General features: G+C 54.4%; 6 protein-coding genes across 7 annotated transcripts; 4 read left to right on the forward strand and 2 right to left on the reverse strand.

The window, feature by feature from the left end:
* Nucleotides 1–11702: 11702 nt before the first annotated feature.
* Nucleotides 11703–51008, reverse strand: TBC1D22B (TBC1 domain family member 22B). The gene is made up of 13 exons (XM_054025808.1): nucleotides 50777–51008; nucleotides 44854–44910; nucleotides 43464–43768; nucleotides 40667–40846; nucleotides 40216–40286; nucleotides 38195–38323; nucleotides 37555–37620; nucleotides 35357–35471; nucleotides 18422–18528; nucleotides 16863–16938; nucleotides 14214–14341; nucleotides 13824–13919; nucleotides 11703–12727 (listed from the first exon to the last, which is right to left on the reverse strand). The coding sequence occupies exons 1-13, from the start codon at nucleotides 50830–50832 to the stop codon at nucleotides 12599–12601; spliced, it is 1515 nt and encodes a 504-aa protein (XP_053881783.1). The 5' UTR covers nucleotides 50833–51008; the 3' UTR covers nucleotides 11703–12598.
* A 19298-nt stretch (nucleotides 51009–70306) lies between these two features.
* Nucleotides 70307–71696, forward strand: LOC128835344 (transmembrane protein 217-like). Of its 2 annotated transcripts, none has more exons than XM_054024749.1 (2): nucleotides 70307–70365; nucleotides 70988–71696. In XM_054024749.1, the coding sequence occupies exon 2, from the start codon at nucleotides 71112–71114 to the stop codon at nucleotides 71661–71663; it is 552 nt and encodes a 183-aa protein (XP_053880724.1). In that variant the 5' UTR covers nucleotides 70307–70365; nucleotides 70988–71111; the 3' UTR covers nucleotides 71664–71696. The 2 variants fall into 2 exon arrangements, with proteins under 2 accessions (XP_053880724.1, XP_053880725.1); XM_054024750.1 differs by having other exon boundaries at nucleotides 70326–70365; nucleotides 70983–71696.
* Nucleotides 71697–78070: 6374 nt separating this feature from the next.
* LOC128835711 (kinesin-like protein KIF21B) lies at nucleotides 78071–135760 on the forward strand. Its single transcript, XM_054025299.1, has 37 exons — nucleotides 78071–78096; nucleotides 90340–90562; nucleotides 90925–91107; nucleotides 95242–95320; nucleotides 96129–96283; nucleotides 96705–96821; nucleotides 97337–97416; nucleotides 97564–97759; nucleotides 99370–99559; nucleotides 99724–99787; nucleotides 100996–101211; nucleotides 101674–101749; nucleotides 106325–106424; nucleotides 106898–107095; nucleotides 108431–108630; nucleotides 108773–108880; nucleotides 110179–110247; nucleotides 110927–111189; nucleotides 111474–111621; nucleotides 111752–111852; nucleotides 112780–112789; nucleotides 114284–114385; nucleotides 114490–114544; nucleotides 116053–116208; nucleotides 116503–116644; nucleotides 116879–116953; nucleotides 117718–117831; nucleotides 119672–119702; nucleotides 121729–121864; nucleotides 122362–122542; nucleotides 123806–123970; nucleotides 125603–125720; nucleotides 126786–126956; nucleotides 128481–128680; nucleotides 129355–129364; nucleotides 130045–130128; nucleotides 135701–135760. The coding sequence occupies exons 1-37, from the start codon at nucleotides 78071–78073 to the stop codon at nucleotides 135758–135760; spliced, it is 4602 nt and encodes a 1533-aa protein (XP_053881274.1).
* A 48337-nt stretch (nucleotides 135761–184097) lies between these two features.
* LOC128835712 (voltage-dependent L-type calcium channel subunit alpha-1D-like) lies at nucleotides 184098–201003 on the forward strand. Its single transcript, XM_054025301.1, has 6 exons — nucleotides 184098–184142; nucleotides 191317–191376; nucleotides 197152–197258; nucleotides 199442–199529; nucleotides 199975–200082; nucleotides 200947–201003. Exons 3-6 carry the CDS (start codon nucleotides 197152–197154, stop codon nucleotides 201001–201003), a joined length of 360 nt encoding a protein of 119 aa, XP_053881276.1. The 5' UTR covers nucleotides 184098–184142; nucleotides 191317–191376.
* A 2266-nt stretch (nucleotides 201004–203269) lies between these two features.
* Nucleotides 203270–243514, forward strand: LOC128837121 (kinesin-like protein KIF21B). Its single transcript, XM_054028011.1, is given in 33 exon segments — nucleotides 203270–203397; nucleotides 203400–203451; nucleotides 203758–203959; nucleotides 212320–212470; nucleotides 212473–212508; nucleotides 212673–212736; nucleotides 213926–214147; nucleotides 214616–214691; nucleotides 215396–215495; nucleotides 215969–216160; nucleotides 218367–218566; nucleotides 218709–218816; nucleotides 220119–220187; nucleotides 220883–221112; nucleotides 221397–221544; nucleotides 221675–221783; nucleotides 221786–221868; nucleotides 224221–224322; nucleotides 225767–225932; nucleotides 226394–226454; nucleotides 226947–227004; nucleotides 227702–227907; nucleotides 228456–228530; nucleotides 229286–229399; nucleotides 231244–231282; nucleotide 231727; nucleotides 234120–234255; nucleotides 234753–234933; nucleotides 236391–236555; nucleotides 238202–238319; nucleotides 239385–239555; nucleotides 241071–241270; nucleotides 242652–243514. Coding segments are annotated over 33 exon segments (4002 nt in total). The 5' UTR covers nucleotides 203270–203285; the 3' UTR covers nucleotides 242707–243514.
* A 9965-nt stretch (nucleotides 243515–253479) lies between these two features.
* LOC128835713 (maestro heat-like repeat-containing protein family member 7) lies at nucleotides 253480–268748 on the reverse strand. Its single transcript, XM_054025302.1, has 9 exons — nucleotides 268717–268748; nucleotides 267184–267298; nucleotides 265072–265212; nucleotides 262687–262863; nucleotides 256813–256968; nucleotides 255830–255931; nucleotides 255459–255561; nucleotides 254954–255013; nucleotides 253480–253949 (listed from the first exon to the last, which is right to left on the reverse strand). Exons 1-9 carry the CDS (start codon nucleotides 268746–268748, stop codon nucleotides 253765–253767), a joined length of 1071 nt encoding a protein of 356 aa, XP_053881277.1. The 3' UTR covers nucleotides 253480–253764.
* Between the last annotated feature and the right edge of the window lie 12488 nt (nucleotides 268749–281236).

The raw sequence follows: 281236 nt of genomic DNA on the forward strand, positions 1-281236 counted from the left end.
AAATGGAGGGTGTCTGCTTCCAGCTATGAACTCTCCCTGCCCTCCTCAAAACTTTTATATGCTGGAGGACACTCCAAACTGATCTTTTTTGGGTCACATTTTCCAGATAGGCGTCACCTAGGACATGGAACCTGAGGATTTACCATGGATCAATGCTCTTTTGCCCGGTCAGATCATCCCTGAAGTTTCCTAAAGCCTCGTGGGATAATTTACTTGGAGACAGGGACAGCAGCTTTCATTGCCACTGAACTTGGCCAAATGAGGCATCTCAAGCAGCAGAGGGTGCTGCTAATGAGAATGCCATCAGCTGATTTATCCCTTTTACTAGAGGAACTTCTATGACCCTGTCGCATGAGTCCACAGAGCAGCTGTCAGTGCCCCTGGACCTGTTCTCCAAGAGGAAATGTTTATGCACTACATTAATTTTTCAGGCTCGCCTGAGGAGTCAGTTGGCCTTTCGCTCCCTTGCGCATTATTCAAACCACAATCAGCCCTATGACGGAGTGACAGCACCTCTCTGTCTCTGTTTAACAGAAACTCCACATCAAAGGGTGTCCATCCAAGCCAAGGGAGGCCTGTGTATATATTTGAAAACACAATAGTGTAAGAATTACGAAACAAACAAGGCTTCAAAGCAGCAACAGCTCTTCTCCTTCCTACAAAACATCATGTGATCAATACAGCTTAACCTCCCCACCAACAGACTCGAGTGAATTTGATGTTGATGAAATGTGGTGGATTGACAGCCCTGGGCTAGATCTGCACTAGAGATCTGAGCCATTGGTAATCTGACTGGTGCCATTGCATTTAGAGTAAATTGGCTGAAATTGGGAACAAGAGGCCAGTCGCTGTGGTGGGTGCGGCTGGTAAAGGTGCATTGCAAAGTCTCATTACAATTGAGAATGATTATGGTAAACTTCAGAGGATGCACACAGCCACCTCTGATTTAAGACCTTTTTCAATTGTACATTAATAATAAGTCTCCCTTAACTCGTGTGTTCAGTTTCTGTTACTTGAAAATGTGGTGTTAAAGTATAAATATTATAGCCAGTTACTTCATTCTATCATTCATTTATTGTGTGTTGTGTGATGTTATGATTAACTGACATACCGTGTAATATATAATCATTGTATGTTGAATAGACTGAAGTAGTAGGATTATATAAGTATAAGATTGATCAGTAATTAGAAGGACTAAGTGTGTATTAGGTATCTAAGTAAATAGTGCTGAAACACAAGGCCTACAGGCTGAGGCCTGTAAGATTTTAGCTTAGCCATACTAGGCCTTACAATTAAGAAATGCTTGACATAAGTAAGTGACCAAAGAATAACCCAATGCCATAAGATTACAGGAAAAAATGTACCAATGGGTGATACTGCGAAAAATTAGCCGTAAGTTTCATTTTAGATCACAACGTGCCCGAGAGGCACATTTTTTCTAACACATGCTTGCGGTGAGCAGGATACAGGTTGTACGTCAGTGCTAACGAGAATAAAAGGAACTATACACAACCTATGAAAAATGCGGTACCCCAGTATTCTTGGGAGACACAATACAAATGAGGAAAAAGAGGGTTGACACTTTCACACACAGGCGTAGTGAGAATCACATTAAAAAAGAAGGTGCCCAGATTGGGAAAATTGAGTTCCCTGCGGGAAAATTCGAGCAGGAACCATCCCTATACTGATGATCAATTAATGAGCGATCCATCAGACTGTAAGACTATCTAGGAGGATTTGAGTATGACTGTAGCTATAAATTGTGCATGGATATATGTAGGATTTATCTATGCTTGGATAGTCATAACTTTGCTGGTAACGTTAATAAAAATTGACAAAGGATATTGGACATTGTTCTTGTGACTGTCTGTGTTGCTTTCCATGTTCCTAGAGGCTCTAGATCTGAAACAAGTGGCAGAGGTAATTTTCACTCTGTTAAAATTGAAACCGTAGCCAGTGGTGTAAAACGACATTATTAAATCCACTTTAACTAAATAAAAGGCTACCATATCCGTGCATTCTGGACTTAAAAGATGGGAATCAGGCAGCATGGATATAATGCCTCAGAAGAGAAGAAAGCATGCCCTATAGAGGTGTGAACAGAGCACTTCTGGATCTTGCATCTACAGAATGCAGGAAGGAAGGACTCTTGGTCGCTTGACCTCTTCAGTATTTATGTTCTTCAAAACAAGCACAAGTTGTTACCACGTAGAGTTTACTAAGGGCCACATTCTTAGCTGATATAAACTGCCATAGCTTCATTCTTCACCTCAATCGAGCGACACCATTTTACACCAACTAAGGATCTGGCCCTAGACACATACATTGTCCTGATTCTCCACCCAGGCTGTTCAATGTTAGGACTGGAAGAAAGAAGAAATAAACTGTCCATGCTCATTCATTTCTAGGAACATTTTAGTCTAGTCGATGAAACACCAGACACCCTTGTTGTGCTAACTATTATGGCTTTTCATGATTAAAATTATCCCTCCTTCCTGCTAGATACTGAAAGCATAAATTTGTTTCACTTGTGCCTCTGCGAAGATTTAGAACATTGCTCTGCTGTGTCTGCGGGATAATTATTATGATTAAAACACATAGATAGCACTGTAAATAGCTAGCATCAAGTAGGTGCCTCTCCAGTCTTCAGCGTTCTGATGTTGAACTGATTATCCTTTAAATTACATGTGGTATGTAACCGAATTCTGTATCCACTCCCAGAGCTTGATCGTGTCAATATTCCTGTCTAGATTTCCTTGCGGTTCTTTAGGTCTGTGCTTTGGAGAATAAGACTGTAGCACTGTGCATTACTAGCTGAGGGAGAGTACAGCACCTCTATTAAGGCCTTGTCCACAATGGTGGTTTATCCCAATTTCAGCTACATTTTTTGCTGCACAAGTGCAAACCCTTAGCGTAGACGGGGTAAATTGCTATAAATCACTATTTCCATCCATGCATCTAATCCTGGTTTCAAGCAGAGGTAAATTGCACCAGTGCAAAATGCAGTTTATAGCCTGTTTACACTAGGAGTTTGCACCAGTGCAGCTATACTGGGGGCTGGCTAGCAGTGGCTTAAACCTCCCATGTAGACACGGTCTTTGATTCAGTTAGAAGCCTGGCACATAAATTGCCATATGCTGTTGAGACTGGAGAGGAACTAAGCATTTCATGTAGCAGCTTGATTGTGGACCCGTTCATTTAGGCTAACGCTAAACTACGTGCTCTTCCTTCTGTTGAACTAGCTGGATTATTTACATGCAGGATGTTCTGAAGGTGCAGTAATTTGAGAGACACATAGTCTAGATTATTGTTCTTTTTATTCAAGGTTTGCCAAGTAGATACTGGCCAATTTCTCTGCCAAGACAAGTATTAGGGAAGTAAATCATCACCCACTGGCTTCAAACAAGCCCTTTATCACAGTGGTTTTCAACCTGTGGTCCACAGACCTCTGGGGGTCTGCAGACTATGTCTAAGATTTCCAAAGGGGTCTGCACCCCCATTAAATTTTTTTTAGGGGTCTGCAAATGAAAAAAAGGTTGAAAACCACTGCTCTACCACTTCCTTCACAGTGGTAACCACTTCAGAGCAGACCCGTTGGAACACTTTGTGTCTCAGCCTAACGACTCTGCTTTCGGACATAAAAAACAGAGCTCCTACTCCAGCTTGCTTCTCATCATCCATCTACGATGGACAAGAACAGCAGAATAAAGAAACCGTGGACAACCACCCTGGCATGTTCAGAACATAGACTGCAACACCCACCATGCTGCGTGGGACTGGTCACCCCACAGCTGACGTCCGTAGGATGGATTTTGCTCACAACACGTATCAAGGCTCTAAGTATAATCATGGGATGGGCCCAGACCAGGGCTCCATTTTCTGTGTAAAATCTGGTCTGCCTCTACCCAGCACGCTGGAGGCAGGTCAGGACTAGGAGCATGGACCAGGCTCTGCCCCCTGCACCTCACCTTCCCCTCTGGGATCGCGCTCCTCCCAGCCACAGGGGGATCTCAGTGTCAGGCTCTAGCCCCTTCGGCGCATGCGTATCCGCCTCCTGCTGCCCCAGCTCCAGCCCGAAGCACACGGCTTCGCTGCACTATGCTGCGCATGCGCCACCTGATCCTCTGCCGAGAGCCGAACGGGCGCTCTGGTTGCGCACGCGCCCTCCGCCCTCGGCGATTGTCCCACTCTCGGGCTCCGTAGTTTTGAATTATTAGCGAGTTTATTGGCATACTCCGAGTCACGTGACCTGTTAATCGTCTCTGGGAGGGTGAGGGTTGCCTGACCCCCAGTCCCAAGATGGCGGCCAGCTGCTGCCGGCGGTTTCTGAAGCTCTGCGAGGAGTGGCCGGCGGAGGAGACCAAGCGGGGCCGGGACCTGGGCGCCTTCCTGCGGCAGCGGGTGGCCCAGGCCTTCCGGGGCGGGGACAGCACTCAGGTGAGCGCCGCGGGGCGGGAGCGGCCACGCCCCCAGCTGGGCCGAGGGGGCGGGGGGACTGCTCCGCAGCCCTCGGGTGGGCGGGGCTTGGGCTCTGGGGAGGGAGACAGCCACGTCCCGCGCCTCACAGCCCCCCCTCCCCCAGCTACTCCCTGACACGTGCACACCCCCTGCAGCCCCACAGCCACCCCCGCCTTATCCCCCCTCCCATCTCCGCTCACACCCACTGCCTCGCAACTCCCCCGCCCCCCCCGCCCCTCACAGCCCCCCGATCCTCCCCGTCACCCCCTTACACCTGTACCCCATACACACCCCTCACACAGCCCCCTCTTCTCTTACATCTCTACCTGCAGTCACTGCCCCCCCGACCCTCACAGCCCCCCGTCACCCCCTTACACCTGTACCCCATACACACCCCTCACACAGCCCCCTCTTCTCTGACATCTCTACCTGCAGTCACTGCCCCCCCGACCCTCACAGCCCCCCGTCACCCCATTACACCTGTACCCCATACACACCCCTCACACAGCCCCCTCTTCTCTTACATCTCTACCTGCAGTCACTGCCCCCCCCGACCCTCACAGCCCCCGATCCCCCCGTCACCCCCTTACACCTGTACCCCATACACACCCCTCACACAGCCCCCTCTTCTCTGACATCTCTACCTGCAGTCACTGCCCCCCCGCCCCTCACAGCCCCCCCGTCACCCCCTTACACCTGTACCCCATACACACCCCTCACACAGCCCCCTCTTCTCTGACATCTCTACCTGCAGTCACTGCCCCCCCGACCCTCACAGCCCCCGATCCCCCCGTCACCCCCTTACACCTGTACCCCATACACACCCCTCACACAGCCCCCTCTTCTCTGACATCTCTACCTGCAGTCACTGCCCCCCCGCCCCTCACAGCCCCCCCGTCACCCCCTTACACCTGTACCCCATACACACCCCTCACACAGCCCCCTCTTCTCTGACATCTCTACCTGCAGTCACTGCCCCCCCCGCCCCCCGATCCCCCCGTCACCCCATTACACCTGTACCCCATACACACCCCTTCAACCACCTCTTCTCTGACATCTCTACCTGCAGTCACTGCCCCCCCACCCCTCACAGCCCCCCGTCACCCCCTTACACCTGTACCCCATACACACCCCTTCAACCACCTCTTCTCTGACATCTCTACCTGCAGTCACTGCCCCCCCGCCCTTCACAGCCCCCCGTCACCCCCTTACACCTGTACCCCATACACACCCCTCACACAGCCCCCTCTTCTCTTACATCTCTACCTGCAGTCACTGCCCCCCCCGCCCCTCACAGCCCCCGATCCCCCCGTCACCTCCTTACACCTGTACCCCGTACACACCCCTTCAGCCCCCTCACAGCCCCCCCGTCATCCCCTTACACCTGTACCCCACACACCCCTTCAGCCACCTCTTCTCTTACATCTCTACCTGCAGTCACTGCCCCCCCGCCCCTCACAGCCCCCCCGTCACCCCCTTACACCTATACCCCATACACACCCCTTCAGCCACCTCTTCTCTTACATCTCTACCTGCAGTCACTGCCCCCCCGACCCTCACAGCCCCCCGTCACCCCCTTACACCTGTACCCCATACACACCCCTTCAGCCACCTCTTCTCTTACATCTCTACCTGCAGTCACTGCCCCCCCGCCCTTCACAGCCCCCCGATCCCCCAGTCACCCCCTTACACCTGTACCCCATACACACCCCTCACACAGCCCCCTCTTCTCTTACATCTCTACCTGCAGTCACTGCCCCCCCGACCCTCACAGCCCCCCCGTCATCCCCTTACACCTGTACCCCATACACACCTTCAGCCACCTCTTCTCTTACATCTCTACCTGCAGTCACTGCCCCCCCGACCCTCACAGCCCCCCCGTCACCCCCTTACACCTGTACCCCATACACACCCCTCACACAGCCCCCTCTTCTCTTACATCTCTACCTGCAGTCACTGCCCCGACCCTCACAGCCCCCCCGTCACCCCTACACCTGTACCCCATACACACCCCTTCAGCCACCTCTTCTCTTACATCTCTACCTGCAGTCACTGCCCCCCGACCCTCACAGCCCCCCGATCCTCCAGTCACCCCCTTACACCTGTACCCCATACACACCCTTTCAGCCACTTCTTCTCTTACATCTCCCCCCCCACACCATGTTGTCTACTACCCCTTTAATAGCTACATGTGTGGGTTGCTCTTTGTCACAACATTTCCACTTTAATAATTAATTGGGCCAAAGCCAGAGGTAGCTCTGAGGCGATTTCCTTAGTTCAGTGGTTATGGTAGTGAGCAGTGGTGGTGGTGGGGGAGGCCCAGGTTCAATACCCACCTCTTCTTGCCATGAAAGGATTTGCTACCTAGGTGGTTTTGTTTTTTAATTAAGTGGGCGCAGGAGGAAAAAAATAAAAATGAATCACTCTTGTCCCAGACTGTGGGAGATCCCGTCTCCCCTCTGCCAGGGGACTTGAAGCTGGATCTCCCACATCCCAAGGACTGCCCCACCACTGCCCGCCCCGTGGGTGGTTCTTAGTTCAAGCCCCCTTCCTTTCTCAGGAAGACAATGGCTCCTGTGAATGAGAGGGGATTTAAACAAGGACCCCCCCACATCAGTCACCTGGGAGAGAGAAGAACCCTCTTCAAACCCCGTCTCAGGGGTAGAGGGAGGACTCAAACTGGGATTGCCTGCATTCTGGGTGAGAGTCTTAACTATAGGACTAGAGAGTGATTCTAGCTTTTTAGCTGGCCCAATGAGTAGTTAATTAAAGTGGAACAGCCTTAATAGGCAAGATTGAGGAAGCTCCCTGTTCAGATCCCATCTGGCAGATGGGGGAACTGAACTAGAGTTGCTAGCCCCCCAGTAGCAGACCCTAACCACCATGCTAGACAGGGCTGCTTATGTTTGAACCCAATAAATAGTGAATTAAAGTGAAACAACTTCAATAGGAAAGACTGAGGAAGCTCCTTGTTCAGATCCCATCTCCTCAACAGCCAGAGGGTAGATTTGAACTAGGGTTACTAACCTCCTAGTAGTAGATGCTAACCACTATGCTAGAGTGGGCTGCTCATATTTAAGTCTTGTGTGAGCCCAGTTAATAGTGAACTAATGTGGAACAGCTTCAAGAGGAAAGACTGAGGGAACTCTCTGGTATGATCCCTTCTCATCACATAGAAAGGGAAATCAAACCAAGATTTCCTATGGTACAAGCTGAGTATGCCTGTAATCCCCCTGATTTGTGTGGTGTGGGGTTGTAGCAGGTACTGAGCACACTCATTCTCAGTTTACTCCCTGGCTCAGTGTTGTTTGTACCTCCAACTAAAACTCTGCTGGAGTTCTCTGGGTCAGAGGAAAAGGGGAGATTCTAGTCACCAACTGACCCCAACACTGTACTAGATCTCTATCTGGCATACCAGTTCTCAAGCCAAGCTGGTGCTGCATTTGCATTTTAGAGCATTTTAAAATTAAGCACAAGTCCTTTGCCAGGAGGAGAGGGGAGCTGTATCTCAAGAATTCCTTGACTATGATCACAAATTTGCACCAAAGCCTTCTACTAGCATAGTTTAACTTTTAAACAGAAATGCTACTGCAGCCTTTGTACGTCTCTTGCACTGGCTGGCATTCCCTGTCTTGCTCACAGCAGCTCCACTTTGTAGAACCAAAGTGAAAGTCTACTAATGCTGGGCTTATTGGCTTTTGGAGCTGTTGGTCGGCTGAGGGGAAGGCTAGTGAGGCTTGTTCTACGTGAACCCTGCTCATTTTTGCCCCTAGTATTGTGCAAAAAAAGAGTGATTTTGTCCCATCCCAAGAACAAGCATGAAATAGCAGCTGGGGGGGTGTCAGTAACCTAACTGCATGCTGTCATTTATAAGCCTGCTCCCATTACCTACTGAGTGAGCAGTTTTGAGGGCAAAGAGGCAAAAGCGCTCGGCCCTGGTCATCTATCAAAGATGATCCAACAGTCTTGGGAGGTAGCTACGTCTCTGCCTGTTGATGGCTTTCTAAATTAGGACCATTACTTTGAATTCCGGACATGGACAGACCTGAGCTAACCAGAGAGTGAAAGAACCAAGCAGTGGCTGACAAGTAGTCCTTGCTCAGTTTCACTAGCAAGATTTGAAGGTAGGTCCCTGCAAGTCTAGCCAGCTGCAGCTTTTTCAGAGTCAGCAGCCTATGGCTCACTGGTATCTTTATTGTACTGGGGGGAGAAGCAAGCATCTCTGGATAACATGCAGTAAAACGGGAACAATGGCCTCCTTCGGGTAGCACCTGAAAGGTGCAAATTATCAGTCATACATATGCAATCATGCAACAGTTCAATATCTTCACGTGTCCCCTGTCAACAAGGGATGGGCAATAGATAGCATGGGATAGCTGGCTCCTACAATGATGGTGCCGCCAACCTGCTCCAGCAGCCATCCTCCCCTTTCTGCAGTATAGCTGTGTGAGCAGCTGTGCAACAAGGAGATATAAATGCTGCAGGGAAGATTTGGGGGGCTTTGAGGCATGCAGTTGTGACAGTGCCGAGTGTAGCAAGTGTGTATTGAGCACATCAGAGACAGATTCTGAGGGGTGTGTTAGAAACATTTCAACTATGCAAATTACTTTAACTTTTTCTGAGTGAATATAGCTCAAAGGAGAGTTGCATTAGACATGCAGTAGCTCCTAGTTCTATGTAGGGCTACATAAGAGTATGTGGTTATATTTTGTTAGTCACACAAGACATTCTATAGCCCTTCTACTACGAGTCGTTACTGTTATATAAGTAGTTTACATGTAATGTTCTTGTATTCAGTGATAGTAAGATAATGACAATTGTATTATGTGGGTTTTAGACTTTTCTCCAGCTGAGCACATAACATCAAAACTTAGAGGTCTTAGTTGCATAATGTCATAAAAATAGTAGAGAGATAAAACTTTTCTCAAACCAGTCCATTCTATAAATGACAAGATGTCGTGTGACTACACACTTTAGCTTTAACTGCAGGCCAAAAAGTATAGGAAGATGCATAAAATATATCAGCTGGGGCTAAACAGTTTCCAGATGTTCCAAAGCAGTACTGTTTTGAGGACATAGTTGCATTATCAATTGTATTTAGAAGCTTTCTGCCAATTTTGATAAAAATTAAACAATGCTTTTACAAGTTATGGCCCTTTTTGTGTGTTTTTATGATTTTTTTTCAGGCAGGCATAGGAAGACGATTGCATGCTCCTTGACAAGTCAGCAGGCTGGATGGCTCAGGGGAACGGGTGAGAAGATGGAATTTTTGCTCTTTAAGGTCCTGCTTTAAGCCCAACTCAGGTCAGTATTGGCCAAAAATTGTCACCATCTGAGGCGGCAGCATGGTCTAGTAGACAGGGCCCTGGCCAGGGAGTTGAGACCTGGGGCAGTCACTCCCCACTCTGCCTGTCTTGTCTATTTAGATGGTGAGTTCTTCTTGTACTATGTGCACGTACAGCGTCTAGCACAATGGAGCCTTTAGGGGCCACAGTAATAGCCACTTAATGGCCTAATGAATTGGTCCAGGTGCCAGTGGGTATATGTCCCCCAGACCATTTCCCACGCTGTACCTGTCTCAGCACTGGGAACTTTAGCTTCCATGGTGTTTACCGCAGCACGTTTCCCCAGCAGTAAGATTCATATGGAATCTTTAATTTAGAAGAGACGCAGGTTTTATGGAGTCTAGATTCACAGATGTAAGGCTAGAAGGGACCATTATGATCATGTAGCCTGACTTCCTGCATAACACAGGCCAGAGAACCTCAACTACAGCAATGCCTGCATCGAGCCCAATCATTTGTCACTGAACTATAGCCTATCTTTTAGAAAGACCTGGAGTTTTTAAAATCAAGACTGGAAGCACTAGAGGCTGGAGGTTAATTCAGAGAAGAGAGGAAGCAATAGTCCATCTATTTGAAGACCTTTAGTAAATAACAATCTCTAGTCCTTATATATAGCATGTCGTCCAAAGACCTCAAAGCTCTTTACAATGGAGGTCAGTATCATTATCCCCTTTTGACAGATGAGGCACAGGGAGGTGAAGTGACTTGCCCAAGGTCACCCAATAGTCCAGTGGCAGAGTTTCACTTACACCCCTCCACTCCCCCACCAACAAATAAAATAGCTTCTGGCACACGATTTAGTTGGGTTTTTGTTTTTTAATTAGTCATGTTAAACTAATGACCATCGGGTCGCTCTCTCAGAGAAAACAACAAAAGGCACACACAAAAAAAGTAAAGTCAGAATGCCTGAGACGACAACTCCAGATTAGGAAAGCAACTCTTGAGACACTGGTTGGAGTTTTATTGGCAACACAGCTCTCACTTTTACGTTCTCACATCCTCCAGCCTCTCCAGCAATTGTTATTTGACTAACGCCACTGGGACTCTCTTTCCAATAAGAACAACAACTCCAATAATAACCAGTGCGCTCTGGTCCCCAGGGGACATGCCGAGATCACCCCTTGGAGTGGGGGGGGGGGGTTAGGGGGGTGGGGGGGGGGGAAGAAGGATCTCCCCCTGTGAAGAAATTGGCCCCAAAAGATCAACATTTGGCACTGAGATGGCGCCTTCCGGCAGGAATAAAATGTTACATTAAAACATTCAAATTTGGGTTTTTAAAAGCACATTGAGGCAAGGTCTGTGTGTGGAGGGTAGAGAGGGAGGAGTCATGTGGGCATAAGCCATCTCCTCTGTTCTCTCTGCTCCCCAGGAGCGCAGACAGACACACAAGAGAGCCCAGGCCTTTCTCTTCATGGCCCTGAAGAGCCAATGGGACAATCCGATAGGGAGGCAGGAGAAAAGAAGCAGATTGATGCTCATTCCCCTTTAACAAGGATACTGCAGTGATGTACAGTAATGGCCCAAGCCGCCACAGCAGACGACAGCCACACTACTGTGCTTGGGGAGATTACTGGAGTACTCTTCACAAGGGCACGGCCAAGTGTGGAGAAGATTAGCCAACACCCCACAGTTCACATCCTGGCTCTTCTAGGGGCTACTCCTCCCCCATCTCCTCAAAATACCCAGCCCCTCTTGCACTGGAGGCCACTTGAAAACGATTTGTAAGTTTCTAGTCGAGTTTTCCTAATAGAAATTCAACACTCGTCTCTCAACGTGCTAGTGCAGGAATGCCTACAGCTCGGCAACCCCGAACGCCAGAGGAGACCGGAGCCCTACCGTACTTGAACCTAGGCAGCCTTTGCACGCATGAGACGCATATTATAAATATAAAATCATATCTGCTACAAACAGAAGACGTATATTGTACATCTCTTACCCATATACACAAGACCACAATATACACATATGCCTTGGAGGAAGAGGAGTGTCGTCATGGAAAGAGGATTTCAAGAGGCACGGCTCCCCCCGTGCCAGCCCTGCTGGGGGGTGGGGTGGGGGGCTGTGCGCACAGCAGGTCAGATCAGTCACAGGAGGAGTCTTGTCCAGTGGACATGTGTCACTCAGGACAGTGCATGGATGGGCCAGCCTCCCTCACACACGTGCACCCCCCACAACATGTGTGCACCCATGTGCTGCATGAGAGGAAGAGAGAGAGGGCGCGAGCATATCTCCTGTTACCTTTGAAGTGCTGCGTTTCTTCAGACACTTGGAGTGAAGCTAGGCCCTGAGAGCTTTTTGCATCCTACAGCACTGCCGCCCTCAGAAAGGGTTCCACCCGGGCAGGTCTCTGGTAAGGCATTTTCGTCTGGGAGTTGGATCAAACTGTGTCTGAAGGGAAAATGGACCCAGCTGGGAGTGTGTGCGCGCGTCTGTGCCTGGATGGGTTAACAAGAGGCAGCAAGGCTAAGATGGCTGGTGACAGCCAGGCCAGGCCTGCGGGGACATCCAGAGGCTCAATCCTTGGCTCAGTTTATACTTAAAGCCACAGAAGCTGCCACTCTCTGCCTCCTTTCCCCCCAGACTCGGGCCACCAGAACGGCATGGAATACTGATGGTCGTTTGAGTGGCACATCCACACATGGAGTGGCAGGCAGGCACACATAAGAGTTAAGACAAAAGTCGATGTGAGCTTTGTACAGCTAGGAGTGGCTCCTGGCCAGCGTGTCCGAGGACTTCGAGGATGAAATGCCACAGTGATTAGATCAGGCCGGGGTGGGGAGACCGAGTCCTGGCACCTATCGGCGATAGTGATTGGGGGCATCTGCAAACATGTACTTGAGTCTGTAGGCTTCAGCAAGGAGGAGTCCAATCTCTTCGTTGCCCCAGTGTATTGTGGGTAGGTTTTGTAACAACATTAGAAGACCCTGAAACAAGGAAAAAGGGCTTCTTATTTTGGGAGGCAGTGGAGCAGGAATTCCAGCTGTAGGGCAAATTTAGATCTCATATGAGCAGACACAGCAGCACTGAATAATGCTGTGTTCTAGCTTTAGTATACAGAGCACTTTCCATCCATCAATATCAAAGTGCTTTACAAAGGTGGTCCGAGGGGGAAACTGAGGCCCAGAGAGGGGATGTGACCTGCCCAAGGTCACTCAGCAGGCCAGCAGCAGAGCTGGGAATAGGACCCAGGTCTCCTGAGCCCCAGTCCAGTGCCCTGTTCATGCCTACCATGCTGCCTCCATGATGTCAATGGAGTTGCACCTGTTTACACTAGATCTGAACAGTCTTGAAGGCAGAGATAGACATAGCTTCATCAGCATTGCACAGACACACACACATCCCTCCTGCATGCTGGCGGCCACCTGAAGGTGGACAGCGGACCCTTCATTAACCATCCTCACTTATCCATGGAAAATGGGGTCACATCCCCCAGCCCTTTTCCTGATGCACTGAAGCCTTCATACCTCAAGTCTGCAGCACACAAGTGTTTATAGCGAACAAGCCTGATATCAGCACACATGAACTGCTCCCTCTTTATCCAAATAGATTTCACATTCCCTGGTCAGTTGAAACGATTGCAGTGCTCACACCCTGGCAGCAGCAATAACTGCATACCCATCTCTGTGTGAGAGTTGGATACATACCCTGGTATGCCCCTCTTCAGCTTCCAGAGGATCTCAAAGCACTTGTCAGAGGTGCACTAACGGATCCTCACAACCCCACTGTGAAATACAGTATTAACACTCCAGCTTTACAGATGAGAACCACAGCACAAAGAGACACACGGTCAAACAGTGAGTCTGTGGTAGAGGATCCCAGAGCACCTGGCTCTGCCCTATGCTCAGTGTAACCAACCATGTGTCCTCTGTTACGTGGTTATGGGGTGGAACCTGGGTGTAGATTTTATGATCTGATAGATCACTGTTTGATGTTTAACCACCTACACATAAACCACCCAACGGGGGCAATTATGTCGCCTGCCCTCCTCCCCACCAGCGGAGCTGCTCCCCAGGGATTCACCTGGAAGTCCTCCTCATCCAAGATCTCTTTCCGCCACTTGATCAGGAAGGCGGCACAGACGTACAGGTGGAAATGGGAGAATCCTTCCGGCTCCGACTGGAAAGGACACAAAACTCTGGGTCAATCCTTGCAGCAGAGTCAGCGCGAGGACAGCACTGGCAGGCCCAGCTTAGCCTGCCTTTGCTCCAAGCTCTCCCCACATCAGGCCTGTGGCAGGCACAACGAGGCAGACAAGAGGAGGGAGCAGCTCACTTTGCTGCTGCTCGTCTCTATGAGCGCAAGAGCCTTCCTAGCACTGCAGCTGCCCCACACCCACCACTGGTGAGGCTGAGCTGGGGGCCTGCCCTAGGGCAAAAAACAGGGAGGCTGGGAAGTTTTAGTCCTACGTACCTGGTAGGTGTCCCACAGGCGGATGGTGCAGCGCAGGGGGAGCTCCCTCATCAGCAGATTGTTCATCCAGCGAAAGGCAAACTGCAGGTATTCGACCTCATACTTCCTAAAGTGATTGTGTACCTGCTCTGAAACAGCACATTCCATTACACATCTGGATCCCCATGGGGCCCAAGGCTCTGCGTGCTAATGTCCTGTCCCTCAAAGCACCCTCAGGACCAATCCCCTCCCCTGTCCAAGTGCATCTCCCCATTAAACCAAGCCTCCTCCTACCATGTGTATTAAAGTCCTGTTCTGTTAAATGATGCCCCCTCCCACATGCATTTCAACCAAGTCCCTCCTACCATGTGCTCTCTGGCCAAATGAGTCTGACTCGTGCCAAACCGTGCCCTCGCCCACATGCCTTCCAGCCGAGCCCTCTCCCCTGCCAAGCCATGACCCCAGCTGTGTGCCTTCTGCCACCTAATCCACCCCACCAAAACCATGTCACCTCCCGCATGCCTTCCAGCCAACCCAGCCCCCTTCCTCATCAAGCCACACCGGTCCCAACTAACTCCACCGCACTTCCCCTCTCCAAACCAAGCCCCACTTCCAACCCCTTCCCATGGTTTGTAGCCTCTGTTCTGATCCAGATACCATCTGGCACAACCACTGGTCTATGGGAACCTCATGGGGGAATGGGAGAGGAATCGCAAGCCTGCTCTCTGCCTCAGGGTGTATACTAGAATTCCAGAGGGAAATCATGTCCATCAACAACTTCCACCCTGTTGAATTCTCCAAAAAAGACCCATCATATAACTGCAATCAGTGATTACTAAACAGTAATAAGTCACCAGGACCAGATGCTATTCACCCAAGACTTCTGAAGGAACTTAAATGTGAAATTGCAGAACTACTAACTGGTATGTATCATATCATTTAAATCAGCTACTGTACCAGATGACTGTGGGATAGCTAATGTGACACCAATTTTTAAAAAAGGCTCCAGTGGTGATCCCAGCAATTACAGGCCGGTAAGCCTAACTTCAGTACCAGGAAAACTGGTTGAAACTATAGTTAAGAACAGAATTATCAGACACATAGATGAACACTATTTGCTGGGGAAGAGACAACATGGCTTTTGTAAAGGGAAATCATGCCTCACCAATCTACTAGAATTCATTGAGGGGGTCAACAAGAATGTGGAGAAGAGTGATCCAGTGGATATAGTTTACTTAGATTTTCAGAAAGCCTTTGACAAGGTCCCTCACCAAAGGCTCTTAAGCAAAGTAAGGAGTCATGGGATAAGAGGGAAGGTCCTCTCATGGATCAGTAACAGGTTAAAAGATAGGAAACAAAGGGTAGGAATACATGGTCAATTTTCAGAATGGAGAGAGGTAAATAGTGTGTCCCCAAGGGGTCTGTACTGGGCCCAGTCTTATTCACCATATTCCTAAGCGATCTGGAAAAATGGGTAACCAGTGAGGTGGAAAAATTTGCAGATGATACAAAACTACTCAAGCTAGTTAAGTCCAAAGCCGACTGTGAAGAGTTACAAAGGGATCCCACAAAACTGGGTGGCTGGACAACAAAATGGCAGATGAAATTCAATGCACATTGGAAAACATAATCCCAACTATACTTATAAAATGATGGGGTGTAAATTAGCTGTTACCAGTCAAGAAAGAGATCTTGGAGTCATTGTGGGTAGTTCTCTGAAAACATCCACTCAATGTGCAGCGGCAGTCAAAAAAGCGAACAGAATGTTGGGAATCATTAGGAAAGGGATAGATAATAAGACAGAAAATATCATATTGCCTCTATATAAATCCACGGTACGCCCACATCTTGAATACTGTAAAAAGCAACAGAGGGTCCCGTGGCACCTTTAAGACTAACAGAAGTACTGGGAGCATAAACTTTCGTGGGTAAGAACCTCACTTCTTCTTGAATACTGTGTGCAGATGTGGTCGCCCCATCTCAAAAAAGACATATTGGAATTGGAAAAGGTTCAGAAAAGGGCAATAAAATGATTAGGGGTATGGAACAGCTTCCATATGAGAAGAGATTAGTAAAACTGGGACTTTCAGCTTGGAAAAGAGATGACTAACGGGGGATATGATAGAGGGCTATAAAATCGTGACTGGTGTGGAGAAAGTAAATAAGGAAGTGTTATTTACTCCTTCTCATAACACAAGAACTAGGGGTCACCAAATTAAAGTAATAGGCAGCAGGTTTAAAACAAATAAAAGGAAGTATTTCTTCACACAGTGCAGAGTCAACCTATGGAACTCTGTCAGAGGATGTTGTCAAGGTCAAGACTATAACAGGGTTCAAAAAAGAACTAGATACATTCATGGAGGATAGGTCCATCAATGGCTATTAGCCAGGATGGGCAGGAATGGTGTCCCTAGCCTCTGTTTGCCAGAAGTTGGGAATGGGTGACGGGGTGGATCACTTGATGATTCCCTGTTCTGTTCATTCCCTCTAGGGCACCTGGCATTGGCCACTGTTGGAAGATAGGACACTGGGCTAGATGGACCTTTGGTCTGACCCAGTCTGGCCACTCATGTTCTTATCATCAAACTGCAGGGGGTGAGAAACAAGAGGTGCGTACAGCATGACCTCCCACTACTGCCTTGCTCCCATTCGGATCTCCTCACCACCTACCATCGATCCGGCTGACTAGCTCCTCCAGTGCTTTGACCTTCTTCTGGATCCCTGGCTGTGCAAAGGTGTAGTTATCCTGCAGGAAGACAGTGAGAGTCAAAGGCAGCAGCTACTGTAGTGAAAGCATCCTGGGGCTTGGAACCCAGCTAAGAGACCTGCTCTCCTTCTGCCTACTCTTGGGATCGCTAAGATCAGCTGTCACACTTTTGCTAAGAGTCCCTGGATGTGAATTGTCCAGGAGACAGTGAGTTTGGGGTGGTGGGATCCTCTGCTCTTGAAATCACTTCCCTGCTGCTCTTCCAGGCCCAGTGTAAGCCAGAATCCCTGGAAAACATGAGCATTAGAGTTTTGCTTAGTGAGCAGGGCGGTCTAGTAGTTAGATATACAGACTGAGAATCAGGAGACCTGAGATGAAATCCTGACCCTACTGGGCTTTGTGCTGTAGACTTCCATAGGACCAGGCTTTCCCTCCTGGATTCTATTCCCAACTCACGCTGTGACTTTAGGTGAGTCCCTCAACCCCTCCGTGCCTCAGTTTCCCCATCTGTAAAGCAGGGGCAATTTTGTAAGGTGCTTTGAGATCCCCCAATTGATGCTAAGTGGTAATTACTCTATTTTAAGTGGAAGGTGTTCGACTTCGATGTGTCTTGTGTGTTTTGTTGCTACGTACAGGGGGCTCAGATCACAAGAGAGCACGCTTGAGAAATCTCGAAATAAGTGAATTTGTGTCAGGCCGCAAGGAAAGCAATCTTGAGCGTACAGAGCAAAATTCCTTTTTAATGGGGACATAAATAGGCACAGAAAGAGAGAGTACTTAATTCTCACTTTGTTAGGAAGGTTGATCCTGATAAAAGAGGGGAGTGTTTTTAATAACATAGGACATCTGTTTCTGCACTTGTAAGTCCATGTGTCTTTCTGCGACCCTGATCAAGGAGGTCCGTAGGCCTCTGTGGGACCACAAGCCAAGGAGGGAGGGGTAGAAGTCTGCAGCTCTATGGGGCAATGAGAGGCAGAGACGTGAGGAGCTGCACGTGTCTGGGGAACAAGATGCAGTATGTTTACTGGGGGACAAGAGGCATGAGAGATCAGAGAGCATACGCATGGGGACAGTTCTCATCAGAGAAGAGGGGTGTTGGATGTGTGAGTCTGTGTGCGGGGAAGTAGGTTAGCAGCCAACCGTTGAACAAGCCGTTTCAGAAGCCAGGCTAGAAGTGGGTCAAGAATAAACTCAGCACAACAGCCCTGTGAGGAACGAGAGGGGACTAGACACAGATAAGTGACTTGGACAAGGCTACTGAGTAATCAGTAGCTGAGCCAGGATTAGAACTTGGAAGTTCCTGGCTTTGAGTCCCCAGCCTCTAAAACTAGACAGGAGTCAGCCTGTAACCAGAGGGGTTAGGTACAGGGAGATCACTAGGAATGTCACTCAAGTTGGGGGTGCGGCCTGAGGGTGGAACAGATGGCTACCCAAAAACAGAGGGTGGACACTGGGACTGCTATCTAAGAGAGAGAGGGGAGCAGAGAGAAATCTGCTCAGGCCCATTTCCAGGTGCACTTACCTGTATGCCATCCAGTAGTTTGCTCATACACCAGAAGCTGTCGGCTTCGATGCTCCGCAACACATCCTGAGACAGGGTCGTCACGTCAAAGTTCTCCACATCCTCTTCTGTAAAACAAAAGGGGGAGAGAATCCAGAGGACGTGTCTCCCAGGGTGTGGGGAGAGGAGGAGAAAGGCCACGTGAGCCCCTAGTATCTTAATCAGGATCCTTTAATTGGAGGGATGCTGGGCTGAGTTCCCCATAGTGCCACCATCCTTGCTGCAAACACATTTCTGTGTCCCTGGTGCAACCTACCCTTGGCTTTGAGTCACTCTTCTGCAGCTGGGATCAAGGGGGAAAGGGGTGGGTAGAACTGGTTCATGGCAGCTCTGGCTTCTAGAACAAGATCTGTAACAAAGCTGTGCAGCACAGCGAAAAATCAGCCTGGGAAATCTGGAAAGCCCAGTCCCCCAGTACACGGAACACCACACTGCCTTGGGATCACCTGTAACACAATTATTCTTTGTAGGGCGGTAGTGCCTATAAGCCCCAAGCACAGATCAAGACCCCATTGTGCCAAGCGCTGCACAAACAGAGAACAAACAGCGCTTACAATTTAACAGTGCCCCTTACCGTGACAGGGGAGCTGAGTCCAGAGCTACAGTCCTATTCTGTAGATAAGCCAGTACAGACGCTCCAATGGCTATGGGCTTCCTTACCAGCTCTGGTCCTACTGGCTAGAACTGTGTATCCAATCATCTAGCAGGCTGCTAGGTGGGTACAAGAGGCCTACAATGCACAACATACCATCCCCAGGCACCACATCAAGGTCACCACAAGCAATGAGTCACTTCCTTGCTTACAACTAGGCTTGGCAGAATTCAATTTTTATTTTTGAGAATATTGAGGTTTATTTGTAAGCATTTTCATCAGTTTAAACTGTCACCGTTGTGGGAAACAAGAGGTGGTGGTGCCAAATAATAATTAATGACAATAGGCATTGAGATTCCAAAACTGAAAGCTTTATAACCATTAAAACCTAAACTATCAGCATCACATGTCAGAATATACAAAATAAAATATCCTTAAATCAACAAATAACACGTGTTTTGACTTCTCATTTGCTAGCCCATTTGGAACAAGCCTAATTCCCTGGATTTTTGACTCTAAGTTCTCAAGCACCTTGCCTAGCTGTACATATTGATTATTATTAATGGAAATATTTTGTGTGGGTTTGTGTGCACTGAAATTGATGTTTCTCGATATTTACCAATAAAAACCTGATCCATCCAAGCTTACTTACGGCTTCCTTTGAGAGTGCTGGTGGTGTATTAAAGCAAAGTCCCTAAAGTCAGGCCCGCAGGTTCAAGAGGACCAGCCATCTCCCTGGAACAATGAAACAGTCTATCTGGAAGCTAGGTGGGGAAGATCAAGGAGACCAGGCTGGGAGGAAAAGCCTGTCCCATGGGGTATTTTGTGGGGTGGGGGAGTTGGCCCCATTTATAGTCCTAATCCATCCCTGGTGGCCGTGGGGATGGCAAGATGGTCACACAGCGACTCCCTCTGTGAAGACAGGGGGCTTATGTCCTAATCCAAGATGAGAGAGATGCCCAAAGAGAAGCACACAGCATAGATCTAAAGCCTGGGATTCAGATAGGGATGAGGAAAATGCCACCAGCCACTCAAAGCCTTGCGTTTCTTTGCAAAGGCAGAGAAGGGGCTCCCTTGATTGCATATTTGGTTGGTTCCTGCTTGCAGCAGTTTCTCCTTGGGCTCCTTTCTACTACACTGATTGCCAAACCAGAAACCCCAGAACTTTAAAGGCAGCAGAGAAATTACCAGCATGCCAGCTCTCTGCGTTCAGTGGCGATTGCCCTGCTAATAGATCTGACAGCTAGTGGAGAAAGTGCTCCTGATAAGGGCTGGTTTTGCTGTTAGAACAGAGCGGGAGGCTAAATGTTGCCCACCACATGCAGCCACCAGAAAGATAAGGACAGGCCACTCGAGCCTCGCGCAGAGTTAACAGCTACTGAGCAACTGACCTAGTTCTCTGAAGGCTGGTTAAAGGGGTGGAGAGCTCGAGCCTACAGGAAAGTCAGCAGCCCTGGGATGCAGAACAGACAGCAAGCCCTATGACGGGAATTCAGGAAGGGAGGGACCCAATGACACTGCTGCTTAAAGTCAGAGTGTCTTTCATACCAAACAGCTTCACACCCCAAATCAATTCACACCCCAATGACATGCACCCCCCCCTCTGAGATGGAGGGTAGCAGCTGTTTAACAGGAAGCAGCACCACAGGGCAGAAAGGAGAGAAGACTGCTGTCATGGCAGGGGAAATTTCAGGTACATGGAATTTAATTGCCTGAACTGGAATTTGGCTGAGACACCAGGGTCTTTAATGATGCAAAGCAATCAGGGCCTTGATTGTATCTGGAAGAGGGTAACTAATGCCATAAAGGGAACAGCGCCATCTATTGGGTCACCAGCCACCACATGTGGCAGAACATGGGTTTGCCTGGGAGGGCTGCCGTTCCAGCACTAGTCAAGCCTGATGCTGCTTCGATTGTCTGAGGAGATCACAACCCAAGTTATCCTGTCTCCGCAGGGGAAACCTGCTGTTTGGCTGAAATTTCATAGATTCCAGGGCCGAAGGAATCATTGTGATCTAGTTGGACCTCCTGTGTAACACAGGCCAGAGAACTGCCCTGAAATAATTGTTTGAATTAAAGCAGATGTGTTTAAAAAAAATATTTAGTCTTGAGTTAAAAATCGTCAGTGCTGGAGAATCCACCACGACCCTTGGTACGCTATTCCCCTGGTTAATTACTCTCACTGTTAAAAATGTACCCCTGATTTCCAGTTGGCACAGAACACCATGTGACCCCAGTCTTCTGCCGAGGCCTGACAAGCAACACCCTACTGCTCACCCGCAGAAAGGGTGTGTTGGATTATGGAGGATTCATTCGGGCAGCAGGCACAATCTTGTTCCTACTGGAGGGGCAATGTGGGAGATACCCGGCTCTCACAGTCTACTTCCTGTAGGGCTGACTTCTACTCAGTTTAGTTCTGTGTCTGCCCAGCTGTCGTTCATGGTTTTATGGAGGAAAAGGCCCACCGAGATGTGCCATGCTTGGCTACAGAGCCAGCCTGCCACTGGCCTCAAATGTCATATGTGCAGAAACCACTTGAGACCTGAATGCTGCCAAGGTACCTCCTCTGGTGACCCTGTCCCTTTTAGCACCTCCCCTCATCAGTATCCCAAAATGCCCTGCAGGGTGGGATGGGCTCTTACTCCAGGTAGCAGCCTGGTCATTCTGTCCAATGCCCTCCCCTCAGATCACTCCCTTGCCCTGCTTCTAGGCAGATGGGGAGTGGGGATGGTCAATGACACCTGAGTAGTCTAGTCTCCCCACCCGCAGTGCCTAAAGCCAGTTGCTCCTTCAGTCCATGCAAGTACTGCTGACGACAATGGTGTGCTGTGCCCTCTATAGCTCCTTTAATCTGAACAGCTCCAAGTGGCTTTTCCCACAAGTCACCCTGCGCCCCTAGGAAACAGGGAAGCCTCATGACGCCTCCGGCTACTAATGGGCAAACGGAGGCAGGGAGAAGTTAAGCGACTTGGCCACAGTTACCCAGCGTGTTGCAAACAGCATTAGAATCCGTGATTTGGGACTCCCAGTTCCATCCCCCACTCCCTTGCTGGGAAGCGGAGACCCAGGCTGCAATTCACAAGTCTCTCCAGAGCACAGCCCAGAGGTTGGAGAGGCCAGTATAAAAGGCTACTGGATAAAAAAAAAAAATCAATATTGGCCTTGGAACTAACACGAGCGTATCCAACGCCAGCTCGTTCTGAACCGAGCCGCTCTGCTGAGATGAGAAGCCCAGCTCCCAGCAGGAGAGGCAGCTGATCAAGCTGCTCCGGCACCAGCTGCATCATAAATACAGATCTCGTTTGGGCCTTGGGTGGGAGCAGCACATCCCGCTGACATCTATACTCTGCACAAGCCTCTTTTCTCTCTGCATTTCTAGCCTTAGACATGGCCATTCTCAGGGTGGAAATGTGGTTTGATTCTGCTTCAAAGTAAAACGGAGGCCCAGTGAGAATGGGAGGGCTGAGTAATCGGAATGCTACGAATCACTGGTATTGCTCCCCTCACCCCTTGATGGGCAAGTGATGTTTATTCATGAGTCTAAGAGCAGAACCACTGATCTAGGCTACGAACGTAGATCCTGAACTTGGAACTCAGCAGGACTATGTCATTTTCCTTGCCCAAAATCATGGGAGCTAGACATGCAGATTTCATGAACCTCATGCTCAGGGCATAAGCCAATTCCTAGTTACTAGGAGGAAACCTAAGATTATCCCACAGCTGCCTAAGTGAGGTTTCTTGAACCTTCCTCTAAAGCAGGGGTAGGCAACCGGTGGCACGCGAGCTGATATTCAGTGGCACTCACACTACCCGGGTCCTGGCCATCGGTCTGGGGGGCTCTGCATTTTAATTTAATTTTAAATGAAGCTTCTTAAATATTTTAAAAACCTTATTTACTTTACATACAACAATAGTTTAGTTATATATTATAGACATATAGAAAGAGACCTTCTAAAAACGTTAAAATGTATTACTGGCACACGAAACCTTAAATGAGGGTGAATAAATGAAGACTCGGCACAGCACTTCTGAAAGGTTGCCGACCCCTGCTCTAAAGCATGTGTCAGAGAATCCTGATCCAGATGGCGCAATAGATAGGCCATCACTAGGGATGTTTAAACGCCCATCTGAAAAGCTGCCTCATCAGCTCCACACCCACTGCAATTCCACCCTTTAAAGCAGGATCTCACGACCACGGTTTATCCCGGCAACTGTAGGCAACATTTCTCCTCTCCCCACCACTGCTATTGGCTGCTTCTCTCCACCCGAGACAGTTGCAGTTTAGTGGTGTTTGGAATAAACGGCGTGGCAGGAAGCAAGGTCTAGTGGTTAAAGCCAGAGAGAGCTGGCTTCTATTTCTGGGGCTGCCACAGACTATGCATGGGACTGAGCACATCATCACACCCTTCTCTGCCTCAGTGTCCCTGTCTGTAAAACAGGGCTCATACCTCCCCACCTCGCAGGGCTCCATTTCCAGAGATGCAGAAGCCCTTGTATCTCCCCTCGATCTCCACTGGAGCTGCAGGTGCTGAGCACTTTTGAAAATCAGGCCCCAATGAAAATAAGGGATGAGGCTTGTCAGCTCTTTGGGGCAGGGCCAGCTTTTTGTTCTGGATTCGTACAGCGCCTAGTGCAAAGGGGTCCTGCGCATCACTACAACAGACACAATGAATGGTAGGTGCCCAACTCCCCTTGAAACTGAAAGGACACCACATTCTCTTAGCCTGTGCCCACCTGTCCTAACAGGCTCCTCAGAGGGAAAGTCCTAGAGATGTGCAGTGAATTGGGTCCTGGCTGAGAGCTTAAATCACTGGTGCTTGTTTCCAGTTAGTGGAGTAACCGGATTCACCTTGCCCCTTAGCATCCCCCCCCCCTTCCAGTCACATGTGACAGCCCATCACCGCAGGAGGGCAGATTGCACGGCCCCACAGGGAAGGCAGCCCACTGGCCTCCCAGCAGCAAGGGACTGGAGATAGTAGCGGGCACTAAGCATTCCAAAAACAGCTGACGGAATGGCAGCGAGGCAGAGGCCACTGCTGGAGTCTCTTACACACGCTCAGTCAGCAGCGATGGGGGATTTTTTGGGAGGCGCGTGACCAGGCCTGCAGGCATGACAGCTCTTAAACATCTTCTGAGCCAGCAAAGGTCTGAAAGTTAAATCTGGCTCGGAGCAATTAGCTGTGATGAACTGACAGCGGCGCCTCTGCTGTGCAGCTTCAAAAGGACCCCTTCCCTCTCCCCGTGCAAAACGTGAAAGGAGAGCGCCAGTCACTGCAACCAGCCTGGTGCATTAGAGGGGCGGCATGAAAGATTCTCTTCTGGGCATGTGGTGGTGGTGGGGACTCAAGATTTCCACAGACTCGTTTTTTGAATCCAGCTAATTAGGATCACAGCAGGCACACACTGCTGTGGTTTCAGTCCCTGAAGGGCATGCAGAGCGCGAAAGGCAGCTCTTCCCTTTTAACAGAGCGGGAGGAGAGCTTCAAACGTGGATCAGTGTGTGACAAGAAGTCATGAGCAGCACAGCGAGACGACACTGCCTTACACAGAAGGCAGTGCCACTCCAGGGAGTCCAGAGATTGCCTTGCTCAAGGCAAGAGCACAGCTGGACTCGCACGCAGCACCTGGTGCTTGAAGTCAGGACATTGGGAGAAGGCAGTGTGACCTAGTGGATAGGGCACCAGATAGAGTCAGGCGACCTGAGTCCCATTGCTGGGTCTAGGCAAGTCGCTGCACCTCTCTGTGCCTCAGTTTCTCCATTCACCCTGTCTTATCTAGTTAGACTGTAAGCTCTTTAGGGCAGAGGCTATCTGCATCTGTCCAGTATCTAGCACAATGGGGCCACTAGAGGCTAGTGTAATGCTAATTAATAACAAGATGAGCAAATTCATTTGACTGAATCCCAAACCCACCCTGGCCCTGAAATTCTTGATTTGCTGCTGCTTAGGGATCAATGGAAGAGGAAGGGAAATGCGAATTCGAATGAAAGAACGGCCTGTGCCCCACTTAGGCCAGCCCAGCTTCGGGAAGGGGCGTTGTTCTGTCCCCTTCCTGGGCACTTCGCTTGTGCTAGAAAAGCGAGATGTGACTCACCCTAGGGGGATCCTGACCCCTAACTAGTTTAAGAAGTTAGTTTCAGGTTCACTCAGCAGCCACCATGGCTCATGTTTCTACCTGGGGATGTCTGGCCCGGAACCCCCAAAGCTGAGGTTTATAATTAACAGACTCTTATTTAAGCCTTTGCTAATTTCTGCTCATCATCTATCAACAGGAGTAGTAGGAAGTAGGTTCTCTGGCTCTGTGTAGTTTTCATAAGCACTGGATTGTTTTTCTGTGTCTTCCCCTGTGGTTCAGAGCCACAAAGGATTGTGTTAGTATTTTAAAACTTAGCATCTTTCCTCCATGACTCCCCCACATAGGTCCAGAGCAGATTCATAGAGTCAAGGACTGGAAGGGACCTCGAGAGGTCATCAAGTCCAGTCCCCTGCCCGCATGGCAGGACCAAATACTGTCTAGACCATCCCTGATAGACATTTATCTAACCTACTCTTAAATATCTCCAGAGACGGAGATTCCACAACCTCCCTAGGCAATTTATTCCAGTGATTAACCACCCTAACAGTTAGGAACTTTTTCCTAATGTCCAACCTAGACCTCCCCTGCTGCAGTTTAAACCCATTGCTTCTGGTTCTATCCTTAGAGGCTAAGGTGAACAAGTTTTCTCCCTCCTCCTTATGACACCCTTTTAAATACCTGAAAACTGCTATCATGTCCCCTCTCAGTCTTCTCTTTTCCAAACTAAACAAACCCAATTCTTTCAGCCTTCCTTCATAGGTCATGTTCTCAAGACCTTTAATCATTCTTGTTGCTCTTCTCTGGACCCGCTCCAATTTCTCCACATCTTTTTTAAAATGCAGTGCCCAGAACTGGACACAATACTCCAGCTGAGGCCTAACCAGAGCAGAGTAGAGCGGAAGAATGACTTCTCATGTCTTGCTCACAACACACCTGTTAATACATCCCAGAATCATGTTTGCTTTTTTTGCAACAGCATCACACTGTTGACTCATATTTAGCTTGTGGTCCACTATAACCCCTAGATCCCTTTCTGCCATACTCCTTCCTAAAGAGTCTCTTCCCATTCTGTATGCGTGAAACTGATTTTTCCTTCCTAGGTGGAGCACTTTGCATTTGTCTTTGTTAAACTTGATCCTGTTTACCTCAGCCCATTTCTCCAATTTGTCCAGATCATTTTGAATTATGACCCTGTCCTCCAAAGCAGTTGTAATCCCTCCCAGTTTGGTATCATCCGCAAACTTAATAAGCATACTTTCTATGCCAATATCTAAGTCGTTGATGAAGATATTGAACAGCGCCGGTCCCAAAACAGACCCCTGCGGTACCCCACTCGTTATGCCTTTCCAGCAGGATTGGGAACCATTAATAACAACTCTCTGAGTACGGTTATCCAGCCAGTTATGCACCCACCTTATAGTAGCCCCATCTAAATTGTATTTGCCTAGTTTATCGATAAGAATATCATGCGAGACTGTATCAAATGCCTTACTAAAGTCTAGGTATACCACATCCACAGCTTCACCCTTATCCACAAGGCTCGTTATCCTATCAAAGAAAGCTATCAGATTGGTTTCACATGATTTGTTCTTCACAAATCCATGCTGGCTGTTCCCTATCACCTTACCACCTTCCAAGTGTTTGCAGATGATTTCCTTAATTACTTGCTCCATTATCTTCCCTGGCACAGAAGTTAAACTAACTGGTCTGTAGTTTCCTGGGTTGTTTTTATTTCCCTTTTTATAGATGGGCACTATATTTGCCCTTTTCCAGTCTTCTGGAATCTCTCCCGTCTCCCATGGTTTTCCAAAGGTAATAGCTAGAGGCTCAGATACCTCCTCTATTAGCTCCTTGAGTATTCTAGGATGCATTTCATCAGGCCCTGGTGACTTGATGACGACACATCCACTGGGAGACCTCCACCACACATCTACGTGCTGTGGAAGCGATGCTCCTAATTCAGTGGGGAGCATGCTGGCAGCAGGGTCACCCTGAAACTTGGGGAGGGAACATGAGGGCTGAAAGACATCATCTTTCAGATGCCAGGTCCCAACCCAGTTCTGACCAGCAATGGCCATGGAAGATCTCATGACACTGCCCACAGTTGGAGAGCCCAGCTGGATTCTGCCACTTTCAATTTCAGTTGGATACAGCATTCTTTGCTACTTGTCCCAAGCTAGACTCGGCAGTGTCGCTGTGCGCCAACACCTGCTCCTTCCCACCTCAGAGTTGGCTGCAGCTCACGGATTCAGAAGTGAGCCCGCTGTACGCTTGTATTTTTATTTCTATAGTACCCTGGGAGCAGCTGATGCTTTGCAGACCAAAAAAAAGGACAACAAGTCTCTGCCCTGGGCTGCTTACAGTTCAGCTCAGAGCGAGGAAGGCACTAGAGCCGCTTGAAAGTTAGCATATAAAGGACAAAAGGGGAGAAGTGGTGGATCAGAGATCAGAACAGGAGGGACAAATTAAGGAGCAAGACTGAGGGCGCAGTTCACATATCAGTTTAGTCTTACAGGGAGGTGGTATCTCTCTACAGGAACTCAGTATTATTCAATAGACTTCCCCCTGCAGGACAAGAAACCTCCAAGGCCAGGAGCCCTGGAAAGCCAGGACAGTAAATGCAAGTGGGCAGGGGAAGCTTGCAGCGTGCCTGGCTGTGCCGTACCAAGCTTGGGGCAATGCTGGTAGAGGAAGAGAGCCTGCGGCACATGTCCAGTTCCCTCCTTCAGTACTGCCACTCAACAGCACAGATCCCTGCCCCCTTCCACCACTGACTCATTTAGAGGCAAGTGGCACAATCAGGAGGGAGGCATGAGCCAACTATCCTGACAAACAGAAGCTTTGATAAACCATCTCCCCGGAGCACATCGCTCAGCACAAACAGCTGTTCCACAGCATCATTAAAAAGGCCCCACATAAAGAACCTGGCTAGTCAACATATGGCTCTGACCGAAACTGAAAGGGAGCCAGCAGCTGAGCGGCTGCCAGTCGGCTCTGGGATGCAGGAGGCTCTAGCGTGGCTGTGGCCGTCACTGCAGCACTGGGCGCCTAGGGTAGCCTTGTGAGCGAATGAGCATGCTCATCTCCCTGCTGTGCCAGGTTCCCATTGGGGAAAATAACATTCCTGGCATTGGAATCTCACTGCCCCCTTCTCCCCCCCCTCAGGGACTGCAGCAGGGGATCAGGTTGGGGAGCTGATGAAAGTGACTAACCCTAGAATTCCAGACCACCTAACAGTGGGGCAGGAGCACCAGCACCTTCCTGTGAACTTTGACCCCTTTCCCCTCTCCGTTCCCATTAAGGGATGGATCATTCCAATTCTAATCAGCGCCTCAGCTGCAGGATAGGTTGCTGTCTCCGTATTATGGGCTGGGGGGAGCTGCTTGCTGGATACTTACACCTGTTCCTCAGTGCACAGCTCTGCTAGGGATTGAACATGTGTACACTGTACATTGATGGTAGAATTATTATACTAATGGCTTGGGCAAAGGCAGACTGTAGGATAAAAGGGCCCAGCCTGAAACATGCACACTGCTATGTCGAGCATTTGGCTAGTTGAGTCTAATGCCAACACTGACAGCCAGGTCCAGGGGCCAGTCAGTACTCTGCCAAGCACCACTCACAATAGCTGGATAGTTCTCTATTAGTTGCTATGAAATACGTACTGTCTTAACTCTGAAGCCTACTGATGGTGATTAACATTAACTGGGACGTACAGGGACAGTTCAGAGGGATTGTTCTTATTTGCAGACTTGGTAAAGAAACAGAAGAAAGCACAGAACTGATAGGTTCCTTTAGCAACTGCCAGGGACTAGAAACTTACTGTTATTAAATAGAAACGTAGCCGTTACAACAGAAACTAGTGGGAGCATTAAGCAGTGCTGGTACAGTGCCCTGGCCAGTACCGGCTCCAGCCAACAAGGAGGTTGTAAAGGTGACTCTCTCCTTCTGATTTAAAGGAGCAGTATGGATCCCTAGTCCCATTGCTGTCATTACCCTACCCTTCTGCTTCTTCGAAAGAAAGGCAACGCTGGCGGCTGTAGAGATCATTTCTCTGGAGGGAAGGATGATGTGGTTGTGGGGTGCTTGGGTTGTTAAGCAGCCCATGATGTTCTCTGGAAGCGCAGGAACATTCAGCCCCAATGCCCCCAACCTCCTGTACTCTTCCCCTACCCACCCTAACTCAGGTCAGTTTGCTATGGGCTGGTAAACTGAGGCTGGGTGCAGGGAGGCCAGGGCATAGTGTAAAGTGCTCACAGAGGAGCTCAACGAGCACAAGATAAGCAGCAGTGATTCTTGGGAATGACATGGACCTATCCTTGTCTTCTTCCTCGGCCATTTGCAGCCATCTGCGCATGTTACTCGAAGGCCAGCTTGCATCTCCCGATTGATCGCTCAGCCGCCCACGCCTGCCCCACCTGTAGGATGCAAAACAGCAGGCGCAGCTGCTGCTGCAGCCTTGATGCCTCCCACAAGCTCTTCTATCTGAAGGCACCAGCTGAAACAAGCAGCGCTCAGCACTCTTCAGCTGGAGCCATTGATCAGATGGGAGCAGCAGTCGCTCCACAGATAGATCTGTTGCTGGCAGAGGCCCAAGGCATTCGCGGGCTCTGCCAGCTCGCTGAGGCAGCTGCGTTTGGTGCAGCAGCCTGACACAGAACATCTCGGGAACATACAAACCGACTCACCGCTGTGGAGGCAAGGATGGGACCAAGGGACTCAGCTGCAACCCACCTGCTAAAGATCTCAAAGCTGTGAGCATGGGGGGGAGGGGAAGACAAGAGGACCATCAGCGAAAAGCAAATGCAGAGACAGGGCTGTTCTCCATCCCACCACCACCTCACTGGGAAAGAAACAGGCAGCAGGAAATGACGTCGTGGAACTGACCCCAAGAAGCTCCCCAGGCAGGAAGTAAAAGACTTATCCTGCACTAGACTGACCTGAGAGGCCATCGCCCAGGACAGGTGCATGTGGCCAGAGCCCTGCAGCCAAATATACAGCTCAGCAGATAGTGCGTCAAGTGACTACACCATGAGAACACCCCCACCTGCTTCTATTTCCTTTAAGCACTGATGAAGGGGACCAGAGCCACAGCCCAAGGAGACCCAAGTCCTGTACCATATAGGCAGCACTAGCTTCCGCCAAAGCACTGTGTCAGCACATATCAGCCTGGAGAAGGCTTGACGGCTGCTAGAAAGTAGCGGAGTTCAATCTCCGGCCAATCCAAGCGTTAGGCTCCCTACTGCTGGAAGAGCCCGTGGGAGGGAGGTTCTAACAGTCCCTGTTGGCTGGGAAATGGACTGAGACCCAGCAGCTCAGGTCACTAAGGTCACAGCCAGAAGAGAGCAGTAACTGAAGTCATTCCCAGCCTGGCCTGGAGGAGAACCAGTCATCTAGAGGGGCCAGGCTCCAGATTCCACTACTAGTCATGACAGCTTCGCACCCAGACTCTCCCACGCTCAGCAGCTGCTCATTTCCCAGGCAGCGCCGGGTGTTACAGACCCGGGACCCCCAATCAGGACATGGCATTTCTAGCTTTTGAAACAACCCCAGGCTAAGGAGGCCCGAGCCCATAGTGGAGGGGTTTCTTTTGATCACATGTAAAAGCCTTTGAGGGTAGCTATTGGCTAGTGCCTTGTCAAACCAGCACCTTCTTACTCCCTGATCTGTTCATTTCACTGCTGGACAAGTGTCAAGCCTGGCAGCAGACCCCCACTGCGCACTGACCGAGCCTTTTGCCCAAGGAGTGTTCCCGCAGAAGGTCCCTATTTCAGAGATGGGAGGAAAACCCTGCAGCGAGTGACCAGCGAAGGTCACACAGGAATCGTGTCTCCTGACTCCCCGTTCTAACCACTAGACCACCCTGTCTCCCAGAGCAAGGTGAATTAGGCCCCGCCTCACCCGTGGCCAACGAAGTGAGCCAAGTTATGGCTGCAGAGCGTTTACTGCTAGTGACAGCCTCAGAGGGCGGAAGCTGCTGGCTTTGAGCTTGTGAACTGAGCACGTTTGATACTGAAGCCATTGGGGGAGTAGACAGTGCCCTCTGTCTCTTTTATGAGGTCACGTAACCAAAACCTCCATGCATGGCTTCTCCCAGAGCCCACCCCCTCCAGTTGGTCTGAGCCCAGACAAGTCCCTTGGAGAGATGGTTCTGGCTGCTGCTTGTTTTAACTCTTGGCCTGGCCCTTTTATCGATTGCAACAGAGAAGCCGATCAGCCAGAGACAGGTATTGACCAGCTGATCAGTTAAGGGGAGAGGTTGTAATTGACCTGTATGAAAGCTGCTGCTGCTGCATTGGCTTGGAATACAATACCTGCCGAGGCACGAGGAAGGTTAACGAGTCCCAGTGACCTTCCAAGCTGGGTTAATCTATCATTGGCGGGGGATGCTAAAGGAGAAACTAGTAAGTCTAACAGTAAAAGGCTCTGTTGTCAGCTTGGACTTGTGCTGAACAGTTAACTCCCACCTCCAGCATAGCAATTATTTCCCTACACCACCCCTGAGAACTGCTTTGGTCCTGCTGACTCAGTTGGCTGCAGGCTCTGCCGTCAGACGAGGGAGACATTTGGAAAGTGCTCAAGTCAGAGATCTAGAGAGGATGGTGGGCAGCCAACTAGATGAACTTGCAGTGGAGTATGATGCGGGGAGGAAAAAAAAAGATTCTTTTAGGCTGCACATACTGAGTGACTTCTAAGAGCCAACCACACACAGGGACTGTGGTGGGGAAGACAGTTGTCTGAGTAGGAGAAGGAGCTGAACGGGGGGAACAATGGTTTCAGATGGTCCACGGTAGGTAGGAATAATGGGATGAAGTGAAAGAGGAAGTTCTTCGCAAGGAGATCTGTTATGCTGAGGTACAAGCCCCAGGGTAAGGGAGGGGAGCACCATAACGGAACAGGAACTTGGACCAATAGGTTTGGAAGATAAGCTTTTTAACCAGGAAATAATCAGTGTCAATTTCATTGTACATGCCTAAACCGATGAAAAATTTTTTCCCATCGATAATCGAAGTTTACAGATGGGAAAATGCTGCAGAGAATTTAGCAGAGTTTGATTTAAGCTGATTTCCTTTGTATATTTTGACCCGTGATGTTGACATTTGTGTTTAAATGGTTATAAAGCGTTAACGGTTTGGATCTCAGCATCTACCGTCATTGCATTATTGTCTAATTCCCCCTCCACTGCTGGATCTCCCCACCTCAAAGTTTCCGACGACTGTGAACATTGGAAAAAAAAAAAATGCTTAAAAATGAATATTGATTTTATCCACTGAACTTAATTGAATTCTGCCAAGCTTAATTATAAAGAGACAATCTTGCGCTGGCTGGGGACTGACAAAGGACTAGATAAGCTAATTGCCTCCTTCCCATTGCTATATCCTCAGAAGTTACCAAATCGCATTCCTTACAACAGGGCTCTGGGGACCTGTTGGGATGACTCTTTGGGTCCCATTTACTCCATCAAAATAAACACAACAGACTCTACCTCAATCCTTTTCCTTTAAAACCACCTGCCAGATCCACCACTAGAGGAGACTGTCCATTGCTGGCTCATCCACTTGCCAAGACCACCCCCCCTCCCCTCCCCAAGATGTCTGCAGAAGTGGTGGGTCCGAGAGGTTACTGTTCTGATGGTCGAGTGCCACCCTCCAGTAACTACCCCAGTCAGGTCTCCTCTGCTACCACTATGATTCATCTGCTATCCACAGGCATGCTAGACGCTCTGGCCTGGCAAGCCAGCAAAGGGTATGGCCAGTCCGCCATATGTCCTTTTCACAGATGGACCTAATGGGCATAAAGTCTACAAATGGCTGAAAGACTATTGGCTGGAATTAGTCTCCGCCCTCCCTCCCCTGCAATGGCAGCTTCTGGGTAACCACACTGAACCAGCTTTGGCCCCGGAACACACTCCCTGAAGTGGGGCTGATACAATGCTGTGGGTATATGCCAATATATGTCAGAGGGTGTAGGACCGCAGGAGGGCCCCCCGACGTGGGTGGCTCTTTGGGGCTGTGCTGCACCTACCCTGGAGAGTGAAGGCACGTACTTCCTGGGGACGAAACCTGACGAGCCGAGCCTTTAAAGAGCATAAGCCACAGGACACAAGGAAGCGTTGCCCCTGGAGGGGTACGTCTCCTTACAATGAAAATCCACCCCAGGGGACCTCCGTATAACAGGCATGAGTCTCTCCATGTTATATCCTATGCAAAGCTGAATGATCAAAGTGGAGCCTCTTCATGCACTCCTGTTGCAAAAGCCCAGGTACTACCTCAGCCCTTCCTGATCCTCCGGATCACAGGGAGGAATGACTGACAGAGCAAGAGAGCCTCCAGAACAGACATTTCCAGGAGTCACCTGCTCTGGTACCTGCCAGCAAGGGCTGCTGCCCTAGGGAACAGCCCCAGCTCCACACCACCAAGTGAGCAGTAAGGAGGTGAACTTGGGGCTAAATACACTGCTGCACAATGCTATCCAGACACCGTGCAGGGTTCTCCCACCTCTCTGGACCGTCAATCTCTGGAGACATGCAGCACAAGCCGCTCATCCTGCCCCAGGCCTTTGTTGAGCAAAAGCTTGCCACCGAGTCAGAGCACTGGACAGCTATCCCCATAGGAGACTAAAGCTCATTTCACTTGTGATCCAAACTGGATTTGAACCCAGGTCTCCAGAGATGAAAGACTGAAGCGTTAAGCTGCTGTGCCCCGGGAACCAACTCAGTGAAAGGGCTAATCTCGCACAAGCCAAAGATTTTGATCTTTCCCATGTTTCAGGAGCAGCTTCTAGCAGGAGGGAGCTGTTCAGTGAGAAGGCTTTGATCTTAGGGGCTAACAGGAGTGAAACCCAATCAGGGCCTGTCACCGTGTGAAACAGACAGACATTCAGACTAGCATGTCTGTTACAGCAGACTCCATACTGTGTGGGCGTATGTAGACACACAGCATGAGGCCCTATGGCATTTTCAACCATAAGAGACCAGCCCCATTACCCACCGGCGATGGACACAGTGTACCAGAAGTTTCAGACTAGTCCTGCACTCAGCTAGGTAATTCACTTGGCCTGCACAGCTCTGCCTCTAACCCAGCCGCTCAGATACAGCGGGGGCTTGGGGCCGTCATGCACCACAATGTCACTATTATAGCACCTATAGAGCACGAAGGTACAGACTAGCCAGGGGCCTGCTCTCAGTCGCTTCCAGGACACAAGTTTGTTCCTTTTGTGGAAAAGGAAGTTCACTAGGGCAAAAAACAGCAAGCCCTTTTAGGCTTCGTGCCATTGCTTCCCCAGGCCCTTACGCAGAGCACAATCCTGAGAGATGCTGAGCACTCTCAGATCCCACTGAATGCAAGTGGAAAGGACTTAGCCCCTCACAGGATCAGGCCCTTGGAATCAGACACTGTCATCGCAGGGACTGATCCAAAGCCCAGTGAAGTCAGAGGGAGTCTTTCCATTGACTTCAGGGAAGTTTGAAGATACGTTTAACCTCATGACAGACTAGCCATCCTGTTCCTAATAAAGGTTTTCTAAACCCCTATGTTTAAAAAGCAGCAATGAAAGCTTTTGTGGGGCAAGGGGCAGTTTGACTTTAAACATTCTCCTGCGATGCAGTGAACCCAAACAAGACAGCAGAGACCAGAGAACTGACACTTCAAGTGCAGATCAGACAGTAGTGAAACTGACCAGCTAATAAGGTGAAAACTTCAACGGGGCAGACCAGCAGAAGTGGGAGAAGTCAATTCATGTTTTAAAAGCTCTCCGGTTGAATCAGCTGTGGATGCATTAGTAACAGAGCAGCAATCTTATTTTAATTTTAATTTTTTAATTTAAACAGGGTCCCTTTATAGCTCACGTGTTCGGGCACTGAGTGAGTGCCAGCTCGGAATTCCAGCCAGAAGAGCAAGAAAAATTCAGTTATGGGTTTAAGCAAAGCCTCAAAACCAATAAAAGGCTCCACTATGTGGAAAAAGACAGCCGGATTAAGCGCATTCAAATGTAAATACACCCTTGGCACTTTTGCCTCTGCTGAGCCCTGTACGTTAGGAGACTAAAGCCAATCCAAAAGGAGGAGAGAAGTGGCAGGAAGGGTAAGGTGCAGCTCTAGCTTTGTGCAGCAGTTGAATAGCAAAGAGATCCTCTCCAGCAAGATTAGCTTGTCTCATCCTAACAATTCAGAACCACTGCAGCACCACTCAAGAGGCAATTGCATGTTCTGAGCGTCAGATGTCACTTACCAACATGTTCGGAGAGGAACACGACAAAGAATGGAGTGACCAGGTCATTAATCCCCTGGACGTAGCCACTGGCTGGGTGTCGGATGGCCCAGATAAACAGGATTCTTTCAAAGATCTATGAAAAGCAAGGAGGAAAGCCAGACACCTGTGTTAGCCAGGCCCAGAGGAGAGGCAGAGAAGCATGCATGATAGGCAGATGGGGCGTGGCAGGGGGGAGCTATCATGGTTTGGCAGAGCCATTCCTAGCAGCAACACTGATAGGATAAAAAGTAAGCAAGCTAAAGAACCAGGACTCCCTTGGGTGTATATGAAGCACAGATTCCCCCTCTCAGCCCAGCCCATACCTCCTGAAACGTTAGCCTTAGTTTCCTTGGTGAGTGAACATGGAGCCTGAGTTTCTAAGATCCAGATGCAGCCCTGGATGTGGTGTCAGCCCCTTCCAAAGGCCAAGTCGAGTTTTTACTGTATTACCAGAGCTGTCTGACTGTGCTGAAAATTGCCAGAGTGGGTCACCCAAGACGTTCGTCCGCGCACAAGCCGGAGCCCTTTAACTCGCAGCACTGTTAGACAGCTTCCGACTAAGCCAGTTTCCAGCTGTGGAACATCCAAGTTAGACACCAGGCTGCTGTGTCTCTTTGCTGCAGTAGCACATCCTTGTTATGGATCCCAAAATAGTTCTACGAGTAGGGCACCCCAGGGCTTTTCTGATTTCCCAGTGGGTTACAGAGCATGCTGGGATTGACTGCATATAGGCTTCTTCTGAAGTATCCCTGTGCCTAGGCTCCAGAATCCCATGCCCTCTTCTGGCATGTCAATAGCCTGTGATCTGAGAGACTCTAGTGGGAAGAGAGATGTCAGGTTCCTGGTGCCCTGGCAGAGTTCTGCCTATGTGAAAGTCCTTGAGTTCCTCCTACAACATACTCTAGTGGGTCCTCTCAGAAAACTGGCGGACCAAGAACTCTGCCCGAAGTGCAGATCAGTTTAGTTCCATCTTATCAAGCTGCTTGTACACCCTAGCAACCCCGCTAAACCTTCTGGGCCTCATACAACAGAGGCTGGGATCCTCATGCCAGCTCCCACAGGGAAAAGCCTTGCACATCCAACTTTGATGACCAGGCTTTAATGCAGCCTACTCTGGCATGATGGCCTTGGGCTGGTTTCAAATAGAACTTCAGATTTTTGACCAACTCTGAGTTACCTTTGGCCAACTATATTTGTGCCCTTCATAATTGGAGCTCCTGGCCAGAGTCCCTAGAGCAGATCTCTAGCCTTTAAAAGAGAGCTCCAAAAGGTTTAAATGAACTTTGCTGATAAGTTGCAGGGCACAATAGGACTGGTCTACGCAGAGACATTAACCCACAGAACTGTACCAATACAGTATTACTGCTATAACCCTCCACCTGCACACACTTATTCTGGAATCACAGGGGCTTGGCCCAGGTTAGCCTATGATTCTTTCAAAGCACGACACAGTCCAATTGTGGTTTTGTTCCTTCGAAAGAAGAGCCCAAACCAACCACACGGCAAAAGGGACTGGATGTGTCATCCAACAGCCAGAACACCGAACTGAAGGTACGATGAACATGTTTGTGGTCACATGGATAGAGCACTGGATTGGGACACAAGAGACTGGGGTTCTAATCCCAGCTCTGCCAATAATCTGCTGTGACCTTGGGCAAGTTACTTCCCTACTCTGTGCCTCAGTTTCCCCCTTTGTCTGGTCTATTTTCATGGTAGGCTCTTGGGGGCAGGCACTGTCATTTACAGCACTCAGCACAAAGGGGCCCCGGTTGGGGCGCCAACGGGTTCTCCTCCCCCCGCCCATTCTACTCAGAGGAAACACTCATCCTTGTGCAAGATCCCCTTCCCATGGGGTGCTGGTGTCTGAATGGTGGGGTGGCTACATTAACATCCTACATCCTCCTCCAAACAGATGTAGGTGAGGCTGATCCTAAAGCGCGTGTTAGAAAGGAGGGAGGCCGGCCCTGGGTGGAGGCAAATCCCCAAATCCAGATGACTAGATTAACTCCACTGGGCCCTCACAGCGCAGAATAGGTGCCCCTAGGAGCACACACCAAAGCCAGATGGGCCTGATGCCCTGGGTGGAACGGAAGAGTCTCCCGCTAGAAGCCCTTGGTCACCAGCAGGACTTGGCCTGCCCCACTGCGGGGAAGCTAGAGAGACTCGTCCCGCCTCACCTCCTGGACTAGCGGCTGCTGGAAGAGCGGGATGAGAGGGTTTGTCCTGGGAATGTCGATGTGGATCTGAAAAGGAGAGAGGCAGAGCGGGTTAGACTCACTGACCTCGATGGTCAGGCCGGGGGAGGAGAGGGAGCTGCGATTCGCATGTATAAATCAGCGCAACTCTTCTGTCGAGGCGCTGATGGAGAGAAGAGGCCGAATCCCTCAGCCACCCCCAGGGACAGAGACCTTGCTGAGAGGCAGAGGGAAGTGTCTAAACTCCAGCCCCCACCGCTCAATTCTGGGGAAGGAGGGGGAGCAGCTAGAAGGCTGGCACCTTAAAGCTAGCGATTGGGTGGCAAATCCAGCCGGTGAGAATCACTGACACATCTGATACAGCCAGTAACGAGGTAGGATGGGGGCACTACACCATGCCCTCACTGGGGGAGATGGACTCCACCTTGTATGGCTTTCCCCAACTTTAGCTGCTGTGATCCTATGCGGGCCAGAGAGCAGCGGCAAGCGCAAGAGGCAGAATGGGGAAGAAGGGAAGTGTTGTATGGGGGGAAGGGGACGGAGAGCGGGAGAGGAGGCCGGGTGGCAGGAGGGCCTTACCCTTGAGTGCAGGGACCAAAAGGAGGAGGAGCAAGGCCCGTACCTGCCGGTAGGTGTCCTGATGATGCTCTTCATTCCTGGAATCGTAATACTGCTCGATGAAGCCAAAATATTCCTCCCGCTTGCGCTGTAAGGTCAGCTTCCTCCGCTCCTTGTTCGCAGGGAGATAGCCCTGCAGCAGAAGGCAGCCTGTTACAGTAGGTCCCCTTCCCCTCTCCCTCCTGCCCTAGCCACCGTCAGTTCCCTGCAATCCTGCCAAGCAGCAGTTTGTCCAGGAAGCGCTTCCAGCCTGCATGCAAAGGTTGGAGGAGGGGAGATCTCTAGGGCTTCAAAGCTCCCAGCACATGATGTCGGATATCCTTCCTGCCTGACCCCAGGGCAACCTGCCAACACCCAGCTGCATGAGATCTGATTGCTTGTTTCTACATGAATAGCTGAAGACAGCGCTGGGTCTGACTATTTGTCAACTGCTCTTTAAAGCTACAGGAAGATACTGACGGGTATGTGAAGCAGCAGGTAGGGCTCCACTCCAAGCAGGAGGCGAGACTACATTGAGATGGGCGTTCAGATCAGATCACGTGGTACATGAAGGCGCTGGATAGCACCAGTTTGTTAGCTAGAGCCTGCGAGATCTTGTGAGAAAAGGGGCGGATGCGAAGAAAATGAACATGTAGCATACGCAAGATGAGCGCGCCGCTGAGGGAGAACTCGTTGGCTTTAACACAGAGGCCAAACAAGCAAAGGGGGTAGGAGTCTTCATTGTATTTTAACATGGCTTTTGCTAATGACTGCGCTGTTCCCCGCTGCCTGGGCGTGCCCATTTCAGGGTGTCCATCAGCAACCTCAGAAAGTGTGGGGTTTGAAGGTTAGGAGTATCAGGTCTCCCCAGGTTCGCTGCAGGACTCCTCAGTGGATTGGAGAACTGGCAGCATTGAGACATCCCACCCGACTCCGAAACCTGTGCGACTGCAGGGAGGGATTTTTAAGCATGACAGATGTTAGCCATGCTGCTTAAGGCACTGCTGGAAGGTGATCATGTACTGTGGTGCTGAGTGTGAGAAACAACCATTCTGTGCTATAGTGTCATTAAAAAAGGGAAGAAGCTGAGCAGGGAGGCTCTCTCTGCTGAAAAATTAGGCCATTTTAGATCACAAAGGAGCAGCGAATGAGACAGGCAAAAAAATAAAAATCTTTGCAGATTCCCCTTACGGGCTTGTCCCAAGGCCATTCGATATAGTTGGTGGGGTCACCGCTCTGCGCACCGTCTGCATTCACATGCACCAGTGTACACCTCAATGGCATGCTAGTGACGCTCTCAGACCCTCAGATCCAGTTTCTATGGCTGGAGCTAAGTACGACCACGTCACCTCGCTGAGGTCCCTGCCATCCACCCATCTGGGAGTTCAGGCCCCTTTGTCATCTGACCCTAGGCCCCTCGCTCCTTAGGTGCCTCTGTCTCCTCCTCACGTTCTTGTGCTTTCTCCTCCCAACAGTCAGGGCAGCTTCCAAGTGACTCCCCCCCTAAAGCCCATTTATTCCATTGAGTCTCCTGCACTGAGGAGCTCTGCACCTGGAATCCTATTTGCCCAGGCAAGACCACAAGCTCCTCAGGGCACGGCTCTCCATTCCATTCTGCCATGCAGCTTTAAGATGTCCTGCAAAGAAGAGTTTGGATTCTTTGCTGGGTAGCCTATAATGTGTCCTGCACAGGAAAGGGCAATTTATACATAAGGAACGGCTCCATATTCAAGGTCATGTCCCACCATGGAACTGGGCAGTCCCGTGTCTAGATGGTCACACATGGATCTGCCCCTGGGGCCAGGCACTGAGAGCCGATTGGACCTAGTTCAACGCACACAGGAGCATTCACATTTAGCAAGCCCAAGGCACGTTCATTTTCACATCCCTGCGTGGACCTCTGGGCTGTGTTCACCCTCGGGCTCCCGCCGATTGCGGCGCCGGGGCGGATTTGACCGCGTCGTGCTGGGTGTTGCTGCACCTAGCTCCGCGCAAGGCTGCTCAGCCTTTCCCCAGGAACCCCGGGCCGCAGTGGTCGGCACTCACCGACAGGAGTCGCCACGTCACGGGCCGGACCTCTCTGGGCACGCCAGGCCAGCTGCATTTCCTCAGCTCATCTGCAAACGGACAGTGGTGTCAATGGATTAGATCCTAGGCGCGTCCCGAGTGAGGTCCCCGGCTAGGTAGAACTACACCTAAAAGGAGAGGAAACCCCAGTCTGCTCCTGCAGGCTCCGGATACTCCGAGCCCCAAGGAAGGCTCTATGTCTCTGATGCCTGGGACTCAAGTGCAGAACAAGTGGAGACCTGATCATACTCGCTGATAACATCAACAGGAGACTGCTGCTGCTAAGAGTATAGAGCCCAACCCAGCAGAACCAGCCTCCAGCAGAGCCCAGCGCCCCTTAGCAATCCCATCCATCAGCCCAGTGGCACTGTTCCACATCTGACTGGCATAGAAGTGCCCTCATGACCCATCCAACTAGTCCCGCACTCACCCAGGTCTGTGTTGTGACTGGAAAGGAGCTGCCGGAACTTCTCCAGGCGCGTTTTCTCCCGCACGGTCATTGGGGGAGCCCCCGATGCGTTCTGGTCGGAGATGCGGGCGACGAGTGGAATGATGGGTCTGAGTGGGAGGGACTGCTGTTTGTGCAGGGCGTTCCGCACGCAGGCATCCTCTGGAAGAGGGTTCAGAGAGTTCGGACATGCTGTGAGCGGGGTGTGTGGTGGTGTGGCAGTGTGCAGTAGCAGTTAAAGCACAGGAGTGGGGCTAGGAGATCTAGGTTCTACTCCTCATTCTTCTACTGATCTGTGCCTCAGTTTCCCCACCTGCATAATGGGGATAAATCCCTCCCTCAGAATTCATTCCCTCACATTTGTACAAGTGCTTTGGGATCCTCACATGGAACGGAAACCTCTCAGGAGCCCCCAAACAAAGGAGAGTCCCCCCAGGGTCAAGCTGCTCTCTAGTCACTGGAAAATGCTTGGAAAAGTTTATTGGTCGAGAAAAGAGACCAGATCACATTCTGAGTGCTCCCAGCCACCTGCCGAGATCCCCACCCTTAGAATCGGAGAGTTTTAGGCCAGAAGGGCCCACCAGATCACCCAGTCTGACCTCCTGTATGGGACACGCCACCCCTCCGCCCTCAGCTCCCACACACTAAACCCCACTACTGAAACTAGACCAAAGGGGCGCAGCCCACAGGAGACTGGACTGTTCTATTCCACAGGCAGAGAATAGGAGGGATGGAGGTGCACAGTGCCCGAAGCCCCCGCAATGGCAGGGAATTGAATACGTGAGAGATACCCAGATAATACTGGCAAGTGACCCGCCCTTACATGCCACAGAGAAAGGTGAACCTCCTCCCCCCAGTCACTACCGATCTGACCTGCTAGAAAATTCCTTCTCACCCCCCATATGGTGATCAGTTAGACCCTGAGCATGTGAGTAAGAACCAGCCAGCCAAATACTTAAGAGAATGCTTGGTGCCACCCCAGAGTCCTGGCCCTCCCCATTCGGTGTCCCATCTTCAGCCCTGGCCAAATCTGATATTTCACAGGAAGGAGACAAAAAAAAACAAAACAAAAACCAGAATACGTTGGGGGGAAACTTCCCTTCCTGACCCTTGCAGGTGACGGACGCCCTGAAGCATGAGATTTTTGGGAACATAAGACAAACCAAAAGGAGACCCCAGGGCTGCCAAGCCCTGCATTCTGCCATCACGAGCAACCCAGCCCTACAATCCCACTCACACATTTGTCCAGCTCTCTCTTTAAACTAATTACATTGTTTGCCCCCCCCCACACACACACAGTCTCCCATCATGCTAAGTCTCCCATCATGCCAATGACCACCTCACTGGCTTTCCCCCATCCTGTACCACATCCACACTCCCACTGTTGGGGAGCCAGGCATCCCCGCTTTGCAGTAGCGGCTCTCACACTTTCATACCATGAACCACTGATCCAGCCTGAGGAAGTCACAGCGCAGGGATGGGATGCCAGGAGGGCCTGGCTGCAAACCCAGCAGCCAGGATGGAACAAGGCCAGCTCCCTGCAGCTGTTCTTCCATCACTTCCTCCTGATCGACCCTTTCCTCTCACTCCCAATGTTCGTCCTTGCCTTCCTTCCTCCCTTTCGCATTCAGCATGCCTGCTCGCTGCTCAACCCGCACTCCACCACACCTCAGAGAGTGAGGGGGCTTGGGAGTCCCAGGGAAGCTGACCTTGAAGGTTACCCCACCTTGCCTCCTTTAGCCTACTTCAGCCAGAGCTTGAACAGAAATGGAGACATTACGTGGCCTCTGATGCCACCTGGTGGCTGGACTCATCTGCCGGCTCCTTTTCACATGGTGAGTATTTAGTTGGGCGTTTCTAGGTCCACTGGCAGCATGGAAGGACACATTTACATGACCTCATAGACTTTAAGGCCAGAAGGGACCATCATGATCATCTAGTCTGACCTCCCACAAATCACAGGCCACAGCCACTCCTGGAAATGATCCCTAACCTCTGGCTGAGTTACAGAAGTCCTCAAATTATGGTTTAAAGACTTCAAGTTACAGAGAATCCATCATTTACACTAGTTTAAACCTGCAAGAGACCCATGCCCCACATTGCAGAGGAAGGCAAAACCCCCACAAGGTTTCTGCCAATCTGACCTGGGGGGAAATTCCTTCCTGACCCCAAATCTGGCGATCAGTTAGACCCTGAGCATGTGGGCAAGACCCACCAGGCAGACACCTGGGAAAGAATTCTCTGTAATAACTCAGAGCCCTCCCCATCTAGTGTCCCATCACCCTGCTGCCTCTGATGATAAAGCAATCACACGCCTGGGATCAGACCAGGATGCAGCACTGACCTAGCAAGACACCTAATCCAGAGGAGTTAATCTAGCACACCAGGTAGAGCGCTCTGGCTGGGCACTAAGGCCAGGATCAAGGCAAAGCATCCCATCAGATTCAAAGGATCACATTCCGACCTGTTCCCCAAGTGGGCGCAGCTCCACCAGAGCTCTATTCGCTTAGGAAAGGTCTGAATTTGGCCCAGAGAGTCCAAGAGCAGCACGTGGGGTCCCAAAGAGCCATAGGCAGAGCATCTCGGACACAGCTGAATCAGATGGCCTGGATTTGAGGCACTGGAATAGAATGGAGGATCACCTGGGCAAACCAAGGCTTTGAAATTAGTAGCCGGGGGCTGAATTCCACAGTCAACCAATACAGTACGTGGGTACCAGCTTCAAAGCCAGAAAGCTAGGATAGCATATGAGCAACAGATTGGTCACTGCCTCTCTTACCAGGTGATCTGGACAGCTGGGCCTCGCTGCTGGACTTGATGACCTTGCAGTTGGTTGGCGTCTCACTGAGAGCAGACTGGGCCCGCTCAGGTTTCACGCGCAGCTTGCTGTGGTTCTCCAGCACCTGGGCTGCTGTGGCCTTGGCCACTTTAGAGTTCAGGGTTTGGAAAGAGGAGGAGAAGTCTTCGTCTTCATCATCGCCGATGTCCCAGGCATCACTGGTGTTGCGTGCAAACTCGTGAAAGCTAGAGGCCTTCTTATTCTTCAGGGGCAGCGTATTGCCCTTGGAACGTTCCTTAATGAAGCTGGGAGCCAGGGAAAGAGGGTAAGTGCCACAGAAAGAGCCAACCCCAAGCTCCTTACTTCTCACACAAGACCATTCCCCGTACCCTCTTCTCTTCCTCCCATGGTACAATCCCTTCCCCTTCCAAATACTTCCTTCCCTTTGCCCTCTGGTATACCCCCCAATGCCTCTTCATCCCATGGTACAATCTCCTTCCTAGGCATGAGCTAAGGAACGCAAGAAATCCCTCCACGTAACCCCCATGGCAAGTAAAACGCCGGAAGGCAGAACAGAGCTGGTACAGTCTCAACACAGGGAAGGCCAATGCTCCAGCTAACCGTTCCTATCAGGAAGGTGCTCAAGTCTATCTACTCTGCCCAGCAGGGCAAAGGAGAGGAACTGATTCAGCTCCAGGCTGCATGAGGCCGCTCCTAGGTTTGCAACTGCCCCAGCTACATACAAAGAACAGGAAAAATAATGGATACTTTCAACCCAGGGAGAGGTACAGGAGCAGCTCTGTGCTCACATGCTGGCCAGACTGGCCTGATGATGATTTCAGACACAGGGAGAGCGCTCCCACTACCTTCAAGCTCCAAGAGTCGAAGTCCACCGTGATAAGGAGCCAGAGCCAGGAGATAAAGTCTCCCTTTCAGTGCTGGGGAAATGTGCTGACTCGACAGTCCCAGGGGCTGAAGTGCTGCTCATTCACAGGGCAGAGACTTCAGGGGAAGCAGCAGAGATGTGGTTCCCACACACAAGCTGCCAGGTCTTCCCCACTGCCCAGGAGGGATCCCCTCTAAGAGCAAAGGGAGAGGTCAGTCACCATCGCCCAAGAAATCCTTGGTCTCTCTGCTAGGCAGTGGCTATGACAGTAGTTCTATGATGCGGACTCCTTGCTACTAAGGTGAGGCCATGGGCTCGTTTCACACAAGCCATCAACTGGGAACGTGGGCTGGAGTCAAACAGATGCCCTACAGGTGCAAGGCTTCAAGGGAGTACGGGAAGTCTGGAGAGCCCCTGCCCAAGAAGGGACAGAGAACATCCCAGCAAAGCAAGTCCTCCAATGGAAACAGAGCCAGAGGGGGGCCAGGGACATGCGGCACTTACGTTTTGGTGAGCCGGGGATCCAGAGGAGGATGCTGGGCTCCGTAGACAGGTTGAATACTGCAGGGGAAACAAAAGCCACAGAAGATTTGCGAATAATTGCCTGAGCCTCGGACAGGGTCACATTCCTCAGCTGTTCTTGGGAGCCGCAAGCAACTTCAATAGGGTTCAGAGTTCAAAGCCTTTGATCAAAGAGCCACGGTCAGCTGAAGGTTTATTCTTTCTGAGAGCAGAAAAGACACTGTAAACGATCAGACGCCCTCTGGCTCAGCTGGGCAGGAGGGAGCGGGGTACTGGGCCTCTGGGTTCTATGCCTGGCCGTGACACTGATTCATTGCGCGAGTATGAGCCCCAGTTTCCCTCACCTGTAAATTCAGGCCAACAGTCACCTACATCAATGGGGCATCAGAGGCATAGTTCGTTATGCCTTGAAATCCTTGGATGAAAGTGCGTAGCAAAGGGCAAAGTATTACTGCCAGTAGCATGCTCGTGTCTTGGAGAGAAAGATGTGGGTTTGAGCTCCCCACCAGGTGCTGGGCTCACAGTCACTGCTGAGCAGTGCAGAAAGTTACAAGGAAAACACTGCACCGAGATGCGTGATTGGAGCTCAAATCCCAGCTTGGTGAAGGACACTTGGGCAAGTAACTTTACCATCGTGCCTTGGGCTCTCTACCTGTGGATCAGACTAACACTCCCCTCATTCAAAGGCAGCAAGGATGCTATGAAGCTCTGAACCGCTAGGCAATGAGGCCTAGCCTTCACAGATGTTAAAATGAGGATATCGCTAGTTTCACAGGCAATTTAAAGATCCCCAAGGCAATTTACACAGAGCAGTAGGGGATTCCGTCCAAGATTCAGGCTAGTTATACATGCCCCCAAACCCACTCTCCTTCCAACATCCAGGCCTATTGCTCTGTCTGCCTCCACCCCAATGCTCTGAGAAGCACAAGCATTCCTGGAGGATGGTTCTCTATAGAACCAAACCCCATCCCTCTGCACATATGTCACGTATCTTATTTAACAGCAGGGCCCATTCTCAACTGATGTAAGCAGACCGAGCTCCACCTGAGTCAATGGAACTGCAATCGCTTTCACCAGCTCTGGATGGAGCCAATGACTCCAGGTAGAGCCAGTGACACAGAGAGCTGGGCCCTGCGGTACAGGAGGGAGAATGCAGTCTGGCTGCAGCTGGAGAATGCGCTGAGTGCTGGGAACTATCTGGCTAAGACGGCAGCACAGGTACAACGTGGCAGGAGGGAGAAACAGAAGAGTGAACAGAAGAGCCGCAGTACAGGCACAGGGCGACAATGGGCCCTAAACCCAGGAAAAGCAATGGGTGACGAAACCTAGCATGGGCTTTCCTTGCTGCATCAGCAACTCCCATCTTTCAGCCGGACGCTCGAAAAAGACTAGCTGTATTTCCCCAATAGTGATTAGGCTGGGAAGGAGTTTGCTGGCTAATTAAGATCTAGCTGTCAGGACAGCCATTAAACAGAGGTGGCTATGTTGATGGGCATAACGAGCAGATTAACCAGGGCAAAATGAGTCATTTGCCAGCAACATTGATCTCATGTCAGCTTCTTTCTGAGGCCAGGAGAAGCCAAATAAATTGTTTTAAAGCTTAATGTGAGTTTTACAAAGCTCACCAAGCCGCCCCTCTGTACACTGATCAGTGTCATGTGTGACCCCAAGAATCCACATGTTCCTTCTGGGAGAGGGTCCTCATTTACACACAGGAAGGGCATTGGGAAAAGACTGACACAGGAATACTGGAGTCCCCTTTGGGAACACACCACTGGTCCCTCAAATCTAGAATCCCGCCTCAGGCTGGCTGAGGTTGCAAGCAGCTAATGCTCAGAAGTACAGATCTAAACTTTTGAGTGCACGCACCCAATGGGAGATATCTTAAGGGGGCAGGGGTGTCTGATTTTCTAAGCAGGTCCCTTTAAGCTCTCTTGAGGCAGACACCCAAAACCAGAGAGAACCCAGATCACTAGTCACTTCTGAAAACATAGCCCACAAGCCTGGGTTATTTTCATATGAACAGCTAAAAATGTCATTGGTCAAGTATTTCCCAGTCCCCTTTGGGACGCTAGCTACAGTATCTGACGTTGGTTTCCTGCAGCAGCGAGTTCCACAGGATGACACAAAAGCAGCATTTCCTTTGGTTTGTTCTGCTGTTCGTTTCACTGGCTGAACCTTTTGTCCCTGTAGTATAGGATGAGGTAAACCAGCAGAGTGAGGAAGAAACACAAACACTCCCAAGGAGAAAGCTACAATGGGATTTCTAGGGTATGTTGGCGATTTCATGAGCTTCCACTTTAAAAAACAAACAAAACAAAAAACAAAAAAAACCTTGTTTCCTTAGATGGCCATCCCCAGCCAATAAACCAGGCCATAACACCGATAAGGACCAGCTGAGGACACTGCGGACTTCCCCTAACTGGGCTACTTATAGAACTGGTGAAAATGACTACAGTTAGCTCTAACTTTATAGTGGTTGGAGTTTTTGTAGAGGTGGATAGGGGAAAAAAAAATCTATGTAAAAATCAGCCTCAAGAACCATTCACATCAATAATCTGCCTGAGCCAACCAGAGATATAAAAATATCCAGAACAAGACTCGGAACAGCCTAGCAACCAACATGGGACTACTGAAAAGTAATACTACGCAGTCCTTAGTGTCTGATCCTGTTCCCATTGGCTTCAAAAGGGAGGAGGATTTGGCCATTATGAAGTCCCCTTCATTGGAGGATCTCAAATGTTTTCATGGAATGTTCAGATTTAATTTCCTTTTGATGCCATTTACTTTTTCAATGCAACAGTTTTGCTAGTGAAACTAGTGTAATCAATTTCACTTTTTGTATCTAGTTAGTTCCACTTCCTTGTTCTCTGCTCCACTAATGAAAGGCTCTGAGTCAACAGAGAGGTGCAATGAATAGGGCACTGGGTCAGGAGACCTATGCTTTGTTCCCATCTCTGCCACCATCCAAGGTTACAAAGCAGCTCAGGTCACTTCATCTCTCTGTGCCTCTTTTCCCTCTCCCACCTTTGTCTATTTAAGTTGAAAGCTACTTGGGGTGGAGCCTCTCTCACCACATTCATGTACAGTGCCTAACACAATGGGGACCCGACCTCAGCAGGTCTCCAGGGTCTACTGTCTATAAATAGAGAATAAGGTTGTTTGGGTTGCCACTGCCACAGCAGAAAGTAAAAACCAAGAAGCCTGTCAGTGACACTCAAAATATTTAAGATTTTTATTCTCATTAGGCTTCACAGCACACTTTATTATTTAAACCCTAAGCACGGGGCCCAAACTTCCCAGGGCCCTAGACAACCTCTCTCTGTAGCACAGGAAACCTGAACACCAAGCCTTGTGCAGGAGAACAAGTGAAACTGACCAATCTTGTTTCACTGAACAAAATCCAAGAAATCAACTAGGTTCATTATTCCCATTGTAATCATTTATGGTTATTAGCAAGAAAAAAAACCCATACATTTTCTTCACATCTGTTTTTGATTTTTAGTTATCTTGATAGCTGTGACCTTTTAATACTGACATGCCGTTGAACCAGCCTGTCTAATCTGAGAGGCCATGTGGCTTGGTAGACTCAGTCTGGGATGTTGCCAGCTGGGTGACGATGGGCAAGTCACTTCATCTTTCTTATGCCTCAACCCTCCTCCCCCCCCCCACACCCCAATTTCTAAAACGGGAATGATACCACTCACAAAGCGCTTTAAGATCTACAGATGAAAAGCACATTTGAGAGATTTGATGGATGAAGAAAGCACGAGTGCTTATCCAAACCATCTCCAGTCCCTTCCAGGGTGATCGGCATAAAGGGAAGGAGCCAGCAAACACACAGGAAAAGACCACAGAAGGTTTGGTTAAGCAACTCTTAAATAACCTTAATCTCCTGAGGCCTTAAGCCTAGCATCTCCTGCTTCCCTCCTCTACTATCCACTGACCTGCCAAGAGTGACAGCGTCAAAATGCGGGTGATTCAGAGCAAGGATTTAAGAAAAGAGAAATTCCCAGGTTACACTGATGGATTTGACAGAATATTAGCAAGCTGGTCTGTTGGGAGAGAGGAATAGTTTATCCAATGCCCTATGAAGTTTGAGTTTCTTGTCTGGGCTGGTTGGCTGTAGTTCTTTCCCCAAACCGGTTTGCCTGGTTAAGCTCTCAAAAGTTGAGCTCAAAGCAGTTAGAGATGGAAGAGACTTGTTATCTTAGAGACCACCCCTCTACACAGGCAGGATGTGGATTCCTGATAAAGAATGTACCAGATAGTAAGATTACACTTAAAGACACGTGCTTACACATTGTGGAATTTATTTTCCAGAAGAAAAGGAAGAATTGTGGGTTATGTCTGCAGCTTCACGCGCCCCCCCCGCCCCCGATTTGAATTGTCCCAACAACCTGAGTTTGAGCAGGGACAGCGAGTGAAAGTGAGAGCGCATTAGAAAGAAAGAGAATTAACTGGCCAAGCAAGATTTAAAGCCAGCTAAGCATTTCAAAGGCTGTGCATTTGCACACCAGGAGGGGATTGCAGGGTCAAGATGAGATTAATGGGGGTGTGGAAACCGTGAAGCCCATATGAACTACTCAGACTTTAACCTAACCTTGTAATACTCCTCACAGGGAGGTGGGTGAAACTCCCCAACCTTTTCCCTTTCTCCTGGGGATTTACTTTGTTTTTCTATGGGAACCTTCCTCTCAAAACCACATGGGAGGAGCCACTCTCCATGGCAGGTTTCCTGCCCCCAGCTCTCATAAATCTATTTTAATGCAGGGGTTTGTGCATTTCTCCCTCCAAGTAAGCATCCCTTGCTCTAAAGGAAGCAGCACCTTGCTGCTCCCCAGCCAGAGGAAATGAGGTGGAGAAAGTGCCCCCACAGATTGTTATTGACACTTCCTGAGGACGAACCCTCAATGGAAGCAGAGTTTAAGGGGAGTGCAATGATACAGTCTCATGTGGTATGCAAGGACACCCATTCTGCTGTTTGCTTGGGGGGCGAGGGGAGATCTTGCTGTTCAAGGAGAAGCCTCCAGGGCAGTGTATGACCTTGGGGGGATGAAGGGCTTCTGCTTCAATATTTGCAAGGGGGCACCGTATGTCCCCCAGCTCTGAAGTTGCCCTTTGGATGCCCAGCAAGCCCCTCTCCACGTTGCCTCCTACCTGTCCCACTCCCGGATGCGGCGTGAAGGAGAAAGGACTCGCTGATTCCTCACCCTGCAATATCCAGCCCAAATTGTTCCTCCTCATGCTTGGCTTCCCCCACTGAATGGAGACTTAGTGGGAGGGAAAGCAGGTGGACAGGAGTTTAGTTAACCGGCTCCTACACTCCCCCTTCTGTCACTGGCTCCCATTCCCTTGGGGGAGTTGCACGGAGGCAGAGATACAGATTACAGGTACCCACAAATCGATGTGGGAAGTGAATCCCATTCCCAGGCAGATCCTCTCCTCTTAGGCCCAGGCTGGAGATGAACATCAGTTAATCAATTAGTCAGGATCAAGCAGAAGAAATATAAGAGAGGTCATCTTCCTTCTCCCTCCCTGGGCAAATTGCCCAACTCCACACATGTATGAGCTGGGGGAGGGAAGGGTTGGCACCCACAAAGCACTAATAACCAGCCTGCCCCCCCTCTCCCAAGGAATGGATGGAAAAGGAGAGTGCCCCCTGCCCGGGCTGGGAGGTTATCACTTAGTCGGTATCAATAATCGATCAAAGGACAGGGGGAAGGAATGTGTGTAGCCCACTCCTCTGAGGGTGTCACCGATTAACTAATGCTGGGACCGAGCCCGGGGGTGTCACCGATTAGCCGGGACCGAGCCCGGGGGGGGGGGGGTGTCACCGAGCCCGGGGGTGTCACCGATTAGCCGGGACCGAGCCCGGGGTCCAGGTGCCCCCAGCCGCACTCACCTCCCCGGCAGCTTAGCGCTCCGCTTCCAGAACTGCTTGCTGCTCTCAGCGGCCATGGCTGAGGCTGGGGCCGGGCCCCGGCCGGCTCCGGGGGGACGAGCAGGGGCGGCAGGTCCCGGAGCCGCGGGCCGAGGCCGCTTCACCTCCTCCCTCCGGAGGCCCCGCGGCCAGGCTCCGGCGCCGCCATTTTGGATCCGGGAGGGTAAATCCCGGCCATTGGCTTCCTGGCTCCACGGCCTCCGGCTCGGCCAATCCTGAGCCGGGATCCTACCGCGTCATGAAGCGAGGGAGTCCGGGGCCTGGCAGAGGGGCGGGGCCACGAGAGGCGGGAGAGACCATCTGCGTGCAGGGAGGAATAAACCATTTCCACTGGAGGGATGGAGTGGAGTGAACCATCTCCACTGACGAGGGGGGAGGGTTAGGTTAAATCATCTCCACTGGTTGGGAAAACGGAGAAAGCACTCTGCTTGCGAGAGGAGTGGGAGAATAGGGTAAATCTTCTGTCTTGGGCAGGAGGGGTAGAGTGGGTTAAACTATGTGCGCTTGGAGGGAGTTACACCATCTGCACTGGGCAGGAGAAGGTTAAACCATGGTCACCAGGGAGGCAGCGTGAAGTAGGATTAAACTAAAGAGTGGGTTAAACCATCTTCACTGGGGGAGGACAGATGGAGAGGGTTAAGCCATCTGCACTGGGAAGGAGGGGGTGATGTAGGATTAAAGTATTTGCACTGGGAGGGAGTGGGTGACAAAGCTGGGGGGCACCTGCTGCCTGGCCCCTTATAATTCAAGTCCAACCAGTGTTTCCATATCACTTTTCAGTTGCTTGTAATTTTGCATTGGGGAGACCTGAAACTTCCCACCTCTGGTCTCAGCCCAATGACAGAGTTTGTTTTTATTTATTTTAAGTTAAATTGGACAGGAAAGATTTCTGATACTTTCAACGGGGAGGGGGGAGGGGGAGGAGGAGCACTTTCTCTATTAGCATAAAAAAGTCTTAGATTTTTCAAACAGTTCTAGTACCTGAGTGGTTTGGGGCCAAATCCTGGATTGCACCAAAAACACAACTCCCAGGTTGAACATGTGCCTCTTGGAATCATGGTGGAAATCCACCTTGATTTGCCCAACTTTAAAAAAAATAAAATCTTATTTTACTCATGCAAATGGGATTACACAAGGAAAATGGTAATACAAATTTTAAAACTTGTAAGGCACTCAGTTATCCCAGTGATGAGCACAGTACATAGATAGGCAAATCAAAAAATAGGTCCAATAGATGGGTAGGCGTGGTAATTAGATAAACAGACATTTCTCTCTCCTTGCGAAAATGTTATAGAATGTAATAGAAATTGGTAACTTTTCCATTGTGTTTTTGAACCATCCTATCAAATACAATAAATAATTATAACCCTGCTATAGAATTCTATAGGATGGTAAAAAAGCAACTCACAGAAAGCAGCGATGCCCTTTCAGATTGCAATGGGGAGGGGCAGGAGTCCAGCAGGACTCTCAGCTGGAGTCCAGAGGCTGTTTAGGTCCCTGGAAGCTCTTGGATTATTTGAAGAATAAAAGTGTAAAAATGAGTCTATTTCAAGAGCATTTGTTGTGATTATTTCCTATACATTTAATAACAATTCATGAAGGTTTACTACAACAAAATGACCAACACAGGACAAACAGGAAACTAAGCAAGCTAAGCCATCGGCACCTGTGGCACGTAGATCCAGCATCAAATAAAACCTAATTTCAATTTTAGAAAACAACAAGCGTCGGAGCACACAGAATTTCTTCCATAGGAATGACACTCAAAGCAGACATCCCAAACCAATAACAAACAAACAATGTCAACTAATAAAATCTAAAAGAAAACCCTCCAAAAACAACCACTCTCCCCCAAGCAGAGTTTTGATGCTGAAAAGGGTGAAGTGCCAGATTGTCCATATAATTCACTAGGGACTGCGCTAACGCTCTTAATTTTATGTGGAAGGCGCTCAGATTTTACGGTGAAGGGCGGCAGTATAAAACAGATACGTAGGAACACAGACAGGTGTTACCAGTAGTCATACTGAACAGAAAACTGTGTTTAGTCCAAAATGCTTTTGTGCATAATGAGCAGAGAATTCTGAATCATTGCTTGTTTGGGAAGTCCCTAACGTTCATTCGTGGGCTGGCCCTTGTCAAACATATTCAGCTTTCACCCCATCTTTTTCACTTGTAGTACAGCAATTGCTCACCATGACACCACTTTGGGAATCCCCCCAGTTTACCTAATGCCATCCATTGTCGCTTGTGCTATTTTAGGGGGGAAAGTTCCACAGATTCTCTTTAAGTAGAAACCTGCTCCAGGCAGCATATTTATTCCCAACTCAATTGCATGTTCCTTCTCTTATACTGGTTTCACATCAATGCAATTGCTTTGCCATCAATGGAATTGCATCCTGATTTACACAGGAGCACGTGAGAAGAGAACCAGTGCAAAGAAGCCTCTTTTCCTTCAGGCTGGTGTTCGCTAGAAAATAAGAATATGCTGGAGCATGTTAACTAAAATGATCTTAAATGCAACTTTGCAGGCAGTCAGATGGGCCTGAGCTTAAACCCCAGATCTGAAGACACCCTCCATACTCCTAACATACCTAAAGTGACCATAAGCATGTCTACTCTGCAATGTCAACCCAGGTTTTGAACTCAGGCTCAAGCCTAACCCCCCTTTCATCTACACAGAAATCGCACAGACCCAGGGCTCAAACCCAGGGTCCCAGGGCCCTCCAGATGTGCAGGGTCTGAGCTGCGTCAAGTCAGAACACAGGGGTTCAAGCCCTATTGCTTTTCAGTGTGGATACAGTCCCACTGGACTGTGAGTCCACCAAAAATATCCCACAATCCCAGGGGATTACTTTCTGTATCCTCTGAACAGTCAAGTTTGGTGAATAGTCAAATTTTCCCACAATGTATCATGAACAAAGGGCTAGAGTGGCCCAGCGCCGTATTATTGCCTACGCCAACAAGGCCTAGGCCTAGGGCGGCAAATTTGCAGGGGCGGAAGCTCCCTTCCGCGCCCCGCCCCCCTGCTCCAGCCCACCTCCGCCTCCTCTGCAAGCGCGCTGCCGCATCCTGTTTCTCTCCCCTTCCACCGCTTGCACCGCGAAACAGCTGTTTTGCGGGGCAGGGAGGGAGGGGGGAGGAGGGGGAACGCTGCGTGCTGGGGGAAGAGGTGGGGCCGGGGATTTGAGGAAAGGATCCAATAGGGGAAGGGAGGGGGCAGAGTTGGGGCGGGGACTTTGGGGAGGGGGTTGGAATGGGGGCGGGGAAAGGGCGGAGTCGGGGCAGGGCCAGGGCGGCAATTATTTCCCGGCCTAGAGGCGGCAAAATTATTAATCTGACACTGGAGTGGCCACATTTTGGGATGGCACTAGGAAGTCTGGGATATGGGTGGTTGGAGTCAGGCCCGCATAATGCAGTATAGATGCTGGAGCCCCAGGTTGGGACCTAGAGTTCAACACTTCCTAAACTGGGATTAGCAATGAATGTAGATGCTCCAGCCCTAGGTTAACAAACCCAGCATCTGCTAACTCAAGTTCTACTAACCCTGGGTTTATATTACAGTGTAGACATAGATCATATGTCCTGGTTTTTCATCTGAGTCCCTGGAACACCTGGGATGGATGTGTCTGTGTCTCAGTGAAGGTTTTCCCCCTACTTGTTTTTGTTTTACATTAGATATTCAGGGTTTTTTTAAACCCAGAAACTCTCTTGGAGATTGGAGGGCTGTTGGCCTTGTAGAATCTATGGAACTCAAATGTGGGAGAAACACTTGGGACATCTTTGTTAAAGATCCCACACCTTTCCAAGACACTTCACATTACACAGTTGAAATCTACGAAGAGTTATCCACCAAAAGCAGGAAGGAACTTTCCATTGCTGCTATTGCCAAGGTTAAAAAACAAGCAGAGCCAAACCTCCCCCAACACCCCATGCTCCATGCACTCCCCCCCCCTTTTTTTTCCCAAAGGGGGAAAAATGTTCTGAATGTGAATGTGTGATATAAGTGACATGTTGATCTCTCCTCCCCTGTCCTGCAGAGCGGGGGTGCGAGTACCGACGATAGAGCTGCGGGGGTTTAGTTTTTAGGTGGGTTTGGGCTTTATGGCTGCTTCTCCAAGGAGCGGATCAGCCAGGAGGTTTACTCCACTTGTGCTGAATCTGCTGTTGAGGGAAGGGAAGAAGGCTTTCTGCTCTACGGGAGGGGTGAAGTTAGAGGCTGTGCATGGGACCCTGCAGCAAAAGTTTGCCAGCCCCAGGGAACTTGCTGGGGTGCTGACTTTAGCCTGGCAGTTCCTACGTGGCTCTGGCTGCCTCCAGCGCGGATGCAACAATTGCCAGCCATGCCAGCTAACAGGTACTTGAGCAGAGAGGCCAGTTCCTAGACTGGACCATCTTTCTTCTCTGATGACTTTGGATCAGGACCTTTGTCCAGGACACTACACTTTACCATTGTCCAGCAAGTAGTTCCACATTATGGAATTTCTCTTCTGTATCAATTTTCTTTTCCTCTCTCTCTCAGAATAACAACAACAAAACCCAACACCGTAAACATTGCATTACAATCTCTGTGTTCACGAAGAGAACACAAATGCTGCAAAGCCAGGAACCCAACGCCGGGGCATGCCAAAGTGAACGTTTCCTAGGCACCCTTAACGCTGTCCCTGGCCTGGCTGCATTATTTGCCAGCTTTTCAAGCCCCCAGCGCTCACAATTGGTGCCAAAGTTTCCTGAGAGCTCAGCTCCCCTGTAGACATCTAAGGAGGGGGCCAGGTTTGCAGACATGCTCAGTGCCTGGCAGCTCCCATTGAGAACCATGGCCTCTGCTTTTGGGTGTCTAAATGGAAGCTGAGCTCCTTTGAAAATGGACCCTGTTATACGATGTTTAATTACATGATCCCCTTGTGGGAGCTCAGAGCCGCTGAAAATCGGGTCCTAAGTCTCCCAAGGTGGCCACTTTTGAAAATTTGGACCCAGGTTTATTTCTCCTACCTCGTTTTGTAAGTAAATGAGAAGGGGTGGTTTGGCTACTAAAGCAAAGAGCTGGCTGCTGGGCCTCCGGGGCTCTCTGTCATAACCTTCATCTGTGCACTGGCCTCGAGTTTGTTCCTTTGAGTCAATCAAGGCAGCTAAGACCTTTGCGAAGGCCAGTCTGGACCCTCCCTAAACCAGTGAGACTCAGACTAAGGCTTGCAAGCCGCAGGTGATTCTTTAATGGGTCTCCCGCGGCTCTTTGCAGCACATGATGTTAAAACACTGTGTGATTGAATTATTAGTCAATCTAAGTTATTAACGAGTCAGGATGCTTTTACTATGTTATTAACCTATTGAGTTATTGACATGCACTAAGTTATTAGCTGTGAGAATAATATATATATTTCCGCATCATTCACACAACTGTGGCTCTTTTGGGTAATGTTGATTGCTAATTTGGCTCCTGAACTACTGAGGTCTGAGTATCACTGCCCTAAACTTTTGTTACAGGCTGATAACAAACTCTGCAGTAAACAAATATTTGCAATTCTGCAACATGTATTTGAGGAGCATTCAAACTAGCCTGTGCAGACATATATTAATTACTGTGAGATAATTAGCAATCAATTTATTCAAGGTTAAAACTCAAGTGTCAACTTGTCCGTCTGACTGTGGGCAAGTCACTTCCCCGCCTTGTGCCTCAGTTTCCCCATCTGTAAAGTGGGGATAATAGTGCAGACCTGTGCCCAGAGGAGTCGAGAAGATTCCTTCAATACTCTCAAAAGTGCTGTGAGGACCTGAGAAGGAAGGTGTTCTAGGTGGGCAAAATACTAATATTTGTGTAAAAATTCAAGAAGAGAATGGGTCTGATTCTCCATTTCCCTGCACCATGCGTGGTCACTTACACCAGGGCTAAGTGAGCAGAAAGTCAGTGTAAACTGCTGGCAGGCTGCTTTGCTTGCATCGTTTGCCCACTGTGCGTGAGTCTGAATGATTTACACAAGGTGTAAGGTGAAGGAGAACGGCCCCCAGTCTTTCTCGTTAACATTCAAGTGAGGCCAGGAAGTGTCTTTTTTAAAGTTAGACAGAGATTCCTAGGACCAGATTTTCTAGGGCTCAGCAGACACGACTGGGGTCAGATTTTCAGAAGAGCCAAGCACTGAGCACATGAAAATCTGGCTCTTAGTTTCGGTGCCTAAACGGGACATGCTAACACCAGAGGGCAGTACAATTCTACAGCTGATAAGAAGCCAGGCCACCTACACCACCCTGCGTTATACACCTTACAGAGCTTCTCTTTTCTCCTGAACCAGCCACCCCCTAGGTGCCAGCAGGAGCCTCCCAGCTGGAAGTGGGCCAAAGACAAAGGCCAACTTTCGATTCTGAACAAGACTGAAAGTGAAGGGACAAGAATCAGTTCTCCCTCCTGTGCCCAGCCAAGCAGGGGAAGGAACTTAAAGCCAAGTGAAAGTTGAAAGTTAATTTTGTAGCTCCCAGCTGCAGCGAGATCAGCCCCACCAAGGCAGGGGCAAAGTGCGGGGCACGGGTGCTGTCTCTTGAGTCCTATTAAAACAGAAAGGTTCAGAGTTTCATACTTCCATAGCCTTTAAAGTCAGAGGGGACCATTAGATTACCCAGTCCAGTGGTTCTCAAACTTTTGTACCGGTGACCCCTTTCAGATAGCAAGTCTCTGAGTGTGACCCCCCTTATAAATTAAAAACACTTTTTATATATATTTAACACCATTCTAAATGCTGGAGGCGAAGCAGGGTTTGGGATGGAGGCTGACAGCTCGCGACCCTCCATGTAATAACCTCGCGATCTCCTGAGGGGTCCCGACCCCCAGTTTGAGAATCTCTGACCTAGTTTGACCTCCTCTATATCATGAGTTCACAACTTTTTTCTTTCTGAGGCCCCCACAACATGCTATAAAAACTCCTCGGCCCACCTGTGCCACAGAGGTACAAAAATAAAAAAACAGAATATTATTTTTGTTTACTTATTTGGTGTGAAACGCGTTGCTGGTACTGACCCACAGGCTGGGTGGCCCGCTGAGGTGAGTAAAAGGGCGGAGGTAGCGCTCCCTCCCCCGAGTCCCGCCGCCTGGGGCAGATCCCCTTGAAACCTGCTCACGGCTACCCAGGGAGCTGCAGATCCCTAGTTGGGAATCACTGCCCAGAGAATTGCAGTTACTCTTGTACGGAGTCCATTAACTTGTGTTTGGCTAAAGCATGTCTTCCAGAAGGCACCCAGGCCTGATTGGACAACATCAAGAGATGGAAAACCCACCCCGTCCCTTGGCCGTTTGTACCAATGATTAATCACCCGCATTGTAACAAATGCTTGCCTTAATTCTAACGTGCCTCGTTCCTAATGGGACAGGTCCTGATTCGTGATGGGGCTCACAGGCACTAGCAGCAATCATCATCGTGATGTCTTACATAGAGGTCAGCCTGAGTCACTGCCCCCCGCCTCCAAAACCCCAACATCTGGCAGTCGGCATCTCACTTTCATAAATGGCCCCTCTCTTTATAATGGGCTGGAAAGGACTTAAGATCAAAACGCATCCCCCCCTCCAAAGATTAGGTTGATCAAAATCTGCAACCAGCTTTTGCAGCTGGAGCTCAGCTTTCTCTTCCATCTGGTTAGCAAACTCCCAATGCACCGTAACACAAATCATGTCACCGAGAGACAACACAGCTTTGCTCGGGTAGCAGAGGCGCTCATAGCCCTTTGCAAACCATGAATGCACTAAACCTCACAACTTCACAATCAGCAGGAGGTCAGATCAATATCACTAGTCCTGGTTTGCAGAGGGGGAAACTCTGGCACAGCGAGTCCAAAGGTCAATGTTTTCTAAAGCGGCGAACGATTTGGGGCACCTCCAGTTATGGGACACCTTGGTGCCTGATTTTCAGAAGCATGAAGCGCCTATAAGTGCAGCAGAAGCCAGTGGGGGCTGTGAATGCTCAGCATCTCTGCAAATCAGGCCTACTTACTGTGGCCCGGGGAACTGAGCCACCCTGAATCTGTGGACATGCTTGAAAATCTGGTCTAAGTGCTCAGGGTCTGCCCCAACTCCCACTGAAGTCTGTGGAAAGATTCCTTTCCATGTCAGCGGTCACTGGATTGGGTCCTTCGCAATCCATCCGTTCCATCCAGGCCTCAGGATAAGGAGATAGAGAAAATTCCCTCTCCCTGGGAATTTTACCTCTGGCTTCTTCACAGATTGGCCCCACAGGTTTTGTTCCTTGGGGAAATTGTTTGGGAATGACTCAGATGAAATCAGCCCTAGTTACAAGACACTCCCCTCCTCCCTGATGGGCTAAGCCAGCATCCCAATTACTGCTCCCCAAAGGAAGGTGGTGCCCAGGTTTTAACCCCTTACTTGCCATCTCGCAGTGGGGCGGGAGAGGAAAAGTTTGACTTCAAGGTTTTATTCTGCCCAAATCCTGGTTTTCCCATGAAAGGTGAAATGCACCCCAGGGCAGAGGGCCCACATAGGGCTAGATCGGCAAATGAACGCAGAGACAGATAGTCAAGGACTCAGCACCTGCAACTGGGACATGGTTTTCCAATAAGCTCATTCAGGCACCCAAGTAAGGGTCAGATTTCAGCAGTGCCCAGTCCCCAGTGTGCAAACGTGTCGGAAAGTCCTACCCTTAAGGCCTATTTTGAGGACTTAAGTAGTGCCAAGGCCTCGGGCGAATGGCACTCTAAAATGATAGCTATGGAGTCCCGCTAGCATGTGCCAATGACGCACATAGAGGAAGGCATGAGCCAAGCAGGATAAATATAGGGCCATACACAGACTGAGGGAGGGGATGAAATGCCACCTGCTGCCTGAGGGGAATGAGTATTCACTCAATAAATAGTCAGCAAGCTCAGGAAAGGCACCAATCAGCAAAGGGAGCCAGGATCCAGCTGCCTGAGGCCAGCTCCCCATTCCTGTGTGACATGAGTTTGGCGGGACTCAGCCCAACTCCCAGCAGCCAGGTATTCACCTCACACAAGCATCACAACCAGCAGCGACTCAGGCCGCATGGTCAGCCGCCTCAGCGGAGAAGGCAAGGCCCTATTGAGACTAAATCCCCCATCAGGCCCTCCACAGCTGAGTCTCATTGACAGAGTAGGATGGGAGGAAGCTGGCCACGGGCCGAAGCAGAGCAAGAGGGACGGGAGGAAGCCCCTGTTGCCTGACCCAGAACTGGGCCCCGAGATGGCAAACAGGGGGATTGTCGCCCGGTGTGCTTGGCACCAATAAAGACACTGAGGGGAGAAAGCAAGCCAAGTTTATTTCAGAGCTCTGAAATGGCACTAGGAGACCAGCATGTCTCAAATCCAGTGCAAAAAATACAAACAACTTTTACCTTTTTTACTTCAAACTGTTTGCATACATCTCTTTGTCTGGCTGTTCCCCCTTACCCCTCCCTTCCAGACAACTGTTACAATAAGCTCTACATAAGCTTGTGAGAAAACTTTCCCAGTCTTTGCGACCTTGAGTTAGACGCCTGCAAACTAACTACCCCGCTTCTTATCTCTATTATTTCTGCTAGTGTGAGTGAAACTGCAGCCATCTGCTAAAAAGCTGACATTACATTTCTGCTTCAACCTACTTCAGAGCATGTAAGCAGTTAGCATAGAAGTAGGTGAGAGTTCCCAAGATGGAGTCACTGTGGTTCATAGACCCAGAGCAAAAGAGCTTCATCGGCACTTTTGGCCTTTCACTCTCCTGAGTTACCTGGTAGCTATGCCTAGTGGACCCCAACAATCCCTCCTTTGAGAACACTCAACAAACCTTTGTCAGAGTTTTCTCATACTCTAAAGACAGAATGCGATTAAGCTCCATGCAATCAGGATTATCAATGAGAGGGTATAAGGGAACTTCTGGGGTATGGGAGGTACAAATCTTACGTATGAGCACTTTACAGCAAATGAGCAAAACAACAAGAACAAAACATATCACAACACCTGTGAGCAAGATGCGAACAATGCTTCCCCCTATATCCCCTAGTTCTCCTAAACCAGGTATCCAACCCCAAAGGGAATCCAAAATAGTGGGTTCTCTTTCCTGGGCCTTCCACTGGTTAAAGGCCCGTTCAGCTGACAAGATGTGCTTGTTAATGTCCTGTGAAAACTCTGGGACATAGGTACAACACTCTTCTCCAATAAGGGCACAGACAATTACAACAACCCAAATGCCCAGAAGATAAGAAGAATTGTTGACACTAAACAAGTCAAAAAATAACAAGACCAAAAACTAAAAGGACCAGGACCATAGGTGAGGTCGGCCTACTGTGAGAAAATAAAACCAATGCTCAGGGTTCTCGCGCGGAGTATGCTGTGACTGTTCAGAAAGATCACAACGCATTCCCAGTGACCCTTACTGTCTTTTGAATAACAGCTTAAGTCCCAAATCGTTGTTAGCAGTCTTCTCCGTAGGGTGGACAGTCCACTGTTTAGGAGTGGGTACTGCTTTCAGTCGAGAGTGATGAATCCAGTTCTTGTGTCCTTCGACCTTTGCCGCTGTATGGGTGATAAGCAGGACGGTGTGGGGTCCCTTCCCACTTCTCTTGGAGAGGCTCGTCCTTCCAGGTCCGCACGAGAACGGAGTCACCAGGCTGCAGGGAGTGGACCGGAGTATCCAGCAGAAGAGGCTGTGAATCTTTGGTGTACCTGTGAAGAGAAGAAAGAACAGCAGACAGAGAGCACATGTACTGAGACAAGAAACCACACTCCACTTCCCATTCCCCTGCCAGAACTGGGGTACAATTCATAGGCCATGCTCTTCCAAACATAATCTCGAAGGGACTAAGCCCTATCCTACCCTTAGGGAGAGCACGAATGCGAAGTAACACAAGGGGCAAGGCAACAGGCCACTTAAGAGAGGCCTCCTGACAGACCTTTGAGAGGTGTCGCTTGAGTGTCTGATTTGTACGTTCCACTACTCCACTGGCTTGTGGTCGCCAGGGTGTGTGGAGCTTCCAGGGGATTTGCAGAGCACTTGATATCTTTTGAACCACTTGAGATGTGAAGTGTGTTCCATTATCAGATTCCATCCACTGAGGAAGGCCGAAGCGAGGAATGATTTCCTTGACAAACTTAAGAGCCACTGTCTTGGCAGTGTTGTTGCGACATGGGAAGGCTTCAGGCCATCCGCTGAATCGATCCACTAAGACGAGAAGGTACCTGTACCCTTGGGTCCTGGGAAACTCAGTAAAGTGTATTTGCCACACTAATCCTGGGCCTAGGGTAGGTTCCAGGGTGGCTGGTGGCACTGCTACTCCTAGTCGAGGGTTATTCTTTTGGCAGATTAAACATTCAGCTTGTACCTGTGATGCTAGGGGTTTAAGTCCAGAGGTTAGAAAATATTTATTCATAAGCTGGGTAAGAGCCTCTCTGCCTGCGTGTGTGGTTTGATGCAGTTTCTGCAACACTGGTCGAAGCAAGCCCTTGGGCAGGAGGATTTTTCCCTCTGTGGAATAAAGCCATCCCTCCTTTTCCTGGAGACCGAGACTGTCAGCCAGGTTTCTGTCCTCTTGGGAGTACTGAGGGGCTGCAAGCTCACCCACTGATGGGATGAGGGCATGCATTTGGGCATTCTCTTCAGTTGCTGATTTCAGGGTAGCAGCTCGCTTAGCTTCCCTGTCTGCTCTGGCATTACCCTTGGTTACATCTTGATCTTCCCTTTGATGGGCTTTGCAATGCACCACTGCTACTGCTGAGGGGAGTTGTACCTAGGGTGACCAGATGTCCCGATTTTAGAGGGACAATCCTGATTTTGGGGTCTTTCTCTTATATAGGCGTCTATTACCCCCCACCCTTGTCCTGATTTTTCACACTTGCTGTCTGGTCACCCTAGTTGTACCGCTTCTAACAGCCAGAGAATTTGAGACCCATGCTTGACCGGAGAACCTTGGGCTGTTAGCATTCCCCTTTGCTTTCACAAACCAGCGTGAGCATGCAATACCCCAAAAGCATACTTTGAGTCAGTAAAGATATTAACCCGTTTGTCTTTTGCCAGCTCGAATGCACGAGTCACGGCCACTAGTTCAGCAAGCTGGGCAGATGTTCCTGCCGGTAAACTCTCAGCTTCCACGGTATCATGAAGAGACACAATAGCATAACCAGCCCGCCTATGCCCATCCATAACAGTACTACTTCCATCTGTATACCGTTCCAAGTCAGCATTTGGGAGTGGCTGATCTTTTAGATCTGGGCAGCTAGAGTACTGAACATCTATGATTTCTAAACAGTCATGTTCCTGCTTTTCTGTCTCTGGTAGCAGGGTAGCTGGATTAAGGGAGGGACAGATCTGCAGGGTGACTTCAGGATTCTCTAACAGCTTCGCCTGGTACCAAGCAACCCGAGCCTGTGTGAGCCAAAGACCACCCTTAGTGTCCAGCAAGGCTCGGACCATATGGGGAACATACACTTGCACAGTTCCTCCCAGTGTCAGCTTTTCAGCTTCCCCAAGCACTAGAGCAGTAGCTGCGACCGCCCTCAAACAGGCTGGCCATCCCTTTGAAACTTGATCCAGTTGTTTAGAAAAGTATGCCACGGGATGTTTCCAGGCACCTAATAGCTGGGTAAGCATTCCCAAAGCTACCCCTTTTCGTTCATGCACATACAGTTGGAACGGCTTAGATATATCGGGCAAACCCAGGGCTGGAGCTTCCATTAGCTTCCTTTTCAAGATTTTAAATGCCCTGTCCGCTTCTGGGGACCAGTGAAAGGGGTCATGTTCCACTCCCTTAACACATTCATACAGAGGTTTAGCCCACAGTCCAAACTCTGGAATCCATATTCTGCAAAAACCTGCCATGCCCAGGAATACCCTAAGCCGTTTATGGTTGCTGGGGATGGGAACTTGGCAGATAGCCTCCTTCCTTTCGTTTGAGAGCTGTCTCTCTCCCTGCCTGATGTGAAATCCCAGATATTGAACCTCTGAAAGAGCAAATTGGGCTTTGCTTTGAGATACCCTGTATCCTCGCAGTCCAATAAAGTTTAGGAGACTCACAGTAGCTCTGAGACAAGGGATTAGACCCACAGCAGCAATTAACAAGTCGTCTACATATTGCAGCAGGAGGGCTCTGTCTGAATTATCCCACTCCTCCAAGTCTCTGGCCAAAGCCTGTCCGAACAGAGTGGGGGAATTTTTAAATCCCTGGGCCAATACTGTCCAACAAAGCTGCTTCTTAACTCTTCTGTTGTCCTCATTATGCCTTGCAGTATTTTGCAGATCTCACAGTTGCTTGGGCACATTCAGGCCCCCCTTTCTCTTGATTGTCAGCAAAGTCTTAGCTGCGTACAATGTCCTTGTATTAAACCTGCTAGCTGTATTTTCCTCTCAGTTAACTCTTTCTGTGCTTTTCCTTCTCCCTTTCTCGGCTTCTTCTAACTTCCAAAGGAACCTTCCACTCTTCACTCATATACCTTTTCTCCAACCATTAACACATACTCATTGCCATCATACACCTTTCCAGTAGCATAACTTCTGTACAGAGCTTTGAAGCAACAAACCAGGACGAGCACACTCACTTCTGAGGATTCCACTCTGTACAACCTCTGGTGTCCAATAGCTTTCCCTTTTAAACCTTAAATGCCTTCCCAGTCTTCATCCCTAGCCTTAGCTATAACCTGATTCCGCTCCACTTCAGACAGCAAAGTTCTCATAAGTATATTGCAATTAGGGTGACCAGATGGGATGAAGAAAATATCGGGACACATGAGGGGGGGTCCCCCGCCAGCAGAGCAAAGGAAAAAAAAAGCGGAGTCCCGCTGGCAGAGCAAAACAAAACAAAACAAACAAACAAAACACAGGAGTGTGAAATATCGGGACACGGGACAAATGCCTAAAAATCAGGACAGTCCCGATTTTATCGGGACGTCTGGTCACCCTAATTGCAATCATCCCAGTCAGGCTTATGGCTAGCTAGACATCCTTCAAAGATAGAAATGAACTTGCTTGGATTCGTTGAGAATTCTCCTGCCTCTGCCTTAAAAGCAGCCAGATGTACAGGGTTAAAAGCAACATGCGAATATACAGACACTATCTGAACTGGCCGTTCCTGAGTTCCTGGACAGGCTACCACACTCTCCGTAATCAACGGATACAATTCCACGGGGGGGGGGGGGGGGGTTCTCTCTGGAGCCTGTGGGGGTGGAGGAGCCGAAGGGGACACCGATTCTGGCATTACAACAGTGGGAGTGGTTCTGGGGTTTAGCAGCCGTTACTATCGAGCCTGTCGGAGTCAAATGGCATTTGAGCAAAATATCAGTCCTATTTCTTAACACCATGAACGTATAGGCATAGAGATGTTCATTCCATTTACCTGTTCTCTGACAGAACAAAAGCAATTGAAGGATCGTGTTGTAATTAAGTGATCCTTCCGGTGGCCACCTTTCTTGGCACTCTAGCTGGTACTGAGGCCAATCAACTGTACAGAAGCTTTTCAATTTACTTTTAATCAACTGATCAGATCCAAACACTTTCCAGTTCACCAGAATGCATTCTAAAGGTGTACACTGTACCCTGCCAGCTGTACTCTGTCCCTGCCCCATACCAAGGGAGACTCTGGGCGTCCCCAGGTCACAACAGGCAGACTCTGGGCGTCTCCAGGTCACAACAGATAAGTCCCCACTGGACTGTTCCTACCTTATCCAAGGGTCCGGTTCTGCACCGTCCCCGTCGCCCTATCAACGGGACCGGTTCCCCACCATCGCCCGCAGCTGCTTCTCCACTGTCTGTGTGTGTTGCACCGTTGTGCCCTCCGGGGTCGAGCAAACCACGTCTCTGCCGAGGCCCCCGATGAAGTCACCGGTGAGCGCTCTGGGCATCGGTCGTCGTCGTAATCCGTCGGCCACCAGGAGGGATCCGGACAAGGCTAAATTTCAGCCTCGAGCCCCACATTCGGCGCCAAAACTGTTGCCTGACCCAGAACTGGGCCCCGAGATGGCAAACAGGGGGTTCGTCGCCCGGTGTGCTTGGCACCAATAAAGACACTGAGGGGAGAAAGCAAGCCAAGTTTATTTCAGAGCTCTGAAATGGCACTAGGAGACCAGCATGTCTCAAATCCAGTGCAACAAATACAAACAACTTTTACCTTTTATACTTCAAACTGTTTGCATACATCTCTTTGTCTGGCTGTTCCCCCTTACCCCTCCCTTCCAGACAACTGTTACAATAAGCTCTACATAAGCTTGTGAGAAAACTTTCCCAGTCTTTGCGACCTTGAGTTAGACGCCTGCAAACTAACTACCCCGCTTCTTATCTCTATTATTTCTGCTAGTGTGAGTGAAACTGCAGCCATCTGCTAAAAAGCTGACATTACATTTCTGCTTTAGCCTACTTCAGAGCATGTAAGCAGTTAGCATAGAAGTAGGTGAGAGTTCCCAAGATGGAGTCACTGTGGTTCACAGACCCAGAGCAAAAGAGCTTCATCGGCACTTTTGGCCTTTCACTCTCCCGAGTTACCTGGTAGCTATGCCTAGTGGACACCAACACCCCCATTAAAAGAACCAGAAGTCCTAGAGATGACTCCAGCCCTCAGCTCGAAAGCCTCACGGAACCCTGAGGGCGTTCGTCTCCACAGCCCAGGTCTGTCACTAGTAAGCACAGAGCAGGGAGGGAATAATACAAAGTTTATGGTAATACTGGTTCTGGGGGTAACCATGGTAGGGAGTGATGGGATGGAATAAAAAGCGTGCGAGCGGTTAGGGAGCTCCCACTGGGGTCAGGTATTTACGGCTGGGGGTGGGGTTTGTAAGGGCCAACGGAGCAGTATTTAGGGGAACTGGTGCTGTTCACCCAGTGTGGCACGGACAGGTATGCTAGGCCCGATTGTGCTTTCAGTGCCACCGGTATTAACCTCCAAGTGAAGAGGAGCTCTGGCCTACATACTATGTAAGGAGAGAAGGCTCCGGCACAGCGCGATGCCAGCGAAGTGAAGAGTTACTCCGGGTTCACGCTGGCCCAGGGTTTGCATTGAGAAGGATTCTGAGACGAAGCTGACGAGACATGGTCCGGGAGCTAAAGGAGCGCAGGTGCGAGTGAGCGCACGTCCGCTCATGATTATTAGTTATTATTGGTACTGTGGGCGGGGGCGCACCCAGGGAGCAGGGCCCCCCTGTGCTAGGCGCTGTACAAACACAGTTCCAAAGACTGTTTACTGCTGAGGGCTCCAGCATAAAACGAGAGAGAGCCAAGACCGTGTAACACTGAGGCTTTATTCACCCCTCTACCCCGACATGTACTGGCCTCTCTCATCAAGCACTTCCTGCCAGTAGAGTTCCCAGATATGAACCTCTCCACACTGTCATGCTCTGATGCCTCCTACTGGGAAGCTGTCTAGCGCAACACTCTCAGATGCACTGGTACTTATGTGCCCATGAACGCCTCAGGAAGCCGTTGACTGGGCTGGAACAAAGCGTTATGAGGCCGTCTTATGTTGGATCAGTGCCGGAGTGGTGTGGGTGCTTCAAGGAGCTCATCTCTCCTGTGATAGTAGGGTTACCACCCGCCCGGGTTTCCCCGGACATGTCCGTCTTTCTTAGCTTTACATGGCCGTCCGGGGGGATTTCTAATAAGGTAGAAATGTCCGGAATTTCCCCCTTCCCCTCATGCAGAGTGCGGCGCGGCTGATTGGACGGCTGTGCCTGATTGAAAGCCGCTCGCAGCCACTGGGGCCTCTAGCAGCCAGAGTCCCTCCCTCTCCCCCGCTCCCTCCCCCCCGCACAGCAGCGCCTTATCTGTTTGTCTGCACATGGAGCCCGCGGCTCCCCCTCGGCCTGGTGCGGGGGCAGGCAGGGGACAGGGAACGGGGGGGTTAGATCGGTCGGGGGTTCTGGGGGGGCTGTCAGGAGAAGGGGGTGTAGAGAGCGGTTGGGGCAGGCAGGGGACAGGGAACGGGGGGGTTAGATCGGTCGGGGGTTCTGGGGGGCTGTCAGGAGAAGGGGGTGTAGAGAGCGGTTGGGGCAGGCAGGGGACAGGGAACGGGGGGGGGTTAGATTGGTCGGGGGTTCTGGGGGGGCTGTCAGGAGAAGGGGTGTAGAGAGCGGTTGGGGCAGGCAGGGGACAGGGAACGGGGGGAGTTAGATCGGTCGGGGGTTCTGGGGGGGCTGTCAGGAGAAGGGGGTGTAGAGAGCGGTTGGGGCAGGCAAGGGACAGGGAACAGGGGGGTTAGATTGGTCGGAGGTTCTGGGGGGGCTGTCAGGAGAAGGGGGTGTAGAGAGCGGTTGGGGCAGGCAGGGGACAGGGAACGGGGGGGTTAGATCGGTCGGGGGTTCTGGGGGGGCAGGCAGGAGAAGGGGTGTAGAGAGCGGTTGGGGCAGGCAAGGAACAGGGAACAGGGGGGTTAGATCGGTCGGGGGTTCTGGGGGGGCTGTCAGGAGAAGGGGGTGTAGAGAGCGGTTGGGGCAGGCAGGGGACAGGGAACGGGGGGGTTAGATCGGTCGGGGGTTCTGGGGGGGCTGTCAGGAGAAGGGGTGTAGAGAGCGGTTGGGGCAGGCAGGGGACAGGGAACGGGGGGGTTAGATCGGTCGGGGGTTCTGGGGGGGCTGTCAGGACAAGGGGGTGTAGAGAGCGGTTGGGGCAGGCAGGGGACAGGGAACGGGGGGGTAGATCGGTCGGAGGTTCTGGGGGGCTGTCAGGAGAAGGGGGTGTAGAGAGCGGTTGGGGCAGGCAGGGGACAGGGAACGGGGGGGGGTTAGATCGGTCGGGGGTTCTGGGGGGGCTGTCAGGAGAAGGGGTGTAGAGAGCGGTTGGGGCAGGCAGGGGACAGGGAACGGGGGGGTTAGATCGGTCGGGGGTTCTGGGGGGGCTGTCAGGACAAGGGGGTGTAGAGAGCGGTTGGGGCAGGCAGGGGACAGGGAACGGGGGGGTTATATTGGTCGGGGGTTCTGGGGGGGGCTGTCAGGACAAGGGGGTGTAGAGAGCGGTTGGGGCAGGCAAGGGACAGGGAACGGGGGGGTTTAGATTGGTCGGGGGTTCTGGGGGGTGCATAACTTGAGCAGGTGCATAACTTTTGGATTCTTTTAAGGGAGGAAGCCAAACAGAGTCACGCCCCATCCTAAAGTGTAGGATCTAGGGCTGGCAGTAATGCGTCCCTGCCCGATGTGGGGTCGGAAATCTCTTTATTCCCCGAACAGGCCAAGGAAGCACTACTGATTTCTTGGCCATGGAGACAAGTCCTCTCCCAGGCCCTTGTCCTAGGTGCTGGTCTCCAGCAGGGGGAAGGTTTCAGAGTAGCAGCCGTGTTAGTCTGTATCCGCAAAAAGAAGAACAGGAGTACTTGTGGCACCTTAGAGACTAACAAATTTATTAGAGCATAAGCTTTCGTAAGTGGGCTGTAGTCCACAAAAGCTTATGCTCTAATAAATTTGTTAGTCTCTAAGGTGCCACAAGTACTCCTGTTCTTCTTTTAGCAGGGGGAAGCAGTCACCTTTTGCTGGCTCTAGGCAGGTGGATAGTTTGGTTTCTGTCAATATCTGGGCTAGGTGCCTTCTGTTTGGCCATAGTTTCTAACTGTTAGATTAGCCCACTGCTACCTTCTGGTTTTTGTTTGTTTGTTTGCATCTTCCTTTGAAGCATCTGGCACTGACCACTGTTGGAGAAAGGCTCCTGGACTAGATGGAGCTTGGTTTTGATTCCATCTGGCAATTCCTATGTTCCCTTTGTTTTATAGGTTCCTGGTGAGCTGAGGAGTTATTCCTTTAGCAAAGCAGGGTCCCAAGGGGAAGAGCACATGGTCTCTGAGCCATTCGGTCAGTGGCATTGTAGCTAGGCATTACTTCCAGACGGTGCAAAGATATCGCAGCCGATCCATCCACCAGGTCTCCTCCCTTTTCTCTCTCGGAAGGAGGTAAGTTAGCCCTGACCTGCTCACTGAGTCTAACCTTTGAGAGGCTGGAAATGCCTCCTGTTGGTGGACATGAAAGATGGAGATGAAATATAAAGGGCTACTTCCAGATGTCCCCATTCAAACAAACTTCTCTTGACACTGATGGGAGTTTGCTTGATTAAAGCTCCAGGCTTTGGCCCTTTGAGTTCAGAGGAATTGCTGGCATTCATAGCCTAGAAATCTGGCCAGAGCACCACAATGGGAGCTGCTGAGCACTAAACTAACTTGGTCAACCTGGTCCAGATTGCAGGCCCTGTTGGGCTCCTGTGAAGCTGGCCCTAAGCTCTTTGGAAAACATGGTCTGTGGATTTCCAGGAGAGCTGTGGGCACTCAGCCCCCCTGAGGAGTCAGCCTGCAGGCTTGGCATTGCACCTTTTCTTCTCATTTATTTTATTTTGCAATGGTTTTTTTAAAAACAAAGTTCTGTGTCAGTACAGAGCTGGCTCAAGGGGCCTGCAATCTAGAGCTGAGTGGTTACATTGCAGCAAATAATTGATTCAACATATATTTGGTGATTTTAATGAAATAATAATAATAAAGACCTCACTCTAATCTAGCACTTTTCATCTGTAGTTCTCCAAGTGCTTGACAAAGCACAGTATCATTATCCCCATTTTACAGGTGGGGAAACTGAGGCACGGAGAGGGACGACGTAACTTGCCCAAGATCACCCAGCAGGTCAGTGCTAGAGGTGGGAATAGAACCCAGATCTCCTAAGTGCTCTATCCACCAGGTCGCACTGAGGACGCCAACAGCTGTGAGACTGCTAGACTCTGTGTTATTGAGATTAAAATAATAAGGAGGCTGATCCAAGGGTTCAGGCACCCTAATGTCATTAATTATTCGGTAAACACAATTAAATTTAATCTCTCCACCATTAAAATCAGTTCCACGGGAACTCGAGCAATCAACCACCTGTCCCCTTCACTGTTTCTAAAAGGGGACTAGGGTGGCCCTCCCTTTAAAGCTGGCAGGTCTCTCAATTCAGGAGCTCTGGAGCATGGCCTGTCATTGATTAAGGGGGCTGGGAGCCCTTCTCTGCACTCGAGTGTTGGGGGAGGTGGACCGTGGTGAAGAGCACAAAGGATCATGGGGGACAGAACCAAGTTTTGGTTTAGCAGGAATCTTGGTGAGATAGGGTTACAGAGTGTGTGTGTGTGTGAGAGAGAAAGCGATGGGGTTACAGAGTGTGTGTGTGCACACTGATCAACTCTCCTCCTTAGGCGTTCCACATGATGACCCTCCCCTCCCACCCCCACCCTACGATGTTTTAACCTGATCCTTTTCTTTTCCAGCACAGGCTTGAGTTCACTGCACTTAATCCCTAACACAAGCCCCGCCAACGTCTCTCCTAGCTTGCCTTTCTACTCTGCGACGCTCCTTCAGTTTCCTTGGCCAGCAACGTTGCCTGTGGAGAAAACACGATGACCATCTTGCGCCCGGTGGGGTTCTGTGGCATGACCCCCAAGGCCGGGGCCACTGTAGCTGCTGTCTACATGATCCTAGTGACCAACATCTACCTGATCTTTGAGGTTGGCCACTTGGAACGAGCAATGACTGACATGGCACAAATCAAGCCCTTCAACTTAACTGAAGTGGGGAAGATGCTACCGTATTGCTACTATACAGCCATCACGCTGGCTGTCATGACCTACCTGGTGTGTGTCTTCCTCATCTACTCAGTCCAGAAGTGGCTCTACATGGGCATGTTCGCCTATGTTGCATGGATCATCTTCTATGACCTGGCTAACAGCCTCATCGTGGCCCTGGCTTACCAGGTCTCCAAAGAAGCCTGGTTTTCCCTCAGCCCCCTGGAGTGGTTTGGGCTGGCCATCAGGATCCCCATGGATTGTTTCTGGCTCTTCTTCATTGTCAAATATGCCCTGATCATTATTGAAAGCAAAGGGCAAGAAGGGCTGAACGTGTCAGAACTGCCCAGGTTTAGGTTGGGCTCCACTGCTAGGAAAGGCGTGTGAGGGGAGGTATTGGAGCAGTACGTTTGGCCCCATTTTCACGTGTTTCCTACTGATGGAGATGAGAGACCATTACCTGTGTAATCTCCTTCCTCTGTTGTGTAATTCAGTGTTTCTCTTGCTGTTGCTGCATTTCCCAGGCTCTGAGTTCAAGTCCTGAATAAATACCCCAAAAGCCCATGAGTTATATTTGTGTTTTAGGTTTTTCCCCTGGCTTTTATTTTGCATCAGGAAGCCACAGGGCATGGGAGTCAGCAGAACTGGGTCTATCCAGAGTTCTGCTACCGAGTCACCAAATGACCTTGAGCGAGTCATGTCATCTCCCCCTACCTCAGTTTTCTCATCCGTAAAATGGAGAGAAAGATCTTGTTGTATAGTATATATGTAAGGCACTGGAAGCTCGAGGGATGAAAAGCCTGACATAAGGCCAGATTTTGAAAGATATTTAGGCATTGCGGTGCTCAGTGTTGAAACACCTAACTGATTTAGGAGCCTAGCACTCATTTTTAAAAGGGATTTAGGTGCTTGGGACAGCTGTAAGTTATGATCAGGGTATCGTAAGAACTGTGTAGCAGATGCTGCTGAGAGGATGCATTCAAGTAGACCATGCCGCATATCTTTGGCATCCAGCCTAATTAAATCATTGCATGGTTGCCATGTAAGAGTAAACAAATACCTGCCCTAGACACTTACCAGCTCTCCCCAGTCGGAAATCCAGTCGGGACCCGAGCAGCGCCGCGGGGGCCGCGCCGGGGGTGGGGGGGGGTCCCAGCCGCGCCGCAGAAGCCGCGCCAGGGGTGGGGTGGGGGTCCCAGCCGCGCTGCAGAAGCCGCGCCGGGGGTGGGGGTGGGGGGCCCGAGCCGCGCTGCGCCGCCGGGGGGCCGGGGGGACCCGAGCCGCGCCGTGCCGCCGGGGGGCCGGGGACGGGGGGACCCGAGCCGCGCCGCAGGAGCCGCGCCGGGGGGAATCCCAGCCGCGCCGCGGAAGCCGCGCCGGGGGTGGAGGGGATCCCAGCTGCGCCGCGGAAGCCGCGCTGGGGGGGGGGACCCGAGCTGAGCCGCGGGGGGGACGGGAGGCCCCGAGCCGCGCCACCGGGGGGCCGGGGCCGGGGGGACCCGAGCCGCGCCGCGGGAGCCGCGCCGGGGGGAATCCCAGCTGCGCCGCGGAAGCTGCGCCGGGGGTGGGTGGGGATCCCAGCCGCGCCGCGGAAGCCGCGCGGGGGGGGGAGACCCGGGCCGCGCCGCGGGGACGACGGGGGGCCCCGAGCCGCGGGGACTGGGCCGGGCTGGAGCCAAGCCGGGCCAGAGCCGCTGGGGCCTGCGGGATGGGCGCGCCTCCCCGGAGCCCTTCTCCCGCCCCCACCCCAGCTTACCTCGTGCTGCTGGCCCGCCCCTGCTTCGTCTCAGACTTCCCGCGAATCTCTGATTCGCGGGAAGCAGGGGAGGGGGTGGGGCGTTCAGGGGAGGGGAGGAGGGGCCGGGGAAGTGAGCTGGGGGCGGGGCGGGGTTGATAGCTGCAGCGCGGGGCCCTCTTGGCGCGGGGCCCAATTCAGCCGAATCGGCTGAATCGGCCTAAAGCCGGCCCTGGGGGTGGGGGTCGCTGTCCAGGCTCTACTCACTGGGGCGCCGTCCAACAGGCGGGTGCCCGAGTAGACACAACCAAAGCCACCACTGCCCAGCAGTGGGCCCACCTGGTACAGCTTCTCCAGGGGCTCCTTATCCTTCCCTGCAGGCAGAGAGGCACAGACACCATGATCAGAACGAGCTGTGTCCTCAAAAGACCCGGCCAACCCTCCAAACCACAGCAACCCCACATCCCTTCTCAGAACGACCTCCCTCCCCGAACTGAACCAGCCTCACATCCCTCCCCAGACCAAACTGGATCAGACCCCCCAGCCCTCCTCAGACCGAACCCCCCAAACCGGACCAGACCCACATCCCTCCCCCGAACCGAACCAGACTCCTCTCTGAACCTACCCCTCTCGAACCGAACCTCCCTAATGCCCAGCAGGACGGGGCTCCTCCCGAACTGAACCCGGACCACTCCGGGGCACCCCACTCCAGAGCCACCCCCTGCTGTCGATCCGAACCGAACCGGGCCTCACCTGGCTGTAGCTTGGCCGGGTGCAGCTCCCCGCCGGACCCAGAGCACAGGTGGGCCAGCGAGTTGATCTTGGAGAGCAGCATCCCTGCCCCGTCCCCTTGCTCCAGGGCCGGGACCGGGACCAGAACCGGAACCGGCACAGCCCGAACCGAACCGGGCGCCAGTGGCTCGGCTCGCAGCCCCGCCGGGTCGGAACCAACGGGGTGGGGTCCGGGCTAGTGCGGGAGGGGCGGAGGCCGGGGGGAAGGGAGGGGACGCGAATGGGAGCAAGAGGGGGGAGGAGTCGGGGGAAGGGGAGAATATGGCGCGGGGGGGGGATGGGGCAGAGACTGAGGGGGATGAAAGGGGGGGGAAGAGGGAGTCGAGAGGATTCCTTCAATACTCTCAAAAGTGCTGTGAGGACCTGAGAAAGAAGGTGTTCTAGGTGGGCAAAATACTAATATTTGTGTAAAAATTCAAGAAGAGAATGGGTCTGATTCTCCATTTCCCTGCACCATGCGTGGTCACTTACACCAGGGCTAAGTGAGCAGAAAGTCAGTATAAACTGCTGGCAGGCTGCTTTGCTTGCATCGTTTGCCCACTGTGCGTGAGTCTGAATGATTTACACAAGGTGTAAGGTGAAGGAGAACGGCCCCCAGTCTTTCTCGTTAACATTCAAGTGAGGCCAGGAAGTGTCTTTTTTAAAGTTAGACAGAGATTCCTAGGACCAGATTTTCTAGGGCTCAGCAGACACGACTGGGGTCAGATTTTCAGAAGAGCCAAGCACTGAGCACATGAAAATCTGGCGCTTACTTTCGGTGCCTAAACGGGACATGCTAACACCAGAGGGCAGTACAATTCTACAGCTGATAAGAAGCCAGGCCACCTACACCACCCTGCGTTATACACCTTACAGAGCTTCTCTTTTCTCCTGAACCAGCCACCCCCTAGGTGCCAGCAGGAGCCTCCCAGCTGGAAGTGGGCCAAAGACAAAGGCCAACTTTCGATTCTGAACAAGACTGAAAGTGAAGGGACAAGAATCAGTTCTCCCTCCTGTGCCCAGCCAAGCAGGGGAAGGAATTTAAAGCCAAGTGAAAGTTGAAAGTTAATTTTGAGGCTCCCAGCTGCAGCGAGATCAGCCCCTCCAAGGCAGGGGCAAAGTGGGGGGCACTCGTGCTGTCTCTTGAGTCCTATTAGAACAGAAAGGTTCAGAGTTTCATACTTCCATAGCCTTTAAAGTCAGAGGGGACCATTAGATTACCCAGTCCAGTGGTTCTCAAACTTTTGTACCGGTGACCCCTTTCAGATAGCAAGTCTCTGAGTGTGACCCCCCTTATAAATTAAAAACACTTTTTATATATATTTAACACCATTCTAAATGCTGGAGGCGAAGCAGGGTTTGGGATGGAGGCTGACAGCTCGCGACCCTCCATGTAATAACCTCGCGACCTCCTGAGGGGTCCCGACCCCCAGTTTGAGAACCCCTGACCTAGTCTGACCTCCTCTATATCATGAGTTCACAACTTTTTTCTTTCTGAGGCCCCCACAACATGCTATAAAAACTCCTCGGCCCACCTGTGCCACAGAGGTACAAAAATAAAAAAAGGGAATATTATTTTTGTTTTACTTACTTGGTGTGAAACGCGTTGCTGGTGCTGACCCACAGGCTGGGTGGCCCGCTGAGGTGAGTAAAAGGGCGGAGGTAGCGCTCCCTTCCCCGCGTCCCGCCGCCTGGGGCAGATCCCCTTGAAACCTGCTCACGGCTACCCAGGGGGCTGCAGATCCCTAGTTGGGAATCACTGCCCAGAGAATTGCAGTTACTCTTGTACTGAGTCCATTAAATTGTGTTTGGCTAAAGCATGTCTTCCAGAAGGCACCCAGGCCTGATTGGACAACATCAAGAGATGGAAAACCCATCCCGTCCCTTGGCCGTTTGTACCAATGATTAATCACCCGCATTGTAACAAATGCTTGCCTTAATTCTAACGTGCCTCGTTCCTAATGGGACAGGTCCTGATTCGTGATGGGGCTCACAGGCACTAGCAGCAATCATCATCGTGATGTCTTACATAGAGGTCAGCCTGAGTCACTGCCCCCCGCCTCCAAAACCCCAACATCTGGCAGTCGGCATCTCACTTTCATAAATGGCCCCTCTCTTTATAATGGGCTGGAAAGGACTTAAGATCAAAACGCATCCCCCCCTCCAAAGATTAGGTTGATCAAAATCTGCAACCAGCTTTTGCAGCTGGAGCTCAGCTTTCTCTTCCATCTGGTTAGCAAACTCCCAATGCACCGTAACACAAATCATGTCACCGAGAGACAACACAGCTTTGCTCCGGTAGCAAAGGCGCTCATAGCCCTTGGCAAACCACGAATGCACTAAAACCTCACAACTTCACAATCAGCAGGAGGTCAGATCAATATCACTAGTCCTGGTTTGCAGAGGGGGAAACTCTGGCACAGTGAGTCCAAAGGTCAATGTTTTCTAAAGCGGCGAACGATTTGGGGCACCTCCAGTAATGGGACACCTTGGTGCCTGATTTTCAGAAGCATGAAGTGCCTATAAGTGCAGCAGAAGCCAATGGGGGCTGTGAATGCTCAGCATCTCTGCAAATCAGGCCTACTTACTGTGGCCCGGGGAACTGAGCCACCCTGAATCTGTGGACACGCTTGAAAATCTGGTCTAAGTGCTCAGGGTCTGCCCCAACTCCCACTGAAGTCTGTGGAAAGATTCCTTTCCATGTCAGCGGTCACTGGATTGGGTCCTTCGCAATCCATCTGTTCCATCCAGGCCTCAGGATAAGGAGATAGAGAAAATTCCCTCTCCCTGGGAATTTTACCTCTGGCTTCTTCACAGATTGGCCCCACGGGCTTTGTTCCTTGGGGAAATTGTTTGGGAATGACTCAGATGAAATCAGCCCTAGTTACAAGACATTCCTCTCCTCCCTGATGGGCTAAGCCAGCATCCCAATTACTGCCCCCCAAAGGAAGGTGGTGCCCAGGTTTTAACCCCTTACTTGCCATCTCGCAGTGGGGTGAGAGAGGAAAAGTTTGACTTTAAGGTTTTATTCTGCCCAAATCCTGGTTTTCCCATGAAAGGTGAAAGGCACCCCAGGGCAGAGGGCCCACATAGGGCTAGACGGGCAAATGAACGCAGAGACAGATAGTCAAGGACTCAGCACCTGCAACTGGGACATGGTTTTCCAATAACCTCATTCAGGCACCTAAGTAAGGGTCAGATTTCAGCAGTGCCCAGTCCCCAGTGTGCAAACGTGTCGGAAAGTCCTGCCCTTAAGGCCTATTTTGAGGACTTAAGTAGTGCCAAGGCCTCGGACGAATGTCACTCTAAAATGATAGCTATGGAGTCCCGCTAGCATGTGCCAATGATGCACATAGAGGAAGGCATGAGCCAAGCAGGACAAATATAGAGCAATACACAGACTGAGGGAGGGGATGAAATGCCACCTGCTGCCTGAGGGGACTGGCTATTCACTCAATAAATAGTCAGCAAGCTGAGGAAAGGCACCAATCAGCAAAGGGAGCCAGGCCCCAGATGTCTGAGGCCAGCTCCCCATTCCTGTGTGACATGAGTTTGGTGGGACTCAGCCCAACTCCCAGCAGCCAGGTATTCACCTCACACAAGCATCACAACCAGCAGCGACTCAGGCCGCATGGTCAGCCGCCTCAGCGGAGAAGGCAAGGCCCTATTGGGACTAAATCCCCCCATCAGGCCCTCCACAGCTGAGTCTCATTGACAGAGTAGGATGGGAGGAAGCTGGCTACAGGCCGAAGCAGAGCAAGAGGGACAGGAGGAAGCCCCCATTAAAAGAACCAGAAGTCCTAGAAATGACTCCAGCCCTCAGCTCGAAAGCCTCACAGAACCCTGAGGGCGTTCGTCTCCAGCCCAGGTCTGTCACTAGTAAGCACAGAGCAGGGAGGGAATACTACAAAGTTTATGGTAATACTGGTTCTGGGGGTAACCATGGTAGGGAGTGATGGGACGGAATAAAAAGCGTGCGAGCGGTTAGGGAGCTCCCACTGGGGTCAGGTATTTACGGCTGGGGGTGGGGTTTGTAAGGGCCAACGGAGCAGTATTTAGGGGAACTGGTGCTGCTCACCCAGTGTGGCACGGACGGGTATGCTAGGCCCGATTGTGCTTTCAGTGCCGCCGGTATAAACCTACAGGTGAAGAGGGGCTCTGGCCTACATGCTATGTAAGGCGAGAAGGCTCCGGCACAGTGCGACGCCAGCGAAGTCAAGAGTTACTCCAGGCTGTCGCTGGTCCAGGGTTTGCATTGAGAAGGATTCTGAGACGAAGCTGATGAGACATGGTCCGGGAGCTAAGGGAGCGCAGGTGCGAGTGAGCGCACGTCCGCTCATGATTATTAGTTATTATTGGTACTGTGGGCGGGGGCGCACCCAGGGAGCAGGGCCCCCCTGTGCTAGGCGCTGTACTAGGGTTACCATCCGTCTGGGTTTCCCCCGAAATGTCTGGCTTTTTCAGTGTTAAATGGCCGTCCGGGGGAGATTTCTAATCAAGAAGATTAGGATTTCCCCCTTCCCCTCCTGCAGAGTGCGGCGCAGCTGATTGGATGCCTGGCCTGATTGAAAGCTGCTCGCAGCCACTAGGGCCTCTAGCAGCCAGAGTCCCTCCCCCTCCCCCTCCGAGCAGCGCGGCTGTGTTTGATTCCACGTGGAGCCTGCATTTCTCCCTCTGCCGGGTGAGCGGGGGGAGCAGGGCAGGCGGCGGATGTGTGTAGAGGCTGCAGGGGCAGGGCAGGCAGGGGGCACAGAGGCTGCAGGGCGAGTGGGGAGCAGGGGGCACAGAGGCTGCAGGGGTGCAGAGGCTGCAGGGCAAGTGGGGAGCAGGGGGTACAGAGGCTGCAGGAGCGGGGGGGGGTGCAGAGGCTGCAGGGGCAGGGCAGGCAGGGGGTGCAGAGGCTGCAGGGTGAGTGGGAAGCAGGGGGCACAGAGTCTGCAGGGGCGGGGGGTGCAGAGGCTGCAGGGGCAGGGGGCGCAGAGGCTGCAGGGCGAGTGAGGAGCATGGGGCACAGAGGCTGCAGGGGCGGGGGGTGCAGAGGCTAAAGGGGCAGGGCAGGCAGGGGGTGCAGAGGCTGCAGGGTGAGTGGGGAGCAGGGGGCACAGAGTCTGCAGGGGCGGGGGGGCGCAGAGGCTGCAGGGGCGAGTGGGGAGCAGGGTGCGCAGAGGCTGCAGGGGCAGGGCAGGGCGCAGAGGCTGCAGGGCGAGTGGGGAGCAGGGGGCACAGAGTCTGCAGGGGTGGGGGGCGCAGAGGCTGCAGGGGCAGGGCAGGCAGGGGGTGCAGAGGCTGCAGGGTGAGTGGGGAGTAGGGGGCACAGAGGCTGCAGGGGCAGGGGGCTCAGAGGCTGCAGGGGCAGGGCAGGCAGGGGGTGCAGAGGCTGCAGGGTGAGTGGGGAGCAGGGGGCACAGAGGCTGCAGGGGCAGGGGGCTCAGAGGCTGCAGGGGCAGGGCAGGCAGGGGGCGCAGAGGCTGCAGGGTGAGTGGGGAGCAGGGGGCACAGAGGCTGCAAGGGTGGGGGGACACAGAGGCTGCAGGGTGAGGAGGAGCAGGGCAGGCAAGAGCATAGAGGCTGCAGGGGCTGTGGGGCGAGTGGGGAGCAGGGAAGCACTTAGCAATCCCCAACCAAGATCAGAGCGGGAGGGAGGAGGGGGAATGTGGGGTGCTCAGAGCAGGGGGCAGATTTGGGGCAGGGACTTTGAGGAAGGGGTTGGAATGGCGGTGGAGAAGGGGTGGGGTTGGGGCGGGGAAGGGGCGGAGTTGGGGCAGGGCCGGGGGCGGGACCAGGGCCCGTGGAGTGTCCTCTTTTTTTAAATGTTTGAATATGGTAACCCTATTTTATTTAATGATTCTGTCACTCTGCCTGCCCTGCTGTCCAGTGCAGGATGACCCTTGGACCTCTACAGCCACATCCATACAGCAGCTGCTCTGGGCAACTGTGCAAACAGCATTAGCAGGCCCTAGCTTGAGCTACAGGTTACCAAGCCCCCGTGTGGATGTGTGACCAGACAGCATAGCAAACTCTAATGCTACTAGTGGGCACAGCTCAGTGGGTGTCTCGGAGGGTTTTGGGGTGAGATCTTAAAAACTGTCTGCTTTGCGTGGGTGATAAATAATTCTTCCCCCTGTGATAAATGGGGGGGTAGCTCCCTTTTATGAACACCCAGCCACTTAGTTATAAAATCCCTCATAGTAGTAGTTCTCTACTTGCTTTACCTGTAAAGGGTGAAAAAGTCTCCCTGCATAGGTAAAAGGAAGGGAGTGGGCACCTGACCAAAAGAGCCAATGGGAGGGCTAGAACTTTTTAAAATTGGGGAAAACTTTCCCTTTGTCTGTCTGTTCTCCAGAGAGAGAGGACAGAGGAGAGACAGGGCTGGAGCTATGCTGTAAAAAGCTGTGGGCCAGGTATGGAAATCACCAGATCATACCTAGAAACTTACTTATTTGAAACCCCAGATATGTAAGTGGATCAGGAAATGTCTAGGAAGATGCAATCAGGTTTATCACTTTTTATTTCTTTATGGCTTGTGGACAGCTCTGTGCTAACTCCAGGTGCTTTTGTTTTGCTTGTAACCTTTAATCTGGACCTCAGGAGAGCTATCTTGATGCTTAATCCTTGTAATAGGCTTTTTGCTAGATTAAACAACAAAGTTCCAAATGTATTTTCTTTCTTGTTTGTTTTTAATAAAATTTACCTTTTTTAAGAATAGAATTGGATTATTGTGTCCTAAGAGGTTTGTGCACATGTTGTTTAATTAGCTGGTGGAAACAGCTGATTTCCTTTGTTTTCTTTCTCAGCTCTTTCCTGAAGGGGGGTGACAGGGCTTGAGGGTACCCCACAGGAAGGAATTTCCAAGTGCGCCTGCCTGGGTTCCAAAATTGGGGGGAGGGGGGGTTGCACTTGGGTGGTGGCAGCATCTACCCATCCAAGGTCAGAGAGAAGCTGTAACCTTGGGAGTTTAATACAAGCCTGGAGTGGCCAGTATTCCTTTTTAGAATCCTTGCAGGCCCCGACCTTCTGCACTTGACATGCCAGAGTGGGGAAACAGCCTTGACACCCCCCATGTCACCTGCCTGGTGGGACACTTCTCATAAGAGCAGAGGGTTTGCCCAAGTGTCCAAGGTTGTGTTTTTTCTCTTCCCCCATTCATGCTGCATGCAGTCTAATGGTGCCTCTGCCCCAGAAGTGGCTGCATTTCCATGTTGCTGTACACTTACCATGCTGAGGGTGGGGGAGAGGGAGGAGGAGGAGGCAGTGGAGATTTAATTTAGTGCCAGATTTTCAAAACTGCTCAGCTCCCAGTGGGTGGTGGGGACTGTTGGGAACTGAGATCTCTTGAAAGCCTAGGCCAGGTCTGTGCTGGGCTGTTCAAGTGTTAATTGGCAAAGTGCTGTGGGCAGAACGGAGTCTGATAGATGTGAAATATTCCCATAGAGAGAATTTAGCAATGGAAGGGGAAAGGTGACTGGAGAGGTGACTGGACAGCACCCTTTCTAGAACTTCGGCAGATCATCTGGATTTGTGCCCTGAGCTTCAGGGGACCCAAGTCCTAGGGTCTGAGTTGCACAGACTTCATCTGCAATGATGCTGTGCGCGAACACGGCTTCAAAAGACTCGTATCAAATCAAACGCTTCTTAGTGGCTGCTGATCAGCTGTGTACGGCGGGAAAAGGGGACATACCCTTTTTAAAATGCTGGTTTCCTTCCCTGTCTGGTCCATGGTGCGGTTGGGTTATTGATTGACACCTGGAGTGCTAGGTGCCATACAGAACATTTGGGGAATGAACCCCTGATCTTCCAGACTATCCCATGGAGCCTGGGACCCGTCTGACGCGGTTCTGCGGAATCATAGTATCTTTCTGGACTAGCTATTTCTCTGCAGTGGGTCGCTGAGTCCTCTTACTAGGAGGAAGAGAGGTGGGGGAAGGCTCCCTGAATCGCTCGCTGATGGCGTGGGGACTGCGCACTCGCTCTTAGGCCAGTGCCCATTTAAGACTTTGGACGCCAACCCAATTGGTTCCCCCTCTGTAAATGTTGGCTTATGGTGACGGAACTGAACAAGCCGGCCATTGTGCGTCTCCGGGCCACTGAAGAAATTGACCGGAGATTTTTATAAGTGTGTGTGCGTCAGTGTCAGTCAAAGCTTTTCACCCTTTCGGGTTCAGTGTCCCGCTCCCTCCTCCTCTCCCAGCAGATGCTTGGTTGCCATGACAATCTTGCCATGGTGACAGCTGCTTTCACATCCTGCCAGCAAAGAAAGAAAAGGCAGAGGCTCCCAGTCGGGGAGCCCCCTGTGCCGCCTCTCTTGCTTTATAAACTGCTCTGTCTCTCTCTTTCCTTGTCTAGTCTGGCTCCGGCGCAGCCCGGATGCAGGATAGGGGCTCCCTGGCACACAGTGCCACTTTGCGAGGCAGCAGCCTCCTGGCTCTGGGGGCTGTCTGTCAGTCATTGGCCCAGCGAGAGCTCCCAGTTGGAAAGGGCACGATCTCTCGCCCTGCCCGTGTCTCTGTCTCTACCAGTGTGTCTGTCAGCCTGCAGTTCTCTGCCTTGTGTGTTCCTGGCTCTCTCAGCTGGCCCAAGCCTAGGTTTGCAAATAGACCAGCCCTGCAGGAAGGATCTGCAGCTCCGTCCGGCCATGTCAGTCAGCCCTGGTGCTCCAGTGATCCTTGCTTGGACCAGATCTATTTGCTGCCTTCCCATCACCCACGCCTCCAAACACTTCAGCCAACTGGATGTGCCTTAGTGGGGCGGGGGACTCTTGTCCTCTCCTCTTCCCCCAACCCCTCTTGCACCCCGCTGTGGCATCCGTCACACCCCCACCTCTTCCCTCCGGAGGGTCAGGAAGGCTCCAGCTGGAGTCTCGTGCAGGGCTGTTTGCTAACAGTGAATGCTGTGTGGTCCTTTGTGTCCATCTTCTTTCCCTCTCCCCCTCCCTGAACCCCTGACACCGGTGATTCCACAGTGAACAGGTCTGTCTATGGGCTTGTTGGCCAGTTTGACTGCACCCAGCCCCAAGAGTTGCTGTACTCCCAGAATGCATTGCCAGTGCCTCCTGGATGCTGTTGGTGTCATGTCTCCTGTGGGGCCATCAGCAGGAGGGAGCAGGTGTGAGCCAGGGCTGGTCTCACACCCCACTCCTAATAGGGCTCTAGGATCTTTCAAGCCCCTTCTACCCTAGAAAAGTGGCTGACAGCTGTTGTGCCCCTGAAATAGAGACTGGAAGTGGCTCGTGTGGCCAGAACAAGCCCTGTCCTGTGTTCCGGTGTAGAAGGTGCAACTGGCAGTAAAACCATTCTCAGCACCAGTGCAGATGGGACTCGGGTCCGATCCTTTCTGGGCAGTGCCTGCAGGAGGCTGCCTCCCCTCTGGCCCAATGGATGATTTCCCTGCCTGTGAAGCCCTGGTCTGTTTTAGGTGCCACTTTGTGACCACTGGGTAACTCCCTAACTGCCAAAGGGGCTTAGGCATCTGGGCGGACAAGTGTGATGCTTGATGCATTTTGGAGCAGCCCCTGCAGTTACTGGAAGTCTTGGCTCTGACTCCTGTGGGGTTGGGAGCGAAGTCCCTGCCCCGCTTTGCTGTTTGGGCTGCATGGATTCTGACGGGACCTCTCCAACGTCCGTAGCATCCCGCCACTCCTCAGCACAGCTTTAATAACCAAGAGGGAGCCGCATGGAGGCCTCACACCACTCTGACCTCAATGGGCCAAATTCACCTCTGGTGCAACTTCGCTGCTTTCATTACGAACACTTTCCTGGCCTGGGGTCTCAGTGTGCTTTGCAAACACTGCTGGATCCAATTTCCTGGCTCTGTGTGAGGCTGGTCAGTGTGATTAGCCCCATTGAGCGGGTGGGGAAACTGAGGCATAGCGAGGTTGAGGCAAGGTCACATGATGGGTCAGTGGGATTACAACCCTGAGTGTTGATTTGTAAGGGTCTAGTCTTGTCCCTGGCTTTATTTTAATCTTCTGTGAACATAGATCTGCCGGGCCTTATCCTACCCACCTGAGGCATGACAGTAACTGACTAGAATGGCACCATCTGTCTGGCCTCATTAGTGCTGTAATACTGTAACCGTTAGACACATGATCAGGCAAGTTCGTTAGTTATACAGGGTAATCGTGTGGCTATTTCCGTCTCTAATTTGTTATTGGGAGCTCTCAAGAATGCAGCTGAGACAAGGCATGAAGCGAGCATTACAGGGGCTGTGCAAGGTGGACAAATCTGTGCTCTGCTAATCCTATTGGAGGTTTCTTCCATCTCTAATGTCAGTAGGTCTGGTCCCATCCATCTGCCTGCTTTCCGGCCAGCACAGGTTTAGGAACTGGCATAGTCCAGTTTCCCATTTCCAATAGGGGGCAGCTCCAGCTGCTTCAGAGGAAGGTAGAAGTTGGAAATTAAGGAATAACCTGCCCACAGAAAGTTTCTTCCTGACCATCATCGCTTAGAAGTTGGCTCATGCCCTGAAGCATGAGGATTTATAATTTTTTTTTTAAAGAACCTTCTCAAATTATCACTATCTTTGTAAATATCCAGCCCTCTTTTGGGTCCAACTAAACTCTTGGCATCTGGGCTATGTGGTAGCCTGTGGAACTCATTGCTAACTCTGTGCTGGGTAATAAAGGATTATTCTTATATTCTTCATGACTTTTGTTCTGCATTTCCTGATGTTCGGTCTCGATTTTCTTTGCTCAGTTTTATCCCAGTGCTCCTAGCTCTCATGCCTTTGCCCCATCCTTCCCTGTCACACTGAACACATCCCCTGCTTCTTCATTTTACACCACCTTTCAGGTCCCCTTGGTTTAAAAGATCTCTGGTATGGGGTGCTGTGCTAAGTGCATTTGCCTGGTGAAGTTGTACAGCACCTGCCACTGTAAGGTTGTCACCCGTCCGGTTTTTGGCTTCTGTGTCTGGGTGCCATTTGACAAGCCCTGGTGGTTTTTTAATCTGGGGAAGAGGCGGAGCAGGGGGCGGGGCCTCAGGGGTCCGGTTACCAGCCATTAGAAAGGTGGCAACTCTGCAGTCACTATAGGGCCTCTATCCTGACTTGTACCTCTAGGCACTCCCAGAACTTCAGTGTTAGCTGACACCAGGCATTGGCCTGAGGCAGGATTCTGAGTAGTTGGGTATCTAGGGTGACCAGATGTCCCGATTTTATAGGGACAGTCCTGATTTTTGGGTCTTTTTCTTATATAGGCTCCTATTACACCTCCCCCCCCCCACCGTCCCGATTTTTCACATTTGCTGTCTGGTCACCCTACGAGTATGTGGTGGGATCAGGTCTGAGGACTCAGCCAGGAATACCTTGCCTAGCTCAGACCCTCTGGCTCTGCTTATTGGTTTAAGCTTGAGCCCTGCAACACTGTGGGTCCTGTCTGCCTCCCTTAGCACAGAAGCAGAGCAGCGAACAGCAGGCATGGTGCCAGCTGTACGGGGTGGCATAGGGAAGCAGGGCAGGGGAGGGGAAGAGCAGGGTGCTACTGGGCATTAGGGTGAAAGCCAAAGCATTTAACAGTAGCTTCTTGTGACTCGGGAGAGATCTCAGGGGGGTGCAGCTGTCCATGCGAAGTTGCTGTCGGCCAGAACATTCAGAAGAGCTCGGCAGCCACAGCTGGGGCTAGCTATTCCTGCTGCTCCCACTGTGACACTTACAACCAGGCTTTCACGCAAGTTGTGCATGTTGGGTGCTGGTTGAAAGCTGCCCATTCTTTTTGCAAGAAATATTTGAAAACATTTTACTACTCTCCCCCCCATCACCCCCCAAGAAACAATGAAAATGTTGACCAAAAATGTTTCTCTCTCTCTCTCTCTCTCACACACACACACACACACACACACACACACACACACACACACACACACACACACACACACAGAGCGCCCCTCCACCCAGGGAAGGAAACGTCTTTGGGGAGAAGGAACCCGAGCGGCCCCAGTGCTGAGCCCTTCTGAAAATCTGAACCTTGCTGTGGTCACTGAGCTCTGTCTGGAAATTCTGGCCCAAAGGGCCCAGTTGAGCCTTCTGCTGTTTGTAGGCTTTAAACAAAGTGCCAGCCTGGGAACCCTGGAGAAAAGCCCCCACTTAGTGAGACTCTTGTGCTGGCATAATCTGATACCCTTTCCCATCCTTCAGTGATACACAAACTATCCACAGAGGATTCTTTCCCAGGTGTCTGGCTCGTGGGTCTTGCCCACATGCTCAGGGTCTACCTGCTCACCAGATTTGGGTCTAGAGGGAATTTTCCCCGGGTCAGATTGGCAGAGACCCTGGGAGGTTTTTGCCTTCCTCTGGAGCCTGGGGCACTTGCAGGTTTAAACTAGTGTAAATAGTGGATTCTCTGACCTGAAGTCTTTAAACCGTGATTTGAGGACTTCAGTAACTCAGCCAGTGGTTAGGGTCTATTACAGGAGTGGGTGGGGTTTTGCGGCCTGTGATGTGCGGGAGGCCAGGTGAGATGATCAAGATGGCCCCTTCTGGCCTTAAAGTCTGAGGCTACATCTTCACTCCGGGGGTGGGGGGTCGATTTAAGATATGCAAATTCAGCTACGCAAATAGTGTAGCTGAATTCGACGTATCGCAGCCGACTTACCCCGCTGTAAGGACGGCGGCAAAATCGACCTCTGCGGCTTCCCGTCGACGGCGCTTACTCCCACCTCCGCTGGTGGAGTAAGAGTGTCGATTCGGGGATCGATTGTCGCGTCCCAACGGGACGCGATAAATCGATCCCCAAGAGGTCGATTTCTACCCGCCGATTCAGGCGGGTAGTGTAGACCCAGCCTGAGTCTATAACACCTAGCGTTTACACAGTGTCTTTCATCCAGAGATTTCAAAGAGCTTTACAAAGGTATTTGATATCATTATCCCTGCTTTACAGATGGGGAAACTGAGGCACAGAGTGGCCATGCAGGATTTGCTTCACCTATGGCTAAAGTACATTAAACAGTAGCTGAGGATAATATCGGACACTATTTGATAAGCCCCACTTAGTGAGAGGGTGGTGGTATTAATCATGTGGTCCATTCTATTGGCTTCCATGGCTTTAAAGGAATTAATATAAGTATTTTATAAATACTAAATATAAATATTTATATATTATAATATAAGTATTTTATAAATATAAAGCCAATGAGGGAAGTTTTGTTAACAAGTCTTCAAAAAGAGTTTTTATCAGGGTATTTGGTGTCATGTTTTTTCTCCTTGATTCTTCCCAGGCAAGCCCGCTTCAGAGCTGCCAGGCCGATCCCCTGAAAATAGGAGACTTTAAAATCTCAGCAAAAGCAGCTGTTTTGCCAAGCAAAGCTGCAGGTCATTTTGTTAGCAGTACATTTCTCTTTGTTGATTCCCGTGTAACAGCAGAATTTTAGGTGTGTGTGTGAAATTACAACTAATTGATCTGATTTGGGTTGTGCGGATGCTAGGGTGGCGCTGATGGCCTGTGAGCTACAGAGGTCAGACTGGCTCATGGTCTCTTCTGGCCTTCAGCGCTGTGATTTAGAAGGTAATCAAGAACTTGAGAGTGAGTACTGAAAAGACCCTTAGCAGAGCTCTTCCCTTCCTGGCTCAGATTGGGTTGATTTTCATCTCTGGCTTCCCCGGTCTCGCTCGTGTGGGGTTTGTATTGTCTCTTTCCCTTGTCTGTTTTGATTAGCAATATTCGGATTACCCCGGGGTTTATTTTTAATGACTCTTTTTGGGCAAAAATGTTTAAGCCTCGAATTTGTACGATGGGAAACTGCGTCAAGGGAGCTTTTAATGATGCGGATTGAACATGTGCACTGCAGTAGTCTATCTGACAAAGGAACAATGAGTTATTCAGGCTGGGAGCTGACATCAGATGAATTCAGGCTGGACATAAAGCACAGGTTTGTGTTTTATTTGAACAGTGAGGGTAAGTAGACACCAGAACCACTTACCCAGGGCTGTGGTGAATACTCCATCCCTTGAAACTTTGAAATCAAGAATGTGCATCTCCAATACATCTGCTTTAGCTCACCTACATGTCATGGGATTGATTCCGAAGTTACTGGGGAAAGCCTGTGTTATGCCGGAGATGAAACTGTCTGATCAGAATGGTCCCTCTAGGAATTTATAAGGAACATTTTAAATGAGTGAGCATGCATTCTTCTAGATCCCTGAATTGGGTGTGCAGTCTGGGGCTGTGCGCAGATGTGGGGGCTACGTACCTATGCCTTGCAGATTGAGGAGCTGCATGTCTAAACCAGGTGTCACCTGTCCTAGTAGTTTGTACGTGCCCAGGTCATCCAAACCCGCATTCCAGTTAGGACTCTCGGATGCACCCACTGCCATAAATTAGCAGCTGGAACCCCTACGTCTCTAATGGGGTGAGGGGTTGCAAGCAGTAAAAGAGTGGGAGAGAGCTCTGGAAGGAGAAATAATCCACCCGAGGGCCCAAGTTGCCCTGGGAACAGTCTTTAGGGAGCATCCAGCATCTTCTGAGCTGACCCACTTATTGTGCAAATGAAAATGGGAGCTGGTCAACACAAACTTGCAATAGCAGCCACGGATTTGGGGTGCCTCTGCTTCTGGGGTCCCAGCCTGAGACACAGTGGGCCTTGATTATTTTTTTTTCCAGAAGGTTTGAGCACAAGGAAATCCAGCTGACGTCAGTGGGAGCTGAGGGACAGTCAGTACCTCTGGGAATTGGGCCCCAATTGTCTCAAAATGGGCTCCCCAGAAAGAGAAGCCTCCAGAATCAGAGGCCAGTGCTGAAAACATGGGTCTTGCTCTTTCTAGCAGAATGTGAGGAGGAGGAGGGAGAAAGGCATCTGACTAGGCCAGGGAGCCATTAATAAATAGGAAAGGTGCTTCTAAGACTTCTGTTAGCCTTGGGCAGGGCGTCTGTTTCCTTGTGCTCGTCATCTGTCAGCAGCCGCCTGTGGTCTCTTGTCTCACAATTGATCATCAGCTCTTTGGGGCAGGGACCCTCTTCTTGTTCTGTGTTTGTACAGCGCCTGGTCCCAGGGGGTCATGATCCATAACTTGGGCTCCTATGCTAGGGTTACCATACGTCCCCTTTTTCCCGGACATGTCCGGCTTTTCGGCACTCAAACCCCCGTCCGGGGGGAATTGCCAAAAAGCGGAACATGTCCGGGAAAATGGCGGCTCTGTTTAAGAGCCGGGCTGCCTGAACGCTCCCGGCTTCGGGCAGCCCCGTGCCTGGAGACCCTGCGCCGCTGGAGCCCGGGAGGGGAAGTGCCCGGCTGGGGGCGCAGGGTCTGGAGGCACGGGGGCTGCCCGAAGCCGGTAGCGCTTGGGCAGCCCGGCTCTTAAACAGAGCAGGGGCGGCTGAAGCCTCCAGTCCCCGGGGCTGTGTGTAACTGACACAGTGTCAGTTACACAGAGCCCCAGCCGCTGGAGGCTCTGTTTAAGAACCGGGCTGCCCGAGAGCTACCGGCTTCGGGCAGCCCCCTTGCCTCTGGACCCTGCGCCCCCAGCCCGGCACTTCCCCTCCCGGGCTCCGGCGGCGCAGGGTCCGGAGGCACGGGGGCTGCCCAAAGCCGGTAGCGCTGGGGCAGCCCGGCTCTTAAACAGAGCCTAAGAGGAGCAAAGCCTCCAGCTGCGGGGGCTCTGCTCCTCTTCGGCTCTGTGTAACTTATACAGTGTAAGTTACGCAGAGCCGCCGGAGCCCCGGAGGGGAAGTGCCCGGCTGGGGGCGCAGGGTCCGGAGGCATGGGGGCTGCCCAAAGCCCGAGCGCTACCGGCTTCACGGTTTGCTGGGCAGCCTCCAGACCCTGCGCCCCCGGCTGGGCGCTTCCCCTCCCGGGCACCAGCTGTGCTGGGGAAGCGCCGGCTGGGGGCGCAGGGTCTGGGGGCTGCCCGGGAAACCGTGATGCTGGTAGCATTGGGGCAGCCCTTTCCCCCTGGCTGGGAGTGGAAGGGAGGAGGGGGCGGAGTTAGGGTGGGGGAAGGGGCGGAGTTGGGGCGGAGCTAGGGGTGGGGAAATGGGCGGGGCCATGGCCCGTGGAGGGTCCTCTTTTTTTATTTATGAGATATGGTAACCCTATCCTATGAGCTACTGCAAGACCAATAATCATAAGGAACTATTTTTGTAATAGCAGAAGGATATTTTCCATAAACCTTCCCCCACAATTTACTGTCCCTCATATACCGGTGTGTGTACATTGGGGCCCACCAATATCACTTGCTACGGGCCAAGCAACCATCACATGAGAATTGCTGTCAGTAGCTACTGACTGGGGGGATTTGAACCAGCAACATTGAGGTGACAGTAACACCTCGGTCCCTACCCTTTGTGTGGTCTCTAAATATCTCACTGCATTAGTCTCAAGAGTTGGGGGGCCACCCTGACCAAATTCCAGCTGCCTTTCTAAAGCCTGCATCCCGCAGGTTCACCTGGGTGTGGTATTCCTGTTCCAGACTGTTACTTTGTGTGGTTAAGCAGCTGCTGCCAGGTTGCAGCCCAGAGGTGGCTGCATTTCACTGGTGGGCAAGGTGGTCCCCCTTGCTGCAGGGATGCAGGGTGCTCTGGGAGAAGTAAGATTGTTGTGTCCTCAGTTGTCTGTCTTCTCCCGCTGGCAGGATCCGTCCCCAGCTGTTAAAGGAGAAGATTGAGGGATGCCACATCTGCACTTCAGTGATGCCTGGGGAGCCCCAGGTGCTGCTGGGAAAGGACAAGGCGTTCACCTATGACTTTGTGTTCGACCTGGACACGTGGCAGGAGCGGATCTACACCACCTGCGTCAGCAAACTCATCGAGGGCTGCTTTGAAGGCTACAATGCCACTGTGCTGGCGTATGGCCAGGTACCGGCTGTCCCCATCCTGTGTCTCGGCGGTAAACCTGGGCTGTTGCACTGAAGCCAGGCTCGGCTGTTAGTAGTTGTGGGCTATCTGGCTGCACCAGCAAAGCCATGCGGGAAGGTGCTTGGCTGGGCCTGCAGGTCGGAGTTGAGGCTCGTTGGTGGGGTGCAGGGGCAGAGGCCCAGGGCTGGAATATAGGGGGGGCTGTGGGTTGGGATTTTGGGGCATCAACAGAGCTGTTGGGGAATAGTCAGGGAGGGGTGGGGGCAGGTTGGGTTTGGCAGCCCAGGGCTGGAGCTGCAGGGGGCTGCTCTTAGGCTGATGCGCCCTGGGGCTGTCTAAGTGCCCGTCCTGTGCCCTTTCAGACCGGCGCTGGGAAGACGTACACCATGGGCACTGGCTTTGACACAAACATCTCGGAGGAGGAGCACGGGATCATCCCGCGGGCCATCTCCCACCTCTTCAGCGGCATCGAGCAGCGCAAGCGGGCAGCGCAGGAGCGTGGCACAGCCGTGCCAGAGTTTAAAGTCAGCGCCCAGTTCCTGGAGGTGGGTGTGAGCGAGGGGGGAGCAAGCTAGGGCCCCGGAACACGAGGAGCTGCCATTCCCGCACCCTGGAACAGGGTATGGGTGGGGGTGTCTGTCCCAGCGACCGCAAGCCACAGCTACTCATGCACTGCTTCAGGGGGGCACGTGCTGTGGGCCCTACATAAAATGGTGCTGACTGTTTATGTTCTGGCTTCTCTGGGAGGCAGTGGTGCTGGTTATCTATGCCCCCTCTGTGTCTGGGAGCTGGAGGGCTGGCTCCACTGCAGTCCGTGTACTCTGCATTCACTTGTCTGCATCCAGATTTGGGCCAAAGTCCAGTTGCTGTACAAAGGATGTAGGTTTTCCCAGCCTTCCCCAGCTGAGCAGGAATTCTCAAGCGCCTTCCACCCCATCTATTGCTTCAGGCTTTCTCATCACCTTGAAAGTAACGTACTGGCCCTTCCCACCTCTTTGCCCTGTTTCTCAGTCTCCAGTAGGGTGACCAGATAGCAGGTGTGAAAAATCGGGACAGAGGGTGGGGGGTAATAGGCACCTATGTAAGAAAAAGCCCCAAATATCTAGACTCCAGAGCCTGCTTTTAGCATGTTCCTATCATTACCCAAACCTTTCTTATTGCACCTTTCATCTAGAACGATCCCATCATGCCTTGCAGACTGTGTACTTTGTGATTGCTTCAGCTCTTACCCACATGCAGCTAGTTCTGGGTGGAATGTGAAAAAACCAAATGCAGCTTCCATCAGCAGTTCAGGACAGGAATGGGTTTAGAATGACTTATCCGGGCGAATGCAGGAAGGCTGTATATAGCTAGCCCCACTGTTCTGACAAAGTTTCTATTTTGGTAATGCCCCAAACACATGTGGAAAAGCCAGGAGCTTTTCAAAGGGTTGGCTTTGCATTTTACTTTCAGATCATGTTGATAGAGAAACGTGTGCTGTGGTATAATCGATCCAGACTATGCCATCCTTGTGTTTAGTGACTAGAGCTGGGTGAGAGGGATTTTTGTGAAATCACGGAAAACCACCGTGACACTATTTTGCCAAATCACTTTTGCGTAATTTCATGGAATCCTGAAACTTGAGCTTTTTTTTAGAATATATTCCACTCGATATGCATCTGAAGAAGTGGGCTGTAGCCCACGAAAGCTTATGCTCTAATAAATTTGTTGTCTCTAAAGTGCCACAAGTACTCCTGTTCTTTTTTTAGAATGTGTAAAATCTCAAGTGATCTGAAAACTAGTCCCACTTCAACATAGAAATGCCTCCCCTGTTGGAAAAGTGTAGAGGACAAAGCATCTGCTGTAAGGCTATATAGCCTAGAAAGGACTGAAAGACTGGGAGCAGGGAGGTCCTGAGTCTAATCCCACTGCTGACACAGTGCCCTCAATGATCCTTGTATATCTATCCCTTCAGAGCAGTATTTTCTTGGGCTTCACAACACCTTGATGAATTAGATAAACACCAATGGTCCATTTTACAATGGAGGTACAGATAGTGACTGGCCAAAGATCAGGCAAGCCTAGGTCCGAACCAGAAGTGGATTGCACATCTCCAGATGATCAGGCCCAAACCACTAGAGCACAGAGTTCCCCCTGGAAAGTCTCTGAGCTCCATTTTCTCCATCTGGGCAAAGAGTTGAGACCCGTATGACTTCAGACCCCTATACCTGGCTGGGTAAGTTACCCCAATAGGAAACCTTCCCGGCTTCCATGACGCCCTCCTCATCTCTTCTGCCCCAGATCTGAAGCAGCCGGAAGCGTGACCATGTTCCCAAGGATCTCTAGCCTTGGCAGGGCTTTGGCTCTTTCCTGAGTGCCTGTGAGCTGGCATGGAAGCAGGACACGGGAGGACTTCCTGCTCATTGGCACCTCCTTTGAAATCCCTTTGTCGGGGCAAGGCTATTCTGAGTGGTGGTTAACCCTGCTTCTCGTTCAGTACGGCGGGGAGTGCCCCTCCGTCAGCAGCATTGTGTGACTGCCCAGCCCCGGGCATGAGCTATAGGATCAGACACAAGTGCTGCAGTGAACCCTGTGAGATCCCGTCTCCCCCTCCTATAACATCTTCCCCAGAGCCAGCCAGTCCTGCTTGTGAATGCCACAGGGTGCCGGGACTCCCACCGTGTAAGTCGCCAAAGGAGATCTTGCTGTTGTCGAAATCTCCTGCTATTCAGCCTACGTTTCCCTTTGCTCGATCCCTTTCCTCCCCGCGACACCCACTTTGGGAACGCCCTGTTAGAATTTATGGGCTTGGGTAACTCCAGTGACTTCAATGAAGCTATGTCTGAGGATCTGGCCCCACTGCACTGGCATGTGGAGAGTTTGTGCAAACTTGGCCATCGCGGTGGCTGCCCCGGGGTGCCTGGTGGACCCTTTACGTGGACTGAACCATCCCACCTAGGCTAAGAGGAGCTACATCTGAAAACCCTTCTCCTTGGCCTTGCTGCAGCTCTGTAGGTTCAGCACCAGAAGCCGTCCAGTCTGAAGGCCGGGCTGGCAGATGCTAGCTTCTCGGCTATTGAGAAGCTTTGACAAAGCCCAGAGGCTGCTGGGGTGACAGCAGAGACTCCAGCACTGAAGGGTTAATGACACTGGCAGTGCTGGAGCTGGGGGCTGCCTGCTGAGTTTATTGTGTCCTGTCTGTTTTCCGGTCAGGATATTTTTGCCTGTTAAATAGTTTCAGAAACTTAGATGTGTGGGCTTCTGGAGTCTCCAGTCCCAGCATGAGGCAGGAGTTTCCTCCAGACAAACCCCTCTGGTCTATTTCAGAGTCGCCCGTTGGTATTCCCCCGGCAGGCTGTGCCCAGCCTTGCTCGCTCCAGGCGATCCGCAGAATTACAGTGACCGCGAAAGCCCTAGTGTAAGCAGAGCTCAGGGTTTACTGTCGCATCATCGAGACCCAGCTGGTATCTAGCACTTTGCCTCAGGAGAGCTCAAGGTGCTTTACAAAAGAAGATCAGTATCATGATCCCATTTTACAGATGGGCAAACTGAGGCACTGAGAGGGGGAGTCACTCACCCAGCAGGCCAGTGGCAGAGCTGGGAACAGACCAGAACCCAGGTCTCTGGAGTCCTAGGCCCGTGCTCTAGCCACTAGGCCACACTGCCGGCTCCTGTGCAGCTGCAGCCAGCCAGTCAGCAGGAGATGGCCAGGGTAGATAAGGCCTTCTTTAGCTGCCTGCTTGGCTGTTTTGCCAGAACATCACTACGCATGCAGGGACTGGCTCAGCTGGCCTATAGCGCCTGTCGTCTCCACGCTGAACACCCATGCTGCCTGCAAACCCAGCAGGGCAGCACAATCCTGTGGGAACTGGTTTGCCCCAATGTCTCCTCTCCCCCAGTGGGGTGTGCTGATAGCTGCCCTCCACCCCAGAGGTGGCTGCATCTCGGCGCCGTGGTATGCACAGCTGGAATAAAAGGTGCTCTCGTTGGGGGGTGATAGCGGGGATCCGTTAAAGCTCCCGAGGCTGCCAGCATGCAAGGTAATTACCTGGGCTGCTGTTACTGCTGTGCTCTTCCCCGTGCCCTGGGACCTCTCCGGGCAGGTTCATTAGAGGGGAGGCTTTACTGCTCTGGAGCTAACTTCCAGGGACAGTGGAACGGATTAGCCTTATCTTCAGAGCTGCTCTGCAGTGCTTTCCCGCTAGCCCCTGAGCTGGGATCCTTGCAATGAACTGCGTACGGGCCTAATGCCAGCCAGGTGCCAGGACTCCTGGCTTCTACCCCTGGTTCTGCCCCTGACTTGGCATGTGGCCTTGGTGAACTCACTGCTCCACTCTGTGTCCTGGGCCAGGGCCCAGACCCTGTGATCGGAACATGGCCTCACAGCACCTCTGGCGAAGGCCGGGTGGGCGAGAGGCCCAGGTTGAGATCTGCAGCCTGTCTAGCACCACAAGCAGTGAGGCCCCAGCCCAGCTTCCTTCTGGGACTTCAGCGCACCACCCACCCTGTTAATGATTCGCTGGATTCTCGTCACTTATGCAAATGAGCAGGTCCCAGCCTGTGCCACCCATAGAACTGTCAGCCAGCCAGGCGAAGGAATGGGAGCCCAGGCACGCCCACCACCCCAGGGCAGGATCCCATCTGCAGGTGGTGGCTGGGGAAGGGGGACGGCCGGGTCACTTTACCTATCCCTCGTGTAGGGTCACAGCCTGGATCAGCCCTACGGCCGGATTTCGGAGACCTGGGTTTTTCCTCCCTGCTCTGCCATGCACGCCCAAGGTAACTCTGGGCACGTCCCTTGGTCTCTCTGGCTTCCGTTCCCCATCTGTACAATGAGGCGTGAGGATAAATACGGTAGATTGTTAGGTGCTTGCATATTAGGGTAAAGAGGGGCCTGTTAATATCGTAGATGGGGTGAAGCCTGTCCGTTCTACGCTGCTCTGCCAAGGAGCAGCCACTACATAGCCCCTCTGGACCTGGGCCTTCAGGGGGCTCTCTCTGAGCCCACCCGTTCTCCTGCCCTGTAGTGACTGGGATGGGCTCAATGCACCTGCCCTTCTGTTCTTGCCCCTTCCCCCGACTAGCCACCGGCACTAAATCCATTTCTCCTCCTCCGCCGCCTTCTGCTCAGTGCTCACTCCTTCCATGCTGCACCCGCTCCTGGCAGGGGAGCAGTAGCTGGGCTGGCGATACACGGCTTGCTTGCAAAGCTAATCCAGGGCAAGGTGCAGAATTGGCTCTGGCTTCCCTGCCTTTGGGGACCTCCCGGCTCGGAGCCCTAATTAGCCCCTTTCTCCACCGGGGCAGGTCAATCTGTCAGTGATGACCCCCCCCCTCCCCCCCCGGGCGGGTCAGGCTTGACTTGCTGGGCTCTGGATAATTACCCTGCTCGGACTCTAGTCCCAGATAACTAGGGGGACAGCAGGGTCCCCAGACGTACGGACAGTGCTGGGTGACTGACGGCCATGGCAATGGAGCCGTAGCGGGATGCTCTGCGAGGGGGCGGGTTGGGATCTATCTTAGCAGAGGGATAAAGCCCTGTTCCCCTGCGGGAGGCACTGACGCTGCAGCGTGTCTGCTTGCCAAGTGACCGGCCTTCCAGAGGGATCCCAGGCCACCAGCGAGTACAAGACCCTCACCGCCAAGTTCCACTTCGTCGACCTGGCTGGCTCGGAGAGGCTGAAGCGGACGGGAGCTACGGGCGAGAGAGCCAAGGAGGGCATCTCCATCAACTGCGGCCTGGTAGGCTCTTAGCGGGTGGAGGAGACTGGGACAGGCTGCAGTGGATATAAAGGGGCTGCTGGACACAGACAGACCCTGCCTGGCTCACTAGCTCCCAGACTGAGCCACCATGGGTCACCACTAGGGGTCGCGCGGTGGACTCGGTGGTGAGGGATGGGACCACTAGCTGCGCTACCCAGCACTGTCCCCAGTAGGGGTAGATTCCTGGGTCTGGGGGCTCAGGAATAACGTGGAGGCAGGAGAGGGGCTGCACACTGGCTGGCTGGTATAGCTGCACTGACTGGCTGCTAGTGCATTGGTCCAGAGCCCCCCCGCTCCCTGGAAAGAGGTGGCTCTGATCACCCTGAGCTTTGTTTTCTACAGGGAGGGGCCCTCCCCAGCACGGGGGGAAAACTTAGTCCCTTCCGGTTTTTGTTGGCAGCTGGCGTTGGGAAACGTCATAAGCGCCCTTGGAGAGCAGAGTAAGAAAGCGGTGCACGTACCCTACCGAGACTCCAAACTGACCCGGCTCCTCCAGGACTCCCTTGGGGGGGAACAGGTAACAGGCACCCTGAGCCAGGGTGTGGGGTCACCCAGCGGGTGTCAGCTTCAGCTGGGTGTGTGTGACCCAGAATGGAAGAGCTGTGCCCTCGCTGGGTCTGCACCCTGGGAGTGTCGCCTGAGGCGGGTGGGGGATTTCTGAGTAACAGGAGGGCCGGTCGGGCTCAGGGATGGACCTGAAGTGCCGTGTGGGTTTCCTGGGGTGGTGCGTTGCTGAGGGTCCGGTGGAGTCTCCATGGTGACTTTTCAAAGGTAATTATCTCGGCTCTCTTGGTCCTGGGCCCCAGACGCAATTAGGCAGCTTTTGTGGAATTAGCTCTTGCAAAATGCGTCTGAGCCCTTCGTGATCTGGGACTTGGCAGCTGAGTTTCCCAGCACGGGATTGCTCTAATCCCTCCCCCTTCCTGTCTCAGTGATGCCCCGAATGCCCTGCCGTGGGCTGCCTGGGGTGGCGACTCCCTGAACACCACTTTGTAATGAACAGGGGAGGCCACCCAGGGTTCTCTTTGCCAGCGCAAAGCAGGCTGCTGCCTGAGCCACACTCCCAGCCTGTGCCGGCCCAGGGTGGAAAGGGCCAACGCCCCGTTTATAAAGTAAATAAAGGCCAAAGGGGGTTGTGGCTGGAGCTGCCAATAGGCACCCATGTGCCAGTGTTGGAAGTGGCTGATCTGACGTGGCCCAGGTGCTGCATTGTTTGATGGCAGCTCCAGCTGACCCCGTTGACTCTCCGTCCTCCCTAGCCAAACCATCATGATCGCCTGCATCAGCCCCTCTGACCGGGACTTCATGGAGACCTTAAACACGCTCAAGTACACCAACCGGGCTCGCAACATCAAGAACAAGGTGGTGGTGTACCAGGACAAAACCTGCCAGCAGATCAGCGCCCTGCAGGCCGAGATCGCCCGCCTCCAGATGGAGCTCATGGAGTACAAGGTGGTAAGGGGCGGCTGAGCAGGTGAAGCCTCGTGTGTGTACGGCCCACTCGGGTCACCAGTGAGGATCGAACCCAGGACCTTCCACGCCGGCCCCTGCCGCTTGGGCTAATGGAGTAACTCCACTAACTGAGTTTGTGGCAGGCTGTTGTGGTTGCTGGGGCTGGCTGCTAGAGGGAGACCTACTTGCATGTACAAAGCCTGGGTATGACCTGGACTCCTTGCCGTCACAGGTTCAAATCCCAGCTGCAGCAACACCGCCTCGAATGGCATGGGGAAAGTATTCCTGCCTCCCCTGCACAGATCTGGCCCCATGCTGTGTGTACAGCTACTCCTCTGCTGGCCTTGGCCAGCTCCATGCCCTCCTGGGTGCAGTGTATGCTGTGGCACTGGGCTCCACCCCAGAGATGACTGTGTTTCAGTGGTGCTGTAGTTTGTGGGTAGGATGCAAGGGACTATGGCGAGGTAGGCTGTTAAAGGGCTGTATGTCATGTCTGAACAGGGAGAAGGCTTCAGGGTATCTTTCGGAGCTGGGAAGGCACCTCCTGCTTTATATCCCTGTCCTGTGTGGCATATCCGACATCCTGCTTCATGCTGAGCTTGGCTGGGCTGGTTTCCCAGGAGCACCAGCCCTTAGGCAGCCAGAGGTTGCTATTGAGCTGAGTCATGTATCTCCCCAGCCCGAGAGGAAGGATGACCCAGTGGTCATGGCACTGGCCTGGGACTTGGGAGCCCTGTGGTCAAGTCCTTGCTCTGCCACAAACTCCCCGTGTGACCTTGGGCAACTCCCTTAGCCTCAGGGCCTCAATCCCCATCTGCCCAGCCGGGGTCAGAGCACTGCCCTGCCCCCTGGGGGTGCATGAGGGTAAATGCATTAAACTGGGAGGTGCTCAGCTCCTGCCATCATGGGGCTCAGATCAGTACCTTACCTGAGTAAAAGGCACTTACAGCATGTCAGCTGCTCCCTGTTTCTGCCTTCCCACGGGCACGCCTGCCATTTTTTGAGTCTCTGCCTTTTCCCTGCTCCTCTTGCTGTGACCCATCTTTAAGGTGACCATATTTCCCAAAGGGAAAACAGAACACCCCGTGGGGCTGGCCTGAGCCCCTCCTCCTCCTCCTCCCCCCCCACGGGGCTGCCTCGAGTGACTTGCCTGAGTCCCTCCCCCCATGTGGGGCTGGCCTGAGCCGCTCACGCGAGCCCCCCTCCCTGTGCAGAGGGTAGACAGGGCTGGGGCGAGCAGCAAAGCACATACGGGATAAGCCGACTATTTCCCAAAGGCTGGGGCCAGCATCACTGCTCACCTGAGCCCTGCCTGCCCCCCGCTGGATCCCGGCCTCCCCTCCATGTTCCTCTGCACCCCACTTTCTTGACAAAACTGTGTGTTTGTCCCGTTTGCCCTTGGAGACAAATGCCCACTTTTGCCAAAAAAAAGTCGGGACGCCCGGGACATGGCTTAAAAAAGGGACTTGTCCCAGCCGAAACGGGACGTAGGGTTACCCTACCTATCTTCCTCAGTGTGGCGCCATTGAGCACGTGGCCGGCTGGGTTCGGCCAGGGCTGATGGACGCTGTGGCTTTGCCCTCTCTGCAACTCCCTTTCTCCTCTCCCCGCAGGGCAAGCGTGTGATCGGGGAGGACGGTGCCGAGGGCTACAGTGACTTGTTCCAGGAGAACGCCATGCTCCAGAAGGAGAACGCCACCTTGCGCATGAGGGTGAAGGCCATGCAGGAGGCCATTGATGCCATAAACAGCTGGGTCACCCACCTGATGAGCCAGGAGGCCAATTTGATACTGGCCAAGGCAGGTGAGGATGGGCACCTCCGGAGAACATGTATGCGAGGTGGGGCATGCGGATCGGTCCCACGAAAATTACAGCCACCCCAGAGCTCAGGTCCAAGGGCAGCTGAGTGGCAGCCCAGCTGCTAGGTGTTTCTGATCTAGTCCGTGATCCTAATTCTGTCCCTCCAGGTGACGGCAACGAGGCCATCGGCGCCCTGATCCAGAACTACATCCGGGAGATCGAGGAGCTCAGGTGGGCGTGGGTCACGTTCTCTCCTTCCGCCCGTCTGGGGGGGCCGCGTATCGCGTGCAGCTTGAGAGGACCTGCAAAGAGGCAGTGCGGGCTAGCGGGGGGGCTGCTGACCTGGGGCTCTGGAGGCCCAGATTCCCTCTCTGGCTCTGCCGCTCCCGGCTGGGTGACTGGTGCTGCGGGCACTGGGTTCAAATAGTAGGCTGGCATCGCAGCTCTGCCAATGACCTTGGGCAAGTCACTTCCCCTCTCTTGCCTTTGGTCTGATGCGACCATTTAGATTGTCGGTGCTTTGGGGCAGCGCCCGTCTCACGGGTGTGTGCAGCACCTGGCACAACAGGGCCTTGATCCCGTCTCTCTCGGTGCTGCTGAAATATAAATAAAAGCCCCACATTCGAGATGGAAATGTCTCCATCCTGTAGGGCGTCCTGTCCGGCCCTTGTGCTCCCAAGCTTTCTCTGGAGCCTTGGCTGATCCAGACTTAAATGCCTCCCAGGGGTACATTGAAATGCAGTCTGATAGCTAGTGCTGCTCATAAATGTGGATTTCGTGCTGGAGAAACTGACAACCCTGGAGACAGGAATCCCCTCGCTCGTTCTGGGCCAGATTCTCAGCTGGTGTAAAATCAGCGTTGTCCCACTGGGGTCCCTGGAGCAATGCCGATTTACGCCCCTCCCGCTGAGGATCCAGACCCCGTCCGTAATGCTAGAAAACAGAGGTGCCCCACCGTGTCTAGCGCAGCCGCTGCTGAAGATTAACCCTTAGGCTGCCATGTCAGCGTATCACCGTGGCTGTTGAGAACTGGCTGTCGGCCATAGGGTTGCTTCTCTCCCGTTAGCGTTCAGACCTGGTGGGAAGCCCTGGGGCCTTTGTGATGTGGCCTGGGCTGCATTGCCATCTAAGTGAAGGCACTAAATCCATGAAGTGGCATCTGCTGTGACTCTTTGCTCCCACGAGAGGCATGCAGATGGTTAGTGGTGGCCATGCCAGCTTTCCTTCCCTGCGATGTCCTTCTGCAGCACCCCTCCCCGGGAGCAAAGCCCTGAGCCCCTTTGTCCGAGCTGAGCGAGGGCAGTTCAGGTTCCAGACACACACTCTCCCGGTCACTCCTCCTTAGAGGTTGCGGGGAGGGGGTGTCTTTTCCCCTGGGGTGTTTGGACATCTGCCCAGGACAGCAGATCTCCGTAACCAAAAGCCCCTCCGATCCCCAGGACAAAGCTCTTGGAGAGCGAAGCCATGAACGAGTTGCTCCGCCGGAGTCTGTCGCGGGTCTCCTCCAGGCCCCCATACTCCCTGGGCTCGTCTCCAGGCCTGGGGGCGCTCAGCAGCCCCGTGGTCTCCATGGAGGCAGAGGCCATCGAAGTCCTCCGGCGGGCCAAGCAGGACCTGGAGCGGCTGAAGAAGGAGACCAAACAGCGGAGGAAGAGGCGATGGCCAACTCCTTGCTGGGAACAGAGCGGGGAGGGGGGCTGTTCTGGGTGCTCCCACCCCTGGCTCTTCATTATTATGGCAGGACCATAGTTATTGGGATACCCACTTGTCCCTTGGCTTCCAGCCCTGGTACCCTCCAGCCCCCATCAGCCCTGCTGGTCCAGACATTGTCCTGCCCCATCCCTGGGAAGCCAAAGCCATGCAGCAGAGAATCAGGACTCCTGGGTTCTTTTCTCAGCTCTGCCTCTGACGTGCCACATGACCTTATGTGAGTCCCTTCCCCTCCTTGTGCCTCAGTCTCCCCATCTGGTAACACTGCCTGGCCCGTCTCTCTGGAGGGCAGTGAAGCTGGGTTCCTGAAGGGCTCTGAGATGGAGGGTGTTGGGGATGTATGGTCTAAGGGGACCGTGTGCCAGGGCTCCCCTGTCACCGGGGTTCATCCCGTCTCTTCCTGGCAGCCCGGAGAAGGAGGCCTTTAAGAAGAGGCCAAAGCTGCAGCAGGAGAACGGGGAGGAGACGGACGAGAACGAGGAGGTGAGGGAGGCTTCCCCCGTGGAGTGGGGGGTGGGAGCCCGATTGCTAGCCAGAATGCCAGCGGCCTTCTCTGTGCCTCGCCGGCGCTTGGGGCAGCTGTGTCCTGCCGCACCCTGGGAGGTGGGGCAAAGCCCAGCCTGTTTGTGGGAGTCACAGGGGATCCGGGGGGCAGGGGCAGGGTCCATGACCACCCCCCCATAGGGCAGCCAGTCTGCTGCTGTTTGGCCCCGCCTAGGTGTGGAGAGTTGGGGCAGGGCATGGCCGAGGATGGCGGGTAAGACAGTCCCCTCTGCCCCCTGGCAGTGCCCTGTGCCATCTGATGTTGTACTTAAAGTACCGCACAGGATCTTTTCAGGGAGAATAAGACAAAATGCCACATTTATTAGTAATACATGTATTCATTAACACTGTATTATATGCATATAATATATTACACTTACACTCACACACACACACAAACACACTCCGTCTTGTTGTTACCAATTAGTTGCTCCCCTTAACTTCACTGGCCAGGTGAGTTAGATGGGGGAGGGGGTGGAGCCGGGCTTCTGCCAATCCGGATCGATGCTCCCATGTTGACAAGACGAGACCCGGGGTCCTCTGCAAGACACCTCACTTTTATAGCAGCTTTCCTCTTATGCAAATCTATACCAGATTCAAACTCTGTGTCTGTGTCTATTGGTCCTTTGTGCTGCTTTCTTTTGAGTGTTGTCCCAATGCTGCAAAGAGGGTGTTTCCAAAAGAAGGTGCTTGCTTCTAACCTCTGAGGCCCTTGGTATGTCTGCTTGTCTTTAATGAGCCCACTTGACACGTTTTATTGTCCTTGGGTCTGGCTCCCAGCCCCTCTCCAACAGTTGAGGCTGTCTGGAGGTGCTGCCTTTCATGCCTTGCTCATCCACACTCATTCATTCAACAGGGCAATTGATTAAGAGGGGGGGGGGGGGGAAGAGAGCTCTTGTTCTACTGCTAGCAAAAAGAAATTTTTCTTCTATCTTATTCTATCCTTAGGGGTTATAATATTATACCAAGGGCAATGCAAAGTTTCTAAATGAGGCTTTGATACAAAGTCCCATGAAAACAGAGGTCACACGTGGGTAGATCTACCACAAGGTTATATGAAGAGGCACAATGTAAAGTCATATGAAAATTATCAGAGATTGATCTACATTGTCCCCCTTTTGACCTCTCAAGAACAATTCTTGAGTGGTCACCATATAAATCTTTTGTATTTGTTGCAAACAAACCAAACAATTATAACCAGGTGAATATAACTAAAACCATTACAATTGACTAAACACCAGATATAACATAAACACAAATGCAAACAATTATAATTATAATAATTGGAAATACAACAAAACCATTACCATTACAATAATTGGGTACATTGACAAAGAAAATGAGGCCCAAGTTTGATGCTGCAATAGCCATCAAACAATAAAAGTCACTGAGGTCAGGACCTTCTTAAGCACACACAACAAATAAGATTTTGTAGGAGTACCACAGTTGTTATGCAAGGTTAAGCTGATTTGGACTTAAACTAACATTCAGTTGCTAAAATTTTGTAGAATTCCCAATTTTTAACAGTTGTTCTCAAAGGTTTCTGGGGACCTGAAAGATGGGGCCATACAATTATGGGCCAAGGTCTTACAGGTTATGGGGGCCCAAGAACTACCCTTCGGGGCTTGGGGAAATAGAAGCAGAGTGCATAGTGGAAAGTGTGGAATTAACAATACAAGCAAATGTAACTAACAATACAAATGTATCAAGAACAAAAATGAACAACAAAATGACTATTAGAGAAACCTGATGCACTGGGAACCAAAGTTTTTTTGGACACAAGAGGTGATTGATAAGTTGGATGGAGATGGGGGAAGTAGAGAGAGGAAAAGACATTTACCCTGTCTAGTGTAGTATCCCCTCTCTCTCTGGACCCAATGCTGCTAACACAGGACACCACTAGAGACAGACACAGAACATGCAACACAGAACATGCAACACAGACTTTGTCATGACACTATAACCATGGTATTTTATAACTCTTCAGCTGGTACCAGCTCTTCTGATGTTTTGGTTCAGAGCCTGAAAGATAGAAGCTTGGAAACAAATTAGCACAGTGCTTTTACCCTGGCAGAACCTGCTTGGTCTCTGCCACAGTGTGTTTGGTACTTGGGGCTGCACAAATGCTAATTAAGTGGTGCATTTCTTGTGAGTGTAAATCCTCCCTTTCTCTCAGTAAAAGGGCGTTAACACTCCATTTAGAAAAAAATTTCTGTTTTAAAATCTCCAGCCATTTTGCCATGGCCTGGAGATCTGAGGCAGAAGCAGGCACTGTTGTTAACTGCTTCAATGGCATTTTGGCCCTGGGAGGAGGAATTTACCCAAATATCCCCCTTCCCAATCTCCAGAGGGGGTCCCAAAGGTCTGCCCCGTTCTGGGGTCTTAAATGTTTCTTCTCCTGATGTTACTGCTGCTGTAAGATTTGAGAGTGCTGTTTTAACTCTCTGTACCCAACCTGTTTTTCAGTTTCTTTATCTATTGCTTGCCGGGGCCCGATCCTGCTTTTTCCAATAAACAGTTCCTTTCCATGGGCACAAGCCTTGTTCCACTACCAATTTAGCAAGGAGAGTGGGCTTTCCAACTAGCCCCACCCTTCCTGGTCCCATTCCTTAAACATTTTCTTCAAAATTGTGAAATTACCACAATATTACTTACCAAAACAAAATAAAACAAACAAACATAAACCACACTACACTGCCCAAACTCCTATATCCTTCAGAGTTTGGTTTAACAGAACAAGATCTGCATCTTATGTTTTTAACCCACTCTGGGCCAGAGGGAGAGACGCTAAGCTTCCCTCTGTATTACTCAGTCTGCTACCACCGAGGATTCATACACCAATTATACAAATCCTTCCCCGGATCAGAGTGAGAAACACTAAGTTCTCCTCTTTAGCTCAGTCTTGCTATGGCTGAGGGTGTATGTACCTCTGTAACACAATTTAAACCTAAACTCCTATATCCTTCAGAGTTTGGTTAATCCTTCCCCGGATCAGAACTCAGCTTTCACTCTATGCATCCGAAGAAGTGAGGTTTTTACTCACGAAAGCTGATGCCCAAATAAATCTGTTAGTCTTTAAGGTGCCACCAGACTCTTTGTTGTTTAAGTTCTCCTCTTTAGCTCAGTCATGAACACAATTTAAACCTAAACTCCTATATCCCTCAAAGTTTGGTTAATTAACTGAAAGTTTACGCTCTTTTTCCTCTAGTGCCAGGCTTGCTAAAGCTGGCGGTGTGCACACCAGTTTTATAATAACTGTGGATTCTATGCTTGCTCCCCCCTTTCGCATTCTCCACCAAAATGTTGTACTTAAAGTACTGCACAGGATCTTTTCAGGGGGAATAAGACAAAATGCCACATTTATTAGTAATACATGTATTCATTAACACTGTATTATATGCATATAATATATTACACTTACACTCACACACAAACACACTCCGTCTTGTTGTTACCAATTAGTTGCTCCCCTTAACTTCACTGGCCAGGTGAGTTAGATGGGGGAGGGGGTGGAGCCGGGCTTCTGCCGATCCGGATCGATGCTCCCATGTTGACAAGATGAGACCCGGGGTCCTCTGCAAGACACCTTACTTTTATAGCAGCTTCCCTCTCATGCAAATCTATACCAGATTCAAACTCTGTGTCTGTGTCCATTGGTCCTTTGTGCTGCTTTCTTTTGAGTGTTGTCCCAATGCTGCAAAGAGGGTGTTTCCAAAAGAAGGTGCTTGCTTCTAACCTCTGAGGCCGTTGGTATGTCTGCTTGTCTTTAATGAGCCCACTTGACACGTTTTATTGTCCTTGGGTCTGGCTCCCAGCCCCTCTCCAACAGTTGAGGCTGTCTGGAGGTGCTGCCTTTCATGCCTTGCTCATCCACACCTCATTCATTCAACAGGGCAATTGATTAAGAGGGGAGGGGGAGAGAGCTCTTGTTCTACTGCTAGCAAAAAGAATTTTTTCTTCTATCTTATTCTATCCTTAGGGGCTATAATATTATACCAAGGGCAATGCAAAGTTTCGAAATGAGGCTTTGATACAAAGTCCCATGAAAACAGAGGTCACACGTGGGTAGATCCACCACAAGGTTATATGAAGAGGCACAATGTAAAGTCATATGAAAATTATCAGAGATTGATCTACACTGACACCCTGGCAACAAGTGGCGCAGGGCAACTAGCCACAGGCCTTTCCATGCAGCTGGGCTTTGTCCCGTGAACCGTGTCCCCTCTGCCCCAGCCGTCCCGGAGGTTCTCATCAGGTCCTTCATTTTCAGCTGCCATCTCAGCGGGGAGGGTGGGGGGAGCTCCCCAGACATGGCCCACTCCCTTTGCACACAGGGATCAGCCCTGCCCCTGGCCCCGGGTCAAACGTCCTCTCTCTGGCACTGGTTTCCGAGGCAATCGCTTTAATTCACCCACATCTGGGGGTGGCGGATATGGAGAGGCCTGAGCCCCTGCGACGATAGGAGAGGGGCCGAAGGCTCCTGATCTCTGCCCTAACCCTGCGCTTGTTTCCCAGGAGGAGGAGGAGCGGGAGGAGAGTGGCTGTGAGGATAAGGACGAGGATTCGGGCAGCGAGGAGAGCCTGGTGGACTCGGACTCGGATGCGGAGGAGAAGGGTAACTCGGAGGGCACGGCACCCAATTCTGTGCTTAGGCTGGGGCCGGGGATATCTGCAGTGACTCAGGGCTGTGCCCCTTTTGGGGAGGCGGTAGGCGGCTGCAGTGGGCCTGTACGGTGAGCTGGGCAGGTCTTGGCTGGAGGTGCACGAGGTGCCAGTCAGGGTGCTAAGGTGCCCCGGCTCAGCTGGTGCTCAGTGGCACAGGCCTGGCTGCCAAGCTCTGTCCCTTCCTCCTCAGCCCCCCGCATTCGCCTTCGGGTACCCAGGCAAGGCTAAGACCGCAGGAGCGAGATGCCATCCCCTCTGAGTCCTGCCTCATCTGCCTCCTTTCCTCTGCAATGCCAGAGTCCATAGGGGACCCGTGAGCCAGGCACTGCCCCTCCCCTCTCCAGGCCGGCCCAGGGCTGCCTGGCTCTCTCCTCCTGACCTCCCCGGGGCTGCCTGGCTGACTGACTCTCCCCCCACCTCTAGTGGTGAATTTCCAGGCTGATCTGGCCGACCTGACCTGCGAGATCGAGATCGAGATCGAGCAGAAGCTGATTGAGGAGCTGGAGAACAGCCAGCGGCGCCTGCAGACCCTCAAGCACCAGTACGAGGAGAAGCTAATCCTGCTGCAGAACAAGATCCGCGACACCCAGCTGGAGAGGGACCGGGTGCTGCAGAACCTCAGTACGGGCAGTGCCCCCTCCACCCCCCGGCTCATCCCACCGCACGGGTCCTCTGAGCCAGCGCTGGCAGGAGAAACCCTGGGGTTCTCCCGGCGCCCAGTGAGGCCCAAACTGGGCCCTGTCCCCTGTGTAAGGGACTGTTGCCCCCTTACTAACATTCAGTGGGGGGGTTTTGGTTGGCTGCTCCCAGCACTAAAAGGGGAGGGGTCGATGGCAAATCAGGAGCCTGAGACTGACAGTCCCCAGGGACAATGGGGAGAGGCCAATGCTCCAGATCAGCCTGATTGACAGGGCGGGCAGCTAATCAGGGAGTCAGGAGGCCAGGGGGGTCCCCTCCTCCGGGTGAGCTGGAATTGCCTGGGTCAGACAGGGTGGGGCCGAGCTAAGGAGAGAGCAGGGGCCCGAGCTGAGCTGAGCTGCTGGGAGCAGAGCTGCAGCCCCAAAGCCAGAGCACAGCCCAGAGAGAGCAGAGCTGCCCTGGGGGCAGAACTGCAGCAACCAGAGCCCGAGGGGCCAGAGAAGCAGCCCAGGGAGCTGAAGGCAGAGCAGCAGCAGCAGCAGCCGGGCTGAGGTCGAGTGGAGCTGGAGCTGGAGCCGGGGCTGGAGCCGTCCGGAGCTGGGTGCGGTGAGCAGCTGGGGAGAGTGAGGGGGACCCTGGGCAGTGGGCCCAGCACAGGGAGATGCCTCAGCCAAGAGGCCTTGCAGGCCAGACTCGGAGGGGGGATCATAACCCCGACCGGGCGGGGGCGACGCTGGGAAAAAGGGTCCTGCCACCTAGAGCCTGAGAGCGTGTGGCCACCGCCAGAGCAAGTGTCCGACCCGCAGCGTCTCTGCAGCACAGCCAGGGCCTGAGAAGGAGCCTGGGACCTACAAGGAACAGACGGTGACCTGCCCTGACGTTCCAGAGACACTGTTTGTGATGTTCCCTGCCACAGAGCGGGGTGATGTGTTTTCCTTTAACCTTTCCCATTTTTCCTTATTCTTTTATAAAGTTAATTGTTAATTAAACAACTTGTATTTGCTTTAAATTGTATGAAATGATCAGTGGGTCAGGGAGGTGCCCAGTGCAGAGAGAGTACCCTGGAGTGGGGACACCCTAGCCCATGGTTCTGGCTTGCAGGCAATGACTGGTCTGGGCTACTCGGCCATTGAACATCTCCTGAGCTGCTGGACCAGGCAGGCTTGTCCCTGGAGGCCAAGAGTTAATCTAAAGTGCCCCCCACTGAGGGTGCTTTCCCTGGGGGCCTGGTGGGTCCAGGGGGCAGCTGGGTGGGATGGAGCGTGATGGGCTCGGCCTAGCCTGGCACTCTGAGCGTCTCTGCGCCACCCCCTTCAGGCACCATGGAATGCTACACGGAGGAGAAGGCCAACAAGATCAAGGCGGACTACGAGAAGCGGCTGAAGGAGATGAATCGGGAGCTGCAGAAGCTGCAGGCAGCCCAGAAGGAACGTGCTCGCCTGCTCAAGAACCAGTCGCGCTATGAGCGGGAGCTCAAGAAGCTGCAGGCTGAGGTGGCAGAGATGAAGAAGGCGAAGGTACCTGGCTGGGCAGAGGAGGAGGGGGCTGGAGGGGCATGGCCTGCTTGTGCTAGCTCTTCAAACTGGGGAGGGACGGTGGATGGGCACAGCCCCTTGTGCACACTCCTTATGCTGGGTGTGGCTGTCGGGGGGCCCGCAGGTGGCACTGATGAAGCAGATGCGGGAGGAGCAGCAGCGGAGGCGGCTGGTGGAGACCAAGCGGAATCGGGAGATCGCCCAGCTGAAGAAGGAGCAGCGCAGGCAGGAGGTGAGAACCCAGCTCCTCGCCAGGGCTCTGCAGATAGGGCAGCTCGGGCTGGGGCCTGTGCCCCTCACTCAGCTCTGAGCTCCCACACCAGCTGGCCAGGGTGCAGCGGGGAGTGCGGGTTCTCAAGGGGTCTGGGCCTTTCCTGGGGAGATGCCCCAAGCCAGGCTCCTCGGGACCAGATGGGGAGGGTGCTGGAGAGCCCTCGCTGATGCATGATGTGTCAGGTCCCCTCTCCTGTGCACAGGTGAGCAGTTACCTGGGTGAGCCAGCCTGCACCCAGAGTCCCTGACGCAGGGTGGGGCAGGGGCAGGGGAGCCCCTGTGACGGAGCAGGGCTGAGACAGGGAGTGGGGCCATTCAGGATATGGGGCAGCAGGGGAGCCCTGCAAAGCTGGGGCTGAGCGGCAGGGATGGCTGAGCAAGGCGATGGGAAATCTGGAGCAAGCGCTGCACCAATAGAGGACCGGATTCCACTCTCTATTACGCTCGTTGTAAATCTGGAGTAACTGCATTGACATTAGCGGAGTCGCTCCAGATTTACACTGCTGCTGCTGCGGTGTGAATCCAGCCGTCACCTGCATCAAGAACATTCCACGTTCAGTCCTGCCCTACCTCTGCTTGACAGTGTGTTAGAGCTCTTCCGGGTGCCCGGCCGCTGGGATCAGTGCCCGGCTTGGCCCCCAGGCCCGCTCCTCTCAGAGCCCGTGTTGGGCCACTGGCCGGCCAAGACCTGCAGGTCCTGTGAAGCCAGGAATGGGGCCGGCAGCATAGAACAGCACAAAACCCTGCCTGGTTGGGGAGCTGTGTGCTGGGCACCCTGTGCGGAAACCAGCCACCCCACCGACTGTCTGGGGACTCCTCCCCCTGCCGAAGGCGCAGCACGTCCCCCTCTCCCAACCACATGTCCATCTGTCTGTCTATCCCTTGAGATCAGCACCTGGTGGGGTGGCAGGTTCCGCCTTCCCCAGGTCAGAGGAGGTGATTGCTTCCTCCTGCATCTCTGGTTGCTGCTCAGGGCAGGTAAAAATGCCACAGTGCTGCCATCGGTTACAGCAGAATAAATCCCGATTAGCCCCAGTTGCTCCAGGTTTTATACCGCTGCTGGTGAGATCAAAATCTGGCCCATGGCCTGCACTGAGAACATGCCATGTGCTGGCCCCAGGCAAGGGGGTGGGGGAGCCCTGGGTCCCCTCCCCTTCCCCCATTGCTGCCATGGGTTCTACCCCAGACCCTGGGTTCCTCTTTAGCGGCTCACGGCCGCTCAGGACTCGACTGAGGCTCGGCTTCTCTCCCACGCAGTTTCAGATCCGGGCGCTGGAGTCTCAGAAGCGGCAGCAGGAAATCGTGCTGCGAAGGAAAACCCAGGAGGTGAGTGCCAGCCCCTGCACCTGCGGGAGTCTGGAGAGCCGCTCAGGGGGCCATGACTGGGTGGGCGCTGATGCCTGGCTCCTGGATCGGGCCGTTGGCAGGGCAGGGCCCTGGGGCCTCTCCAGACGGAATAGTCCCCTCTGCTGTCCCAGTGGGTCGTGCTCCGCCAATGCTGCGTTGTTCCCAAGGCGCTGGCCCTGGGTGGGGTGGATTTCCCACAGAGCCCGGTGATTTTATGGCCAGGAGTAACCAGGCAGGAGATGACAGTGATTGCGAGGGAAGAAACGCCTGCCTCCGGGGGCAGCTGATCTTCTGGGGTCAGGAAGGAGGAATTCTCTGCATGCCATGTGCGACCGTGCACAACAGGCTGTGTCCCCCTCCCTTCTTCCTGGAGCTGGGTCCTGGCAGCTGAGTTGGTCATGTGACTCGTCCAGGCTGCCTCCTGCCCCAGCACCCGTACAGCTCGCAGGACGGTGCGGTGCTTCGATCCCAGCCCCTTCCCAGCCCCTCCTGATGCATTCTGGGAAACTGCTATCCAAGGGTACCGGACCTTCACCCAGCCCAGATAGGCTCAGCTCTCTTGAAAGGTGCTCAGCTGCTCCCGGGCTCACTTTGCCACCTGAGAAGCGTTGGAGTCGCTCTGCGGCTGTGGGGCGATGCCCCCTGCGGGTGTTCCCAGGAGGCCCAGCCCTCAGGCACTGCTCTCACCCAGGTCTCTGCTCTGCGCCGCCTGGCCAAGCCCATGTCGAACGGGGTCTCTGGGAGGCTGAGTCAGAAGCCAGCCATGCTGGACTCGGGTGCGGAGGTGTCCGCCAGCACCACCTCCTCGGAACCGGAGTCCGGCTCTCGCTCGGTCTCCAGCATCGTGCGCCAGTGGAACCTGAAAATCGACCACTTCCTGAGAGACCCTTCGCCCTCCGTGAATGGGGCTCGGCCCGTCAGGTCAGACCAGTGCTTCCGAATCCATGTCCCCTGCGGCCTCGTTCCCTGCTTGGCCCTCAGGCCCCGGGCTCCTGGGTGTTAGATGGGAGCGGAGTTCTGTGGGAACACGGGAAACGATCGCTCTATCATCGTGGGCGACTCTGCCATGTGGTTTGACATGTGAGACTCTCCACATTGGTTGGAGACCTGATGTGTAAATGCCCCTCTGTCCTGAGCACTAGCGGGCGTGATGGCCGAGCGCCCGCCTGGTGGAAGCCCCCTGACCATGTCCCATCCCACTGCAGGAAGAAGTTCCCAAAGAAGGGGATGAGGCAGACCTTCAGCAAGGCGGCCCGGCTCAAGTGGCAGTTGCTGGAGCGGCGCATCTTTGACGTTGTCATGCAGAGGATGACCATCGTCAACCTGGAGGCAGACATGGAGCGGCTGATCAAGGTGAGGTGTGGGGGGCAGTGCCCTGGTGGGGATTGGGTGGCCTGAGCATGACCGAGGGCCAGGAGTGCTGGGAGGCTGCTGGCACCTGGACAGCGCCGGCTGAGGCGTTTCCTTCCCCCCCGCCCCCCAGAAACGCGAGGAGCTGGCGCTGCTGCAGGGGAAGAGGGGAAAGCTGCAGGCGGAGAGCCCGGAGGAGCAGAAGGGCCTGCAGGAGCTGAACGAGGAGATCAGGTGCTGACCGCCAACATTGACTACATCACCGACAGCATCGCCGACTGCCAGGCCACCATCATGCAGCTGGAGGAGACCAAGGTGCCGGGGGAGGGGGCCTGCGGGCGGGGGTGAGGTGCAGGGGGTCTGTATATGGGGAGTTGGTCTCACGGGAGGGGGAGCAGGGGAGATCACCCCAGGGCATTGTGTGCTGTAAGGGAAAGGGGGTGCTCTGGGGGCTGGTTGATAGTTGGGGTGGGGACTGGGCGTGAGCAGGAGGCTGGCTGGCTGGACTCTTCCTCTAGACAGTTTAAGCATAAGGGGTGCAGGAGGCAGGTTTGCAGGGTCCTCTTGCTTTCTAAGCTCCAACTTCTGGGCTGAAACGTTGTGTCGTGGGTCACGCGGGGAGTCAGGGCCGAGCTGGCTCCCTGCTCTTAGCCCCCAGAGCTCGCCCCCTCCCTACAGAAACGTCACAGAGCAGCTGTTGCAGTCTGGCTGCTGTCTCTGCTTGTTTGCTGATGACGGCTGTATAAGGCCCAGTTCAGCAGGTGCCTGAGCACTCACGGGGCTGGTGCGATAGGCAGCCGTAGGCCCGTGGGCGCCAGGCTAACGGACATGGCTGTGGCTTGGCTTGGACCAGCAGAGGCCAAGAATCAGCCCTCTTCCGCTGCACGGTCTGCAAGGTCGGGGCCAGGATTTAGGAAGCCCCTTATATGTTGGTCCACCAGGGTCTCCATCGGTGCTGGATGGTTTATTTGTGGAAGGGACGGCTGCGGAGAGCATGATGTCCACCACCAGCTGCTAGGCCCAACAGCCCTGATGGGAGTTCTGCACATGCTGGAGTCAGTGGAAGCCCTGTCCGTACCACGGGACAAATGTACCCATGGTGTATCCAGTGCTGCGGGCAAGGCGTGGTCTAGCCACGCTCAATCCTGTCTGTGTGCACAGAAAAACCCAGGTCAGCACCAGGCTCCAGCCTGGGTCGCCACCAGGCTCCAAACATGCTTAGAACATGGGCTTTCTCCATTCCCTGCGTATACGGCAACACAACCTCCTGTGAGAAACTGCCTCGACCCAGCCCAGTTCCACAGTGGCGTTCCTGTAGCCTAGACCGAAGCCAAGCACGCGGGGCAGCCCGGTATTCAGAGCCAACTCCAGGTGTAGCCAGGAGAGAGGGTTGAAGATGCTGTTTGCTTTTGTAGGAAATCTCAAACCCTTTTAGTTTTTCTTTTGAAATTTCCCAGGGGGAAGAAAAAATCAGTTTCTCCTCCCCCCTCCCCCCCCGCCCCACCCCCTGAGAAACTGGAATTTTTGTGGTTTTTGAAAATCAGTTTTGATGGTTTAAGGCAAAAAAATTGGGGGTCTTGGGAAAGAGTTTCCCTTTTCTGAAACCGCGAACTTGTGCTGAAAGCTGTTGTCAAACATTGAGTCTCTTTTCTGATGTCAGATTTTTGTAAAGGGAGGGTGGGATTTTGACCAGAAAGGAAATTTTTGTTTAATCAAATATTTCCACAGAGAAACAATAGCCTAATAATGAGGCCTTTCTCCCTGGCACCTGTCGGGTGTCTGTGCTGCAAGGCAAACCCCACAGCACAAGTCTCAGAGCCTGGATCCATTGCCTTGGCTCGCAGGGCTACGGGGCTAAAACGAAGAGTGTAGACATTCACACAAGGGCTGGAGCCTGGGCTCTGGAGGGTCTTGGAGCCCATGAGCGGGAATGTCTACACTGCTACTTTTAGCCCCATAGTGCAAGCCCGAATCCTTTGGCCAGAGGCTCGCTGCTGTGGGTTTTTCTTTGCTGTGTGGACGCACCGTTAATGACATGGGGGGTCTGACCCAGGTTCAGCACAGTGTAGCTCTCTGCTCCCCTCCTAGCAGCTGGAGGTCGTAAACAGGTTTTTAGTATATGTCTACGCTTAATCTGCTACAGCTGCAAGGCTTTAGGTGTAGATACTCCCCGTCGGAGTAGGTAATCCACCTCCCAAGGAGGTGGCTGTTTAGTTCGGTCGGCAGAGCTACACTCTCCGGATTGGGCGGGGCAGGATTTTCACACCCTGGAGAGACATAGCTATGCTGGTATAAGTTCCCAGTGTAAACCTGCCCTTGGTCTGCTCTGGTCACCTGGCTAGCGAGCAGCTCCTGCCGTCCAGGCGGTAGAAGCGCCTCTTCTTTAAATCCGCAGGTGTGTGGTTCAGTCCCCATAGATGGCCCAATCAGGGGCCTGGTTCCAGGCACACATCCAGTGTGAGTGCTCATGCACAGTATTGGCATGCAAGTCGTCTTCCCCGTCACCTGCTCGCAGAGCACCTGCGTCCCTGCCGGCGTCAACCAGTCAAGGAAACCCCCCCGGTTCCGTGGCGCTGGTGTCTCTGCTGGCCCTCTGCTTTCTGCCCTTCACCGCCCTCAGTGCCATTCTAATTCCCCTCCCTCGGGGGTCTCTCTTGCACCGTAGGAGGAGCTGGACTCCACCGACACCTCCGTGGTGATCAGCTCCTGCTCCTTGGCCGAGGCGCGCCTCCTGCTGGACAACTTCCTCAAGGCATCCATCGATAAGGTCAGGCAAAGGGCCTTCAAGTGGGGGTGCAGCTCTGTGGGGTGGGTCGCAGAACATGGGATCCCAGGAGGCCCCCTGTTAGCGTGGGATCACAATTGCTGCAGGTCAGGTTTGGAGCCAGGGCTATTTGGCTGCGCCTGGGGCATCCTTTGTGCGTGGGTGAGGGAGACTGAGAGGCCTGCCTGGCCTGTGTGCTGCTGGACCCAGAGACGGGAATGGGTTTGTGACGTTATTGATATCCTCTGGGACCATATAGATCATTGTTGCAACCAAGGTCCTGTAGTGGCACCCAGATCTTGTATAAAGGGGGTCAAATGGGGTGTCTAAGACAAGGTTATGGTTTACTGGTTATAATTATGCTGTCTATATGTGTGTGTCAATTTTGTAGTTGAAGTTATGAATATTGGCTCTATACTGTCTGTATTTCAAACTTCTGCTATGCTGCTGGGTGACATCCCAGACAAAATGGTGTTAGCTCTGCCTAGCCTGCTTGATGGCCCATTAAGGACCATCAGCTATACAAAAACAACAAGGAGTCTGGTGGCACCTTAAAGACTAACAGATTTATTAGGGCATAAGCTTTCGTGAGTAAAAACCTCACTTCTTCGGATGCATTTTTACTCAAGAAAGCTTATGCCCTAATAAATCTGTTAGTCTTTAAGGTGCCACCAGACTCCTTGTTGTTTTTGTAGATACAGACTAACACGGCTACCCCCTGATACTTGACATCAGCTATACAATGGACCCATTGAGAGAAGGCAGATACACCTTGTAACTCAGCAAAGTATGCAGGGACTGTGTGACTCCAGTGACTCCATTTTGCTGTAATTTTCCACAGTAAGAACAAAGGTGTTCTTACACCTGGAAAAGACTATATAAGGCGGATGCCTCATCTCCATCTGGTCTTCAATCCTGCTTCTTACCTCTGTAGGAACTTTGCTACAAGCTGAAGCTTTGAACAAAGGACTGAGGACCCATCCCAGCGGGGGATGTATTCCAGAGACTTGATTTGAACCTGGAGTTTATTCTATTGCAGCTGCAAGCCTGAACCAAGAACTTTGCCATTACTGTATGTAATTGATTCCATTTAACCAATTCTAACGCTCATCTCTATCTTTTTCCTTTTATGAATAAACCTTTAGATTTTAGATTCTAAAGGATTGGCAACAGCGTGATTTGTGGGTAAAATCTGATTTGTATATTGACCTGGGTCTGGGGCTTGGTCCTTTGGGATCAGGAGAACCTTTTTTCTTTTACTGGGGTATTGGTTTTCATAACCATTTGTCCCCATAACGAGTGGCACTGGTGGTAATACTGGGAAACTGGAGTGTCTAAGGGAGATTGCTTGTGAGACTTGCGGTTAGCCAGTGGGGTGAGACCGAAGTCCTCCTAGTCTGGCTGGTTTGGTTTGCCTTAGAGGTGGGAAAAAACCCAGCCTTGGGCTGTAACTGCCCTATTTGAGCAATTTGTCCTGAGTTGGCATTCTCAGTTGGGTACCGCCAGTACCGCATTGTCACAGGGTTACAAGCAGCAGCTGAGTGAGGCTGGTGTGGAACCTGCATCTGTGCCCAGGGACAGGGACTGAAGCCAGGAGCTGATTCCCCGTCCCACCCACTGGCCCGTCCTGTGTGCTGGACGGAAGGTAACCTCCTGCTCCCGCCAAACAGGGGCTCAGAAAGAAGCCCAGATTCGCCTGCTGGAAGGGCGCCTGAGACAAACGGATGTGACCGGCTCCTCCCAGAACCATGTGATCCTGGATGCCCTGCGGGAGAAAGCGGAGTCCCACCCCGAGCTGCAGGCGCTCATCCACAACGTGCAGCAAGGTGGGTGCTGGGCTTTTCCCTCCTGGGGACCCCGTGAGTACTGGGCATTGGCTGGCAAAGCAGCCGGCAGCGCTGATGTGGGGCCTGGGGCTGGCAGCAGCTGGGAAGGCTTGGGGTGTTTCCCTGCCCCTGGCAAGCATGGGCCCCACGTGCTTACAGGCCCTTGGGGGAAGAGGTGGGCTGGGCCATCGTATTCTGCCCTTGGAGCCTTGAGTCTGGACTCCTCTCGGTCGAGCCAGTCTGTCCCAGCATGCAGTGGTGGGGCCAGCTTGCTCTGCCATCTTGGATTGCCAGTGTCCACAAACTGCCCGTCGGGGGGACGGGGCCTGGGGAAGGCGGGCACAAACCGGGTTCTGCTGTCGGACAGAGTTGGGCGTCCAGTCTCCACAGCCCTCTTATCGAAGGCACGGAGCTGCCTTCTCCAGCAGCAGTCTCGGTGATGAAGCCAACAGGACCTGCGCTCACAGCGCAGACCCTTAGCCGGGGCCGCTGGCCTGGCCTTGGGCCCTGCCGGGGCCTGATCCAGCCCGCTGGACCCCTGGCTCGGGAGGTGGATCTGTGCGCTGCCCCAGGGCTCTCGGCTCACTTGCTCTGGGGTAGGCCTGTTCAGTGCTGAAGGGCCCTGGCCCCAAGGAGGGGCGATTGCTGATCTGGTCTTGCTCTGTTCCAGCCCTAGGCAGTCCCGTGGCTCGGACACCTCGCCTCTGACCCGGAGGAAATCCTATGACCGGGGGCAGCCTGCCAGGTGAGTGGGGAGAGGCTGGAGAGCACATGGGCCTAGCTCCCCATCGGGGACCGGCCTGTGCACTCAGCTGTGCCCAGGCACGATGCTGGGGGCTGGATCCAGCTGTGCTATAGAATCATAGAATATCAGGGTTGGAAAGGACCTCAGGAGGTCGTCTAGTCCAACCCCCTGCTCAAAGCAGCACCAATCCCCAACTAAAGCATCCCAGCCAGGGCTTTGTCAAGCCGGACCTTAAAAACCCCTAAGGAAGGAGATTGCACCACCTCCCTAGGGAACCCATTCCAGTGCTTCACCACCCTCCTAGTGAAATCGTTTTTCCTAATATCCAACCTAGACCTCCCTCACTGCAACTTGAGACCATTACTCCTCATTCTGTCATTTGCCAAGCTCCATCCTCTTTGGAACCCCCCTTCAGGTAGTTGAAGGCTGCTATCAAATCCCCCCCATACTCTTCTCTTCTGCAGACTAAACAAGCCCAGTTCCCTTAGCCTCTCCTCATAAGTCATGTACCCCAGCTCCCTAATCATTTTTGTTGCCCTCTGCTGGACTCTCTCCAATATGTCCACATTCTTTCTGTAGCGGGGGGCCCAAACCTGGATGCAGTACTCCAGATGTGACTCACCAGTGCCGAATAGAGGGGAATAATCACTTCACCATGGGCTGGCACTGCAGGCCTCCCTGTGCTGAGTGGAGGTGCGGGGCAGGGGGTAGATCCCCGGACCAGGCTTGTGATCATGGGTCTCTTTCTGAACACCCCGGCTCAGGACTTCGGACGTTGGCTTCACGCCTCCCTCGTCCCCTCCCACCAGGCCGCGCAATGACCGCAACGTCTTCTCCCGCCTCACCAGCAACCAGAGCCAGGGCTCCATGCTGGACAAGTAAGAGCCTCGCGGGGCAAGGAGCGGGTAGGGGGGTGAAGCTCCAGGGAGCCCAGCCCCAAGAGCAGTGAATGGCAGACGGTGACTCCCATGGCTGTCCCCAGGTACCGTCCCCGCTCTGCCTCGGGCCCGGCAGTCCCAGCTGGAGTCAGCCCCAGGCTCCTGCCGGGCTCGTGAAGCGACCAGGGCGAAGGCAGAGAGCTGCGATACCGGTGCAGTAGAACTTCACATGGGGCAGCATCTCCCTGGGCAGGGGCCCTATGCCAGACCTGTCTATAACCCCATTGATATGGAGGGGGGGTCTTTGGTCCCCCTCTACTGGCTGGACCTTGTCTCGGGGCTGCCCCTGAGCTGCCAAGCCTGGGCCTTTAGCTCAGGCAGAAGCAGCTGCTGTTGAGAGCCTGGGGTGGCAGATGCCCTCCCTGTAGATGATCCAGCTGGAGGCTCGTCGTAACATTGCACTGCTAGAGCCCTCAGAACAGGCATGAAGCGGTGCTTTGGCCTTTAGCGTTGTGTGCGCACACGTGGCAGTGCCCGGTCCCCTGCTGGGTCCGTGGGGATCCCCTGGGGGGCTGGGGCTGTCACAGGCCCCACTAGCGGCCCTGGGCTCTTTAGCTCCTGCTGGTAGCTCTGGAGGGCCCTGGTTCAGGCCCCAGTGTGTTGGCCAAGATGGCGGCTGTCACACTGGCTGCCGGCAGAGGAGAATTTCACCCGCAGGGACGCTGCTGGGTGGGTTTGGCTGCAGTTATAAAGCGGATGAGGTGGGTCCAGGGGGCTGCTAGCTGAGGACACTAAGCCACCATCCCGTCCCCAGCGAAGCATGGGGCTCGTCGGCGCTGGGCTTGGCAGGGGTCCCCAGGCAGTGGGGAAGCCATTTCCCAGTCAGCCCTACCCCGATTCTGTGTGGCACTGGCTGTGACATCGCACCTGCCCCTTCTGGGCCCTGCTCCCTCTCCCACGGTGCTCTATGGGGAGATGCCGGCTGCTCACAGGTCCCGGTCCCCCTCAGGAGGTGACATGGCTGCTCTGGGTGGGGCGAGCTTTCTGCCAGGGGCCCGTAGGTGCTCTGATTGCTCCTGGTGCCAGGGGCTGTGACCCTTCGGAGGTGGGGTGGGGGTGCTCTCCAGTGGCAGCCTTTGGTTTCTACAGAGGAACGAGCCACCTTAGGACTGCCTTTGACCATGACGGGCCAGCCCCTGCACGGGTGCAAATTGGCCTAGCTGCCGTGGGGGCAGCAGAGCGGCTTTGATTTACAGCTCCCGAGGACCTGGCCCTATGGTAGCAACCACCTCCCATCTGCCTCCCTGCAGAATCCCAGTTTGGCGGCGATGTTCTAACCTGGGGGAGCCCATGGCACTGCCTGCAGCTCAGGACCAGCCCCTGGTCCCCATCCCGCCTGCTATCAGACCGCACGATAGCGCAGAGCCGGACCGTGTCAGAACGCCCCAGCTGTACCCCAAAACCAGGAGTGCGGAACCTGAGGGGCTAGGTTGGATGGCTGGTGGCAGTGATGACAGGGGGGACCATGGGAAGATTAAATGAAGACTGGATGCAGGAATCCCCGGGCGAGGCCTCAGGCGTGCACTGTACTGGTCAGACTGGGTGATTGTAACAGTCCCTTCTGGCTGAATGACTCCAGTCCAGCCTGAAAGATCTTGTGTCCGAGCCACGTGTCCCTTCCTGCTCCTCTGCCCCTTTCCTCTCTGGTTTTCTGTGTCCGCTCCTCCCTCTCTACCCCGCTAGCTTGGATGCAATAACAACACTCCACTCTCTGACTCCGCTGCTGCCTCTCTCATCCGGGATTTTTTCTCCCGTAATCCTGCTAATTTTCTGTCCCTAGGTCTGACGACAGCGATTCCTCTGTCTCGGAGGTGCTGAGGTACATACAACTTCCTATTGATTAGAACTCTCCTGCTTCTCGCATTTCCCTCCCCCTGCCCTGCATGCTGAATCCGTGCTGGCCAAACTCTGGGCCTTGCTTCTTTGCTAAATCTATTGGGACTCTGTCCTGGTGCTGCTCTTGCTCGCTGTGTGTCCCTCTTTCCTTCTCTCTGCTTCCCCGCATGGCCCTGGCATGCCGTGTCCGGCTGTGGAAGTCCCTTTCTGCCTCTGGTCTCCAGTGCCTTAAGGTCTGAGCCATCGTCTTGAAATGCAGTGCTGGGGGTTTAAGCGGGTAGTGATGATATCTCGCGCTGTGTCTGGCCTAGCTGCAAGAGGCAGGGCAGGCCAGCTGTTGGAGCCGGTGGATGCTTGGCGGGTCCAGGCTATGATGCTGCTTTTTTTTTTTTTTTTTTTTTTGTCTTCTCTCGCACCTTCAGTTCAGACATCTCCAAGCACTTGACAAACGTGGCTTCAGCCTCCCAGCACCCATGGCGAGCCTGGTCAGGATTGTTATCCCTGTCTTGTGCCTCGGTTTCCCCATCTGCAAAGAGTAAACACCTGGGGTGCAGCCTCTTGGCACCGAGGATCCTGTGGCTGCTGCTGAGGCCTGTGCAGCCTCCCAGATATATTAGAGCAGCCTTGGGGTTGCTCTAACTCACTGCAACCTCCCAAAGGGCTGCTTGCCAGCTATGCCACACCCAGAGTTCCCCTAATGGGGTGTGCTAAGGCCCTGGCTCTGCCCCCAGCATGCCTGGGTTTGCAACACGAGCCACATAGAACCAATTACGCTAGCCCAAGGCAGTGTCTGTGCCAGGACAACTCTCCTTCCCCCATTCCCTGCACATCAAAAGGGCCAGGCTGGCAGAGGAGCATCTCCCCACTGGCCTTTGGGTGCCTATTTGAGACACCGTGGGCCTGACTCTGACACCCTGAGCACCATCAGCTGGAGTAGTGGGTGCTCAGCGCCCCTCAAAAAATCCATTCCAACCATGCCACAAATGTGCCGTGTGACCCTGGGCTAGCCCTTTCCCCTCCCTTTGCCTCAGTGTCCCCACCTGTAATCCAACCCTGCTGGGAGGAGGGGAGGTGCTTAGAGATCCTGGCTGGGAAGCTGCTTTGGGGCTATCAACCCTCTCCATGATGGGCTCTTCCACCTGGGCTCTTTCCTCAGGGGTGTCAATTCTCATGTGCTCAGCGCTCTAGAACCTCCCTCTGAACTCTGCTCACAGCCCCATTGACTGTTGCTGGGGCAAAGCCTAGAACTGGTTTGAGACAGGATTGTCTCCTGGCCAGGGAGCCAGGATTCCTGGGTTCTCTCCCTGTTCTTGGGGGATTGAGAACTCCTGGGCTCCGTTCCCAGCTCTGCCATTGATTCGATTGTGACCTGTTAAAAATCCCTTCCCCATCTGCCAAAGCAGGGTGAAGCTCATTGCAAAACCGGAGTGGGTCAGATGGAGAGAGGGCGCTTCCCCGCCGCTGGCCACGGGGTGGTGCCCTTATGCCCCACACAGCACGGCTGGAGCAGGGCCCCAGTTTGTTCAAGCCTGGAGGTTCTGGGGGTTCGGTCCGGAGCCAGCCTGTCCCTACTAGTCTCTGACCCCACAGGGGATGGGGCAGCGTGTGCCATGCAGCAGCCTGGACTCTGTTGGCTTCGGGATCTTGCCTGGATGGGGCACAGGGGCCACCCACAGCTCTCACAGCGGGAGGGGGGTAGCTCATCTGTGCCAGCAGCGAGATGGCCAGGGGGTGAAGCCCGTTTCCTTTCCAAGCCCCTGCCCCAAGCCAAGGCAGGGTCTGCACGAGTCCCTGAGCCCTTAGCACCAACGGGGTGTGACCTGCCCCCGGGGGGCCTGTCTGGGGAGCAGGCTGCCCAGCAGTTTCTGTCTGTGGTTTGCTTTGCTCCGGAGTCCCACTAGCAGGCCCTGGCAGCCTTGTGGGGCGGGATCTGGCTTCGTCCTGGGTCACCCAGCCAGCGCCCTCCTGCTGACGCCCTTGCTCTCTCTCTCCCACGGAAAGGGCCTCATTAACCCCGTGGGCGGTGCCAGGAGCGCCCGGACAGCCCCGCTGCAGTGCATCTCCCTGGCGGAAGGACACTCCAAGCCCGTTCTCCGCGTGGACGCCACCAACGAGCTGCTCTTCTCCGGATCCAAAGGTGCGCGCCTCAGGGGCGGGCCGGCTGCTGAGCTCTGGGTGTGATCATTGGGGAGTGAGCCTGTTACCCAGCGGAGGGGCTGAGCCACCCCAAACTGCGGGGGCAGAACAGGAGCCTCTTGCTCAGACGGCACCCGCCTGCCTGAAAGCCACAACGGGCCGGTGCAGTTCTGGGTCCCCCCAGCAGAGGGCAGCAATGCTGCACGAGTCATTAGGCTGAACAGCTGTGTGGTGACATCCCTGAAGCGAGTTGTTGGGGCCTCTGCCCGGTTCCTAGTGGCTGGATGTTCACCTCGCACCTGGCACTAATAGACCCTCCCCCCGTTGGCAGGTCTGGTGGAGGTGCCAGAGGGTGGATGGGCCACAGGGACTGAGCTCCCCTGGGGCACTCGTGGGAGCAGGGGGAGGCGGGGGGGAGGGAGGGAGGAAGCCATGGGGATCCTTTGCTGAGGACAGGAAGGGTCCCGCAGTGTCATGTGCTCCTGCCTCCTCCCGCAGACCGGAGCTGCAAAATGTGGAACCTGGTGACAGGCCAGGATATCGCCTCGCTAAAGGTCCACCCCAATAATGTGGTGTCCATCAAGTACTGCAGCCACTCAGGGTTGGTCTTCACTGTCTCCACCTCCTACATCAAGGTGTGGGATATCCGGGATTCGGCCAAGTGGATCCGCACCCTCACGTAAGTACCTGACGCACCGAGGCTGCCCTGTGGGCCTGGCCAAGCTCGACGCGCTGTCCTGCCAGCGTTCTGCACCCAGGGCAGCATTGCAAAGGCCAGGAGGCCGGGCTGGTCTGCAGGGCTGAGTGTAGGAATGCTGCAATGCTGGTCGTTCTAGCCTGGCCTGGCTCGTGGAAGCTCCGTGGCTTGGTGCTCTGCTCTCAGGAAAGTTGCTCCTCTCGTCTGTTTCGGGGGGCACCGTTCACCCTACAGTTGCTTTGATCAGGGATGATGGGTAATGACCCATCGCAGCTGCCAGCGCCGTTTCCAGACCCCAGCGAAACAGCCCCTCTCTCTGGGGCCCAGCCACAGACTGAGACTTCTCTTTTAGGCTTCCCCAATCTGACTGGCGGGAACAGGAGCGGCGCCAGGGGTTTTGGCGCCCTAGATGGGAGTCCTTCTGTGCTCCCGGTCGTCGTCGGCAATTCAGCGGTGGGGGGGTCCTTCCGTGCTCCCGGTCGTCGGCGGCAACTCAGCGGTGGGGGGGTCCTTCCGTGCTCCCGGTCGTCGTCGGCAATTCAGCGGTGGGGGGGTCCTTCCGTGCTCCCGGTCGTCGGCGGCAATTCAGCGGTGGGGGGGTCCTTCCGTGCTCCCGGTCGTCGTCGGCAATTCAGCGGTGGGGGGTCCTTCCACGCTCCCGGTCGTCGGGTCACTTCGGCAGCGGGTCCTGGAGCAAGTGAAGGACCCGCTGCAGAATTGCCGCCGAACACCCGGAGCGCGGAAGGACCCCCCACCGCCGAATTGCCGCCCCTCCCCCCCCCCCCAATTCCTGGTGCGGTCGCCTAAATGGAAGTGCCGGCCCTGGGCGGGAACATGCCTGGGCTGCCTGTCAACATCAACTCCAGGCCAGGGGTGGGGTTTGTGTCGCTCCGCCCTGGGCGTGGAGCTGGCATGCCTGCTGGTACGGGTCTGGCTGGCTGCGCGGCAAGGCACCTCCCTTGGGTGCCGAAAGCTGCTGCCTGGGTCACCCTTGCTGTGCCGTTGCTCCCGGCTTGAGGGGATGTGGGGCTGAGCGGGGGTGGTCTCATCCTGGCACCACTGGCACTGCATATGGCCAGAAAATGGCGTTGCTTCCCCCTATAGATGGCTGGGGACAGACGCTGTCCAGCCTTCTAATCAGTCCACAATGGGCTAGATCTTCCATTCCACATTGTGTAAATTGCCCCCTCCCTCCCCCGAGGGTCTCTGCCTTGAGGCTCACCTGTTTCTGTCTCTTTGGCTTAGCTCTTCAGGCCAGGTGATCTCTGGGGACGCCTGGGCTGGGACCACCACCCGCACCATCGCCTGCGTGCAGGGCGAGCACCAGATCAACCAGATCGCACTCAACCCCGCCGGCACCATGCTCTACGCTGCCGCCGGGAACTCTGTCCGCATCTGGGAGCTCAACAGGTCCAGGCGGGGCTAACTCGGGCCCCCAGGCAGGGGCAGCTCTTGTGGGGAGGCAGACGGTGCTGCGTAGGCAGAGGGAGCAGTCGTTCTGGGCTGAGCGGGGGCCCGCTCCCTCCCGGCTGGAAGCTGTGTTATTGAGGCAGGGGCGGATTTGGACTGGCACCGGGGGAAGCTGCACTGGCACAAACCCCAGCATGGAGCAGCTTAGCTTGTTTGTCTTGGGCTTTGCACTACATCAGAATGATCTGGACAAATTGGAGAAATGGGCTGAGGTAAACAGGATGAAGTTTAACAAAGACAAATGCAAAGTGCTCCACTTAGGAAGGAAAAATCAGTTTCACACATACAGAATGGGAAGAGACTGTCTAGGAAGGAGTACGGCAGAAAGGGATCTAGGGGTTATAGTGGACCACAAGCTAAATATGAGTCAACTGTGTGATGCTGTTGCAAAAAAAGCAAACATGATTCTGGGATGTATTAACAGGTGTGTTGTGAGCAAGTCACGAGAAGTCATTCTTCCGCTCTACTCTGCTCTGGTTAGGCCTCAGCTGGAGTATTGTGTCCAGTTCTGGGCACCGCATTTTAAAAAAGATGTGGAGAAATTGGAAAGGGTCCAGAGAAGAGCAACAAGAATGATTAAAGGTCTTGAGAACATGACCTATGAAGGAAGGCTGAAAGAATTGGGATTGTTTAGTTTGGAAAAGAGAAGACTGAGAGGGGACATGATAGCAGTTTTCAGGTATTTAAAAGGGTGTCATAAGGAGGAGGGAGAAAACTTGTTCACCTTAGCCTCTAAGGATAGAACCAGAAGCAATGGGTTTAAACTGCAGCAAGGGAGGTCTAGGTTGGACATTAGGAAAAAGTTCCTAACTGTCAGGGTGGTTAAACACTGGAATAAATTGCCTTGGGAGGTTGTGGAATCTCCATCTCTGGAGATATTTAAGAGTAGGTTAGATAAATGTCTATCAGGGATGGTCTAGACAGTATTTGGTCCTGCCATGCGGGCAGGGGACTGGACTCGATGACCTCTCGAGGTCCCTTCCAGTCTAGAATCTATGAATCAGCCCCAGCAGCTGCTGATCACGCCCAAGGGTGGCTGAAAGTAGGACCCAGTGCTCCTCTCCCAGCTGCAGCCCTTAGGGCAGGGGTGGGGAACCTTTTCTCTGTCACTGGCCATTGACCCACAGGAAAAATCAATCACGGGCCACTTACCTGCCAGGAGGGCGTGGAGGCTTGGGGCTTCCCCTGCAGCGGGTGGTGGGAGAGGGCGCCACGGGCCAGATGAAATTAACTAATGGGCTGGATCCAGCCTGCGGGCCGTAGCTTTCCCCGCCCCTGCCTTAGGAGATCGGTGGACAAGCTGGTCACCCCCTGAGCCCAGCTCCCTGCCCCTAGCCCAAGGCCACAGTCACGGCCCATGGTGCTGAGGGATGTGATATCCCCGAGATTGCTCCGTGCTCTGCGCCCCGGAGCCCGAGGTCCCCACTTCTGCTTGGGATGGTGGAGAGGGGCCTGGGGCTGGGAGGGTCCCTGCTGGGAGCCTTGGAGACTGGGCCAGCGAAGGGCCTGCAGGAACGAGCACCTCCTGCTGAGCGCACCCCAGACCCTGACGCCCCGGGCTCCTGCTTGTAGGTTGCAGCCTATCGGGAAGCTGACCGGCCACATCGGGCCTGTGATGTGTCTCACTGTGAACCAGACTGCGAGCAACCATGACCTGGTCGTCACCGGCTCCAAGGATCACTACGTCAAGGTACCCTGGGACCCTCCCTCCCTCCCGCTCACAGGCAGCACAAGGGGCCTTTGAGCCCAGGAACCGCTGCTTGTGCCAGCCCTCCCCACACCCATGCATAGCCGCTCTCCCGGAGGTGCCAGCTACAGGGGCTCGCTGCCCACCAAAGGCCTGGCGAGGAGGGGACATGCTGGGTGGTTTTGTCCAGAGCGCCCAGCGTCGGCCTAACTCTGCTCCCATGGGGGGCGGGAAGGAGCCGTTCTGTTGATCTCAGCGGGCGCAGAGGGAGGCCAGTACTGAGCACATTTGCAAATGCCACCAGGGTCTGAGAAATGCCATGAGCCCCCCAGCGCTCGTGGCCTGAAGGACCTGGTGGCTTTGCAGCTGGCCAGCGTTCCTGTCCCCACACCTGCCAGGTGTGTCTGTGGGTCACGGGGAGCAGGGTCTGTGCACTGCCCCTAAGAGCATCCTGGAACCCAGATCTGGGAAATGATGGAGGAGCTGCCATGTCTCAAAGTGCTGGGCAGCTCGGCAGCCGTGGAGACCAGAATTCCAGGTGCCCGGCCCAGGCCTCCCCTCCGCACCCCCCGCTTCCTCCTGACGTCTCACGCGTGGAAGGTGGAACCCACCTCCTCCTGCCCTCTGTGGCCTCTGCTGAACCTGCTGCCAAGGAGGCTATTTTGTCTTTGCAACGTGGCCCCTGCCAGCCGGACGCTGAGCTGCGTCCACACGTTGGCCACCAAACCATTGGAGGAGGTGGAGATTTCCAGTCCCAGCTGAGCCGGGCGAGGTTCGAACCTGCGACCTGTATCTCAGCCCTAGTGCTGAGCCATCGTGTCCCCACATGGCCTCTGCCCAAGGATCCCAGCATGGCGTAAGCAGGCAGAACCCTGCCGCTGCCAATCCATCCCTGTCTCATTTCACTGGGCCGTGGCTCAGCATCCCAGTGGTAGCTGTGTGGTCGGACGCTCTCGCCATCCCCCTGCCTTGCTGAAAGGGCTGTTGCTGGCCTAATGACCTGAGAGCGACTGGTCTCCTTTGCCACCGGGGTTCACAGCAGCTGCCCTCCGGGCTGTTGCCTTGCAGATGTTTGAGATTGCGGACAGCGTGGTGGGGAACGTCGGCCCCACCCATAATTTCGAGCCCCCGCACTACGACGGCATCGAGTGTCTGGCCATCCAGGGCGACGTGCTCTTCAGCGGCTCCGGGGACAACGGGATCAAGAAGTGGGACCTGGAGCAGCAGGAGATCCTCCAGGTACGGAGGGGGACGAGCAGGAAGGCCCTGCTGCTGGGCGGGGGGCAGAGAGATGGGCTAGACCCGCAGCGTGCCGTTTCGAGGGCCAGTGCCAGGTCTGGAGCGAGGACTTAGAACCTGCTGGAGAGTCGCTGTCCAGTCTGGAGCGTGCTCCCGCCATCCTGGGGGCAGAGGATCAAAGAGCAGACACAAGGACCCCATCCCTACGTTGCACATGGGGCCTCCAGGCAATGGAAGAGCCCCGGGGGTTGCAAACGACAGTGGCTGGCAGGGTGGGTCCCGAAGGCAGTTTACAGCCGTGGGCAATGCACGGTAGCCAGTTCTATAGGGCTGGGCCCCACCTGCTGCGGTTAAAGGGCTCAGTGGCCTATGGGGAATGGGGACAGGTTGGTCTGGGGGTAGATAGCGCTCGGCGGTGTCCCTATTTCTGACCCCGGTGAGTGTGGCTGTCTGGTCTCCGGGCGCCACAGGCCGCGGTGCCTGGCTCTCCAGGTCAGTGGTGACGCGCTGCAGTGCGGGGATGGCCTCCGGTGGGTCTGGGATAGAGCAGCAGCCGAAGGGGGCGTGCAGGCCGGTGCTGGGAGGCAGGAGGTCTGGCTCTGCCATGAGACTTGGCTAACATTTCAGAGGCCTCCATTGATTTTTTTTTTTTTTTTTTTTTTAGTGGTGGGGGGCTCTGTTTTGGAGAACCTACCATGTGCCCGCCCGGGGCTGGGTTGTTCAGAGGAGCTGGGCACTGTGGGAGTCAAGGGGAGCAGTGGGGGCTCTGCCCCTCTGAAAATGGGGTGGTCGGGGTGTCCCCCAAAATGGAGCTGCCCAGAGCTAGTCACCATTTGTGGCTGTGTGACCCTCCCCCACAGTCTCTCCCCTATGAAATGAGGCTAATGCTCATTTTTCTTCCCACTGGAGCGCTGAGGATTGATGGCAGACAAATAATTAGAGAGATGGGGGGTGAGGGGGAATCTCTTTTATTGGACCAGCTCCTGTGGGTGGAAGGGACAAGCTTTCAAGTCCCACCCTGGAAGAAGAGCTGAGTTTGCAGACTTGTCCCTTCCCCCCCCGCTCCTCCCCCCCCCAAAAATTGGTCCAATCAAAGAGATTCTCTCCCCCATCTTGTGTGTCTCCTATCCTGGTTGCCAGCTCGGCTTGGATTGATTAGAGCTTGGAGATCCCCTGGTCAATCCCAATGAGCAATTGTCTCCTGGGGCGGAGCCCTCTTCTCTCCTGCTGAGCTGCTTCTGTAGCTCACCAGAGTCCCCTTGTCTTGAATTCAAATCCTCGGCTGCTGCTTGATGAGAAATCGAGCGGAGCTTAAAAATTCCAGCTCTCAGCCACGGTACAGATGTGGGGGGTTTGTCTCAGCCCATTACAGAGCCAGCAGCCAGCTGCAAACCCAGCATCTGGCTCTGGCTGCTGGCCTGACCCTGCCCTGGAGTTCAGGGGGCAGTTTGGGTCTTGATGGCCCCGGCTGGCAGCGTGGATCATGGGCGCTCACTGGCTCTGCCCTGTCTCTGTGCCTGCCAGCAAATCCCCAACGCGCACAAGGACTGGGTCTGTGCCCTGGCCTTCGTCCCCGGCCGCCCCATGCTGCTCAGCGCCTGCCGCGGGGGCGTGGTGAAGGTCTGGAACATGGAGAACTTCTCGCCCGTTGGGGAGATCAAGGGCCACGACAGCCCCATCAATGCCATCTGCACCAATTCCAAGCACATATTCACTGCTTCCAGGTGAGGGCAGTGGGTAGGGCTAGGCCCCTGCGGCATGGGGGAGGGAGGTCTGACCCCCAACTCCCCCCAGTGCAGCAGAGCTGCAGGAGCTCTCCAAACCCACTGTTGCTCCCCCCATGTGGCAGGGCCTGGAATGGCACTGGGAGCGAGGGATGGGAACAGCGCCGGAGCCGGGCTGCAGGCGGTTTGGTGTGGGGCAGCAGTCGGCTGCAGGGCCCCCAACCCCTCCCCATCTAGCCTCTCGTTTCCTCCATCTCTCAGCCATTGTTAGATCGCCCCACAGTGAGGCTCTTCTGCCCCATCCAGTTATGCCAAGCGCTGGTCCTGCCCTGCCCCGCCATGCTTTTGGGATGCTCTTGCCAGCTCCTTTGATGTGCCGGGACTAGCCAGACCTGGTGCTGCTGGCCCTGCCACCCTCAGCGCAGAGAACGGACTTCCTGCCAACCGGGCACCAGCTCCTCCTTGACAGCGCCTTGTGCATCTCCAATGAGAGCACCACCGCCCCCTCCTTCCGCTCCCCGGCCCCTGTGCACAGCCCTGGCCCCCAGAGGGGGTCCCCGGGTTCACAATGTCTCTGGCACCGTCTCTGATCTCCTCTTTTCCGACCATGTCCCTTTTCTCCTTTCCTTTCTCTTCCCCCCTCCCTCCCCCCTCTGTTTCTCTCTGTGCCGCAGTGACTGCCAGGTAAAGCTATGGACTTACGTGCCTGGGCTCACCCCCTGCCTTCCTCACCGCGTCCGTGCCACTAGCCTGCCTTGACCCTTCTCCTGCTCTCTCTGGCTCTCACCCCCTCTGGCTCTCTCTCCTTTTCTTTCTCTGTCTCTTCTCTCTCCGCTCTGGTCTCAGCTGCTTCTTAACAGTATGAGATTCTTTTGGATTTTCCCCCCATGTAGAGCTCTTTGCAAGAGGAGACTGTCCTCTTGCCCCCCACCTCCCAGTCCCCCAGGTGATTGGATCCAGCGGCCAGCTCGGGGCTGCATGGGGTTTGCCCATCTGACTACTGCTCCTCCTGGGCCACTGCTGGGGGGATCCCCGCCCCATCCCCAACCCCCACTGCGTCACTGGCCACTGCCAGTGAGGTGCCACTGGCTGAGCCTGCGCTTTGGCAGAGTGCCCCGTTACTGGCGCTCTGGGGGATTATCCCGCTGGCGGGCAGCTGGGCGCATCTGCTCCCTCCTTGCGCCGGTGCCCGCCCGCTTGGGGCACAGCAGCCTTGCTGTCCTGGGCTGCAGCGTGATGCATTTGGGGGCGGGGGAGTTGGGGGCAGGGCGTGGCCTGTAGCTGATTGTACTTGCTGTGCTGCCTCTCCCAGCTGGGGCGGGGGCAGCCCCTGGCCTCACTTCCTTTCTCTCTTCCTTCCCCAGCGACCTGACAGTGAAGCTCTGGAGCTGGAGAAGATTGCTGAACGGCCCGACCTAGGCACTGGAAAGGCCGGAGCCAGGGCGACTGTCAGGCTCCCTGGCGGGCCCAGGCCCCAGCCCCTCTCCCTGGCTGTGAAGAGCTGGGAGCAGCCTGGCCTGTGTGTGCTCCAGTTTCCAGGACTCTGGGGTGACTCAACTGGGGCTTTGTGAACTGCCCGCTTCCACGGCTAGGGGGCGTCGTTCCCGTCCAGCCCCACGCTGGGTTTCCATGATGCAGAGGGCTTTCTGCTGACCAGGGCGTGGCCAGGCACTGCTTCGGGACATGGCCTTGCCAGCCACGGGGAGGCCCCCAAGCTGAGAGACTCAAGGGGATCATTCCAATCTGTCCCACAGCCCGTTCAGCAGCCCCAGATCCTGGATGTGCGAGAGGGATCCTGCTGCTGGCCTCTGCTCCTCCTGGGTGCCTGGGGTCTCATTCCTTCTGCGAGCGGGTGCAGGCCCCTCTCCACGCTTTGTCGTTCAGCAGAGCTGGGATCTGCCGGCCGGTACCGAAATACGGAGAGGGCTTGTGTGCTGCCGACCCCAGCCTAGCACCAGCAGGGTGCATGGAGCCCCGTTCGCAGCACTGGCTGCGGTACCATCCTGGAGCTGGGACTCACTCTGTCCCATCTGCTACCATGTGTGCTGCAGGGCAGGGCTGACTAAGGTCTAGCACCCCACGGCTCACCCCTTTCAGGCCCCCAATTAGCTGTTAGCACCGTAGAGCCAGAGTGCTAGCCCGGTTCCCACTAATCACTGGTGACAGGGCACAGTGTCCACTTCAGAAGCTGACTCCTTTAGCCCCCAAAGCCTTGGGGGAAGCCTGTGGTTCCGACAGATCCCATCCCTTATGCTCCTCAGGACACAGTACTAACCCCCCTTCTGAGGGCCCTGTTCTGCAGCCCTTATGTTGGGCAGGGCCGTGGGCCTGCAGCAGGAGACTTTGCTTGGCAGCGCTCCCCAGCATAAGGGTTACAGACCTGGGACCGCACTACTCGGAAGGTGGAGTCTCATGAGCAACGGGGTGTCCCAGCACTGACTCTCTCCCAGGACCCTGTTTCCTTCCTGGTCCTTTACACTCAGCCCTTCCACCTCCCGCTGACCCCCATTTCAGGTACGATCCCCCAAAGAGCACAAGGGTCAGTTTTTTCTCTGAGCTGACAGCGTCTCCCATGCCACCACCCACTTCAGCCCTAGAAACAAAGTCACTCGCTTTAAGATTCCAAGGCAAAGTTTCTCTCTGGCCAGAGCTGGGTTGTGGGACCCAGGGGAGTAGGACAAATGGCCTTCATCGGTGGCCTCTTCAAAGGCAGTGGGCCATTGGCACTGGGACTGACCCAGAGCGGGGCTCGTTCCACCCCTCCCTGCCATACCCCAAAGTTCCACCCCGCGATTCTTCTGGTGCCCAGCCCTGCAACTCTTAGCTGAATTGTCCCATGCCTCACCCTGTTCGTCCAGGGGCTCCTCCACCTTCCACTACAGCCCTGCTTTACCCTGGGACAATGCCCAGCCTGGGGTGTAGTCTGTCTGCGTGATCCCCACCAGGCACTGGCAGGAGCACTGCTTTACATTAAGGTTCTTTTGGTGATGGGCTAACCTTACCCCTGTCCTGCATTTCCAGTGTGAACAGCTGTAGATGGAAACCCAGACAGTAGAGGTGGAGCAGGACTAACCATGGTCACTTTGTCTAGCCCTCACCCTGTGTCTATACTATAGAAGTGTTGCAAACAGCAGGTGCATTTTCCTGCCCGGATAGGATTTTGGAGATGTTAACGCTTGCTACGGCTTTCTCGCTGTATGGGTTGTGGGATCCATTGGAGCAGTCTGTGTTCAGGAGAAGATGTGTAGATCTTTTATACCTCGATGTATTACTGTAATTACAATTATTTAATCAATAAAATGAATAAAAGCATTAAGTACATCAAAAAACATCAAAATGAAACAGAGGATTGCTATGTACAGGGTGGGGGATTGCATGTGAGTGATGTTCGTCCATCGTTATCGATGAAGACCTCAACCACTCATTCTTTCGATGACCGGGCTCTGTACGTCTGAAGATGACTGATCAGTCCTATTCGGGCGTGGAACGTCCTGTCACACGTCGGGCAGACAAGTAATGGCACTGTCGATGATGTACAAGCAGCTCTGGACTTGCGCAGCTCACGCTTTTTTTCAGCCTCAGCAATTCGCCTCGCCTCAGAGGTATTACTGCCTGTGTGAATGAATGAATAGCCACAGCCTGACTGGGACAGCTGTCCTTCATTAGCAAGGCGAGTTTTGCTAAGGGCTGCAATGTCAATGTTGTAGCGTGCGAGCTCTCTAGCGACAAGTGCTGTTCTTCTCTCCGGTCTATCTGCCGTGATGTTGTCCAGTAACGTGTGCACATTCCATGTGCCAATAGTGATCGGTGTCACTCTAAGTTTTGTTTTTATACGACCGCTTTTGTGGGATCCCCGCCAGCCGCGGTATGCTGGCCAGGGTAAGGTGAAGCAGGCAATGTTTAAGGCACCTTTTCTAGCCCCCTCCTCATTCTACGCAGGTGAGCAGTGCAATCCTGAATAGGGCTGCTCAGTCGCTCAAGAAGATGCCGAGCTCCACTGCTGCTTCGGTCAGTGAGGAACGACCATTATACCTGAGCCGCCTATGTGCAGGTCCGCAGCTACAGCTCCCAGTGTATCCACACCTGCTGCTTCGTCGCTCGCCCATCGCCACAGGACTTGATATTATGTAATAGGATACGATATTATGTCGAGACTTGCGGATGGATTGGATTAAAGTGAGGGAGAGTTGCGCGACGTCAGCCTCACTCTCTCTTCCCAGTTCCTATCTGTATCCAGTGGCAAGACAGAAGTCGAGACGGCTGGAGATAGGGCAGGGCGCAGTGGATGACCAGGACGCCTACGTGTCTCGTCACGCTCTTAAGCGTTCCACAACGCTTGCTGTCATCGCCTTCCTGACCATTGAACCAGGTTGCCTCAGTCAGCCAGATCCAGCCTTCGCATGCAATGGGTAGACAGGCCCTAACTCACAGAGAGTCTCATACTCATCGGCTACCCTCACCTGGTTTAGCCCACTGGTCGAGACAGTCTCCGGGGTGTGGCCGCTGTCACATGCTGAAAGCTACTTGGAGCCACAGGTGAGAGCTGGGTATTGTCAAGTGGGGACCAAAATGGATGAGCTACTCCTAGGAGTACGACTGCTCCCCCATCAGAGGTACTACCCCTCCCTGACAACCCCATGTGAGTAGGTAACCGCTCGATAGCTTTCATCACCATATAGTTTTTGACAGGTTACCACACCCCATCCCCATTGCCGGCGCCGTCCCCATTTTTCTGTGTTTTGCCGGGGGAAGGTTGCGTGCTTGTGTTTTGACATATTTAGAGAAAAAAGTATGAAAGACTAGAAAGAGAGGCTGTAAGGGGTTTGCAGCTCCCTCCCCGTCCGTCTGGGCGGGAGACAACACTAGGGTGACCAGACGTCCCGATAAAATCGGAACCGTCCCGATATTTAGGTACTTGTCCCGCGTCCCGATTGATCTTCGGTCGGGACGCTGCACTCTGCTTTTTTTTTTTTTTTTCCTCCGCCGGCAGCACTCAGCTGTTCTCCGTTGGTTCCCCCCCCCCTCCTAAAAACCAGAGGCTGAAGGTATGCATACCTAAGGAAGGGTGCATAATCTCCTCTGACTGCCCACAGCACTCGGCTGTTCTCAGCTCCCGCCCCCGACTGCCGGCAGCACTGGGCCACAGAAGGGAATTGGGAGAGGGAGCTGTTTGTGTCCTTATACCGGCAGCACTCAGTTTTTTGGGTTTTTTTGCTCCGCCAGTGACCCCCCCCCCCCCTTGTGTCCCGATATTTTCTTCCTGTTATCTGGTCACCCTAGACAACGCCCCTCGCTATGATACTTCTGGGATACCTTGGTTCAGGGGAAAATTAGCTCAGTGTTAATGGTTCAGGCCTGCAGTCAGACCGAGCAAAGATAGAGAGTCTGTGTCACAGGGCAATGGTGAGGGATGATCTCTTCCGGCCTCTAAGTGCCCTCTACAGGCTGGTGTCTCGCCTGCCGCTGGTCCCGGTGTACCTCCCAGACCCCGGTGCCCTTCTACATCAGGGTCCTGCCCCCGGCAGTAACCCACTATCTGGGTGTCCAGGGGAACCCCCAACCCTCTAACCACACCTTGCCTCAGTGGCTACTGCCAGTCACTGTCTAGCCCCCGCTCACTGGGGCGGACTGCAGTATATAAACCACGCATCATCGGCAAGGGGGGTTGGACCAGCTGCCTCTACCTATCTCTCGGGTGCCTCTCTGCAGCCCGAGTACCTTTTTTTAGGTGTAAGAGTACCCGGACTCACCCCTGCGACGCCTCCTGCTGGTCGTCCAGGGAATTAGCTCTCCAGCCTCTGGAGCGCCCTCTGCAGGCCAGTGATCCGCCTGTCCTCTGCACGCAGGCTCCCGTGTCCTTCCCAGGACCCCGGTGCCCTTTGCTCTGGGTGCTGCCCCCTGGCAGTACCCACACATGCTAGGTCTCCCCTCCCAGGTGAACCCCTACCCACTAACCCCACCTCACCTCAGGATAAGGCCACTGCCAGTCACCAGCTAGCCCCCACTCTCTGGGGCAGACTGCAGTATAGGCCACTCATCATCGGCAAGGTTGGGTTCGGACCTGCTGCCTTGGCTTGGGCTGCCCTCTGCAACCCCCAGTACCCCTTGGCCTATTACCAGGCCACAGCCTGGGGCTATCCAGGCTGGAGCTCCCCAGCTCCTCAGCCTTTCCCCAGCCCTGCTCCACTCAGGTATCCTGTCTAGCTCCCTGCAGCCAGGCCCTTCTCTCTCTGTACTCAGAGAGAGACTCTTGAGCGCCTGGCTCCCAGCCTTCTTATACAGGCCAGCTGGGGCCTGATTGGGGCATGGCCCAGCTGTGGCTACTTCCCCAATCAGCCCAGTAGCTTTTCCCTTTGCCCCAGCCCTCTGCCAGGGCTGTTTTAAACCCCTCAGGCAGGAGCGGGGTAGCCACCCTGCTACACACCCCCCACCTCAAGATCCCCTCCACCGGGGGGGTAGGGTGTCTGTCTATCTCTAACGCCCCAGCATTCCTCTCAGCTGGGCCCGCAGGAAATCCCTCTCTGCTCGCAGGCTGTCCAGTGCAAGGAGCAGCTGCTCACTTCCTCCATAGTTTGGGTTCCCATGGTTGCCTTTTCAGCTCCACCATGGGATCCCAGGTTTGTCTGGGGCCTCCCTGCCCCTGACAATCCCCTCTGTGGGGCCCTGGTCGTCACCACCCCCTCCTTCGGGGCAGTCTCAGACCCGGCCCGATCCTCTGGCCTCCCCCTCCATCTCTGGGGGCTAGGCCGCTTTCCCCGGCGCCCCTTGTGGCAGAGGAGGCACAGCCAGTGCTCACCCCTGCCCACCTCAGGGCTAGCCTGGGCCCTGCGAGTTCCGTGAGGGCACTCCCCCTTCTTGTGCCCTGGCTCCCCACAGGCCCAACACAATTGGAGCCCCCATGTTGGCTTCACAGGGGGCACTCGAGTCGGTCCATGGTCTGTCTCTGGCACAGTCCTTCCTTCAGGGCTCGCCTGGGCCCTGTGAGGGCACACCCTCTTCAAGTGTCCTGGTTCCCCACAGGCCCAACAGTTCTTTGACCTTGGCACCGGCCTCCTGCCCAAGGTGTCTGGCCCCCAATGAGGTCCTTGTGCCCTCCCCCGCAGCAGCTGGAGCAGCCTGGCTTGCTGCTCGGCGAGACGGGCCACACGGGCTCTCCAATAATAGTCCTTCATGGTTTTCTCCACCTTCGGTTCTCAAGTCTCTGCATTGGGCAATAGTCCACAGTCCTTGCCTTGGCCCCTTGTGTCACGGGTGGTCCGCTATACCCGCATTCTCCACCATATGTAAGAGTATCTGGACTCACCCCTGCGGCGCCTCCTGCTGGTCGTCCAGGGAATTAGCTCTCCAGCCTCTGGAGCGCCCTCTACAGGCCAGTGATCCGCCTGTCCTATGCACTCAGGCTCCCGTGTCCCTCCCAGGACCCCGGTGCCCCTTGCTCTGGGTGCTGCCCCCTGGCAGTACCCACACACGCTAGGTCTCCCCTCCCAGGGGAACCCCCACCCACTAACCCCACCTCACCTCAGGATAAGGCCACTGCCAGTCACCAGCTAGCCCCCACTCTCTGGGGCAGACTGCAGTATAGGCCACTCATCATCGGCAAGGTTGGGTTCGGACCTGCTGCCTTGGACTAGCCCGGGGCTGCCCTCTGCAACCCCCAGTACCCCTTGGCCTATTACCAGGCCACAGCCTGGGGCTATCCAGGCTGGAGCTTCCCAGCTCCTCAGCCTTTCCCCAGCCCTGCTCCACTCCGGTATCCTGTCTAGCTCCCCGCAGCCAGGCCCTTCTCTCTCTGCACTCAGAGTGAGACTCTTGAGCTCCTGGCTCCCAGCCTTCTTATACAGGCCAGCTGGGGCCTGATTGGGGCATGGCCCAGCTGTGGCTACTTCCCCAATCAGCCCAGTAGCTTTTCCCTTTGCCCCAGCCCTCTTCTAGGGCTGTTTTAAACCTCTCAGGCAGGAGCGGGCTAGCCAACCTGCTACAGTAGGCCTTTATCTAGGCCTGCAGCCTGGGGTTTTGCCCAGAGCCCTCAATCAGGGCGGGGCGGCAATCGAGAAGGGGCTGTGGCCTACAGGCAGGCAGGCAGAGCAACAGAAGGTCCATTTGCCTGGCCACTGATCAGGGTGGGGTAGCAAGCAAGTAGGGGGGCTCTGACCTACAGTCCGGCAGAGCTGTGGCAGTCTAGGGGAGGTTACCTCTCTGGTGGGAGAGTCAGCACAACCGTCTGGCATCCGGATTCAAGTGGGAGCCAGACCAATGCAGGCCTCCTGACAACAAGGTGGGGAGGCTACCACTCCTGACGTTGGGTTGCCGGGGGTAGGGGAACCCAGGCCCTCCCACTCACCTACGTCCCATCCCAGGGCCCTAATAGAAGCGGAGTGGCCTGCCACTGGGTCAGCGGGGAAAATCCAACTGCAACACACTGGCCGGCTTGTAGTCAATGACACAGCTGAATCTGATTTGGCTTCCCTGGGCTCCTTCCTGCACGACCATTCTGTGTGTACATGGGTTCCAGGGTTGTTGTTTGCTTTGGACCACGAAAAAGTTCAAGGAGCTGAGATTACAGAAAAGTCCCATAAAATGTAAAAGGGCTTAAAGCCAATGGGGTTCTCTCTCTCCCTCTTTCTCTCTCCACATACACCACATCTATCTATCTACCCCCATACACCCCCTCTATCTATCTAGCTACATACTCCATAGACTCATAGACTTTAAGGTCAGAAGGGACCATTATGATCATCTGGTCTGACCCCCTGCATGCTGCAGGCCACAAAACCGTCCCTACCCTTCCCTTGACTCTGCTGACGAAGTTCCCAAATCCTGTGTTTTAGTGACTTCAATTGGCAGAGAACCCTCCTGCTAGCGATCCCTGCCCCATGCTGCGGAGGAAGGCGAAAAATCTCCAGGGCCTCAGCCAATCTACCCTGGAGGAAAATTCCTTCCCGACCCCAAATATGGCCATTAGTAATACCCCGAGCATGTAGGCAAGAGTCTCCGGCCTGACCCTTGTTAGCCATTATACTATTTACCTACCATTGCTCGGTATTCCTCAGCTAATATGTTTTATCATTAAACCATTCCCTCCATAAACTTATCTAACTTAATCTCAAAACCAGACAGGTCCCTCGCCCCCACCGTTTCCCTCGGAAGGCCGTTCCAATATTTCACCCCTCTGACGGTCAGAAACCTTCGTCTAATTTCAAGCCTAAACTTCCCCACGGCCAGTTTATATCCATTCGTTCTCGTGTCCACATTAGTACTAAGCTGGAATAATTCCTCTCCCTCCCTTGTATTTATCCCTTTGATATATTTAAAGAGAGCAATCATATCCCCCCTCAGCCTTCGTTTTGTCAGACTAAACAACCCGAGCTCCTCCAGTCTCCTTTCATACGACAGGTTTTCCATTCCTCTGATCATCCTAGTGGCCCTTCTCTGCCCCCGTTCCAATTTGAGTTCATCTTTTTTAAACATGGGAGACCAGAACTGCACACAGTACTCCAAATGAGGTCTCACCAGCTCCTTATACAACGGAAGCAGCACCTCCTTATCCCTACTAGATATGCCTCGCCTAATGCATCCCAAGACCGCATTGGCTTTTTTCACCGCCACGTCACATTGTCGACTCATAGTCATCCTCCGGTCTACAAGAACCCCTAGGTCCTTCTCCTCTTCCGTTACTTCTAACCAATGCGTCCCCAGCTTGTAACTAAAATTGTTGTTAGTCATCCCTAAATGCATCACCTTACACTTTTCACTATTAAATTTCATCCTATTTCTGATACTCCAATTCACAAGCTCATTCAAGTCTCCCTGCAGAATATCCCTATCCTCCTCCGAATTGGCAACGCCTCCCACCTTCGTATCGTCCGCAAACTTTATCAGTCCACTCCTGCAATCGGTTCCGAGGTCAGTTATAAATAGATTAAATAAAATGGGTCCCAAAACCGAACCCTGAGGAACTCCACTGGTAACCTCCCTCCAACCTGACAGTTCACCCTTCAATACCACCCGCTGCATTCTCCCCATTAACCAATTCCTTATCCACCTCTGGATTTTCATATCGATCCCCATCTTTTCCAGTTTAATCAATAATTCCTCATGGGGTACAGTATCAAACGCTTTACTGAAATCCAGGTATATTAGGTCCACCGCATTTCCCTTATCTAATAAGTCCGTTACTTTCTCGAAGAAGGAGATCAGATTCGTTTGGCACGATCTGCCCTTCGTAAAACCATGTTGTAATTTATCGCACTTGCCATTAACCTCAAGGTCCTCAACTACTTTCCCTTTCAGAATTTTCTCCAGCACCTTGCACACTACAGATGTTAAACTAACAGGCCTGTAGTTACCCGGATCACTTTTTTTCCCTTTCTTGAAAATAGGAACCACATTAGCTATTCTCCAGTCTAACGGAACCACCCCCGAGTTTACAGATTCATTAAATATTATCGCTAATGGGCCTGCTATTTCCCGCGCCAATTCCTTCAATATTCTCGGATGAAGATCATCCGGTCCTCCCGACTTAGCACCATTAAGGCATTTGAGTTTTGTTTCTACCTCGGATACGGTAATCCCCCATTCTGTTTGCCCCTCTGTCACGGTGCTAGTATCCCTAATACCTTCATTGGACTCATTAAACACCGATGCAAAATATTCATTGAGATATTGCGCCATGCCTAGATTATCTTTAATCTCCTCTCCGGCTATAGTCTTCAGCGGTCCTACTTCTTCCTTCCCCCCTCTATCTATCCCCATACACCCCATCTATCTATCTATCCCCATATACCACATTTATCTATCTATCTATCTATCCGCATACACCCCATCTATCTATCTATCTATCTATCTATCTATCTATCCCCATACACCCCATCTATCTATCTTCACACTCCCCCTCTATCTATCTATGTATCTATCCGCATACACCCCATCTATCTATCTATCTATCCCCATACACCACATCTATCTATCTATCTACATACTCCCCCTATCTATCTAGAGGGGGAGTATGTAGATAGATAGATAGATGGGGTGTATGCGGATAGATACATAGATAGATAGAGGGGGAGTGTGTAGATAGATAGATGGGGTGTATGGGGATAGATAGATACATAGATAGAGGGGGAGTATGTAGATAGATAGATGGGGTGTTTGGGGATAGATAGAGGGGGAGTATGGGGATAGATAGAGGGGGATGATGTAGCTAGATATGTGTATGGGGATAGATAAATAGATAGAGGAGGTGTATGGGGATAGATAGATGTGGGGGTGTATGGGGTAGATAGATAGATGTGGTGTATGTGGAGAGAGAAAGAGGGAGAGAGAGAACTCCATTCGCTTTAAGCCCTTTTACATTTTATGGGACTTTTCTGTAATCTCAGCTCCTTGAACTTTTTCGTGGTCCAAAGCAAACAACAACCCTGGAACCCATGTACACAGAGAATGGTCGTGTAGGAAGGAGCCCAGGGAAGCCAAATCAGATTCAGCTGTGTCATTGACTACAAGCCGGCCAGTGTGTTGCAGTTGGATTTTCCCCGCTGACCCAGTGGCAGGCCACTCCGCTTCTATTAGGGCCCTGGGATGGGACGTAGGTGAGTGGGAGGGCCTGGGTTCCCCTACCCCCGGCAACCCAACGTCAGGAGTGGTAGCCTCCCCACCTTGTTGTCAGGAGGCCTGCATTGGTCTGGCTCCCACCTGAATCCGGATGCCAGACGGTTGTGCTGACTCTCCCACCAGAGAGGTAACCTCCCCTAGACTGCCACAGCTCTGCCGGACTGTAGGTCAGAGCCCCCCTACTTGCTTGCTGCCCCACCCTGATCAGTGGCCAGGCAAATGGACCTTCTGTTGCTCTGCCTGCCTGCCTGTAGGCCACAGCCCCTTCTCGATTGCTGCCCTGCCCTGATTGAGGGCCCTGGGCAAACAGACTCTCTACCATTACTTGGCCTGACTGCAGGCTAGAACCATTAACACTGAGCTACTTTTCCCCTGAACCAAGGTACCCGGAAGTATCATAGCAAAGGGCGTGGTCTCCCGCCCAGACGGACGGGGAGGGAGCCGTGAATCCCTTACAGTCTCTCTTTCTACTCATTCATACTTTTTCTCTAAATATGTCAAAACACAGGCACACAACCTTCCCCCGGCCAAACACAGAAAAATAATACAAAATAAATTTTCAAAATGGCAGACGGCACCAAAAACATACACGATTGGAAATGGGGATGGAGGGCGGGACGTAAATGCTACACAGTGCATGGAAACCTATCAAAAAGTACATGGTGATGAAAGCTATCGAGCAGTTAACTACTCACATGGCTGCGCAGAGCAGGCGGCCAATGGGGAAGAAGCCATGGTCTGGCACGAAGCTCCCAGGGAAGGGAGGCTGGCTTTTCCCAGAGCTAGGGCAGCTGGGCAGCTTCAATGACCGGGCTCTCCTTAGTGCACATTGTTCTTATCCTATGAAAGCATGTCCACAGGCTGCTGTGGGCTGGCGGGTGGTTCTTGAACGCCTCCAGGATGAAGATGGTCTGAGAAGCCAGGCTTTGGACCGAGGAGTTGCTGTCCTGCTGCAAGCCTTTGAGGTCTAAGATTGAAAGGAAGGAAATGGAGGTCAGAGCCACAGAGCTCTGGAGAGCCCCAGCAAACCAAGCCAGCGCTGTACCTCTCGGCCTGTGACAAGGAGACAGCAGGCTGGGAGGCGGGAGGCAGGGGACTAGCAGGAACAACCAGCAACCTTCACTAAACATCCCTGCTGCCCTCCACAAATGAGGGAGCCTCCAGACAGAGGCAAGAAGTCCCAATGAACCCCATTTACTCACTATTTCTAGGACTGCCCCATCCCTGCAGTATCTGAGCACCTCATCCCTGCCTGTATTTACCCTCCGCCTTCCCCCCAATGCACAGATGGGCACTTAGGTCCAGAGAGGGGGAGAGTCATAAAGGGGGCTTGGACATTGTTAGGCTATGCCTAACTTTAGGTGCCCTGCTGCCATCCAGGAAATGCCGAGGAGGGAGCTCAGCTATTCTCTAGCTCTGGTTGGGAGGCCCAGCTGTGAACCTGCTCTGGGAGTGAGAAGCCTGAGCTATATCACTCCCCCCCCACCATTCGCCAACAAATGTGGAGATGCTGCTCTGCCCTGCGCTGCCCAGGGGTCCGGGCACGCAGCAAGGAGGTAGGTGACCGGACGTCACCTCTGCCTCATTTGGAGCAGTGGCTTCACCCCAGGCACCCCACGTGGAGGTGACTGCTCCAAACACTGGGCTAGTGAGTGCAAGGGGGGAGGCAGCACCCCACCTCGGCTGTGTTTGGGGGGGGGCAATCATCTCTGAAGGCCAGCCAGCTTGGGGATCTGCCAGGCCGCAACTCTGAGGTCAGGGCTAAGTGCCTGGCACATGCCAACCAGCAGACACGACAGGGTGAGGGGGCAGCTGATCAGGGGTTTGGGGATCTACATTTTGCATCCCTTTGTGGCTCTCGCCCGAGATCATGCTGCTGGCGTCGGAGATTGAACCCAGCCCACGGCCCTGGGCCGTTCATCCCCCTAGCGCTCAGTGCTCAAAGCAGGTACCACCCACCGTTGCAGATGGCATCCAGCTTGTCCTGGCTCCTCTGGTCCAGCTGCCGGGCAGCGAGCCCTACACATACAAACAGCTCGTAACATCCCCGCATCCCCAGCGAGGGTGTCAAATGTCACCCTCCAAGCAACCCCTCGCTTCCCCCGCCCCTCGCTGGCCAGGACGGTGCTCCCGAGTCCCCAGGGCAAAGGGTGAGTCCCCAGGGATGGTTACAGGGCTGGTTGCCAAAGGAGAGCACAGCACCTTGAGGGTTCACTACCAAGAGCCCATGGTGGGGTATGGGGGGGGGGATGGGGACTGCATGGGGAGCAGTGGGGTTAGAGGGGGCCCATCAGCCGATCAGGGCAGTTTGGGGTGAGCTTGCTCCTGCGGACTTCTGACACCCTTGATCCTGCATTGGACAATCAGGAGCCCAAGGGTTACTTCTCGCTGCTGGCAGGGACTGAGGAGAGCCTGGGACCGGATCCAGCCCCCCTGTTAAAGGGACCCCTGCGCTGTGGTTACCTATGAACCTGATGGCCGCTTGTCTAAGTGGAGTCTGTGGGTTCTCCAGAAAGGCCATGGTCTGGCACAGAAAGTTGTTGGCTCTCCCCTTGTAGCGCGTCAGCTAGGACCAGAACAAGGGAGCACAAGGTTATTAAAGGCCTTTCCGTCCCGCAGGCCGGGTTCCAGGTGTGTGGAGCGCACGTCCTGTTTTCACCCCTCTTTCCTGTGCCGGGGGGATCACGCAGAGGGACTACACCCAGGGCCAGGAGTGGTCCCAGGGCTGGGGCTCAGTGTGGGCACAGAGCCGGGCAATGGGGGGTGCCCTATCCACCGATTCCCCCGCTCCTACCACGAGGGCTGCGCAGTGAATGACCTGAGGGCTCCCTCACCAGGCAGTCACAGCTTTGCCAGGTATCCTTGCGCTGGATGAAGCCACCAAGCTGGTGCCACTTCAGGAATTCTGCCGCACTGCTGAGGGTGTCCCAACACACCTGCAAAACAAGTGGGGCCAGGGCGAGCCGGCCACGGTTACGGGAGCTGGAAGCCACTAGCCTCGTTACCCGGAGGCGGGGAGACCGTGCATGCTGAACGCTTCCCGGCACCAGGTTGCTTGCGGAAGGGCGGTGGTGTGGCTAAGGCAATAGCTGGAGACCTGACTCAATTCCCAGCTCTCCCTGCAGGAACTCAGGCAAGTTGCTTAGGCCCAGGGCTGCAAAGGGATTTAGGTGCCTAATGCCTATGGGTGATCAATACTTTTGAGGCGCTAGGCCTCATGCTGTGCCTCAGTTCCCCACCTCATGGTGGGTAGGAGGGTGAATTGATTAGTGCTGGTGGCATTTGGCTCCCAAGTGATGGTGGCCATGAGCGCTAGCATGTGCAGAGACACCTGGGGCGGGGAGTGGGGGGGCGGCTTGGGCATCTCATGTCTAGTACGGGCTGTCCGGGCCGCTTGGCCAAGGGCACACTGGGTCCTGCGCACCATCTGGAGACTGGGTAGCTCTGCTCCTGGTAGGGGCCATGGCCAGGGTTGTGCTCTTCCCACCAGCACAGCCAGGGAATGTGCGGAGGCCAGTGGCTGTAGGAGTGGTGAGGCGACCCCTCCCCCCACCCAATCTCTCAGCCTGGCTGCAGGGGGGGAGTGTTGGGCTCAGAGGATGCAGGGAAGACTCAGCAGTTGGGTGGGGCGCCATGGTCATGGCGCTACTGCACTCAACGTTCAAGTGATTTTGAGCGCCTGACTGTCACAGCACTGAGCACCTGCCCTCTGTCAGCGAGACCCTTTAAAGAGGGGGTGTCACATGCTGCCCCCTCAAAACAAATTACTGGTCACTCTGTAACGGTATCCGCTGCAGGCTCCAGCTCGTGGTCTCACCTGGGACACGTTGGGACGCTCATCATGCACGAGGAGGAGCAGCGGGACCAGGCTCTGGAGCACATGCGCCTTCATCCGCCTCCTGTCGAGCCCCCTTACAAGCTCCAGCAGGTGTTTAAAGAGGGTGATGGAGAGCACCCGGAGCCTGCTGGTCACCTGCAAGAGACGACGTGGGGAGGAGACGCTGTGACAGTCATTCTCACCCAGCGGGGCGAGCGCTCACTGTGCCAGAGATGTCTGCCCTGCAGGGGGTATTGGTAACTCACCCCCAGCCATACAGCCACAGCTGGGGCCAGAGTCTCATGGGCATAGCGCAATTGAAGGCAATCGAGATGCAGATTTTCACCAGTTGAGGGGCTGGCCTGGTAACTTCTTGGCCAGGGAGAGCAGTAAGGTGGGGTGAGACTGCCCCTGGGCTCTCACAGCCAGCTCTGGGCACACTGACATCAGCACACACCTGTGTCAGCCAAGGGGGAATGCTCAGGGCAGAGCAGTGCCAGGACAGGGGCGGCAGAGAGGGAGTGATGAGGAAAGATTCAAAGAGCGAAGGAGGGGGTGTAGTTTGTCCTCCCGCTTTGCGGGCCCAGCTCACACTGCTCTTGACCCACAGCGGCCCTCGAGCCAGGCCAAGGGGGCCAAGCGTGGGGGGCAAATTCCTACACTGGTGTTTGTTCAAGCCACGCACAGGGACCTGGGGTGGATTTAACCCAGGGCCAAGGAGTGGTAAATGTGCAGGAGTTCCCAGATAGGGGGCCTTGGAAGCCATGACTGGAAGCCACCCAGCCTCCAGGGGCTCGGAGTGGGCTGAGGGTTGCCCCACTCCTGTGCATGGGTTTTTTGTTAACTCAGAGCCAGCCCCGCTTGGTCACATGGTGCTGCTGGGCCCCCGCCCTGCATGGCTGCTGGCAGAGCTGAACCAGTCCAGTGACCAGGGAGGCTGGGCGAGCTGTGCCAAGCAGGGAGAACCAGGAGCAATAGATGGATGCTGTAGGGAGGGGCCACTGCTTTCTGGGAGGTGAGGCTGAGGGGGCAGCCTGGGGACGGGGTGACTTGAGCTGTTCTGGGAGTGGCTGAACCTTTAAACGGTGACTCCCAATCAGCAGTTACATGTCACCTCCGGGCACCAGGTTCTAGACAAGGCAGTTCTCTGCGTGACATCTGTTGTAAAAGTGTTCATAAGTTCACCTCACCTCAGTCCCTGGAAAAATCATGGAGCAGGTCCTCAAGGAATCAATTATGAAACACTTAGAGGAGAGGAAAGTGATCAGGAACAGTCAGCATGGATTCACCAAGGGGAAGTCGTGCCTGACTAACCTAATTGCCTTCTATGAGGAGATAACTGGCTCTGTGGATGAGGGGAAAGCAGTGGATGTGTTATTCCTTGACTTTAGCAAAGCTTTTGATATGGTCTCCCACAGTATTCTTGCCGCCAAGTTAAAGAAGTATGGGCTGGATGAACGGACTGTAAGGTGGATAGAAAGCTGGCTAGATCGTCGGGCTCACGGGATAGTGATCAATGGCTCCATGTCTAGTTGGCAGCCGGTTTCAAGCGGAGTGCCCTAAGGGTCGGTCCTGGGGCCAGTTTTGTTTAATATCTTTATTAATGACCTGGAGGATGGTGTGGACTGCACTCTCAGCGAGTTTGCAGATGACGCTAAACTGGGAGGCGTGGTAGATACGCTGGAGGGTAGGGATCAGATACAGAGGGACCTAGACAAATTGGAGGATTGGGCCAAAAGAAACCTGATGAGGTTCAACAAGGACAAGTGCAGAGTCCTGCACTTAGCATGGAAGAATCCTATGCACTGCTACAGACTAGGGACCGAATGGCTAGGTAGCAGTTCTGCAGAAAAGGACCTAGGGGTCACAGTGGACGAGAAGCTGGATATGAGTCAACAGTGTGCTCTTGTTGCCAAGAAGGCTAATGGCATTTTGGGTTGTATAAGTAGGGGCATTGTCAGCAGATCGAGGGATGTGATCATTCCCCTTTATGCGACATTGGTGAGGCCTCATCTGGAGTACTGTGTCCAGTTTTGGGCCCCACACTACAAGAAGGATGTGGAAATATTGGAAAGAGTCCAGCGGAGGGCAACAAAAATGATTAGGGGTCTGGAGCACATGACTTATGAGGAGAGGCTGAGGGAACTGGGATTGTTTATTCTCCAGAAGAGAAGAATGAAGGGGGGGATTTGATAGCTGCTTTCAACTACCTGAAGGGGGGTTCCAAAGAGGATGGAGCTCGGCTGTTCTCAGTGGTGGCAGTTGACAGAACAAGGAGCAATGGTCTCAAGTTGCAGTGGGGGAGGTCTAGGTTGGATATTAGGAAACACTATTTCACTAGGAGGGTGGTGAAGCACTGGAATGCTTTACCTAGGGATGTGGTGGAATCTCCTTCCTTGGAGGTTTTTAAGGCCCGGGTTGACAAAGCCCTGGCTGGGATGATTTAGTTGGGAATTGGTCCTGCTTTGAGCAGAGGGTTGGACTAGATGACCTCCTGAGGTCCCTTCCAACCCTGATATTCTATGATTCTTTTAGCCTGTTTATCTGATTTGGCTGCGCTCTTCCTGTCTGGCCACTTCGTAGTAGGTTCTTGGAACAGTAGTTCTGAGTTGTCTTTCCATGAGGAGTTGTGCTAGACTAGATGCAGGAGCTGCTGTTGGTGTTGATCTGTAATTCAGAGGAGCAAGGAATGGATCTTCCTGCTGTCAGATGTTTTTGGCTGTCTGCGCAGCTCTCTCAGCCTCTCCATTCGCTTGTGAGTAATTTGGGCTGCCAGTGATATGAGCAAAATCATATTTCATTCAGACTGACTTAAATTCTGCTGCAGTGAATTGTGGGACATTGTCCATCACTAGTTGTTCTGGATACAGAAATGAGCAAACGTACACTTCAGTTTCTCAATAACACTGCAACATGTTATGTCTTTCAAGTACATTATTTCTATATAGCTGGAAAAGTAGTCCACAATGACCTGGCAATGATGTCCTCTGAATTCACAAAAATCTGCAGCTAGTCTTTCCCAGTTCTCTCTCTTGTAGAGGTGGTTGTTCACTGGTTCAGCATTGCCTCTTAAGTTGATTTGGACTAGATCACCTTTCAAAAGCCCAATAGCATCAGATCCTCAAGTTCTTCCATCTTTCTCACTAGGCCCATCATGGCTGCTACACTGCAGCTGAGAAGGTTGTTGGTCTTTGATCTCATACACACGGAACGCAAAGCTTTTGTCTTTGTAAATTGGTTCGGTGCCCATGCAGTTCAAAATCCCTTCAGGGAGGGTCAGAACTGTGTGACATCAGCTCTCGAGTCAACTTTAAAGTCAATAGTCTTGCTTTGAATATTCAATGTCACTCTCCAGGCGGGCGCCATGTCATCACAAGTGATAGATCCCAGAATCAATGGGTCTTGATTGTCTGCAATATGAGTCAACTCCCTGACTGCTTCAGTGCAACGAACAGCTGCAAAATGTCCATATTTCAGGCATTTATTACAGCATGCGCCTCTGGCTGGACATGTATCATCCCTTGGGATATGACTTTTCCACACCTTGTGCATGTAGACTGGCATTTGTCCCTCTTAGCCTGCGAATTCTCTCTCCTTACCTCAGGGATTTTATGAGAAAGACTTTTAACACTTAAGTGTCTGTTTGTAGCTTTTAAGCTAGTTGCAGGTTTTTCAATTTGCTTTTGCCTGTTGTTTGACTAATTCTGACTCTTGCTAGCTGTATAGCTGTGGGTAGAGTTAAATCTCTCTTCGGCAGTAGCTACTGTGAAAGGTTTTTAGCAGTGTTGTTATAGCTGTGACAGTCCCAGGATATTAGAGGTAGGTGAGGGAATATCATTTAGACCTCACCTGGCTTGTCTCTATGAAAGGTTTTTATCTTTTAACCCAATAACCAGCCTGTTTCTGAAATTTTCATGTTTTACATTCCCCAAATCACAGTTTTCAGCCAGGGGATGCAGAGGTCTTCTAAAACTTTCAACATTTTCCCCTGGTTCTTGAATTCTTTGCTGAAAACATGCTCTTTAATAAACCACATTTCCCTCGGTTATAAAGTGTGCATCAATCCTAACCACAACCCTTGCATAGTTGTCTTTGTGATGGTCTTCAGTAAAGTCAAAGGAGGTAAAGATATGCTCTGCGTGCTTCTCCATAGCCTAAATTAAAGACAATACCTGTATATCCCCAGTTCCTTTGTGCAGCTTGTTTGCAATGCAAAATCGTGCCAAACATTGTTTCCAGTCTGTCCATTGTGAAGGGTTATGAAAGGTGACGTTCTCTGGGGAATCAGAGTGGGGCATGTTGATGAGGTCCTGCAAACTTCGTTGCTGTTCCTTCCGTCTGCAACCTGTGTTGCTGTTTTCCTTTGGTTTCTGTTCTTAGTTTACTCCTGTCACCATATCACGTTCTGTACCAGATATGTACTGCCTACAGAGCTTGTTTACACACACCAGATGGACAGTGCTTAATTTGTAATGAAAGAGGTGCTGGGGCTCAAGCAATTTTTTTACAATCATAACTGATGCAGCAAGCCCAGAGGTGTCAGGGCTAAGCCCTGGCAAGCCCTGGCACAAGTTGAGCACTGCAGCTGGGTTCACCATAAGAACCGTTAATGCTCTGCTGGATACAGCTGAGGTTCATTTAAATAAGGTATTTTAAAGAGCGTCACCTAGTAGTCGAACAGTATCATACAGGGTAACATGCCATTACACAGGTAGCCTGGCTTGTTTGCTAGACTCCATCCCATGTTAATCTTACTAGCCAGCTGCTCCTGCCCCCGGTGTCAGCTCAGAGCAGCCGGGCAGGCTCTGCACAAAACTTATGGGAGCGGTCTGGGGGCATCAGAGCTGCACTGCAGTGGGCATAGGCAGATGTTGAATTGGCACCTCACTGGTCTTCCCTCCAGTTGTTGAGGCCTATTTGCCTTTCCCTGGTGATGGGCGTTGTGTTCATTAACGCTTTTGGATTTAACACCCCCCCCATAAAGAACCTGTTCTGTTCCCCCCGGGCCCGAGAGAGGTTTGGTTTAAAGGGCTCGCCCCAGGGCGAGATCCTGCAGCTGGGGTCCAGGAGACCCTGGGAACAGCTTGAGCCGGGCCTGTGCCACTACTAAATAAAGAGCGGCAGGGTCCCAGCAGAGTTCGGCAGGGCTGAGGGTAGTATTTAGTGTTGTGAAAGCTGGGGAGGTGGGTGGACGCTCCAGGAGCCCCCACTGGGGGGTTACCCCTAGAAGGCAGTAATGGATGGGCCCCTTTCTCCTGCCCACTTGCTGGATCTCACCATCCAGTGGGGGACTGGACATCAGTCTGGTGAACGTGCCGGCGGGGGCTAGTTTGTGGTTATGAAAGACCTGGGGAGAACTAGGCCCTCCTTTGACGCTGCGCTGCCATGAGAACGAAGGGGAGAGGAAAGGGTGGTAGCTGCAGAACCTACAAACGGAGCCGTTTCCTTATGGAGCTCCCAGGCCAGCTGTGGGATTCCTGGCCAGGGAGAGGAGGGGCAGGATTTTCACCAGGGTACCATCACTTGTCACCCTGGAAGCCAGCAAGAGCATTGCAGCACCCTGTGCTGCAGAGGCCCCCTCACTGCATGCAGACTCAGGAATGCATGTCCTTCCACAAGGGGAGCCTTGTCCCCAGGCTGCCCTGATCCTTGTCAGCAGGCCTGCAGGACACAAGGGTTCCCATCCTTTCTGCCATACGCTCTGATGGAGAGTGGGTAGCAGAGGAAGGCGGGAATGGGCTCACGTCATTTACAACAATCCTTTTTCTGGCTAGGACCATACACAGGCCCTGCTAGCCCACCCGCCAGCCCCCATTCACAGGTCCGCAGTTTGAACGGTCTCCCATGGGCCACCAGGCCTTACATCATCAATGAAAGGCAGGAGTTTCTCAGCCACTTGCACAGCCGCGCGGCTGGCGCTCTGCCTGTCCATGCCGGCAAGGATGTTTTTCAGCACGGTGATGGCCTCGGCGATGATGTCCCTGTCTACCTCCTGTAGTTGCTCCAGGACCTCTGGCAGCAGACGCTGGAGTTTCCCCACCTGCGTGAAATGAGGAGCTGCTTTACAAAACACCCTCCAGTGACCCACAAGCCATTTCCAAAACAACGTCCACCTCCCCTGCAGACAGAGGCATGGGAACTAAGGGGGTGCTGCAGCACTCCCAGGTTTTACACGGGGCTCTGCTCCTGGCCCCGCTCACAGGTCCCAGCTGCCAGCCCTGCGCCAACCCCCATCTGTGGCCCCAGCCTCGGTCCCCTTGCTCCATCCACCTCCCCCGCCCCCGGCTCCTGGAGCCATGCCCTGCTCCTGAGCCCAGCTCTAGGGGTGGCAGGGGGTGTGGGCAGGGGTAAGTGAGGGTGCAGCACCTCCACTATAAAAAGTCTTCCAGCGCCCCTGCCTCCAGGTGACATGTTAGAACCTCAAAGCCTTTGCACAGCCAGCTAGGATCACGGGCAGCAGGGCCGGCTACCTGCAACATAAGCAGCTGCTTCCTTGTACCCCAGATCTCAGGGGATGGTATTTATTAGCGGGTATCATCTGTGGAAAGTTCCCTGCACAACACATTGACCCCAAATAAATCAAGTCTATTATTGTTATAGGGGTTCAAATAGCACCTCGAGGGCCTATCTGCAATCAGGGCTTGTGCTGGGGGATTTCCAGGCACAGTAAGAGACGTCCCCTGCCCTAGAGCTTACAGGCTAGGCACACAAAGGAAGGATTTCTATCCCCATTGTACAGACATGGAACTCAGGCACAGAGAGGCTACGTGACTCGCCCATGGTCACCCAGGGAGTCTGGAAGAGCCAGGAACCGAACCTGGGTTCTCCCGAGTCCCTGTCCTTACAGCCCAGCCTAGAGGAGGGAGCCAATTTTGCACACGAGTTCTAGGGTTGGTCTGTTACTAAAAGCCAGATTCAATCATTTCTGTATTTGGTTTTTGAACCTTTCAAAGACAGCCCCACAAAACATTTTTGGAGAGGGTCCAGAGAAGAGCTTGAGAACATGACCTATGAAGGAAGGCTGAAAGAATTGTGTTTGTTTAGTTTGAAAAAGAGAAGACTGAGAGGGGACATGATAGCAGTTTTCAGGTATCTAAAAGAGTGTCATAAGGAGGAGGGAGAAAACTTGTTCACCTTAGTCTCTAAGGATAGAACAAGAAGCAATGGGCTTAAACTGCAGCAAGGGAGGTTTAGGTTGGACATTAGGAAAAAATTCCTAACTGTTAGGGTGGTTAAACACTGGAATAAATTGCCTAGGGAGGTTGTGGAATCTCCATCTCTGGAGGTATTTAAGAGTAGGTTAGATAACTGTCTATCAGGGATGGTCTAGGCAATATTTGATCCTGCCATGAGGGCAGGGAACTGGACTCGATGACCTCTCGAGGTCCCTTCCAGTCCTAGAATCTATGAATCTATGAAAATCTCAACCGGCATCAGGGAAAAAAATGTGTCAAATACAGGCTAACCGGTTCCGGAAGAAAAAATGAACCACAAGCAAGTGAAAACCAGGCTGAGGCGCATGGAACGATGGGAATGGTGTATGACAAAGAATTACAGTCACGCCCTCTCCATGTCTGATAGAATCGTAGTCCGGGTTTAATAAACCGGACTGACCCGCTATTCTCAAGGTAAGTAAATTATCATTAGTGAGAGTTGCCTTCAGATTGTCTCCTCTTTACCAGGCTGCCAGATCTGTGTATTTAAGCCCCAAGGGTTTTCTCTGCCTTCACTATACTGTGTGTATCAAACTTGTTATGAGATCTTAGCAGCAAAAGGCCCCTGTAGAGCTCTTCAGAGGAGCAAGTGCTGCGGGACAGAGCTGTGACATCAACAGTTAAAACCTATGAGGCTTTAAAAGGGGATTTGTAGGAAAAAATGGTTCCTAATTGAAGCGAAATGGCTCTGTCTGGGCGTCCCTGATCACTGGTGTCGCCAGCATTCCCTGGGGTCTAGAGTCCACAGCTCTGCTGCTAATCTAGTGCTAGGGTTCTTTGGATCACAGAGACCCCAGACACAATCAGGCCCGGCAGTGCCAGGTACTGCACACACCCAGAGACACACCCCGCAGGAGCCAGGCTTGGAGACTTGTCCAAGGTCACCAAGCAGGTCAGTGACAGAGCCAGGAATAGAAGCCAGGGCTCCTGACTCGAGGCCAGGGCCATGTCCCCATGGAAGGTTTCAGTGACCCCAGCCCTGCAGCAGCTCCCTGCAGTTCTGGGTTTATCCCCCAGCCCTCCTCCCCTCTCACCTTCTCTGGGCACAGGGACAGGTTCAGGAGGCCTTTGAGCGCCAGCCAGCGCACCACAGTGTTGGGGTCTCTCAGCTGCCCACTCAACTGGTCCAGGATGGCGTCTTCCTGCTTATTGCCAAGGTCAGGGCACTGGAGGAGCTAACACATCAACAGCAAAACAAGCTAGAGAACGGGGCTGGACCCTCACGACTCATCTCTGCCAAGGGGCCCTTAGCTCCACCTGCCACGGGCACAGCATGCGCTGTACGCCGGGCACCGCGATTGGTCACTGTGTGTGCCCCACTGAAACGCTGCTAGCGCAACGGGCCCTCGAGGCTCCAGCCGAGATCAAGGCCTACCCTGCTCCCTCACTAAGGCTCAGCTGCATGCGGAGCAGGGAGGGAGGGGGCTGCAGCCTTGTGTTCCAAAGGGCCGCCCGGTCTACGGGGGCAGGTGAATTGGCCGTGGATGGGCCTGGCCTGCGCATGGCATACGGACGTCAGAGGGGGCTTCAGGGCCGAGGTCACACAAGGGACCATTCTATGGAGCTGAGCCTTGGGGAACAAGAGACACCCGACCCTGGGCTTTGCTCCAGCCCCGCAACACCAGCTGGGGCCGGTAACAATGTCCAGAGTCAGTGACTCCACCCCTAGGGCTTTAGGGGCTTTCCCTGCCCCTGGTCACCCACCCCCAGAGCCACCTACTCCTCTCCTGGCCATAGGCATGGGCGGCGAGTTCTATGGGCCCTCGGTGCCTGGGCACCATGGGCCTCGGCCCCACCTTCTGCCCCCACGTCTCCCGGGCCATTTAAAAGAGCCCGGGGCCCCCACTCACCACCCGCAGTGCAGCGGAGCTGAGCGGCTTCCTGCCTGCTTGCTCCACGTGGCTGCCGGCCCCTCCCTGCGGCCCCTGAGTGGGGTGGGTCTGTGTCCCACTGTCACGGAGTGTGGGGGAGTCAGGGCCCCGCACCCCCCACTTCCTGTGATTCACCGTGACTCTCACCAGCCAGTAAAACAGAAGGTTTATTAGATGACAGGAACACAGTCCCAAGCAGGGCTTGTAAGTACAACCAGGACCCCTTCAGCCAGGTCCCTCTGGGGGGCAAGGATCTTAGACCCCAGACTTGGGGTTCCCTGCCTCTTCCCACCCAGCCCAAAACTGAAACCAAAACCCCTCCTGCACGCTCTCTCCTCCTCCTTCTCTCCCCCTCTCCCTTTGTCCAGTTTCCAGGGCAAAGGTGTCAACTTGCCCCACCCCCCTTCCTGGCTCAGGTTAACAGGCTCAGGTACTGTCCCTCACCTAAAGTCATCCCCTGCTCTCCCATCCCCCATGCAGACAGTCCAGTAAAACTAACCGACATACCCAGGTCAATCCACCCCGCTCCCTACTGCGTCACACCCACCCCAAGCGCCCCTGCAGCCAGTAGGAAGCTGCGCGGGCAGTGCCTGGGGGTAGCAGCACACGGAGGCCCCCAGGCCCGCCCTGCCTAGGAGCCCCAGGTAAGCGCCGCACCCTCCCAACTCCTCCCAGAGCCTGCACCCCCACCCCTTTCCCACACCCCACTCCGGCCCCCAAACTCCCTCCCAGAGCCTGTACCCCCTCCCTCCACACCCCCTCCTGCCCCCAAACTCCTCCCAGAGCCTGCACCCCTCACCCCTTCCTGCACCCCCACCTTCTGCCCCAGCCTGGAGCCTGCACCCAGCACCCAAACTCCATCCCAGAGCCTGCACCGCAGGCCCCTTCCCCCACCCAAACTCCCTCCCAGGGCCCAACCTCTCACCCCTCCTGCACCCCAATCCCCTACCCCAGCCCAGTGCCTGTACCCCAGACCTCCTCCCCCCGCCCAAACTCCCTCCCAGAGACTTAGACAGGTGGGAGGCAGTTTGGAGGGGCGGGCTCTGCTGGCCACCACCAAAATTTCTACAAACCTGCCGCCCCTGGCCATAGGTCAGTCCCATGCCACAGTCACCGCTGGGCTAGGGCTGTTCTCACGACCCTCACCCGCCGGTGAGGCTCACCTGAATGAAGAACGCCGTGGCCGGGATGTACCGCCTATCATCCCTGCAGTTGAGGATGGCCATCAGCTCCTGGAAAATCCAGCAACGCTCCTGGAAACTGACCGAAACCATGGCCCTGGCATGGGAAACACAAACACCACATCATTGAGGTGGGCAAGAACTGGTTCTCCATTTACAAATCTAACCAGACCAGTGCCACAGGACAGGGGATCCCGGGTGACTAGTCACGTGCAGCTGGCATGGACTAGTTCCTGCTGGCTTAAAATGCCCAGCAGCCTAACTGCTAGAGACCCAGACCCTTAATCACTCTACAGGGAGCCCTTCCACGAGGCTAGCTCCGAGCACGCAGCGCTGGGCTGTGTGACCAAGTGGGACCGTTCTTAATGTCTCCTCTGAATACTGTGTGGGTGCCTCGGTTTCCCCTATGCATTTCTAAAGTCTCCAGTGTGCATAAATGGCTGACAATCTGTCTCCTAGCAACAAATGGCCAGGGCCCTTCCCCCCTTGCAAGGGGATAGCTAAAGGTGAACAAAGATCAGGTGACCTCCTGGCCCAGGAAAGAGACAAAGGCCAGAAAGGAGGGGCTGGAGGGGGGTTTCAGTTGGGAGCTGGCTGGGGACGGGAAGTTAGTGCGGACGGAGTTGTCTGCCTCGCTGGGCCCCAGAATGGACCCAGCTGAGGGGTCCCGTTTGCTGTACCTACAAGCTCTGTTTTAGACTGTGTTCCTGTCATCGAATAAACCTCTGTTTTACTGGCTGGCTAAGAGTCACGTCTGACTGCGAAGTGGGGGTGCGTGCAGGATCCTCTGGCTTCCTCAGGACCCCACCTGGGGGGACTCGCTGTGGGAAGCGCACGGAGGGGCATATGCTGAATGCTCCAAGGAGAGACCCAGGAAGGTGAAGCCGTGTGAGCTTCTTGCCCTGAAGACAGTCTGCTCCGAGGGAGAGGAGGCTCCCCAAAGTCCTGACTGGCTTTGTGGGGAGCAGTTCCAGAGCATTGCCCGCGGACTCCGTGATAGGCTGCAAGAGAACTGCAGACAAAGAAGGGCGTCGGTGGGCTCGGTGGCCTTTCTCATGTGCCCAGATATTGGGTGATGAGAGACAGAAGGTGGGTTAGGGAATATCTTAGATTGGTCTAAGAGAAGTGTTAGAGCTTTCTGTGTTAGCGTCTCTCTCTCACACACAGATGCTGGGCCAGCCAAAGACATTCCCTCCCCCACCTTGTCTCTCTCATGTGCTGGGCCTGACAGGGCTACACCAACGCTGCAGACAGACATGGCGGAGGCTGTCTTTGCCCAGCCACGCCTGCCAGAGCTACGCAGGAAGCGGTTTACGCCAGGCAGCGCAGGGTGGAGAAGTAACCGACTGACCCCTCGGCCAACGGCACAGAGGCTGTGGCCTCTTCCACGCAGGCGATTGGGAGCCGCGTCTCACCCAGCGGGGAAGGCGATGTGGCCGTGTCCTGGGCCCAGGGACGGGAGATGCTACTGCGGTCAGTTCTGGGCAGCAGCCCCAGGGACAAGACACTCACCGGGCAAGCACCAAGACGCCTTCGTGGTGCATGTCGGCGTTCACGAGCATGCCCCAGCCACCCTGCTTGTGGATGAACGTGGTCTGGTCCCTGTAGCCAGCACATTGGAGCAAGGCTTGCATGGCATCCACCGCACACCTGCATGCAGAGCAAGCCTCTTGTTACTGAGCGAGCCCAGGCCAGGCTCTGCCGTGTGCCTGCGGGCGACAGTTCAGAACCGAGGCGGGATGTCGGGCTGGTGGTACCTGACAGGGCTGAAGGATGCGGGCGTGTCCCCCTGGTTATGCATGGACAGCTCCACCGTGTATGTGATCTGGAATAGCAGGGCGATGGAGAGCTGAGGGAAGAGCTCCTTCACCTGCTGCCTGCAGGCCTGCTCCTTGAAGATCTCGTACAGGGCTCTGGTGGCCTGCAGCCAAGAACAGGAGACAGATGTCACTGCAGGGCCTTCGCCCTTCCCACGCTCCCCCGAGGCACCTAGAGAGGAGGGGTGGGCTGGGGGCTAAGGCCTGGGATGCTGGATTCAATTCCTAGCCTGTGTGATCTTGGTTAGAACCACAGAAGGGACTTCGGCTCAGCGTTGCCATGCCTAGCTTCATGTGCCCTGCTGCCCAGTGGACTCACAGCCCTGAGTTAAGTGGCCAGGCTCCATATACGCTCCAGAGGGAGAGTCAGTTGGGCCAATTGTTAAAGAGGGTAAACGGGATGGCCTGGGTAATTTCAGGCCTGTCAGCCTGACATCGATCCCAGGCAAGATAATGGAGCGGCTGGTACAAGATTAAATTAATAAAGAATTAAAGAAGATAATTTAATTAATGCAAATCAACATGGGTGTATGGAAAATATTTCCCGCCAAGATAATTGCGATCTGTTTTTCGATGAGATTACAAGTTTGGTAGAGAAAGGAAATAGCATTGGCATAATGTATGTAGACTTCTGTAAGGCGCTTGAGTTGGCGCCGCACTCCAGTTTGATCGGAATCCTAGAAGGATACAAAAGTAACGTGGCACACATGAATTGGTTATAAACTGGCTGACAGGTCTCAAAATGTAATTGTAAACTGGGTATCAGCATTGCACTGGTGTGTTTCCAGTGTGGTCCCCGCAGGGATCGGGTCTTGGCCCTACGCGATTTAACATTTTTATCAATGACCTGGAAGAAAACATAAAATCATCACTGATAAAATTTGCAGATGACACAAGAATTGGGTGAGTGGTAAATAATGAAGAGGACAAGTCACTGATACAGAGCGATCTGAATCGCTTGGTAAACTGGGGGGCAATCAAACAGTATGTGTTTTACTATGGCTCATTGTAAATGAATACATCTAGGAACAGGACGGGGAATTCTCTCCTGGGAAGCAGAGACTCTGAAAAGGACCTGGGAGTCCTGGTGGATAATCAGCTGAACAGGAGCTCCCAGTGTGGCGCTGTGGCCAAAAGAGCTCATGTGATCCTGGGATAAATAAACAGAAGAATCTCGAGTGGGAGTATCTGGCACTGGTGTGACCCACTGCTGGGATCCTGGGTCCTGTTCCAGTGCCCACAATGCAAGAAGAATGTTGATAAATTGCAGAGGGTTCAGAGAAGAGTCGTGAGAATGATTAAAGGATTAGAAACCATGTCTTATAGTGATAGGGTAACCAGACAGCAAGTGTGAAAAATCAGGACGGGGGTTGCGGGGTATTAGGAGCCTATATAAGAAAACGACCCTAAAATCAGGACTGTCCCTATAAAATCTGGTCACCCTACACAGTGAGAGACTCAAGAAGCTTGATCTATTCAGCTTAACAAAGAGAAGGTTGAGGGATGACTTGATTACTGTCCATAGGTATTTCCCTGGGGAACAAATATTTAGTAATTGGCTTTTCAGTCTAGCAGAGAAAGGTCTAACATGATCCAGTGGCTGGAAGTTGAAGGTAGACATTCAGATTGGAAATAAGGCATACACATCACAGTGAGAGTAATTAATCATTGGAACAATTTACCCAGGGTGGTGATAGATTCTCCATCACTGACCATTTTTGAATCACGATGGGATGTTTTTCTTCAAAGACCTGCTCTAGGAATGATCTGGGAGCAGTTCTCTGGCCTGTGTCATGCAGGGGATCTGACTAGATGATCACAGAGGTCCCTTCTGGCCTTGAAATCTATGAAGCTAAGAGTGGGGAGCTGCCTAAACCAGCCAATAGGAAATGCTGAGGAGAGGGGTGTGGCCTAAGCCCCACCCCCAAAGGGAATTCGGTATCTATCTCTACTTGGGAACACTTAAATAGTCATTGGAGCAGAGTTTAGACCCCGGGTCTCCCAGTTGGGTGCCCTAACCACTCGGCTAGAGACAGTGGTGTAGTCCAAAATCGGAAGGTACTGGAATGCCACTAAAATATTGATTTTCATAAACATGAATTATACAAATACATTTTATTTGTCTACTGAATTTCTGGTACAGTAATACTTGGCTAAACCAGGCATGGCTGGAGACAGGCTGGCTGTCCAAAATAACAAGGTATTGGATTTTCTTTTTTTTAATTGTGTACACAGGGGTCGGCAACATTTGGCACACGGCTCGCCAGGGTAAGCACCCTGGCAGGCCAGGCAAGTTTATTTACCTGCTGACGCAGCAGGTTCGGCCGATTGCGGCCCCCACATCCCGGGCCAATGGGGGCGGCGAGAAACCGCGGCCAGCACATCCCTCGCCCGCGCCGCGTCAGCAGGTAAATAAACTGGCCCGGCCCGCCAGGGTGCTTACCCTGGCAAGCCGCGTGCCAAACGTTGCCGACCCCTGGTATACACACGCACACACACACACACACACACACACACACACACACACACACACACCTATAGTAGCTATTCAATTCATTTTAACTGTTGAAATCATTATGCTGAAATGCCATTAATGTGTACACAGCACACTATGTAAAAGATCTAAAGCTAGACAGTACAGTGAGAGAAACCCAATGAATGCGTAGCACGTTTTCTTTTTACTTTAGCCTATAGGCTAATGAAAATACAAAATAAATCATGCTGCTGCACTATAGACATTACTCTATCAGGCGGAAATAATAAAAGTTTATTTTAAATTGAAACTAGCTAGTAGGTTACACAAGTAACACAAAATACATCAAGGCATAACAGGGGCTGAAGTAGCAAAGGCCTGCTGTAATGCATTTATCTAATTTCTACAAGTATTTCCACAAAGTGTCTTTCTCCATCTTGTAATTTATGTGTCTGTGAATCAGAGGGAGAACAAGGATGTCTGAGCCAAGTTCTGGCACAGCTGAGAGGATGCCACATGGAAAATGAAGGGCCACGGAGCCTGCTAAACATGAGCAATGACATATGCGGAATAAGCCGCTTGCTACATTTGCCATTCACAATCATAGTCATGTGGCTAAATCCACGCTCACACTCAGCCGTGCTGCATGAAATCACACACGTGGAGCTGAACAGAGGTTTCAGCTGAGCTGGCACTTCTGACCAGTATAGTCAAGAAAGTCACGCTAGGCATTGACTATTCCAAATCGGTTGCACAGCTGCCCTACCTCCTTTTCACTTTATCTAAGAATAATGGGTCATACAAAAAGTAATTTTCCCTCTGCTGATACTCACACCTTCTTCTTGTTCTTTCTTGGTTTCAGGTGACCGGCAGTAAAGCGTATACAGTTTGTCAAAGAATTCCAAGTGATTTACAGCTCTTACTTCACTTAACGTTTCAGCAGCTGCCAAATCCAACCTGTGATTCACACACTACCTCGCTAGAACATTTGGGTACTTCTTCACAATACAGCTCGCTACGCCAGAGTTCTTCCGAAGCATAACACTAGCACCACCACTCGCAAATACTACAAGAGTAATTGTAATCAGAATTCGATTTATTGAGGCATTTCAGCTCACAATCTACAGTGCCTGAAGCCGTCTGACGTGGAAGTGCAATCAGATCAAGAAACATGAAGTGAGGATAATCATCCTTCAAAGTGTCACATTTTAAATAGATTCTAACTGTTGATTCATTGCTCAGAGTAGTTGATTCATCAACAGACATAGCTATCTTTCTGTCACTCTCCGGCATCTGAGCACACATTCGTCATTTGCAAGGCTTTCGGTGCATTGCAGATGAGATAGGGTCTAGCATGTCTGTAGCACTGAATTGTGAACACAGACCGATACCAATATCTACACCATGCAGTATGTGGAATTCAGTTAAATCGGGACGATCCGAGTAGGGTCTGCCATGTTTAGCAATGTAATATGCCATTCGCTTTACCTGCACAGTTGTGTCAAGTTCTGATTTTGTCATGTTAACCACTTCATCTTCAAAAGTTGAGGTTTCTGCTTCTGTTGAAAGCTGTAAAGCTACCTGCAGTTGAATCTTTGTGTTCCTTTATCTTCATTGGCAGAGATGTTAATCTGGACTCTCAGCTAGGTCCATAAGGAGAAACAGAAAACTACCACCACCCTACTGCTATGGAGAGACCCTGATGAAACTTTGCTACCGTTAAGGCATCCAAGCTTACCATCATGGCAGGACAACCAAGGATAATCCCACTTCTTCAGCATCCACTAACCAGAATTCATGCCAGCTGGTCTTTGGCTGTTGAAGGGTAATCTTCACAGTTCGTTCTCACTGCAATAGCCACCTCAGTGAACTCCATTACAGGAAGAGCTCTGTTTTTGTGTTTGTGTCTGCAGTCGAAGCACGGCTGCTACTGTCTTCGTCAGCACCTTTAGCCTTCTCAAAGAAGTAGTTAGGAAGAGAAGAATTTCCTAATGCTCTTTTCACTGCATCAGAGGACTGCTGGCTGTAACAGACAGTTGTGCCGGAGATGTGAATCATGTCATTTAGCTTGCCTACTATGTGCGTTCTGGCTCGATTACAATATTGTTGTCTGGTGTTGTTTCACATCTTTATTAATGACCTGGATGTAGATAGAGAGAGCAAACTGGTCAAGTTTGCAGATGACACAAAGCTAGGAGGAGTCACCAATACTTTAGAGGAAAGAGCTAAAATTACGAGGGATCATGGTAAATTGGAGGACCGGGCTATAGACAACAAAATGAAATTCACCAAAGACAAATGTGAGGTGCTACATTTAGAGAAGAAAAATCAAATGCACAGATACAGAATAGGGGATAACCAGCTTGGCCGTGGCACTTCTGAGAAGGATCTGGGAGCTGTGGTCGATCACAACCTCAGCATGAGTCAGCAATGCGATGCTGTTGCAAAAAAAAGCAAATGCAATTTTAGGTTGCATTAACAGAGGTATAGCATGCAAGTTATGGGAGGCGATAGTACTGCTCTACTCAGCACTGGTTAGGCCTCAGCTGGAGGACAGTGTCCAGTTTTGGTCACCAATGTCTAGAAAGGATGTGGAGAAACTGTAATGGATCCAGAGGCGAGTAACAAAGATGATCAGAGGGATGGAACACAAGCCATACGAGCAAAGGCTGAAGGAACTGGCTATGTTTAGTTTGGAAAAGAGGAGATTAAGGGGGGACTTGATAACGGTCTTCAGACTTGGAAGGCTGCCATAAAAAAAAGATGGAGAAAAGTTGTTCTCTCTTTCCACAGAGGGCAGGACAAGAGGCGATGGGGTCAAACTACAGCACAGCAGATGTAGATTAAACCTCAGGAAAAGCTTCCTAACGGTAAGAAGAGTAGGACGATGGGACAGACGCCTAGGGAGCTTGTGGAAACTCCTTCGCTGGAGGTTTTCAGAAGGAGGCTGGAGCCATCTGTCTGGGGTGGGTTAGACACAACAAGTCCTGCCTCGTGGCAGGGGGCTGGACGAGCTGACCCTGCGATCCCTTCTCACCCTGTGGTTCTAGGAGTGCTGCTGAATAGCACCAGGAGAGCGTTTCGGCGTGTTCCGGCTCGACTATAGCACTGGCTAGAGTCACGCTCTCTCTCTTCGGCCCAATGACTATACCCAGTGGGAGACTGAGAGACACCCTCAGGCAGTGACGGGGACACACGGCGCTCCTTCCCTTGCTGCAGGGGCTGATACTTACAGCCAAGGGGGCCTCTCTCTGAGAGACATGCTGGTGGTGCAGCGGCTGCTCCTGCAGCGTGTTGAGCAGCTCCTTTAGGACCTTTCCTGTGGTCTGGCAGTGGGATGCCAGCATCCGCCACATCTCCGCAGCAACGCTGCAAAGGGAGAGAGCCAACGGCACTTGGTCAGAGCCCGGTCAGCCTCCTGCACCACACCCCCCCCGGCACCGGCACCCTGCTGGGTCTCCTTGCACCAGCCAGCTCTTTGTTGCCCTCCCGCTGCTGCTGGTGCAGGCTGCCTGGGGACCGGGTCTGAGTGTCAGCCCCAGGGGAGGCTGAGGGATGCCATACAGGGTTTTGCAGGCTGGTCTGTCTCCAGGGCAAGCCAGCCTGCAAAACCCTCCAGGAGAAGCAGCAGCTCTGCAGGGAGAAGGAGATCTCTGGAAGGTTCTGCACTCCCCTGTCCCTGGCAGCGGAACCAGTCCGGGGGACCCGGAGCGCAAGCGACGGCAGCCCCAGCCCCGTACCTGTCACATGACAGCGAGCAGCCCAGCAGGGTTCTGACCACCTCCTCGCTGTACTGGTTGCCCAGCACGAGAAGGGTCCTGAACAGCTCCTTCCGGGACAGCGGCTCGCTGATGGAGTCCAGGTTCTTGTAAATGCTCATCACAGCCTCCGACACCTGGAAGGGAAATGAGGAGATGGGGGCCTCGGCTTCCTCGCACTGCTATTGATCTGGGGTGCCAGGGACCTGCTGCACCTGAAAGCCATCTGCCCTCCCAGATCCTCTTTGCCAGCCCCAGACCTAGAGCACAGGACCAGTTCCCAGCCTATCGATTCATAGACTGCAAGGCCACAAGCGGCCATGGTGATCACCTAGACCAGGGGTCTCAAACTCAAATGACCACAAGGGCCACATGAGGACTAGTACATTGGTCCGAGGGCCGCATTACTGACACCTCCCCCCCGCCGCCCTCGGCCCCACCCCCACTCCACCCCTTCCATGAGGCCCCACCCCTGCCCCGCCTCTTCCCACCCCTTCCCTGCCCCCATTCCAACCCCTTCCCCGAAATCCCCACCCCAACGCCGCCCCCTCCCTGCCCCCAGGGGGTACAGGAGGGCTGTGGGGTGTGGCAGGGGCTCAGGGCAGTGGGTTGGGGTGTGGGGTGCAGGAGGGGTGAGGGGTGTGGCAGGGGGTCAGGGCAGGGGATTGGGGTGCAAGAGGGGTGCAGCAGGGGGCTCAGGGCAGTGGATTGGGGTGCAGGAGGGGTGCAAGGTGCGTCAGGCGGCTCAGGGAAGGGGGTTGGGGTGCAGGAGGGGTGTGGGGTGCAACAGGGGCTCAGGGCAGGGGGTCGGGGTGCGGCGGGGGCTCAGGGCAGGGGGTTGGGGTGCAGGAGGGCTGTGGCAGGGGGTCAGGGTGCAGGATGCGGCAAGGGGCTCAGGGCAGGGCGTTCGGCTGCAGGAGGAGTTCGGGGGGCGGGCTCTGGCCTGCCCTGCCCCGCCTCCGCGCTGCTCCGGGATGTATGTATTGCTGTTGCTTCAGGCACCGCCCCCAGCATCTCCCATTGGCCGGGAATGGGGAAACGCGGGCAATGGGAGCTGCTGGGGGCGGTGCCTGAAGCAACATCAACACACACAGCAGTGTGCCCCCTCTTCTCCATGTTCCAGCCGCTTCCCGGCACGGCGCGGGGGCAGGGCAGGCAGGCAGGGAGTCTGCCCTGCCCCGGTGCACGTCGGGCCGGAGCCGCTCTAGGTAAACGCTGGGGGAGGGCAGGAGCGGGGGCTGCGAGGGGCTCGCGGGCTGCAGAAAATTACCTCGCGGGCCGCATGTGGCCCATGCGCCGTGTGTTTGAGACCCCTGACCTAGACTGACCCCCCCTCCCCCCCACATTGCACAAGCCAGAGACCTGCCCCCCAATAACACCTAGAGTCTCCCACGGATGGGCTCCCCCAGCAGGGTGTTCTCACTGCGGCTCTTACCCTCTCCAGCCTTGGGCCGGGGACCATCAGGATCTCATGCAGCATGTGCCTGGCCACCACCGAGTCATGGACGCTGGTGTCTCTCATGCTATCAATAGAAGTGCAGAGGAAGTCCATGCGCTCGGATCCGTTGAGGTACTTCCCAAACATCTGAAACAAACCCGCCAGTGAAACCACTTTTGCTGCCCAGCGCGGTTCCAGTCAGTCACTGGCCCAGCCAGGAGTGCAGGCAAACCCCACTCTGCCGGGACAGGGCTGGGTTACTGCACCTGGGCAGCACAGTATCCAGTCAGCAATCAGGAACTGCCGTGCATGGCAGAGGCCAGCCGGGCAGTCCACGGGGGCACAATACTGCACAGCACGGATACACTCTCTAGTTCTCAGCAGGGGCTGGCACTGGTGCACAGATGCAATGATGCCTTTTGTTGCATTAATCTCTGGGGAAGCTCCCACCACGCCTGACAAGGAGCTGGGATCAGGTTTGGATGAGCCCCAGTGCATCTTGGGATGTGGCATGTAGGGAGGCATATTGGGCTGCATTAGTAGAAGCATTGCCAGCAGATTGAGGGAAGTGATTATTCCCCTCTATTCGGCACTGGTGAGTTCACATCCGGAGTATTGCATCCAGTTTTGGGCCCCCCACAAGAGAAAGGATGTGGACAAATCGGAGAGAGTCCAGCAGAGGGCAATGAAAATGATTAGGGGCCTGGGGCACATGACTTATGAGGAGAGACTGAGGGAACTGGGCTTATTTAGTCTGCAGAAGAGAAGAGTGAGGGGGGATTTGACAGCAGCCTTCAACTACCTGCAGGGGGTGGGGGGTTCCAAAGAGGATGGAGCTTGGAGCTAGGCTGTTCTCAGTGGTGGCAGATGAGAGAACAAGGAGTAATGGTCTCAAGTTGCAGTGGGGAAGGTCTAGGTTGGATATTAGGAAAAACGATTTCACTAGGAGGGGGGTGAAGCACTGGAATGGGTTATCTGGGGAGGTGGTGGAATCTCCATCCTTAGAGGTTTTTAAGGCCTGGCTTGACAAAGACCTGGCTGTGATGATTTAGTTGGGGTTGGTCCTGCTTTGAGCAGGGCGTTGGATTAGATGATCTCCTGAGGTCTATGATTCTATGAGGTAGAGTGGGCCATAGGCAGGGCTCTGGCCCAGATGAATGGGCTCAGTCACACGCCTGGGTCTGTCCCTTCCCCCGACTCCTAGGGTGTTAATTTCTGACTCCTGATAACTCTGCGCACAACAATCCCGTGAAGCACTGACTGTACTTACCCATGTGATATCGCTAGTGTTGGTGAACAAGGTGTCCCAGGAGCCGTACAAGGTTTGCCTGTCCTTGAGGAGCTGCCGATGCTCTTCACTGTTCCCCAGTGGCATAGCTATAAAGGGAAGGGTGTAACAGCTGACCTGTGTACAGTACTATAAAATCCCTCCTGGCCAGAGCCCCCAAAATCCTTTTCCCTGTAAAGGGTTAAGAAGCTCAGGTAACCTGGCTGGCATCTGACCCAAAGGACCAATAAGGGGACAAGATACTTTCAAATCTTGGCGGGGGGAAGGCTTTTGTTTGTGCTCTTTGTTTGGGAGTTCGTTCGCTCTTGGGACTGAGAGGGACCAGACATCAATCCAGGTTCTCCCCATCTTTCTAAACAAGTCTCTCATATTTCAAACTTGTAAGTAAAAAGCTAGGCAAGGCGTCTTAGTTTTACTTTGTTTTCTCAACTTGTAAATGTACCTTTTACTAGAGTGTTTATCTTTGTTGCTATGCTTTGAACCTGAGGCTAGAGGGAGGTCCTCTGAGCTCTTTAAGTTTGATTACCCTGTAAAGTTATTTTCCATACGGATTTTACGGAGATGATTTTTACCTTTTTTCTTTAATTAAAAAGGTAATTAATTTCTTTTTAAGAACCTGATTGATTTTTCCTTGTTTTAAGATCCAAGGGGTTTGGATCTTGATCCACCAGGAGTTGGTGGGAGGAAGGAGGGGAATGGTTAATTTCTCCTTGTTTTAAGATCCAAGGGGTTTGGATCTGTATTCACCAGGGAATTGGTGAAGGTCTCTCAAGGCTATCCAGGGAAGGGAATTAGCTTTGGGATGGTGGCAGCAGACCAGACCTAAGCTGGTAGTTAAGCTTAGAAGTTTTCATGCAGGCCCCCACATTTGTACCCTAAAGTTCAGAGTGGGGAAGCAGCCTTGACAGCCACCATCATTGAGGCTGAGCCAGGGAGGGGAAACAGACAGCAGGCAATATAAATCAGATGTTCGGTTAGCAAACGGGAGTTTTGCAAGAAAGTTTAGAGAGGGTGTGTGAGAGACAAGTACATCTAACAACCATACTGTAAACTCAGGCCAATAACCCCCTCCCCAAAAACAAAACTAAACAAACTAACCCCCCTGGAAGAGTAAAAATAAACCAGGCAGAAGGGCAGCAGCAGCATGGGGCTCGCCAGTTGATTGCACTGAATGCAGCATGTATGATTACCAGCCCTATGGGCAGGTAGCATATGCGGGCATTTGGCCCAAGGAGCTACTGGCCCTCGGAGACCAGGAGGCCAGAGGGGCTGAACTGGTGGAGCCAAGGAAGACAGCGAGGTACATAGAGGAGACTTTTAGGGACACAGTAGAGTGGTCCCACCCCCAGTCTGACAGCCTCTGTGCTGCTGAGGAGGGTGAAAGTTTCGGGGAAGGAGAACATCGAGCTAGAGCAGAGGGAGACGATCCCATAGTTGGGACCCACCTTCCAGAGGAAGTCATGATGTCCTCTCAAATTGAGGTAGGAACCCCAGTTACAAAGAAAAGCCTGGTAATAATAATGGGGGATTCAATCAATAGACATATAAGCAGTTTGGTTTGTGATGGCTGGGAGAACCACATGGTAAATTGCCTGCCTGGTGCAAAGGTTGCAGCTCTCATGAGACATCCAGACAGACTTATGTGCCCTGTGGTATGTAACCTAGCGTTTAAATCGGCCTCTGTATGAGATAGCTAATGTGACAGTGAATTTTAAAAAAGTCTCCGGATGTGATCCCTGGTAAGCCTGACTTCAGTACCAGGCAAATTGTTGAAACTATAGGAAAGAACAGAATTATCAGACACGTCGGTGAACACAATTTGTTGGGGCAGAGTCAACATGGCTTTTGTAAAAGGAAATCATGCTTCACCAATCTACTAGAATTCTTTGAAGGGGTCAACAAGAATGTGGAGAAGGGTGATCCAGTAGATATAGTGTCCTTGGACTCCTTTGACAGGGTCCCTCACCAAAGGCTCTTAACCAAAGGAAGATGTCATGGGATAAGAGGGAAGGTTCTCTCATGGGTCAGTGGTTAAAAGATAGGAAGCAAAGGACAGGAATAAATGGTCAGTTTTCGCAGTGGAGAGAGGTAAATAGCAGGGTCCCCCCCAAGGATCTGTGTTGAGACCAGTGTAGTTCAACATAGTCATAAATGATCCAGAAAAAGGGGTAACCAGTGAGGTGGCAAAATTTGCAGATGATACAAAATGACTCAAGATCGTTAAATCCAAAGCAGACTGCGAAGAGCTACAAAGGGATGTCACAAAACTGGGGGACTGGACAACAAAATGGCAGATGAAATTCAATGTTGATAAATGCAAAGTAATGCACATTGGAAATCATAATCCCAACTATATATACAAAATTATGGGGTTTAAATTACCACTCAAGAAAGGTTTCAGAGTAGCAGCCGTGTTAGTCTGTATCCGCAAAAAGAAGAACAGGAGTACTTGTGGCACCTTAGAGACTAACAAATTTATTAGAGCATAAGCTTTCGTGGACTACAGCCCACTTCTTCAGATGCAGAAAGAGATTTTGGAGTCATCGTAAATAGTTCTCTGAAAACATCCACTCAATGTGCAGTGGCAGTTAAAAAAGCAAACAGAATGTTGGGAACCATTAGGAAAGGGATAGATAATAAAACAGAAAAATATCATAATGTCTCTATATAAATCCATGGTGCGCCCACACCTTGAATACTGCGTGCAGTTCTGGTCGCCCCATCTCAAAACAGATATACCAGAACTGTAAAAGGTGCAGAGAAGGGCGACAAAAATGATTAGGGGGATGGAACAGCTTCCATATGAGGAAGGATGAAAAAGACTGGGGGCAAGTCTACACTTCAAACACTGTATCGCCTGTCGGAGAATAACAGAGTTCTCACTCTTTTGGTTGGGTACAGCACATGCCGTAGCTGCACTGGCGCTGTAGCATTTAAGTGAAGATGTTCCTATGCCAACAAGCTCTTAATCCACCTCCCGGAGAGGCGCTAGCTAGGTCAGTGGGAGAGGTGCTCCTGCGACAGGGGTGTGGATTTTTCACACCCCTGAGCAATGTCGTTATAACAATATAGGTCTGTAGTATAGACCTGGGACCATTTAGTTTAGATAAGAGATGACTAACGGGGGATATGATAGAGGTCTATAAAATCATGACTGGTGTGACGAAAGTGAATAAGAAAGTGTTATTTACCCCTGCACATAACACGAGAACTACGGGTCACTTTATGAAATGAATAGGCAGCAAGTTAAAAACGAACAGAAGAAGGTATCTCTGCACACAATGCACAGGCAACCTGTGGAAATTGTTGCCGTGGGATGTTGTGAAGGCTAAAAGTATAATTGGGTTCAAGATAATCAGGGCATGCAAACCCATACTCTGCATGTCCCTAAACCTCTGACTACCAGAAGCTGGGACTAGATGTCAGGGGATGGATCACTCCAAATTTCCCTGTTCAGTTCATTCCCTCTGAAGCATGAGGTACTGGCCACTATCAGAAGACACAATACTGGGCTAGATGAACCATTGGTCTGAGTCAGTATGTCCATTCTTATGTGAGTTATGAAGAGTAGCATATAGATAGGGGAAGCTAAAGACATCAGGGGAAACTCCATGGCTTGCAGGACTGAGGATAATAAGGAGGTTTTTTAAAAAAAGTGATTTAGGAACAAAAGAAATCTTAGCAGTGGTGTAGGCTCATTACTAGATGGAGACTCTTTAAAAGGTTGCAGAAAAGGCAGAAGTGTTCAAGAAATATGTTTTCCGTGTTTGGAAACCCCATGTTAGTGTATTTAGGAAGGACAAGGGTCTCCACGGCTCTTACATTTTAGCTGCAGCATGAAGGAGTAGAGGTGGTAAAATGCCTCCATAGACGATCGGCAGATCTCCTGCTCCGGATGGCACAGAGTGACACACGCCACCAGCTGGCCCAGGATTCTGAACTCCTCCGCTTCCTGATGGAGAGAGGGCGCAAAGGGAGTCACTCGCCCCTGCAGGCCTAGCGCAGCGTGTCCCCCTGGCATTGCCCTAGCAATGGGTTAGAACTGGGGGAGGCAGAGCTCAGTGCAGAGAGACTGGGGACAAGGAGAGCAGGAGGAGCCGTGGGGCCCATCACCAGGGGCTGAGGAAAGCTCAGCAGGGACGGGGAAATCTGGTCAGCAAAGTCAGCAAACCTTGCTCCCGAGTGGGGACCCGGGTAACGAATGAACTAACGTCCAGTCTCCATCTCAAGGGCAAGCGCCTAATCCCAGCCCCTTCTCCCACCCCCCACCCTCCATTGACCTCAGGCCCAGGAGCTTGGGGTCACCTTGGACTCCTCTGCTCTGCATCCCGCCTCTCTCACTCCATCCTGGAGTTCCCCAGAGCCCTCCCTTCCTGCACCATCCCCAGCCTGCCGGCTCTCTCCCGCCGGCTCTCTCCTGCAGGCTTGTCCTCTCATCTCCCCCTCCTGCCAGACCTTCCCTTGCCCCTCCTGCAGCACCTGCGCTGGCTCCCTGCTCTTCCCCACCTCGCCCCAAACCCCTTGCCCTCCTCTCCAGGGGTCTGCACAGCCTCCCCACACCCACTCCCCAGTGCTCTGGCTCCTTTGGCCCCTCCCATCCCTTTCAGTGTGTCCCCTCCCACCTCCCTCCTTCTGTTCTGCTGCCCCAGCCTCTGGGGGCACATCATCCAAACGCCCCCCTCCAGCTGCTGGAGGGGAGGCCCTGACACAGGGGGGATGGAGCAGCTGGAGCAGCTAAATGGCCCTGAGCACCCAGAGCAGGGGGCGTTCTTCTGGCAGCCTGGCAGGAGCTGATGCCAAAGCATCCCACAGGCAACTGACAAAGGGGGTGAACAGACACCTGGGTTCAGAGGCTGCTCTCAGGGCCATCCTGTGTAAATGCACTGACCCTGTGGAGCAGACTTTGGTGCTAGGGGAACAGTGGGGAGAGTCCTTGGAGACAGAATTATGGGGCTCGACCCAAAGCCCACTGGAGTCAGAGGACAGACCCATCGACATCAGTGCTCGGTAGATTGGACTCCTACCGAGGATCTTGCTGAGTCACTATTCTAGGCCCGGGTTTTCCCTGCCAGGGAGCGCTGCACCGCGAGGCTGCTCAGTGCAGTTAGGAGGCGGCCAGGGTCACAGGCTGCTCACCTTGCATTTGGGTTGACAAGCCATTAATTTCATGAGGAAGGTGATCCTTTCCACTGCCCTCAGCCGCCCATGCACCTCCTTGGATGCGGTCCAGGGGAGCAGGGCCTGAGAGAAACAAATTGGGACAAATTGCTGAGGAGAAGTACCAAAAAATAGCACAAGCACATAGGGAGAAAATCAGAAAGCTTAAGGCAAAAATGAGTTCTAACTGGCAAGGGACATAAAAGACAATCAGAAGCAGCTCTATAAATGCATTCGGAGCAAGAGAAAGACAAAGGAAAGTGAGGGGCCACTACTCAGCAGGGAAGGAGAGCAAATAATGGATGACACAGACAAAGCCAAGGTGTTTAATGCCTTTTTTGCTTCAGTTTTCACTAAAAAGGTTAATGGCAACTAGATGCTTAACACAATATTAACAACGAGGGGGAAGGAAAACAGGCCAGACTCGGGAGAGAACAGGTAAAAGACATTTTAGGTCAGTTAGATGAATTCAAGCTGGCAGAGCCACATGATATTCACCCTAGAGGGAGCTAGGCAAAGTAATCTCTGAACCGTTAGGAGGGCTGAGGTCCCAGAGGACTGGAGAAGGGCAGACACAGAACCTATCTTCAAAAAGGGGAACGAGGAGGCCTCAAGGAATTATAGACCTGTCAGCCTAACTTTGGTACCCAGAAAGATACTGAACAACTTATTAAACAGTTTGTAAGAACCTAGAGGAGATAATAGGGTGATAAGGAAGAGCACCATGGATTTGTCCAGAACAAACCATGCCAAACAAAGCTAATTTCCTTCTTTGACAGGGTTACTTGCCTAGTGGATGGAAGGAGGCAGTATATGATGATGTATATGAAGTTTAGTAAGGCTTTTGACACAGTTCCACAAGACATTCTCAGAAGCCAACTAAGCCAGTATGATCCAGATGAGATTACTATAAAGTGGGTGCACAACTGATGGAAAGACCATACTCAAAGAGGAGTTATCACTGACTCGCTGGCAAAGTGGAAGGGTGTCTCAAGTGGGGTTCCCCAGGGGTGTGCCTGGATCCAGTACTAGTCAATATTTTCATTAAGAACTTGGTTAACGGAGAGGAGAGTATGCTTGTAAAGTTTGCAGATGACACCAAACTGGGAAGGGTTGCAAGCACTTTGGAGGACAGATTAGAATTCAAAATGAGCTTGCTAAATTGGAGAGTTGGTCTCAAGTCAACAAGATGAAATTCAGTCAAAACAAATGTGACGTAACGCACTTAGGAAGGAAAAATCAAATGCATAAAAACAAAGTGAGGGATAACCGGCTAGGTGGCAGTACTGCAGAAAAGGATCTGGGGGTTATCATGGGTCTCACACTGAATAGGAATCAACAGTGTGATGCTGTTGTGAAAAAGGGAAATGTCCTTCTGAGGTGTATTAGCTTGTAGCACTGTGTCCAGTTCTGGGCACCACGCTTTAAGAAAGATGTGAACAAACTGGGGCCAGTCCAGAGGACAGCGACAAAAGTGCTCAGCGGTTTAGAAAACCTGACCTGTGAAGAAAGGTTGAACAAACTGGGCATTTTCGTCTTGAGAAGACGGAGGGGGCACCTGGTAACAGTCTTCAAATACGTTAAGGGCTCTTATACAGAGGATGGTGACAAATTGTTCTCCATGTCCCCTGAAGGTAGGACAAGAAGTAATGGGCTTAATCTGCAGCAAGGGAGATTTAGTTTAAATATTAGGAAAAAGTCTAAGGGTGGCTAAGCACTGGAACAGGTGACCTAGGGAAGTGGTGGACTCCCCATCACGGAGGTTTTAAAAAACAGGCTGGACAAACACTCATCAGGGACGGTCTAGGAATGCTTGGCCCTGCCTCAGTGCAGGGGGTGGAGTAGATGACCTCTTGAGATCCCTTCCAGCCCTGCACTTCTGTGTTCCCTCTTCCCAGGCTCTGGAATCGAGGAGACCGAATCTCTGTCAAGGACATTTCCCTCTTTTTGGAGCACAAACCACCCACAGAATCTACTTCCTGTGGCCCCAGAACTAGAACGTTGGGGGAATCTCGCTCTGGGCTCTGGCCAGGTTGGTGGGGCCCATGGTGAACACAAATGAATGCCAGGGTCAGATGGGGGCTCAGTGGAGAACACGACAGATCCTGCACTCCTCCACCCCCACCCCGTGCAGACGTTTTTCAGATATAATGGGGGCACTTGGCCCTCCAGCCCAAGAACCTTTGTATAGAACGTACTTTGAGGAGCCAAAGGCACCGGGGGGGGAAGGGGAGAGGAGGGGGAGTGTCCCATGCTTGTGATTAAATGGAGTCTTGGTCCCTGAGCCCCACCCCAGCTACAGGACTAGTCCCCTTCCTGCCCCCACGGCTCCAGACCTCCAAGATCTTCTCCACCACCAGAAGTCTGGGCTCCTGATTCTCACACGCCAAGGCCTTCAGCATCTGATCCATGGCTCTCAGAGTCTGTGTGCAGAGCAGAGGAGACACCAGAGCAAGTGGCATTACCCAGCCAGGAGATGAACCAAGGCCCTGGCATGTGACACCCCCCAGGCCACGGCAGCACCTGGTATTCCAGCTCACCCACTCACTTGTACCCACAGGGGACCTACTGCAAACTCCTGGCAACAGGACACCACCTGCCTTTGCTGTCCCCAGAAAGGCCACTGCATGGAGTCTAACCCACTGGAAGAGTCAGAAAGGACTGCACATTTGGAGGGGAGATTTCCAGCCAAGCTTCGGTTCCTCTGGCCTGTGTGCGTCTGAAGCAGCCAATCACAGGCCTGTGCCCCCAGCCACGCACTGGGGATGAATGTGCTTGTGAAGGGAGTGTCTGTTCCCCACTAATTGTCGGTGCATGTGAAGGAGAAATGCCTACTACTGCTACCCTATGAGGGAGTTACTCCTTTATCTGCAGTGGTGGGGCCTGTGCTTTGGTGCTGCAGGTCCTGAGCTGAAGTCCTGCCGAGGAGCTGTGATTATTACACTCATGTGCCAGTGCCAGGTTACCCGGGGGACAGGTACACGAGCGACCGGCAGGATTCCCACTTGGTTTCGGGTGGCTCTGCGTGGCCGGTTTGGGGCTTACCTTGGTGTAGAGAGCAGCCTCCTTGCCCTGCATGGTCTCTGCTGGAGGCAGGGAGAAGACGCTGGAGAAGCAGGCTGCGAGCAGGTTGGATCGTTCCAGGTCCTGCAGCGGTGGCTTCACTCTGCTAAGAGAAGAGACACGTGCGGATTGGAGGGCTGAGGCGGGACTGATGCGCTAATGTTGGCGTCAGGCTCCCAGGACATGGAAACACCTGAGGGGGCTCCAACTGGGGGGTGGCAGATGAGAACAGGTCAGGGGGCGGTGGAGGGAGCTGGTGCTGCCTTCTCTCATACCAACAGGCAGGGACTTAGTGCAGTCTGCAGCTGTCTGCTGTGACCCCACCAGGACTCACCAGCTGGGGCAGAGAGCGCTGCGCTTCGCCGAGAAATGACATCCCGCAAACGGCACGGACGGGAGACTAGAGCCTGCTGGCACCAAAGTGCCTCTGAACCAAGTGGCCACAGTGCAAAGGAGCCTGCCAGTCCTGTCCCGCTGGGGGCAAAGAGACTCTTCCACCACAGCTGTCTGCACTGCGGCTGCACAGTCCGGGCCAGCAGAGAGATGCTGCATCAGCCCGCAGCAGGGCAGAATCCAGGCAGGGATCCAAGCCCTGCCCCTTGCCCAGAGCTCTCAGCCTGCTGGACAGGGCACCCAGCTGTGTGCAGGGGGGGAGGAAGGTGGAGACAGCCCAGACAGCATTAACCCCTTCACCCCCACTGCCAGAGCATGGCACCAGCACATGCAATGAGGTGCCAGGTGACTACTTGCCCCCTGCAGGACAGAGCCGCGCCCCTCGTGGCAGGCGGCAGCCAGTGAGGAACAGCTACGCCCACTGCTGACGCAAATCACCCCCCTCCGCCCCAGCAGAGACGGGATCGTAGCCAATGCTGTCGCCTGCCCCGCTGTCAGGAAGCCAGTGCCCAGTGGGGAAAGCCGCTCCAGCGCCTGCTCTGCCTCCCCCTCCCATTCCTGGGGAACCTATTGAGCCAACAGCGAGAGCCCAGCTCCAGCCCGCAGCATCTGCCACCTCCGGACGCCTGATGGGCAGGCTTCTGGGAAGCTCAGAGCAGGGCACCAGCAGCGCTGAGAGAGAGCCCCCCATGGCACAGACAGTGCCACGGGCCAGGGCTCAGCCTGTCCAACTTCTCAGCCACAGGGGGTCGCTGAGCTGCCGGTGTGACGCAGCTGGCACAGCTGGCAGTGACTTCAGTTGCTCCGCTCCAGCAGCACCCAACTGCCCCTCTCCCCCCAGAGCCATCTCCTGCGGGGTCCCAGAGGGGACCAGTCCTAACCCCCTCACTCCCTCCCCCACATCTTCATAAGGCCACGTGGAGAGGTCGCCATGCATCGAAGAATCCTCCACCATCTACCCACTGGTGCCAGCCCACATGCACCAGCACCATCACCTGCTGCCACGTGCCCGGCGGAATCAGAAGATGGGGGAGGAGCAGAGGGGGGAATGCCCTGGAGAACTGGCCATGCCAAGAGGCTGGCGTGTCTGGCTGCACACAGCACTGGCTGGGGCTGGGCCGGGCAGGCTGGGTACCTCATCTCCATGATGGTGAGCATCGCTTGCTGACGCACCATGTCGGTCAGGGAGTCGACGGACTCGTGCTGAAGCAGATCCTGGGGAGACAATGTGGGGAAATGCCAGCCAGGCTCCAAGCTCCTTCAAGGGTCCGACTAGGGAGCAAAGCGCAGGGCCTGCAACATGTGGGCTCGGCAGCCAGGTCGTCCTACTGCGGACTTGATGGTGTGCAGGGCTCCAGACGGGGAGCGCAGTGCAGGGCCTGTGGTCAGTGCCCGGCCTGTGGTCAGTGCCCCAGTGTCACGCACCAGTGCACTGAAAGGCTCCATCCGCATTAGCACCCAGGGACACCACCTGAGATCAGGCCCCCTTGTGCCCGGTGCTGCACACACACAGTGAGAGCCAGTCCCTGCCCCAGAGAACTCACGAGCTAACTAGAAGAGACAAGGCATGGAAGGGAAACTGAGGCACAGAGGGGGAAGTGACTTGCCCAAAGTCTTACTGCAGAACTGGGAGTAGAACCCAGGTGTGCTGAGCCCCAGCCCACTGGACCACCCCCCAGCCCACGCTGTCCCACGTTCAGGGAAGGGAGGTGAGCTCTGGAAAGCTTTCTGCAGTGCTGGAGAGCAAAGACTTGCCAAATCTACAGAGCAGATTTGTTGCTAGTTCCCTAGTGGGCACTGACTGCAGAGTGTTGGGGCTCTGGGCAGGGAGACTGGCGTATACAGAGCGACCCGGTGACTTGGGAAGCTGGGTGCAAGGGAACAATCTACATTTCCATACAGTTCTATGTTTAGGAACAAAGAATGCAGGCCACACTCACAGCATGGGGGGCTCTAACCTGGGAAGCGGTGACTCTGGAAAAGACTTGGCAGTCAGGGTAATCAGCTGCCCATGAGCGCCCAGTGCGATGCTGGGGCCAAAAGGGCTAATGCCATCCTGGGATGTAGAAACAGGGCAAACTCCAGTTGTTAGAGAGGTTATTTTCCCTCTGTATTTGGCACTGGTGCGACCGCTGCTGGGATCCTGTGTCCAGGTCCGGTGCCCACAATTCAAGGAGAATGTTGATAAATTGGAGAGGGGTCAGAGAAGAGCCACAAGAGTGATTGGAGGATTGGGAAACATGCCTGACAGTGAGAGACTCAAGGAGCTCAATTAGTTCAGCTGAACGAAGGGAAGGTTACAGGGTGACTTGATGACAGTCTGTAAGTACCTACACGGGGAGCAAATATTTGATAATGGGCTCTTCAGTCTAACAGACAAACGTCTAACACGATCCAATGATTGGCAGCTCAAGTTAGACAAATCTGCAGAGATCTCCAGGCCAATCACTAAACCCGCCAGGTAACACAGCCCCAGTGTGTGTTTTACTCACCGCTATCTTCTCCACTAGCAGGGCTTTGCGGTCCATATCTATTTCTGGGCTCCATGCCACGATGTCTATGACGAGGTTCAGGATGGAATTCAAAAAATTCATTTTCTGGGCCTCGTCCTACGCCCCGCAGAGATTAGACACAAACAGGAAGGTTAGCGTGGAAAGGAGCTGCCAGTGGGAGAGATGTTAGAAAGCTTCCCCCCAGTGCTGCTCAGGCTTTGATATGCCGAGTGGCAGAAGGCCATTCATCTGGTAACAGGAGTGACTATCTGGGGAGGGCAGGGCAGCTCTGTGTGAAACCGGACTAGAGAGGGAGCAGCTCTCACGGGGTAGGTGTCCAAAGAGGAACTGCAACATGGGGGGTAGGCAGCCAGACAGTGTTACTGGGGGCTTGACAGAGTGGGAGGAACAGCTGGGTGGGACACCCTGACACCCCAATATTCGCCACTGTCATGTCATTAGGATATGTTTTGTACAAAGTACGTATTGTAAGGTATCATTCTAAAAGTCTTTATCTGCTAGACATTAATGTCTCATTGGATTGTATGTGCTATCGTTGTATGTGAAATTATGAAGTTCAGCTACGTCTGTGTTCCTGAAACACGTTGTGAGGTTCAAAACAGCCTTTCAGGTACAACAGTAAAAACGCCAAACAATGGCTTATTGAGGAAATGCACATAAGCAGCAGGGTTACCCCAGGAACTGTCCACAATAGAAACCTCTCCGAGAGAACGCTACACAATGGGAACTGTTGGACCCAGGTCACAGCAAAAGAGTTTTCCAGCGGGTGGGAAGAGGAGATAAAAGGGGAACAATGACATCAGGGGGGACCTCACGCTCCCTGCAATAAGACACCTGGAAACACCTGAGGGACAAAGATTGAACTATGAGAAGTGATGGTGCCAGGCTGGAGAGAGATTCCTAGCCTGTGTAAGAAAACCTGGGAAATCCAAGCTGCAAAGCCAAGGCAGCTTGTGCCTTAAGAATCTGCCCACCTGTTTATCACTCAGGGTGAGAATTTGCTCATGTAGAGCCTATCTATCCAGTGTGGAAAGCTTAGTTTGCGTGTTGTGTTTATTTACTAATGCAATCTGCTTTGTACCGTTTGCTATCTCTTATAACCACTTACAAGCTACCTCTTGTAGTTAATAATCTTATTGCTTGTTTATACCATAACCCAGTTTGTGCAATTAGTAACTGGGGGGAGGGGCAAAGAGTTGTGCATACCTCTCTCCACATGGAGGGAGGGGGCGAATTTCATAAAACCTTTGGGTCTGTACTCCAAAGGAGGTGGGCACCAGAGTACTGGGACAAGCCCTTTCACCTGAGTCTTCCCAGAGCTGATCTCAGTGTCTGTGTCTTTCTGCAGCTGGGCGTGGCCCTGCCTGAGTGTATGGCTGGAAGAGGCTTGTGAGCCTAGCCCAGCAAGACGAGGTAAAGGGGGCCCAGGCTGGCAGAACAGGTGGGCTCGGTGGTAGCCCGGTACAGCAGGTGGCACCTCAAAGGGGGGCAACCCATCACACTAGGGACTGACCAAATCCAGTGGGCACAAGTCCACAAGGGGCTGGAAATTGAAGCTAGACAAATTCAGACTGGAAATGTACGTTTTTAACAGAGAAAGTAATAGACCATTGGAACAACTGAGCAAGGGGCATGGTGGGTGACCTTTTGTAACTCAAGATGGGACTTTTTAAAATGCTGTAGTTTAAACAGGAATTATTTGGGGGCAGGTCCCTGGCCTGTGTTATACAGGAGGTCACAGTGGTTCCGTCTGGCCTTAGAATCCATGCATCATCTGGAGAAGGGCAGATGTGCATGTGGACAGGGCACTAGCTGACAGGTCAGAGGAGGGCTCTTGGTACCTGGTCATTGCCCTTCAGAAAGGAGTCTATGCATTCCAGGGCCTCTCTCTCCTTCCAGTTTGGCCCCTTAAAGCAGGCGGTGCTACATGGCCATCGTGAATCTGATCAAAGACAGAGCAGTGGTAATACCTGGGTCTGCCAAGCTGCAGTCTGGGTGACAGAGATCTTAGAGAAAACCCTTGCCCCCACTCCCGCCCCAGCAGGGGAGCAGCCCCGATGCACGGCAGGGTCTGGCACAGCGATCCCTGGCTTCCCCACCTCTTTGCTGCCCAGCCCAGCAAAGACCCAGTCGGAGCCCTGGTTCCCAGCGGCCACCCCACTTCCCCGCCCAGCATGCAGGCTCAGTCTGGGGATTTGGGGAGCGCCACACCTGGAAGGAGGGACGATGTCAGGCCATGAGGGGTGTCCCCACTCTCCGGCCCATTGCTGGAGGGGGCAGAGGGACTGGGAGTGAATCGGTCTGGTCCTTGTAGCAGGAGAGGGAACTGCTGCCCAGTCTGCATGGGATATGGGGACCCAGGGCCTGCCCGTTCTGCTTGTTCTCACTGCCTCTCCTGCCACCAACAGTCAGCCAGAGCCACTGGGTGTAACCTGGGCAGGCACTGGGCTCCCATCGTCAACACTCCCCCCAAATGCCCTGTGCTGCGACATGCGACAAAGGAGCCAACAGATGGGGCTGCAACATCAGGGAGCATCTTACGCTCTGGCCGGCGCCCTGCAATCCTAGGCTTTAACCACCCACCGTGCACCAAGCATCCCCTTCGACTGGTGGAAAACATCCTCCGACCCTGCAGCGTGACAGATCGGGGTGGGCGAGTCAGTCAGTCTCCACCTGATGCTTCTGCCGCTATACCCCAATCTGCTTTAGTGGCTGCAGCTGCTGCCAGCAGGAGGGGCCATTCCCCCCTGCCTGGGTTTTCCTGTCTCTCCATCTCGTGGCAACCCAGAGCAGTACAAGGTCTATGGAGTCCTCTCCCCACAATGACACCCTAGTCTTGCCCCCCAACCCCCACAGGGGCCAAGCCCCACCCCAATGCAGGGCCATGGCCCCAGCCATTTTTGCAGCCCCCTCCGCCCACCCAGAAGGCGCCCACTCACCGGGATGGCGCGCACACTGCTGCTGCTGCCATACCCTCCTCTGCCGACTCTTCCCTGGGGGAGGTTTTGTCTCCTCCCAGGCGAGCCTGGGCTCTGGGCTGCCCTCCTCAGCCATCCTACAAGAAGCCAGGACAAGGCATTGCTTGTGAGTGACGAGAGGCGATTGCCCCGTTCAGCATCAGGGCCAGCCCAGTTATTTCTGTCCCACCAGCACCTACAGATGCCAGCTGAGTTCAGGGCCCTGTTGCACCAGGTGCTGCAGACAATCGCTGGGCTGGAGGGCTCAGACTCTAACTAGCCAAGGCAGCCAGCAGGGAAACAAGGGAAGGGATGTGCTCAAAGTCACCCAGGATTAGAACCCAGGTGTCTGAACTCCCAGGCCAGCAGCCCATCCCACAGGCCAAACGGCCTCCTCTGGGTCACTCCCACCTCTCCTTCTCCCGGTTCACAAGCTGCACAGCAGACAGGCTGGATCCAACCACTCAGGATTCTTCCTGCCCAATGAAATGACCCTGATCCCTTCCCCAAGGAATATTGGGGCCGTGGCAGTTCGCAGGTGGGCGAGGCCAGCGGGGTGGGGGAGGTGGGGCGGGCTCGTGAGCAGCAGGAGTTGCTCAGACACACCCGTGAAGGGGCAGGAGCAGAAGGCAGGAGAGCGGCAGGGAGGCTGGTACCTTCTCATCCAACCTCGGTGTGGCTGGCGATGCAATGGAAAAGCAGAGGCGGGCAATAGAAGATTCTCCTACCTGGAGTCAGGAGTGGGCAGAAGCTGGCGTGTATATGGGCCACCCACTTTCTGCTGCCGGTGGCGGAGCTGAAATGGCTGGCTCAGCTTTCCCAGCGGCACGTGCCAGCTCTCGCTCTGCCAGAGCCAAGCCTGGCAGTGAGGGGATGAGGCTGTGCCAGCCAGCAGGGGGCGTGTCACAATGGGCAGGCGAGTCACAAGCCAGTCAATGTGTGACTGCCCAGCCATGGGCTGCCCCAGCCCAGACTAGTTCTGGCCTGGCCGGGGCTTTAGAGCCTCTCCTTCCCCACCGGGGTCATGGGAGGGACCTTCCGCTCCCCACAGTCACAGACTTTAGGCCGGAAGGGACCGCTGGGCTCATCTAGTCCCAGCTACTGCAGACCCCAGGCCAGAGCCCCTCCCCGCGTCCATACAGCTGGAGCCGGGGGGCGGGGTCTCCGGATCCCCGAGTGGGAGAATCAGTTCCATCCCGGTTCCTCCTCCTTGTGACAGCGCAGAACAGGGGTTCCCGAACGCTCCCCTCCCCCAGCTCCCAGCCCACGCGGGCGGCTCTTTGTCCTTGCCCAAGCTGCTGGGCACCTTGGCCGTAGGATGTAAAATGGCCCCATCTCTGCTTCCCCTCCCACCGTGGCAACAACACAGAAACTGCTTTCATAGCACCCACCCCCCCGCCCAACTGAGCCTCAGGCCTTGCTAGCCGCTCAGTGCCATGGCAGCCCCAGGAGATGATTGCTGCGGGAGTCTCGGCCCAGGGGGAGGCAGTGACTCCTAGAAGCAGGGAGAGCAGCAGCACCATAGATCAGGGAGGTCTGGCAATGCCAGTGGCTGGCTGGGGTCTGACAGCCCAGTCAACCAGAGCAGAGTGTCAAAGGCCAAACCCCTCTCACCACCAGTTCTGTAGCTCCCCCTTGCTTTTGGTCTGTCTTAGGCACCATCCTGGCCCTCATCCTCGTGGCATCAGAGCACTGTCCAACCTCGATTGCATTTATTCTAACCTCCCCCTGCAGGGCAGGGCCTGGCTGCTACCTCCACTGAACAGACAGGGAACTGCAGCACAGAGGGAATAAGGGATTTGCCTGAGGCCACACAGAGCATCTGTGGCAGAGCTGGGAATTGACTATGGGTCTCCTGGGTCCCAGGCTGGCACCTTCTCTTCCAACCTCCTGCCCCCTTTGTCCCTGGTTCAGTGTGAGCTGTGAGAGCTCTCTGGGGCACAGGAGCTGGCTGGTGCCCAGATGGAACTACATTGCCTATTGCACATATCTCGCTTTTCCCAAACATTGAGTCTGCTGCTACAACCATACCAGGGCCCGCCAGGATCCTTGCAGCTGGTCAGTGCTAAGTTTTGAACTGTGCTAAGTAGGGAAGACAAAATAGATCTTCCATCACTAGCGCAGCTCTGTGTTACTGGGGACTCACTGCTGGCTCAACCCAACCAGCCCTCCTCACACGGAGCCTGAAAATCCTCCAGCCCTGCTGTTCTCCTTTGTATTTCGGCAGTGCCCAGAGGGCTCAGTCCCGGATCACGGCCCTGCAGTGCTAGACATTGTACACACACAGCCCGATTCCCCCCACGCTGGGTCTCCTGAATGGCTCCTGCCCGAAGGCGGGACGGCTCTATTCCTCACCCAATGTCTCCTGCTGGCAGAGATGCTCTGAGAGACGTCTACGCTCTGGGTCTCTGGGCTTCCCGGGCTGGGAGGCAAGCGTGGCTGTCTCCGGGCGGTTCTGCTGACTCTCCAGCAGCTGCACTTCCGGTGTCCTAATGCAGCCCTAGTCCTCTCCAGTGCTCAGGGGCACTGTCCTGGCATCGGACTGTCCTGGTAAATAGAACAATGGCTCCTGGCACCCTGAGAATTCCTGTTCCCCCGGCAACCTCAGTGCCATTTCCTATGGAAGTGATGGTGTCAGCAAAGGTGATGGAGGTGGTCAGGCCTAGTGGTTGGAGCTGGACTCAGGGGGCGGGGCGGAGCATGGGTGGAGCAAGGCTGGACGAGACCAGGGCTGGAGTAGGACTAGGAACAGGGCTGGAGCAGGCTCAGCCTGTTGCCTATGTCAGGCAGGAGCGAGTTCCTGGCCCTGGAGTGATGTTGAGCGGACTGAGCTGCTGCTGTGAGACTGATATACCTGCTCTGGGAGACACAAGGCCAGTTCCTGGCTTGTGGATTAGCTGAAGCCCAGCACAGGAGGGAATCAGCACCTTACAGATGGCTCCCGGGACGCTTGGCTCCCGGCCCTCTGGGTATTGACATGCCAGGTGCAGGGGGCGAGGTGCAGCGCCAGGGAGGAGATTGGGGAGGCAGGAGCACTGAGGTGGGGCTGAGCGGGCAGGTGCTGAGGAGCTGCGGCTGGCTGGCCAGCAGAGAGGAGCAGCAGCAGCTCGGCTCTGGAGGGCCCAGCTGCAGCTCCACACAGGGCGCTGCCAGAGCCTGGCAGGCGGCTGGCTGAAGTGGCACTTTGTGATCTGGCACGGGCGGGAGCTAGCTCCCCACATCTGAACGCTCCGCAGCGCCGGTGGATTCAGATCCAAACCAGGATCTGACTCCAAATTCACAGCTGGCCCCTTCCCCCGATCTGGAGCAGCTCGCACCGTCTGGGGGTGGTTGATTTCACAAGAGAGGGGGCTTCCCACAGACTCTCCAACTCCCTCACTGTGACAAAGTGGGACTGTTCTTAATGTTTCCTCTGAATACTGTAGGGGTGCCTCCGCTTCCCCTATGCATTTCTTAAGTCTCTAGGTATGGGGATAAAGGCCAGTGTGCATAAATGGCCAACACTCTGTCTCCTAGCAACTAATGGCCGGGCCCTTCCCCCCTGCAAGGGGATAGCTAAAGGTGTTGGAGAACAAAGAGATCAGGTGACCTCCTGGCCCGGGAAAGACACAAAGGCCAGAGAAAGGGGCTGGAGAGTTTCAGTTTGGAGCTGGCTGGGGACAAGGAGTGAAGTGCAGATGTGGGTGTCTGGCTCACTGCCCCCCAAAATGGACCCAGCTGAGGGGTCCTGTTCTCTGTACCTACAAGCTGTTTTAGACCATGTTTCTATCATCTAATAAACCTCTGTTTTACTGGCTGGCTAAGAGTCACGTCTGACTGCGAAGTGGGGGTGCAGGACTCTCTGGCTTCCCCAGGACCCCACCTGGGCGGACTCGCTGTGGGAAGTGCAAGGAGGGGCAGAGGATGCTGAATGCTCCAAGGTCAGACCCAGGAAGGTGAAAGCCCTTTGAGCTTATGGCCCAGAAGACAGTCTGCTCACAGAGAGGTGACTTCACCAGAGTCCTGACTGGCTTCATAGGGAGCAGCTCCAGAGCATTGTCTGGGGACTCCATGACACACACCTCTCATGCTTCTTCCCATTTGCCTTTAATCACCCCCACATGGCCCATGTTGGCCGCCAGCTACTTCCCTGTCTGGACCCTTACCTGGCCCCATCATGGCAGTGGCTGAGCACGCGGGTGTTGTTGTATTTAGCCTCTCAACCCCCCGCATGGAGCAGGGACCTGTTCTCCCTAGTTTGCTGAGGCCCAGAGCGACAGGGACTCACCTGATCTCACACAGAAGACTTACAGCAGAGCTGGGAACTGAACACCGCTCTCCTGAATCCCAGCCCAATGCCTCATCTACCAGCCTGTGTCGCCTTCCCGTGCCCTGCCACCAGCCCCGCCAAACCCTCCTCCCTGTCTCCATTAGGGTGACCAAAATCGGGACAGTCCCGATTTTAGGGGACTTGTCCCGCGTCCCGACCTTACATTGGTCGGGACGCACTTTGTCCCGATATCGGGGGGACCGCGGCAAGCCGGCACTGCTCACGTCTTCTTCCGGGCCCTGGGGCAGTGCAGTTGAGTTTCTGCTGGGCTGGCCGGCCGGCAGACGCCTGCAGAGTGCTGCAGCCCCACTCCCCAGGCACGCACAAAGGCAGGGGCGGGGCTTGTAGGCACAAGCAAGCGAGCCCCCCCGCCCCTCAACCTGACCTGTGCCGGAACTACGCAGACAGGAGCCAGAGGGACGCTCCCTCCTCCCCCTGCTGCCAGCCCTGTGAACATGGCTGCAGCACGGCCCCGCTTCTCCCTCCTGCTCCTCGCCCTAGTTGCCCTGCTCCTGCCCGCACAGTGGCCCCTCTGCTTGGCCGCCAAGCATCCGGACCGGTGCTTCGCCGAGTGCAAGCGCTGCACCGACCCAGAGTGCAGCAGTAAGTGGGTGCGGGGTGCTGGGGTCCCCGGACAGGACCTGCCTGCTGGATCCTGAGGCTAGCACTGCGGGGGCGGGGCTGTGCCAGGCAGGCTCTGGGAGGGAGGACGGGGGGGTCCGATGCTGCTCTGGGTAGCCCGTGCGGGATGGGGTGATGATGCTGCAGGGACGGGAGACCCATGGGGAGGCCGGGGTGGAGGCAGTGCTCTCGGGGCCGGCCCTCGGGCAGGGCCATGGGGCCGCACTTGTGGGCACCGCGATCCGGCCATGAACCGGACGTTTTTCCGTCCCTTTAAAGGGCCAGTAGCCCAGCGTCCTGTCGGGCGGGTTCTCCCACATGTCCCGGTCCAGCCCCAGTGCGGGGTGTGAGGGGAGGCGTGTGTTTGGTCCCAGCCCCATCTGCAGCGTTGGTACGTTCCAAGCGGAGCGGGAGGGGAGGCAGTTGGCCGAGAGCGGGTGGAGGGAGGGGGCTGGGGGACGTGGCCTGAGCGCACCCTCTGGTGCTGGGGGGGAGGGGGGTTTCAGGCGCGCACAGGGGAGGGGCTTGTTTTTTGCCCCCCCCCCCCCCCCCCCCCCCCGCGTCCTGATTTTTCACTTCTGTCATCTGGTCACCCTAGTCTCCGTCCCCTCCGGGCTGGACTGGTGTGACCCCGTCTGTCTGGCCATCACAGACTCCCTCCTGTGCGCATGCCGCTGCCCACTTCCTCACTGGCACCAGGCTAGACAGCCGGCACCGGGGCACTTGGTAGACGTGCACCGCCCAGCCAGGAGCTCGGGGAAGGCTCGGTGTGGCTGGCGATGCAATGGAAAAGCAGAGGCGGGCAATAGAAGATTCTCCTACCTGGAGTCAGGAGTGGACAGAAGCTGGCGTGTATATGGGCCACCCACTTTCTGCTGCCGGTGGCGGAGCTGAAACGGCTGGATCAGCTTTCCCAGCGGCACGTGCCAGCTCTCGCTCTGCCAGAGCCAAGCCTGGCAGTGAGGGGATGAGGCTTTGGCAGCCAGCAGGGGGCGTGTCACAATGGGCAGGCGAGTCACAAGCCAGCCAATGTGTGACTGCCCAGCCATGGGATGCCCCAGCCCAGATTAGTTTTGGCCTGGCCAGGGCTTTAGAGCCTGTCCTTCCCCACCGGGGTCATGGGAGGGACCTGTGATGGGTTGGATCACAGAAACCCCCCGGGAGCTGCCACCTGATGTGCCAAGGCTACCTCTGCTCCTGTTTTCCCTGCCAGCTTGGGGCCCCAGCACCCTGTCTTGCTGAGCCAGACACTCCCGTCTGCTCCAACACAGACCCAGGGTCTGAATTACTTGCCCCAATGCTGCAGGTTTACCTGAAAACAGCTCACAGAAGTGTGCTGGTCTTTAGCACTCAGATGCCCAACCCCCATGGGGTCTAAACCCAAATAAATCCGTTTTACCCTGTATAAAGCGAATGCAGGGTAAACTTATACATTGTTCACCCTCTATAACACTGATAGAGAGATATGCACAGTTGTTTGCTCCCCCAGGTATTAATACATACTCTGAGTAAATTAATAAGTAAAAAGTGATTTTATTAAATACAGAAAGTAGGATTTAAGTGGTTCCAAGTAGAAACAGATAGAACAAAGTAAGTCACCAAGCAAAATAACATAAAATGCACAAATCTATGTCTAATCAAACTAAATACAGATAATCTCACCCTCAGAGATGCTTCAGTAAGTTTTTTCCTCAGACTGGACACCTTCCAGGCCTGGGCACAATTCTTTCCCCTGGTACAGCTCTTGTTGCAGCTCAGGTGATAGCTAGGGGATTCTTCATGATGGCTGTCTCCTCTCTTCCACCCCCTTATACAACTTTTGCATAAGGCGGGAATCCTTTTGTCCCTCTCTGAGTTCCCACCCCCTCCTTCTCAAGGGAAAGACACCAGGTTAAAGATGGATTCCAGTTCAAGGGACATGATCACATGTCACTGCAAGACTTCATTACCCACTTGCCAGTACACAGGTATAAAGGAAGACTTACAGGTAAAACACAGCCATTTGCAGACAATGGTCCTAGTTAATGGGAGGTTTCAGAGTAGCAGCCGTGTTAGTCTGTATCCACAAAAAGAACAGGAGTACTTGTGGCACCTTAGAGACTAACAAATTTATTAGAGCATAAGCTTTCGTGGACTACAGCCCACTTCTTCGGATACATACCAAAGAAGTGGGCGGTAGTCCACGAAAGCTTATGCTCTAATAAATTTGTTAGTCTCTAAGGTGCCACAAGTACTCCTGTTCTTCTAGTTAATGGGAGTCATCAAGATGCCAAATCACCATTAATGGTCCACACTTTGCATAATTACAATAGGCCCTCAGAGCTATATTTCATATTTCTAGTTTCAGATACAAGAGTGGTACATTTATACAAATCGGATGATCACACTCGGTAGACAATAAGCTTTGTAATGATACCTTACAAGAGACCTTTTGCACGAAGCATATCTAAGTTACATTATATTCACTTATTCAATGTTTATAAAACCATACAGACTGCACAACGTCACAGCACCGCCCAGGCCGGCGCTGGGAGGCCACCTGTGAGATTCAGCTCCCTGCCCAGTCCAAGGCTCCAGCCCTGCCCTGTGATGCTGAGCCAGGGCAGCAGGCAGGAAGGCCGAGTGCTGTAGACAACAGGCTGCCGAGCTGGGCCCCATCCCTCAGCAGGCTGGGATAGGGCTGGCCCTGCCCATGCCCTACTGTCCAACCTTGTTCCTAGCCCACCCCAGTGGGCCCTGTGGGCTGGCCCCAGCCTCCATGACTCAATGTACCCGCCGCTGGGGCTCCCCTACATTCCAGATTCAGCAACTGCCCTGGAATTCAGCAGCCGTTCGCCTCTCCTGAGCTCCACCCCAGGCCTCCTGGCTCTCCCCTCAGGCTGCCCTCCATCCGCCCTCTGCTCCGGGCCAGTCACCCGCTTGTCGCCATCCTCCCCCCAGCCCTTCGGCCAAGCCTACACAGTGTAGTTAGCGCCTAACAATTCTCTTCCTCACTCAGCTCCTCCATCACCTGGCTCTTTCTCTGCACCTCCTCCTGTGGCGTTCTGCTGCTGAAGGGCCTAGACCAGCAGAGGGGCATCCAGAGGACGGGCTGAGGCCTGAGGAGCCAAGTTCTCCCCAGCAGCGCGGCAGGGTGCCCGGCTCCCCCGCGGCACAGCTCCCGTTAGGGCTAACCCTGCAGAGACATGTTGGCAGCTGGGAGAGAGAAAAGCTGGTTGCTTTGCTGCTCTGCCAGCAGCTCAATTTCCTGGGAGGATGAAAGCCCTCAGCCAGCTCCCACGCCCAGCACAGGCTGGTGAGACCCAGACAGTGCTAGGGGCTGGCGGGGAGGGGAGCGGGGACAAGGAAGGGGAGAGAAAGGGAGCGAATGAAGGGAGGGGTGGAAGGGCAGAGGGGGGAGGTGAGGCAAGCAGAGTGCTGGGGGGGGACAGAGAAGGGGGGAAGGGAGGGGTCGGGGTTCCCGGGAATGATGTGCAGACAAAAGCTCCACCCAGGAATCTGCTGCTGCTGCCTAGCCAATAGCTGGGAGATCCGCTGTGCAGGGGTGGGGTGTGCAGTGGCAAGGGGCAATTCAGCGGGATGGGGTGTGCAGTGGGCAGAGGGGGGCTGTGCAGTGAGATGGGGTGTAGCAGACAAGGGGGCTGCGGAACGGTAGAGGGGGCTGTGCAGTGAGATGGGGTGTAGCAGGCGGGAGGGGCTGTGCAGTGAGGGGGTGTAGCAGGCGGGAGGGGCTGTGCAGTGAGATGGGGTGTAACGGGCAGGGGGCTGTGCAGTGAGGGGTGCAGTAGGTGGTGGGATCTGCCGTGAGCTGCGGTGTAGCAGGTGGGAGGAGCTGTGCAGTGGGCAGAGGGGGGCTGTGCAGTGAGGGGATGTAGCAGGCAGGAGATGCTGTGCAGTGGCAGAGGGGGCTGTGCAGTGAGGGAGTGTAGCAGGTGAGAGGGGCTGTGCAGTGAGATGGGGTGTAGTAGGCGGGGGGCTGTGCAGTGAGGGGGTGTAAGGGTTTTTTTTTGTTTTTGTTTTGCTCTGTTTAAGAGCCGGGCTGCCCGAGCGCTACCGGCTTCGGGCAGCCCCCGTGCCTCCGGACCCTGCGCCCCTGGAGCCCGGGAGGGGAAGTGCCCGGCTGGGGGCGCAGGGTCCGGAGGCATAGGGGCTGCCCAAAGCCCGAGCGCTACAGGCTTCACGGTTTGCCGGGCAGCCTCCAGACCCTGCGCCCCCGGCTGGGCGCTTCCCCTCCCGGGCTCCAGCTGTGCTGGGGAAGCGCCGGCCAGGGGTGCAGGGTCTGGGGGCTGCCCGGCAAACCCTGAAGCTGGTAGCGCTGGGGCAGCCCTTTCCCCATGGCTGGGAGTGGGAGGGAGGAGGGGGCGGAGTTAGGGCGGGGAAGGGGCGGAGTTGGGTGGGGCTAGGGGTGGGAAATGGGCGGGATCAGGGCCCGTGGAGGGTCCTCTTTTTTTATTTATTAGATATGGTAACCCTATCTTCAGCCCAACCAACAAGTAGGTGCTGCTTCTCCTCCCATCTGTCAGAAACCCAGCAGTGATCAGCGAGAATAGAACCTGGAACCTCCCAACTGAGCTACAAAGTAACACCTTTAACTGTAATGGGCTGTTACAGCCTCTGGAGCCAGCTGGGCCCACACGCTGTCCCAGGGTCGAAGCATGCCGGGCACACAGAATGAGGGGTGCCACCCCCGAGACTCACGCAGGGATCTCCCCAGCTGCACCACTCCCCAAGCTCTAACCTGGGCTGTCACTCAGCCCCTTGGAGCTGACAATGCTTTGACTGCCTGCCTCCCCTCTCTCCCTTCCCCGGGATCCGAGTGCTGTGCCACCGAATCGTCAACGCCACCTGGTTCACCAACTTCATCCTGCTCTTCATCCTGCTCAGCAGCGTCTCCCTGGCGGCCGAGGATCCCATCCGGCCTGTGTCCTTCAGGAACAAGGTTCCCAGGATGGGCTGTTAGGGAAAGCAGTTTGAGCCACCAGAAATGTGCAGCTTCAGGGGAGCTGCTTGCCAGGCTATCGCCTTGTGCCCAAGGAGAGTTTAGTGCAGGGGATGAGGAATCAGGAGTCCTTGGTTCGTTTCCTGGCTCGGGAAGGAAAACCTGTTCCAGAGCTGCAGCAGGGGATTCTGGGTTCTCATTCCTGGCTGGCACTAACTTTACTTTGTGGCCCTGGGCAAGTCACTTCCTCTCTGTGCCTCACCATCCCAGTCTGTAGCAGAGGGATAATAAAGCTGCCCTGTGAGGTTACATTCGTTCCCCACTGGGATCTGCTCGGCCCCTGTGGTGCAGGGAGCGGTAGAGATTCCCACAGAGAAGTCCATTGCTCTGTGAAGCACTCGGAGACCCCACAAGTGTGGATGGAGTTATTCATCAGAACTCCACGGCTGGAGGTGGGCCATTGGGCAGGGTGCAGAGGTGGCACCAAGCATTTGTGCTGTCAGGCGCTCGGCTGGCTGGTTCTTGCTCACGTGCTCAGGGTCCAACCGATCACCATATTTGGGGTCAGGAAGGAGTTTCCCCCCAGGTCACACCAGCTGGCATCTTGGGGCTGGCTGGTTTTGCCTTCCTCTGGGGCACAGATCACTTGCAAGGACCCGCTGGGTATGTCTCAATAAAACAAATCCCTGCCATTGCAGGGGCCTGAGCCATTGGTGGGCCCCTCAATCACTGGACTGCTGGCTTAGGTTTCCGTGGAAAGCTCAGCAGCGTGGGGCACACAGCTGAGGTAAAATGGGACTGCTCTAAAAAACTGGAATCAGGACTCCTGGCTTCTGCCCCTAGCACTGCCACTAACTGCCTGTGTGATCACTGGCAAGTCACTTAACATCACTCTGTCAAGTATCAGGGGGTAGCCGTGTTAGTCTGTATCTACAAAAACAACAAGGAGTCTGGTGCATCCGAAGAAGTGAGGTTTTAACTCACGAAAGCTGATGCCCAAATAAATCTGTTAGTCTTTAAGGTGCCACCAGACTCCTTGTTGTTAACATCACTCTGTGCCTCAGATTCCCCACCTTTAAATTGTCTTGGATTGTAATACTGTGAATGTACAGAGCCTTTCATCTGAGGACCCCAAAGCACTGTCACTAACCTCGTTTTACACACAGGGAAACTGAGGCCCAGAGAGGGGAAATTACTTGCCCAAGGTCACCCAGCTAGATGCTTACAGAGCTGGGAAAAGAACCCAGGGATCCTGACACCTTAGGCCATGGTCGTTTCCCAGAACCAGGAATTGAACCCAGGAGTCCTGACCCTAAATCGCCAGCATTAACCACTAGAACACTGACTGGTGAGGCCACATCTGGAGTACTGTGTCCAGTTTTGGGCCTCCCACTACAAAAGGGATGTGGACAAATTGGAGAGAGTCCAGCGGAGGGCAATGAAAATGATCAGGGGGTTGGGGCACATGACTTACAAGGAGAGGCTGAGGGAACTGGGATTATTTAGTCTGCAGAAGAAAAGAGTGAGAGGGGATTTGATAGCAGCCTTCAACTACCTAAACAGGGGTTCCAAAGAGGATGAAGCTCGGCTGTTCTCAGTGATGGCAGATGACAGAACAAGGAGTAATGGTCTCAAGTTGCAGTGAGGGAGGTCTAGGTTGGATATTAGGAAAAACGATTTCACTAGGAGGGTGGTGAAGCACTGGAATGGGTTACCTAGGGAGGTGGTGGAATCTCCATTCTTAGTGGTTTTTAAGTTCCGTCTTGACAAAGCCCTGTCTGGGATGATTTAGTTGGGGTTGTTCCTGCTCTGAGCAGGGGGTTGGATTTGATGACCTCCTGAGGTCCCTTCCAACCCTAATCTTCTATGATTCTATGAACACTCTCCCCTCCCAAAGATGGGAACAGTAGCTAGGAATCCTGGCTCCTGGGCTCTAACCCTTGGACTGCTGTGCTCTGCTAAGGATAATCCTTTTCTGACTGCTGTGGGGACTGGGAGGCTTAATTCATTAGTGTCGTAAAGATGCTGGCGCGAAAGAAGCAGTCACAGTGCAAAGCATGTATGTATTATTGTGGTATTTATTATTAGCACCAGGTGTGCAGTTTCCATTCAGCGGGGCAGTGTGCCGTCTGTCTGCCAAAGCTCCTGGTTGTAGGCCGTTCAAATAACATCTGGTCTCCCGAGTTACCAAAACCTCTCCCTGATTTTTATCTTCAGGTTCTGGGATATTTTGACATCGGCTTCACCTCCGTGTTCACAGTTGAAATAGTCCTGAAGGTGAGTCACACCCCATCTTTCTGGAGCCAGTGCATAATGGGGTGATGCCAACGGTGAGGGGAGCCGCTGATCGGGGCAGAGCAGAGGCAGGCGTCAGCAGTGGCTGCAGTGAATGGGGAATCTTTGATTGAGGCTGCTGCTGCACACAGACAGCACTGGGGGTTCGCTGGCCAGCCTGTGCCACTTACTGTCACCACTAGGGCGGCCTCCTCCGTACAGCGAGTCAGAACATTTGCCTCAAACGTTTTTCGTTAGTTTCTCCAAAACTGAAATTTGTCATGAAATTGTGTTGATTCTGACAAAAATTCCTGCCAAAAAAAAAAACACGTTTGGAAATGTTCAAAATGTTGTTTAGAATTTGATGTCCTTTCTTTTTTCATGTTTACATTATTTCATACCATGGCAGGAGTAACACTGCACTAGGTTTCCATCAATACGAACTACCAACTGCCATTAATGTACACCCATAATATGCCCTATTACTGTGACATGTCATTATATAATAGAAATTAGGGCTGTCAATTAATCGCAGTTAACTCATGCGATTAAATAAAAAATCACGATTAGTCGCAGTTTTAATCGCACTGTTAATCGATAGAATGCCACTTGAAATTTGTTAAATATCTGTGGATGTTTTTCTACATTTTCAAATATATTGATTTCAATGACAACACAGAATACAAAGTGTACAGTGCTCACTTTATATTATTTTTGATTACAGATATTTGCACTGTAAAAATGATAAATAAAAGAAATAGTATTTTTCAGTTCACCTCATACAAGTACTGGAGTGCAATCTCTTTATTGTGAAAATGCAACTTACAAATGTAGATTTTTTTGGTTCCATAATTGCATTCAAAAACAAAACAATGCAAAACTTTAGAGCAGGGGTGGCCAGCCTGTGGCTCCGGAGCCACATGCAGCTCTTCAGAAGTTAACATGCGGCTCCTTGTATAGGCACCGACTCTGGGGCTGGAGCTACAGGCGCCAACTTTCCAATGTGCCGGGGGGGATGTGCTCACTGCTCAACCCCTGGCTCTGCCACAGGCCCTGCCCCCACTCCACTCCTTCTCTGAGCCTGCCGTGTCCTCATTCCTCCCCCACCCCAGAGCCTCCTGCACACCACAAAACAGCTGATTGGGAGGTGCGGGGAGGGAGGGGGAGGTGCTGATCGGTGGGGCTGCTGGTGGGCAGGGGATGGCGGGGAGCTGATGGGGGGCTGCTGACATATTACTGTGGCTCTTTGGCAATGTACATTGGTAAATTCTGGCTCCTTCTCAGGCTCAGGTTGGCCACCCTTGCTTTAGAGCAGTGGCTCTCAAACCTTTTTTACTGGTGACCCCTTTCGCATAGGAAGCTCCTGAGTGCGACCCCCATTATAAATTAAGAACACTTTTTTATATATTTAACACCATTCTAAATGCTGGAGGCAAAGCGGGGTTTGGGAGAGGTTGACAGCTTTCAACCCCCCATGTAATAACCTTGTCACCCCCTGAGAGGTCCCAAACCCCAGTTTGAGAACCCCTGCTTTAGAGCCTACAAGTCCACTCAATCCTACTTCTTGTTCAGCCAATCACTCAGACAAAAAAGGTTTCAAAGTAGCAGCCGTGTTAGTCTGTATCTGCAAAAAGAACAGGAGTACTTGTGGCACCTTAGAGACTAACAAATTTATTTCAGCATAAGCTTCTTCGGATGCATAGAATGGAACACACAGACAGAAGATATTTATACATACAGAGAACATGAAAAGGTGGAAGAACGCATACCAACTGTAAGAGGCCAATCGATTGAGATGAGCGATCAGTAGGGTGACCAGATGTCCCGATTTTATCGGGACTGTCCCGATATTTCCTTGTTTGTCCCGCGTCCCGACCGCACGTCGGTCGGGACACTGGACAAACAAGGAAATGTGCCGGAGCCTGGAGCCCGGAAGTGCTCGCACCCCCCCCGCCCCGACTCCACCCCCTCCTCCCCCAATTGGCTCCCTCCCCGAATCCCCGCCTCTTCCCCAGGCTCACCATTCCTCCTCCCTCCGCAAGCGCTGGAGAGAGGCCCGGGAGACTCAGAGGAAGCGCGGGGCCGGGGTGAGTAAGAGTCCGGCCTGGCCCCGAGCAGGCAGGACGTAGTTGGGTGGTAGGGAGAGGAGGCTGTTCTCCCCCCCGGGCAGCGGGACTCGGGAGCAGCCGCTGCTGCAGCTCCCACTGCCGCGGGGGGAGGAAGCGGCCATGGCGCTCGGCGGCTGCGGCTCTGGCGCCCGCGAACTCCCCAGGCCCGGGCCTGCTGCGGGGACCCAGCAGCGCGCACGCTGCGCCCAGCCCCTGGCCAGTCGCGTCTGGGCTGCTGCCCAGGTGATGCAATCCTGCGGCGGCCCCGGGGCGGAGGTATCGGCAGCCCAGCCCCGTTCGTTCCCCTGCGGGACCCGAGCGGGACGGGGGGGGGCTGGGGCCTGCTGCCCCCACTCCGGGGCCGCCACGGGATAGCACCAGCTGGGCAGCAGCCCAGATGCGACTGGCCAGGGGCTGGGCGCAGCGTGGGCGCTGCTGGGTCCCCGCAGCAGGCCGCGCCTCGGGGGGTTCGGGCCCGGGCGCCAGAGCCGCAGCCGCCGAGCTTGGCCATCGGCCGCTTCCTCCCCCCGCGGCAGTGGGAGCTGCAGCACCGGCTGCTCCCGAGTCCTGCTGCCCGGGGGGAAGAACAGCCAGCGCCTGGCCCCGCGGGCCGCCCCCCTCCTCTCCCTACCACCCAACTGAGTCCTGCCTGCTCGGGGCCAGGCTGGACTCTTACTCACCCCGGCCCCGCGCTTCCTCTGAGTCTCCCGGGCCTCCCTCCAGCGCTTGTGGAGGAAGGGTGGTTTTTTTTTTTTTTTGCCACGCCCCCCCACTACCCCCCTACCCCCGCGTCACCCTCCCCCCCTACCCCCCGCGTCCTGATATTTGACTTGGGTGATCTGGTCACCCTAGCTATCAGCAGCAGAAGAAAAAACCCCTTTGAAGTGATAATCGAGATGACCCATAGAAGGTGTGAGGAGAACTTAACATGGGGAAAAAAAATTCAAGTTTCAGAGTAACAGCCGTGTTAGTCTGTATCCGCAAAAAGAAGAACAGGAGTACTTGTGGCACCTTAGAGACTAACAAATTTATTAGAGCATAAGCTTTCGTGGACTACAGCCCACTTCATCCGAAGAAGTGGGCTTTAGTCCACGAAAGCTTATGCTCTAATAAATTTGTTAGTCTCTAAGGTGCCACAAGTACTCCTGTTCTTCTTTTTGCAAAAAAAATTCAGTTAGTGTAATGACCCAACCGTTCCCAGTCTCTAAAGTTTGTTTACATTGACGGGAGATACTGCTGCCTGCTTCTTACTTACAATGTCACCAGAAAGTGAGAACCGGCGTTCACATGGCACTTTTGTAGCTGGCATTACAAAGTATTTACATGCCAGCTATGCTAAATATTCGTATGCCCCTTCAAGCTTCGGCCACCGTTCCAGAGGACAGGCTTCCTTGCTGATGACGCTTGTTAAAAAAATAATGCATTAATAAAATTTGTGACTGAATTCCTTGGGGGAGAACTGTATGTCTCTGGCTCTGTTTTACCCGCATTCTGCCATATATCATATTATAGCAGTCTCAGATGATGACCCAGCACATGTTGTTCATTTTAAGAACACTTTTGCTGCAGATTTGACAAAACACAAAGAAGGTACCATGTGAGATTTCTAAAGATAGCTACAGCACTCAACCCAAGGTTTAAGAATCTGAAGTGCCTTCCAAAATCTGAGAGGGACAAGGTGTGGAATATGCTTTCGGAAATCTTAAAAGTGCAATATTCTGATGCAAAAACTACAGAACCCAAACCACCAAAAAAGAAAATCAACCTTCTGCTAGTGGCATCTGACTCAGATTATGAAAATGAACATGCGTCGGTCTGCTCTGCTTTGGATTGTTATCAGTCAGAACCCGTCATCAGCATGGACGCATGTCCTCTGGAATGGTGGATGAAGCATGAAGGGACATATGAATCTTTAGCGCATCTGGCATGTAAATAACTAGTGATGCCGGCTACAACAGTGCCATGAGAACACCTGTTCTCACTTTCAGGTGATATTGTAAATAAGAAGCGGGCAGCATTAGCTCCTGCAAATGTAAACAAACTTGTTTGTCTGAGTGATTGGCTGAACAAGAAATAGGACTGAGTGGACTTGTAGGCTCTAAAGTTTTACATTGTTTTATTTTTGAATGCAGTTATTTTTTGTACATAATTCTACATTTTTAAGTTCAACTTTCATTTTTAAGTTCAAGTATTGCACTACAGTACTTGTATTGGGTGAATTGAAAAATACTATTTCATTTGTTTTTTACAGTGCAAGTATTTGTAATAAAAAATAAATATAAAGTGAGCAGTGTGCACTTTGTATTCTGTGTTGTAATTGAAATCAATATATTTGAAAATGTAGAAAACATCCAAAAATATTTAAAGAAATGGTATTCTATTATTGTTTAACAGCAAGATTAATCAATATTAATTTTTTAATCGCTTGACAGCCCTAGCAGAAATATTATTTTAATATAGTTTATTTTAAAACTCTTTAAGGGCAGCTGCCACTTAGCATGGATTGAAACAGCTTCGCTTTTCTTTTAGATCAAAATGTCTCCTGTTTGTGTTGTAATGAAATAGTTTGACACTGGAGTTACAACGCAAACCGCAGACCTTTTGACCTAGAAGAGAAGATGTTTCAATCAGTGCTAAGTAGCAACTGCCCTTAACTGTTTTAAAAATGCACAGATTAATCCATTCCAAGGCTAGAAGGCACCATTACGATCACCTGGTTTGACCTACTATGTGACACAGACCATAGAACGTAGAGAATGCCTTTAGAAAAACATCCCCTCTTGATTTAAAAATTGTCAGTGCTGGAGTCTCCACCACGTCCCTGGGTAAATTGCTCCTATGATTAATTACCCTCACTGTAAACAATTTACACCTTCTTTCCAGTCTGAATTTGTCTAGTTTCAACTTCCAGCCATGGGACTATATTATGCCTTTCTCTGCTAGACTGAAGCACCCGTTATTAAATATTTAAAATAAAATCAATAGAATCATTAAATGATTGTCATTTTACGACACCAGTAGTAGTAGTGTATGCCACAGACATGTCATTAAATAATAGAAAAATAAAAATATTAAACAAACAAAAAGAAATAAAATAAAATAAAATAAAACAAAATTTCAAAGTGTTCCAGAACCAACATTTTTCAAAACTTCCATTTCATGGGATATTTTGAAAATATTTTTTTTGTTCCAATCAGGACCAAAACCAAATGACGATGTGTCGAAATTTCCCCCGAAACAGAAATGCTGAGTTTTGACCAGCTCTGCTCCTGAGTCCCACCCTAGACGGACCAGTCAGAGAAGGCCCTGCGGGCCGTGCTCTACTGTGGCCGGTTGGGCGCCCAGGGAAGCATTTGTTTAGTGGCTGTCAGCCCAGTTCCTAGGCCACAGGTGTCTGCGTGAGAAAAGCACCATCACAATTGGCAGCTGGGCCAAGAATGGGCTGTGGAGAATGAACTCCCTGGAGAGACTCCTGTGGGGTGGGGCTGAGGCTCGCTGGCTCAGTGGTACATGATAAGCTTCCTTTACTGTGCCTATTCTGTGGCTCTAGAGAGGACTTACGTGTCCAGTGCTCCAATCTGGCTTCTTTCATGAGCAGCAGTCACTAAAAAGAGAGAGGATCAGAGGTGATCTGCCCCGTTCCCATTAACTCCCCTCTGCTTCCCTTCAGATGACCGCATACGGTGCATTCCTTCACAAGGGGTCCTTCTGCCGGAACTACTTCAACCTCCTGGATCTGCTGGTGGTTGCTGTCTCCCTCATCTCCATGGGAATTGAGTAAGCACCCGTTGTAGCAACAGGTCTGCCTGTTCAGCAGGGGATAGGGCCATCTGCTGTGCTGTCATCTACGTTGGCAATAGAGACGTAGGATGGGTTAGGCCATTGGTCTGTCTAGCCTAGTATCTCACCTCCAGCAATGACCAGTAACTGATGCTGCAGATGGTAGGGATGCACCTGGGCAGATGCAGGGCTGTAGATGGAGGGTGGCGAGTAATTCCCTCCTGATCCCTGTGACAATCAGCCTGTGCCCAGAAGCATGTGAGTTGGTTGATTCCCCTTGCATTAGCATTCATACACTATTCAGTGCCACAAAGTCATCCAGCCACACTGTTGGGAGTAAGGAAATAAACAACCCCTGAGAATGGGGAGGAGAGGCTATGACATGAATTGGATACGCAAGGATTTTGTGGGCAGGCACTCACTTCAATCTGGAATTGCCTTCCTCCTCCCCCAAGTTCCTTCAGGACTCCTGGGTTCTGTTCCTCATGGTGGGTGGGAATGTGGCCTAGGGGCTAGGGCTCAGGATAGGGATGTCAGCGATCCTGGGGGCTAGGCCCAACTCTGCTACTGATGTACTGTGCAGCCGCCGGCCCCTTCCCCCACGGTGGGAAGCGCCTGGAAGTGCTGCCCTTGGGGAGCTCTGTCAAACTGGATTGCAATCCCCTCCTAGAACACATGACAGCCTGGCCCCGCCAGAGCATGCTCCCGGCCTGTCCTTCTGGCCCTGCCGCTCCGCACCCCCTGGCCTGCCCCCTGCAGCACACCGCCAGCCTGCCCCCCAGCACGCCCCCTCCCGCTCTGCACCCCCCAGCCTGCCCCCTGCAGCACACCACCAGCAGGCCCTCCCAGCGCGCCCCCTCCCGCTCTGCACCCCCCAGCCTGCCCCCCAAGCATGCCCCCCAGACTGCCCCCTCCTGTCCCTGTCGCTCCGCACCCCCCGGCCTGTCCCTGCAGCACACTGCCAGCCTGCCCCCCAGCGCGCCCCCTCCCGCTCTGCACCCCCCAGCCTGCCCCCTGCAGCACACCACCAGCAGGCCCTCCCAGCGCGCCCCCTCCCGCTCTGCACCCCCTAGCCTGCCCCCCAAGCATGCCCCCCAGACTGCCCCCTCCTGTCCCTGTCGCTCCGCACCCCCCAGCCTGCCCCCTGCAGCACACCGCCAGCCTGCCCCCCAGCACGCCCCCTCCCGCTCTGCACCCCCCAGCCTGCCCCCTGCAGCACACCACCAGCAGGCCCTCCCAGCGCGCCCCCTCCCGCTCTGCACCCCCCAGCCTGCCCCCTGCAGCACACCGCCAGCCTGCCCCCCAGCACGCCCCCTCCCGCTCCGCACCCCCCAGCCTGCCCCCTGCAGCACACCGCCAGCCTGCCTCCCAGCGCGCCCCCTCCTGCTCTGCACCCCCCAGCCTGCCCCCTGCAGCACACCGCCAGCCTGCCTCCCAGCGCGCCCCCTCCCGCTCCGCACCCCCCAGCCTGCCCCTTGCAGCACACCGCCAGCCTGCCCCCCAGCACGCCCCCTCCCGCTCCGCACCCCCCGGCCTGCCCCCTGCAGCACACCGCCAGCCTGCCCCCCAGCGCGCCCCCTCCCGCTCCGCACCCCCCGGCCTGCCCCCTGCAGCACACCGCCAGCCTGCCTCCCAGCGCGCCCCCTCCCGCTCCGCACCCCCCAGCCTGCCCCCTGCAGCACACCGCCAGCCTGCCCCCCAGCGCGCCCCCTCCCGCTCTGCACCCCCCAGCCTGCCCCCTGCAGCACACCGCCAGCCTGCCTCCCAGCACGCCCCTTCCCGCTCCGCACCTCCCAGCCTGCCCCCTGCAGCACACCGCCAGCCGGCCCCCCCAGCACGCCCCTTCCCGCTCTGTACTTCCCGGCCTGCCCCCCAAGCATTCGCCCCAGACTGCCCCCTCCTGCCCCTGCTGCTCTGCACCCCCCGGTCTGCCCTCCAAGCATGTCCCCCAGCCTGCCCCCTCCAGCATGCCCCCTCCTCGCCTGCCTGTCCCCCCAGTCTGCCCCCTCCTGTCCCTGGCAGGTACAGCTCCCCTGCCCATGTTGGAGGGGCACAGGTGTTGGCTCTCCCCCGATGCATCGCTGCAGGCCGGTTTGGCTCCTGACGGCGTGTGAGGAGCTGATTTGTCTGGCCAGACCCCAAGCTGGCTGAGTCACCCCGTCTCCCCCCGCCCTCCCCAGGTCCAGCGCCATCTCCGTGGTGAAAATCCTGAGGGTGCTGAGAGTCCTGCGGCCGCTGCGGGCCATTAACAGAGCGAAGGGGCTGAAGGTGAGAGCAAGGCGGGAACAAGGGCCCCCCAAGGGGGTGGACACGGCCCCCCTCAGATCTGTCACAGTAAGCCAGGACCTGCCAGATCATGGGCCATCTGAGCAGGATCCCAGGACTGCATGTCCCAGGGCTCAGGCCACCTGATTTCACTCTTACCCAGGTGTTTTGTTAGGTGTCTGTGGGCAGCTGGGAGGTAACCCATTGGTTTTGTATTAGGTCCCCTGGCTGCATCTGGAACAGCCGCTTCCCTTGCACACCAGTGTGGTGCCGGGTCCCCCATCCGTGTCTGGGACGGCCGTGTCCCCTGCACACCGGTGTGGTGCTGTGTCCCCCGTCTGTGTCTGGGATGGCCCCTTCCCCTACACAGGGGCATGGTCGATACCCACAGCAGGTCGTGGTGCTGCAGGCCTGGCCCATCTCCGCATTGGCCTCTCTCTCTCTCTAGCACGTAGTCCAGTGCGTGTTCGTGGCCATCAAGACCATCGGCAACATTGTGATTGTCACCACCCTGCTGCAGTTCATGTTGGCCTGCATCGGGGTGCAGCTCTTCAAGGTGAGAGCCCCTCCCGGCCAGAACCCAGTGCTGGTCTCACCCAACCCACCCTGTCCTGGGGAGAGCTGGGGTGGAGCTGAGCTCAGGGAAGCGCCAGGAAGTGGCTCCTCTTCGTTTCTTTTAAGAGAGGGGATTCTCCCATGTCAGAAATTCAGAGGGAGGCCGAGGACCATCCCCGGCCATCCCCTTGGGGGTACCAGCACGCTGCAGGCAGAACAGGGCAGTGTATGCATAATCTGTGCCCACGCAAGGCAGCCCCATGGCCCAGTGGGAGTCAGCCAATTTGGGGGTCTCTTGCCAGCTTTGGTGCTGACCAGCCAGGTAGCCTTGGGCCAGTCCCTTCCCCACCTGTGACTCGGTTTCCCCCGCCCGCTCCAGCTCCCCACCGTGTTGCAGGATCACAGGTGTTTCCTCCTGACCACCCGTGGCACTGCAGGCCGGTCTGCGCTTGCGCTGTTGTGCGAATGGATGAGGTTGACGTGACTCTTTGGCTAGAAGTGCTACGGGTTGCTGCAGCAGTGGTCTGGCCTTCGGGCCTTGCAGGGCTCCTAGGGGTTGTCAGTGCTGCTGACTGCGCAGGGAGAGTTGAGGGCTGGCACATCTGGCTGGGCTCTAATCACCTCTAAGGAAAGGCCCAGCTGGGGTAGGGCCCAGACGCTCACGGCTGGCACTAACCAGCCCCTTTCAGGCTGGAATGGGCCGTGGAGACGCTGCTCCCTGGGTCGGGGCCAAGCCGTGGGGTCATGTCAGGATGTACTGCAGTTGCCAGCAGCTGCCCTTGTCCTTGCTCCCCAGGTCTATCAGTCAGGCTCCCTGCCGTTCACAGTACAATCCCTGATTCTTCTGCTCTCTGCTTAAACCTAGGGGAAATTTAGGAGCTGTACGGATCCGGCCAAGATGACAGAAGAGGAATGCAGGTAGGAGCCCCCTGTCATCACTGCATGTACCTCGCAGCCAGAGCGCAGGGACTGGGGGTGTCATTGCCTGAGGGGGGACTGGTGGGGAAGGCGAGGAACCAGCCCTGGTTTGTTGTCTCTTGTGCTCACAGCCTGTTCCCGGGACCCTGCTGAGCAGAGGAGCCCAGGCGTGGGTCTCTATGCAGAGCAAAGCCTGCAGCACAGGGCAGTTTGCTCTAGGGGGCAGGGAGCCGAGGGGAGTGTTGAATGGCCAGGACCAAGGAGGAGTTGGGCTCGTAAGCCAGAGGAAGGCCAGGCCAATGGTTAAGGCACTAGCAGGGTTGCCAGGTGTCCGGGTTTTGACCGGAACACCTGGTCGAAAAGGGACCCTGGTGGCTCCGGTCAGCACCATTGACCAGGCCATTAAAAGTCCGGTCAGCAGCACAGCAGGGATAAGTCAGCCGCGGCTGCTGGAAGCAGGAGCATGTCCCCACTTTGGCTCCTATGTGTAGGGGCAGCCAGGGGGCTCCGTACGCTGTTCCCGCCCCAAGTGCCAGCTCTGCAGCTCCCATTGGCCAGAAACTACAGCCAGTGGGAGCTGCGGGGGGTGTGTGCCTGCGGACAGGGCAGCACGCAGAGCCACCTGGCCGCACCTCCACGTAGGAGCCGGAGGAAGGACAAGCCACTGCTTCCGGGAGCTGCTTGAGGTAACCGCCGCCCAGAACCTGCACCCCTGACCCCCTCCCACGCCCCAACCCCCTGCCCCAGCCCTTATTCCCCCTCACGCTTTTGGCTCGGAGCACCCTCCTGCACCCCAAACCCCTCATCCCCAGCCCCACCCCAGAGTCTGCACCTCCACCCCCAAACCCCCTGCCCCAGCCCAGAGCCCCCTCGCGCACTCTGAACCCCTCATTTCTGGCCCCCCTCCAGAACACACACCCCCAGCCCAGAGCCCGTACCCCCTCCCACCCCCCAGCCCCCTGCCTCAGCCCGGAACCCCCTCCCATACTTCGTACCCCTCGTCTCCATCCCCCAGCCCGGAGCCCCTCCTACACCTCAAACCCCTCATTTTTGGCCCCACCCCAGAACCTGCATCCCCAGCCGGAGCCCTGACCCCCTCACGCATCCCAACCCCCTGCCCCAGCCTGGTGGAAATGAGGGAGTGAGTGAGAGTGGGGAGAGCGAGTGACAGAGGGAGTGAGCAGGGAGCGGGGCCTGGGAGGCAGGCAGGGCTGTTCAGTTTTGTGTGAGTAGAAAGTTGGCAACCCTAAGCCTGGGACTGTCTTGTGTTTTATGGAACGACCTGGGAAAGCTCTTTCAGGCCTTCTTCACTCATCATCAAAAGCAGGAGCAGAAGATGGCAGCCCCCAGGCATGGGTGGTGGGTATAAGAGGCCAGAGGGGGCTAAGCCTCCCCAAACAGACGGCCTGCCGCCTTTGGAGCGCACCGCTGCCAAAAGGGTGGGCACCCTGGCTGTGGTCCTGCCCGCACTCCACTTGAGTTCCCGCTCCCACTCGTCCTCTTCCTGTCCCCAGTCTGCTTGCAGGGGAGCCTTGCAGGAGGGGGTGAAGAGACACACGCATGCACGAGGGGTGAGCGGCCGGAAGCCGGCGGACAGGCAGGGGAACCCCAGGGGAGGGGCTGAAGAGGCGCAGGCGGGGATGAGTGGGGCAGGAGCTGGAGCAGGGGCGGGGCCATAATCTGGGCACACGCAGCCTCCCCAAATGGAGGAGTCACGTGCCGCCCATATCCCCAGGTGTTATGTCACCTTTGCAGGTCCCCTTTCAGACACGCTAGTGGGTGAAGTACGTGTCTGGGTGTATAGGGGGCTCCCCTGGGGCATGAGTCTCCCTGGCTGTGGAAGGGCAGAGCTCATCCCAGACGGCAGGATTTGCCAGGCATGTGGTGGGATTTGCCAAGCTGCTCCAGCCTGTAGATCCAGGCTGCCACCTGATCCCAGGTACTCTGGGGAGAGGCACCAAGGGTGGATCTTGGTGAGGCTGCTGGGCAGGTTGTAGACGGGTTGTAGCCCTGGCATCCACATGTGATCATTCCTCAGCACGCCCTGATTGCATGACTGCCGATTCCTGTTATTGTCAGAACTCGCATACTCGGCCATGGTGCTTGTCGTGACCAGCACTGGCCTCTGGCTTCCTGCTGCTGTGAGTTCCCCAGGTTGATTTGGTGAGACAGTAACGTGCTCTGAGCAGCATGGAGTCTTCAGCAGGCGGGCACGTGTGTGTCATGGGCAAGGGGACCGGAGAGTTTCTGAGCCCAGTCCCCCACTCGCTCACCCCTCGTCTGTAAATGCGCTGCTGCCTCCCATTCCAGAGGCAACTTCTGTACATGGACAGCGGCCCCAAGCAGCAAGAGCTGTACCCGCGCGAGTGGGTGCACAACGACTTCCACTTCGACAACGTCCTTCAGCCATGATGCCGCTCTTCACTGTCTCCACCTTCGAGGGCTGGCCCCAGTGAGTCCGTCGAGGGGAGCACGCAGCATGGGGGCCGGGCACTGGGTCAGGCTGCACGGGGGGAGATCCCAGCACCCCACTGGCACTGCTGCCTGGCTGGGGAATGCCATGTGAGGGGACTTCTCCCGAAGATGGGGAGAGGGGTCAGACCCCCCCGCCCCCGATCAGGGGCACAGAGGTGCCAGTGCATTCAAAGGGGAAGCAGCTGTCTGGGATGTCCTGACCTCTCTGCCTTAGCTCAGCTGGACTGAGCCGCCCCCCCATGCAGCCTGGTAAACTGCATGCTCTCTACTCGCTACCCCCCAGGCTGCTGTACAAGGCCATTGACACCCACACCGAGGACATGGGCCCCATCTACAACTACCGGGTGGAGATCGCCATCTTCTTCATCATCTACATCATCCTCATCGCCTTCTTCATGATGAACCTCTTCGTCGGCTTTGTCCTCGTCACCTTCCAGGAGCAGGGCGAGAGCGAATACAAGAACTGCGAGCTGGACAAGAACCAGGTACTCCCCGTGGAATCCCCCCCATGGAACCTCCCCCACTCTGCCGAGACCTCCCTCCGACCCCCCAGTCTCCTCCCACCCCAGCCCCCATGACCTGGGTTCCAGGGATGCCCAGGCTCTGGGTGCGAGGAGCCAGTTGTACCAGAGCTAGGTGCCAGGGTCTGCACGTGGCTAAGCATGCGGAATGAGTGCCAGCTGGACGAGAGCCGGGGTGCCCTAGCTGGGTGTGAACTAGGCAAGACCAAGGTGCAGGGGACCCCAGGCAGGAGAGGCTGGGAGCCCAGGCACGAGGGTGTGTCCAAGCTGCAGAGTTGAAAGATGAGACCCCTGTTCTTCTGTGCCTCTCTCTGTCTGCTCTCTGACACCTTCACCGACACATCCAGGCTTGGCCACCACACTGGGAGCCCAGGATGGTTCCAATAAGCCAGGCTGCACAGACCTCTAACTTAGGGTTACCACATTTCCACAATCAAAAAAGAGGACACGGGAGGGGGGGGTAAGTCCCGCTCTAGACCCGCCCTGCCCCCATCCACTCCAACCCACTTCCCACCCCCTGACTACTCCCCTCAGTACCCCCAACCCCCCCCACTCCTTGTCCCCTGACTGCCTCCTCCTGAGAACCCCCCACCCTAACTGCCCCCATAGGACCCTAGCTGTCCCCTGACTGCCCCGACCGTTATCCACATCCCCACCCCATAGTCACACCCCTGCCCCCAGACAGACCCCTGGGACTCCCATGCCCTATCCAACTGCTCCCCGCCCCCTGACAGGACCCCCAGAACCCCGACCCATCCAACCCCCTCTGCTCCCTGCCTGCCTCGACCCCTCTCCACACCCCTGCCCCCTGACAGCCCCCCCAGAACCCCTGACCCGTTGTTGCGGATTGTGGGGGAGTTAGGGCCCTGCACCCCTCTTCCCGAGATTCACTGCGACTCTCAACCAGCCAGTAAAGCAGAAGGTTTATTTAAGGACAGGAACACAGTCTCAAGCAGAGCGTGTAGGTACGACCAGACCCCCTCAATTAGGTCCCTCTGGGAGGTTCAGGGAGCTTAGACCCCAGCTTGGGGTTCCCTGCGTTGCACCACCCAGCCCCAACCGAAACTAAACTCCCAGCCCCTCCCGCTGCTCCTCTCCTTTGTTCAGTCTCCCGGGCAGAAGGTGTTAATTCTCCCCACCCCCGTTCCTGGCTCAGGTTACAGCTCAGGTAGCTTCCTTCAAGGGAAGTCCCACATCCCCACTGCAACCCCCCTGCAACATTCCCAGGTCAAATCTGCCCTGCTCCCTGCTCCATCACATCTCTCCCCCCTTCGAGACTGAACTGAGCGGGGTCACTCTGACCAGTGACCTGGGGAAGTTCAGGGCTCCCTCTCCGGGACAATGCGTCCGCTATCAGGTTGTCACGTCCCTTCACATGGACCACGTCCATGTCATAATCCTGCAGGAGCAGGCTCCATCTCAGGAGCTTGGCGTTGGCTCCTTTCATCTGGTGCAGCCAGGTCAGGGGAGAGTGGTCGGTGTGCACGGTGAAGTGACGCCCAAAGAGATATGGCTCTAGTTTCTTGAGGGCCCACACCATGGCCAGGCATTCCTTCTCGATGGCCGCGTAGTTCTGCTCCCGGGGTAGCAACTTCTTGCTCAGGTACACGATGGGGTGTCTCTCCCCCTTTTCATCCTCCTGCATTAACACCGCCCCCAGTCCTGTGTCTGAGGCGTCGGTGAACACCATAAAGGGCTTGTCAAAGTCTGGGTTTGCCAGAACTGGGCCACTGACCAGAGCCTCCTTCAGCGCCCGGAGAGCCTCCTGGCACTCCTCGGTCCAGACCACTTTATCTGGCTTCCCCTTCTTGCACAGCTCAGTGATGGGGGCGGCTATGGCACTAAAGTGGGGCACGAACCTCCGATAGTACCCTGCCATCCCAATAAAGGCTTGGACCTGCTTTTTGGTTTGAGGAGCGGGCCAGTCTCTGATCACCTCCATTTTGGCTGGTTCCGGCTTTAGGCAGCCGCTTCCCACCCGGTGGCCTAGGTAGGATACCTCAGCCATCCCCACCTTGCACTTCTCCGGTTTTACGGTCAGCCCAGCCTTCTGGAGTCGGTCCAGCACTTGTCTAACCTGGGATATGTGGTCCTCCCAGGTCTGGCTAAAGACACAGATGTCATCGATATACGCCACGGCAAAACTCTCCATCCCCCTCAGTAGCTGATCCACCAGGCGCTGGAAGGTGGCCGGCGCTCCCTTGAGGCCGAAGGGCAGGGTCAGGAACTCATAGAGCCCCAGAGGGGTGACAAAGGCCGATTTCAGCCTGGCATCTGCATCCAGCGGCACTTGCCAATAGCCCTTTGTAAGATCCATGGTGGTAAGGTACCGAGCACCTCCCAGCTTGTCTAGGAGCTCGTCCGGCCTGGGCATGGGGTAGGCATCGGCTACAGTGATGGCATTGAGCTTCCGATAGTCCACACAGAACTGGATCGACCCGTCCTTTTTGGGGACCAGCACCACCAGCGAGGCCCAAGGGCTGGAAGACGGCTGGATCACCCCCAAAGCCAGCATGTCATTGACCTCTCTTTCCAGGTCCTGAGCAGTTTTCCCTGTGGCTCGGAAGGGGGAGCATTTTATAGGCGGGTGCGATCCTGTCTGCACCCGGTGGACAGTCAGATTAGTGCGTCCAGGCTGGTTGGAAAACAGCTGTTGGTACAGATGCAGCACCCCTCCGATCTCAGCTCGCTGGGCAGGGGTTAGCCGATCAGAGAGGGGAATTGCTTCCAGGGGGAAGCCAACTCTTGTCCCAGGGAATAGATCTACTAAAGGGTCATCTCCCTGCCCCTCCCACTGTCCACACACGGCCAACACCATATTCCCCCTGTCATAATATGGCTTCATCATATTCACATGGTACACCCGGTGGTGGTGTGCCCGGTTCGACAGCTCCACCACATAGTTTACCTCGTTTAGTTGCTTGACAACCTTGAAGGGCCCTTCCCAGGCGGCCTGGAGTTTGTTTTTCCTCACGGGGATGAGGACCATCACCTGATCCCCAGTGGCGAAGGCGCGGGCCCGTGCTGTGCGGTCATACCAGACCTTCTGCTTCCTCTGGGCTCTGGCCAGATTCTCCCTGGCCAGGCCCATGAGCTCGGCAAGTCGTTCCCGGAAGGTCAGGACATACTCCACCACCGACTCTCCGTCAGGAGTGGCCTTCCCCTCCCATTCGTCTCTCATCAGGTCCAGGGGCCCCCTTACCCGCCTTCCATATAGCAGCTCGAAAGGCGAAAACCCGGTAGACTCCTGGGGTACCTCCCTGTACGCAAACAGCAGGTGAGGTAAGTACTTGTCCCAGTCCTGCGGGTGCTGATTCATAAATGTTTTCAGCATCATTTTTAGCGTCCCATTGAACCTCTCCACCAGCCCGTTGGATTGGGGGTGATATGCTGAGGCCCAGTTGTGCCGGACCCCACATCTCTCCCACAAGCACCGGAGTAGGGCCGACATGAAGTTGGACCCTTGGTCCGTCAAGACTTCCTTGGGGAACCCCACTCGGCTGAAAATGGTCAGCAGCGCATCCGCCACAGTGTCTGCTTCAATGGACGATAAGGGCACTGCCTCGGGGTAGCGGGTGGCGAAATCTACCACCACCAGGATGTATTTCTTCCCAGACCGGGTCATCTTGCTGAGAGGTCCCACTATGTCCATGGCCACCTTCTGGAAAGGCTCCTCTATGATGGGCAAAGGTCTCAATGCTGCCTTCCCCTTGTCCCGGGCCTTCCCCACCCTCTGGCAGGGATCACAGGATCGGCAGTACTGCCGGACGTTGGTGAAGACCCCAGGCCAGTAAAAGTTCTGTAGCAGCCTCTGCCTGGTGCGCCGGATCCCCTGGTGCCCTGCGAGAGGGATGTCATGGGCCAGGTACAGTAGCTTGTGGCGAAACTTCTGGGGAACCACCAGCTGCCTCCTGATCCCCCACGACTCCACTTCCCCAGGGGGAGCCCACTCTCGGTACAGGAACCCCTTCTCCCACAGGAACCTCTCCTTGCATCCTCTCCTCATGGTCTGTACCACACTGAGGTCAGCCAGGCCCCTTAGCTTCCGCAGGGAGGGGTCCTTCTGCAACTCGGCCTGGAACTCGGCGGCTGGGGAAGGGATGGGGACCTGCTCCCTCTCGTCGGCTGGGTCGGAAGCCCCAGCCACCCCGCGGCCTGTCCTTGGGTGTTCCCTCCCCACCCGGGAAGGGTTCGGTGCCTCCGGTGGGACATCCTTCCCAAGGTCAGGGCGTAGTGCCCCTCGCCGGCTCTGGCTACGGGTCACGACTAAGGCGGTCTGGGGGCTGCTTGGCCAGTCCTCTAGGTCCCCCCCCATCAACACCTCAGTGGGCAAACGGTGGTGCACTCCCACGTCCTTGGGGCCCTCCTTGGCCCCCCATTTCAGGTGTACCCTCGCTACGGGAACCTTGAATGGGGTCCCGCCCACCCCGGTCAGGGTCAGGAAGGTGTTGGGCACCACCCGATCTGGGGCCACCACCTCGGGCCGGGCCAGTGTCACCTCTGCGCCCGTGTCCCAGTATCCATAAACTTTCTTCCCATCCACCTCCAGGGGAACAAGGCACTCGCTCCGCAGGGACAGCCCCGCGCCAACCCTGTAAACGGAGAACTTTGAATCCGGAGCATCTGGCCCCCTAGAGAAGCTGGCCGGGGGCCCTTCTCTCTCTTGAGCAGTTGATAAGCTGCCAGCCCCTCTTGCGTGGGAAGCCTGCCCCTCGTCCGTCTGGGCCTCTACCAAGTTAACCCGGTGCGGGTTCGGTCTGCTCAGTCTGTCCTTGAGCTTGGGGCACTGGGCCCGAACGTGGCCTCTTCGGCCGCAGTAATAGCAGCTCAGGTCCCGTGGGTCCCCTCGAGCCGGTCGGTTGTCCCTGATGCTGGGCCTTCCCCGTGGGAGGGGATTCCCCATATTCCCCCTTTGGGAGGTCCCAGGGTGACTCTCTCTCTGCATCGCGGCGGGCCTGTTCCTTTGGGGCTCCTCCCTGCCACCCCCTGACCGGCTCTTTACGAACTCATCAGCCAGCTGCCCGGCGTGTCGCGGGTTCTCTGGCTTTCTGTCCACCAACCACAGCCTCAGGTCGGATGGGCACCGCTCATACAGTTGCTCCAGTACCAGCAGTTTAATCAGGTCCTCCTTCGTCTGGGCCCCACCAGCCCACTTGCTGGCGTATCTTTCCATGCGGACGGCTAGTTGCAGATATGAGATCTCAGGGGTTTTATCTTGACTCCGGAACCTTTCCCGGTACATCTCAGGAGTCAGCCCAAACTCACGTAGCAGGGCCCTTTTGAATAGTTCGTAGTCCCCTTTCTCTGCCTCTCCCAGTTGGCGGTACAATGCCACGGCTTTGGGGTCCAGTAAGGGGGTAAGGACCCGGAGTCTGTCCGCGGGATCAACCCGGTGCAGCTCGCAGGCCGTCTCAAAGGCCTCCAGGAAGTCATCCATGTCCTCCCCCTCCTTGTATGGGGCCATGATGCACTTATCAAAGCTCCGTGCAGTCCTGGGTCCCCCCTCACTCACCGCAGCCGGGGGTTCGCTGCCCTTCAATCTCGCCAGTTCCAGGTCATGCTGACGCTGTCTCTCATTCTCCTGTCTCTGTCTCTCTTCATGCTGTCTCTGTCTCTCATTCTCCTCCCGTTCATGCTGTCTCTGTCTCTCTTTCTCCTCCCGTTCACGCTGATGCTGTCTCTCTTTCTCCTCCCGTTCATGCTGTCTCTGTCGTTCACGATCCTCCAGCTCTCTCAGTTTTAGCTCTTTCTCCCATTCCAGCCAATTCCGCTCCACGGATGCCGAACGTCGCCGGGAGGATCCTCTGCTGGCCGGCGGGCTTCGCCGGGGGGATCCCCTGCTGGCCGGGGGGGTCACGGCGCCTTCGGTATTTGCTGGGCTCCTCCCCACCCTTCCCCTAGGCATAGGAAGGAGGGGTCTCGGGAAGCCCTCAGCAGCCGGCTGACCACTCCCAGCTGGGACAGACACTGGTGCCTGCGCTGCATTTGCCAGGCTGCTTCCCTGAGACACAGGGATCAGTTCATTCGCGCGATCTTCCGCCTCCAGCTGGGCAATGAGCTGTTCTTTGGTGAGCCTCCCAATGCGCAGCCGCCTCTGCTTGCACAGCTCCACCAGGTCGCTCTTAAGCCGCTTGGCATACATCTTCCTGCTGGCCACTCACCGCCCTGTGTGCTCACAGCTCCCCACAGTTCCCAGGGGGACCCCTAGTGTGCCAGCCCTTCTCGAGGTCACCGCCTCTCTGCCAGGGTCGAGCTGCAGACTCCTCCGCCCCTGGGACCACTCGCTGCGATCCCCCCGGGGGACCCTGTTACTGCAAAAGTCCTTCTCGCTGGTCACACACTCCCAGGGGTAATAACCGTCTCTCTCCCACTCTTCAGCAGGCCTGGTCCCCGTCAACCCCCCTTCGTTTTACTGCTCCCCAGTCACTTACTGCAGGAAGCGCCGTCCACGGGGTGCAGTAGATCCGGCCGCTGCCACCAGTTGTTGTGGATTGTGGGGGAGTTAGGGCCCTGCACCCCTCTTCCCGAGATTCACTGCGACTCTCAACCAGCCAGTAAAGCAGAAGGTTTATTTAAGGACAGGAACACAGTCTCAAGCAGAGCGTGTAGGTACGACCAGACCCCCTCAATTAGGTCCCTCTGGGAGGTTCAGGGAGCTTAGATCCCAGCTTGGGGTTCCCTGCGTTGCACCACCCAGCCCCAACCGAAACTAAACTCCCAGCCCCTCCCGCTGCTCCTCTCCTTTGTTCAGTCTCCCGGGCAGAAGGTGTTAATTCTCCCCACCCCCGTTCCTGGCTCAGGTTACAGCTCAGGTAGCTTCCTTCAAGGGAAGTCCCACATCCCCACTGCAACCCCCCTGCAACATTCCCAGGTCAAATCTGCCCTGCTCCCTGCTCCGTCACACCCATCCAACCCCCGCTCCCCGCTCCCCGCTCCCTGTCCCCTGACTGCCCCCCTTCTCCAACTCCCCGGCCCCCTTACCGTGCCGCTCGGCTTAGAGCAGATGTCTGGCTCCGCCCCGCCCAAGCGGCGTGCTGAGGCTGTGGAGGAGGGGGGAAGCAGGGGAGGGGCTCTGGCCACTGCTCTGGGCTCCACCCCAGAGATGGTTGTGTTTCAGTGGTGCTGTAGTTTGTGGGTAGGATGCAAGGGACTATGGCGAGGTAGGCTGTTAAAGGGCTGTATGTCATGTCTGAACAGGGAGAAGGCTTCAGGGTATCTTTCGGAGCTGGGAAGGCACCTCCTGCTTTATATCCCTGTCCTGTGCGGCATATCCGACATCCTGCTTCATGCTGAGCTTGGCTGGACTGGTTTCCCAGGAGCACCAGCCCTTAGGCAGCCAGAGGTTGCTAGTGAGCTGAGTCATGTATCTCCCCAGCCGGAGAGGAAGGATGGCCCAGTGGTCATGGCACTGGCCTGGGACTTGGGAGCCCTGTGGTCAAGTCCTTGCTCTGCCACAGACTCCCCGTGTGACCTTGGGCAACTCCCTTAGCCTCAGGGCCTCAATCCCCAGCTGCCCAGCCGGGGTCAGAGCACTGCCCTGCCCCCTGGAGGTGCATGAGGGTAAATGCATTAAACTGGGAGGTGCTCAGCTACTGCCATCATGGGGCTCAGATCAGTACCTTACCTGAGTAAAAGGCACTTACAGCATGTCAGGTGCTCCCTGTTTCTGCTGTCCCCTGAGCACGGCCTTCCCACGGGCACGCCTGCCATTTTTTGAGTCTCTGCCTTTTCCCTGCTCCTCTTGCTGTGACCCATCTTTAAGGTTACCATATTTCCCAAAGGGAAAACAGAACACCCCGTGGGACTGGCCTGAGCCCCTCCTCCTCCCCCCCCCCCACGGGGTTGCCTCGAACCACTCGCCTGAGTCCCTTCCCCCATGTGGGGCTGGACTGAGCCGCTCACGCGAGCCCCCCTCCCTGTGCAGAGGGTAGGCAGGGCTGGGGCGAGCAGCAAAGCACATACGGGATAGGCCGACTATTTCCCAAAGGCTGGGGCCAGCGTCGCTGCTCACCTGAGCCCTGCCTGCCCCCCGTTGGATCCCGGCCTCCCCCCCACATTCCTCTGCACCCCACTTTCTTGACAAAACTGGGTGTTTGTCCCGTTTGCCTTTGGAGACAAATGCCCACTTTTGCAAAAAAAAAAGTCGGGACGCCTGGGACATGGCTTAAAAAAGGGACTTGTCCCAGCCGAAACGGGACGTAGGGTTACCCTACCCATCTTCCTCAGTGCGGCGCCATTGAGCACGTGGCCGGCTGGGTTTGGCCAGGGCTGACCGACGCTGTGGCTTTGCCCTCTCTGCATCTCCCTTTCTCCTCTCCCCGCAGGGCAAGCGTGTGATCGGGGAGGACGGCGCCGAGGGCTACAGTGACTTGTTCCAGGAGAACGCCATGCTCCAGAAGGAGAACGCCACCTTGCTCATGAGGGTGAAGGCCATGCAGGAGGCCATTGATGCCATCAGCAGCCGGGTCACCCACCTGAGAGCCAGGAGGCCAATTTGATACTGGCCAAGGCAGGTGAGGATGGGCACCTCCAGAGAACATGTATGCGAGGTGGGGCATGCGGATCGGTCCCACGAAAATTACAGCCACCCCAGAGCTCAGGTCCAAGGGCAGCTGAGTGGCAGCCCAGCTGCTAGGTGTTTCTGATCTTGTCTGTGATCCTAATTCTGTCCCTCCAGGTGACGGCAACGAGGCCATCGGCTCCCTGATCCAGAACTACATCTGGGAGATCGAGCAGCTCAGGTGGGCGTGGGTCACGTTCTCTCCTTCCGCCCGTCTGGGGGGGCCACATATCGCGTGCAGCTTGAGAGGACCTGCAAAGAGGCAGTGCGGGCTAGCGGGGGGGCTGCTGACCTGGGGCTCTGGAGGCCCAGATTCCCTCTCTGGCTCTGCCGCTCCCGGCTGGGTGACTGGTGCCGCGGGCACTGGGTTCAAATAGTAGGCTGGCATCGCAGCTCTGCCAATGACCTCAGGCAAGTCACTTCCCCTCTCTCTTGCCTTTGGTCTGATGCGACCATTTAGATTGTCGGTGCTTTGGGGCAGCGCCCGTCTCACGGGTGTGTGCAGCACCTGGCACAACAGGGCCTTGAGCCCGTCTCTCTCGGTGCTGCTGAAATATAAATAAAAGCCCCACATTCGAGATGGAAATGTCTCCATCCTGTAGGGCGTCCTGTCCGACCCTTGTGCTCCCAAGCTTTCTCTGGAGCCTTGGCTGATCCAGACTTAAATGCCTCCCAGGGGTACATTGAAATGCAGTCTGATAGCTAGTGCTGCTCATATGTGGATTTCGTGCTGGAGAAACTGACAACCCTGGAGACAGGAATCCCCTCGCTCGTTCTGGGCCAGATTCTCAGCTGGTGTAAAATCAGCGTTGTCACACTGGGGTCCCTGGAGCAATGCCGATTTACGCCCCTCCCGCTGAGGATCCAGACCCCGTCTGTAATGCTAGAAAACAGAGGCAGCCGCTGCTGAAGATTAACCCTTAGGCTGCCATGTCAGCGTATCACCGTGGCTGTTGAGAACTGGCTGTCGGCCATAGGGTTGCTTCTCTCCCGTTAGCGTTCAGACCTGGTGGGAAGCCCTGGGGCCTTTGTGACGTGGCCTGGGCTGCATTGCCATCTAAGTGAAGGCACTAAATCCATGAAGTGGCATCTGCTGTGACTCTTTGCTCCCACAAGAGGCATGCAGATGGTTAGTGGTGGCCATGCCAGCTTTCCTTCCCTGCGATGTCCTTCTGCAGCACCCCTCCCCGGGAGCAGAGCCCTGAGCCCCTTTGTCCGAGCTGAGCGAGGGCAGTTTAGGTTCCAGACACACACTCTCCCGGTCACCCCTCCTTAGAGGTTGGGGGGATGGGGTGTCTTTTCCCCTGGGGTTTTTGGACATCTGCCCAGGGCAGCAGATCTCCGTAACCAAAAGCCCCTCCGATCCCCAGGACAAAGCTCTTGGAGAGCGAAGCCATGAACGAGTCGCTCCGCCGGAGTCTGTCGCGGGTCTCCTCCAGGCCCCCGTACTCCCTGGGCTCGTCTCCAGGCCCAGGCCTGGGGGCACTCAGCAGCCCCGTGGTCTCCATGGAGGCAGAGGCCACCGAAGTCCTCCAGCGGGCCAAGCAGGACCTGGAGCAGCTGAAGGAGGAGACCAAGCAGCGGAGGAAGAGGTGATGGCCAACTCCTTGCTGGGAACAGAGTGGGGGGGAGGGAGGGGGCTGTTCTGGGTGCTCCCATCCCTGGCTCTTCATTATTATGGCAGGACCATAGTTATTGGGATGCCCACTTCTCCCTTGGCTTCCAGCCCTGGCACCCTCCAGCCCCCATCAGCCCTGCTGGTCCAGACATTGTCCTGCCCCATCCCTGGGAAGCCAAAGCCATACAGCAGAGAATCAGGACTCCTGGGTTCTTTTCTCAGCTCTGCCTCTGACGTGCCACATGACCTTGGGTGAGTCCCTTCCCCTCCTTGTGCCTCAGTCTCCCCATCTGGTAACACTGCCTGGCCCGTCTCTCTGGAGGGCAGTGAAGCTGGGTTCCTGAAGGGCTCTGAGATGGAGGGTGTTGGGGATGTATGGTCTAAGGGGACCGTGTGCCAGGGCTCCCCTGTCACCGGGGTTCATCCCGTCTCTTCCTGGCAGCCCGGAGAAGGAGGCCTTTAAGAAGAGGCCAAAGCTGCAGCAGGAGAACGGGGAGGAGACGGACGAGAATGAGGAGGTGCGAGAGGCTTCCCCCGTGGAGTGGGTGGTGGGAGCCCGATTGCTAGCCAGAATGCCAGTGGCCTTCTCTGTTCCTCGCCCATGGTTGGGGCAGCTGTGTCCTGCCGCACCCAGGGAGGTGGGGCAAAGCCCAGCCTGTCTGTGGGAGTCGCAGGGGATCCGGGGGGCAGGGGCAGGGTCCATGACCACCCCCCCGTAGGGCAGCCAGTCTGCTGCTGTTTGGCCCTGCCTAGGTGTGGAGAGTGGGGGCAGGGCATGGCCGAGGATGGCGGGTAAGACAGTCCCCTCTGCCCCCTGGCAGTGCCCTGTGCCATCTGACACCCTGGCAACAGGTGGGGCAGGACAACTAGCCACAGGCCTTTCCATGCAGCTGGGCTTTGTCCCGTGAACCGTGTCCCCTCTGCCCCAGCCGTCCCGGAGGTTCTCATCAGGTCCTTCATTTTCAGCTGCCATCTCAGCGGGGAGGGTCGGGGGAGCTCCCCAGACATGGCCCACTCCCTTTGCACACAGGGATCAGCCCTGCCCCTGGCCCCGGGTCAAACGTCCTCTCTCCTGCCTCTGCCTGGCACTGGTTTCCGAGGCAATCGCTTTAATTCACCCACATCTGGGGGTGGCGGATGGGGAGAGGCCTGAGCCCCTGCGACGATAAGAGAGGGGCCGAAGGCTCCTGATCTCTGCCCTAACCCTGCGCTTGTTTCCCAGGAGGAGGAGGAGCGGGAGGAGAGTGGCTGTGAGGATGAGGACGAGGATTCGGGCAGCGAGGAGAGCCTGGTGGACTCGGACTCCGATGCGGAGGAGAAGGGTAACTCGGAGGGCACGGCGCCCAGTTCTGTGCTTAGGCTGGGGCCGGGGATATCTGCAGTGACTCAGGGCTGTGCCCCTTTTGGGGAGGCGGTAGGCGGCTGCAGTGGGCCTGTAGGGTGAGCTGGGCAGGTCTTGGCTGGAGGCGCACGAGGTGCCAGTCAGGGTGCTAAGGTGCCCCGGCTTAGCTGGTGCTCAGTGGCACAGGCCTGGCTGCCAAGCTCTGTCCCTTCCTCCTCAGCCCCCCGCATTCGCCTTCGGGTACCCAGGCAAGGCTAAGACCGCAGGAGCGAGATGCCATCCCCTCTGAGTCCTGCCTCATCTGCCTCCTTTCCTCTGCAATGCCAGAGTCCATAGGGGACCCGTGAGCCAGGCACTGCCCCTCCCCTCTCCAGGCCAGCCCAGGGCTGCCAGGCTCTCTCCTCCTGACCTCCCCGGGGCTGCCTGGCTGACTGACTCTCCCCCCACCTCTAGTGGTGAATTTCCAGGCTGATCTGGCCGACCTGACCTGCGAGATCGAGATCGAGCAGAAGCTGATTGAGGAGCTGGAGAACAGCCAGCGGCGCCTGCAGACCCTCAAGCACCAGTCCGAGGAGAAGCTAATCCTGCTGCAGAACAAGATCCGCGACACCCAGCTGGAGAGGGACCGGGTGCTGCAGAACCTCAGTACGGGCAGTGCCCCCTCCACCCCCCGGCTCATCCCACCGCACGGGTCCTCTGAGCCAGCGCTGGCAGGAGAAACCCTGGGGTTCTCCCGGCGCCCAGTGAGGCCCAAACTGGGCCCTGTCCCCTGTGTAAGGGACTGTTGCCCCCTTACTAACATTCAGTGGGGGGGTTTTGGTTGGCTGCTCCCAGCACTAAAAGGGGAGGGGTCGATGGCAAATCAGGAGCCTGAGACTGACAGTCCCCAGGGACAATGGGGAGAGGCCAATGCTCCAGATCAGCCTGATTGACAGGGCGGGCAGCTAATCAGGGAGTCAGGAGGCCAGGGGGGGTCCCCTCCTCCGGGTGAGCTGGAATTGCCTGGGTCGGACAGGGTGGGGCCGAGCTAAGGAGAGAGCAGGGGCCCGAGCTGAGCTGAGCTGCTGGGAGCAGAGCTGCAGCCCCAAAGCCAGAGCACAGCCCAGAGAGAGCAGAGCTGCCCTGGGGGCAGAGCTGCAGCAACCGGAGCCAGAGGGGCCAGAGAAGCAGCCCAGGGAGCTGAAGGCAGAGCAGCAGCAGCAGCCGGGCTGAGGCCGAGTGGAGCTGGAGCTGGAGCCGTCCGGAGCTGGGTGCGGTGAGCAGCTGGGGAGAGTGAGGGGGACCCTGGGCAGTGGGCCCAGCACAGGGAGACGCCTCAGCCAAGAGGCCTTGCAGGCCAGACTCGGAGGGGGGATCATAACCCCGACCGGGCGGGGGCGACGCTGGGAAAAAGGGTCCTGCCACCTAGAGCCTGAGAGCGTGTGGCCACCGCCAGAGCAAGTGTCCGACCCGCAGCGTCTCTGCAGCACAGCCAGGGCCTGAGAAGGAGCCTGGGACCTACAAGGAACAGACGGTGACCTGCCCTGACGTTCCAGAGACACTGTTTGTGATGTTCCCTGCCACAGAGCGGGGTGATGTGTTTTCCTTTAACCTTTCCCATTTTTCCTTATTCTTTTATAAAGTTAATTGTTAATTAAACAACTTGTATTTGCTTTAAATTTTATGAAATGATCAGTGGGTCAGGGAGGTGCCCAGTGCAGAGAGAGTACTCTGGAGTGGGGACACCCTAGCCCCTGTCCTGGGTGACCACAGCAGGGTTGGGGGTCGAGCCCCCCAGGAATCCTGGGCCCAGCCTTGTCGGGGTTTACGAGGACTCTGCCAGACAGGAGAGTGGAAGGGGAGCCCTCAAGGGCAGGGAGGCCTCTGGGTAAAGGAAGTGGGAGCGAGGACTCGGATCCTTTCGCTAGCCCACTTCACCGGGGTAGTGCAGAAGCCAGGAAAGTTTACCACAGTAGTGGGACCATTCCCCCACTAACACCTGCATTCCATGCCTCTCTTGCGGTCCCCAGAGATTCCCGCTGGCTGCTCCGTGTCTGGCTTCCCAGCTCCTGGGATCGATCCTTCTCCTCTGCTGTGTGCCACTTGTCCCGCCTCTTGATCAGGGCTGGGCCTGGTGACCCCGTGACCTCCCAGCTGTGCAGCCCGCTGGCTGTGGGGAGACAGTGGGTGTAGGGCCCAGGGAAAGTCCCTTCCCTCGGAGGAGCTCCAAGCTCTGACACGTGTCAGGGAGACAGGGCCAGGCAAAGAGGCAAAGCCGCCTGGCATCTGCGGCCAAGCTCCCAGCTGCTCCCGACTTCCTCCCAGCGAGGAAACTGTGGCTCTCCAATGCAGGAGCAGCAGCGTAGCCTGCCCATGCAGAGAGCTCCATCTCCAGGGCTTTTCAGTCCTGGGCATCTTCCCCGAGTGGGGCAGCTGATGCTATAACTGAGACTTTAGTGATTGAGACACCTGCCCCCAGCTGAGTCCCACCAAACTCATCTCAGCAGCATCCCCCTCTGGGCTGAACAGCAATGGCTGCCTGGAGGAGAACAGTGTGCACCCAGTCCCTGGAGCGGTGCGGTCCCTGGCACACGCCTGGCACTGCTCTGCTGCCGGGGTTATTGGTCTAAAATAGGCCCATGGTTCTGGCTTGCAGGCAATGACTGGTCTGGGCTACTCGGCCATTGAACATCTCCTGAGCTGCTGGACCAGGCAGGCTTGTCCCTGGAGGCCAAGAGTTAATCTAAAGTGCCCCCCACTGAGGGTGCTTTCCTTGGGGGCCTGGTGGGTCCAGGGGGCAGCTGGGTGGGATGGAGCGTGATGGGCTCGGCCTAGCCTGGCACTCTGAGCGTCTCTGCGCCACCCCCTTCAGGCACCATGGAATGCTACACGGAGGAGAAGGCCAACAAGATCAAGGCGGACTACGAGAAGCGGCTGAAGGAGATGAATCGGGAACTGCAGAAGCTGCAGGCAGCCCAGAAGGAACACGGTCGCCTGCTCAAGAACCAGTCGCGCTATGAGCGGGAGCTCAAGAAGCTGCAGGCTGAGGTGGCAGAGATGAAGAAGGCGAAGGTACCTGGCTGGGCAGAGGAGGAGGGGGCTGGAGGGGCATGGCCTGCTTGTGCTAGCTCTTCAAACTGGGGAGGGACGGTGGATGGGCACAGCCCCTTGTGCACACTCCTTATGCTGGGTGTGGCTGTCGGGGGGCCCGCAGGTGGCACTGATGAAGCAGATGCGGGAGGAGCAGCAGCGGAGGCGGCTGGTGGAGACCGAGCGGAATCGGGAGATCGCCCAGCTGAAGAAGGAGCAGCGCAGGCAGGAGGTGAGAACCCAGCTCCTTGCCAGGGCTCTGCAGATAGGGCAGCTCTGGCTGGGGCCTGTGCCCCTCACTCAGCTCTGAGCTCCCACACCAGCTGGCCAGGGTGCAGCGGGGAGTGCGGGTTCTCCAATGGGTCTGGGCCTTTCCTGGGGAGATGCCCCAAGCCAGGCTCCTTGGGACCAGATGGGGAGGGTGCTGGAGAGCCCTCGCTGATGCATGATGTGTCAGGTCCCCTCCCCTGTGCACAGGTGAGCAGTTACCTGGGTGAGCCAGCCTGCACCCAGAGTCCCTGACGCAGGGTGGGGCAGGGGCAGGGGAGCCCCTGTGACGGAGCAGGGCTGAGACAGGGAGTGGGGCCATTCAGGATATGGGGCAGCAGGGGAGCCCTGCAAAGCTGGGGCTGAGCCGCAGGGATGGCTGAGCAAGGCGATGGGAAATCTGGAGCAAGCGCTGCACCAACAGAGGACCGGATTCCACTCTCTATTACGCTCATTGTAAATCTGGAGTAACTGCATTGACATTAGCGGAGTCGCTCCAGATTTACACTGCTGCTGCTGCGATGTGAATCCAGCCGTCACCTGCATCAAGAACATTCCACGTTCAGTCCTGCCCTACCTCTGCTTGACAGTGTGTTAGAGCTCTTCCGGGTGCCCAGCCGCTGGGATCAGTGCCCGGCTTGGCCCCCAGGCCCGCTCCTCTCAGAGCCCGTGTTGGGCCACTGGCCGGCCAAGGCCTGCAGGTCCTGTGAAGCCAGGAATGGGGCCGGCAGCATAGAACAGCGCAAAACCCTGCCTGGTTGGGGAGCTGTGTGCTGGGCACCCTGTGCGGAAACCAGCCACCCCACCGACTGTCTGGGGACTCCTCCCCCTGCTGAAGGCGCAGCACGTCCCCCTCTCCCAACCACATGTCCATCTGTCTGTCCATCCCTTGAGATCAGCACCTGGTGGGGTGGCAGGTTCCGCCTTCCCCAGGTCAGAGGAGGTGATTGCTTCCTCTTGCATCTCTGGTTGCTGCTCAGGGCAGGTACAAATGCCACAGTGCTGCCATCATCGGTTACAGCAGAATAAATCCCGATTAGCCCCAGTTGCTCCAGGTTTTATACCGCTGCTGGTGAGATCTCAGGGCAGGCCATGGGCCAGATTTTGAACATCCCATGTGCTGGCCCCAGGCAAGGGGGTGGGGGAGCCCTGGGTCCCCTCCCCTTCCCCCATTGCTGCCATGGGTTCTACCCCAGACCCTGGGTTCCTCTTTAGCGGCTCACGCCCGCTCAGGACTCGACTGAGGCTCGGCTTCTCTCCCGCGCAGTTTCAGATCCGGGCGCTGGAGTCTCAGAAGCGGCAGCAGGAAATCGTGCTGCGAAGGAAAACCCAGGAGGTGAGTGCCAGCCCCTGCACCTGCGGGGGTCTGGAGAGCCGCTCACGGGGCCGTGACTGGGTGGGCGCTAAGGCCTGGCTCCTGGATCGGGCCGTGGGCAGGGCCCTGGGGCCTCTCCAGACGGAATAGTCCCCTCCGCTGTCCCAGTGGGTCGTGCTCCGCCAATCCTGGGTTGTTCCCAAGGCGCTGGCCCTGGGGGGGGGTGGATTTCCCACAGAGCCTGGTGGTTTTATGGCCAGGAGTAACCAGGCAGGAGATGACAGTGATTGCGAGGGAAGAAACGCCTGCCTCCGGGGGCAGCTGATCTTCTGGGGTCAGGAAGGAGGAATTCTCTGCATGCCATGTGCGACCGTGCACAACAGGCTGTGTCTCCTCCCTCCTTCCTGGAGCTGGGTCCTGGCAGCTGAGTTGGTCACGTGACTCGTCCAGGCTGCCTCCTGCCCCAGCACCCGTACAGCTCGCGGGATGGTGCGGTGCTTCGATCCCAGCCCCTCCTGATGCATTCTGGGAAACTGCTATCCACGGGTACCGGACCTTCACCCAGCCCAGATAGGCTCAGCTCTCTTGAAAGGTGCTCAGCTGCTCCCGGGCTCACTTTGCCACCTGAGAAGCATTGGAGTCGCTCTGCGGCTGGGGTCGATGCCCCCTGCGGGTGTTCCCAGGAGGCCCAGCCCTCAGGCACTGCTCTCACCCAGGTCTCTGCTCTGCGCCGCCTGGCCAAGCCCATGTCGAACGGGGTCTCTGGGAGGCTGAGTCAGAAGCCAGCCATGCTGGACTCAGGTGCGGAGGTGTCCGCCAGCACCACCTCCTCGGAATTGGAGTCCGGCTCTCGCTCGGTCTCCAGCATCGTGCGCCAGTGGAACCGGAAAATCGACCACTTCCTGGGAGACCCTTCGCCCTCCGTGAATGGGGCTTGGCCCGTCAGGTCAGACCAGTGCTTCCGAATCTGTGTCCCCCGCGGCCTCGTTCCCTGCTTGGCCCTCGGGCCCCGGGCTCCTGGGTGTTAGATGGGAGCGGAGTTCTGTGGGAACACGGGAAACGATCGCTCTATCATCGTGGGCGACTCTGCCATGTGGTTTGACACGTGAGACTCTCCACATTGGCTGGAGACCTGATGTGTAAATGCCCCTCTGTCCTGAGCACTAGCGGGCGTGATGGCTGAGCGCCCGCCTGGTGGAAGCCCCCTGACCGTGTCCCATCCCACTGCAGGAAGAAGTTCCCAAAGAAGGGGATGAGCCAGACCTTCAGCAAGGCGGCCCGGCTCAAGTGGCAGTCGCTGGAGTGGCGCATCTTTGACGTTGTCATGCAGAGGATGACCATCGTCAACCTGGAGGCGGACATGGAGCGGCTGATCAAGGTGAGGTGTGGGGGGCAGTGCCCTGGTGGGGATTGGGTGGCCTGAGCATGACCGAGGGCCAGGAGTGCTGGGAGGCTGCTGGCACCTGGACAGCGCCGGCTGAGGCGTTTCCTGCCCACCCGCCCCCCAGAAACGCGAGGAGCTGGCGCTGCTGCAGGAGGCGCTGCAGGGGAAGAGGGGAAAGCTGCAGGCGGAGAGCCCGGAGGAGCAGAAGGGCCTGCAGGAGCTGAACGAGAAGATCAGGTGCTGACCGCCAACATTGACTACATCACCGACAGCATCGCCGACTGCCAGGCCACCATCATGCAGCTGGAGGAGACCAAGGTGCCGGGGGAGGGGGCCTGCGGGCGGGGGTAGGTGCAGGGGGTCTGTATATGGGGAGTTGGTCTCACGGGAGGGGGAGCAGGGGAGATCACCCCAGGGCATTGTGTGCTGTAAGGGAAAGGGGGTGCTCTGGGGGCTGGTTGATAGTTGGGGTGGGGACTGGGCGTGAGTAGGAGGCTGGCTGGCTGGACTCTTCCTCTAGACAGTTTAAGCATAAGGGTTGCAGGAGGCAGGTTTGCAGGGTCCTCTTGCTTTCTAAGCTCCAACTTCTGGGCTGAAACGTTGTGTCGTGGGTCACGCGGGGAGTCAGGGCCGAGCTGGCTCCCTGCTCTTAGCCCCCAGAGCTCGCCCCCTCCCTACAGAAACGTCACAGAGCAGCTGTTGCAGTCTGGCTGCTTTCTCTGCTTGTTTGCTGATGACGGCTGTATAAGGCCCAGTTCAGCAGGTGCCTGAGCACTCACGGGGCTGGTGCGATAGGCAGCCGTAGGCCCGTGGGCGCCAGGCTAACGGACATGGCTGTGGCTTGGCTTGGACCAGCAGAGGCCAAGAATCAGCCCTCTTCCGCTGCACGGTCTGCAAGGTCGGGGCCAGGATTTAGGAAGCCCCTTATATGTTGGTCCGTCAGGGTCTCCATCGGTGCTGGATGGTTTATTTGTGGAAGGGACGGCTGCGGAGAGCATGATGTCCACCACCAGCTGCTAGGCCCAACAGCCCTGATGGGAGTTCTGCACATGCTGGAGTCAGTGGAAGCCCTGTCCGTACCATGGGACAAATGTACCCATGATGTATCCAGTACTGCGGGCAAGGCATGGTCTAGCCACGCTCAATCCTGTCTGTGTGCACAGAAAAACCCATGTCAGCACCAGGCTCCAGCCTGGGTTGCCGCCAGGCTCCAAACATGCTTAGAACATGGGCTTTCTCCATTCCCTGCGTATACGGCAACACAACCTCCTGTGAGAAACTGCCTCGACCCAGCCCAGTTCCACAGTGGCGTTCCTGTAGCCTAGACCGAAGCCAAGCACGCGGGGCAGCCCGGTATTCAGAGCCAACTCCAGGTGTAGCCATGGGAGAGGGTTGAAGATGCTGTTTGCTTTTGTAGGAAATCTCAAACCCTTTTAGTTTTTCTTTTGAAATTTCCCAGGGGGAAGAAAAAATCAGTTTCTCCTCCCCTCCCCCCTCCCCCCCCCCCCCCCCCCCCCGAAAAACTGGAATTTTTGTGGTTTTTGAAAATCAGTTTTGATGGTTTAAGGCAAAAAAATTGGGGGGTCTTGGGAAAGAGTTTCCCTTTTCTGAAACCGCGAACTTGTGCTGAAAGCTGTTGTCAAACATTGAGTCTCTTTTCTGATGTCAGATTTTTGTAAAGGGAGGGTGGGATTTTGACCAGAAAGGAAATTTTGTTTAATCAAATATTTCCACAGAGAAACAATAGCCTAATAATGAGGCCTTTCTCCCTGGCACCTGTCGGGTGTCTGTGCTGCAAGGCAAACCCCACAGCACAAGTCTCAGAGCCTGGATCCATTGCCTTGGCTCGCAGGGCTACGGGGCTAAAACGAAGAGTGTAGACATTCACACAAGGGCTGGAGCCTGGGCTCTGGAGGGTCTTGGAGCCCATGAGCGGGAATGTCTACACTGCTACTTTTAGCCCCGTAGTGCAAGCCCGAATCCTTTGGCCAGAGGCTCGCTGCTGTGGGTTTTTCTTTGCTGTGTGGATGCACCGTTAATGACATGGGGGGTCTGACCCAGGTTCAGCACAGTGTAGCTCTCTGCTCCCCTCCTAGCAGCTGGAGGTCGTAAACAGGTTTTTAGTATATGTCTACGCTTAATCTGCTACAGCTGCAAGGCTTTAGGTGTATACTCCCCGTCAGAGTAGGTAATCCACCTCCCAAGGAGGTGGCTGTTTAGTTCGGTCGGCAGAGCTACACTCTCTGGGATGGGCGGGGCAGGATTTTCACACCCTGGAGAGACATAGCTATGCTGGTATAAGTTCCCAGTGTAAACCTGCCCTTGGTCTGCTCTGGTCACCTGGCTAGCGAGCAGCTCCTGCCGTCCAGGCGGTAGAAGCGCCTCTTCTTTAAATCCGCAGGTGTGTGGTTCAGTCCCCATAGATGGCCCAATCAGGGGCCTGGTTCCAGGCACACGTCCAGTGCGAGTGCTCATGCACAGTATTGGCATGCAAGTCGTCTTCCCCGCCGCCTGCTCGCAGAGCACCTGTGTCCCTGCCGGCATCAGCCAGTCAAGGAACCCCTCCCAGTTCCGTGGTGCTGGTGTCTCTGCTGGCCCTCTGCTTTCTGCCCTTCACCGCCCGCAGCGCCGTTCTAATTCCCCTCCCTAGGGGTCTCTCTTGCACCGTAGGAGGAGCTGGACTCCACCGACACCTCCGTGGTGATCAGCTCCTGCTCCTTGGCCGAGGCGCGCCTCCTGCTGGACAACTTCCTCAAGGCATCCATCGATAAGGTCAGGCAAAGGGCCTTCAAGTGGGGGTGCAGCTCTGTGGGGTGGGTCGCAGAACATGGGATCCCAGGAGGCCCCCTGTTAGCGTGGGATCACAATTGCTGCAGGTCAGGTTTGGAGCCAGGGCTGTTTGGCTGCGCCTGGGGCATCCTTTGTGCGTGGGTGAGGGAGACTGAGAGGCCTGCCTGGCCTGTGTGCTGCTGGACCCAGAGAGGGGAATGGGTTTGTGACGTTATTGATATCCTCTGGGACCATATAGATCATTGTTGCAACCAAGGTCCTGTAGTGGCACCCAGATCTTGTATAAGGGGGGTCAAATGGGGTGTCTAAGACAAGGTTATGGTTTACTGGTTATAATTATGCTGTCTATATGTGTGTATCAATTTTGTAGTTGAAGTTATGAATATTGGCTCTGTACTGTCTGTATTTCAAACTTCTGCTATGCTGCTGGGTGACATCCCAGACAAAATGGTGTTAGCTCTGCCTAGCCTGCTTGATGGCCCATTAAGGACCATCAGCTATACAATGGACCCATTGAGAGAAGGCAGATACACCTTGTAACTCAGCAAAGTATGCAGGGACTGGCCCATGTGACTCCAGACTCCATTTTGCTGTAATTTTCCACAATAAGAACAAAGGTGTTCTTACACCTGGAAAAGACTATATAAGGCGGATGCCTCATCTCCATCTGGTCTTCAATCCTGCTTCATACCTCTGAAGGAACTTTGCTACAAGCTGAAGCTTTGAACAAAGGACTGAGGACCCATCCCAGTGGGGGATGTATTCCAGAGACTTGATTTGAACCTGCAGTTTATTCTATTGCTGCTGCAAGCCTGAACCAAGAACTTTGCCATTACTGTATGTAATTGATTCCATTTAACCAATTCTAACTCTCCTCTCTATCTTTTTCCTTTTATGAATAAACCTTTAGATTCTAAAGGATTGGCAACAGCGTGATTTGTGAGTAAGATCTGATTTGTATATTGACCTGGGTCTGGGGCTTGGCCCTTTGGGATCAGGAGAACCTTTTTTCTTTTACTGCGGTATTGCTTTTCATAACCATTTGTCCCCATAACGAGTGGCACTGGTGGTAATACTGGGAAACTGGAGTGTCTAAGGAGACCGCTTGTGAGACTTGCGGTTAGCCAGTGGGGTGAGACCAAAGTCCTCCTAGTCTGGCTGGTTTGGTTTGCCTTAGAGGTGGAAAAAGCCCAGCCTTGGGCTGTAACTGCCCTATTTGAGCAATTTGTCCTGAGTTGGCACTCTCAGTTGGGTTCCGCCAGAACCGCATTGTCACAGGGGTACAAGCAGCAGCTGAGTGAGGCTGGTGTGGAACCTGCATCTGTGCCCAGGGACAGGGACTGAAGCCAGGAGCTGATTCCCCGTTCCACCCACTGGCCCGTCCTGTGTGCTGGACGGAAGGTAACCTCCTGCTCCCGCCAAACAGGGGCTGCAGGTGGCTCAGAAAGAAGCCCAGATTCGCCTGCTGGAAGGGCGCCTGAGACAAAGGGATGTGACCGGCTCCTCCCAGAACCATGTGATCCTGGATGCCCTGCGGGAGAAAGCGGAGTCCCACCCCGAGCTGCAGGCGCTCATCCACAACGTGCAGCAAGGTGGGTGCTGGGCTTTTCCCTCCTGGGGACCCCCGTGAGTACTGGGCATTGGCTGGCAAAGCAGCCGGCAGCGCTGATGTGGGGCCTGGGGCTGGCAGCAGCTGGGAAGGCTTGGGGTGTTTCCCTGCCCCTACAGATGGCACGTCTGCCCATTGGGACAGATGGAGCCCACCCCAGGGCTCTTGGCATTGCTCTGACCCTGTGGGCAGGAGTGATAGGCCCGCTTCTTCCAGACGTATCAGCCCACATGGTCACAGCCTGTCCAGCCGTGAGGATGCACTGATGGCGCTTTGGTGGCAAAGAGTTAATGATAGCAGGTCTGGGGGGTGGTCCCAAGGACCTAAAGGGCCACACGCTGATTGGCGACCGCCTGCTGGCTGGCTCTGATCGGACCAGCCCAGTGCGGTGCCCTCCCACCCTCTGTCGCGTTGACGCACCCTTGTCGGCCGTTCCTTGTGCAGAGAACGGCTACGCCAGCACGGACGAGGAGATCTGGGAGTTCAGCCTGGCCTCGGAGGGGAGGTAAGCGCACCAGGGAGCGTGCAGTGTCCCAGCCTCGTGCGCCCCTGAGCGGCGGGATCTATGGAGGGAGGGGGGCACATCTCTGTGGCACTCATTGGCAAGGTAGACCCGTTAGAGCTTGGCAGCTAAATTCTCCAGGTTCTGTCTGCACCAAGCATGCTCCAGCCCCTCGGAGCTCCTACGTGGGACCCGACGGTGCACAGGCTACTCACACGCGATGACTGGCCGTGCTCAAACCCAGGCGTGCAGGGGCTGTACAGAACTGTCCCAGTAATCGTTCCTCTTGAGGGCCAGGGGCAAGACGGAGCTGGGAGGGAAGAGGGCCCCGAAAGGGACCTGGGGATGGGCTGTACCTCGGGGAATGGGAGGAGGAACCGTAGCCGGGCTGGTGATAGGGTGTTATGGGGTGGGGGTGATGGGCAGTGGTTTCTTCCTTTAGCTTTAAGTTAAGCCTTAAAGGGGATCGGCCATTTAACCCTTTGTTTCCTACAGCTTCTCCCAGTCTTTCACCCTGAAGGGCTCGGCCAGCCAGGACGACTTCAAGTTCAAGGTCAGTTCACAGCCACAGACAGGGCCATTTAACATCCAGATGTGGGGTCTTTGGTCCATTGTACCCCCTCTCCCTTTGTGCTCACGGCTGGGCGGTGGCCCTTGGCGGGAGTCTTCTCCATGGGCGGAATGTCTTGGGTCTGGAACTGAAATAGCCCGGGGTCTGGTCTCCTGGTGACGGCCGTGCCTGGCGTGTTACTTTGGCCCTATAAATGGCTCCTTGAGTCGTAGAGCCCACTTTAAACCCCCAAATGCCACATCATTGAGCTGTACTGGGCTTCCCTGAATCCAGGCAAGGTGCCCTGGTGCTGTCTAGCCCTCCTCTGGGAGCAAATAAAACCCATGTGACGCCCTGGTGCTGTGCGCCCTTCCCAGAGGCTAATTGACTGGACCAGTCCCTCCGTGTGCCGAATCCTCCTGGGAGAGCTGCTCCGGCACTCTGGGCCATACACGTTTCAGCCTTGCACAGGGGGTACTTCCTGTTGCCCTCATTAATGAGCTCATGAAACGTTAATGCTGGCAACCGGGGCCCAACTGAAAGGTTTCTCTAGATCTGCCACTGCTGGGTGCTTGGCCCCAGAGGCTTCTTGGAACTGAATGGCCAAGGGACGCCAGCGTCTCAGACTCGCTCCACGTGCTACCCTCGGGGCAGTGAACTCCTCGCCTCTCAGCCCACCCCTCCCTGTGCCACGCCATAGGGGGAACCCAAGCTGTCAGGCCAGATGAAGGCTGTGTCGGCCGAGTGCCTGGGACCCACGTTGGACATCTCCACCAAAAACATCACCAATTCCTTGGTGTCCCTCATGGAGATCAAGGAAGACGGGATCGGCTTTTCCATCCGGGATTCCTACTACAAGGATAAGGTCTCCCGCACCATCAGCCTGCCCACCCGTGGCAGCACCTTGTAAGCCCTGGCAAGCATGGTCCCCACGTGCTTACAGGCCCTTGGGGGAAGAGGTGGGCTGGGCCATCGTATTCTGCCCTTGGAGCCTTGAGTCTGGACTCCTCTCGGTCGAGCCAGCCTGTCCCAGCATGCAGTGGTGGGGCCAGCTTGCTCTGCCATCTTGGATTGCCAGTGTCCACAAACTGCCCGTCGGGGGGACGGGGCCTAGGGAAGGCGGGCACAAACCGGGTTCTGCTGTCGGACAGAGTTGGGCGTCCAGTCTCCACAGCCCTCTTATCGAAGGCACGGAGCTGCCTTCTCCAGCAGCAGTCTCGGTGATGAAGCCAACAGGACCTGCGCTCACAGCGCAAACCCTTAGCCGGGGCCGCTGGCCTGGCCTTGGGCCCTGCCGGGGCCTGATCCAGCGCGCTGGACCCCTGGCTCGGGAGGTGGATCTTTGCGCTGCCCCAGGGCTCTCGGCTCGCTTGCTCTGGGATAGGCCTGTTCAGTGCTGAAGGGCCCTGGCCCCAAGGAGGGGCGATTGCTGATCAGGTCTTGCTCTGTTCCAGCCCTAGGCAGTCCCGTGGCTCGGACACCTCGCCTCTGACCCGGAGGAAATCCTATGACCAGGGGCAGCCTGCCAGGTGAGTGGGGAGAGGCTGGAGAGCACATGGGCCTAACTCCTCATCGGGGACTGGCCTGTGCACTCGGCTTTGCCCAGGCACGACGCTGGGTGCTGGATCCAGCTGTGCCATAGAATCATAGAATATCAGGGTTGGAAAGGATCTCAGGAGGTCGTCTAGTCCAACGCCCTGCTCAAAGCAGCACCAATCCCCAACTAAAGCATCCCAGCCAGGGCTTTGTCAAGCCGGACCTTAAAAACCCCTAAGGAAGGAGATTCCACCACCTCCCTAGGGAACCCATTCCAGTGCTTCACCACCCTCCTAGTGAAATCGTTTTTCCTAATATCCAACCTAGACCTCCCTCACTGCAACTTGAGACCATTACTCCTCATTTGCCAAGCTCCATGCTCTTTGGAACCCCCCTTCAGGTAGTTGAAGGCTGCTATTAAATCCCCCCATACTCTTCTCTTCTGCAGACTAAACAAGCCCAGTTCCCTTAGCCTCTCCTCATAAGTCATGTACCCCAGCTCCCTAATCATTTCTGTTGCCCTCTGCTGGACTCTCTCCAATATGTCCACATTCTTTCTGTAGCGGGGGGCCCAAAACTGGATGCAATACTCCAGATGTGACTCACCAGTGCCGAATAGAGGGGAATAATCACTTCACCATGGGCTGGCACTGCAGGCCTCCCTGTGCTGAGTGGAGGTGCGGGGCAGGGGGTAGATCCCCGGACCAGGCTTGTGATCATGGGTCTCTTTCTGAACACCCCGGCTCAGGACTTCGGACGTTGGCTTCACGCCTCCCTCGTCCCCTCCCACCAGGCCGCGCAATGACCGCAACGTCTTCTCCCGCCTCACCAGCAACCAGAGCCAGGGCTCCGCGCTGGACAAGTAAGAGCCTCGCGGGGCAAGGAGCGGGTAGGGGGGTGAAGCTCCAGGGAGCCCAGCCCCAAGAGCAGTGAATGGCAGACGGTGACTCCCATGGCTGTCCCCAGGTACCGTCTCGGCTCTGCTTCGGGCCCGGCAGTCCCAGCTGGAGTCAGCCCCAGGCTCCTGCCGAGCTCGTGAAGCGACCAGGGCGAAGGCAGAGAGCTGCGATACCGGTGCAGTAGAACTTCACATGGGGCAGCATCTCCCTGGGCAGGGGCCCTATGCCAGACCTGTCTATAACCCCATTGATATGGAGGGGGGGTCTTTGGTCCCCCTCTACTGGCTGGACCTTGTCTCGGGGCTGCCCCTGAGCTGCCAAACCTGGGCCTTTAGCTCAGGCAGAAGCAGCTGCTGTTGAGAGCCTGGGGTGGCAGATGCCCTCCCTGTAGATGATCCAGCTGGAGGCTCGTTGTAACATTGCACTGCTAGAGCCCTCAGAACAGGCCTGAAGCGGTGCCCTGGCCTTTAGCGTTGTGTGCGCACACGTGGCAGTGCCCGGTCCCCCGCTGGGCCCGTGGGGATTCCCTGGGGGGCTGGGGCTGTCACAAGCCCCACTAGCGGCCCCGGGCTCTTTAGCTCCTGCTGGTAGCTCTGGAGGGCCCTGGTTCAGGCCCCAGTGTGTTGGCCAAGATGGCGGCTGTCACACTGGCTGCTGGCAGAGGAGAATTTCACCCGCAGGGACGCTGCTGGGTGGGTTTGGCTGCAGTTATAAAGCGGGTGAGGTGGGTCCAGGGGGCTGCTAGCTGAGGACACTAAGCCGCCATCCCGTCCCCAGCGAAGCATGGGGCTTGTCGGCGCTGGGCTTGGCAGGGGTCCCCAGGTGGTGGGGAAGCCATTTCCCAGTCAGCCCTACCCCGATTCTGTGTGGCACTGGCTGTGCCATCGCACCTGCCCCTTCTGGGCCCTGCTCCCTCTCCCACTGTGCTCTGTGGGGAGATGCCGGCTGCTCACAGGTCCCAGTCCCCCTCAGGAGGTGACATGGCTGCTGTGGGTGGAGTGAGCTTTCTGCCAGGGGCCCGTAGGTGCTCCAATTGCTCCTGGTGCCAGGGGCTGTGACCCTTCGGAGGTGGGGTGGGGGTGCTCTCCAGTGGCAGCCTTTGGTTTCTACGGAGGAACGAGCCCACCTTAGGACTGCCTTTGACCGTCACGGGCCAGCCCCTGCACGGGTGCAAATTGGCCTAGCTGCCGTGGGGGCAGCAGAGCGGCTTTGATTTACAGCTCCCGAGGACCTAGCCCTATGGTAGCAACCACCTCCCATCTGCCTCCCTGCAGAATCCCAGTTTGGTGGCGATGTTCTAACCTGGGGGAGCCCATGGCGCTGCCTGCAGCTCAGGACCAGCCCCTGGTCCCCATCCCGCCTGCTATCAGACCGCACGATAGCGCAGAGCCGGACCGTGTCAGAACGCCCCAGCTGTACCCAAAAACCAGGAGTGCGGAACCTGAGGGGCTAGGTTGGATGGCTGGTAGGAGTGATGAGACGGGGGGGTTCCATGGGAAGATTAAATGAAGACTGGATGCAGGAATCCCCGGGCGAGGCCTCAGGCGTGCACTGTACTGGTCAGACTGGGTGATTGTAACAGTCCCTTCTGGCTGAATGACTCCAGTCCAGCCTGAAAGATCTTGTGTCCGAGCCACGTGTCCCTTCCTGCTCCTCTGCCCCTTTCCTCTCTGGTTTTCTGTGTCCGCTCCTCCCTCTCTACCCCGCTAGCTTGGATGCAATAACAACACTCCACTCTCTGACTCCGCTGCTGCCTCTCTCATCCGGGATTTTTTCTCCCGTAATCCTGCTAATTTTCTGTCCCTAGGTCTGACGACAGCGATTCCTCTGTCTCGGAGGTGCTGAGGTACATACAACTTTCTATTGATTAGAACTCTCCTGCTTCTCGCATTTCCCTCCCCCTGCCCTGCATGCTGAATCCGTGCTGGCCAAACTCTGGGCCTTGCTTCTTTGCTAAATCTATTGGGACTCTGTCCTGGTGCTGCTCTTGCTCGCTGTGTGTCCCTCTTTCCTTCTCTCTGCTTCCCCGCATGGCCCTGGCATGCCGTGTCCGGCTGTGGAAGTCCCTTTCTGCCTCTGGTCTCCAGTGCCTTAAGGTCTGAGCCATCGTCTTGAAATGCAGTGCTGGGGGTTTAAGTGGATAGCGTACGGTGCTTTCACTGAATGGGGACAGCTGCATGCTCTATTCTGCCTCGAGGGCAGGGCGGGTAGTGATGATATCTCGCGCTGTGTCTGGCCTAGCTGCAAGAGGCAGGGCAGGCCAGCTGTTGGAGCCGGTGGATGCTTGGAGGGTCCAGACTATGATGCTTTTTGTGTGTGTGTGTGTGTGTGTGTGTGTGTGTGTGTCTTCTCTCGCACCTTCAGTTCAGACATCTCCAAGCACTTGACAAACGTGGCTTCAGCCTCCCAGCACCCATGGCGAGGCTGGTCAGGATTGTTATCCCTGTCTTGTGCCTCGGTTTCCCCATCTGCAAAGAGTAAACACCTGGGGTGCAGCCTCTTGGCACCGAGGATCCTGTGGCTGCTGCTGAGGCCTGTGCAGCCTCCCAGATATATTAGAGCAGCCTTGGGGTTGCTCTAACTCACTGCAACCTCCCAAAGGGCTGCTTGCCAGCTATGCCACAACCCAGAGTTCCCCTAATGGGGTGTGCTAAGGCCCTGGCTCTGCCCCCAGCATGCCTGGGTTTGCAACACGAGCCACATAGAACCAATTACGCTAGCCCAAGGCAGTGTCTGTGCCAGGACAACTCTCCTTCCCCCATTCCCTGCACATCAAAAGGGCCAGGCTGGCAGAGGAGCATCTCCCCACTGGCCTTTGGGTGCCTATTTGAGACACCATGGGCCTGACTCTGACACCCTGAGCACCATCAGCTGGAGTAGTGGGTGCTCAGCGCCCCTCAAAAAATCCATTCCAACCATGCCACAAATGTGCCGTGTGACCCTGGGCAAGCCCTTTCCCCTCCCTTTGCCTCAGTGTCCCCACCTGTAATCCAACCCTGCTGGGAGGAGGGGAGGTGCTTAGAGATCCTGGCTGGGAAGCTGCTTTGGGGCTATCAACCCTCTCCATGATGGGCTCTTCCACCTGGGCTCTTTCCTCAGGGGTGTCGATTCTCATGTGCTCAGCGCTCTAGAACCTCCCTCTGAACTCTGCTCACAGCCCCATTGGCTGTTGCTGGGGCAAAGCCTAGAACTGGTTTGAGAAGAGAAGGGCCACTAGGATGATCAGAGGAATGGAAAAGCTGTCGTACGAAAGGAGACTAGAGGAGCTTGGGTTGTTTAGTCTGACAAAGCGAAGGCTGAGAGGGGATATGATTGCTATCTTTAAATATATTAGAGGGATTAATACAAGGGAGGGAGAAGAATTATTCCAGCTTAGTACTAACGTGGATACCAGAACGAATGGATACAAACTGGCCGTGGGGAAGTTCAGACTTGAAATTAGACGAAGGTTTCTGACCGTCAGAGGGGTGAAATATTGGAACGGCCTACCGAGGGAAACGGTGGGGGCGACGGACCTGTCTGGTTTTAAGATAAAGTTAGATAAGTTTATGGAGGGAATGGTTTAATGGTAAAACATAGTAGTCAAGGAAAGCCAAGCAATGGTGGGTAAATAGTATAATGGCTAACGGGGTCGGGCTGGAGACTCTTGCCTATATGCTCGGGGTCTTACTGATCGCCACATTTGGGGTCGGGAAGGAATTTTCCTCCAGGGCAGATTGGCTGAGCCTCTGGAGGTTTTTCGCCTTCCTCCGCAGCATGGGGCAGGGATCTCTAGCAGGAGGGTCTCTGCCGATTGAAGTCACTAAAAACAGGATTGGGGACTTCAACAGCAGAGTCCAGGGAAGGGGTAGGGACGGTTTTATGGCCTGCAGCATGCAGGGGGTCAGACCAGATGATCATAATGGTCCCTTCTGACCTTAAAGTCTATGAGTCTATGAGACAGGATTGTCTCCTGGCCAGGGAGCCAGGATTCCTGGGTTCTCTCCCTGTTCTCGGGGGATTGAGAACTCCTGGGCTCCGTTCCCAGCTCTGCCATTGATTCGATTGTGACCTGTTAAAAATCCCTTCCCCATCTGCCAAAGCAGGGTGAAGCTCGTTGCAAAACCGGAGTGGGTCAGATGGAGAGAGGGCGCTTCCCCCCCGCTGGCCACAGGGTGGTGCCCTTATGCCCCACACAGCACGGCTGGAGCAGGGCCCCAGTTTGTTCAAGCCTGGAGGTTCTGGGGGTTGGGTCCGGAGCCAGCCTGTCCCTGCTAGTCTCTGACTCCACAGGGGATGGGGCAGCGTGTGCCATGCAGCAGCCTGGACTCTGTTGGCTTCGGGATCTTGCCTGGAAGGGGCACAGGGGCCACCCACAGCTCTCACGGCGGGAGGGGGGTAGCTCATCTGTGCCAGCAGCAAGATGGCCAGGGGGTGAAGCCCGTTTCCTTTCCAAGCCCCTGCCCCAAGCCAAGGCAGGGTCTGCACGAGTCTCTGAGCCCTTAGCACCAACGGGGTGTGACCTGCCCCCGGGGGGCCTGTCTGGGGAGCAGGCTGCCCGGCAGCTTCTGTCTGTGGTTTGCTTTGCGCCGGAGTCCCACTAGCAGGCCCTGGCAGCCCCGTGGGGCGGGATCTGGCTTCGTCCTGGGTCACCCAGCCAGCACCCTCCTGCTGACGCCCTTGCTCTCTCTCTCCCACGGAAAGGGCCTCATTAACCCCGTGGGCGGTGCCAGGAGCGCCCGGACAGCCCCGCTGCAGTGCATCTCCGTGGCGGAAGGACACTCCAAGCCCGTTCTCCGCGTGGACGCCACCAACGAGCTGCTCTTCTCCAGATCCAAAGGTGCGCGCCTCAGGGGCGGGCCGGCTGCTGAGCTCTGGGTGTGATCATTGGGGAGTGAGCCTGTTACCCAGGGGAGGGGCTGAGCCACCCCAAACTGCGGGGGCAGGACAGGAGCCTCTTGCTCAGACGGCACCCGCCTGCCTGAAAGCCACAACGGGCCGGTGCAGTTCTGGGTCCCCCCAGCAGAGGGCAGCAATGCTGCACGAGTCATTAGGCTGAACAGCTGTGTGGTGACATCCCTGAAGCGAGTTGTTGGGGCCTCTGCCCGGTTCCTAGTGGCTGGATGTTCACCTCGCACCTGGCACTAATAGACCCTCCCCCCGTTGGCAGGTCTGGCGGAGGTGCCAGAGGCTGGATGGGCCACAGGGACTGAGCTCCCCTGGGGCACTCGTGGGAGCAGGGGGAGGCGGGGGGGAGGGAGGGAGGAAGCCATGGGGATCCTTTGCTGAGGACAGGAAGGGTCCCGCAGTGTCATGTGCTCCTGCCTCCTCCCGCAGACCGGAGCTGCAAAATGTGGAACCTGGTGACGGGCCAGGATATCGCCTCGCTAAAGGTCCACCCCAATAATGTGGTGTCCATCAAGTACTGCAGCCACTCAGGGTTGGTCTTCACTGTCTCCACCTCCTACATCAAGGTGTGGGATATCCGGGATTCGGCCAACTGCATCCGCACCCTCACGTAAGTACCTGACGCACCGAGGCTGCCCTGTGGGCCTGGCCAAGCTCGACGCGCTGTCCTGCCAGCGTTCTGCACTCAGGGCAGCATTGCAAAGGCCAAGTGGCCGGGCTGGTCTGCAGGGCTGAGTCTAGGAATGCTGCAATGCTGGTCGTTCTAGCCTGGCCTGGCTCGTGGAAGCTCCGTGGCTTGGTGCTCTGCTCTCAGGGAAGTTGCTCCTCTCGTCTGTTTCAGGGGGCACCGTTCACCCTACAGTTGCTTTGATCAGGGATGATGGGTAATGACCCATCTGCAGCTGCCAGCGCCGTTTCCAGACCCCAGAGAAACAGCCCCTCTCTCTGGGTCCCAGCCACAGACTGAGACTTCTCTTTTAGGCTTCCCCAATCTGACTGGCGGGAACAGGAGCGGCGCCAGGGGTTTTGGCGCCCTACATGGGAGTCCTTCTGTGCTCCCGGTCGTCGTCGGCAATTCAGCGGTGGGGGGGTCCTTCCGTGCTCGCGGTCGTCGGCGGCAATTCAGCGGTGGGGGGGTCCTTCCGTGCTCGCGGTCGTCGGCGGCAATTCAGCGGTGGGGGGGGGGTCCTTCCGTGCTCCCGGTCGTCGTCGGCAATTCAGCGGTGGGGGGGGGGTCCTTCCGTGCTCCCGGTCGTCGGCGGCAATTTAGCGGTGGGGGGGTCCTTCCGTGCTCCCGGTCGGCGGCGGCAATTCAGCGGTGGGGGGGGGGTCCTTCCGTGCTCCCGGTCGGCGGCGGCAATTCAGCGGTGGGGGGGTCCTTCCGTGCTCCCGGTCGGCGGCGGCAATTCAGCGGTGGGGGGGGGTCCTTCCGTGCTCCCGGTCGGCGGCGGCAATTCAGCGGTGGGGGGGTCCTTCCGTGCTCCCGGTCTTCGGGTCACTTCGGCGGCGGGTCCTGGAGCAAGTGAAGGACCCGCTGCAGAATTGCCGCCGAACACCCGGAGCGCGGAAGGACCCCCCACCGCCGAATTGCCGCCCCTCCCCCCCGCCCCCCCCCCCCCAAATCCTGGTGCGGTCACCTAAATGGAAGCGCCGGCCCTGGGCGGGAACATGCCTGGGCTGCCTGTCAACATCAACTCCAGGCCAGGGGTGGGGTTTGTGTCGCTCCGCCCTGGGCGTGGAGCTGGCATGCCTGCTGGTACGGGTCTGGCTGGCTGCGCGGCAAGGCACCTCCCTTGGGTGCCGAAAGCTGCTGCCTGGGTCACCCTTGCTGTGCCGTTGCTCCCGGCTTGAGGGGACGTGGGGCTGAGCGGGAGGGTCTCATCCTGGCACTGCATGTGGCCAGGAAGTGGCGTTGCTTCCCCCTATAGATGGCTGGGGACAGACGCTGTCCAGCCTTCTAATCAGTCCACAATGGGCTAGATCTTCCATTCCACATTGTGTAAATTGCCCCCTCCCTCCCCCGAGGGTCTCTGCCTTGAGGCTCACCTGTTTGTCTCTTTGGCTTAGCTCTTCAGGTCAGGTGATCTCTGGGGACGCCTGTGCTGGGACCACCACCCGCACCATCGCCAGCGTGCAGGGGGAGCACCAGATCAACCAGATCGCACTCAACCCCACCGGCACCATGCTCTACGCTGCCGCCGGGAACTCTGTCCACATCTGGGAGCTCAACAGGTCTGGGCGGGGCTAACTCGTGCCCCCAGGCAGGGGCAGCTCTTGTGGGGAGGCAGACGGGTGCTGCGTAGGCAGAGGGAGCAGTCGTTCTGGGCTGAGCGGGGGCCCGCTCCCTCCCGGCTGGAAGCTGTGTTATTGAGGCAGGGGCGGATTTGGACTGGCACCGGGGGAAGCTGCACTGGCACAAACCCCAGCGTGGAGCAGCTTAGCTTGTTTGTCTTGGGCTTTGCACTACATCAGAATGATCTGGACAAATTGGAGAAATGGGCTGAGGTAAACAGGATGAAGTTTAACAAAGACAAATGCAAAGTGCTCCACTTAGGAAGGAAAAATCAGTTTCACACATACAGAATGGGAAGAGACTGTCTAGGAAGGAGTACGGCAGAAAGGGATCTAGGGGTTATAGTGGACCACAAGCTAAATAGGAGTCAACTGTGTGATGCTGTTGCAAAAAAAGCAAACATGATTCTGGGATGTATTAACAGGTGTGTTGTGAGCAAGACACGAGAAGTCATTCTTCCGCTCTACTCTGCTCTGGTTAGGCCTCACCTGGAGTATTGTGTCCAGTTCTGGGCACCGCATTTTAAAAAAGATGTGGAGAAATTGGAAAGGGTCCAGAGAAGAGCAACAAGAATGATTAAAGGTCTTGAGAACATGACCTATGAAGGAAGGCTGAAAGAATTGGGATTGTTTAGTTTGGAAAAGAGAAGACTGAGAGGGGACATGATAGCAGTTTTCAGGTATTTAAAAGGGTGTCATAAGGAGGAGGGAGAAAACTTGTTCACCTTAGCCTCTAAGGATAGAGCCAGAAGCAATGGGTTTAAACTGCAGCAAGGGAGGTCTAGGTTGGACATTAGGAAAAAGTCCCTAACTGTCAGGGTGGTTAAACACTGGAATAAATTGCCTAGGGAGGTTGTGGAATCTCCATCTCTGGAGATATTTAAGAGTAGGTTAGATAAATGTCTATCAGGGATGGTCTAGGCAGTATTTGGTCCTGCCATGCGGGCAGGGGACTGGACTCGATGACCTCTCGAGGTCCCTTCCAGTCCTAGAATCTATGAATCAGCCCCAGCAGCTGCTGATCACGCCCAAGGGTGGCTGAAAGTAGGACCCAGTGCTCCTCTCCCAGCTGCAGCCCTTAGGGCAGGGGTGGGGAACCTTTTCTCTGTCACTGGCCATTGACCCACAGGAAAAATCAATCACGGGCCACTTACCTGCCAGGAGGGCGTGGAGGCTTGGTGCTTCCCCTGCAGCGGGTGGTGGGAGAGGGCGCCACGGGCCAGATGAAATTAACTAAGGGGCTGGATCCAGCCTGCGGGCCGTAGCTTTCCCCGCCCCTGCCTTAGGAGATCGGTGGACAAGCCGGTCACCCCCTGACACCGCATCTGAGCCCAGCTCCCTGCCCCTAGCCCAAGGCCACAGTCACGGCCCATGGTGCTGAGGGATGTGGTATCCCCGAGATTGCTCCGTGCTCTGCGCCCCGGAGCCCGAGGTCCCCACTTCTGCTTGGGATGGTGGAGAGGGGCCTGGGGCTGGGAGGGTCCCTGCTGGGAGCCTTGGAGACTGGGCCAGCGAAGGGCCTGCAGGAACGAGCGCCTCCTGCTGAGCGCACCCCAGACCCTGACGCCCCGGGCTCCTGCTTGTAGGTTGCAGCCTATCGGGAAGCTGACCGGCCACATCAGGCCTGTGATGTGTCTCACTGTGAACCAGACTGCGAGCAACCATGACCTGGTCGTCACCGGCTCCAAGGATCACTACGTCAAGGTACCCTGGGACCCTCCCTCCCTCCCGCTCACAGGCAGCACAAGGGGCCTTTGAGCCCAGGAACCGCTGCTTGTGCCAGCCCTCCCCACCCCCATGCATAGCCGCTCTCCCGGAGGTGCCAGCTACAGGGGCTCGCTGCCCACCAAAGGCCTGGCGAGGAGGGGACATGCTGGGTGGTTTTGTCCAGAGCGCCCAGCGTCGGCCTAACTCCGCTCCCATGGGGGGCGGGAAGGAGCCGTTCTGTTGATCTCAGCGGGCGCAGAGGGAGGCCAGTACTGAGCACATTTGCAAATGCCACCAGGGTCTGAGAAATGCCATGAGCCCCCCAGCGCTCGTGGCCTGAAGGACCTGGTGGCTTTGCAGCTGGCCAGCGTTCCTGTCCCCACACCTGCCAGGTGTGTCTGTGGGTCACGGGGAGCAGGGTCTGTGCACTGCCCCTAAGAGCGTCCTGGAACCCAGATCTGGGAAATGATGGAGGAGCTGCCATGTCTCAAAGTGCTGGGCAGCTCGGCAGCCGTGGAGACCAGAATTCCAGGTGCCCGGCCCAGGCCTCCCCTCCGCACCCCCCGCTTCCTCCTGATGCCTCACGCGTGGAAAGTGGAACCCACCTCCTCCTGCCCTCTGTGGCCTCTGCTGAACCTGCTGCCAAGGAGGCTATTTTGTCTTTGCAACGTGGCCCCTGCCAGCCGGACGCTGAGCTGCGTCCGCACGTTGGCCACCAAACCATTGGAGGAGGTGGAGATTTCCAGTCCCAGCTGAGCCGGGCGAGGTTCGAACCTGCGACCTGTATCTCAGCCCTAGTGCTGAGCCATCGTGTCCCCACATGGCCTCTGCCCAAGGATCCCAGCGTGGCGTAAGCAGGCAGAACCCTGCCGCTGCCAATCCATCCCTGTCTCATTTCACTGGGCCGTGGCTCAGCATCCTAGTGGTAGCTGTGTGGTCGGACGCTCTCGCCATCCCCCTGCCTTGCTGAAAGGGCTGTTGCTGGCCTAATGACCTGAGAGCGACTGGTCTCCTTTGCCACCGGGGTTCACAGCAGCTGCCCTCCGGGCTGTTGCCTTGCAGATGTTTGAGATTGCGGACAGCGTGGTGGGGAACGTCGGCCCCACCCATAACTTCGAGCCCCCGCACTACGACGGCATCGAGTGTCTGGCCATCCAGGGCGACGTGCTCTTCAGCGGCTCCGGGGACAACGGGATCAAGAAGTGGGACCTGCAGCAGCAGGAGCTCCTCCAGGTACGGAGGGGGACGAGCAGGAAGGCCCTGCTGCTGGGCGGGGGGCAGAGAGATGGGCTAGACCCGCAGCGTGCCGTTTCGAGGGCCAGTGCCAGGGTCTGGAGCGAGGACTTAGAACCTGCTGGAGAGTCGCTGTCCAGTCTGGAGCGTGCTCCCGCCATCCTGGGGGCAGAGGATCAGACAGCAGACACAAGGACCCCATCCCTACGTTGCACATGGGGCCTCCAGGCAATGGAAGAGCCCCGGGGGTTGCAAACAACAGTGGCTGGCAGGGTGGGTCCCGAAGGCAGTTTACAGCCGTGGGCAATGCACGGTAGCCAGTTCTATAGGGCTGGGCCCCACCTGCTGCGGTTAAAGGGCTCAGTGGCCTATGGGGAATGGGGACAGGTTGGTCTGGGGGTAGATAGCGCTCGGCGTTGTCCCTATTTCTGACCCCGGTGAGTGTGGCTGTCTGGTCTCCGGGCGCCACAGGCCGCGGTGCCTGGCTCTCCAGGTCAGTGGTGACGCGCTGCAGTGTGGGGATGGCCTCCGGTGGGTCTGGGATAGAGCAGCAGCCGAAGGGGGCGTGCAGGCCGGTGCTGGGAGGCAGGAGGTCTGGCTCTGCCATGAGACTTGGCTAACATTTCAGAGGCCTCCATTGATTTTTTTTATTTATTTTTTAGTGGTGGGGGGCTCTGTTTTGGAGAACCTACCATGTGCCCGCCCGGGGCTGGGTTGTTCAGAGGAGCTGGGCACTGTGGGAGTCAAGGGGAGCAGTGGGGGCTCTGCCCCTCTGAAAATGGGGTGGTCGGGGTGTCCCCCAAAATGGAGCTGCCCAGAGCTAGTCACCATTTGTGGCTGTGTGACCCTCCCCCACAGTCTCTCCCCTATGAAATGAGGCTAATGCTCATTTTTCTTCCCACTGGAGCGCTGAGGATTGATGGCAGACAAATAATTAGAGAGATGGGGGGTGAGGGGGAATCTCTTTTATTGGACCAGCTCCTGTGGGTGGAAGGGACAAGCTTTCAAGCCCCACCCTGGAAGAAGAGCTGAGTTTGCAGACTTGTCCCTTTCCCCCCTCCCCCCACCGAAATTGGTCCAATCAAAGAGATTCTCTCCCCCATCTTGTGTGTCTCGTATCCTGGTTGCCAGCTCGGCTTGGATTGATTAGAGCTTGGAGATCCCCTGGTCAATCCCAATGAGCAATTGTCTCCTGGGGCGGAGCCCTCTTCTCTCCTGATGAGCTGCTTCTGTAGCTCACCAGAGTCCCCTTGTCTTGAATTCAAATCCTCGGCTGCTGCTTGATGAGAAATCGAGCGGAGCTTAAAAATTCCAGCTCTCAGCCACGGTACAGATGTGGGGGGTTTGTCTCAGCCCATTACAGAGCCAGCAGCCAGCTGCAAACCCAGCATCTGGCTCTGGCTGCTGGCCTGACCCTGCCCTGGAGCTCAGGGGGCAGTTTGGGTCTTGATGGCCCCGGCTGGCAGCGTGGATCGTGGGCGCTCACTGGCTCTGCCCTGTCTCTGTGCCTGCCAGCAAATCCCCAACGCGCACAAGGACTGGGTCTGTGCCCTGGCCTTCGTCCCCGGCCGCCCCATGCTGCTGAGCGCCTGCCGCGGGGGTGTGGTGAAGGTCTGGAACATGGAGAACTTCTCGCCCGTTGGGGAGATCAAGGGCCACGACAGCCCCATCAATACCATCTGCACCAATTCCAAGCACATATTCACTGCTTCCAGGTGAGGGCAGTGGGTAGGGCTAGGCCCCTGCGGCATGGGAGAGGGAGGTCTGACCCCCAACTCCCCCCAGTGCAGCAGAGCTGCAGGAGCTCTCCAAACCCACTGTTGCTCCCCCCATGTGGCAGGGCCTGGAATGGCACTGGGAGCGAGGGATGGGAACAGCGCCGGAGCCAGGCTGCAGGCGGTTTGGTGTGGGGCAGCAGTCGGCTGCAGGGCCCCCAACCCCTCCCCATCTAGCCTCTCCTCTCCTCCATCTCTCAGCCATTGTTAGGTCGCCCCACAGTGAGGCTCTTCTGCCCCATCCAGTTATGCCAAGCGCTGGTCCTGCCCTGCCCTGCCATGCTTTTGGGATGCTCTTGCCAGCTCCTTTGATGTGCCGGGACTAGCCAGACCTGGTGCTGCTGGCCCTGCCACCCTCAGCGCAGAGAACGGACTTCCTGCCAACCGGGCACCAGCTCCTCCTCGACGGCGCCTTGTGCATCTCCAATGAGAGCACCACCGCCCCCTCCTTCCGCTCCCCGGCCCCTGTGCACAGCCCTGGCCCCCAGAGTGGGTCCCCGGGTTCACAATGTCTCTGGCACCGTCTCGGATCTCCTCTTTTCCGACCATGTCCCTTTTCTCCTTTCCTTTCTCTTCCCCCCCCCCCCCCCTCCACCCTCTGTTTCTCTCTGTGCCGCAGTGACTGCCAGTTAAAGCTATGGACTTACGTGCCTGGGCTCACCCCCTGCCTTCCTCACCACGTCCTTGCCATAAAGGGGCATGCCACTAGCCTGCCTTGACCCTCCTCCTCCTCCTCTCTCTGGCTCTCACCCCCTCTGGCTCTCTCTCCTTTTCTTTCTCTGTCTCTTCTCCGCTCTGGTCTCAGCTGCTTCTTAACAGTATGAGATTCTTTTGGATTTTCCCCCCATGTAGAGCTCTTTGCAAGAGGAGACTGTCCTCTTGCCTGCCCCCCCCCTCCCAGTCCCCCAGGTGATTGGATCCAGCGGCCAGCTCGGGGCTGCATGGGGTTTGCCCATCTGACTACTGCTCCTGCTGGGCCACTGCTGGGGGGATCCCCGCCCCATCCCCCACTGCGTCACTGGCCACTGCCAGTGAGGTGCCACTGGCTGAGCCTGCGCTCTGGTAGAGTGCCCCGTTACTGGCGCTCTGGGGGATTATCCCGCTGGCGGGCAGCTGGGCGCATCCGCTCCCTCCTTGCGCCGGTGCCCGCCCGCTTGGGGCACAGCGGCCTTGCTCTCCTGGGCTGCAGCGTGATGCATTTGGGGGCGGGGGAGTTGGGGGCAGGGCGTGGCCTGTAGCTGATTGTACTCGCTGTGCTGCCTCTCCCAGCTGGGGCAGGGGCAGCCCCCGGCCTCACTTCCTCTCTCTCTTCCTTCCCCAGCGACCTGACAGTGAAGCTCTGGAGCTGGAGAAGATTGCTGAACGGCCCGACCTAGGCACTGGAAAGGCCGGAGCCAGGGGGACTGTCAGGCTCCCTGGCGGGCCCAGGCCCCAGCCCCTCTCCCTGGCTGTGAAGAGCTGGGAGCGGCCTGGCCTGTGTGTGCTCCAGTTTCCAGGACTCTGGGGTGATGGCATCTCAGCTGGGGCTTTGTGAACTGCCCGCTTCCACGGCTAGGGGGCGTCGTTCCCGTCCAGCCCCACGCTGGGTTTCCATGATGCAGAGGGCTTTCTGCTGACCAGGGCGTGGCCAGGCAGTGCTTCGGGACATGGCCTTGCCAGCCACGGGGAGGCCCCCAAGCTGAGAGACTCAACGGGATCATTCCAATCTGTCCCGCAGCCCGTTCAGCAGCCCCAGATCCTGGATGTGCGAGAGGGATCCTGCCAGCTGCATCCTGCTGCTGGCCTCTGCTCCTCCTGGGTGCCTGGGGTCTCATTCCTTCTGCAAGCGGGTGCAGGCCCCTCTCCACGCTTCGTCGTTCAGCAGAGCTGGGATCTGCCGGACGGTACCGAAATACGGAGAGGGCTTGTGTGCTGCCGACCCCAGCCTAGCACCAGCAGGGTGCATGGAGCCCCGTTCGCAGCACTGGCTGCGGTACCATCCTGGAGCTGGGACTCACTCTGTCCCATCTGCTACCATGTGTGCTGCAGGGGCAGGGCTGACTAAGGTCTAGCACCCTACGGCTCACCCCTTTCAGGCCCCCAATTAGCGGTTAGCACCGTAGAGCCAGAGTGCTAGCCCGGTTCCCACTAATCACTGGTGACAGGGCACAGTGTCCACTTCAGAAGCTGACTCCTTTAGCCCCCAAAGCCTTGGGGGTAGCCTGTGGTTCTGACAGGTCCCATCCCTTATGCTCCTCAGGACACAGTAGTAACCCCCCTTCTGAGGGCCCTGTTCTGCAGCCCTTATGTTGGGCAGGGCCGTGGGCCTGCAGCAGGAGACTGCTTGGCAGCGCTCCCCAGCATAAGGGTTACAGACCTGGGGCCGCACTACTCGGAAGGTGGAGTCTCATGAGCAACGGGGTGTCCCAGCACTGACTCTCTCCCAGGACCCTGTTTCCTTCCTGGTCCTTTACACTCAGCCCTTCCACCTCCCGCTGACCCCCATTTCAGGTACGATCCCCCAAAGAGCACAAGGGTCAGTTTTTTCTCTGAGCTGACAGCGTCTCCCATGCCACCACCCACTTCAGCCCTAGAAACAAAGTCACTTGCTTTAAGATTCCAAGGCAAAGTTTCTCTCTGGCCAGAGCTGGGTTGTGGGACCCAGGGGAGTAGGACAAATGGCCTTCATCGGTGGCCTCTTCAAAGGCAGTGGGCCATTGGCACTGGGACTGACCCAGAGCGGGGCTCGTTCCACCCCTCCCTGCCATACCCCAAAGTTCCACCCCGCGATTCTTCTGGTGCCCAGCCCTGCAACTCTTAGCTGAATTGTCCCATGCCTCACCCTGTTCGTCCAGGGGCTCCTCCACCTTCCACTACAGCCCTGCTTTACCCTGGGACAATGCCCAGCCTGGGGTGTAGTCTGTCTGCGTGATCCCCACCAGGCACTGGCAGGAGCACTGCTTTACATTAAGGTTCTTTTGGTGATGGGCTAACCTTACCCCTGTCCTGCATTTCCAGTGTGAACAGCTGTAGATGGAAACCCAGACAGTAGAGATGGAGCAGGACTAACCATGGTCACTTTGTCTAGCCCTCACCCTGTGTCTATACTATAGAAGTGTTGCAAACAGCAGGTGCATTTTCCTGCCCGGATAGGATTTTGGAGATGTTAACGCTTGCTACGGCTTTCTCGCTGTATGGGTTGTGGGATCCATTGGAGCAGTCTGTGTTCAGGAGAAGATGTGTAGATCTTTTATACCCTGATGTATTACTGTAATTACAATTATTTAATCAATAAAATGAATAAAAGCATTAAGTACATCAAAAAACATCAAAATGAAACAGAGGATTGCTATGTACAGGGTGGGAGATTGCATGTGAGTGATGTTCGTCCATCGTTATCGATGAAGACCTCAACCACTCATTCTTTCGATGACCGGGCTCTGTACGTCTGAAGATGACTGATCAGTCCTATTCGGGCATGGAACGTCCTGTCACACGTCGGGCAGACAAGTAATGGCACTGTCGATGATGTACAAGCAGCTCTGGACTTGCGCAGCTCACGCTTTTTTTCAGCCTCAGCAATTCGCCTCGCCTCAGAGGTATTACTGCCTGTGTGAATGAATGTATAGCCACAGCCTGACTGGGACAGCTGTCCTTCATTAGCAAGGCGAGTTTCGCTAAGGGCTGCAATGTCAATGTTGTAGCGTGCGAGCTCTCTAGCGACAAGTGCTGTTCTTCTCTCCGGTCTATCTGCCGTGATGTTGTCCAGTAACATGTGCACATTCCATGTGCCAATAGTGATCGGTGTCACTCTTAAGTTTTGTTTTTATACGACCGCTTTTGTGGGATCCCCGCCAGCCGCGGTATGCTGGCCAGGGTAAGGTGAAGCAGGCAATGTTTAAGGCACCTTTTCTAGCCCCCTCCTCATTCTACGGAGGCGAGCAGTGCAATCCTGAATAGGGCTGCTCAGTCGCTCAAGAAGATGCCGAGCTCCACTGCTGCTTCGGTCAGTGAGGAACGACCATTATGCCTGAGCCGCCTATGTGCAGGTCCGCAGCTACAGCTCCCAGTGTATCCACACCTGCTGCTTCGTCGCTCGCCCATCGCCACAGGACTTGATATGATGTAATAGGATACGATATTATGTCGAGACTTGCGCATGAATTGGATTAAAGTGAGGGAGAGTTGCGCGACGTCAGCCTCACTCTCTCTTCCCAGTTCCTATCTGTATCCAGTGGCAAGAACAGAAGTAGAGACGGCTGGAGATAGGGCAGGGCTCAGTGGATGACCAGGACGCCTACGTGTCTTGTGCTCTTAAGCGTTCCACAACGCTTGCTGTCATCACCTTCCTGACCATTGAACCAGGTTGCCTCAGTCAGCCAGATCCAGCCTTCGCATGCAATGGGTAGACAGGCCCTAACTCACAGAGAGTCTCATACTCATCGGCTACCCTCACCTGGTTTAGCCCACCGGTCGAGACGGTCTCCGGGGTATGGCCGCTGTCACATGCTGACAGCTACTTGGAGCCACAGGTGAGAGCTGGGTATTGTCAAGTGGGGACCAAAGTGGATGAGCTACTCCTAGGAGTACGACTGCTCCCCCATCAGAGGTACTACCCCTCCCTGACAACCCCATGTGAGTAGGTAACCGCTCGATAGCTTTCTTCACCATATAGTTTTTGACAGGTTACCACACCCCATCCCCATTGCCGGTGCCGTCCCCATTTTTCTGTGTTTTGCCGGGGGAAGGTTGCGTACTTGTGTTTTGACATATTTAGAGAAAAAAGTATGAAAGACTAGAAAGAGAGGCTGTAAGGGGTTTGCAGCTCCCTCCCCCTCCATCTGCGCAGGAGACAACACTAGGGTGACCAGACGTCCCGATAAAATCGGGACCGTCCCGATATTTAGGTATTTGTCCCGCGTCCCGCTTGATCTTCGGTCGGGACGCTGCACTCCGCTTTTTTTTTTTTTTTTTTTTTTTTTTCTCCGCCGGCAGCACTCAGCTGTTCTCGGCTTTTTTTTTTTTCTTCTCCTCTGACTGCCGGCAGCACTCAGCTGTTCTCCGTTGGTTCCCCCCCCCTCCTAAAAACCAGAGGCTGAAGGTATGCATACCTAAGGAAGGGTGCATAATCTCCTCTGACTGCCCACAGCACTCGGCTGTTCTCAGCTCCTGCCCCCGCCTGCCGGCAGCAATGGGCCCCAGTAGGGAATTGGGAGAGGGAGCTGTTTGTGTCCTTATACCGGCAGCACTCAGTTTTTTGGGTTTTTTTGCTCCACCAGTGACCCCCCCCCCCCCCCGTGTCCCGATATTTTCTTCCTGTCATCTGGTCACCCTAGACAACGCCCCTCGCTATGATACTTCTGGGATACCTTGGTTCAGGGGAAAATTAGCTCAGTGTTAATGGTTCAGGCCTGCAGTCAGACCGAGCAAAGATAGAGAGTCTGTGTCACAGGGCAACGGTGAGGGATGATCTCTTCCGGCCTCTAAGTGCCCTCTACAGGCTGGTGTCTCGCCTGCCGCTGGTCCCGGTGTACCTCCCAGACCCCGGTACCCCTCTACGTCAGGGTCCTGCCCCCGGCAGTAACCCACTATCTGGGTGTCCAGGGGAACCCCCAACCCTCTAACCACACCTTGCCTCAGTGGCTACTGCCAGTCACTGTCTAGCCCCCGCTCACTGGGGCGGACTGCAGTATATAAACCACGCATCATCGGCAAGGGGGGTTGGACCAGCTGCCTCTGCCTATCTCTCGGGTGCCCCTCTGCAGCCCGAGTACCTTTTTTAGGTGTAAGAGTATCCGGACTCACCCCTGCGGCGCCTCCTGCTGGTCATCCAGGGAATTAGCTCTCCAGCCTCTGGAGCGCCCTCTGCAGGCCAGTGATCCGCCTGGCCTCTGCACGCAGGCTCCCGTGTCCTTCCCAGGACCCCGGTGCCCCTTGCTCTGGGTGCTGCCCCCTGGCAGTACCCACACATGCTAGGTCTCCCCTCCCAGGTGAACCCCTACCCACTAACCCCACCTCACCTCAGGATAAGGCCACTGCCAGTCACCAGCTAGCCCCCACTCTCTGGGGCAGACTGCAGTATAAGCCACTCATCGGCAAGGTTGGGTTCGGACCTGCTGCCTTGGCTTGGGCTGCCCTCTGCAACCCCCAGTACCCCTTGGCCTATTACCAGGCCACAGCCTGGGGCTATCCAGGCTGGAGCTCCACAGCTCCTCAGCCTTTCCCCAGCCCTGCTCCACTCAGGTATCCTGTCTAGCTCCCTGCAGCCAGGCCCTTCTCTCGCTGCACTCAGAGAGAGACTCTTGAGCGCCTGGCTCCCAGCCTTCTTATACAGGCCAGCTGGGGCCTGATTGGGGCATGGCCCAGCTGTGGCTACTTCCCCAATCAGCCCAGTAGCTTTTCCCTTTGCCCCAGCCCTCTGCCAGGGCTGTTTTAAACCCCTCAGGCAGGAGTGCGGTAGCCACCCTGCTACACACCCCCCACCTCAAGATCCCCTCCACCGGGGGGGTAGGGTGTCTGTCTATCCCTAACGCCCCAGCATTCCTCTCAGCTGGGCCCGCAGGAAATCCCTCTCTGCTCGCAGGCTGTCCAGTGCAAGGAGCAGCTGCTCACTTCCTCCATAGTTTGGGTTCCCATGGTTGCCTTTTCAGCTCCCCCATGGGATCCCAGGTTTGTCTGGGGCCTCCCTGCCCCTGACAATCCCCTCTGTGGGGCCCTGGTCGTCACCACCCCCTCCTTCGGGGCAGTCTCAGACCCAGCCTGATCCTCTGGCCTCCCCCGCCGTCTCTGGGAGCTAGGCCGCTTTTCCCGGCGCCCCTTGTGGCAGAGGAGGCACAGCCAGTGCTCACCCCTGCCCACCTCAGGGCTAGCCTGGGCCCTGCGAGTTCCGTGAGGGCACTCCCCCTTCTTGTGCCCTGGCTCCCCACAGGCCCAACACAATTTGAGCCCCCCTGTTGGCTTCACAGGGGGCACTCGAGTCAGTCCACGGTCTGTCTCTGGCACAGCCCTTCCTTCAGGGCTCGCCTGGGCCCTGTGAGGGCACACCCTCTTCAAGTGTCCTGGTTCCCCACAGGCCCAACAGTTCTTTGACCTTGGCACCGGCCTCCTGCCCAAGGTGCCTGGCCCCCAATGAGGTCCTTGTGCCCTCCCCCGCAGCAGCTGGAGCAGCCTGGCTTGCTGCTCGGCGAGACGGGCCACACGGGCTCTCCAATAATAGTCCTTCATGGTTTTCTCCACCTTTGGTTCTCAAGACTCTGCATTGGGCAATAGTCCACAGTCCTTGCCTTGGCCCCTTGTGTCACGGGTGGACCGCTATACCCGTATTCTCCACCATATGTAAGAGTATCCGGACTCACCCCTGCGGCGCCTCCTGCTGGTCGTCCAGGAAATTAGCTCTCCAGCCTCTGGAGTGACCTCTGCAGGCCAGTGATCCGCCTGTCCTCTGCACTCAGGATCCAGTGTCCCTCCCGGGACCCCGGTGCCCCTTGCTCTGGGTGCTGCCCCCTGGCAGTACCCACACACGCTAGGTCTCCCCTCCCAGGGGAACCCCCACCCACTAACCCCACCTCACCTCAGGATAAGGCCACTGCCAGTCACCAGCTAGCCCCCACTCTCTGGGGCAGACTGCAGTATAGGCCACTCATCATCGGCAAGGTTGGGTTCGGACCTGCTGCCTTGGCCTAGCCCTGGGCTGCCCTCTGCAACCCCCAGTACCTCTTGGCCTATTACCAGGCCACAGCCTGGGGCTATCCAGGCTGGAGCTCCCCAGCTCCTCAGCCTTTCCCCAGCCCTGCTCCATTCAGGTATCCTGTCTAGCTCCCTGCAGCCAGGCCCTTCTCTCTCTGCACTCAGAGAGAGACTCTTGAGCTCCTGGCTCCCAGCCTTCTTATACAGGCCAGCTGGGGCCTGATTGGGGCATGGCCCAGCTGTGGCTACTTCCCCAATCAGCCCAGTAGCTTTTCCCTTTGCCCCAGCCCTCTTCTAGGGCTGTTTTAAACCTCTCAGGCAGGAGCGGGCTAGCCAACCTGCTACAGTAGGCCTTTATCTAGGCCTGCAGCCTGGGGTTTTGCCCAGCGCCCTCAATCAGGGCGGGGCGGCAATCGAGAAGGGGCTGTGGCCTACAGGCAGGCAGGCAGAGCAACAGAAGGTCCATTTGCCTGGCCACTGATCAGGGTGGGGCAGCAAGCAAGTAGGGGGGCTCTGGCCTACATCCGGCAGAGCTGTGGCAGTCTAGGGGAGGTTACCTCTCTGGTGGGAGAGTCAGCACAACCATCTGGCATCCGGATTCAGGTGGGAGCCAGACCAATGCAGGCCTCCTGACAACCAGGTGGGGATGCTACCACTCCTGACGTTGGGTTGCCGGGGGTAGGGGAACCCAGGCCCTCCCACTCACCTATGTCCCATCCCAGGGCCCTAATAGAAGCGGAGTGGCCTGCCACTGGGTCAGTGGGGAAAATCCAACTGCAACACACTAGCTGGCTTGTAGTCAATGACACAGCTGAATCTGATTTGGCTTCCCTGGGCTCCTTCCTGCACGACCATTCTGTGTGTACATGGGTTCCAGGGTTGTTGTTTGCTTTGGACCACGAAAAAGTTCAAGGAGCTGAGATTACAGAAAAGTCCCATAAAATGTAAAAGGGCTTAAAGCCAATGGGGTTCTCTCTCTCCCTCTTTCTCTCTCCACATACACCACATCTATCTATCTATCCCCATACACCCCCTCTATCTATCTAGCTACATACTCCATAGACTCATAGACTTTAAGGTCAGAAGGGACCATTATGATCATCTGGTCTGACCCCCTGCATGCTGCAGGCCACAAAACCGTCCCTACCCTTCCCTTGACTCTGCTGATGAAGTCCCCAAATCCTGTGTTTTAGTGACTTCAATTGGCAGAGAACCCTCCTGCTAGCGATCCCTGCCCCATGCTGCAGAGGAAGGCGAAAAACCTCCAGAGCCTCAGCCAATCTACCCTGGAGGAAAATTCCTTCCCAACCCCAAATATGGCGATCAGTAATACCCCGAGCATGTAGGCAAGAGTCTCCGGCCTGACCCTTGTTAGCCATTATACTATTTACCTACCATTGCTCGGTATTCCTCAGATAATATGTTTTATCATTAAACCATTCCCTCCATAAACTTATCTAACTTAATCTTAAAACCAGACAGGTCCCTCGCCCCCACCGTTTCCCTCGGAAGGCCGTTCCAATATTTCACCCCTCTGACGGTCAGAAACCTTCGTCTAATTTCAAGCCTAAACTTCCCCACGGCCAGTTTATATCCATTCGTTCTCGTGTCCACATTAGTACTAAGCTGGAATAATTCCTCTCCCTCCCTTGTATTTATCCCTCTGATATATTTAAAGAGAGCAATCATATCCCCCCTCAGCCTTCGTTTTGTCAGACTAAACAACCCGAGCTCCTCCAGTCTCCTTTCATACGACAGGTTTTCCATTCCTCTGATCATCCTAGTGGCCCTTCTCTGCACCCGTTCCAATTTGAGTTCATCTTTTTTAAACATGGGAGACCAGAACTGCACACAGTACTCCAAATGAGGTCTCACCAGCGCCTTATACAACGGAAGCAGCACCTCCTTATCCCTACTAGATATGCCTCGCCTAATGCATCCCAAGACCGCATTGGCTTTTTTCACCGCCACGTCACATTGTCGACTCATAGTCATCCTCCGGTCTACAAGAACCCCTAGGTCCTTCTCCTCTTCCGTTACTTCTAACCAATGCGTCCCCAGCTTGTAACTAAAATTGTTGTTAGTCATCCCTAAATGCATCACCTTACACTTTTCACTATTAAATTTCATCCTATTTCTGATACTCCAATTCACAAGCTCATTCAAGTCTCCCTGCAGCATATCCCTATCCTCCTCCGAATTGGCAACGCCTCCCACCTTCGTATCGTCCGCAAACTTTATCAATCCACTCCTGCAATCGGTTCCGAGGTCAGTTCTAAATAGATTAAATAAAATGGGTCCCAAAACCGAACCCTGAGGAACTCCACTGGTAACCTCCCTCCAACCTGACAGTTCACCCTTCAATACCACCCGCTGCATTCTCCCCATTAACCAATTCCTTATCCACCTCTGGATTTTCATATCGATCCCCATCTTTTCCAGTTTAATCAATAATTCCTCATGGGGTACAGTATCAAACGCTTTACTGAAATCCAGGTATATTAGGTCCACCGCATTTCCCTTATCTAATAAGTCCGTTACTTTCTCGAAGAAGGGGATCAGATTCGTTTGGCACGATCTGCCCTTCGTAAAACCATGTTGTAATTTATCGCACTTGCCATTAACCTCAAGGTCCTCAACTACTTTCCCTTTCAGAATTTTCTCCAGCACCTTGCACACTACAGATGTTAAACTAACAGGCCTGTAGTTACCCGGATCACTTTTTTTCCCTTTCTTGAAAATAGGAACCACATTAGCTATTCTCCAGTCTAACGGAACCACTCCCGAGTTTACAGATTCATTAAATATTATCGCTAATGGGCCTGCTATTTCCCGCGCCAATTCCTTCAATATTCTCGGATGAAGATCGTCCGGTCCTCCCGATTTAGCACCATTAAGGCATTCGAGTTTTGTTTCTACCTCGGATACGGTAATCCCCCATTCTGTTTGCCCCTCTGTCACGGTGCTAGTATCCCTAATACCTTCATTGGCCTCATTAAACACCGATGCAAAATATTCATTGAGATATTGTGCCATGCCTAGATTATCTTTAATCTCCTCTCCGGCGAAAGTCTTCAGCGGTCCAACTTCTTCCTTCCCCCCTCTATCTATCCCCATACACCCCATCTATCTATCTATCCCCATATACCACATTTATCTATCTATCTACATACTCCCCCTCTATCTATCTATCTATCTACATACTCCCCCTCTATCTATCTATCTATCTATCTATCTATCTATCTATCCCCATACACCCCATCTATCTATCTATCTACATACTCCCCCTCTATCTATCTATCTATCTATCTATCTATCCTCATACACCCCATCTATCTATCTACACACTCCCCCTCTATCTATGTATCTATCCGCATACACCCCATCTATCTATCTATCTATCTATCTATCTATCTAGAGGGGGAGTATGTAGATAGATAGATGGGGTGTATGCGGATAGATAGATACATAGATAGATAGAGGGGGAGTATGTAGATAGATAGATAGATGGGGTGTATGGGGATATTTAGAGGGGGAGTATGTAGCTAGAGAGATAGAGGGGGATGATGTAGCTAGATATGTGTATGGGGATAGATAAATAGATAGAGGGGGTGTATGGGGGTAGATAGATAGATGTGGGGGTGTATGGGGGTAGATAGATAGATGTGGTGTATGTGGAGAGAGAAAAAGGGAGAGAGAGAACTCCATTGGCTTTAAGCCCTTTTACATTTTATGGGACTTTTCTGTAATCTCAGCTCCTTGAACTTTTTCGTGGTCCAAAGCAAACAACAACCCTGGAACCCATGTACACAGAGAATGGTCGTGTAGGAAGGAGCCCAGGGAAGCCAAATCAGATTCAGCTGTGTCATTGACTACAAGCCGGCCAGTGTGTTGCAGTTGGATTTTCCCCGCTGACCCAGTGGCAGGCCACTCCGCTTCTATTAGGGCCCTGGGATGGGACGTAAGTGAGTGGGAGGGCCTGGGTTCCCCTACCCCCGGCAACCCAACGTCAGAAGTGGTAGCCTCCCCACATGGTTGTCAGGAGGCCTGCATTGGTCTGGCTCCCACCTGAATCCGGATGCCAGACGGTTGTGCTGACTCTCCCACCAGAGAGCTAACCTCCCCTAGACTGCCACAGCTCTGCCGGACTGTAGGCCAGAGCCCCCCTACTTGCTTGCTGCCCCACCCTGATCAGTGGCCAGGCAAATGGACCTTCTGTTGCTCTGCCTGCCTGCCTGTAGGCCACAGCCCCTTCTCGATTGATGCCCTGCCCTGATTGAGGGCCCTGGGCAAACAGACTCTCTACCATTACTTGGCCTGACTGCAGGCTAGAACCATTAACACTGAGCTACTTTTCCCCTGAACCAAGGTACCCGGAAGTATCATAGCAAAGGGCGTGGTCTCCCGCCCAGACGGACGGGGAGGGAGCCGTGAATCCCTTACAGTCTCTCTTTCTACTCATTCATACTTTTTCTCTAAATATGTCAAAACACAGGCACACAACCTTCCCCCGGCCAAACACAGAAAAATAATACAAAATAAATTTTCAAAATGGCAGACGGCACCAAAAACATACACGACTGGAAATGGGGAGGGAGGGCGGGACGTAAATGCTACACAGTGCATGGAAACCTATCAAAAAGTACATGGTGATGAAAGCTATCGAGCAGTTAACTACTCACATGGCTGCGCAGAGCAGGCGGCCAATGGGGAAGAAGCCATGGTCTGGCACGAAGCTCCCAGGGAAGGGAGGCTGGCTTTTCCCAGAGCTAGGGCAGCTGGGCAGCTTCAATGACCGGGCTCTCCTTAGTGCACATTGTTCTTATCCTATGAAAGCATGTCCATAGGCTGCTGTGGGCTGGCGGGTGGTTCTTGAACGCCTCCAGGATGAAGATGGTCTGAGAAGCCAGGCTTTGGACCGAGGAGTTGCTGTCCTGCTGCAAGCCTTTGAGGTCTAAGATTGAAAGGAAGGAAATGGAGGTCAGAGCCACAGAGCTCTGGAGAGCCCCAGCAAACCAAGCCAGTGCTGTACCTCTCGGCCTGTGACAAGGAGGCAGCAGGCTGGGAGGCGGGAGGCAGGGGACTAGCAGGAACAACCAGCAACCTTCACTAAACATCCCTGCTGCCCTCCACAAATGAGGGAGCCTCCAGACACAGGCAAGAAGTCCCAATGAACCCCATTTACTCACTATTTCTAGGACTGCCCCATCCCTGCAGTATCTGAGCACCTCATCCCTGCCTGTATTTACCCTCCGCCTTCCCCCCAATGCACAGATGGGCACTTAGGTCCAGAGAGGGGGAGAGTCATAAAGGGGGCTTGGACATTGTTAGGCTATGCCTAACTTTAGGTGCCCTGCTGCCATCCAGGAAATGCCGAGGAGGGAGCTCAGCCATTCTCTAGCTCTGGTTGGGAGGCCCAGCTGTGAACCTGCTCTGGGAGTGAGAAGCCTGAGCTATATCACTCCCCCCCTCCACCATTCGCCAACAAATGTGGAGATGCTGCTCTGCCCTGCGCTGCCCAGGGGTCCGGGCACGCAGCAAGGAGGTAGGTGACCGGACGTCACCTCTGCCTCATTTGGAGCAGTGGCTTCACCCCAGGCACCCCACGTGGAGGTGACTGCTCTAAACACTGGGCTAGTGAGTGCAAGGGGGGAGGCAGCACCCCACCTCGGCTGTGTTTGGGGGGGGGGGCAATCGTCTCTGAAGGCCAGCCAGCTCAGGCCCAGTTTGGGGATCTGCCAGGCCGCAGCTCTGAGGTCAGGGCTAAGTGCCTGGCACATGCCAACCAGCAGACACGACAGGGTGAGGGGGCAGCTGATCAGGGGTTTGGGGATCTACATTTTGCATCCCTTTGTGGCTCTCGCCCGAGATCCTGCTGGCGTCGGAGATTGAACCCAGCCCACGGCCCTGGGCCGTTCATCCCCCTAGCGCTCAGTGCTCAAAGCAGGTACCACCCACCGTTGCAGATGGCATCCAGCTTGTCCTGGCTCCTCTGGTCCAGCTGCCGGGCAGCGAGCCCTACACATACAAACAGCTCGTCACATCCCCGCATCCCCAGCGAGGGTGTCAAATGTCACCCTCCAAGCAACCCCTCGCTTCCCCCGCCCCTCGCTGGCCAGGACGGTGCTCCCGAGTCCCCAGGGGAAAGGGTGAGTCCCCAGGGATGGTTACAGGGCTGGTTGCCAAAGGAGAGCACAGCACCTTGAGGGTTCACTACCAAGAGCCCATGGTGGGGTATGGGGGGGGGGAATGGGGACTGCATGGGGAGCAGTGGGGTTAGAGGGGGCCCATCAGCCCATCAGGGCAGTTTGGGGTGAGCTTGCTCCTGCGGACTTCTGACACCCTTGATCCTGCATTGGACAATCAGGAGCCCAAGGGTTACTTCTCGCTGCTGGCAGGGACTGAGGAGAGCCTGGGACCGGATCCAGCCCCCCTGTTAAAGGGACCCCTGCTCTGTGGTTACCTATGAACCTGATGGCCGCTTGTCTAAGTGGAGTCTGTGGGTTCTCCAGAAAGGCCATGGTCTGGCACAGAAAGTTGTTGGCTCTCCCCTTGTAGCGCGTCAGCTAGGACCAGAACAAGGGAGCACAAGGTTATTAAAGGCCTTTCCGTCCCGCAGGCCGGGTTCCAGGTGTGTGGAGCGCACGTCCTGTTTTCACCCCTCTTTCCTGTGCCGGGGGGATCACGCAGAGGGACTACACCCAGGGCCAGGAGTGGTCCCAGGGCTGGGGCTCAGTGTGGGCACAGAGCCGGGCAATGGGGGGTGCCCTATCCACCGATTCCCCCGCTCCTACCACGAGGGCTGCGCAGTGAATGACCTGAGGGCTCCCTCACCAGGCAGTCACAGCTTTGCCAGATATCCTTGCGCTGGATGAAGCCACCAAGCTGGTGCCACTTCAGGAATTCTGCCGCACTGCTGAGGGTGTCCCAACACACCTGCAAAACAAGTGGGGCCAGGGCGAGCCGGCCACGGTTACAGGAGCTGGAAGCCACTAGCCTCGTTACCCGGAGGCGGGGAGACCATGCATGCTGAACGCTTCCCGGCCCCAGGTTGCTTACGGAAGGGCGGTGGTGTGGCTAAGGCAATAGCTGGAGACCTGACTCAATTCCCAGCTCTCCCTGCAGGAACTCAGGCAAGTTGCTTAGGCCCAGGGCTGCAAAGGGATTTAGGTGCCTAATGCCTATGGGTGATCAATACTTTTGAGGCGCTAGGCCTCATGCTGTGCCTCAGTTCCCCTCCTCATGGTGGGTAGGAGGGAGAATTCATTAGTGCTGGTGGCATTTGGCTCCCAAGTGATGGTGGCCATGAGCGCTAGCATGTGCAGAGACACCTGGGGCGGGGAGTGGGGGGGCGGCTTGGGCATCTCATGTCTAGTACGGGCTGTCCGGGCCGCTTGGCCAAGGGCACACTGGGTCCTGCGCACCATCTGGAGACTGGGTAGCTCTGCTCCTGGTAGGGGCCATGGCCAGGGTTGTGCTCTTCCCACCAGCACAGCCAGGGAATGTGCGGAGGCCAGTGGCTGTAGGAGTGGTGAGGCGACCCCTCCCCACACCCAATCTCTCAGCCTGGCTGCAGGGGGGGAGTGTTGGGCTCAGAGGATGCAGGGAAGACTCAGCAGTTGGGTGGGGCGCCATGGTCATGGCGCTACTGCACTCAACGTTCAAGTGATTTTGAGCGCCTGACTGTCACAGCACTGAGCACCTGCCCTCTGTCAGCGAGACCCTTTAAAGAGGGGGTGTCACATGCTGCCCCCTCAAAACAAATTACTGGTCACTCTGTAACGGTATCCGCTGCAGGCTCCAGCTCGTGGCCTCACCTGGGACACGTTGGGACGCTCATCATGCACAAGGAGGAGCAGCGGGACCAGGCTCTGGAGCACATGCGCCTTCATCCGCCTCCTGTCGAGCCCCCTTACAAGCTCCAGCAGGTGTTTAAAGAGGGTGATGGAGAGCACCCGGAGCCTGCTGGTCACCTGCAAGAGACGACGTGGGGAGGAGACGCTGTGACAGTCATTCTCACCCAGCGGGGCGAGCGCTCACTGTGCCAGAGATGTCTGCCCTGCAGGGGGTATTGGTAACTCACCCCCCAGCCATACAGCCACAGCTGGGGCCAGAGTCTCATGGGCATAGCGCCATTGAAGGCAATCGAGATGCAGATTTCCACCAGTTGAGGGGCTGGCCTGGTAATTTCTTGGCCAGGGAGAGCAGTAAGGTGGGGTGAGACTGCCCCTGGGCTCTCACAGCCAGCTCTGGGCACACTGACATCAGCACACACCTGTGTCAGCCAAGGGGGAATGCTCAGGGCAGAGCAGCGCCAGGACAGGGGCGGCAGAGAGGGAGTGATGAGGAAAGATTCAAAGAGCGAAGGAGGGGGTATAGTTTGTCCTCCCGCTTTGCGGGCCCAGCTCACACTGCTCTTGACCCACAGCGGCCCTCTAGCCAGGCCAAGGGGGCCAAGCGTGGGGGGCAAATTCCTACACTGGTGTTTGTTCAAGCCACGCACAGGGACCTGGGGTGGATTTAACCCAGGGCCAAGGAGTGGTAAATGTGCAGGAGTTCCCAGATAGGGGGCCTTGGAAGCCATGACTGGAAGCCACCCAGCCTCCAGGGGCTCGGAGTGGGCTGAGGGTTGCCCCACTCCTGTGCATGGGTTTCTTGTTAACTCAGAGCCAGCCCCGCTTGGTCACATGGTGCTGCTGGGCCCCCGCCCTGCATGGCTGCTGGCAGAGCTGAACCAGTCCAGTGACCAGGGAGGCTGGGCGAGCTGTGCCAAGCAGGGAGAACCAGGAGCAATAGCTGGATGCTGTAGGGAGGGGCCACTGCTTTCTGGGAGGTGAGGCTGAGGGGGCAGCCTGGGGACGGGGTGACTTGAGCTGTTCTGGGAGTGGCTGAACCTTTAAACGGTGACCCCAATCAGCAGTTACATGTCACCTCCGGGCACCAGGTTCTAGACAAGGCAGTTCTCTGCGTGACATCTGTTGTAAAAGTGTTCATAAGTTCACCTCACCTCAGTCCCTGGAAAAATCATGGAGCAGGTCCTCAAGGAATCAATTATGAAACACTTAGAGGAGAGGAAAGTGATCAGGAACAGTCAGCATGGATTCACCAAGGGGAAGTCGTGCCTGACTAACCTAATTGCCTTCTATGAGGAGATAACTGGCTCTGTGGATGAGGGGAAAGCAGTGGATGTGTTATTCCTTGACTTTAGCAAAGCTTTTGATACAGTCTCCCACAGTATTCTTGCCGCCAAGTTAAAGAAGTATGGGCTGGATGAACGGACTGTAAGGTGGATAGAAAGCTGGCTAGATCGTCGGGCTCAAGGGATAGTGATCAATGGTTCCATGTCTAGTTGGCAGCCGGTTTCAAGCGGAGTGCCCTAAGGGTCGGTCCTGGGGCCAGTTTTGTTTAATATCTTTATTAATGATCTGGAGGATGGTGTGGACTGCACTCTCAGCAAGTTTGCAGATGACACTAAACTGGGAGGCGTGGTAGATACGCTGGAGGGTAGGGATCAGATACAGAGGGACCTAGACAGATTTGAGGATTGGGCCAAAAGAAACCTGATGAGGTTCAACAAGGACAAGTGCAGAGTCCTGCACTTAGGATGGAAGAATCCTATGCACTGCTACAGACTAGGGACCGAATGGCTAGGTAGCAGTTCTGCAGAAAAGGACCTAGGGGTCACAGTGGACGAGAAGCTGGATATGAGTCAACAGTGTGCTCTTGTTGCCAAGAAGGCTAATGGCATTTTGGGTTGTATAAGTAGGGGCATTGCCAGCAGATCAAGGGATGTGATCGTTCCCCTTTATGCGACATTGGTGAGGCCTCATCTGGAGTACTGTGTCCAGTTTTGGGCCCCACACTACAAGAAGGATGTGGAAATATTGGAAAGAGTCCAGCGGAGGGCAACAAAAATGATTAGGGGTCTGGAGCACATGACTTATGAGGAGAGGCTGAGGGAACTGGGATTGTTTATTCTCCAGAAGAGAAGAATGAGGGGGGGGGGATTTGATAGCTGCTTTCAACTACCTGAAGGGGGGTTCCAAAGAGGATGGAGCTCGGCTGTTCTCAGTGGTGGCAGTTGACAGAACAAGGAGCAATGGTCTCAAGTTGCAGTGGGGGAGGTCTAGGTTGGATATTAGGAAACACTATTTCACTAGGAGGGTGGTGAAGCACTGGAATGCTTTACCTAGGGATGTGGTGGAATCTCCTTCCTTGGAGGTTTTTAAGGCCCGGGTTGACAAAGCCCTGGCTGGGATGATTTAGTTGGGAATTGGTCCTGCTTTGAGCAGAGGGTTGGACTAGATGACCTCCTGAGGTCCCTTCCAACCCTGATATTCTATGATTCTATGATTCTTTTAGCCTGTTTATCTGATTTGGCTGCGCTCTTCCTGTCTGGCCACTTCGTAGTAGGTTCTTGGAACAGTAGTTCTGAGTTGTCTTTCCATGAGGAGTTGTGCTAGACTAGATGCAGGAGCTGCTGTTGGTGTTGATCTGTAATTCAGAGGAGCAAGGAATGGATCTTCCTGCTGTCAGATGTTTTTGGCTGTCTGCGCAGCTCTCTCAGCCTCTCCATTCGCTTGTGAGTAATTTGGGCTGCCAGTGATATGAGCAAAATCATATTTCATTCAGACTGACTTAAATTCTGCTGCAGTGAATTGTGGGACATTGTCCATCACTAGTTGTTCTGGATACAGAAATGAGCAAACGTACACTTCAGTTTCTCAATAACACTGCAACATGTTATGTCTTTCAAGTACATTATTTCTATATAGCTGGAAAAGTAGTCCACAATGACCTGGCAATGATGTCCTCTGAATTCACAAAAATCTGCAGCTAGTCTTTCCCAGTTCTCTCTCTTGTAGAGGTGGTTGTTCACTGGTTCAGCATTGCCTCTTAAGTTGATTTGGACTAGATCACCTTTCAAAAGCCCAATAGCATCAGATCCTCAAGTTCTTCCATCTTTCTCACTAGGCCCATCATGGCTGCTACACTGCAGCTGAGAAGGTTGTTGGTCTTTGATCTCATACACACGGAACGCAAAGCTTTTGTCTTTGTAAATTGCTTCGGTGCCCATGCAGTTCAAAATCCCTTCAGGGAGGGTCAGAGCTGTGTGACATCAGCTCTCGAGTCAACTTTAAAGTCAATAGTCTTGCTTTGAATATTCAATGTCACTTTCCAGGCGGGCGCCATGTCATCACAAGTGATAGATCCCAGAATCAATGGGTCTTGATTGTCTGCAATATGAGTCAACTCCCTGACTGCTTCAGTGCAACGAACAGCTGCAAAATGTCCATATTTCAGGCATTTATTACAGCATGCGCCTCTGGCTGGACATGTATCATCCCTTGGGATATGACTTTTCCACACCTTGTGCATGTAGACTGGCATTTGTCCCTCTTAGCCTGCGAATTCTCTCTCCTTACCTCAGGGATTTTATGAGAAAGACTTTTAACACTTAAGTGTCTGTTTGTAGCTTTTAAGCTAGTTGCAGGTTTTTCAATTTGCTTTTGCCTGTTGTTTGACTAATTCTGACTCTTGCTAGCTGTATAGCTGTGGGTAGAGTTAAATCTCTCTTCGGCGGTAGCTACTGTGAAAGGTTTTTAGCAGTGTTGTTATAGCTGTGACAGTCCCAGGATATTAGAGGTAGGTGAGGGAATATCATTTAGACCTCACCTGGCTTGTCTCTATGAAAGGTTTTTATCTTTTAACCCAATAACCAGCCTGTTTCTGAAATTTTCATGTTTTACATTCCCCAAATCACAGTTTTCAGCCAGGGGATGCAGAGGTCTTCTAAAACTTTCAACATTTTCCCCTGGTTCTTGAATTCTTTGCTGAAAACATGCTCTTTAATAAACCACATTTCCCTTGGTTATAAAGTGTGCATCAATCCTAACCACAACCCTTGCATAGTTGTCTTTGTGATGGTCTTCAGTAAAGTCAAAGGAGGTAAAGATATGCTCTGCGTGCTTCTCCATAGCCTAAATTAAAGTCAATACCTGTATATCCCCAGTTCCTTTGTGCAGCTTGTTTGCAATGCAAAATAGTGCCAAACATTGTTTCCAGTCTGTCCATTGTGAAGGGTTATGAAAGGTGACGTTCTCTGGGGAATCAGAGTGGGACATGTTGATGAGGTCCTGCAAACTTCGTTGCTGTTCCTTCCGTCTGCAACCTGTGTTGCTGTTTTCCTTTGGTTTCTGTTCTTAGTTTACTCCTGACACCATATCATGTTCTGTACCAGATATGTACTGCCTACAGAGCTTGTTTACACACACCAGATGGACAGTGCTTAATTTGTAATGAAAGAGGTGCTGGGGCTCAAGCAATTTTTTTACAATCATAACTGATGCAGCAAGCCCAGAGATGCCAGGGCTAAGCCCTGGCAAGCCCTGGCACAAGTTGAGCACTGCAGATGGGTTCATCATAAGAACCGTTAATGCTCTGCTGGATACAGCTGAGGTTCATTTAAATAAGGTATTTTACAGAGCGTCACCTAGTAGTCGAACAGTATCATACAGGGTAACATGCCATTACACAGGTAGCCTGGCTTGTTTGCTAGACTCCATCCCATGTTAATCTTACTAGCCAGCTGCTCCTGCCCCCGGTGTCAGCTCAGAGCAGCCGGGCAGGCTCTGCACAAAACTTATGGGAGCGGTCTGGGGGCATCAGAGCTGCACTGCAGTGGGCATAGGCAGATGTTGAATTGGCACCTCGCTGGTCTTCCCTCCAGTTGTTGAGGCCTATTTGCCTTTCCCTGGTGATGGGCGTTGTGTTCATTAACGCTATTTGGATTTAACACCCCCCCCATAAAGAACCTGTTCTGTTCCCCCCGGGCCCGAGAGAGGTTTGGTTTAAAGGGCTCGCCCCAGGGCGAGATCCTGCAGCTGGGGTCCAGGAGACCCTGGGAACAGCTTGAGCCGGGCCTGTGCCACTACTAAATAAAGAGCGGCAGGGTCCCAGCAGAGTTCGGCAGGGCTGAGGGTAGTATTTAGTGTTGTGAAAGCTGGGGAGGTGGGTGGACGCTCCAGGAGCCCCCACTGGGGGTTACCCCTAGAAGGCAGTAATGGATGGGCCCCTTTCTCCTGCCCACTTGCTGGATCTCATCATCCAGTGGGGGACTGGACATCAGTCTGGTGAACGTGCCGGCGGGGGCTAGTTTGTGGTTATGAAAGACCTGGGGAGAACTAGGCCCTCCTTTGACGCTGCGCTGCCATGAGAACAAAGGGGAGAGGAAAGGGTGGTAGCTGCAGAACCTACAAACGGAGTCGTTTCCTTATGGAGCTCCCAGGCCAGCTGTGGGATTCCTGGCCAGGGAGAGGAGGGGCAGGATTTTCACCAGGGTACCATCACTTGTCACCCTGGAAGCCAGCAAGAGCATTGCAGCACCCTGTGCTGCAGAGGCCCCCTCACTGCATGCAGACTCAGGAATGCATGTCCTTCCACAAGGGGAGCCTTGTCCCCAGGCTGCCCTGATCCTTGTCAGCAGGCCTGCAGGACACAAGGGTTCCCATCCTTTCTGCCATACGCTCTGATGGAGAGTGAGGTAGCAGAGGAAGGTGGGAATGGGCTCACGTCATTTACAACAATCCTTTTTCTGGCTAGGACCATACACAGGCCCTGCTAGCCCACCCGCCAGTCCCCATTCACAGGTCCGCAGTTTGAACGGTCTCCCATGGGCCACCAGGCCTTACATCATCAATGAAAGGCAGGAGTTTCTCAGCCACTTGCACAGCCGCGCGGCTGGCGCTCTGCCTGTCCATGCCGGCAAGGATGTTTTTCAGAACGGTGATGGCCTCGGCGATGATGTCCCTGTCTACCTCCTGTAGTTGCTCCAGGACCTCTGGCAGCAGACGCTGGAGTTTCCCCACCTGCGTGAAATGAGGAGCTGCTTTACAAAACACCCTCCAGTGACCCACAAGCCATTTCCAAAACAACGTCCACCTCCCCTGCAGACAGAGGCATGGGAACTAAGGGGGTGCTGCAGCACTCCCAGGTTTTACACGGGGCTCTGCTCCTGGCCCCGCTCACAGGGTCCCAGCTGTCAGCCCTGCGCCAACCCCCATCTGTGGCCCCAGCCTCGGTTCCCTTGCTCCATCCACCTCCCCCGCCCCCGGCTCCTGGAGCCATGGCCCTGCTCCTGAGCCCAGCTCTAGGGGTGGCAGGGGGTGTGGGCAGGGGTAAGGTGGGGTGCAGCACCTCCACTATAAAAAGTCTTCCAGCGCCCCTGCCTCCAGGTGACATGTTAGAACCTCAAAGCCTTTGCACAGCCAGCTAGGATCACGGGCAGCAGGGCCGGCTACCTGAAACATAAGCAGCTGCTTCCTTGTACCCCAGATCTCAGGGGATGGTATTTATTAGCGGGTATCATCTGTGGAAAGTTCTCTGCACAACACATTGACCCCAAATAAATCGTCTATTATTGTTATAGGGGTTCAAATAGCACCTCGAGGGCCTATCTGCAATCAGGGCTTGTGCTGGGGGATTTCCAGGCACAGTAAGAGACGTCCCCTGCCCTAGAGCTTACAGGCTAGGCACACAAAGGAAGGATTTCTATCCCCATTGTACAGACATGGAACTCAGGCACAGAGAGGCTACGTGACTCGCCCATGGTCACCCAGGGAGTCTGGAAGAGCCAGGAACCGAACCTGGGTTCTCCCGAGTCCCTGTCCTTACAGCCCAGCCTAGAGGAGGGAGCCAATTTTGCACACGAGTTCTAGGGTTGGTCTGTTACTAAAAGCCAGATTCAATCATTTCTGTATTTGGTTTTTGAACCTTTCAAAGACAGCCCCACCAAACATTTTTGGAGAGGGTCCAGAGAAGAGCTTGAGAACATGACCTATGAAGGAAGGCTGAAAGAATTGTGTTTGTTTAGTTTGAAAAAGAGAAGACTGAGAGGGGACATGATAGCAGTTTTCAGGTATCTAAAAGGGTGTCATAAGGAGGAGGGAGAAAACTTGTTCACCTTAGTCTCTAAGGATAGAACAAGAAGCAATGGGCTTAAACTGCAGCAAGGGAGGTTTAGGTTGGACATTAGGAAAAAATTCCTAACTGTTAGGGTGGTTAAACACTGGAATAAATTGCCTAGGGAGGTTGTGGAATCTCCATCTCTGGAGGTATTTAAGAGTAGGTTAGATAACTGTCTATCAAGGATGGTCTAGGCAATATTTGGTCCTGCCATGAGGGCAGGGAACTGGACTCGATGACCTCTCGAGGTCTCTTCCAGTCCTAGAATCTATGAATCTATGAAAATCTCAACCGGCATCAGGGAAAAAAATGTGTCAAATACAGGCTAACCGGTTCCGGAAGAAAAAATGAACCACAAGCAAGTGGAAACCAGGCTGAGGCGCATGGAACGATGGGAATGGTGTATGACAAAGAATTACAGTCACGCCCTCTCCATGTCTGATAGAATCGTAGTCCGGGTTTAATAAACCGGACTGACCCGCTATTCTCAAGGTAAGTAAATTATCATTAGTGAGAGTTGCCTTCAGATTGTCTCCTCTTTACCAGGCTGCCAGATCTGTGTATTTAAGCCCCAAGGGTTTTCTCTGCCTTCACTATACTGTGTGTATCAAACTTGTTATGAGATCTTAGCAGCAAAAGGCCCCTGTAGAGCTCTTCAGAGGAGCAAGTGCTGCGGGACAGAGCTGTGACATCAACAGTTAAAACCTATGAGGCTTTAAAAGGGGATTTGTAGGAAAAAATGGTTCCTAATTGAAGCGAAATGGCTCTGTCTGGGCGTCCCTGATCACTGGTGTCACCAGCATTCCCTGGGGTCTAGAGTCCACAGCTCTGCTGCTAATCTAGTGCTAGGGTTCTTTGGATCACAGAGACCCCAGACACAATCAGGCCCGGCAGTGCCAGGTACTGCACACACCCAGAGACACACCCCGCAGGAGCCAGGCTTGGAGACTTGCCCAAGGTCACCAAGCAGGTCAGTGACAGAGCCAGGAATAGAAGCCAGGGCTCCTGACTCGAGGCCAGGGCCATGTCCCCATGGAAGGTTTCAATGACCCCAGCCCTGCAGCAGCTCCCTGCGGTTCTGGGTTTATCCCCCAGCCCTCCTCCCCTCTCACCTTCTCTGGGCACAGGGACAGGTTCAGGAGGCCTTTGAGCGCCAGCCAGCGCACCACAGTGTTGGGGTCTCTCAGCTGCCCACTCAACTGGTCCAGGATGGCGTCTTCCTGCTTATTGCCAAGGTCAGGGCACTGGAGGAGCTAACACATCAACAGCGAAACAAGCTAGAGAACGGGGCTGGACCCTCACGACTCATCTCTGCCAAGGGGCCCTTAGCTCCACCTGCCACGGGCACAGCATGCGCTGTACACCGGGCACCGCGATTGGTCACTGTGTGTGCCCCACTGAAACGCTGCTAGCGCAACGGGCCCTCGAGGCTCCAGCCGAGATCAAGGCCTACCCTGCTCCCTCACTAAGGCTCAGCTGCATGCGGAGCAGGGAGGGAGGGGGCTGCAGCCTTGTGTTCCAAAGGGCCGCCCGGTCTACGGGGGGCAGGTGAATTGGCCGTGGATGGGCCCGGCCTGCGCATGGCATACGGACGTCAGAGGGGGCTTCAGGGCCGAGGTCACACAAGGGACCATTCTATGGAGCTGAGCCTTGGGGAACAAGAGACACCCGACCCTGGGCTTTGCTCCAGCCCCGCAACACCAGCTGGGGCCGGTAACAATGTCCAGAGTCAGTGACTCCACCCATAGGGCTTTAGGAGCTTTCCCTGCCCCTGGTCACCCACCCACCCCCAGAGCCACCTACTCCTCTCCTGGCCATAGGCATGGGCGGCGAGTTCTATGGGCCCTCGGTGCCTGGGCACCATGGGCCTCGGCCCCGCCTTCTGCCCCCACGTCTCCCGGGCCATTTAAAAGAGCCCGGGGCCCCCACTCACCACCCGCAGTGCAGCGGAGCTGAGCGGCTTCCTGCCTGCTTGCTCCACATGGCTGCCGGCCCCTCCCTGCGGCCCCTGAGTGGGGTGGGTCTGTGTCCCACTGTCACGGAGTGTGGGGGAGTCAGGGCCCCGCACCCCCCACTTCCTGTGATTCACCGTGACTCTCACCAGCCAGTAAAACAGAAGGTTTATTAGATGACAGGAACACAGTCCCAAGCAGGGCTTGTAAGTACAACCAGGACCCCTTTAGCCAGGTCCCTCTGGGGGGCAAGGATCTTAGACCCCAGACTTGGGGTTCCCTGCCTCTTCCCACCCAGCCCAAAACTGAAACCAAAACCCCTCCTGCAGGCTCTCTCCTCCTCCTTCTCTCCCCCTCTCCCTTTGTCCAGTTTCCAGGGCAAAGGTGTCAACTTGCCCCACCCCCCTTCCTGGCTCAGGTTAACAGGCTCAGGTACTGTCCCTCACCTAAAGTCATCCCCTGCTCTCCCATCCCCCATGCAGACAGTCCAGTAAAACTAACCGACATACCCAGGTCAATCCACCCCGCTCCCTACTGCGTCACACCCACCCCAAGCGCCCCTGCAGCCAGTAGGAAGCTGCGCGGGCAGTGCCTGGGGGTAGCAGCACACGGAGGCCCCCAGGCCCGCCCTGCCTAGGAGCCCCAGGTAAGCGCCGCACCCTCCCAACTCCTCCCAGAGCCTGCACCCCCACCCCTTTCCCACACCCCACTCCGGCCCCCAAACTCCTCCCAGAGCCTGTACCCCCTCCCGCCACACCCCCTCCTGCCCCCAAACTCCTCCCAGAGCCTGCACCCCCACCCCTTTCCCACACCCCACTCCGGCCCCCAAACTCCCTCCCAGAGCCTGAACCCCCTCCCTCCACACCCCCTCCTGCCCCCAAACTCCTCCCAGAGCCTGCACCCCTCACCCCTTCCTGCACCCCCACCTTCTGCCCCAGCCTGGAGCCTGCACCCAGCACCCAAACTCCATCCCAGAGCCTGCACCGCAGGCCCCTTCCCCCACCCAAACTCCCTCCCAGGGCCCAACCTCTCACCCCTCCTGCACCCCAATCCCCTACCCCAGCCCAGTGCCTGTACCCCAGACCTCCTCCCCCCGCCCAAACTCCCTCCCAGAGACTTAGACAGGTGGGAGGCAGTTTGGAGGGGCGGGCTCTGCTGGTCACCACCAAAATTTCTACAAACCTGCCGCCCCTGGCCATAGGTCAGTCCCATGCCACAGTCACCGCTGGGCTAGGGCTGTTCTCACGACCCTCACCCGCCAGTGAGGCTCACCTGAATGAAGAACGCCATGGCCGGGATGTACCGCCTATCATCCCTGCAGTTGAGGATGGCCATCAGCTCCTGGAAAATCCAGCAACGCTCCTGGAAACTGACCGAAACCATGGCCCTGGCATGGGAAACACAAACACCACATCATTGAGGTGGGCAAGGACTGGTTCTCCATTTACAAATCTAACCAGACCAGTGCCACAGGACAGGGGATCCCGGGTGACTAGTCACGTGCAGCTGGCATGGACTAGTTCCTGCTGGCTTAAAATGCCCAGCAGCCTAACTGCTAGAGACCCAGACCCTTAATCACTCTACAGGGAGCCCTTCCACGAGGCCAGCTCCGAGCACGCAGCGCTGGGCTGTGTGACCAAGTGGGAGGGACGTGCTTAATGTCTCCTCTGAATACTGTGTGGTTGCCTCAGTTTCCCCTATGCATTTCTTAAGTCTCCAGTGTGCATAAATGGCTGACAATCTGTCTCCTAGCAACAAATGGCCAGGGCCCTTCCCCCCTTGCAAGGGGATAGCTAAAGGTGAACAAAGATCAGGTGACCTCCTGGCCCAGGAAAGAGACAAAGGCCAGAAAGGAGGGGCTGGAGGGGGGTTTCAGTTGGGAGCTGGCTGGGGACGGGAAGTGAGTGCGGACGGAGTTGTCTGCCTCGCTGGGCCCCAGAATGGACCCGGCTGAGGGGTCCCGTTTGCTGTACCTACAAGCTCTGTTTTAGACTGTGTTCCTGTCATCGAATAAACCTCTGTTTTACTGGCTGGCTAAGAGTCACGTCTGACTGCGAAGTGGGGGTGCGTGCAGGATCCTCTGGCTTCCTCAGGACCCCACCTGGGGGGACTCGCTGTGGGAAGCGCACGGAGGGGCATATGCTGAATGCTCCAAGGAGAGACCCAGGAAGGTGAAGCCGTGTGAGCTTCTTGCCCTGAAGACAGTCTGCTCCGAGGGAGAGGAGGCTCCCCAAAGTCCTGACTGGCTTTGTGGGGAGCAGTTCCAGAGCATTGCCCGGGGACTCCGTGATAGGCTGCAAGAGAACTGCAGATAAAGAAGGGCGTCGGTGGGCTCGGTGGCCTTTCTCATGTGCCCAGATATTGGGTGATGAGAGACAGAAGGTGGGTTAGGGAATATCTTAGATTGGTCTAAGACAAGTGTTAGAGCTTTCTGTGTTAGCGTCTCTCTCTCACACACAGATGCTGGGCCAGCCAAAGACATTCCCTCCCCCACCTTGTCTCTCTCATGTGCTGGGCCTGACAGGGCTACACCAACGCTGCAGACAGACATGACGGAGGCTGTCTTTGCCCAGCCACGCCTGCCAGAGCTACGCAGGAAGCGGTTTACGCCAGGCAGCGCAGGGTGGAGAAGTAGCCGACTGACCCCTCAGCCAACGGCACAGAGGCTGTGGCCTCTTCCACGCAGGCGATTGGGAGCCGCGTCTCACCCAGCGGGGAAGGCGATGTGGCCGTGTCCTGGGCCCAGGGACGGGAGATGCTACTGCGGTCAGTTCTGGGCAGCAGCCCCAGGGACAAGACACTCACCGGGCAAGCACCAAGACGCCTTCATGGTGCATGTCGGCGTTCACGAGCATGCCCCAGCCACCCTGCTTGTGGATGAACGTGGTCTGGTCCCTGTAGCCAGCACATTGGAGCAAGGCTTGCATGGCATCCACCGCATACCTGCATGCAGAGCGAGCCTCTTGTTACTGAGCGAGCCCAGGCCAGGCTCTGCCGTGTGCCTGCAGGCGACAGTTCAGAACCGAGGCGGGATGTCGGGCTGGTGGTACCTGACAGGGCTGAAGGATGCAGGCGTGTCCCCCTGGTTATTCACCCTCTCGTTATGCATGGACAGCTCCACCGTATATGTGATCTGGAATAGCAGGGCGATGGAGAGCTGAGGGAAGAGCTCCTTCACCTGCTGTCTGCAGGCCTGCTCCTTGAAGATCTCGTACAGGGCTCTGGTGGCCTGCAGCCAAGAACAGGAGACAGATGTCACTGCAGGGCCTTCGCCCTTTCCACGCTCCCCCGAGGCACCTAGAGAGGAGGGGTGGGCTGGGGGCTAAGGCCTGGGATGCTGGATTCAATTCCTAGCCTGTGTGATCTTGGCTAGAACCACAGAAGGGACTTCGGCTCAGCGTTGCCATGCCTAGCTTCATGTGCCCTGCTGCCCAGTGGACTCACAGCCCTGAGTTAAGTGCCCAGGCTCCATATACGCTCCAGAGGGAGAGTCAGTTGGGCCAATTGTTAAAGAGGGTAAACGGGATGGCCTGGGTAATTTCAGGCCTGTCAGCCTGACATCGATCCCAGGCAAGATAATGGAGCGGCTGGTACAAGATTAAATTAATAAAGAATTAAAGAAGATAATTTAATTAATGCAAATCAACATGGGTGTTTGGAAAATATTTCCGGCCAAGAGAATTGCGATCTGTTTTTTGATGAGATTACAAGTTTGGTAGAGAAAGGAAATGGCATTGGCATAATGTATGTAGACTTCTGTAAGGCGCTTGAGTTGGCGCCGCACTCCAGTTTGATCGGAATCCTAGAAGGATACAAAAGTAACGTGGCACACATGAATTGGTTATAAACTGGCTGACAGGTCTCAAAATGTAATTGTAAACTGGGAATCAGCATTGCACTGGTGTGTTTCCAGTGTGGTCCCCGCAGGGATCGGGTCTTGGCCCTACACGATTTAACATTTTTATCAATGACCTGGAAGAAAACATAAAATCATCACTGATAAAATTTGCAGATGACACAAGAATTGGGTGAGTGGTAAATAATGAAGAGGACAAGTCACTGATACAGAGCGATCTGAATCGCTTGGTAAACTGGGGGGCAATCAAACAGTATGTGTTTTACTATGGCTCATTGTAAATGAATACATCTAGGAACAGGACGGGGAATTCTCTCCTGGGAAGCAGAGACTCTGAAAAGGACCTGGGAGTCCTGGTGGATAATCAGCTGAACAGGAGCTCCCAGTGTGGCGCTGTGGCCAAAAGAGCTCATGTGATCCTGGGATAAATAAACAGAAGAATCTCGAGTGGGAGTATCTGGCACTGGTGTGACCCACTGCTGGGATCCTGGGTCCTGTTCCAGTGCCCACAATGCAAGAAGATTGTTGATAAATTGCAGAGGGTTCAGAGAAGAGTCGTGAGAATGATTAAAGGATTAGAAACCATGTCTTATAGTGACAGGGTGACCAGACAGCAAGTGTGAAAAATCAGGACGGGGGTTGCGGGGTATTAGGAGCCTATATAAGAAAACGTCCCTAAAATCAGGACTGTCCCTATAAAATCTGGTCACCCTACACAGTGAGAGACTCAAGAAGCTTGATCTATTCAGCTTAACAAAGAGAAGGTTGAGGGATGACTTGTTTACTGTCCATAGGTATTTCCCTGGGGAACAAATATTTAGTAATTGGCTTTTCAGTCTAGCAGAGAAAGGTCTAACATGATCCAGTGGCTGGAAGTTGAAGGTAGACATTCAGATTGGAAATAAGGCATACACATCACAGTGAGAGTAATTAATCATTGGAACAATTTACCCAGGGTGGTGATAGATTCTCCATCACTGACCATTTTTGAATCACGATGGGATGTTTTTCTTCAAAGACCTGCTCTAGGAATGATCTGGGGGCAGTTCTCTGGCCTGTGTCATGCAGGGGATCTGACTAGATGATCACAGAGGTCCCTTCTGGCCTTGAAATCTATGAAGCTAAGAGTGGGGAGCTGCCTAAACCAGCCAATAGGAAATGCTGAGGAGAGGGGTGTGGCCTAAGCCCTACCCCCAAAGGGAATTCGGTATCTATCTCTACTTGGGAACACTTAAATAGTCATTGGAGCAGAGTTTAGACCCCGGGTCTCCCAGTTGGGTGCCCTAACCACTCGGCTAGAGACAGTGGTGTAGTCCAAAATCGGAAGGTACTGGAATGCCACTAAAATATTGATTTTCATAAACATGAATTATACAAATTCACATTTTATTTGTCTACTGAATTTCTGGTGCAGTAATACTTGGCTAAACCAGGCCTGGCTGGAGACAGGCTGGCTGTCCAAAATAACAAGGTATTGGATTTTCTTTTTTTTAATTGTGTACACAGGGGTCGGCAACATTTGGCACACGGCTCGCCAGGGTAAGCACCCTGGCAGGCCAGGCAAGTTTATTTACCTGCTGACGCAGCAGGTTCGGCCAATTGCGGCCCCCACTCGCTGCGGTTTGCCATCCCGGGCCAATGGGGGCGGCGAGAAACCGCGGCCAGCACATCCCTCGCCCGCGCAGCGTCAGCAGGTAAATAAACTGGCCCGGCCCGCCAGGGTGCTTACCCTGGCGAGCCGCGTGCCAAACGTTGCCGACCCCTGGTATACACGCGCACACACACACAACTATATTAGCTATTCAATTCATTTTAACTGTTGAAATCATTATGCTGAAATGCCATTAATGTGTACACAGCACACTATGTAAAAGATCTAAAGCTAGACAGTACAGTGAGAGAAACCCAATGAATGCGTAGCACGTTTTCTTTTTACTTTAGCCTATAGGCTAATGAAAATACAAAATAAATCATGCTGCTGCACTATAGACATTACTCTATCAGGTGGAAATAATAAAAGTTTATTTTAAATTGAAACTAGCTAGTAGGTTACACAAGTAACACAAAATACATCAAGGCATAACAGGGGCTGAAGTAGCAAAGGCCTGCTGTAATGCATTTATCTAATTTCTACAAGTATTTCCACAAAGTGTCTTTCTCCATCTTGTAATTTATGTGTCTGTGAATCAGAGGGAGAACAAGGATGTCTGAGCCAAGTTCTGGCACAGCTGAGAGGATGCCACATGGAAAATGAAGGGCCACGGAGCCTGCTAAACATGAGCAATGACATATGCGGAATAAGCCGCTTGCTACATTTGCCATTCACAATCATAGTCATGTGGCTAAATCCACGCTCACACTCAGCCGTGCTGCATGAAATCACACACGTGGAGCTGAACAGAGGTTTCAGCTGAGCTGGCACTTCTGACCAGTATAGTCAAGAAAGTCACGCTAGGCATTGACTATTCCAAATCGGTTGCACAGCTGCCCTACCTCCTTTTCACTTTATCTAAGAATAATGGGTCACTACAAAAAGTAATTTTCCCTCTGCTGATACTCACACCTTCTTCTTGTTCTTTCTTGGTTTCAGGTGACCGGCAGTAAAGCGTATACAGTTTGTCAAAGAATTCCAAGTGATTTACAGCTCTTACTTCACTTAACGTTTCAGCAGCTGCCAAATCCAACCTGTGATTCACACACTACCTCGCTAGAACATTTGGGTACTTCTTCACAATACAGCTCGCTACGCCAGAGTTCTTCCGAAGCATAACACTAGCACCACCACTCGCAAATACTACAAGAGTAATTGTAATCAGAATTCGATTTATTGAGGCATTTCAGCTCACAATCTACAGTGCCTGAAGCCGTCTGACGTGGAAGTGCAATCAGATCAAGAAACATGAAGTGAGGATAATCATCCTTCAAAGTGTCACATTTTAAATAGATTCTAACTGTTGATTCATTGCTCAGAGTAGTTGATTCATCAACAGACATGGCTATCTTTCCGTCACTCTCCGGCATCTGAGCACACATTCGTCATTTGCAAGGCTTTCGGTGCATTGCAGATGAGATAGGGTCTAGCATGTCTGTAGCACTGAATTGTGAACACAGACCGATACCAATATCTACACCATGCAGTATGTGGAATTCAGTTAAATCGGGACGATCCGAGTAGGGTCTGCCATGTTTAGCAATGTAATATGCCATTCCCTTTACCTGCACAGTTGTGTCAAGTTCTGATTTTGTCATGTTAACCACTTCATCTTCAAAAGTTGAGGTTTCTGCTTCTGTTGAAAGCTGTAAAGCTACCTGCAGTTGAATCTTTGTGTTCCTTTATCTTCATTGGCAGAGATGTTAATCTGGACTCTCAGCTAGGTCCATAAGGAGAAACAGAAAACTACCACCACCCTACTGCTATGGAGAGACCCTGATGAAACTTTGCTACCGTTAAGGCATCCAAGCTTACCATCATGGCAGGACAACCAAGGATAATCCCTCTTCTTCAGCATCCACTAACCAGAATTCATGCCAGCTGGTCTTTGGCTGTTGAAGGGTAATCTTCACAGTTCGTTCTCACTGCAATAGCCACCTCAGTGAACTCCATTACAGGAAGAGCTCTGTTTTTGTGTTTGTGTCTGCAGTCGAAGCACGGCTGCTACTGTCTTCGTCAGCACCTTTAGCCTTCTCAAAGAAGTAGTTAGGAAGAGAAGAATTTCCTAATGCTCTTTTCACTGCATCAGAGGACTGCTGGCTGTAACAGACAGTTGTGCCGGAGATGTGAATCATGTCATTTAGCTTGCCTACTATGTGCGTTCTGGCTCGATTACAATATTGTTGTCTGGTGTTGTTTCACATCTTTATTAATGACCTGGATGTAGATAGAGAGAGCAAACTGGTCAAGTTTGCAGATGACACAAAGCTAGGAGGAGTCACCAATACTTTAGAGGAAAGAGCTAAAATTACGAGGGATCATGGTAAATTGGAGGACCGGGCTATAGACAACAAAATGAAATTCACCAAAGACAAATGTGAGGTGCTACATTTAGAGAAGAAAAATCAAATGCACAGATACAGAATAGGGGATAACCAGCTTGGCCGTGGCACTTCTGAGAAGGATCTGGGAGCTGTGGTCGATCACAACCTCAGCATGAGTCAGCAATGCGATGCTGTTGCAAAAAAAAGCAAATGCAATTTTAGGTTGCATTAACAGAGGTATAGCATGCAAGTTATGGGAGGCGATAGTACTGCTCTACTCAGCACTGGTTAGGCCTCAGCTGGAGGACAGTGTCCAGTTTTGGTCACCAATGTCTAGAAAGGATGTGGAGAAACTGTAATGGATCCAGAGGCGAGTAACAAAGATGATCAGAGGGATGGAACACAAGCCATACGAGCAAAGGCTGAAGGAACTGGCTATGTTTAGTTTGGAAAAGAGGAGATTAAGGGGGGACTTGATAACGGTCTTCAGACTTGGAAGGCTGCCATAAAAAAAAGATGGAGAAAAGTTGTTCTCTCTTTCCACAGAGGGCAGGACAAGAGGCGATGGGGTCAAACTACAGCACAGCAGATGTAGATTAAACCTCAGGAAAAGCTTCCTAACGGTAAGAAGAGTAGGACGATGGGACAGACGCCTAGGGAGCTTGTGGAAACTCCTTCGCTGGAGGTTTTCAGAAGGAGGCTGGAGCCATCTGTCTGGGGTGGGTTAGACACAACAAGTCCTGCCTCGTGGCAGGGCGCTGGACGAGCTGACCCTGCGCTCCCTTCTCACCCTGTGGTTCTAGGAGTGCTGCTGAATAGCACCAGGAGAGCGTTTCGGCGTGTTCCGGCTTGACTATAGCACTGGCTAGAGTCACGCTCTCTCTCTTCGGCCCAATGACTATACCCAGTGGGAGACTGAGAGACACCCTCAGGCAGTGACGGGGACACACGGCGCTCCTTCCCTTGCTGCAGGGGCTGATACTTACAGCCAAGGGGGCCTCTCTCTGAGAGACATGATGGTGGTGCAGCGGCTGCTCCTGCAGCGTGTTGAGCAGCTCCTTTAGGACCTTTCCTGTGGTCTGGCAGTGGGATGCCAGCATCCGCCACATCTCCGCAGCAACGCTGCAAAGGGAGAGAGCCAACGGCACTTGGTCAGAGCCCGGTCAGCCTCCTGCACCACGCCCCCCCCGGCACCGGCACCCTGCTGGGTCTCCTTGCACCAGCCAGCTCTTTGTTGCCCTCCCGCTGCTGCTGGTGCAGGCTGCCTGGGGACCGGGTCTGAGTGTCAGCCCCAGGGGAGGCTGAGGGATGCCATACAGGGTTTTGCAGGCTGGTCTGTCTCCAGGGCAAGCCAGCCTGCAAAACCCTCCAGGAGAAGCAGCAGCTCTGCAGGGAGAAGGAGATCTCTGGAAGGTTCTGCACTCCCCTGTCCCTGGCAGCGGAACCAGTCCGGGGGACCCGGAGCGCAAGCGACGGCAGCCCCAGCCCCGTACCTGTCACATGACAGCGAGCAGCCCAGCAGGGTTCTGACCACCTCCTCGCTGTACTGGTTGCCCAGCACGAGAAGGGTCCTGAACAGCTCCTTCCGGGACAGCGGCTCGCTGATGGAGTCCAGGTTCTTGTAAATGCTCATCACAGCCTCCGACACCTGGAAGGGAAATGAGGAGATGGGGGCCTCGGCTTCCTCGCACTGCTATTGATCTGGGGTGCCAGGGACCTGCTGCACCTGAAAGCCATCTGCCCTCCCAGATCCTCTTTGCCAGCCCCAGACCTAGAGCACAGGACCAGTTCCCAGCCTATCGATTCATAGACTGCAAGGCCACAAGCGGCCATGGTGATCACCTAGACCAGGGGTCTCAAACTCAAATGACCACAAGGGCCACATGAGGACTAGTACATTGGTGTGAGGGCCGCATTACTGACACCTCCCCCCCGCCGCCCTCGGCCCCACCCCCACTCCACCCCTTCCATGAGGCCCCACCCCTGCCCCGCCTCTTCCCACCCCTTCCCTGCCCCCATTCCAACCCCTTCCCCGAAATCCCCACCCCAACGCCGCCCCCTCCCTGCCCCCAGGGGGTACAGGAGGGCTGTGGGGTGTGGCAGGGGCTCAGGGCAGTGGGTTGGGGTGTGGGGTGCAGGAGGGGTGAGGGGTGTGGCAGGGGGTCAGGGCAGGGGATTGGGGTGCAAGAGGGGTGCAGCAGGGGGCTCAGGGCAGTGGATTGGGGTGCAGGAGGGGTGCAAGGTGCGTCAGGCGGCTCAGGGAAGGGGGTTGGGGTGCAGGAGGGGTGTGGGGTGCGACAGGGGCTCAGGGCAGGGGGTCGGGGTGCGGCGGGGGCTCAGGGCAGTGGGTTGGGGTGCAGGAGGGCTGTGGCAGGGGGTCAGGGTGCAGGATGCGGCAAGGGGTTCAGGGCAGGGCGTTCGGCTGCAGGAGGAGTTCGGGGGGCGGGCTCTGGCCTGCCCTGCCCCGCCCCCACGCTGCTCCGGGATGTATGTATTGCTGTTGCTTCAGGCACCGCCCCCAGCATCTCCCATTGGCCGGGAATGGGGAAACGCGGGCAATGGGAGCTGCTGGGGGCGGTGCCTGAAGCAACATCAACACACACAGCAGTGTGCCCCCTCTTCTCCATGTTCCGGCCGCTTCCCGGCACGGCGCGGGGGCAGGGCAGGCAGGCAGGGAGTCTGCCCTGCCCCGGTGCACGTCGGGCCAGAGCCGCTCTAGGTAAACGCTGGGGGAGGGCAGGAGCGGGGGCTGCGAGGGGCTCGCGGGCTGCAGAAAATTACCTCGCGGGCCGCATGTGGCCCATGCGCCGTGTGTTTGAGACCCCTGACCTAGACTGACCCCCCCTCCCCCCCACATTGCACAAGCCAGAGACCTGCCCCCCAATAACACCTAGAGTCTCCCACGGATGGGCTCCCCCAGCAGGGTGTTCTCACTGCGGCTCTTACCCTCTCCAGCCTTGGGCCGGGGACCATCAGGATCTCATGCAGCATGTGCCTGGCCACCACCGAGTCATGGACGCTGGTGTCTCTCATGCTATCAATAGCAGTGCAGAGGAAGTCCATGCGCTCGGATCCGTTGAGGTACTTCCCAAACATCTGAAACAAACCCGCCAGTGAAACCACTTTTGCTGCCCAGCGCGGTTCCAGTCAGTCACTGGCCCAGCCAGGAGTGCAGGCAAACCCCACTCTGCCGGGACAGGGCTGGGTTACTGCACCTGGGCAGCACAGTATCCAGTCAGCAATCAGGAACTGCCGTGCATGGCAGAGGCCAGCCGGGCAGTCCACGGGGGCACAATACTGCACAGCACGGATACACTCTCTAGTTCTCAGCAGGGGCTGGCACTGGTGCACAGATGCAATGATGCCTTTTGTTGCATTAATCTCTGGGGAAGCTCCCACCACGCCTGACAAGGAGCTGGGATCAGGTTTGGATGAGCCCCAGTGCATCTTGGGATGTGGCATGTAGGGAGGCATATTGGGCTGCATTAGTAGAAGCATTGCCAGCAGATTGAGGGAAGTGATTATTCCCCTCTATTCGGCACTGGTGAGTTCACATCCGGAGTATTGCATCCAGTTTTGGGCCCCCCACAAGAGAAAGGATGTGGACAAATCGGAGAGAGTCCAGCAGAGGGCAATGAAAATGATTAGGGGCCTGGGGCACATGACTTATGAGGAGAGACTGAGGGAACTGGGCTTATTTAGTCTGCAGAAGAGAAGAGTGAGGGGGGATTTGACAGCAGCCTTCAACTACCTGCAGGGGGTGGGGGGTTCCAAAGAGGATGGAGCTAGGCTGTTCTCAGTGGTGGCAGATGAGAGAACAAGGAGTAATGGTCTCAAGTTGCAGTGGGGAAGGTCTAGGTTGGATATTAGGAAAAACGATTTCACTAGGAGGGGGGTGAAGCACTGGAATGGGTTATCTGGGGAGGTGGTGGAATCTCCATCCTTAGAGGTTTTTAAGGCCTGGCTTGACAAAGACCTGGCTGTGATGATTTAGTTGGGGTTGGTCCTGCTTTGAGCAGGGCGTTGGATTAGATGATCTCCTGAGGTCTATGATTCTATGAGGTAGAGTGGGCCATAGGCAGGGCTCTGGCCCAGATGAATGGGCTCAGTCACACGCCTGGGTCTGTCCCTTCCCCCGACTCCTAGGGTGTTAATTTCTGACTCCTGATAACTCTGCGCACAACAATCCCGTGAAGCACTGACTGTACTTACCCATGTGATATCGCTAGTGTTGGTGAACAAGGTGTCCCAGGAGCCGTACAAGGTTTGCCTGTCCTTGAGGAGCTGCCGATGCTCTTCACTGTTCCCCAGTGGCATAGCTATAAAGGGAAGGGTGTAACAGCTGACCTGTGTACAGTACTATAAAATCCCTCCTGGCCAGAGCCCCCAAAATCCTTTTCCCTGTAAAGGGTTAAGAAGCTCAGGTAACCTGGCTGGCATCTGACCCAAAGGACCAATAAGGGGACAAGATACTTTCAAATCTTGGCGGGGGGAAGGCTTTTGTTTGTGCTCTTTGTTTAGGAGTTCGTTCGCTCTTGGGACTGAGAGGGACCAGACATCAATCCAGGTTCTCCCCATCTTTCTAAACAAGTCTCTCATATTTCAAACTTGTAAGTAAAAAGCTAGGCAAGGCGTCTTAGTTTTACTTTGTTTTCTCAACTTGTAAATGTACCTTTTACTAGAGTGTTTATCTTTGTTGCTATGCTTTGAACCTGAGGCTAGAGGGAGGTCCTCTGAGCTCTTTAAGTTTGATTACCCTGTAAAGTTATTTTCCATACGGATTTTACGGAGATGATTTTTACCTTTTTTCTTTAATTAAAAAGGTAATTAATTTCTTTTTAAGAACCTGATTGATTTTTCCTTGTTTTAAGATCCAAGGGGTTTGGATCTTGATCCACCAGGAGTTGGTGGGAGGAAGGAGGGGAATGGTTAATTTCTCCTTGTTTTAAGATCCAAGGGGTTTGGATCTGTATTCACCAGGGAATTGGTGAAGGTCTCTCAAGGCTATCCAGGGAAGGGAATTAGCTTTGGGATGGTGGCAGCAGACCAGACCTAAGCTGGTAGTTAAGCTTAGAAGTTTTCATGCAGGCCCCCACATTTGTACCCTAAAGTTCAGAGTGGGGAAGCAGCCTTGACAGCCACCATCATTGAGGCTGAGCCAGGGAGGGGAAACAGACAGCAGGCAATATAAATCAGATGTTCGGTTAGCAAACGGGAGTTTTGCAAGAAAGTTTAGAGAGGGTGTGTGAGAGACAAGTACATCTAACAACCATACTGTAAACTCAGGCCAATAACCCCCTCCCCAAAAACAAAACTAAACAAACTAACCCCCCTGGAAGAGTAAAAATAAACCAGGCAGAAGGGCAGCAGCAGCATGGGGCTCGCCAGTTGATTGCACTGAATGCAGCATGTATGATTACCAGCCCTATGGGCAGGTAGCATATGTGGGCATTTGGCCCAAGGAGCTACTGGCCCTCGGAGACCAGGAGGCCAGAGGGGCTGAACTGGTGGAGCCAAGGAAGACAGCGAGGTACATAGAGGAGACTTTTAGGGACACAGTAGAGTGGTCCCACCCCCAGTCTGACAGCCTCTGTGCTGCTGAGGAGGGTGAAAGTTTCGGGGAAGGAGAACATCGAGCTAGAGCAGAGGGAGACGATCCCATAGTTGGGACCCACCTTCCAGAGGAAGTCATGATGTCCTCTCAAATTGAGGTAGGAACCCCAGTTACAAAGAAAAGCCTGGTAATAATAATGGGGGATTCAATCAATAGACATATAAGCAGTTTGGTTTGTGATGGCTGGGAAAACCACATGGTAAATTGCCTGCCTGGTGCAAAGGTTGCAGCTCTCACGAGACATCCAGACAGACTTATGTGCCCTGTGGTATGTAACCTAGCGTTTAAATCGGCCTCTGTATGAGATAGCTAATGTGACAGTGAATTTTAAAAAAGTCTCCAGATGTGATCCCTGGTAAGCCTGACTTCAGTACCAGGCAAATTGTTGAAACTATAGGAAAGAACAGAATTATCAGACACGTCGGTGAACACAATTTGTTGGGGCAGAGTCAACATGGCTTTTGTAAAAGGAAATCATGCTTCACCAATCTACTAGAATTCTTTGAAGGGGTCAACAAGAATGTGGAGAAGGGTGATCCAGTAGATATAGTGTCCTTGGACTCCTTTGACAGGGTCCCTCACCAAAGGCTCTTAACCAAAGGAAGATGTCATGGGATAAGAGGGAAGGTTCTCTCATGGGTCAGTGGTTAAAAGATAGGAAGCAAAGGACAGGAATAAATGGTCAGTTTTCGCAGTGGAGAGAGGTAAATAGCAGGGTCCCCCCCAAGGATCTGTGTTGAGACCAGTGTAGTTCAACATAGTCATAAATGATCCAGAAAAAGGGGTAACCAGTGAGGTGGCAAAATTTGCAGATGATACAAAATGACTCAAGATCGTTAAATCCAAAGCAGACTGCGAAGAGCTACAAAGGGATGTCACAAAACTGGGGGACTGGACAACAAAATGGCAGATGAAATTCAATGTTGATAAATGCAAAGTAATGCACATTGGAAATCATAATCCCAACTATATATACAAAATTATGGGGTTTAAATTACCACTCAAGAAAGGTTTCAGAGTAGCAGCCGTGTTAGTCTGTATCCGCAAAAAGAAGAACAGGAGTACTTGTGGCACCTTAGAGACTAACAAATTTATTAGAGCATAAGCTTTCGTGGACTACAGCCCACTTCTTCGGATGCAGAAAGAGATTTTGGAGTCATCGTAAATAGTTCTCTGAAAACATCCACTCAATGTGCAGTGGCAGTTAAAAAAGCAAACAGAATGTTGGGAACCATTAGGAAAGGGATAGATAATAAAACAGAAAAATATCATAATGTCTCTATATAAATCCATGGTGCGCCCACACCTTGAATACTGCGTGCAGTTCTGGTCGCCCCATCTCAAAACAGATATACCAGAACTGTAAAAGGTGCAGAGAAGGGCGACAAAAATGATTAGGGGGATGGAACAGCTTCCATATGAGGAAGGATGAAAAAGACTGGGGGCAAGTCTACACTTCAAACACTGTATCGCCTGTCGGAGAATAACAGAGTTCTCACTCTTTTGGTTGGGTACAGCACACGCCGTAGCTGCACTGGCGCTGTAGCATTTAAGTGAAGATGTTCCTATGCCAACAAGCTCTTAATCCACCTCCCGGAGAGGCGCTAGCTAGGTCAGTGGGAGAGGTGCTCCTGCGACAGAGGTGTGGATTTTTCACACCCCTGAGCAATGTCGTTATAACAATATAGGTCTGTAGTATAGACCTGGGACCATTTAGTTTAGATAAGAGATGACTAACGGGGGATATGATAGAGGTCTATAAAATCATGACTGGTGTGACGAAAGTGAATAAGAAAGTGTTATTTACCCCTGCACATAACACGAGAACTACGGGTCACTTTATGAAATGAATAGGCAGCAAGTTAAAAACGAACAGAAGA

This window comes from Malaclemys terrapin, chromosome 4 (genome assembly GCF_027887155.1).
Source record: "Malaclemys terrapin pileata isolate rMalTer1 chromosome 4, rMalTer1.hap1, whole genome shotgun sequence".
Taxonomy (NCBI): Eukaryota; Metazoa; Chordata; order Testudines; family Emydidae; genus Malaclemys; species Malaclemys terrapin.

What these genes read in the sequence shown, in the direction of transcription:
- LOC128835713 (XM_054025302.1), bottom strand. Translation starts at nt 268,748, where the DNA reads ATGCACCATGAAGGCGTCTTGGTGCTTGCCCG. An exon ending in CCATGGCGTTCTTCATTCAG is followed by an intron (nt 265,213 to 267,183) that starts GTGAGCCTCACT and finishes TTGATGTGTTAG; the next exon opens with CTCCTCCAGTGCCCTGACCT. An exon ending in AGCGTCCCAACGTGTCCCAG is followed by an intron (nt 255,932 to 256,812) that starts GTGAGGCCACGA and finishes CTTGTTTTGCAG; the next exon opens with GTGTGTTGGGACACCCTCAG.
- LOC128835711 (XM_054025299.1), top strand. Translation starts at nt 78,071, where the DNA reads ATGGTCCGGGAGCTAAGGGAGCGCAG. An exon ending in ACTCCCTTGGGGGGGAACAG is followed by an intron (nt 96,822 to 97,336) that starts GTAACAGGCACC and finishes TCTCTTTGCCAG; the next exon opens with CGCAAAGCAGGCTGCTGCCT. An exon ending in ACATGGAGCGGCTGATCAAG is followed by an intron (nt 111,622 to 111,751) that starts GTGAGGTGTGGG and finishes CCCGCCCCCCAG; the next exon opens with AAACGCGAGGAGCTGGCGCT.
- LOC128835712 (XM_054025301.1), top strand. Translation starts at nt 197,152, where the DNA reads ATGACCGCATACGGTGCATTCCTTCACAAGGGGTCCTTCTGCCGGAAC. An exon ending in CTCATCTCCATGGGAATTGA is followed by an intron (nt 197,259 to 199,441) that starts GTAAGCACCCGT and finishes CGCCCTCCCCAG; the next exon opens with GTCCAGCGCCATCTCCGTGG. An exon ending in ACAGAGCGAAGGGGCTGAAG is followed by an intron (nt 199,530 to 199,974) that starts GTGAGAGCAAGG and finishes CTCTCTCTCTAG; the next exon opens with CACGTAGTCCAGTGCGTGTT.
- TBC1D22B (XM_054025808.1), bottom strand. Translation starts at nt 50,832, where the DNA reads ATGGCCGCTGAGAGCAGCAAGCAGTTCTGGAAGCGGAGCGCTAAGCTG. An exon ending in CCAGCTGTCCAGATCACCTG is followed by an intron (nt 40,847 to 43,463) that starts GTAAGAGAGGCA and finishes ACCCTCTTCCAG; the next exon opens with AGGATGCCTGCGTGCGGAAC. An exon ending in AACTACTGGATGGCATACAG is followed by an intron (nt 16,939 to 18,421) that starts GTAAGTGCACCT and finishes GTCTTCCTGCAG; the next exon opens with GATAACTACACCTTTGCACA.
- LOC128835344 (XM_054024749.1), top strand. Translation starts at nt 71,112, where the DNA reads ATGACCATCTTGCGCCCGGTGGGGTTCTGTGGCATGACCCCCAAGGCC.